Source organism: Aquila chrysaetos, chromosome 16 (genome assembly GCF_900496995.4).
Source record: "Aquila chrysaetos chrysaetos chromosome 16, bAquChr1.4, whole genome shotgun sequence".
NCBI lineage: Eukaryota > Metazoa > Chordata > Aves > Accipitriformes > Accipitridae > Aquila > Aquila chrysaetos.
The window spans coordinates 29,741,383-29,993,139 of NC_044019.1; the positions used below are offsets into that span (position 1 = coordinate 29,741,383).

Genomic DNA, 251,757 nt, shown 5'->3' on the forward strand with positions numbered 1-251,757 from the left:
TCTTTTATTTATTTTTTCTTTATTTTTTTTTACTGAGAGTCCCTGGGTCCGATGAAAATGATCAGTGCCTGCTCTCCATGCGCAGCCATAGGACTTACTCCCTACCATCCCGGCAGAGCGTGCTTTACAAATGCAAAGGGGCAAAAGAGCTGGTCTTCCCTGCTGGGTTTGAACAGCTCCTCCCGCACAAAAAGCTACTCAGAGTAGCTGCTGTTTTGGAGAAATCAAGGCAGATGACCTTCCTGTTCTTCAGTCATCTGTACAGAAAAATACACGTAACTACCCAGCAAAGGACCTGTGTATGTCTTGTCAGAGTATCAATGCAAATTCAAAGACCTTGGCTAATTCTTTATTTGGACAACAGTTCTTCCCCAGGCCCTTTCCTTGGGCTTCTGAGCTATTTTTAAAAATTAAATAGTGAGAGCTACTCTCTCTAAGGTCCCTTCTCTAGAGGAAATGCTAGGTTATGTGGTCCTGGAACCAGAAGTGTTTTACTACAGTTATTCTGAATACATTTCTTTCTCAGATTGCTTTAACAGGAATAGAGAAAATAACATAAAGCATTTTCACAGTCATTGCCAATCACAAGAAGGAAATGTATTGACTACAAAATAGCCTGGGTACAGACAGAGAAATTGCATCTTTCTCTCTTTGTACGTACCATTCTGGTAAATACTCGGAAGCATCTTTGTTATAGCTTGACATCACAGGTGAGAGATACTTACAGCACTGTATCTGTACAGGAAAGCAGACTTATTTTTGGAGATAAATAAAAGGGACATTTAAAAGATGACAAAACCCACCCTCCAACAAGGCATGAGACTTGCAAGTCTTGTATCACTGACATTCAGGTGATTCACCATATTTCTCAAGTGTTAAAAAAAAAAAAAAAAAGTGTTTGTTCTAATGGAGAATTGAGTGTGACTTTTCTGTGAACAGTGAGCCTGGGGTGGGGGGTTATGCTGATAATGCTGATCGTGGCAACAACCACTGAGTCATGACACTGAAGGAGAAGCACCAACAGAGTAACAGCTATCATTGAGTGAGATAATAGCACCATTTATAATTGTAGAGACAGGAAACAAGGATGGTCTATCAAGAAGCTCCTTTTAAAAATGTATTTTTTTACAGATACATAATGAACATGGTATGAATCTCATGTGCATAAACAACTAGAACTGCCTGTACAATTTCAGTCTTAACAAGCTTTATCTGACAGAAGATGTATGCTGCTTCCCTCTATCGACCTTTAGTGTCAATGCCAAGACAGAAAGCACAGGCTAAAGAAGAATCTCTCACACAAGTACATGATTACAGGTTTTTTTGATTAGTAATGGGAAATAACCCTCTGCAGAGTTAAACGGGATGAAAAACATTTAAGTACTAGAACACATTTAAAGTCAGATAATTCTATGCAAGTCTGTGATGAAAACAAAGTTATTTGTAGCCTCCCTGGTTATCGCTCTTGGATTCCCGATACAGGATCTCATCTGACCCTCTTTTGGAGAGGCTGAAGGAGATAAAGAACAGGTACAAAATGACCAACAAGAGAAAAAGAAATACTCCCCCTCCAGTCACATCTATAATAGAGAGTTTGGCCAATAAAGTGGGATATTGTAGGAGGGTATGTTACATAGAGAGGAATGTCAAATAGTTACAATGTCAACAATACCATCATTTAATGATTGCAATGATAGCTTCCTTTAAGTTTCCAAATTCATGTAGATGAAAAATATCTGTCTTCCTCCAGGCACAGCTCAGGGCCAACTCAGGCTTAAATAGTGAAGATCTATAGAAAACACCACAGTGGACTTTGCAGGAAAGAAAAATAAATGCCCAATTGAGTAATAAAAAAGGTATAAGACAGGAAGAAAAACTGATTCAGTAGTTTTATCTGTTCTATTCTAGACCGTTAAGTTTTCTGATGCTTCTGAAGAACTGCTTTTTTTTTGTTTAATATGTCTCCTGATGAATTACAAACAATTCACATTCTGACTGGAATGATTAGGATGCTACAGGCTGGGAGAATATCAAAGTAAGGTTTCAGTTCAGCATACGCTGTGTCACAGGCGCTTTGCTCTTGTCCGTAACAAATGCCAGTCACTATCTCTGGAGGTTCAGAGCTGGGTTTTTTTGTGTGTTGGGGCTGATTTTGGTTTTTAAATGACTGATAATTAGCACTTTTATCACCCCCTGCCCTCCATTATTACTATCGTTGGGTACAACTTCATCAGGGCTCAGACAAGAGGCAGCTCTGTGGCACAGCTGGCGTGTATCTCACTGCTCTGCAGCTGGAGGTTCTTCCTCAGTCTCCTGCTTCTCTGGCTGAGATTCTGGAGGGATGAGGTACTGTACCTCCTCAGTATTGATTGCCACTTTATCAGGTTGCAGCCATCGCTTTAGATGTTCTAGCGTGCTGAGGGAAAGCAAAGACACAAAGTGAAACGAGAGCAACAAAGCCTCACAGGAATGTATGAAAAAATGTGTCAGGAAAATCCTCCGTATATATTACTTGCACCTCTCTAGGTATTCCTGTTGTCACAGATAAGGTCTACCATGAGACTGATTGGTGTGCCGAGGAGCAAGCAGAATCTTTCATTCTACAAAGACATTCTGCTGTAGCTGGGCTTTTTAAACTATGGTTAGAAAAGTTTTATGCTCCGATTTTTCTTGATTAAAAGAATCCTTAGCAGGTACATCAACCTTTACACTCTTGAAGTACTGGTCTGTCCATAGCCAAAGACTACAATTCAATTTCCAGCTTTCTGGGCTAGAAATAGAATACCTAGTGTTAAAACAAACACACACAACCCACAACTGCCTATTTGTGATGAAGATGAGGAAATATGGGGGGTAAGGGAGGGGAACAAAATGAAAACAGGAAGCACATATAAAAATGTGTGACTGTTAATAACACCAGAATATTAAAGAAGAAAAAGGCAGTATGTGTAAATTCTAGAATGCTAACCATACTATGGATTCTATAGCTTTTTATAAGCATAATTACAGCCTATCTCACAATAACTGGTCTGACCAGATCTACCTTGTCTTTGTTTAAATGCTGGCTATAATCCTAAATGTTTAATATCATAATTCTTAAATGTATGTGTGTGCGCGTATGCTCATCTTCTAGAAGTGTGATTGAAGTTATTCAATACTGCCACAACAAAATTAACTCTTTCTAGCTCTTTTACAAGAGCTGAATTTCACTTAGTAATGTCCTTGAAATTATCTGTGTGCTTAAAATTTAAGGCTTGTTTAATTACATTGATGGGTGAGAATCAAATACTTCAGCACCATTCGGGAGTGACTTCTAAGTTCACAGTCAAATTCTAGGGAAGAAAATTCTTTCATGGGTAACAACCTCAGCCTTTAAAAAACAGTAGAGAGCACATATGTCTCCAAAAGCTTGTGTTTAAATAGAAATCACATTAAAGTTAACTGGTCAAAGAAAGAATCTAAAAACTCCTTGTAAACATGGATTATTTTTCATACTTAAACTCCCAAACTAGCTTAAGTAGATTTTCTTCAAGGGAGAAAAATAATCTTCTTTCCAGCTAGAAGCAATCATGGAAAATGTCAGCTCAGAAAGGAGAAATATGGAGAGCATTATAAGTGATTGGGATGTGAGATTACTAAAGAAAAGGACTCTCATCTTAATTCATACATCATCTGTAAAAGGGTAATGGGTGAGAGAGCAGAAGCATGGTAAGAGTGGCACAGAAGGGAGAGCCGCTTGGGAAATCTAATCTCAGGACTGGTACCAACCCTGTGAAGAACTTCAAATCCCACTTGTGTCTGAAGCAGTGCTTAAGTGGGCCCTTACAAGGATGTAGGAAATGGCCTGGGGTTCACTTTTAAAGCTAAGCCTTAAAAAAAACCATCTGAGACACATTAGACATCCCCTCCTCCACTCCATTCCTTCCCTACCCCAAATGTGACAAAGGAAATTATCAACTACATTCCAGTTGTTTCCACACTGGATCGCTCCAGTCTGAGGGATGCAACAATCGGTGAACAGCATTGAAAGTTCAAACCCTACGTGCTCCGTGTGTTCCCCTCTAGTACGATGTAAATGGTCATTATCAAACTGTTTCATCAAGGCTGTGACAGCCTTACCAAGTTGCAATGAGATGTTATTTTTGTCCTAATGCCCTATCACAAGTCCTGACAAAACCTTATTTTAGTTTTTAAGAAATAAAGTCTGTTTGCCAACATGGTAAGTGGTAATCCCTTCTCATTGACTTGCTTATTACCTCTCATCAGAGTCCTGTCCCTCTACATAAAATTCTGACTCAAACTTCTCCTGCAGGAACCTGTCCCAGCATTCCTTCTTAGCCTGGGAGAGAGTGCGCAGCATATCCTTGGAGGTCACCTCTTGAGACAAGCCTTTAATTCTCATCAGTCTTCTCTCTGTGAAGAGACAAAGGAGGGGTCTTGATTACCTTTACTATGTTTGTCTGAAAGGAAAAAAAAGACGTACCTGGACTTCTATATCAAAAAACTTAAATTAACTTTTCAAGACTAAGTCATATTTTAAGTCATTTTTCCCCCTGAATTTCAAGTCTGCATGACTGTATTTCTTGTATGTATACAAGATGATATTTTTTAGGTGATGCTTCTGAAGGAAATAAGGTTTACGCAATCGGTCAACTCTGCCCATTTTTGAGTTTTAATAACTTTCACATTTACTGTTCAGTTTCCATGAAATCACACAGGAGAGTTCAGGTCTCACAGGCCTTAAGTTCCCACAATTTCCATGCAAATTGGCATGGAATATAAATCACACTAATTGTAGTGTGAATCCAAATAATGCCCAAGCTGAGGAAAAAAACGAATGCGAGTGCAACAGTACTATTAGTTGGGTATCTCATAACAGAATGTGATATTGTGAGTTTCTCAGCCACCAGGGACGATGAAAAGCACCTCCTTACCAGGCGCAGGGTAATCGAACTACAATACACAAAGCTACAAGAAAGCAAATTTCATTAATTCCTCTGGTCACAAAATCTCATTATAATGGTTTCCCACTTAAATTGGGGCATGTATTGACTTGTAATCACATTTTTTTACTGAAAAGCTTATCATCATTAGTCAAATTGGGCTAGTTCACAAGACTGTGGCCCATCTGTTAAGTTTCCTGGAGGTTGTCTTGTGTCACAGAATTGAGCTGTCACCAAAAGTGTCTATACCTAGCAATTCAGAAGATTTGAATTATTTTATCTGTCCAAACATCCAGCCAGGCTGATGCTATGATTTTGCAATCACTAATCCTGGCCAGGTACAAACATAGAACAGGTTTATTTCTGTTGACTTAGCCAGATATACAAGAGAAACTTTGTGCTAGTGTTATGCTTTCATCCTGGCTATGAAAAAACAGATGCAGATCTAGTCTGAAGCCTGCTTGTAAAAGTTAATCCTCTGGCATTTTCTGAACAAGTTGGAACTGCAGCAGGAATTAATACCAGAAGAGCAATTTATGTTCTGCTCCTGTGGCACCCCTGATCTGACGCTAAGAACTCTACTTTGTGTACTGTGAAATAATAGTTTAAAACAGCAACTAAGGCAAGATGGAAGCTCTAGCAGAAACAAAAGCTTATAAAGCCACTTTTGCCACCCATTCCTCCCGGCCTGTTTCTGTATGTGGCCTCCTATGCAAGCCAAGACAACTATGTGTGTGGCTGCACTGCAAACCAGGTTACAAACTCACCCAAGATAAAAATAACTCCACAGGAGGGAAAGAAGTGGAAAAGCCATAAAGATGGAATATTTTGCTACAAGCAGAGGGAGTAGCAGTCCAACTGCTGGAGAGCAGGGGAACCGCAAAGCTTCCTCCTAACAGGCAACAGGAGCATCCGTCCTGGGGTTGAATGCTGTTGTACAATGAGGCCTCTGAAGGGAGTAGTGTCGTGGTTTAACCCCAGCCAGCAACTAAGCACCACGCAGCCGCTCACTCACTTCCCCCCCACCCAGTGGGATGGGGGAGAAAATCGGGAAAAAGAAGCAAAACCCACGGGTTGAGATAAGAACAGTTTAATAGAACAGAAAAGAAGAAACGAATAATAATAATGATAACACTAATAAAATGACAACAGCAATAATGAAAGGATTGGAATGTACAAATGATGCGCAGTGCAATTGCTCACCACCCGCCAACCAGCACCCAGCTAGTCCCCGAGCGGCGATTCCCCACCCCCACTTCCCAGTTCCTATACTAGTTGGGACGTCATATGGTATGGAATACCCTGTTGGCCAGTTTGGGTCAGGTGCCCTGGCTGTGTCCTGTGCCAACTTCTTGTGCCCCTCCAGCTTTCTCACTGGCTGGGCATGAGAAGCTGAAAAATCCTTGACATTGGTCTAAACACTACTAGCAGCAACTGAAAACATCAGTGTTATCAACATTCTTCTCACACTGAACTCAAAACATAGCACCGTACCAGCTACTAGGAAGACAGTTAACTCTATCCCAGCTGAAACTACGACAGTAGGAAATACTCAAAACAGGGTGACAAATTCCATGGCCTTAGAGCTAAAGACTGCAGCGCTTAGCTGTGCTAGGATGTTAACTCCGCTACTGGCAACCTCATCATCCCTTGTATCAAGTGTTTCTATCAGCTGTTACACTGTTCACAATCAATTTATGGCTTTGTAGATTATGCAGGAATTAAGAGAAGCAATCGCGCAAAGATGATCTGCATGATCTGTCATCTTAAAATACATATTCTAGCAGGCGTGATCTGGGAAAGCATCACAGCTTGCTTTCCCATACCTGTCCCCCTCCTCTCCAACCAGAAAACAGGTCACAAAAAAATTTCACTTTTCTCTTTCCACTCAGAAGTGTCTCCAAAGGACAGACTCCATAAAAAGAATGAGACAAATACCAGTAACACAAAAACACATAGGCTCTGTAATGATTTCAGAATGCATTTCCCCTCCCCAGGTCAACTAGAGTGGAACTACGTGCTCTTCAGAGAAGAAACAGCAGTGTCCCTACCCCACTTATCTGGGGGAAGAACCCCAAATTCTTTGGTTTGTACTTGATAAAAAGTTCCTTTCTGTGGTATAGCTGAAGAAGCTATGACTGTGCCTCTCAGTTCCACTGATGCCCTTGCAGTAAATGAGTCAGATGCTCTATTAAATAGTTGCAAGACACCTTTCCAACCAGAGCTGTGAGCACCGTCACCTCAGCTGCATAAACAGAGCCATAGCTGTCATCAGGCACCTGAGCAAACGGAGAAATCGAAGCCTTACCAGACACTCACCTAGGGATGCTAAATACACCTCTGAATCATTCAGGGGTGCCCAGGGCTTCAGCTTTGTTTGGGAAGAGACATCTGATCCACTGCCCTGGCTTCCTCCATCAGCGTAGGAATCCATGAAGGAGTCTGTAAAAGCATCGCTAGCATCCTTCTGGTCGGGATGTGGCAGACACGAACAGATTTCAGCCCAGAGGTCTTCACTGGACCTGGTGACCACGGAGTCAACGCTCTCAATCATTCTCATCGTGAAGTCCTGAGGCGGAGGGAATAAATGATGAACACCGAGCGGAAAACCCTCTCTCCCAGGCCTCCCCCTGCCTACACCCCTCTGCCCAAGTCACGTCACCAGACGTTTTAGGGACCTCTCATCCCACCGGGGAAGCGAGGTCACCCTCCAGAGAGCGATGATAAACTCTGGGGTGTCGCATTTACACCCAGGGGCCCGGCGAGTCCCTCAGGGCCTGAGGGACCCCGCAGGCAGGCAGGCCGCCATCCCCCTGCCGGCACGGCGCTCCCTCCGCCCCTTCCCCCGCAGGCCCCTGTCACCACCGCTCCCCGGGGCCGCCCCAGCCTCTTCCCCGGGGATACGGAGGGGACGCCCCGGTCCCGGTCCCCACACCCGCCTCTGCCACAGCTGCCGCCGCTGCCGCCGCCCGCACCGTAAACACGGGAAGCCGCAACGGCTTCTCATCGCGCGTCGATTGGCGTCCGGGTCTAACCAATCGCCGCGCTCCCCCGGCGGCGAGAAGTCGCCTATTAGCCCGCCGTCCAGCGGAGGGTGGGGAATTGGTAGGATGCGTGAGGGCGGCTGACTCCCCTGCGGCGCCATCTTGGTAAAGGGCGGAAGTTTTCCTGCGCGGAGGAGGCGAGCGAGCCGTTACGCCTGGCAACGGGCCGCGGGGGGCTTTAGTGCGGCTGCGCGGTGAGGACCGGGACCGGGACGGGGACCGGGGACCGGGGACCGGGATCGGGACCGGCTCGGTGGGGCTGGTGTTGGCCGCTGGCGGGGGAGCGGGGCGGCCTGGGGCCCGCTCCGGACCGGGGGCCGTGCCCTCTCGGCCCCAACCTTCCCCAGCAAGGCGGCGGCCGCCCGGTGCCGGCCGAGCCGGGGAGGAAGCCGCTCCACCGGGGCTGGTGGCTCCGGTGTCACCCTGACCCCCACGGTAGCTTTGCCAGCTGGGCTTAGCCGGCGACAAAACGGCTTCTTTCCCCGCCCTGCGCCCGCCGCCCGGCCCCGTAATCGGGTTGTCGAGGGCTCGGCGTGAAGCAGCTGCTTTGGGTCGGATCTGTCGTTTTAAATGTGGAGAGCTGCAGCCGGCCGGTAACGATTTCTTAACGGCTCTTGCCCGTCGCCGAGGTAGCGGCGTTGATTCCGTGGGGCCGACGGTCTGCCCGGCGTACCCTGCCGACGCCGTCGCGTTCCCAATAGCCTGCGAAGCGCGAGGTTGCGTTACGGTGAGGAGAGGTTAAAAGTTTTTGGGGCGCCCGTCAAACAGCTGGTTTGAATTCCCTCTCTCCAGGCAGGCAGCTGCCCGTCTGCGTGGGATGAGCTGCCCGCTGCCCTGTGTCCTGCTTGCACTCATGGGACTGCTCTTCGCCAGAACGATGGCCTGGACTTCAAGCGGGAAAACCCACCCGGAGCTAGTCAACAACCTCTACAGTGAGTACCGGCGCGGGCTCCTGTTCGGAGCAGGTCCTAAAGCTGCTGATGGAATCTGCTGGTGTTTCGGTGTAAGGCTATTTAGTGTTATACAGCCATACATTGTGGTGCTGTTCGTTCTGAAGCGCAGGAGTTAATATCGCCTGAATTTCAGGATTTGTCCCCGTCTGAACTTGTTCTAGTTATAATTGGAAACAAGACGTTATGCCAGAAGTGGAAAGACTATCCACAGCCTTCCTTCTGCTTCTCTGGAGCAGTAAACGGATGACACCTTTTAAAATGCTGCACAACATGGCATCGCTCAGAGCCTGTAGAGGCCGAGCCTCCCGGCAGTCTGCGCTTCCCCTCCGGTGAGATGCCCCGGGGTTGGGTAGCGCTTGGTGCTACCGCTCCGCTCGGGACAGCGGGCCGGAACGCACTTAAAAATAGCTTTGCATTTCATCTGCTGCTAAAGGTGATCTTTCCCCCCTGAGAGTTCCCTCAGAGATGAGGTGTGAAGGGATGTTGAATGTTTCTGCAGTCATCGCTCTTAACTTTAGTTTCGCCGTGCCAGTGCTCCTGAAACCTGAACCAGAGTCTTCCCTTTCAGCAGTGAAAGCGTGACTCTGTTTATCTTTCATTACGTTTGGCAGTCCCAGAAACATTGTGGGTGTAAGTCACCGTTCTCTGAGAGAGACTGGGCTGATGGTTGGGACCATAATGTGATTTCATTCAGTGTAGCAGAAACTGAAAAGGATATCCTTCCATCTGCGGTTTTATTTTCTGTCCTTTCTCAGGTCACTTATAGAGGTTGAATTCTCCCAGTTCCACTAACTCCCTGAACTGTGCTCCCCCCCGTCCAAATCTCTTCTTGCTACAGTACTGAGGATTTAAGTCCTTTCTGTCTCTGTTTTCCTCCTTCTCCCAGAGAAAGGGATAATTAAATCCCAGCGAGTCTTTGATGTGCTCTTGGCTACTGACAGAGGTCACTACATCAAATATTTCCCGTACATGGATTCCCCTCAGTCTATCGGTGAGTAACTTAAGGCAAAGTATCACCGTTTTACGGTCTGCACGCTGACTATGCTGCTCATGCTGATGGAGGGGCATGAAGTGGCTCGGCAGGTCCCGCTTCTCCATGCTAGGTGCTCTCTCCACAGAACAGTGGCCAAGTTTGACAATAGGTCAGGTAGAGCAAACCCCATCTGTATTTCAACTGTGGGATGCAGAGGAAAGAACAAGACAGCTTTTCTGTGTTCAAAACGTTCGTTGATTGCCCCAAGTCGCGCTGAGGGAGCAGAAGCGAGCGCAGGCTGTGAGAGCTGCAGGGCGTTTTGATGAGTGAGCTGGGGGCTGGAACGCTTGGGAACTGTGGCACTGTGCAGCCATCTTGTGCTCGTTAGTAATCCCACAGGAGGAGATTTTAAGTCAGTGAAGTGCTTTAGTGCGACAAAAGAGAAGAGCGTTTTCATATTTTTAGGGGAAAGTGGGGGAGAATAAAGAACTGTTCACGCTGGTAATTTTAATTGTCATTTCTTTATCACATAACTTTTGTCACCGGTTTCCTTTTAGGATACAAGGCTACAATCAGTGCACCGCATATGGTAAGATGAAACTTTTCACTTTTAACAGAAATGGAGGAAATTGTTTGTTTGCCATTTTTTATTTTATCTTTTTCTTAAATACTAAAGTAGAAAAGTAAAACAGATCCCATGGACACGATTATCAAGCTTGTTTCTTTAGGCACTGTATATGTGAAGCTTCCTTCTTTTTGAGATGAGTTTGCCCTATGCTCTTTCAGTTGCTTTAAAAGTATGCTTAGATAGGAATTCTGTGCAGCAGAGGCTAACTGTTAATGTTGTCCGTTTTTTGCATGAGACCTTTTTTCCTGCTGCTTCACATCTTATTTCTGAACCTCTTCCTAAATGCTGTTCCGCAAAAAGAGGTCGCAGATCAAACACTTGAATTCCACTCTGAGTGTGTCAGACAAAATGCCAGGTGTGCTGTGTTTAAATTGGAGAAGATAATGCTTAGAACAAGAAAAAGTTTTAGGAGAGGAAACTAAAATGGGATGTTTCACACCTTCTTCTTGTATGCACAGCATGCCCATGCACTGGAATTGCTAAAGGATCAGCTTGTGGAAGGTGCAAAAGCGCTGGATGTTGGATCTGGAAGTGGATATCTTACAGCTTGCTTTGCCAGGATGGTAAGCTCACGGGACTCAGTTTCTAGCTCGTAAGGTGCATCAGGATGGGTAGCTTGCCATAGCTGGCATGTGCTTTTTGTGGGGAGAGGAGGAGGAGGAGGTGGGAGGAAGGGGTAAATTCTTCCCAGACCAGCTTGTAGTAAAAACAAATACAGTCATTTTTGGAATCTAAACGGATGCTGTATCTGCTGTGAGATGTTTTGTATGTTAACCCAGTTCAGATCGAGTGTGTTAATCTACTGTGCAAGTCCATTGTAGGTTCTTTTTAGTTTGCTTCTTCAGCAGTCATAGTCTGTTTCTTTGTTTACTAAACTGAAATTATTTTTCTTTGAAGTGCTAGAAAGCTGGTCAAGTTACTCTTCTCAGGAGTTTAGTTAGTCAAGAACTGGCCCTGCCACGGAAGCTGTTAATTCTACCAAATAATTATTTCTTTGGAAATTATGGATTACTAGGAATCCCTGTAGGCAGCATCTGTGTATCCCTCAAGTAGCTAATATAACTGGGACTACTCAGCCTTAAAACCAAGGGGGCAGAGTATTTGCCCCTCCTGTTCAGAAACTCTGCTCTTAAGTTTCTTCCTGGAAATTCTCCAATCCCTATAGAAACTTGCCCTATAAGATACATCTCCCTACCATATAGGAGGTATATCAGTGTGTGTCTGCTGTTTTTCTTTTCAGATGGGCCCAACAGGGAAAGCGGTGGGCGTAGAGCACATTAAAGAGCTGGTACATGAATCCATCAGAAACGTCCAAGAAGATGATCCAACTTTGCTCAGCTCTGGCCGTGTAAAGCTTGTGGGTGAGCTCTCTGGGATCCTGATGCTTGTTCTCTCCTGTCAGTGCATTAGCTCTAGCTGCCTGCAGAGCTCTGCTTCTCAAAGCAGTTGTTCCAGTTTGCATTGATGCTTGCCATGGCATTGCCAGAAACTACTGGCTAAGTATGCACTGTGCCACGCTGACCTGAACACTGTGGTGTAAACAAGTAGTATGTAATGTTGCAGGCAGTCTTATCATACACCTTACTTCCCAGTGTGTAGTGACTATCTTAATTCAGTAAGAGATGCTCTTCGGAGGAGAATGGTTATACCACATCTGGCTTTTAGTTTATTTGAATGGGTCTGCACACACTCTTGTGGGTTTTTTGGGAGGGTAGCTTGAGTCAGCTCTTCCTGTATCTGGAATCTCAAGCCTGCACAAAGCCACTGTGTTATTGAAAGGCCTTCCTGGCTTTGACTGTTCCTTCTTCTAGCATGGCTCAGTTCCAGAAATCTCTTCTCCCTTTTCAAAAAGTAAACCAACAAAATTCAAATTCCCATCACAATCTTGGTACAAAGTTTTCATCATCTAGATTTCCACTGAAATTATGTAGGAAGAATTATTTTTGTGTGGAGTTGTTATCAGAACAAAAGTCTTTTTTCGTCCTGTAGTTGGAGATGGCAGGCAGGGATACCCCGAAGAGGCTCCTTATGATGCCATTCATGTTGGAGCGGCAGCAGCAACTGTACCAAAGGAGGTAAGAGTGATCATGCTGGATGTCTGTTGCTGTGGGCTGCCTGCATCAGTAGCTGTGGAAAAACTAATAATTAGGGAAACACTGGAAGCTGCTGCTTCTGTCATATGGAGCTGGCAAGCTTGTGCTTTGCCAGGTGTCATGACATTCACAGTGTGGCTTATTTCTGTTGTCTCTTTTTTTTGCCTCTGCTGATTCTGATTTCTCTGCTTGCCAGTTGCTGAATGAATTGAAGCCAGGAGGTCGGTTAATATTGCCTGTTGGTCCTGAAGGTGCAAACCAAGTTCTGATGCAGTACGACAAAACCAGCGATGGGCAGATCATCGAAACGCAACTGATGGGCGTGATCTATGTTCCTCTGACAGATAAGGAAAAGCAGTGGCCTCGGTAAAAATTTGCTCTCCTTTGAGGAATGTTTCTTCCTCACAGCTGTCTCTGTGAGCTTGCTCTCCTTGACTGCTGGCTTTACTGACAGACAGAGTCCTGGACTCCTAGCAGATGCTGTTTGTAAAAGAGAGAAGAAAGAGGCTTGGCTGTGGTAAGGCACAGCAGGAGAGCAGGATGTATTTTCTGTTAGACAGGGCTTGAAGACTGAGGACTCGAGCTTTTTTTCTTTTTTTTGGAGCCTGCACACTTTCATAAACACCATAGCCGTGTTGATTCTGTTGCTGAACTGAAGGCCGTGAATAGTAACTGTTGGTTTTTCTTTGCCTCAGGGATGAATTCTGACAGATGGATGGATATCTCTAAAGTGACCTCAGAAAGCTCATGAATGGGACTTATGACTGTAGATGGTCTGTATGGTTTTGCTTTTTGAATGGAAGCTTTATCAGCGGATGTGCTTGCAGAGGCAAGCTCTGCTTTAGCAGAGCTCGCTACGGAGGGATGGAGAAAAGGGTGTTTCTCCAGGAGCAGGGGCAGGCTCTCGGAGGCCCTGTCTGGTTCCTGGCAGTGAATGGATCCAGCTGTCCTCTCTGATAAGCTGTAGATAACATCTATTCACAGAGAATTCCAAAAGCAGACGGGAATACTTAAACCTTCACTAAAAACACTCTTTAATATTGCCTACTCTGCTTAATGCTTCAAGAAAATAAGACGCGGTTACTGTTTCAGAGCAGCGATCTACCCCGATGTGTCAAAGCTTAATTCCGAGAGCGTGTTCTCTCCCTGTCTTGCATCAACTAATTTAATCTCTGGTAACAACACTGAGAACTTGGGGGTTGAGAAACATCGTGATCTCTCGGCTTTTCCGTGGTGTGCCCTTCCTTCTGGTGCTTGGCTGCCCCGGCGGCTGCAGCCAGAGGCCTTCAGAGCGGCGGGTGGGCCGCGGTGAGACTTAAGAGCCTTTTCTGGAACAGTTCTGGGGGAGGAACTGCCCCTTGGTGCCGGTGTCGTCCCGGTAAATAATGGCGTTCCGGCTGGGCCGTGCGGCCGCCTCTTTCCGTCACCTGAGGCGATGGGGGCGGGAAGGGGAGAGGCGACTGCCGCACGAACGCGGTGGGGGGCGTGGCCTCGCGGCGATTGGCCGCGCCCGCGCACTGCGTCACGCCGCGCCCCGCGCAGCGGCGCGCCGGCGCGCTGTGGGCAGCACGGGTGCGGTGGGTGGCGGGGATCGGGGCCCGGTCGCCGCGGCCGGCCTTTCCCCGCGGCCGTATGGCGGAACCGGGCCCCGGCGAGGGGGGACCAGGCCCCGGGGACAAGGAGGAAGCGGCGCCGGCCCCTAAGAAGCGACGGCTGGCGGCCGGCGAGCGCTACGTTCCGCCACCGCGGAAGTTGAGCGCGGGGGTGAGCTTCGGCGCCGTGCACTTCGCCGAGACCTCGTACTACTTCGAGGGAGGGTTGCGCAAGGTGCGGCCCTACTACTTCGATTTCCGTACCTACTGCAAGGGCCGCTGGGTGGGCCGCAGCCTCCTGCACGTCTTCAGCACCGAGTTCCGCGCCCAGCCCCTCGACTACTACCGCGCGGCCGCCCGCGCCGGCCGCCTCCGCCTCAACGAGGAGCCCGTTCGCGATCTGGAGATCGTGCTGAAGGTGGGCACCCCACCCCAGGGTTGGGGAGGGCTCCCGGTGAGGAGCGTGGCGTGTCCAGGCCGGTAACCCAACGTGGGAGAGCCCAGGTGGGCTCTGGCCATGAGCATCGTCCCGAGCAGTGCGGTGGGATAACCCCGTGGTGATGGTGGTAACGTCAGCGGTGTGCCAGGGGAGATCGGATGGCCCAGGGGTTATCAATTAATACGTATAATGTGATCGAAATAACCAGGGAACTGCTAAAGTTCTGTATACCTCCCCATCAGTTAATATTTAAAACAGGGAAACGATAACTAGACATGATTTCGGGTTTAGGAATAAACTGTTAGACAACAGGGCTTTGTAGCCAGGTGGAATGCTTATGTCAGAAAAGGTAACGGATCGTGGTCTGATCAATAAACCTTGAAGAACCGCTTGGAACTGCCAAGACAGAGTAAGAAGTAGGTAGAAGGTAATTCCTATGGGGGGAGATCGTGACCACCGACTCATTGACCACCTACTCAAATGATACCACCTACTCAAAAGAAGGCAGTGAAGGAAGACGGAGTATGCGCGCTAAATTTACGTGAGAGGCGAAGAAGAAAGAACCAATCCTTAAGGGAAATAATAATGAATATGTATTACTTAAATATATAAATGTGGGAATTTTTGAGACAAAGGTGTGCTGTCTTGAGACAGGCACCCATTTATGCGCATCAATGAAATTAATTTGAAAATACCTCAACTCTGTGTGTTATTAGCTTGCACACCAGGTAAATTAATCTGCTTTTAGGACAACACAGGGAATCCTGACCCTGGTGGGGTCGGGAGTATGCGGATCCTGCAGCCCCACACAGAGCCAGCACACCCCACAGCTTCCTGCTCAGCACCCCAAGAACCGGCGAGGCACAGAGATACCACTTAAGACATGTTATCGAATTTGAATGTCGATAAGCAGAGTTGTTGTGCTAAATACCATGTTCCAGGACAAAGGGGCTTTCATTCTGCCCCCCTCCCCTCAGTATCACAAGCCCCCGTTGTGTGTGGCCAGATGGGGTTGTTACGCAGGCTGGATTCATGCTAATTGCCTCTGTCTTGCAGAATAATGATTTTCTCAGGAATACGGTGCATCGCCATGAGCCGCCAGTCACTGCCCAGCCTATCCAGATCTTGGTGGAGGACGATGAGGTGGTGGTTGTGGACAAACCCTCCTCTTTGCCGGTACATCCCTGCGGCAGGTTTCGTCACAACACAGTCATTTTCATCCTGGGCAAAGAGCATGATCTGAAGGAGTTGCATACCATTCACCGACTCGATCGCATGACCTCGGGAGTACTTATGTTTGCCAAGACCGCAGAGGTATCCAAGAGAATCGATGAGCAGGTTCGGGAGAGACAGGTGAGAGCTAAGGGCTGCAGTAGTTTTTGGAGTCTCTTGCACGGTATTTTCTTGAAACGGGTTAGGTCCAAAGTCGGCCATATCTTTGGTGTAAACGACCACAAGTTGCCAAAACAGCCTGTGGTCACCTGTACTGTTCTTATTGTATTAAGCATGAGAGGCATTGAGAGAAAAAGACTGACTAAAATTGAATTGATTTTGGTAATATTAGATTGAAAGGGATCTCCTTCCCTAAGGGATTGTGCAAACTGACTGGGATTGTGCAAAACAGTTAGAGAGCAGTTTTATTTGTAAGTGGAAATGTGTCAGTCATCTAATACTTTTTTTCAATTTTAAAAGTTTTAGAAGTTTTTCTCATTTTTCCAGTGGCTCTGGACCCATACAGAACTGTGGCTGTAGGGTATTAGCTTCCAGGATTTGCTTCAAGGCTGTAAACTGAAAGTGACTGAGAGATGGCTCTTGAATTTAACATGAGGAAAATAGTCCTTGCGTTCTTGATTTCCTGACTAGTTGGGGAAAGCATGAGAGAAATTTGGCTTTAAATAGCTGATTTTAGGTTTTTTTTTCCCTTTCCTGTTCAGTTGTAATAAAATTTTGGCAGTATGTTCCCTAAAAATGTATTTCATTGAAGAGAAAGAAAGGAGTAGCTAGGGTGGGACTTGGGTGTAATCAGGACAGAGACAGTTTTCTGTTCCTTTTTCTGAGAGTTACTCTTGTATCTCCCCGTAGCTGGAAAAGGAGTATGTCTGTCGTGTGGTGGGGGAGTTTCCAGAACATGAAGTGGTCTGTGAAGAGCCCATACTGGTTGTTTCTTACAAAGTGGGAGTGTGCCGCGTGGACCCCAAAGGGAAATTCTGCAAAACCATCTTCCAGAGACTCAGTTACAACGGTAAGACCAGCGTAGTCAAGTGTCTTCCGCGTACTGGCCGCACGCACCAGATCCGAGTCCATTTGCAGTATTTGGGGCATCCTATTGTCAACGACCCCATCTATAATATGGAAGCCTGGGGCCCTGACAGGGGGAAGGGTGGCAAGATCGATAAAACGGATGAAGAACTCCTTAAGGCACTGGTAGAGGAGCATCGTTCCAAGCAAAGCCTGGATATCTTGGGTCTTTTGGAGGAGGACTTGAACTCCAGCGCTGAAAATAAAGACTCTGGTAATTCGGGTGACTGCACAAAGTCTGCGCAGGCTGATCCGATAAACGAGAACTCCTGCCCTGCCAAGGACACTAAGGATCCCGAGAGGGATGCTAAGGATTGTGAGAGAAATGACATAGTAGCTTGTCCACTGAACTCTGATGCCAGCCTGGAAACGCTTGAAAAAAATAAAGAACTTGGTTCCTGTGAGAATCAGGACGGGCAAACAGGAGAAAAGCGTTCAGATGAGAAGGACCCTTTGTGCGTGGAGTGTAAAATTACAAGGCGGGACCCATCTCCCAAGGAGCTGGTGATGTACCTGCATGCCTTGCGCTATAAGGGAGCAGAGTTTGAGTATTGCTCCAAGATGCCCGAGTGGGCAATGGAAGACTGGGAGGAATGACCGAGGACACCTGACACCTACGGACATCGTTGGTCAGGAAAGCATCTTTTAAAGACCCAAGATTTGCTTTTTCAACGTGGTTGAGGTGAACAAACTGCCTGTGACTTGAGATGGGGTGGGAAGGATTGCTGGAGCTGGAGAACTGTCCTGACTGCCAATAGGCACTGTAAAAGATGAGGAGGAAGACGGGTCTACAACACTAGGTTTATGTTGCCTGGTAGTGAACTAGCACTTCAGGGCAGCAGACGGCACTCGGCATGGGCAGCTTTGCCTTTTACCTCAACATATTCTGGGTCTGCTGTTGATTATCCACACAGATAATTAAGTGCATGCACTTAAAAGTCCGCAACTGATTTTTCTTCTGGCCTTCTGCATTCTTGTATCTGACAATAAGAGCTGCTGGAATGTTGTTCAATATGCTGGATGTCATGTCATACACAAAACTCCTTTTACTGTATTTTATTGTTGGACTGATTTTAAAAATCAAATGTTATCACTGAGAATACCAATAAGGTAAAGCCAGAGCACTGTGAAGTAGATCCATTTTGTGCTTACTGTTTGTCAGCAAGGTAGACTTTGCTTTGAAATTGCTCTTTCAGTATTTGTTCAAATAATTACTTAGTAACTCTAGGGACTGATCTCTATATTGGGCCTATTTTTGGAGGTACTAGTCCCCAGATTTTGTCTTTATCAGATTTGTAAGGAGACTGATTTAGTAGATTTTTTTTTTTTCTTGCCTTTCTGTTCTGATACCTGCCCTGTGACCTGTCTGCTGCCTTCTCTTCTGAGAGCCCATCGATCTCTATCCCTTACACCTCATTGAAAACATCTTCATACTTGAGCAAAAATCCAAAGTAGAGGCCAGTCTGCCAACTTTTTTTTTTTTTTTTTTTTTTAACTAAACTGCACTATAGACAGGTTATTTCTGAGTGGTGTGGAATTGTTTTTAATATCACTTCAGTGTGACAATTGGCTTTAAAGAAAAAGCTGTTTTATGAACTAGAAGACTTTTTTAAAATATATTTTATATTAATATGTTTCCAAGATGATAAATACCACTATAGTTCTTCATCAGTGTTTATATGGTTGCTTCTTGGCCTCTGGGAGGGTTATTATAATAACTGCTGTCTCAGGTTCTTTGTCTCTCTCTTCCCGCCCCCCCCCGCCCCTTTCTGTATGTGTTCCCAGTAGTAATGACCAGCTCCAGTGACTGCTACAGGCAATCAAAACCTTCACCTGGGCAGAGCCATGTTGTTTCAGGACTGTTTGCAGACAGTGGTTTCTAGCCCCGTCGCTCCATATCCACCTCTCTCCACGCCCATTCCTACATAGGGCAATTGCATAGCCTTCTACACTTCTAAAATATTAAAGAAGCCTTTTTTTTAAAGGTGAAGAAAGGAGCTGATACTATTCAGCAAGTATGGCAACAGCCTTGCTGGAGTGTGGTCTGCTCTCAGATGATCTCTCCTTGTCATGCTGTGCTCTAGGGAGCTCTAGCTGTTTCTCAGCCCCCCCAAGACGTGGTTTTCATGCAGATCTTTTATTACCAGTTTGCCTGTTTCACAGAGGTTACTGGAGAACTCCCTGCTTCACAGGTGTCTGCTGGGGACCTAAGGTTGGCCAGGCCTGCAGGAATAACTACCTTCCTCCTAGAAGGCTTGTTGATGGCCTAGAAGGCTCCTAGAATCGCTTGTTGATGACGTTACCAGGATCAGGACTTGTGCACCAAAACAGAATAAACCAGTGCTTACTTCTTCCAGTAGCTCAAAGTAGCAAGTGATTTCTTTCTCTCCTGGATCATCCAGCTGCTGTGTTGAATGTCTCCATTAAAGTTCACTCAGGCTTGAGCTTTGCTCTTCTACATCCTACCAAGGGTCTCATGGTTCTAATTTAACCACAGATAATGTTTTACTTTTTTCTTGCCATCATGTATTAAGGCCAGGTCTAGTACTTAGCTATGGGCAGCTTGTTAAACAAAGGAGAGAAAAGGTCCCCCGTGTTTGAGAGATGACACTAAAAACTAGTGTCATCCACATCTTTCATGCCCCAAAATACATATTTCATGTAACTGTAAATGAAACTTAGGCACTCACAGTGTATAAATAAGGGTGTCTGCAGCTGTTACTAGCTTTAGATGCAAGGGGAAGGTAGTAGATTTAGGGGCAACAGTTTTAAATTAGACTTTTAGGTGTCCCAAGTTATATTGTCTGGGGGAAAAGGGGGTTGGTGTGTTTGTTTTTTTTTTTTTTTCTTTTCCCTCTCTGTAAGAAATAAGCATCTGAAGGGGATTTTACTGACTTGTGCCAGTAGATGGAGACTGGGTGGTTGAAGGGCCTGATGTGGAACCGGAGCTCAGTGCTGTGTTTTTCATTTTTCTGGCTATGCATGACTGCAGTTTGCATCCTTTAATTATCACACCTTGCGGGTCAAGAAACCCCAGGGCTTCTGTTTTCAAGATACTTTGAACACTGAAAATTTAAGGTTGATTTCACAAGGAGCCTGCCACCAACTGCACCATGTTTAATTTTAGTTCAGTTCAGAGGTGGTGTCCTGCTGATACGTGCCCTACACACGCCCAAGAAGTCAGTGTTTGCCGTTTTGCTAATGGGGAAAGTGTTACTCTTAGAGATGTCTTGTGATAAATTCCCATCTAAGATTAGGTCTGCAGTAAATACTGCATCCTGGTTGGGGGGTGATTGTGGGCATAAAGTTACCTGTACAAAGTGTAGGTCCTGGAAGAAGTCCTTTCTCTAGTACAGTTTTATTTTGATACATCTTTTTATGCTACAGCAAAGGACTGGGAGAATGTGCATCTCGCCAGCAGCTAAAGCACTTACCTATACAAATAAACCCTCCCGGCAAACCCTGGTGGGAACTTTGCTGTGCCTTACCCACTCATTTTGTAGGATTGACTCGGAATTAACCCCGAAAACATTGCCAAGATGCCCATCTTCCACATGATAAGGCTTTTGCAGCTGTGTTTTAGCTGGTCCGTTATGGGTGCTGTTTGTGAGGCTGTAGAGTCACAATCTGGCCCTTCTCTGCACAGGATTTAGTACCTTAAGCGTAGTTAAAAATGCCGCAGCATATGCCTAGAGGGCTCGCAGAGCTGTTACAGCAAATTGCGTGTGAGAGGCCCCTTCCCCAGCTGCCATGATGTGTTTAGTGGGAGCTCTGTATTCCCTTAACTTCTGCTTCCAGACTTTTTAAAAGTTAACTGTTGATGGATTAAGCAGAGAGGAAAAGCTTTCCAGTATCTCTTCAATACAAACATTCATGCTTTTTAAATCGTCACAGCTTCATGAAAAGCAAGGCCGACGGCAGTAATTCTTTTTCTAAAGCAAACCTTGACGTAATTTCCAATGAGGCGCCCAGATCGGTTTGGCTGGAGGTCCCTCAAACCCTGATCTCGCAAATATTTACCCAAAGCTCCCGCTAAGGACCAGGCCGGCCCGAACGTGACCGCGCGTTGGGATTGCAAGAAGGGAGTCGGAAGCGGTTTGTTTCCAGCGGCCTCACGGCTTGTGGCTCCGCAGCAGGGCTGGCTCCTGAGGAGAAGAGAGGGAAGGCGGCCTAGCCGGCGGGCGGGCAGGGACCTGGCAGCTCTGCCGGCCCCACGGGGATCCAGACACCCCGGGGCCATGACACCAAAACCCCGCGGGGCGTCGTCCTGGCACCGCCACAGCCATGGTGGCTGCCCCGGGCGGTGGCTTTGCTCCCTCTTCTTTCTCAAAAATATCAACCCGGGGAGGTGGGAGCCGGAGGGGGTGTCCCCGCGGGACGCCGGCCCCGCGCGGGGTCTGTCCCTGAGGAGCGGCCGTGCCCGCGTCCCCCCCCGCCATCCTCCGCCTCCCCTCACGACCTTGCCCGCGCCACGGGACGCGGCCCGCGGGCTGCCGCGGGAGGGCGGGCGGGCGGGCGGGAGCTCCTCGGGGCTGAACGGGCCGCGCCCTGGGCGGGCAGCAGAGCCAGCGGCAGCGAGCGCGAAGGTCCCCTGAGAGGTGGAGGGGGGGGGGAAATAAATGGGGAGAGGAAGAAAAAAAAAAAAAAAAAAGACTTCCCGACGAGGATGGGATTCGAACCCACGCGTGCAGAGCACAATGGATTAGCAGTCCATCGCCTTAACCACTCGGCCACCTCGTCACGACAACTCTCTTTCTTGCCCAGCCTATAAGAACGTACGGCGACCGCTCCTGGCCTCTTCTCCCGCCCGCCGCTCCCTCTGCGAGATGGCGCCGGCTGCTCGGCCCTTCCTTGGTACAACGCAGAGGGAGGCCACCGCGCGGGGACCGAGCAACCCTACGCGGGCCGAGCGCCACGGCGCCAGCCTCATCGCTGCCGGCTGCGGGGCGTGCTGCCGAGGGGGAATACCGAAATGGCAGGCGCCGGGCTGAGGCCGCTGAGGCCGCCATGTTGTACGGAACGGTGTGTGTATGGGGGGCGCCATTGCTGTACGGCGGCCGCCGTAGAGCGCCACTCCGCTGTCGTCACCGATGGGGATTTGGCGCGGGACGCAGGCGCGCCAGGCGGCGGTTGGGTTTGAATAGCGAAGCGGCGGCGGTCCAGCCGCTAAAGGAGCCGGGGGGCAACGGCGGAGACCAGCGGGGAGCGCCCCGCCGGGGGCTAGGTCTGAGGGTCTTGTCCGAGAGCGGTAGGTGAGACCGACCGCGGGTGGGTCCCGGTGGGGAGAAAGGAGAGAAGAAGCCCGGCCGGGGGAGCGCGGGAACGCTTGAGGCGACAGCCGTTGCCTATCGCTGGGGCGGATCCTGCGGGGTAACGACGGGTGAGGGGAGGGCGGACAAAAGGCGGGAGGAGAAGGTCGGTCCGGCTGCGAGGAGAGGTCCCCCCCCCGCACCCCTGGCGCCTTTAGGAGCGAGGCGGACAGAGGGTTGAGCGGCGCAGGGCCGGGGCCTGAGGAGATTTCACCTGGGGTGGTTGGGGTCGGGGGTGGCCTCGAAGCGTGAGAGGAATCGCCCCATAAACTGACCGATGAATGCAGTCTTGATCAATGCGAAGTAATTAACGTTTGGGAAAACACCGATATAAGTGATAAGGAGGTGTAAACTAGCATTTGGCGGTCGTTCTGGACAGTGCTCCCACAGTGTCAGCCCTGTCAGGGCGGTAAAGCGAGTAACACAGGGGACCATGAGGGAAACAGCTTGGGAACAAAAAGGAATCGAAAAGACAGACTAAACAGATTATTACTTTTCAAGGGGGGAAGACCGAGGAGGGCTTGGGTGGGCATCTGTAAGATCATGAATGAACTGAAAGAAATGGTGGAGTGATTCTTTGTGTTCACAGTGTGGAACTGGGATGTACTTAATTATTAAAAATAAGAATTAAAATAGATGCTTTTTCAATTTTTTTTTTATGTCCAATAACAAAGAATTTCAAATCGGTGCCAGATGCTTGTAGGTCAAATATATGTAAATAAGCTCAAAGAAGGATTAGAGAATGACTACAGAGCGTGTTGATTGGGATATGAATTCCAGATTAATAGACCTGCTAACAGCAGGCTCCTAGCAGCCTAAACGGGGCTTTCTGTAGCCATGCACTGTTCTTCTAGACACCTGTATGCACGGCCACCTTTTATGTCACTTCTTTGTTGTGTTTAGTCTGATGCAGTGCAGCAGTTTTTATGTCCAAAGCATTCAGGCTGCTGGCCGGGGAGCTACTGTGAGGATGCCTGCCTGAAAACAGCGTCTCGGTTTTGTTGCCTCAGAGCTGCAGGCCCTGAAAGCCAAAGCCTTTCCAGCTACCTCTTTGACTGGTACTAACATAAACCTGCTACATCTTTGGTGAGGGGAATTACTCTGCAGAAATAAAACAAAAATAAAGTTTGCTTCAGCAAATCAGCTTCTGGGTACAAGTACAATGTCATTCTGGAAAACTTTTCTGGCTCTTATTTGTTATACCATCACATGCAATGGGTATCTTTAAAATAATGCCTTTTTTCTGTTTAAGCAAACAAATTTACTGGGGGGGGGAAAATAATCTGTCAGCTAAGTTTTCTCATCATGCTTTCCTGCCCTGCCTAAACATCATCTTTGAGCAAACTGATATTTCTGAAAAGATTGTTCCTTTTCCCTTCCCCTGTAATTCAAACTCTGCTCTGCCTTGTGAGCAATATCCCAATACTATGCGATAGCATTTTATGTGATTTAGCATTTTGCTAAATCTGGAGCTTCCTTTTCCTACATTAGTTTTAGCTTGGAAAAATAAGACTCAATTTGTGGTTTAAAACACCAACGATGAGGTAACTGGTTTGGTGGACAAGGGAGAGCAGTGGATGTTGCTTATCGGCGGGAAGTCATCAGTATGTATGAATACCTGATGGGAGGGTTTAAAGAAGATGAAGCCAAGCTCTTCTCAGTTTTATCTAGTGAAGGAACAAGAAACAATGGGCACAAATTGAAATACAAGAAATTCCATTTAAAAGTAAGGGTGCAAACAAATGCAGTGAAGATGGAACAGGTTGTCCAGAGAGCCTGTGCGGTTTCCTCCTTGGAGATATTCAAAACTGGAATGGACGATGTCCTGAGCAATCTGCTGCAGCTTTGAGCAGGGGTGTGGACTACATGATCTCCAGAGGTCCCTGCGTACCTGAGAGCCTGTGATTCTGTGAAATGCAAAAGCTGAGCAGTTCTGTGCAGATATCTCTATTTCTAATTGTAAAACTTAATTGTCAGTCTTACAAATCACTTAATCCTTGCTTAGGCAAGGGTTTCTCTTACAACATTACTTGCTGAGGTTTAGTTAGCAAGGGGAGAATAAAGTAACGTGATAAATGCTGTCAGATTGCTTATAGCTCTCCTGTAAGTATACTTTGCGTAGCTATTGATGGAAGGATGCATGTAGATAAAGATAATCACTGAAATCTAGGAAATAGCATGGAAAATTGCATGTATTGATCTTATAGTGTTGATTCTGTGGTACATTTTTTTGGTGGTCTTTGTCAGGTCCATGGGAGACTGAAGTTATGAGGAATATTAACCTGGTATTCAAAGCCCTGAATTTTGATACAGTTTACAATAAATGTTAGGCAATATTAAGTCTGTGTTAGCACTGGCATCCTGTCAGGGTGGGTTAATTCATTTTTTCCCCTTACGCAACTTTTGATAAGTTTTGTAGTTTTCTGTGCTAGTGGGAGTTATTTGCATTGACATATGATATTCTTGGGGTGAGGAAAGTATTAACTGAAAAATTGTGTTGTGTGTCAGAGCAAACTAGCAAACTTTGTACTGTATAAGGTTTGATCACATTTATCTCCCAACAGTTACTAGAATCTTAACTTTAAATAAAAGGACACCTAACCAGTAAGACTTAAACTGTTAGCACAGTTGTTTTATAACATCATATATAACAGGAAAATGTGGACTTGAGAGGCCTATTGTACTTCAGTGCATTTCTGTGACTAGAGAAAGTGGAGAGAAAAATGATAGCATTTAAGGCTAGTATCTAGTTGTGGTTGTATGCAATATTATTACTGAGGTTCATTAATATTTTTGGATTTCAGTACTGTGTTTTATAAGAAAAGCACATCCTTCAGAAATGGACAATATTTATGCAGACCCTAACGTGAATATGGAAAAGTAAGTTGAAACCTTCTAAGAATTTTATTGTGGTATAAATATTATTATTTAGAGGCAAAACTTTTCTTAATCCCTGCAGCGTCTCTTGAATGAAATGTGTTTTCCATTGTGAAGAACAACAGGGAGTTTCTTTGATTGTGTGTAGAAAAGCTCTGAGGAAATTTCATAGCAGGGGGCTGTCTGGAGACTAACTGACCATGGGGTTTGGAGGGCAATCTGCTGAATCTTCCAAAGTTTATTTTTGGGAACTAGTGCTGGAATGAATGATCTATTCCAAGCAAGCTTGTTTATTTAATTTCACACTTGTAAAAATAATGGAGAAATCAATTTATTAACTTTAAAAATGTGGCAATACTGTTCAAGAAATACATCTTGGTTCTTATGTCCTAATACCTGTTTCCTTTTTTCCCCCTCCAGTGATAATACAGAGCACATCAGAGGGAAGCAACTGTCCTCTGTGAGTAACTTAAGGCATTTGTCAAAAGAAAACCATTTGAGTGAGTGAAGGAAGGAAAGGGAAGCTGTAAAGAGGAACTCGTTTTCTCATCACAGTTGAAGAAAAGCATTCCAAAAGCAGAGGAAGAGCCTGTTAGATTGATATGATTGACTAGGGCACTGGTGGCTCTTATAAAGTCAATCCAGCCAAGTAATCAGTTCTTGTAGTTGGAACTGATCTTCTCAACTATTATATTTTCTTCTAGATTTTAAAGGCTCCACGAAATCCTTTTGATGATCTGGGAAATGGGAATGAATTGACACAGGTAGGTCTATTAAGTCCTTTCTTGCCAATGCTCTTAACATCTTCAGTTTGCTCTTCAACTTGTCACTGATTAAGCTATGTCACTAGAATAACATGGGCGTCAAAACTCTTGTAATAACTGCTTAGGAGGTTAATGTTTGGAGCACCAAATATTGTAAGAAATCCATCGACTTTTTCTCATACTTCTATTTTACATCAGAATATTTCTTCTGTCAAGAGGAATGAAGAGAGATTAATAGGCATAACTTGCTCCTGCTGTAGTCCATTTGACATGATGCTTGATCCACCAGTGTACAAGCTGGTATAGTCAGTAAGATGGTTTTACATCTGATTAAAAAAAAAAAAAAAAAAAAAAAAACAACAAACAAAACAGCCTGCCAATTTATTTAAAGTAAAAGCTCAAAAATAAACATTTTCTTCTAGAAATAAATACAGAATATATTTCATGTTTATAGTGTCTGTTGTTTCTTAGACATTGTAACTATAGGCCTGTTCCATTTCAGGATTTCTTTTTAAATGCCATTTCTACCTAGGGTGTGTTCTATGGACTACGGTGCTAGTTGCATCATATATTTGTATGATTCATCTGTTGCTGATTACAGAACTTGAAAACTCATTTTTAGCATATAAGGCTTTCAGTGAAAAAGCCTCTAACAATTTATTTAGAATATGAAACATGAGCCCGAAATATTTATGCACAACACATCTATTTCAAAACTGGGTTGAGTGTCAAGAGCGGCTCATAGTCTTCATTTAAACTTTAATGCCTGTTAACAATGATGGACAGTGCTGCTAATGAGCAATGTAAGACTTATCATATACAGTAGTGTGACATCATTCATAACTGCTTGTGTTGCTGACATGATATTAAAAAAAATTTGAGTATATTACAGGCTTTGTTAGTCATATGCACACGATGGGTAGTGCCTGGTATGTTAATATGTGTTTTCTTAAACAACGTTCCACTGTCCTGAGACTGAGCTATTTAGTTAGGGAAGCTTATTGTAGACAACTGCACAGCAGTGGTATGATGAATTAGCTTTCCAGTATGTATAATATTGCATTGTTACATACCTTGTAACATTGCATTAGTATGACTATGTAGTCAGTGACACCATTTAAACATTTCGATAGGAAAATGGTGACTTTGATTCTTCAATGAATCCTTCCCTTTCTCCCATGAAGAGAAACCACTATTAATGTTTTTTTTCAGCTCTTGTAAGGGAAAACTAAAGAAAAAAAATCCTGTGACTCTCTTGCTAAGCAACTACATATATTTTCCCTAGTATGCCAGACAATATGCCAGACAAAAATCCTTATAACTGGTATTCTGCTTCTTGTGTTTGAAACCAGGCAGTTCTCACAAAGTGATCTTTAGGTCCTACTTCTTGTGAGATGGGTGTCTATATCGGGAGAAGCAGGAGAACTATAAAGTAGTTAATGATGTTGGTAAATATCTGTTGTACTTGCTGGGCTCATAGATTATTATTTTGGGGGTGTGTGTGGTTTTTTTGTTTGGCTTTGTGTTTCATGAAAAGCTATGCTTATTGTGGCTTATGGGTAAGAACAGTTTTCTCTATATCAAAGTGTTGTGTTCTTTATTGTCAGGATATCAATACAGAAAAACGTAGGAAAACCTCTCGCCGTGTCAGCTTTGCGAACACCATAAAGTAAGTTTGATCCGAAGGATGCAGACCTACGTCTTTTATTTAAGTATAAAATGCAGACTATATATAGGTAATAATCTGGTACCCCCCTTAAAATGCAGGCTATATATAGGTAATAATGTGGTATCCCCTAAAACTGCTGTTTGCATACATTTGTGAGTATTCAGTGAAGGCAAACTGGTGGCTGCTGTTATATTAAGTTGATTTTGAGCCCTAAGAGAGCCATTATTCATTTTCTCTTCTTAGCTAGAAAAAAAGGGTTCAGTGAATTTAATATAATTAAGAATTTTTGTTTCCTATTAAATTTTTTTGTGATTTCCATCTTAAGTATGATAATGACATCTTTATGCTGGAAAATATGGTTGGGTTCAGTAAGCTTCTGGCTTTTGATATCTCATTTCAGAACGTACTATGTGGAAAAGATTGAAATTAGGGCTGATTTTTTTAACTTTTTTTTTTTTTCTTCAAAACAGATGGTCTTGTGGTTTTCAAAAACTGGGTTGTTTTGTTTTGTTTTCTTAGCTGCAGAGTCTTCCAGCGAGATCTTAAGAATAACACAGCAGAGAGAGAAAGTACAGGTAAAATTCCTTTCTCTTCTCCTGGTAGGATTCGCAGACTATTAGCAACAAAATTTTAGCCTGAATTTAAGAAGTCAGGCCTGTCAGTCACAGGTAAGGAACAATATGGTCAGCTGTTTATCATGGACTGGCTGAAAACCCATTAGTTACTGGTATTGTGGACCTTGTAGCTCAGAAAAAGAATTATTTTCTTAGACAAAATGCACCTAGAACAAAATCTGCCTTGGAGATTTAGATCAAAAGAAGGCTGAGCAGAATATCATATTCACTCTGTCAAAGACTACCTAGGAAGAATCTGAAAAGCTAATGCATTTTCAAGTACTTGGCTTCTCTGGGTTTTTGCCATGATAAGAAGGCACATCAAGAGTGAGAACTTCAGAACATTATTTTCTGTGCAGTTTACTCTTGTCTCTGAATGGTTTGAGCATGCTTCTCGCATTGTAATGTCTAATTTCCTTACTATTTTTAGAGTGTGCAGCAGATATGAGGAATGATGTCCTGCTTAATCAGTAAGTTTGAAAAAAAATTCCCATGACTATGGAGTTCTGTCCTGCAAATACATTTCTACACATGACATTCAACCATCAAAATATTACTCCTCAAAGAAATCCAGCATACATATTTATTTAGATATAAAATTGCTCTGTGCTTTTGATTGATGAAAGAAGGGATACAGCAAAAAAAGCATATAACTTTTGGTCACTCACAAAAATATAGCAGTTTCTGAAAAATTGAACGATTATGGCTTGAAACTGCTTCCTTCCAAAGCTGATTGCTTGGCAATGTTTTCCAGGAAAAACCTAGCAGTTTCCATACCTGATAGATGTTGTCTTCAATATTTATAATAATAACTTTTTCCCTCAGAGGTAGATAAACTGTTAGTCTGGCCTTAAAGTTCTTGTCTAGATAAAACACAATGATGGGATTTTTTAAATTAAAATGACCTGGAAAGTCAAATAACAGATTTAGACAATTTCTATGTATGAAGGGGAATTTCTTACATTTAAAATATATAGCAAGGAAACGGCTTATGTACAGCTGTAGTTTACGCATGTTTTTAAAGGTATCAACCCAATACAGTAACATATGTATGTGTGTGTGTGTGCACATGTGCATATATATATATATATATACATACACATATGAAAAATAAAATTCAGTGCTCTAGCTAAGGTTTCTTGGTCTTGAAAGGGCAATCAATAAAACAGTGGAGAGCAGAAGGCATTAGAAGTTAGACAGAAAACCACACAAGTTGGACATTGTATCTGGCTTTTTGTTTTACAGAGAAATTATTTGAGGCTTTAGGAACACAGCTTCAGTTTCCCAAAGAGGAAGGAATAACTAAAAGTGGAAGGCTTGAGTTAAAAATAACGAATTAATCTTTTCTCTTTTTTTACTTGTCACTGAGGAATTAAAATGCCATCTGTATCTTGAACAATGGCTTTTGGAATGCTAAGATGAGAGAATCTCATGGGAAAATAAGATTGCAACTCAAATTAGAATATACTGAAGACATATAAATAGTGTCTGGTATCTGCTGCCCCATCCCACATGAGCTATGCAACAGAATTCTCTGCCTTTTCAGTATACTGCTGAAGCTTTCTGTTTTGAAATCTTTTAACAAACTGTTTACCTAACCCACCTTTTGTAGAACTGAAGAACCTGAAGCTGTTCCACGCGAGATCACTGGTGAGTTTGGAAATAGATTTAGTAACAAAATTACTATCATTATCCAAAACTATTGATTCTGTGTGAATAATTTTAACATGCCTAGAACAATCTCCCTGACCGAGATGACTATTGCATGAACAGGCTTTGTCCCATGAGGCTGTTTACAAGCATTGCATTGTAAAAGTATGGGTAGCTCTTCCACATGCTGAAGGGAGTACTGAAAATATTTTTCAGAATATATTTGGTTTTAATTGTACTGACTTACTCAGTGGTATTTGTAAAGCAAGCACATAGATCTTCAGCTCAGTGGATAAAATAATACAAAAATAGTGCAACAAATAGAGTATTTCCTTTTCTTTCAACAGGGATGAACACTTTGCTTCATGCCCCTATCCAGGCATTGGTGCAGCAGACTGAGGTATATGAAGGCTTTTATTTTTTTTGGTGCTGAGAATATCAGTGTCCAAAATATATTCCAATAATTTTTGTGGTAAAGATGAAAAATGTAACTCAACTGCCTAAAAAATAAATCCTCGTATTCACATAAAATTCTTCTGAAAGCTAATCTTCTATATTTTGAAGCATTTTGCTAATCTGATAGGCATTATACTGCAGTATTGATAACTCTTGCTTCTAAAATTGCTTGCTAACTTTTCAGTACCTGAGCTAGTTCCTCCATTCTTTTCAGTTCTTATCTAAGAATATGCAAAGGAGCTTATGTTTCAGATAGGTCTGGTTATGTATTTTTTTTCTCATGTATTACTCTCTGCTTGTGTATTTTTTCCTTCTATGGGTAGAATGGATATGCACAAATGTACTCTGTTCCTGCTGCTAAAAAGCTTTAAACAAATGGCAATGATTAGCATGAAAAAGTAACTGAATTTCTTCAGCTGAATCAAGTAATAACACACAAAATTCTTAGCTAAGACCTTCACAGGCACAATTGCACAGAAATCCTGAACTGTGTTACATGTCAGTGATGATGTTATGGCAATGTGTTGTTAAACAAAGCAATTGTCAAAACAGTCTCCCTTACTGCAATGGCTTCCGACTTTTATGTTGAGTTTAAAGATATGGCTTAAAAACATGTGTTAGGTCTTGTTAATGAATGTTAAAAACTAAACCAAACCAAAACAAAAAAAGCCATACAGTTAAAATCCTAGTGTGGATGAGATGTATACCATGAGGCTATAAAGGTCAGATTGAAACTCTGTCTCTCCTTGTTTTGGGTAATGTATATGGTTGTGCTTCTAGTATATTTCATTTCTTGCATTTATAAAATAGCACATGTAATTTGAAGCAAACGTGTAGCTGTTCTTAATCAATATATTCATTATACTTGATAAAATACAGTATTATATCTTGTTACTGGCCAATTTTTTCCCACAGTTTTAAAACGGTAAATCCTCTCTATTAAAGACACTAAAATCTCCCTAGTCAGTGGTGGAAAAAGTAATTTAAAACATCCAACTTGGTGCTGCTGCTTTGGGGCACATGCATAATACCTTTGGGGCAAGGTTTTTGCCTGCAGTTGGGGTGGGGGAAAGGCAGAAACCACACTGCAGAGATATAGAAAATACTGATCCATAAGAGTCAGTAATTGTTCCATGCTTACCAAGATATGTCTACATATGAAGACTTTGTCCAACAGTAAAACTGAGACACATTCTTTCAAAAAAAGCCGTTTAAATATTATATGCTCTAATAATTAAGTTGTCATCCTTTCCTTGAATGTGTTATTGGTTATCAAGGAGGACTGAAATCAGTAGTACTACTTTTTTTTTTTTTTTTTCCCTCAAAAAAAAAGATGTAAAGATAGAGCTATAACCTTAGGAGTGCATTAGTTGACTTTTGTTTTAAATAGAATAAACCATAATATCATTTGGTTTAAGTGTCGGTAACTGTAATTTCTTCCTCTTTTTATTTTAGTGGCATGATGCGGACAGTGCCATTCAAAGAACAAATAGGCATGACACCACCCTCATCTTTTCAGATGAAAATGAAATGGATATGACAGCTAGTCACACTGCAGTGATTACACGTAACCTGAAAAACAATCAAGCTGACGAAACTGAGAAAATAGATATCACATCATTTCTGGCTGGGTTAAACTCTAACAAAGGAAAGGCAGAAACGAGCAAAGAATTTCATTTTTTCTCTGACCCTACAAACCATTCATGCCTATCTTTTGAACAGAAGGAAGATGCTACTACTGTAAAAAAAATAAATTTCAATGAATTTTTGATGAGCTTGAAGTCAAATGCAAAGCCACTCAATCCTACTGAGGGACCTGAAAAAGAGAATGTTTTTTTTGTCCCTTCACAAGTCTCAGAAGACATGGCACAATTGTCGGTGGAATTTGTATATTCTTGTGAACAACTGGACACCTGCAATGCAACAAAAGTCTTTACAGGGCAAGATGATGGAATGGAAATGACAAAATGCCAGGCATCTGATGTTAAAGCTATGTTTCCTGGTATTTGTGAAGCTCCACCAGAGCAATTACTGTGTGCGGATGTTACTGAGGCATTCGTAGATGATGCAATGGATATGACAACTAGTCACACTGCAAAAATGTCTTTTCCCTTCTCCAGTGTCGGGAATCAAAATCTAAACTTCAAAAAGGATTTCCCATCTGCAGAGGTAGATAATTCTATATTAAAGAGAGCACTTAATCAGCACTTAATTGTTCAGCATGACCCTCAACTTTGTACAGACAAAAAACTAGTAAATGTTGAGGACAGACAAACTCCTACAGTGCTGCAAACTGTTAAACAAGAGGCCAGAACAATGTCTGCCATCCCAGGATCCGTTTCTTCTGAGACTGTCTTCCGACGTGATAAAACTGTTGTTTTTTCTAAATGTGATGACATGGAAATTACTGGGAATTACACAGATGTAATCTATAATGACAGTACCAAAGAAATGAACAGTTCATGTCATAAAACTTTTGAAAATCCAGTTAATACAAACTCTTCACTAGCAGAAAACAGACGTCCAGCACATGGTGATAGGGACATTACAAAAAGTCTAATGTCTTTAGATAATCGAGCTTCTCTGTCATATAAAAATAGCACGCTTGAACCATCTTCGGGCTCAGATGAACAAATCAAAAAAGTGACCCGAGATCACGGGACTGCTTCAGTGAATGTTGATTTTGATTCATGTACAAATTCAGTGTCTACTGGTGTTTCTAAGAGTAGACTTCAGCACAGACTAGCAAACTCCGAACTCGTTTCTCTGCCAGGTGAGAAGACAGTAATATTCTCAGGAGAAGACATGGACTTGACTAAAACATGTGTTGTCAAGGATGATGGAAAGAATATTGAAAATGAACCTCCTGCTGGAATGTTCACCTCTGTCACCTGCAAACCTCACTTTCTTGAAAACAGATCTACAGCTCCCAGTTTAAATGAACAGGAAGAAATGGAAATAACTAAATGCCATGCTGTTGTCATTGATGATCAAAGCAATGGGATAACTGCAGAAGCAAAACAAATTCATTGTAAAATAATTCCAAGAAAGAACCAGAACAAAAATGTCAGTGAAGGTGCAAATTCTTTAGATATGGACAAGGAAAATCTTGAGGTGATCGGTATCAATGGGAATATTAAAAGAAGCCAGGCTATAGAAAGGAATACTAAAGATCTTGAGGTGATAATGGTTGATAAGAAGCTTGGAAAAACAAACTTTCAGGCAAGTGGTCCGAGTTCCCATGCAAAGAGTGCGTGTTCATTACAAGACCAAAAGAGAGAAGTCCGTGAGAATATTGTCAACACATTCATGTCTTTGCAAAATCAAAAAGTTGATGTATCTCAACCTTTGGAAAAAAACCTAAACACTTCAGTTTCCTGCACAAATGACAAAATGGGTGTGTTTTCCGATGATGAAAACATGGACATATCCAAAACTCATCCTGCTGCCTTTGTTGCTCCTCTTAATACAGTACAAGAATACAAGAATAATTGTAATCAAAATAATATAATATCCAAGCAGCTGCAAAACCAGACCTACCAGTTTTCTGGTAGTTCTGGTGTAGATATCACAAGTCAGACTGCAGCAATAGAATGTGGGAATTTGAAAATGAAGACAAATAAGCAAACTGTTACTCCTTTGGCTCCAAATGGTTCATTTATTTTCAGTGATGAGTTTGCTCCCTCTGGAATGAAAGGAAATGAACAACTTGGAACAATACTAGGAATAAACGCAGATTGCCAAAACTCAGACAGGCAAGAGAAAACCCATCCTATGAAGGTAGTAAACAAAGTATTGCCAACTCAAGTAGATTCTGAGAGAGATTTTTCAATTGGTAAAACAGTTTCTCCAGAAGAGGATTTTAAAAATCCTCACTCAGTTGATAGCCTGCACTTGAGGGGTGCTGAAGAGCCGTTACTAGCCAATACGTCTGAACCACATCAGAGAAATTCCCAATTGCCTTCGTTTTTAGAAAAGTCAGTTGTGTTTCCCTCTGGTGAAAACATGGACTTGACTGGAAACTGTGCAGTAATGGTTCCTGATTACAACATCAATGCTGTTTTATCAGAAAGAAAAGCAGTACCTGGATACCTTGTTCAACGTGAAAATAAAATAATGGCCTTAAAAAAAGGGGTCATGATGACAATAAATAGTCAGGAGCAGCCTGCGTGCAATGTGCATTCTTTGGTATCTGGCAAGAAAATGTTAACCGTGAGTGGTTTAAAACATTTGCCTTTTGCAGATGAGAAAACTACCGTATTTTCAGAAGATGCTGATATGGACATCACCAGAAGTCATACAGTTTCAGCAGACAAAATAATTTTGCAGTGTAAAAGTTCAAATGATTACACATCCTTAATTTCTGGAGATAAAACTTGTGTTTTCACCTACAATGATGACATGGAAATAAGTAGACTCGATACTGTTGCAGTTGATAAATCTATGGAAAAGGCTGCATCTCAAGGAATGCTTAACACAGCTAAAAGGACTGGAAGGAAAAGCTTGAAGGGAACAACAGGGGAAAAGACTGTTTTATTTTCACTGAGTGATGAGAATAATGACATGGAGATCACCGAGAGCCATACGGCTGCAATAGGCCATGAAATTGTCTTGCAAAATGAGGGAGGGCTTCATTCTGTCTCTTCAGCTCATCCTGTTAAAACTGTTATGTTCACAAGTAGCCAGGCTGACATGGACATTACGGAGCCTTGTTCTGCTGATAAAATTACCGTAAAAGTTGTATGTGATGATAAACTGAACTTGGATAAGGAGGTTGGACAGCAAGCACTTTCAAATAGTGAAGCTACTATGTTTGCTATGGATGATATGGAAATCACTAAAACCCATAATGTAGCTTTGGAAGAAAACTCTCTGCAAGGCAGGCGACCCAATCAGTCTGTTCCTTTAACTTCCACGATTATGTTTACAAGTTACCAGGCTGACATGGAAATGACTGACTCTCACTCTGTTGATGAACGTATTGAAAGAGTCTTTTGTGAGGATAGATTAAACCTGGCTAAGCAGGTTGGACAGGAGGCTGTTTCAGATAGCAAAACTGGCGTTTTTACTTTGGCTGACGATATGGAGATCACTAAAATTCATACAGCTGTATTAAGTGGTGAAATTGATGTACAGGATGGAGAGTACATTCCAGCCATTTCTGCAGTTCCTGCTGATAAAACCATTGTGTTTACCCACAACCAAGATGATATGGAAATAACTGCATCCCATACTACTGCTGTTAATAACAATATTAATGGATTTGAGAACCAAGAAATGTCACATAAAAGCACTCAGCAACCAGTCTTGCATAGTGTGTTGTCTTCTTGCAGAGATGAAATAGATTCCCTGCATACACAGGACCTGAATGGTGAATATCATACAAAATCTAAGGATAAGTCCAGCCTTCCCTCTTCTGCTTCATCAGCCTCAGCATTTCCTAGTGAGAAAGGAGCTATTAAAGTCCCCAGTGGCACAACACCACATTCTGTTTATTCTGTCTCACTTCCAGAAGAGGCTATGGGTTTGCAGACACCACAGGATCTTGACCTTCCCACAGATAATTCTGTCCCTGTAAGCAGTGAACAGGATCTCATACCACCAGAAAACCTGAAATCAAAGAGAGTTTCTTTTAAGCTTCCAAGTAATGGGCCCATGGATTGCAGTGAAGAAAGTAGCGATTTGGTATCCAGTGTTTCGCTTCCCATCCAGCAATCAGCTTCTTTGAAGGGTTCTCCAGATGCATGTAATACTCAGAGAAACCAAGTATTGAAAGATGATTCATCTAGACATGAAGATTTAGCTACAGATTTAGGCTTGGCTGGAGCAAGCCTTGTTCCTGTTTCTGACAAGGAATCAAAGGAAAATGAGGGGCTGTCAGCTGAAGGGGAAACACCTCCAAAAGACTTTCAAATAAACTCTGAACAAACTAAGCAACTTTTGGTCAGTGACAGTCCAAGAGATCAAATAGATCCTGCTCTTGCACCTGAATTATCAGGTATTTTAAATGTTTGTTCAAAACTGAAAAATATTAGATGGAAATCTGCAGTTCTCTCCATTTCTGAAACTGCTTTTTCTGACCAGTTGCCCAAATCATCAATTCAGCCAGAGGATACCTTGAGATTAGGAAAAAATACTCTAAATGAACCAAATAATTTATTTTATACCAAAGAACAGGAGAACACATGTCTTGAATCTGGAGCTGCTCCCATAGATGCAAATTTAGGGATGGCACTTAAGGATAAATATCAAGGAATAAATGTCCCTCTAGGTATCTTCCAGCCTAAATTACCAAACAGAAGAAATTCTTCTGTTTCTAGTGTACAAGACGTAGATGCAAAATCTTCAGACAAAGGAGAAGCAGCAGTTTCAGAAGTAAGCGTAAACACTGGAGAAACCCCAGGTAACAAGAAGTCTAGTAGGCAGAACTTCAGCCCTTCTCAGTTTATAGCAGAAGAATTTCTTCCTGTCTGCCTTGAAGAAATGGATTCAAATGAATCTGTAAGCTCTGAACTCATGGAAAATGCTTGCAATGAGATAAGCAAAAACCAAATCTCCCACAATGAAAAGAATCAATTTGAAGAGACAAGAACTTGCAACACAAAAAGAGCTTTGGAACAAGGTGAGGAGGATCCTCAAAGTCCAAAGAAGGTCAAGAGGGATGAAAACTTGGATGGTGAGGCCTCTCAAGACTTGCAGGTGAGCCTAATCACTCATTATAAGGATACAATGAACACTAACAGGACTTGTGTTTAAATTTTGGGATGGAAGCAGATCTATTGGTGGGTTTTCTTGTTTCTCTTAACCACCAGTTTGCTGTCATTTTGCTATGTCATCCCCGGTATTTTTCATTGTTTTGCCAAAATAGAAGAATCAGGTTGATGCATGCAACTTTCCCGAACCATGAAAAACAGATAGAATAAGGGATATGCCAATTTCAAATCATTCTCTCCAGAGTATCCTTTTAATCCTTTCTCAACTGGATACTCGTAGTCCTCTGAACTAAACTATTTGCTAGTTGTTGCTTAGATACAATGATAGCATAAGGCCTAAGGCAATTATTTAAAATCCAAACATGGTAGTTTAAATTAGCTTTTTTATAGGCAGCACAAAGTGCAGTTGAATCAAGAAAATCTGTGCAAATATGGAACATTATTCTGACCATAAAAATAAGTTTGTAATCATCAGTAGAAACTTTCTAGTTCCAAAAGCTGGAGGAGTGTGCTGTGGTGGCTACTGCTTTGATTGAGAAATGAATGAAGGCTTTTGCAGCTCTACTTCCTATATGTCATGGTAGAAAATGGCTTAACTAGCCATACGCTGGTTTGTCATGCTGCTTAGATATAAAATGGGTCGATACTAAAAATGAAACAATTCCGAATGTCAAGAAACAGTTACAATAAACTACTGATCAACTAACTCTTGTATTGTTTCATATAACTCTTTTTTTTTTAACTTGCTAATATTAGGTTACTTTTGGCACTGTGTCTCAAAGCCAAGTAGAAGTTCATGAAGGTGAAGATCCTCCAAATCTATCAGCTAAAAGCCCTGATTGTACTCATGCCAGCACCAGCAGCTCTCTGGATTCTGTTAAGGCTGACACAGAATTGACAAGTAAGACTTCCTTTGTGGTAATGGTCTGAAACACCTGTGTTCTTTATGCTTAATCAAGGAAGAGACCCATCCATACCATATATTTCATTTGGGAAAGGCCTCGAATGCCTGTGTCACAGCTTCCCACCTAGGCAGTCAACATGCTTTTATGTTCTGGCTAAGTCCAAGCTGTTCAAGGAAAACTGAGATGGGAAGAAAAAGGAGAAATTTAAGTACAGCTTTGTTTTCAAGGGCAAGTTGGGCTGATGAGGCAGTTTAGTTACCTTAGCACAGAGCAAAGCCCCAACTCGAACTCTGCTGGCCCAAAGATGATTTTAAGCTGGTTCCATGCAGAATGAGTCTGCATGTCTCAGCACTGTACTCTTGGAAGAAGACTCCTTGGAGTGCATTGCAGGGACAGGCTCTAAGCACATTCAGCCCCCAGGTTTAATTAGCTCTTGCTTATTAGCTGATACCTAATAATGAGCCAGAAATCTGCCAATCATCTGATAAGTGATATCTTGTCTCTACAAAAACCAATTCTGATTTTGGCTGCCTGCAACTGTGAAAGCATATTTAACCAGTAGAAGTTGGGCTCTTTCCTTTCAGTGAGAAACTAGCCCTTGTTGACTCAGAACTTGAATGCCATGTTTTTACCTTGAAAGCTTGGTCTCTGTCTACATAGGATGCCCTCTGTGAACTGGTTGGAGTCTCTCAGTTTTATTACTTTTTAGTATGTTACATATGGCTTTCTTCCCATAGAAAAGTGAATTCTGTCATTTCATTACCACTCTGATGCAGATTTTATTTTATATTAGATACTTAATCTAGTCCTCCTTATTTGTCCCAAGTAGTTGTTTCCTCAGTTATTCCATGCAGCACTGGAAACACACATAAAGGTCAAACTCTACAATAAAATTGCTTTTTTTTCTAGAGCTAATAAGCTCAGGTTCATATTTCCTCAAGAATATTGTTAACCCCAGCAATATCCACCCTTTTTTTTGTTGCTTCTTTGGCTAGTTCAGCGAAGCAGTCAGATGGAGTCTCAGCTTCTCACAGACAGCATTTGTGAAGATAACTTACGGGAGGTATGTCACTAGCTGAAAGATGCTAACTTCTTGTCATAACAGGAAAAATACTTGTGTGCATATATGCAAGTAAGCATTCTTGGTTGAAAAAGGTACTTATCTGTACGTTTTTCATAATCTTTACAGAAATTTCAGAATGGTGATATCACAGTTGGGGAGTTTTTTACGCTTCTTCAAGTCCATGTTCCAATTCAGAAGCCCCGGCATAGCCATCTTCCAGCCAATGTGAGTGTCTCTCCTTTGATATGCATAATACAATTGACCTTAAATTATATTCCCTTGTCTTTTTTTTTTTTTTTTTTTTTTTTTTTTTTTTTTTTAATTTTTATCAACTAGCCAGTCTGTATTAAAGGCCTTTAGATGAGTTAAGCCAGAAGTCAGTTCCACTTTGACAAGTGTGTTAGACACTGCATGCTTCCTCTTGTCTCTTTGCTCTTTCACCTCTGATAAGTCTGATGCTTTTTTCCCCTCAGTACTGAGAAATAGAATAGATTTCAATCTCTTCACAAAATACCATATATTCAGGATTATCTGTTCTTGGATAAATATAGTAATTCTTGCTTTTTAACTTGTTTTAAGGATGACAAGTTTGAGAGTAAGAATTAGAAGCTCAGTCTAACCTTTTCGCTTTATCTTACTATGTCCATCATCCACTGAAATCAGAATCCTGAAATGCTACTCTGCACTCCTACTACCTGTTCTGTTCCCTTCTTTGTAAGTGCTTCACCATGACATTACTACTCTTTATTTCTTCCCCTTAAGTCTGTTCTGCCTGAACCCAGTTTCAGTATCCTCATCCTGAAAGGTTTCTGCTGAATTCTTGCAGACATGGGAACAACTTTTTTTTTGCATGCAGACAAGTACCACTCATTGGTAGTAACTTGATGCTGAACAAGTCAGTAATCTTACTTTGCAATCATCCTGAAAACAGGGCCTTGTAATCTGATTTCAGTAAAGGCACCTTATTTTCATATATAAGCTTTCTTAGCACTAGTGTTTCAGACTTGCTTATTTGTACACATCTGTGTAGCCAACTGAATTTCTAACTGGATGCTGGGGCTGATCTGTTATCTGTCTGGATTTCGCAAATAATCTTTATAAGGAATGGTACTTATCTAATGAAGTAGTGTGAATGAGCTGCTTAGTTTTCTGTACCTAGGTATTATACTGACATGGAAAAGTTTCAAGTTTCATAAACAGAAAGTCTGTAAGATTGCAATGCTTAGTATTTATTTAATAAAGTATATGGGGATTTAGTTAAAATACTTCCATTTCCTGCCACTTACAACAGTTTCTACTGGCACAGTGAATGATGCACTGGGGCAATGGAAAAGCCACCCTGGAAAGCAGAAAACCTTAGTAGCGTCTGCATAATTTTGACACTGGTTTGGGAGTTTCTTCTATGCCAGTACTTACTCTAGCGTGCTGGAGAACTTCCTAGTAGTCTGTTCAATGTTAAATAAATTCCAATGAGATTTGATCTTCCTTCTTTCAAATGGGTGGTGTGACACCTGTTTTAGTAGGAATTTTTAATGTGTCTTTATGATAGTAAGAGTGAAGTAGTTACTATGTATGAAAAGGTGTGGTCAAGATCATATTCTTCACATGGAAAGTGGTATATTTGTGAAAATTCTTTACTTGTGAAATTCGTTCCAGTACTTCAGATTAGTTGAAAACTGGCTCCTGTATAACCAAGTTTTACTGCTGTAAGATGTCATGTTGTCAGGGCAAATATATCAGTAGAATATTCACATTAGAAATTTCAATATCTTCTAGGAAATGAGTGCAACTGGGGACTTTGTTGTGTTAGTCTGCAAAAAGCCAGTGCATACAGCTGGTTTGATATGTTTGTGGGGCACATGTGGTGTTGTGGTGTTCTGCCTTTCTTCTCTGCCTCATTGCTGACAGAATAAAATTTGCGTGTCAACTTGGTGAGTGCACGTAAAAAGCCTGTCCATTTTAAAGTTCTTTCAAACTGTTACGACAAAAGAATGAAAACTGATTAAAAAGAATCACAACTAAATTAGTATAATTCGTGTTGATTAAATTGCTTCCTTTATGACTTTTAAAGCTCTTCCATTTTTATTTAAAATGCTGATTATCTTAGTTACAGTTTAGTTTACACTTTCAGTTTGCAAATGTATTCATACTGAGCTGTCTAAATATTCATCAGGCTTACAAAACTCTGATACTATTTATTAGTGACTGACCTCTGATAAAGAACAACCACCACCACCACCCCACCACTCAAAAGCCCCTGAAAGCTTTCTCTGAAGGGATGGAATTAATGTCAATTATTTATATGCTTCAACATATAGGTAGCTTGCTGAAATACCCCCATCGTATTTATTTGATGTGCCTATGAATTGTTGAAAATTGGGAACTTTGATTCTTAATCAAGCATAGCTATCTTGTTTTATTCTTGAGCACTCTTGTTAACTGGATAATCATAGAATCATTTAGGTTGGAAAAGTCCTTTAACATTGAGTCCAACCATCAACGATGCCCACTAAACCATGCCCTGAAGTGCCTTGTCTACATGCTTTTTGAATACCTCCAGGGATGGTGACTCAACCACTCCCCTGGGCAGCCTGTTCCAATGCCTGACAACCCTTTCAGTAAAGAAATTTTTCCTAATATCCAATCTAAACCTCCCCTGCTGCAGCTTGAGGCCATTTCCTCTCGCCCTATCTCCAGCCACCTGATAGAAGGGACCAGCACCCACCTCACTACAACCTCCTTTCAGGTAGTTGTAGAGAGCGATATGGTCTCCCCTCAGCCTCCTTTTCTCTAGACTGAACAGCCCCAGTTCCCTCAGCTGCTCCTCACAAGACTTGTGCTCCAGGCCCCTCACCAACTTGGTTGCCCTTCTCTGGACACACTCCAGCACCTCAATGTCTTCCCTGTAGCGAGGGGCCAAAAACTCAGGACTCGAGGTGCGGCCTCACCAGTGCCGAGTACAGGGAGACAATCACCTCCCTGCTCCTGCTGGCCACACTATTTCTGATATGGCCAGGATGCTGTTGGCCTTCTTGGCCACCTGGGCACACTGCTGGCTCATATTCAGCCAGCTGTCAACCAGCACCCCCAGGTCTTTCTCTGCCGGGCAGCTTTCCAGCCACTCTTCCCCAAGCCTGTAGCGCTGCATGGGGTTGCTGTGACCCAGGTGCAGGACCCGACACTTGGCCTTGTTGAACCTCATACAATTGGCCTTGGCCCATCGATCCAGCCTGTCCAGACCCCTCTGTAGAGCCTTCCTACCCTCGAGCAGATCAACCCTCCCTCCCAACTTGGTGTCATCCGCAAACTCAATCCCCTTGTCCAGATCATTAGTAAAGATATTAAACAGAACTGGCCCCAATATGAGCCCTGGGGAACACCACTTGTGACCCACTGCCAACTGGATTTAATTCCATTCACCACAATCCTCAGGGCTCATCCAGCCAGCCAGTTTTTTTACCCAGTGAAGAGTATACTTGTCTAAGCCATGAGCTGCCAGCTTCTCAAGCAGTATGCCATGAGAGACAGTGTCAAAGGCCTTGCTGAAGTCCAGGTAGATAACATCCATAGCCTTACCCTCATCTACTAGGCGGGTCACCTGGTCATAGAAGCAGATCAGGTTGGTCAAGCAGGACCTGCCTTTCATGAACCCATGCTGGCTGGGCCTGATCCCCTGCTTGTCCTGCACATGCCATGTGAGCGCACTCAAGATGAACTGCTCCATAATCTTCCCTGGTACCGAGGTCAGGCTGACAGGCCTGTAGTTCCCCGGATCCTCCCTCTGACCCTTCTTGTAAATGGGCATCATGTTGACAAGTCTCCAGTCATGTGGGACCTCCCCTGTTGATCAGGATTGCCGATAAATGATGGAGAGTGGCTTGGCAAGGACCTCCGCCAGTTCCCTCAGTACTCTTGGATGGATCACATCTGGTCCCATAGACTTCTGAGTGTCCAGACAGCGTAGTAGGTCACTATTTATTTCCTCCTGGATTATGGGGGGGTATATTCTGCTCTCCATCCTTGCCTTCCAGCTCAGGGGGCAGAGTACCCTGAGGATAACTGGTCTCACTATTAAAGACTGAGGCAAAGAAGGCATTAAGTACCTCAGCCTTTTCCTCATCGCTGATGGCAACGTTCCCCTCTGTATCCAATAAAGGATAGATCTTCTCCTTGGCTCTCTTTTTATTGTTAACATATTTGTAAAAACATTTTTTGTTGTCTCTTACAATAGTGGCTAGATTGAGTTCTAGCTGAGCTTTTGCCTTTCTAATTTCCTCTCTGCATGACCTAACAAGATCCCTGTACTCTTCCTGAGTTGCCTGCCCTTATAATGTACGCATGTTTTTCAAGTCTTCATCTAAAAGGAGGTTAACCTCTTTCAGTTTCTTTTTTTTGAGCTTTAGTGATGAGGCATATGTCTCAAAAGTGAGGAAACATGGGGCGTTAAACTGGAATGAGCTATCTAAGGTTATATGACTAACTTGTCTCAGAATGAAATTGGACAAATCCAGAATGAAAAGAATCATTTAAGTATGTCAGGCTGCCTCCATTAGTGTTTGTTTGGGTTTTTTTTTCCTGTTCTGCAAAAATAAAGCTTCTGGCCTTTTGCTGGTTTCGTACATAAGTTGATTGGAAGTCACTGTTTCTGAAAAATATGCATCTTTTTTCTTTTTCTTCACAATTTTTCCCTCTGTTTTTCCCCAGTGTGCGGTCAGTGCACCACCTACTCCAGAGGACCTCCTTTACAGCCAATATGTTTATCGCCCCAAGCTGCGTATTTATGAAGAAGATTGCCAGGCCCTTTCCCAGATGATAGATGAGTAAGTGTTTTTTCCGTCACCGGGTATATCAGTAATTTTATTTTTTCAGCTCTGGTTGCATGCAAAGTGGCCTGAAGGAAGTTAATGCATTACATCTGGGAAAAATAAAAAAATGATAGCCTACTTTATGCTGGTAGCCAGTCTATTACAGATTTAGACAGTATAGGGCTAACTCTTGGGGAGGAGCTGTGGTTATGGAGATAATTAAAGTTTGGTTTTCCTCAAGTAATTTATCTTTTACTAATAGAGTGTTTCAGTTGCACATCAGAAGAGTTAAACTTTTAAAATTGTATCAAAAATGATCAAACATAGAAAGCAGAATCGTAATGTTGTCCGAAAAGCGGATTTGTTTCCTGGTGTGCAACGAGCCAATAATCACACACTCAGGAGAGACATTATTTATTTCATATTTGTGCAAAGATGGGTGCTAGGTGGTAATTCCACAAAACTAGCACACCACACCAAAGAAAAACAATGCATTTATTCTGTTACACGATTAGTAAAAACCTGCCTAAATTTACATTCATTGGTTAGTAGTCAATATCTCATCTACTATCGGCCAGTTATATTCAAATTAGCCTTGCCTGCTATGTAGATTAGCACGCATGTGCCTTGCAGGTGTGGGAGGGCAAGTTCTTCCAGCCTGGAATTGAGTCAGTGGTCGTGATCTCCCCCTGCCACCTTTACCTTTCCCCCAGTTCATGCTTCTTTGGCAATCATCTGGCCTTCAGCGCCTTCTGGAGCAGTATGTTTCTTTTTATCAGTCACATCCTACATTTCTTAGGTCCAGTTATCCTTCCTGTTATCTCAAGAATGTTTCTTTTCTCTCTGATGGACCTTGAGTATCCTTGCCAAGTTGGCAATGCACACGAAACAACCTCAAAACATCAACACCTAATTGTTCCAGGGTATCCTTATTCTATGAATGCCAACTGTGTGCCTTCCTGATTACAGCCTTACATGTTAATTCGATATATACGAAATAGATCTTGCACAAAATAGACCATTCTACATCTCTGAGTTGTTCTTCAACAGGAAGAGGTTACAATCTGTTGTTTGTTCTTCCAGTGTTTATAAGATTGAAATACAGTTATCATGACTTGTTTTCTTATCTGAAGGACACTTCTGGTCTGATTCATTATACCTTTTTACAATTTATGTGTAAAGTCAGGTTTTATGATAAAATTCAAAATTAGTTGTAAGATTTTTCACAGCCTCGTTAGCACCACTTCCTGATTCTTTGGCTCTCTAGCTCTCCACCTCCTTGCCCTCAACAAAAAGACTATAGGAAATTAACTTTGTATTATGTGCTAGAGTTTAACAAACACGGCCCCCATTTAATCAAGGCTTTAGAGGGTCTCTACAAGATGTAAGACCCAACTAAATGAAAATATTTACACCTCCATGTTTTAATTAGAAAAGGGGAATGAACTGTGTAAATGCCGATGTGCTGCTTTATGTGTTCACTGCAGTTGCAACAAGACATTCTTTCAATATTTTTTCCCACATTTCAGGTTAAAACTGTATGCAAATGTCCAGGATCAACTCCTGGTGAATGTGAATAAGAGTTTGTGGGAAGTAATGAGAACCTGCTCTGATGAAGAGGTAATACTGCATGAAGAGATAATGTTGTTTCTTGCATAATGAAGAAGTAAGGTTAATTTATATATTCAGATAAATTAAGAACTAGAATCATCACAGAATAACAAGAGGCAGGTAGGTGACACAAGGCAAAATATTTTTGAGTCCAAAACTGCTAAGAGAACTTCCAATATGTCAAAAGAATGCAAGGATATGTGCCCTTTAAAATATATTAAAGGGAATATGTTGCTATAAAGCAGAAAAACTTGATAATTCAAGTTGATAATTCAGGTTAGTTGAGGACAGAAAAGAGAAGAGAAACTTTAGATGGGCCTAAGCAAACGGTGCAATTTTGGAAGGAAAAAACGAACTGCTCTTACTGTAGAGACTCTGTTGCTTCATTGGTGGATCAGAATTGTCCATTAACTTAAATGCTTATTTAGTTCAGAAAGACATGTGATGTTGCAAGACATATAATGAACAGAAAATATGTGTTATTACACAAAAACATACAGGATTTGGAGTGCAACAATGGTGTCATAACGCCAAAATAAAAGATGAGGCCAGAGGGTATTTAAAGGAGAATGCTAATGATAATGGGCACAAAAAAGCACACCAAAGACATTTGCATTTAAAAACCAGAAGCGTTATAAAAGTATCCCAGCCAGAATTGAGAAGGTAGATCAAGAGATTCTGTTTTGCGTGGTTCTAATGCCAAGAATAAAGATCTATTCAATGAAAATCAAGAGTCAAAATTGATAAAAGACAGTATTTTTCATAGTTCATCGTTAGATTGATATAGGATATTGCTGAGGCTAGGTTATTAACTAGATTCAGGAAGAATTATACTTATGAACAATGTGAAAGCAGCTAGAACCCTTAGCTAAGAATAACACATTTGAAAGCTTATTAAGCAAATTTCTACACACTGCAATTAAAATGATACCACCTAGTAGAAATGGGCAGATGGCAAACATTGTAGAAAAAAGCTTTTTGTACATTCCTCTGCAGCTTCTGGATTGACAGCTGTCAGAAAACATTGAACAGCATGATCTGTAGCTATGTTCTGATAAAACAGGTTTTAAGTTTACTACTTTTGGTTTGGGTCCTGCCTGGACTTCTGTAAGCATTTCAGTTAGCCTCCTAACTGTAATGGGGCAAGTGTTCTAAATACACATCTCAAACAACTGGGATGAGAGACATCTAATGTACTTAATGAAGGTGGTCTGTTTTTTTGTAAAAGCATCTCTTTAGTTATTTGTGCAGCTCCCTATCTGAGTAAAGATCTTGTTGATCTTTGCAAAGAAAATCAGTTACTTTAGTAGGTGGCTGTACTTGAATTAACAGGGATTGTCCAGTTTTAAATTTGATTTAATTTGCAAGTGTCATGTAATACTGCTACTAGAGAAATGGGATATTAGGAGGAGCAGAGAAGGAAGGAAGAGTCCAAAGGGTCGATTGAACAATCTTTTGTTGCACATTCCCACTCGCTTTCTCTTCTGTATTTTCCATTCATTGCAGCTGAAGAGCTTTGGAGCAGAATTGAACAAAATGAAATCCTATTTCACCAAGGAGAGTAAAATCTTGGCTCACAATGAGAAAGTGACATTGTACAGCAAATTGCTGCAGAGCGCACAGGTAATGTGCCACAAGGCTGCAGAGGTTTAGCTTTAAAAAAAGGAACTTCCACCATATTTCGTCTGTCTTTGACTGTCAAGTTTAGGAGCCTAATTATTGTATGCAAGTGTGCATTCTTTTGAAAGTTACGTTCTTATTAAATGTACTTCCGTTTTATTTATATGCAAATGTAAACCAGATTGGGACAGTGACTTTCTTGCACTTACACTGCAGGAACCTTCTGCCTAAGGGTTTTGGCAATTAAAGTAACAGAGTGAAAAATGGGAGTATTAAAGGAAATGCCATCAGAAATTAGCTCTTTATACTGTAGTAAAGTCAGTAACTAACAAGGAAATGCAGAAGTAATGCATTGTGATAGGCATCAGAAATTTGCATGTGTTAAAAGCTCTAGGAATTTATTTATTTCCATGTCTTATCCCTTCATAAGAAAAGTCATTAGGAAAATACATTGTTAAGTATCTAGTACTTTCTTACACATGGCTACTGCCTTAATGTTTGTCAGTCTGCTTCTTCCTTCTAATGACAGATTATATCAGCTTCTTTAATTAGTTTCTTAGCAAGCAAAGAAGCACATGGTGGTCCCAGAAGACAATTCAGCTTTTTAAGAAATGTCATTGACTTGAGTACAATTTTCCCATCTTAGGAACAACATGGAAAGCTACAGTCAAGAATAGAAAAGGTGGATGAATTGCTCAAGGAGGCAGAGAGTTGTCTTGTTGTTCTGGAAGCAGGTATGTGTTTCTAACCTGGTGACCAATATGCTGATTTCTCTATTTTTTTTCAGAGCTGCTGTTTAAATGGTCAGTTCAAGATTCTGTGTTTGGTGGTTGCTTGGAATTTTACAATTCCTTTGTTACAAGTATTTGCTAGGCCTAAATGCCTTCATTTGTGTCTGCAAACTTGTCTTGTGGGAATCACTTACACATTATATGAAGACCAGGAGTATATCTGCACTGAAATACAGAATTATAATTGTAGCCTATGAACGTGTAACCAAGCTGGCTAAATCTGTTAGCGGTAACAGTACAGCTGCTGGCAGCACACAGTTTAAAATGGGTGTGAACCTGCCAGCGATCCTGCAGGTAGGCAAGACTAAGCTTTGCACTCCAGGACCGTACTGTTTTCAGCATCATAGCCAGATGGTTTAAAACTTGTTCAGCTATGTTCATACAAGCTGCAGTCAGTACTTGGTATTGCTGCATAACAATGCTCTGTGTATTTTCACTTGTTTTCTTCCAACTGAATTTTCTTCCAATGCCTTAAGTAGAAATCAAATTGCAGAGTAGCAGCTTTGAAACTGCAATAAAAGTAGTTTTCCTTGTTATCTGTTACTTTTTGAGGTTTTTGGTAGAAACCCTTCTGGCTTTTTGTACATTTTGCTTAGTTAGCTTTGAAATACTAAGATTTATAGAACCCACGGACAAACAAAATGGAATCTAAGTATTGAATCTGGGAGTTCTGCAGAGACCTGATACTTCTTTCCCATAGATTCTGGCTGGGAAGAATGGGAAGCAGACTGTAGCGATGAAATGGCAGAAGGGAAAAACCTAGAGAAAGGTAATGGTACCAGCTGAATGGCACTTTTTGTTTTGTTTTTTAAATTCTGGAGAGGGTGATACTCAATCCCCACCCTGATATATTAATTCTGGTATGGATGAAAACACTACTGCTTTCTTTTCCGCATTGGCTATAGCTAATCACACAGATGGTAAAGTACAAAAAGGACTGTTTGTCCCCTGGAAAAATGGAGTTTAGAACTTGGTACAGTGTGACTTGAAGAGTGTGTGCCTGGCTATCGTATTCAGCACTTTAATTCTTCAATAATTACTAACCTTTGTTGACCGCATATCTGTATCTAGGTAGGAGTAACAGCCATCAAGTTGAGATCTTTTGTATTGTTAAGAACAGTGACTGCAGAGCAAGTTAGGGCTTTCTTTACTGCTCTTTTCTTTCAAAGCTTTTTTTCCCTTTCTCTTAGAATTGGAAAGCCTCAAAGCCCAAGAAGAGGAACTTCAAAGGTAAGATGTCAAAGGGGATCTAAAGACCTTAAATAACATGTGCACACTTAGGTTTTAGAGGGTTGGTGGTTTTTTAACCAGTGTGCTGCATCTCACGTTGTTGGTTTGTCTTTGCAGAGAACTGTCAGATCTGGAGACTCAGAATGAGCAAATGCTTGCTCAGATGAACCAGCTAAAGGAAAAAGAAAAAAGCTGCCAGGAACTCCTGGAGAAATACAAGTAAGGAAAAGACCTTCAGGTTTTATTTTTATCAGCTGTTTCTGGGGCCTCACATTTGTATATAAATGGTTTTGGGTTTGGTTTTCCTTGTTATATGATTTGGGAAATCTTTGGATGTCCATCTCACAGCCTAGGATAAGCAATAAAACCTTGCTGAACTTCTGTGTGTGATGCACTGTTTTTCTATTAACAACTTTGCAGTGATAGTCTACATTCAGTCTTTCTATATCCAACTCTCCTCCAATTCCAAAATGAAAATTTATGTAAAATGAATAGTATTATGCTTGCGTTCCCAACAGATTCTTACATTCTGTAGGAAAGTGAAAATTTCATTGGTATATTATGTGGTAATAGCTGCAAGTGCACTTAATACTCTGACCTTTGTCCTTCAGATAGTTGTTTTGGTTGGTTGGTTGAAACTTAGGGTGATGGTGTTTTTTCCCGCCCCCCTTTTTAGCTTTACTGAGTGGGAGATTACTGAATGGAGCGAACAGCAGGCAGTCTTTAATTTTCTTTATGATTCTGTTGAACTCACAGTCGTGTTTGGACCCCCAATTGGTAAGTCGCAAAATCGGTAGGTTTCAGTTTTATGAATCTGAAAGGTTAAATAGTTACATAATAGAAACCTAAAGTTTCTATATTTGTGAAGATCTGCTAAAAGGAAACGGAAAACATACTACAGCAGGAGCATGTAAGCTGAGAGAGGTGGCTTTGAATACGTTTATCAGTGGTTTCTATGAAAATTGAGAAAAGTATGTAATGAATGGCTGTTTCTGAAGAGGAAGAGCTGTAACTCCAGAGCTAAGGATGGAAATAACTGCTGTTGGGGTGTTTTTCCTTTTCTTCTCAGATGGTGATGTTTTCAGTGAAGATCCTTCCAGAAAGATAGTTAGCCTGAACTTTGAATCTCTCTTGGATGGTAAGATTTTTCGAGTAGCTTGAAAGTAGCTGCCCTGATAATCTGTTCTTGGGAAGACATCTGTAAGTTTGTGGTTTATCTGCTAGTGCATTATTATAGGGCTTTTAAAAGATTTCTGGCAAGGTGTTTTTCTCTTGTGTTACAGAGGAAAAAGCTCCACCCTCGTCACGTTTAGTCCAAAGACTCATCTTCCAGTTTATTGAAAGTCAGGAATGCTGGCAGGAAAAGTGTCCCACACTGTACTACTTGCCCCAGGTAATGTTCCAGGAAAGCCTGTAAGACTCTGGAAAAACATTAAATCTTTTCTGTCACAGAGAATAGGGCTGATACTAAGAACAAAAGCATCTTAATGAAGGCTTCATCAATGCAAATCATAATCTGCTTCATGAATATTCTGAGGTACGAGGGGAAGTACCTGTCCCTGAAAAGTCCTAAAAGCTGTGGTTTCTTCCTTGTTTGCTGCATTAATGTCTGCCTGTCTTAGTGATTTCTTAAAATCCTTTTTTTTTTTTTTTCTGCTAGTAGAAATTAAAGAATTTAGCTGAATGCCATTCTGCTTCCTAAACAATTAATGGTTTAAATTGCCATGCTAAATTTGGTGTTCCGGCATGTCTGTGTACCCCTGTTGACAAAGCTGAAGGGAGAAACTTAGGGCAAGGAATGTATATTTGTTGTTATGCTTGTACAATTTCATTTTCACATCCAAACTGAGATAGCAGTTAAACTACTCTTTCTTTTTTTTTTCTTTTTTTTTTTTTATTTGTATCATTTCTAGGACAAACTGCGTTTTCAAGTGTCACAGAGTTTACCAGCCTGAGTGCCAATGTGATTGCTTTTCTGATTGCCCACTTAGGTTCTTCATGATGTCTCTTTGGTGGTGAGTCGTTGCAAGATCTTAGGAGAGGAGATTGAATTTCTGGAGAGATGGGGTGGAAAATTTAATCTTCTGAAGACAGATATCAATGACACAAAGTGAGTAACTTCAGATGGAGTTTACACCAGTCCTTCAGAGAGTATTTCTAGATAATCAGAAGCAAAACACTGAAATATTTTCCGTTTGGTTTTCTTGAAATTGAGATTTTATGCAACTCTTTTTAACAATAATCTAATTTATTTTAATACAATTGCACTATAATAACCAAATGTATGGAAATTTAGATGTTCTTGGATTCAGCCACTTCCTTATTATCATATAACCTCTCCTTCCTTGCTGCTTTCCTGTTTGACTTGACTCTCTCACTTAAAAATTTAGGCCAGAGTGTAGCAATGCAAAGGAAACAGCCAAGAGTTTACCTGTAGCTTAGTGCTTTGTTTCTTTTAATCTTCTATTTGCTTCAGCCAAGCAGAATCAGTTGTTGAAGGACAGATGGAGTTAAACTAAAGTTTATTTTCTTTAGTTTTCATTTTCTCATACTACTTCCCGATTTTGTGGCATGTCCCAGTGGAACAAGATAAATACTACTTCACTTTATCCTTCTATTATTGATGTATACCCTTAAGTAAGAAGCACCCAGTTAACCTTGCTCTGCATGCCTTGATGCTGTTCCCATAGGTTATTCTAATTTTGTAGTACCCTTTGCAAGAGTGGTCTTCTACTGCATGCCAAAAATCCCATAAAAGCTATATTTAGTTAAGTCAGCAAAACAGATGCAAGGGCAGCCTGTGCTCAGGAAGTTGCAAATTGTGGGAGATTTACCTGGAAAAGACCTGTATTATGCTTGTTCTAGTTTACACTATCCCAAAGCATATCTGCCTCCTGGGTATTGTGTCCTTGGTGATGGTCTTACCCATATTCATAATAAAATTCAACTCTGGCCTTCCTGCACATGGTCACAGACAAGAGTACTGTGCTAGACAGAAATTTGGCCTGATTTAAATAGGGTTGGATTTGTGAAACAATCTTAGAATTATGGAATTGGAGGTAAATCAGTCCTACTTAAAACTTCAGAAAATTTGAGCTACCTAGGAATATTTTATGTTAACTAGAAAACATATTTTTTATTATTACTCTATACTCTCCCACAATTTTTGAAAGGTTCTGTGAATTATGTATTAACTTTTTCTGTGAGGAAAGTTGGGGTTTTGTATTCTAACTCAGTGTTAGAGTGCTGATAGTATTAGAGTGGAAAGGTTCTTTTAACCTTGTTTATGAACTTACTGTTAGCCTATGTTGGAACTCTTTAGAAGTTATTGAGTTTTTTGCATCAATTACAACATTTGTTTCCACTTCTGGAACCTAATTCAAAGGTGATAGCAGTAGATTTGAGTATTTTGTATTGAACTTTGTGTTTATTTCGCATACAGAGTGAAGCTTTTGTTCTCAGCTTCCACAGCTTTTGCAAAGTTTGAGTTGACCTTGTCTCTATCTGCCAACTATCCATCTGCTTCACTGCCTTTTACCATCCAAAACCAAATTGGGAATATTGGGTGAGTTGAACAGAAAGAACCACTCCATATGACTTAAGTTTCAAAGGTAGGGATGGGGAATTAAATGCTCTGTATTCTCTCAAACATGTGTGATAATTTTATCTTTCCCAGGGAGGAGGAAATTTCTGCTGTTCTCTCCAATGTACCAATTGGTTACCACTATCTGCGGAGAATAGTCAGCTTGATTCATCAAAATTTGCTCCAGGTTCCCAGATGATTCCCTAGATCTATGTGCAGGATGGAAGAAGCCAGACTGGATATTCTTTGATTTTAGTCTTGTAAGAATTCAAGCTCACCAGAATGGGAGTGCTGTTAGCTACTCAGGTCTCTAGTATTCTTGTCTAATAATTGGTTGATATCCAGGATGCTTGGTGTAGGCCACAAGTTTTATAAAAGCAGAGGCCTCTAAAGAGGAGAAGGAAGAATTTCTTGTGTCTTTTATAAATCCAATCTGCCTTTTATCTTCTTTCAGTCACCAGTGATCTTGGCCCCTTTGTATAATCTTTCCCAGTATGGATATTCTTCTGACATAGCATGTCAATTTTGTTCTGGGTTGATTTACAGAGCTCTTGTATAAAACAATGATGAGTATTTTCTAAATTAACATGACTGGAATTTACTTTCACTATCATTACTTCACTACTGCGTAGCATTTTAACATACCATATCACATTTGATTTTTATCAGTTTCCTGTAACCCCTCCCAAACACAGAAACTACAGTCCTGCCTGTGATTAACCAAATAACCTGTAATAATTAACCAGGTGGCCAAAGTCAGAAACACTTTTGTCTAAGTGAAGACTAAAGATCCCTGTGCTTGACCATGGACTTTGCGGTGCAACAGACTCAAAACCATCAGGTTCCCTCTGCGTGATCCTCTCCCACTAGAAGTTTGTTCTGATATTCAGTGTCTTTGTCCAGGACAATCTGTCTCTTGTTCTGGTACATTGTCTGGTTTGTAATGCGTTAGAATTTTAGTGAGGAGACCGAGGCATTTAAATTTAGGAGGTGTCTCTAATATCGTTGGTGCAGTCTAGATTGCTTTTGTATATATTTTTTATATTATGTAAGTTGAGCTGTTGGAACTCATCTAACCCTGATTGAGTTTATCGTGTAGAAGTGCCTACCGTTTCTCAGCTGTCCATTCTGTAGGCAGATGCAAATTTTTGCATCTCTGTAAAATATGTTGAATTTAAAAATGTTTTCATGTGTTTAAGTGTTTATATATTTTTGTCTTTTTATAAATTTTCCTTCTGTTTGGAAGGTGGAAGTTCATTAAACGTTTGAATTATTGCTCTTCCTTCTTCAAGTTGTGATTATTGGCTGCTCTATTTAAACTTGTGACTGAAAATTTGCCTACTACTATTGAAATAACTTTGTTAGCTATTTGGGAGGACTTTTCTTACTATGAACTTGGTTTTGTTTTTATTTTTTTTTCTTGTGTTTCCTAGTGTTAACCTTCTATGGCCTGGCTTTGGCAGAAGAATTTTTTATTTTTTTTTAATGTTAGGCAAATAGTGCCTAAGTTGGAAGTGACTTGGGTATTATACCCGGTATTACTTTTAAATTTCCTGTGGTCATTATATCAGCGTTATTAACCAGTAGAGGGTGCTGCAGCAATACTTCATGAGCATTATCCAGCTCTGGCTTTTTGGTTTGTCTGGTTTAGTTTTCGTTCAGCATATTTCCAAGCTGAAGAGTCTGATAACTATGAAGACTGAAGTGAGTTTTTGGTAGAGTTTATTATATTGCTCTGGTTATTGAATCAAAGCAGCAGATGAAACAAAGCAAAACAAAGCCACACATTTGCAGTAGAAAAAGGGGATTAGGCAGAAATTAAGCAGTCCCTTTTTCATATTTAATTTATATTTGTACTTGACACTCTTATTTAAACTCCTTCCAGGGAGTTAGACTTAAAGATCATAACATCTGTCATCTATAGGACTTGATGTATTACTGTTAAAATCTTCACAGAGAGAATACATTTACAAAAACTATATTATTTTGCAAGTCAAATTTTGATGAGAATGCCATTACTAAAGCTTTTCACACACAGTGCTTATTGTAACCCTTGCTCAATCATAAAGCTGGATATATAATATTAGAGAACTCTTATTTCCTTCAACAATCCACTGTGATTCATGGAGTAAAGGTCAGATTAGATCTCAAGTTATGGCTGTACCACTTTTAAGGATGGGGGGAAAAGGTAAGGGAGAAGAAATTATTTATGTTTCAAGAATTAATTTACTTTTCTAGAAAAAAAAGTCTATAGATGATGATTCTTATTTCATATTTGGTAATATAATGCTAGCTGTGAAAGAATGAGCACTATCGTGTTTTCATACTAATACAGTTGGAATGTTGTTTTGACTGTGGCTTTCTTTAATGATTAATTCATGGATATCAGTAATAGCGCACATTGTTTTATTGCATTTAATTTAAAGCACTTGTTGTAAATTTGGAGATCATCCATGAGCACTTATGCCCCGGCATAAGTGTGAATTCCAAGAGAATGTCAACCACGTCCAAGTTCTAGTATGTTACAGGAAAGGAATCTTTTATGGTCCTTCAATATTGCTAACTTAAGACTGACATCTTTCTGTATATATAAATGCAAAAGCCTCTTGTGACCTCTGTTTTGTTGTCTTAAATGCATAGTAAATTCTTCAGCTCATTGGCAAAAGGTTAAATAGTGAGGATGCAAATTATTGTGCATTATTAGTAATACTTTGCTTTCATGTTCCAAACCTTAGTTTTCATGGGAAACATTCCAAAACCTGACAGAAGATAGAAACACTAGTGGAGAATGTATCCATTTAAACATATGGCAATACTTTGGGGAATGTCCAAAAGTAAAATGAGCAATTGATCACATTTGCAATTTAGAGTGAGATGAAAGGACAGCCTAGCACTGAAGCGAGTGTTTGGCTAGCTCAGGAACTGACGTAAAATTCTGGTATTGAATAAACTTCCTTGCTGTACCTCTCTGTCTCCGAGTCGGGGCATCTACCATTTGCAAACCAGGTTCTTTAAAGGGCATTATTGCTTCACATTGTTGAAACAGCTTAATGTTTCTAAACCTGAACTCTGCAAAATGCCTAGTAATTTCTCTCCTTGCAGCTCTAGCGGTACGTCAGTTGCAGCAATGGAAGTTACTAACACCAATGTTTGATATCCCAGTGTTTCCAAAAAATATGGAGGAAAAAGACTTCTTAGTGGAAAATGATTTCTAAATAGGATATTTATACAAGATATGCCACTCTGAAGATGTAGCAGGTAAATTCAAATTAACTATTAGATATGGAAGATTTAATTATATTTAATAGCTTAGACTTGTACACAAGCTCATCTGCTTTAATTCTAGTATCTTTTGTTTGTGATTGGATTTAAGTCAGTAGAGGGACCATGAAAAGTATTTCCTTGGGTGTGAGATTCTGAAGTGTTCCATGTATTTCAGTTTATACTGTGCACTTGGATACCTGAATATACTTAGAGTTCTATAGAGACTGGTAAAATTTCCTTTTGATATTCTTTTAGTGAAAGTTGGCTCTGCTGTCCTGTTAAGTCACTTGAAGTTCTCTTCAGGTTGATACGGGATCTTAGAATTAAAAAAGCCATCTTCTGCCATCGGTTGTAAACTGCTCTTAACATTGCCTGACCTTGTAATGCAAGTGGTTACAGGATTTCAGTTATTAATGCCAATAGCATGCTGTTCTGTCAGCTTCTGCTGCTGGGTTAGCAAAGGTCAGTCATGAGCATCACGTACACAATATTCCAGTGGCATGTTCACATCTTGAGCTGGGCTTGCTTGTTTTATAAGGAGAAAATTAGGATTATTTTCTGAATGCTTCCTCTTTCTAAGAATTTTTCCTCATTCCCTGCTGTATGGTCCGTGACTGCAACTAATGGTCCATTTTTCTCTGAACTTGAAAACTAGTTTTGGGAAAAGAGATTTCTCTAAAGAGGCTCATGCCTTTCACACTGCTTGTTCTGAAAACACCCAGTGTGGCTTTGTGGTGGTAAAATGTACTGTGCAAATAGAGCTTACATTCACAACTCTATAATCTAAATATCTGTGTGTTTTGAGTGTTTATTGACATGTGTTGTCATGTTATAGACACATATGCCCTATCGCTTAAGGCCAGGCAGCCTATTTTGATTTGTGTGGTACCTGTTATGGGTAAGATGGTTTCTGCCTGCATGCAAGTATCGACGTTGGAGCACATCTAAGAGCTGCAGTCCTCCACTGCTGGACTCATTCATTGCTGCAAGCTTCTCTTCAGCTGTGTCCTAAGTCTGATTACCCTTCTACCCTCCAGGATGACTTATGGAGCTTGTCAGTGGATTCTCGTAGAATTACTTTTCATCCTCATACAACCCATAAATACCAAATCTCTTGGTTCCAGCCCATATGATCTTGTAAACATGGATCCATGGAAGACTGGGAGATGGAACTGCAGAACTTGCTGCTCAGCAGCTGTGATGATCTCCTTTGATTTGGAAACACTCGGTTATCACAGGCTGATACCACCTATGCTAACCTGAAAAGCTCTGGATTTATCAGCCACGCTGTTACAATACTAAGGGAGTGAGTAAAAACAACCTTTACCAGTAGAAACAAACACCTCTCGCTTACCTACCTGCGTACGACAGGGAGACTTCCCAACTTCACAGCTTCATATCTTCTTACAGGTGGGCAGGAGATCGCTCCTGTATACAATAATCTTCAATGATCTAATAAAAGTCCTGAGCCAAGGAAGGCTTTTCTAATCATTTTCTTCAGTAATGGGGCAGTACTGCATCAGAGCCTACTGCGTGTCCTTGACCACTTATCAGTAGCTTCTCTGTTATGGTGAATAAGTCAGTCAACCTCCTCTCAAAAATCCTGTGCTCGTTTAATACTTGAGCACTAAGGAGCAACAGGAAAGCCAAACGTTTAGTTTATGCCCTTGGACCCTGTGGGGTAGTGAGCTCTCAAGTAATGACGTATTTTGTGCAATTACAGGGTCAGGCACTGGAGGACAGGCAGGAAACAGGCTCTTGTCACCTGTGAACAATTCATGCCCAGATCTCCATCTCTTTTCACTTGGTCTTGCCCATGTGATGGAGGACAATTAATATAATCATATGCACTATGATGTGCATTGCCATATACCCTCCAGGGTACAAATGGACAAGAGGCCTTTACCTTAATTTTCTTTTCTAACTAGTCAGGATACAGCGCACATGAGGTATGACGGTATGTACAAAGGGAACCTCAGGTGTGTATCCTTTCCTCCTAGTTCTGTGCTGTTAGATTCCCATCTCAGTTGTTAATAGGCCTTTTTAAAGCTGGCTGTGTAAATATTCTCATATATTTAATGCTAGGCTGATACCTCTTTAAAACCTCATGTCCTTTAGCTCCTGATAGCTTGCCAGCACTAAAATGAGTTTAATAAACATTTTAATGAAAAGCATAAAAACTCTGCAGATATTTCTAACGTGCCTGGCCTGCAGCTGTTTTGATTATGACGCTTTGTCTAGTGTCAGAATAGTTTCTTGTCAGGGTCCATGATAACATGATACTGCTATGTTTTGTCCTAATAAACTGGTACTTATTTGGTACTAATAAACAAAGCTGGGGGCAGGAGGAATTCCTTGTCAATCTGAAGAAATGAAAAGCACTGGTGCAGTGCAGATTTTCCTATTTAGCATTACCCTTGCTTGTCACGCAGAAGTCTATCTCACCCAGTATTTTACTTCCAAGGGTGACCAGGGTGGAAAGGCTGGAAGAAGCTTTTCCTACATGCAGAGAGGTGTCCCTAGCTCCCCTCACTCCCGGCTTCCACTCCTCAGCTAACTCATCAGTGAAATTGCTACATATAAAATGCTTCTGCTATTTTAACAGCTGCTTTTGTATAGGGGAAGAGCTTTCACCGCTCAAATGGGATTTATTTTTATGGAAATGGAGGGGAAATAATGCAGACATGGCTTCTTACCCATGAAAACAGTGCAAGAGGGCAAAACATCCTTCTTCCAGCAGCCTCGGTGCCTTGCTGGTCTTCCTGTAGCTCAAGCAGCGTTCTTCCCCAGCTGTCCCCCCACAATTCATTATCCTTCATCTTTAAAAGCTAATGGAAAACTACTTGTATGCGCTGAGGCGGCTTCCATCCTTGCCCAGCAAGGCTTCGAGGCAAACGGCTTTCCTCAAATTCATTAGATTGAGACTTAATTTGGACAAATACCCCGAGGGAAGGGGCTTCCACGCTGGGACTCCAACCTCTGCTCCAGACGTGTCTTAATCTCCAGCCTTTTCCCTCTCGGGTACTGGCACAAGCTACAGCACAGCGGGAGAGAGGGGCTCATCGCTCGGAAATGTACTCCGGCCTTTAGAATGGATTCAGTTTAGTGAGCAGAGTCACAGGTTCATGCTTATCTTTAAAAGAAAAAAGAAAGACCGCCCTGCCGAAGCCGGGGCTGTATGCTTGATCCTTACGAGCCGATCTTCGTCCCCGCCCCGATGCCCCTCACCGCGGTCTCGTTTCACGCAGGTCTTCGCTGCACCGCACACGCGCGCTCCCGTGCGGGCAGAAGGGGAGCGGCCCCTTTAAGGCTCCGGCGGGGAGGGGCGGGGCTTTGCGCGCGGGCCGTCACGTGACGCAGTGGCGGGCTCTTCCGAACCGGCGGCGGCGGCGGCGGCGGGTGCTGTCTGCCAGCGTAACGGCCGGGAGCTGGGCCGGGCCCGGGCCCGGGCCCGCTGCGGGGTGAGCGACCCGGGGCCCAGCCGGCTCCCGCCTCCCCTCTCCTTCTCCGGTTCTCTCCGGCGGGGGGGAGCGGGCGGGTAAACAGCGGCCTGCGCCCCGGTGACCGGTTGGGCCTGGCGAGCGGCTGGGGGAGAGGCCTCGGGCGGCCTGAGGGACGGGGAGGGGCGTCACCTGGGGCAGACTTGTGAGGGAAAAGTAGAAGAAATGATAAAATTAGGCAAGGTGGGAGTAGCCGGTGGAGGAAAACCAAGGGAATTCTAAAGCGTGATGCGTGGAGAAGTCGATAAAGGCTGGGGTGAGCAGTGGGCGACGGCTTGGAGTCTGTGTGCTTGCTGCGGGTTTCTGCTGCCTGCCCGGGGTATTTGGCTCCGGCGGGGGAGACTGGGCTAAGCAGGCTTGCTCCGATAGCGTTATTGTCGCTAGTGTGCGTGCTGGGGCTCTCCTTGGCTCCACACGAGCGGTTGGTCTCCGGGAGGTGCTGCTGGTGATTTCGGTATCTGGCTCCCGCCAAGCCCCGGGCCGAAGTCACCTGAGGAGGGTTACTTCCAAAGAGTGGGTAAATTTCCTTATTTCCTTCAGTTCCCCTTGACTCTTCGTGCCTCCCACTGTGCTCCTCTGCTTAGCGCTCGGGAAGGTGGTGCAGATGCATTGCAGTGCTAGCGGTGGGGGACTCTAAAGACCCCTTCAGAGTTCTGCAAGGTACGAGCAGCGTTTGTGGGTGTCACGAGGGCCATCTCTTAGGCACAGCCAAGCTAGAATGTCAAGTGCCAGCTTTATGTAATACATCTCCTAACGTGACCAAGATACTGCTAACAGCAGTGATGACATACTGCTAATAGCAAACTAGTTTTGTTGTATTATATTCCTAAATACTGTGGAGCTCTCTATTAAGCTTCTTATTATTCCCTACCAGGTAATACAAGAGTTGTTTGGGGTTTTTTTGTTTTTAATATTTAATACTATGTAAGAAAGCACACAAAAGGTATTTCTTACGGCACTCGCTTACCACAAGCTAAGAGAAATGGGAGGGGAGAAAACCATCGCATACTACTTTGGATGATCTGTTAATATATTTTGAAACATCTTGCACGTGTATCTTGCTTGAATGGTATGTTACATCACAGTATTTGGTTTTCTTCTAGTGGGGCTGTCCTGAATACTTGGTGCAATGGCTATGCAGGTGCAGTTCGAAGCAAATGCAGATACATCAGCAGAGGAAGAGAGCTTTGGACCACAGCTCATATCTAGGTTAGAGGTAGGTAAGGAGATAGGTCTAAGGTAATTTTTCAAGAAATCTGCTAGTCTTTTTCCTTAAACACAACTTGTATCTGAAAATTGTGTGGCTGAATTCTTACTTGCATTTTGTCAAAAAAACAAAACAAAACAAAAAACCCAACATGTTAAATCATGTTTTACGTTATGTTGCCTTGCTGCATACCCTTTCCTAACATGCATTGGTTACCTTCAGCATCTATTAAACCAAACAGAGAATGATATCTTCTGCCTGTTCTATGCCATCTATATAGTTAATAGCTTATGCAAACATTACATTGGTAAAAGGATTTAATTTTTTGTGGTTCATTGTGTGTAAGTGAATAGGGAGGTAACATTCAGTATGCTGACTTGTAATAACAGAGTTTGATCCAAATCTGCTGAAGACAGTTGAAGGTATTCAGTGGAAATTAGATTAAGGTATTTGCGTCTTAGTGTGTCCTTTTTCCTCCCCTCCCTTTCAGCAATGTGGTATAAATGCAAATGATGTGAAGAAATTAGAAGAAGCTGGATTTCACACAGTTGAGGCAGTTGCTTATGCACCAAAGAAGGAGCTACTAAATATTAAAGGCATCAGTGAAGCCAAAGCTGACAAAATCTTGGTAAGGATGTTATGGAAAAGCTTTAACCCAAGATATTCAAGAAGTTTTATTTCTACTGGCTTAAAGTGTTCTGGTGGTTTTGGAAGGTCTCCATTAATGATATGCCGAGAAGGGCAGTAAAGATGATTAGAGGTATGAGGTAACTTTTGATGAGAAGAGACAAAAACTGCTAGGATCAGCTTCAAGAAACAAAGAGGGAGGGACTATTAGAAAGGTCTATAAAAATTGTGGAAAGTATAGAGAATATGCCTGAGATGACTATTATTTCTAGCTCCATATTTCTCATGATAAGAAGGCTTATGATAAGCCTAAAGCAAAGAAAGTAGTTTTTCATACAGGTTGTAATTAAGTTATGGAAGTCCTTGTCCCAAGACACAGTGGACATCTGTAGCATAAATTGGTTTAAAAAGGGGCTAAGTGGAATGTTTGTGGGGTAATGTTCAGATCAAGAAGCTCGCTAACTGAACCCAGAGGAAATATTAGATAGAAGGTCAGTCCCTTGTTCTCTGCCTTGTTAAACTCTTTCCCTAAGCATCCACTGTTGGCAGTTGTCACGGCAGAGGATACTGCATTATAACGACTGGACTGACCCAGTACAGTGGTTCTTCTGTTATGTTGTTCTTAAGCATGCTAATTTTGTACCTTGGGTAGATATTCACCATGAGACCTGGGATTTAGTTCTGGGGACTGAGAGTGAAGCCTGAGTTGTAATCTCACAGCATCTTCTAGTTCAGAATGTAGAGTTTCTGCCAAACTAGTTCTCGTTTATTGAAATCTGACCTAGCACAATGTTTAACTCCAATACTTTTCTTACTTTGCATATTTATTCACTATTAGCAAGACAGCATTCCTAATAGGGTGTATGCTTATCCTAAGTATTTCAAGTTTCACGGGGACAAAACTGAACTAAAAGGGTGGGGGATGAGGGGGGAAGATTTCCATAAAATACACAAAATGGGTGTTGAAGCTTTTTCTTTGAGCAGAAGTTCAGCTCTTTCCAGAGGTACCAACTAATATATGGTCCATAAAATAGAATGTATGCATCAAATTATATAGGTGCTTCTCCATTTCACAAAATAGAAAATTACAGTATTAATTACTAGAGGGTGTAAATGAATGGGATGAACTCTTCTTGCACTGCTTAGTTTGGGTTTTTTTTTTTTAGGCTGAAGCAGCTAAACTGGTTCCGATGGGTTTCACCACAGCAACAGAATTCCACCAGCGAAGGTCAGAGATCATCCAGATCACCACTGGGTCCAAAGAACTTGACAAACTTCTTCAAGGTAATAATTTTATTTCTCTTTATTGGTTAGCCTTAGTTACCTGCTTCCCCCCTGAACATGATCCTTGTACAAAACCACATAAGACACACAAGTTCTGGTTGAAGGAAAAATCTCCTCAGGTACTGCTCTCTTTTATCACAATTGATTTTCTTTTAAAAGCTGCAGAAATAGGTTTAAAACTTTTTAGTCATGATGCAATACCCAAAGCTGTTCATTTTGGATGTTTCTAGTTTATTCTAGTCTATGACCTATTTCAAGAAAACAAAATCAGGTATATCTTCTCTCCATTCCTACTTGTAATCAAAAAATCAAAACAAGTCCTTTCAGCTTTTCAGCATCTTTAGAAATACACTTACGTAAACTTCTTATCTGCAACATGAACAAACTTCAGCATGAAAACCAGTTTTTCCAATTAGAGTTTTGAAACTTTTAACCAAAGTAAGTGTTTAACTGAGTCTCTGTAAATGTAATACTTCATATGTGGTCTTTGATTGAAGTATGTGACCTTTTTTAAATTATTATTATTGTTGTTGTTGTTGTTCTTATTGTTATCATCATCATCATTATTATCTTTATTTTTATTTTCCCTTCAGGAGGAATAGAAACAGGGTCCATAACAGAGTTATTTGGGGAATTTCGTACTGGAAAAACACAATTGTGTCATACCCTGGCAGTAACCTGTCAAGTGAGTAGTCCACTTTATTAAAATCAAGTATTCGGACAACACGGCTTTTGGATATTTGCTAATTTGTGCACTTTTCTCAACCAATACAAATGTGATACATGTGAACAGCTGCAAAGAACGTGAGTATTTGCAGCACCCTTGGTTGTACTCGCAGCTTTCTAGGATCTTTTGTTTCATTCTTAATCTGCCTGCTAGGGTTACTTTAGCAGCAATTAAATTTGTGATGTTTTTTGCCTGTGTTTAACATGTTCTGTAGCTTTTTTTTTTTTCCTCTCTCCTCAGTATTCTGACAACAAAATTTAACACGTTGGCCTTGTAGTGTAATTTTAGGTCTTAAATGCAGAGAAGCGTTTGATCTCTCTTCAGGTGCTCTAGACTGCAGAGAACCTTTCTTATCACCAAGAGTGTTGAAAGAGAAGAAACTGTGCTGGGTTCAATGAGTTTCTTTGACTAGCTGCCTTTTTTTTTTTTTTTTTTTTTTTGCTAACGAATCCTAAGCTTTCTTCACTTTACTTTTGTAAAAGCCTTCAGCTGGCTCTTGTGATCCAACAGTGGATCAGTTTGGAGTAACTTTTTTCCTAATCTTAGTTTAAACAAATAATAGTGTTTATTACTTTATAGAGGTTGCTATTTCATAAAATATTAGAGGCTTTGGGCTTAATTTGATCACTTAGTTAACACCATTATGCTCCTAAAGTTACCAGCTCAAAGCACAGCACCTGTCCTTTTATGTAGGTATCAGAGATCGAAACCAGGAATCTTTCTTCTCACTTTTCCCAGACAAATGTGCCTTTAATCACAATAGCTTGGTATGTTATTTATTGTATGATATCAGTTGAGGGCGTAAGGCAGTAACTGGATTATTTGTTGATACTTTATTTCATGTTCGTTCATTTGCTTTTCCTTTAGCTTCCCATTGACCGAGGTGGTGGTGAAGGAAAAGCTATGTATATTGACACAGAAGGGACCTTCCGTCCAGAACGTCTTCTTGCTGTGGCTGAAAGGTCTGTACTTAGGGCTAGAAGTAAACTAGCATTAGTTGAAGAAAGGAATACATTTACTCATGGGACAACTTAGTTAATAAGGATCACTGTGTAAATCAGCCTGTCTCCTTAAATTCACGGGGCTGTTGCAATAAGACCTGTCCCTAAAAAAACCAACCAAATGAAAACCTTTCTGTATTCTAGTTGTCTGCCTACCTACGTGCATGTCAGACCACTTCATTAGCTGTATTTTATAAACAAAGTTTCTAGTTTTACTTCGATATGACAGCAGCTAACATCATTGTCCTCTGGAATATGATGTCTTCACTTCCTACTAGTGTCTCTTTCAAATTCAGTTTTACTGTTAGTGAAATACATTCAAAGATTTTTCTTAAATTCTGCCAATAGCATTACCTTGAAACAAAGATTCTTTTGCAAAAAGGTTATTGGAACACCAGCTGGCAAATTTTTGTTAGGAAATATGAGAGCAACCACTGTCTGGTTGAAAAGCTGTTTTCTCATCTCCTGCCTCTATCTCAGAATGTTCTGATGTGTCTTTTATACCAACTGGAAAGTAAAAGTTAAATACCCAAATAAAAATACTGCTGTCTACACAGAGATTCTGGTTAGACTTAAAAGCCTGAAGTACTGGTTTTGTACATTAGAAAAAGGAGCTACTTCTGGTCTTGCGATTTCTTTAGACTTTCTCAAAATTAAAACTGCTTCTATGGGGTTTAATTCTCTGTGATTGTTGTTTCAATTAAATATCAAGACATATTTATGCATTTTCAGTGAACTCGGGTTGAAGTATTTATTTGTCTTGCAGTGCTTAGCAATTGCTGAAATTGCGTCAGCTTGAACAGAAAAGTAGCCCAATGCTTTGCGAAGGGCTGTGAAGCATGTCATAACTGACTGAAGTAGGAGAGGAATTTTAAGGATGCAGAATGCAATAATTCAGATTGGAATTTGGGCCTAAGCTTCAGATTAACAATTTCAGTTAGAAGGTAGTTTTAAAAAATATTTCCACCTAGATACTGATTAGAATGTTCGTGTCAGTAAGCTGTGCACTTTCTTTGGGAAGTAGTAAGGTGTTTCTAAGCTGCAAGCCAAAATCATGCAGCAAGGCTGGGCTGATTTGACTACAGAGGCTCAGATGTTCTGCAAAGATAAAATCAATTGACCTGTTTTCTACTACACTTTTGCTAGTCTGATTTAGGTTCATAGTTTTTCAGGTTGTGTATGTGGGGTTTTTTAAATAGTATTTTAAAAACTTTTGTACAAATATCCTAGCTTAAAAAGCAACTGTCTTCCTTTTTTTTTTTTTTTTTTTTTAACCTTGCAATTAGAGAATCAAGCCTTAATTGCCAAGTGACTGTGTTTCCTTCAAGCAGCCTTCGAGTATACTTCAAGGCCTGGCCTGTCATTATAGATGTTGTCTCTAAAGTGTCTTTGTTTTCACTCTTCATCATTCCTCAGTGTAATTTTTTTTTTTTTTTTTTTTTTTCCACAAAATGATTTATTTTTTTTTGCCAAGACTCCATGTGACCTCTTAGGCAAAGCTGCCTTCCTTATGCCATAGGCTGATTTCAAAGTATGTCTGCTTTGTAATATCATGCTGCATAGCTAATAGTCTCTATGGGGCAGAAACTTAAGTTTTAATTTGGTTTAATGAGGCTTGATTCCGTGCCACTGAAGGCGGTCCTGCCATTCCTTTTGCCCCACAGTGTTGGCACGAGTGGCTGTTAGGCTGTAGGCTGAAGCAGAGCAGTTGCTAATGTGGTTCAAAGCAGGGCAGCATAAATTGCTGGTGCTGGAGCAAAGGAGGGGGCAAGAATGAGCAGCTGGAAGCAGAGAGAATGAAAGGGTAGGACTGCTGCTTTTTAGTAGCAGCACAGATTTATGAGGTAATGCCAGTATTTATGGGCCTTTCCATGACAGTAGGTAGAAAAATCAAGTAAGATTTAATACCAAACCAATATGACGTGCTAGCCCACAAGAGATGCTTCATTTTCTTTATAGAGGGAGATGATCTAATTGACATACCATCCTAAATGAATGAAGTAAGGTCAAGTTATTAAAAAATAGTAAGCTGAAGATTTGGATCAGTGCTGGATTTGGATGGTTTGTTACTAAAAGCCAAAAAAAAAAAATCTTTGGAAGACATTTTGCACAGGTCTTAGAGGTTAATTTGACAGATGTTCACTTTGGAAACATCTGGTATTACTATTCCTCTCCCCTCTTTCTGCTGCTACTCTCTCCCCACAGCTATTGTGTAATTGTTTCTCTGCAGGAAGTAATTTCCCTCACTTTTTTGCTACTGGAAGGGAATCCATGCTTCCTAATTATCTGGGGACAGTACCAACTAAATGCTGTTAACTGTCATTGAAGACAATTTGATCTAACACTGCTGGCTTTTCCTGCAGCAAGTAGAGGATGACTCCTATATTTCCTGTCACCAGTGGGTATTTGGCAACATTGCCCTTTTGGGCACTGATGAGAAAGTGAAATGATGTTTGCAGCAGTCATAGGTACATCCATAAGAGGGTATCTGTTCCTGGCTGTATACACAGAGTACTTCTTCCAGTCAGTTCCATCCCATCAGCCCTCAGTCTTTTTCTTCAGCTCAGCTAGGATGGAGGCTAACCATCTTTCAACTAATTTCTTTCTGTAGTCTACTGATTTGCCAAATATTTGACTAGCACCCTTGACTTTAATCTTGAATATATAATATTTCAGTGTGGTCTTGCTTCAGAATGCTAGTCAGGACTGGCTCTTATTCACCTTCAAACATAAGGTGCCAGTAGTCTAGTAAGGTTGGATTATTGGATTTGTTAATAGCTATCATGTGCAGGTAACAAATTTAATTGGTAACTGTGATTCTAAAAGTGTACTGTTCAAAGCTATGCTTAGCCTAGAAGTTGAATTAGGGAGGGAGATGTTAGGTGTCCAGCTGTGAAAAGCAGAATACTGAAGTCATAAAGATACTTACCTTAATTCACGTTCTTAATTTGATGTATTTTGGTGTGACTTGGATCTTTCATACTGTTCACTGATGAAAGTCAAATTCAGCCATACTAGTGTCATTAGAGTGTAAAACTGTATTGTTAGAAGTTGTGGTCCTTCGCCAGAGAGCCCTCTTTGACCTGGGTCTTCAGGCAGAATCTAAAAAATAGTTCTGTGACAACAGAAAAGTTTTGCACTCTTCTCTCAGGACATCTTATGAACTGAACGTGCACTTATGTCCATTGATTCAGTGTACCACTGATGTACGCACTCCATTTAATTTGCTTTACGTAGACATTTTAAGTATGCCTCTCCAAAGTGCCTGTACACTCATGCATGCAGAATGGGGAACAAGTGGGAGGAGTTAGACATCCGTGTCCAGTTTCAGGCCTGAAAACTCATTGTGATGGCAGAGAAGCAGTGACCATGAGGTGGCGGAGTTCAGGATCCTGAGACAGGTGCAAGGCACTAAGTGGGATCGCAATAGTAGACTTCAGGAGAGTGGACTTTTACCTCTTCAGGGATCTGCTTGGAAGAATCCCATGGGACACGCCCTTTGAATGAAGAGGGATGTAGGAGGGCTGGCTGATTGTCAAGGATCAACTCCTCCAAGTTCAAGAACAGTCCATCCTGTTGAACAGGCAATCAAGCAAAGGCAGTCGGGGGCCGATATGGATGAACAAGGAGCTCCTGTTAAATGTAGAAAGGAAGCATACAAGAGGTGGAAGCAGGGACAGGGGACCTGGGAGGAATATAGAGGCGCTGTCCAAGCATGCAGAAATGGGGTTGGGAAGGCCAAGTCTGACTGGAGTTGAATGTGGTGAGGTATGCAAAACGTAGGAAGGAAGGGTTCTAGTGTTCAGTGTGGCCAAACATTAGAACAGGTTGCCCAGAGAGGTGGTGGAGACTCCATCCTTGAAGATGTTCAAAACCTGACTGGACAGTCCTGAGCAACCTGCTGCAGCTGATCCTGCTTTGAGCAGGGAGGGGAATGATCCACAGAGAATCCTTTCAACTTGAAAGAGTCTGTAATTCTGTGAAATATGCTGTAGTGTGAAATGAAAAATGAGAACAAATTATGTATGTGTTCTCTCGTTGGAAAAAATATTACTACATTTCAGATCCAAGGAGGATAACCCACTGGTTTGCCAAATTCTAAGGGATTTCTCAAAGTGCCATAAAAATAATTTAAATGCAAGATATTGATTTTAAATTATTATTATTAATAATAATAATAATATTGTAGTAAACCACTGACAGAGGTATTGCAGGTGGGAGGCTGTTTGTCACTGCTTTTCATTACCAATATACTGCTTTCAGAATATTCTATTCCAGAATGGTAGCTTTCCTTGCCTGTCGTTTTATTTTGAGGAAAATGTCTGGTGTTCTACTTTACTATTGTTCCTAGACAGGAAAATAGTCTTTAAAAATGGTTTCCAATCATTCTGTTCTCTTTTCATCCCCAAGTTGTGTTGCATTTTTTTCTGTCTGTTTTTATCTCTAAGACTCTCCGAGGAATGTGAATTTTTATTCTCGTCTTTAGGTAAACCTGCTAGATAACTCCTATTGATGAAGTTGTCACTTAAAGGTTTTTATTTTTCTTTTTCATGGATTTCTCCAGATATGGCTTGTCTGGCAGTGATGTCCTAGATAATGTGGCATACGCTCGAGGTTTTAACACAGATCATCAGACCCAGCTCCTGTATCAGGCATCTGCTATGATGGCTGAATCACGGTAATAAGACTGATTTAGATGGAATGATTTTTGTGCTGGCACATAATCATATTATAAAGCTACCTGTAGATGATGAACAACTGCAAGAGAAGTATAGATTACATAATTGTGAAACGTCAAAGTAATTGTTTACTTCAAAAGTTAACTTTTTTGCAGTATACTTGCTTTCTTCAGTGCTTAGCTCCATTAGATCAGGTTTTGTTACTCTCACATTGGATTATGCTTTGGCATATCCAGATAATAAGCTTGGTGTATAAGCAATCACTTGTCAGTTAATACCTCTTGCTGTTGAAATGTTGGGTGACAGTGACTGACTTGAACTGTGACAACTGATGTTACTTTACGAAGAACACGTGCCAGCCTGAGGAACAATTTTAAAGATCAGTTTATAATTGTTTTCAGAAACAGAGTGTTGATGTAGAGCGTGCCAAGCACTGAACCTGCGCAGTCAGCTTTAGCTTGAAACTTAAGATTTATGGGCCCCTTTAGAGGGAAGGAGGTGGTGGTATGATGTGTATAGGAACCTGTCCACAGAATATCTGTGGTGTCGAAAGGTTAAATTCTGGGCTAGTTTATAAGAGTACAGTAAATCTAAGTTTTTAATCATGCAGCCACTTTCTTTGGGTTTACTGGGTTTTATCATACAGTTAGTAATCTGAACATTACAGGTCAAGTCAGTGTTGTTAAAAATAATAATTCTGCTAACTGACAGGTTGAGAGGAGCTTACATCCACATCTGTACGCAGCCTTAGAATTTGCTGGGTGCTGTCATGTGCCCATGGAGGCATTATTCATGCCTGGAAATGTTGATGAGAACCTTGTACTTCTCCAGATACGCGCTGCTGATAGTGGACAGTGCCACAGCCCTTTATCGGACAGATTACTCAGGAAGAGGTGAGCTGTCAGCTAGACAGATGCATCTGGCCAGATTTCTGCGTATGCTTCTTCGACTTGCAGATGAGGTAAACTATGAACTTTGCTTTAGTCTCTAAAGGACTGGTGATCAGTTTTCTTTCTCTTGTAAAGCTTAGCAGTGTTGTACAAATGGTTTTCTGCCTGCTCAGTGTCTGCTTCCATTTTGTTTTGAGATGCATGATAAAGTGGCTATGGACAGCAGAGAGGGCAGCAGAAGTGCATGCATGTCTCTCTTCTTTGCTTTTCTTTTTTCTCTCTCTTCTGCTTTTCTTTTTTCTCTCTCTTCTGCTTTTCTTTTTTCTCTCTCTTCTGCTTTTCTTTTTTCTCTCTCTTCTGCTTTTCTTTTTTCTCTCTCTTCTGCTTTTCTTTTTCTCTCTCTCTTCTTTTTCTCTCTCTCTTTTCTCTCTCTTTTTCTCTCTCTTCTGCTTTTCTTTTCCTTTGTTCATATTGTGGAAAATAAATTTATTTTGATTTATTGCTTTTCTCCTTACAGTTTGGTGTGGCAGTTGTGATCACTAACCAAGTGGTAGCACAAGTAGATGGAGCAGCCATGTTTGCTGCAGATCCCAAAAAACCTATAGGAGGAAATATCATAGCACATGCTTCCACCACAAGGTAAGAGAATAGATTATCATACCATTAGACTTGTTTTGGAAGATTTTGTGAAACTAGCTAAGTACCTTTAAATTTTGGGTTTCTACATAGTCTGTCAATGGCAAGTCCAGCCTGCTTCTCACAAATGAGTGCCATTCTGAGCACTCATTAATCTGCAGTAAAATCAACACAACATTTTCAGAAGTTCTTATAGCTCTACAGTGTTCTGTACTCATGTACTAACATAATGTTTTAGTGATTATGATAATGATTTACTAAAAGTAGGCTACATGCCCTTACCTGGTTTTTTTTCCTTCTCCCTATTAGACTGTATCTGCGAAAAGGCCGAGGTGAAACCAGAATATGTAAAATTTATGACTCGCCTTGCCTTCCTGAGGCTGAAGCAATGTTTGCTATTAATGCTGATGGAGTGGGAGATGCTAAAGACTGAAGACTCCATTTCATTTCCCATGTAATCCAAGACTATGTGTCCATAAAACGCTCCTTTCTTTGTGGCACCTTACAGATGCTTTCCCAACACAGCTGCTGTTCAAATGCTGGCAGAGCAATCTGTTGTATTTCAGCATAGAAGTCCATCAGGTGAATACACTTTGAGACACATCTAGAGGTGTTGCTTGGAAGAGATCTCCCATTCTGGGCTTTAGTCACATGTTAGATTAACGTGGTTTCTTGAGAACATTTTCAGAGGACCATAGCCTTTGTATTTTCCTCACGTCTGTTGCTCCAGCTGGATTCTACCAGTGGACATAGCACAGTAAAATCTAAGAGTATGTGGCTGTAGTTCATAACTTGGGTTCACTGGTGAGTTTGTCAAATAAGAACAGTGGTGACTTAAATACTTAATGGATTGCTTTAATTATAAAATAAAGCAGAATGGTATTCCACAACAAGAATTTGAGGCTATTGCTGGGATTGATGATGATCACCATTCATATTCTTTATGTTAATTTTGTTTTGGATGGTGCAACATGCTAGGTTTTGGGAACTGTTAATTTACATTTCAATTACATTTTTTGCATTTCATTAATTCTCTGTGGAAATCTGCTTTTAATAAAAAGGACCATGAAAATATTGATGACGTTACAGGTTTCTGGGCTTCAGCCAGGTGTTAATTCAGACTGAGGCATTTTTTATCTGCAGGTAGTAAGAAGATGCATAAATCTTCAATGAATCTCAGTCTGGATGGTTTGTTTTTTTTTCCTCCTAGTGGTAACAAAATGCATCAACTCCTTGATTTGAGATGTGCAGTGCAACTGTGCTCTAAGTGCCCTGTAGATGTCTTTTAAGAATTTTTGAGTTAAAAAGGTTCTTTTATATTATGCAATATTTTTATATAAGTTATGCTATTGTGAACTACTCTAAACTTGATTAAAGAGAATAATATCATTTGGTGGTTGGCAGCAAAAAGTATTTTCCTTGTTCTTTTTCTCTGGCACAATTTTTCTGGGACAAATAATGAAGAATACATACAGTGGGATCCAACTGTCTCTTACAGGCTAGCAGGCATAGGCTACATTTATTCAGGTACATAGATACTTGTGCTGTATTGACTACTAAATCTCATGAGATGGAAAGTTGTCTGCTGTCTCATAGCTGAATGCCTTTGTTCTTAAATTCTGCGTAGCCACGGAGTGTCTGCTGTTTCTATTCGGAAGATGTGCACAAAAGGCCATTGCTGTCACCATTGTCTGCAGCTGAGTTTCAAGAATCAAAACTCATAAAAATGTTAACTAGGGGATTAAATTGGGGTTGAACTCATTGGTAGGGAACTGAGATGTTCAGTCTTTGTAGTGGCACAGGTTCAGCATCTTACTTGTTACTCAGACTTGCCCTACGTGTAGGTGAAGATGGTACAACATACTGTCTATGATTGCTGTTGTCTGACATGATCCTGTTATTGCCTAAAGTATTCTAGATGTTAATGATGTTGGCTGAAACCTGATGTGGCTGGGGTCTGTAATAGGCTGATACTTCTGGGAGGGAGGGTGGGGAAATCTGGCAAAGACTTTCAGCTGTCTTCAGGAGTGAGACTAGAGTAAAAGGCAATGTTATGACCTGTCAGAAAAGTCCAGATGTCTGAGAAGTTCTAGCCTTTCTGGTTTTGAGAGTCCAGACCTGAGGGTTGGCAGAAGGTTGTCTCTGAAATGAAATGTCTCATGCTGCCCCTGCAGAAAGTTGCTTACAGGTAACCAAGTGGTTTTTGGTTTTTAAGCCCCACTTTGTAAACATGTACGTATTGTGTAGTATCATTTAGGTATAAATGACACGTTATGGGACGATGGAATGGTTTGTTTTATTGCTTTTGGCTACAGTAAAAGTCAAAGTCATGTTTCTTTTCTGCTCTGTTGCTTCTCTTCAGTGTCCTTTGTGGAGAAGGAGTTTTGCCACACCTATATCGTAGTCCTCTGCTGTTTGCATCTCTTTGTATGTTAGTGCTGTGTAATTCAATTTAATAGAACCCCCCCTTTTTTTTTTCTCCTTTTCAAAGTCTGCTTAGGTCTTTGAACAACTAAAATTATATCTGAAGTCCTCTCTCCATATAATGCTCAGCATGGAAACCTATTTTTCTAATAGCCTGCAGTACTTCTCTTTGCTAGCTGAAAGGTTTGTGACTTTGGGAGAGCAAAGGTGAAGAATCTAGGAAATATTTGTTCCTCTAAGCTGTTATATGGCTTAGACTGAACTTGGAGGGGGTTTTGGTTTGGTGCTTTTAAACACAAGAACCTTTTTCAAAAGATCTTTCTCAAGCCATTTATGACATCCCTGTAGCAGCTGCACAGGCAACTATTTCCATAGAGGGTTTAAGTTGCTTACAACACAATGCTATGAAACACTAATTAAATAAGCTTATTGTCAATGTTGCTTCAACCTCAAGGAGGCATAATTAATATTCCTTTAGTAAACATTTTTCCTGCTGTCTCCTTGAAATAGTTCTCTCAGTGTTGCCCCAAAAGTTCCTCTCAAGGCAGTGGAATATGATGAGAAATCATATTCACTTTTAAATTCTAAAGTGTGTTTTTGTGTGTTTGCGCAATTGTCTGGCTCACATTCATCCAGCCAACTTTTGCTATGTTTGAACCCATGTCTAGAGGTGAAAAGGAAGCTACAGCCGAATTGAAATGCATACAGAAGTACGTGCATTACTCTGAACTACTTGTGCCTTACTGGAGCACGATGGAGAGCGGTTTGATGAATTAAACCGACATAGATAGTCTGCAGTGTTTTGTTTCCACGTTTCCCTTGAGAGTTGCGTTAGTCTCCGAACAGCTGTCTGCTTTGCTCCTGGGATCGGCCGCCTCTCCCTCAGCACCGGTTCGTTACCAGTCACGCAGGCTCTGCCCATCCGCGGCTGCATCTGGTTTGAATTGCCAGAAGAGTTGGCGATGCTATTAGCCACACGCAACTTGCATTTTGTACACAAATTAAAAACCCCTCGTAATACAAATGCAAAGCACAGAGACTGCAAGGAGCAAAGCGAGGCTCACAGTTGGAAGGACACGAGCGTAGAGTGATGTTGAGAAATATTCCTGTTTTCTTTAGAAGAGAACAGCTACATCTCGTAACTCCACGCATCTCGCTTTGCAGACAGATAGCTGCCTTGGCTGTATGTCATGGTGTGCGGTCAGTGAAGTTTTCCCAACTACCCAGCTTTAGAAGCAAATGCTAAATTTTTCCAGATGCAGCTGTGGTGGTGCAAGTGTAAAGTGCTGCTCAGTGGCTCCAGTTCACCCTTTTTATTAGCTTTGCAAATACACAAACCCACTGTGTGACAACAGTGCTTCACTGGGATGTGTTTTTAATTGTGGGGAGGAATCTTTGTTAAAGGTCCCAACCCAGACCCAAAACAATCGGATCTCTGCATCTGGTTTATGTTATCTCAGTTCAGTATTCCTGGTGCCTCAGTTTCCCCACCAAGACCTGAGGTTGCAGCATCAGCCTTACGGGGTGACCTCGTACAACCTGTGTTACTCTAGCCAGGGAGGAGAAAATAACCAAAGGTAGAGTGTCCAAAGTCTAAGGTCACACTTAGTTATTTTCACTGCATAACTTGAGTTAATTAAACTACACAAACTTGTACTTGAGTTTATTGTTATGCTGCTGACCTTGGCTGATAGTGTGTATTAGTCTTGGCTGTGGTGGTTTTTCTTGTAAGATTGATCAATGTGTGTTTATGCTATTGAAATGTAGCTTTAATCCTCCATCCTTCCTGGCACAGACCTCACTGTTGATGGTGAAAAGAACTGTTTCCCTGTCGGGTAGTTTCAGTGTTTATTTTCAAATAAAATATAAATAAAAATAAAATATAAATTAGTTTCTATGTTCCATAGAGTTACATCTTTCTTTCCTCTGTCTCACTCAAGTGGACACTGTCCTTTTCCAGGAAAGGCAGAAAATACCTGTATAACCCAGCTACAATCTGGGGCTTTAAACACACATTGGAGCACTCAATATTTGTTTGTCCAGTTATTAAATGCAATACACAAAGGAGGTTTTAACAACTGTAACCTTGAGGCTTCAAATGAATGAAGAAGAAAAGTAAAATGGAGGGAACACTGCAGCTTAACGTTACATCCAAAATCTTTATAACATCTTACCAGAAACTAATAGCAAAGCCAAAGATTTCATCACCAGCCTGAAAACAAAGGTAATGTTTTTATTCTTCCTGTGCAGCAAATGACAGCAAGTTGCTGTTTTGGTACACTGGAAGGTGTTTGAGTGTGGAATGGATTTTGGGGAGGTGTAAGAGAAGGGAAGAAATCGGAGGTGGTGTATCCTCACACCTTTTCAGAAAATAAACTGCAGGACTTCAAATTTCACTTAAAATTGTTCATTTTTATTAAACTAGTTGTATTCTACTGCTTCTTAAATTTATCCTGAGGGTTTTTAATTTTCTTTAGCTGGAGCTTGTTTGTAAGATAACTTGACTGTACTTGTTTCTTTGTCCATATTTTGTATAAAATATGATCCTTTAATCACTGGTGGTCCATCACATATTTTAAAAACATCTAAATCTGCTGGAAAAAGAGAAAAGTTCAGTTGTGTGCAAATCTCCACCACCACCACCACCCCCGAGGGAAAGGCTTTGCTGGAGTAGAAACTTGGAAACGAAAGTGAATCTTTGAGCCTGGCTGGTCAGGGTTAATGAGCTCCAGCACTTCTCTAGCTAACGACCATCAAATCCATCCTGTAGCTGTGGGGTCATCTTCTGCACTACGCCTCAGACAGAAAAGTGAAATTAATATTCTTAATATTTGATTAAACCAGTCTTGGGACAGAAAGCACAATAAAAGTCAACTTTATGTATGCTTTGCTCTATGACTTGCTTAAGTAACAGTTTTAGATGATTAAGTGTATGAAATAGAGGGAAAAGCATAGCGACCACAGCACCTGGGTGGCACCTGAGAGGGTTCAGAAGACATTCCGGGTGTAGCCTGGGAGTGCCAGGACTTCCAAGTGGGTGCACTGAGCAAAGCAAGGAGCTGTATCTACAGCTGCAACAAAAACCTGGGTGCTCAACTGCTGCCAGAAATGCACGCGTGTGAATTTATTGGAGACAGCAAACGGATTATGGATGCTGTAGATGTTGAAGGACCCTCGAGGACCAGGGAGGCTGTGTGTCTGGCAAGGCTAATGAGCAAACGAAGCTGCCCCCAGAACAAAGTGGGTTTGGGGCATTTTTATTCTACTTCTGACCCTGGTCCCAGGTTTCCCCTCCTGCCCCATGTCTCCTCCGGCCCCGTGTGCGCTCCCCATCCATCGGTGGGCAGGAACGGGTTAAAGGCGCCTTTCCCAAGGTGGGAGCTGGCTGGAAGAGAGGAGGAAAGCAGTCACGCAAGGAAAACCACGCTGGATGGAGAGGGGCTGGCTTCTCACGCATTGCCGTGTAACCCTGTCATCTATCTTGTCGCGGGCCAGCCCTCCTGTCAGCATTAATCTGCGGCGACGGTGGATTAATCTCTTCTCCCTCCCAGGGGCGAGACAGCGGCGGGGGGGAGCTGGTCCCTGGCCAAGCAGCCTGCGCTGCCCGGCCTCGTGCTCGCCCAGAAACAACAGCCAGTTGACGGCGAGCGGTGATTATTTCCCCATTACACACGCCAGAGGGGACTTTCTCATTTCGTCCCCCTTCTTCTCGCTGGCAGGACACTCTCCCTCCCTGCCAGCACGCAAACACTCCTTGAAGAGCTTTTAATTACGGGAAAAGAAAGGCTGTCAGACCATGCGTGGCATCCCTGGGTACGCTGCCATCGTCTTCTTTGAGCAGGACTTTTAGGACCGGTTTATTAAGTGATAGAGAAGCAAATTAATTCCCTCGGAAGCCTACGGCTGCTGGAGGAGAAGGGCTTCTGCACCCAGCCTTGCAGGAGACGTGCAGACCCTTTCAGGAGTATTTCAACACCATTTCCAGAGTCTGAACCCAGCTGGTTCGTAAACGTCTGGACCCAAGGGATGAGCCATCTCCAGCCTTCGCACAGTTGCTCCGTCACCACAGCCCTCTCGGGGCTGGGACTAAGCTTCCAGCTCTTCCTAAGACCTGTTTTTCTTCCCAGACAGAGCCCTTGTTTCACCACAGCCCAAACCGACTCGAATTCCTGCTAGAGACAAGGGCAAGAGTCAAGTGATATGGAGGCTTAACCCTCCTGCCTATAAATCCAGCCATCGCCATTTATATAGCTCCTGTTATATCCACCAGCCTGTAAGATTTGAAAGGTTTCTGCCTTCTCCCGTTGGGCATGAGCACCTGCAGAGCCACACACCCCCAGATATCACATCGCTCTTACATCGTGCTGAAGTTCCAGCTGCAAAAACCAGGATATTTCAGCTCTCCCTGCATCGAGCACAGGCAGGTTTGCAGATTTATCCCCCAGAATTCAGTATTCGTGCTACTAACGCAGAGGAAACATCCTCAAAGTGAGTGGGATGGAGGGTAATGGTGGATCCCTGACCTGCAGCTGCTGGTCCATGAGATAGATGTTGTCGGCATTGTGTCCGTCCCCCCCATCTTGGGTTCTTTTTGAGGCTGAACACATGGCAGCAGAAACCCACAGTAACAATTCCCCAACTCAGAAACCCATCTCCCTTTGCTCCGGTTCTTGAGCAGGGCAGATCCCAAGTGAGCTCCCCCCCCCCAGGAGCTTTTCCAGCACCTCTGTAATCCAGGTCTCCCCATCTTCCAGCCAGCTGTGCTGCTGGCCGGTTGCTCTTTGAAAATGTGATGTTCTCCACCCTGGTTTTTCGTGAAACCACGTATAATGGTGTTGTAATTGGTTAGGTAACGGCCTAATCCCACCAATTTAAAGACCTAGGCAGCTCTGAATGCAGTGCAGGCAATGTCGTAGCATCTAGCTGGGCTACAAGGTCACTTACAGCTCTTTAGGTTGAGATGGAATAGATTTGAATAGAGTCATGAGCTCCACAGTATAATTATCTGCTGCATGAAAAACGACTGCCCTTTACTTAGCCCGTACGTGATGCCCTCAGGAGCTCATCTTCTGCAAGCCAGTGCCCATCACAGCTCTTCCCTCACTTGCTCTCAACAACTCAAAGCCCGCTGCTCACGCTGGCAGCAGCTGACGAAGCCTCCCAAGGACTGAGCTCATCGAGAGTCGAGAAAACATCGAGAAGACCTCCAAGGGCTCCAGAAGACACCTCCAAGAAGCTCTAAGCAAACCTGTAGGTCCCCAGCACAATCCTCTGCCAGATTTGAGGCACCGCTCAGGCTTTACACAACAGCAGCCGGCATGGTGCAAGAGCTGTAGAAATAAACCTCCAGAAGCAGGAGAAGGAAGAACTGAACCAAAAATACCCTCAACGTGGGCAAAGCGCTTGCAGGGGCAACAGGGCCAGGGTAAAGATGCTGCAGGGGCATCTCGGTAAAGAAGGCTGGGGCTTAAAATAAGGTGAGGATGCTGCCCCGGGTTCCTGCGTGACACTCATCTGCCGTATCCACAACTTCTGCATTATATATGTATATCCACTTTGGATGAAATTTTGGCTGTCTTGGGAATAGCGAAAGGGCCTGCCCTTGCCTTCGGTGGGGGAGAAACATCCCACATTGCTTTTTTAATGGATGTGTCAGGCCAAAGTGGCTTGAGTCCAGCGAGAGGGTAGCAGACGGCTTTCATTCCTTGCTGCTCCAACTTTGCGTGAACCCAAGCTGCCTGGAAATAGCACGTTGGCCTTTTAACATCCAAGTGCTCCTTCTGGTAAACCTCAGCCAGCGGCAGCCTCCCGGAGGGATGCGGCACCTTGGCATCAGCTTCCCTCCCTCCGCTGCCTTTCCCATGAGAGCAGGGAGACCGAGTTTATAGCACAGACGGGCTGTGTTGAATCAGATATTAGTTTAGGCCAGCTATCAGGACCTCATCTCGAAGCAGGATTGTTGATCTATGGATTTACAGGTTGCAGAAGCCCAGTTTTAAAGGGGGCTAAAGCTCAGCCTGGTTCAACCATCAGGGTCCAATAACTGTGGAGGAGCAGGTCCTCGCTGCAACTGTGAATGCCCTCCGTGCCTTGCACGAGCTCAAGAAGATCCTTTGACCCTACCTGAGCCATCGGTGCTCTGGGCTCCTTAAATATTTTGTGCTGCTGTTGGAGCAGAAAATCCGTACAAGATGGGGCTGGAGGACTTGGGGAATGTTATCCACCCAATTACAGAGTGCAGTCGGGATCCTGGCTGGGTGACAGAGCTGGATGCAGTGGGAGAGAGGGGAGGAAAAAACAAAGCAAAACAAAAACCCCAAAAATCAACACCAGAGACTCCAGGAACAGGGCTTGGCCACCCCTTCTGCTGCTGCAGCAGCTCCGGGGCTGATGGCAAAGCCGGTGGAGGCCAACCACCTCCCCTCGACTGGGGCAGGACCTCGCACGAGCTCTCGGAGGTTAAACCAAGCACCTGGCTTCGGGAGCTTTCCCCAAACCCACCGCCGGCAGGGCTGTAATCCACCTCTTCAGGGCAGCGTGGGAACGCCTTAACTGCAAAACCGTCAGCTGCCTTTCTCGGTTACAGCTCTGAAACTGGGAAAGAGGAGGCAGAAATAGAGGGTCAGCCACCCCGCAGTGCCCCGTGTCCTCCGTCAGGCAGGGTTTGGGCAAGAACAGTACCCAGCCTTTGGCTTCATGGCAATCGCAATGCAACCGAGCAGGCAATTTAGTTCCGAAACACCTGAGATTTTAAGGGATTGGCCCTGCGACCCCCAAAGAAATTCCATACTACAAGGAAAACAGCCAGGCTGGAGCTTTGCATCCTTCCTACAGCCCTCTGATGCTTCCACTAATAAAGTGTTGGCAGTAACGAGCTCTCACTGTCTCAGCCAGCCACAGGAGGATGGGCAGACACATTTTGCTGCTGTGTTTTATAGCTAATCCCCCTCCTTAGCGGTGTACAGCTATCATCTCCCCTCCTTGGGGGCATTAAATTAAAATCCCCGTGGACGTAGCAGCGGTGTGAGCGCAGGAGATGTGGCTGTGAGCTCCCCTTGAACCCCCCCATTAAACATCTCAGAGTGAAGCTGACCATGTTTTCCTCTTTATAACCTTCCTTACATCCCCAGAGCCACCAACCTGCGTCCCCTTTGGGCAAATCTCACCTGATCTTCAGCCGAATTACCTGGAGGGAAGCGCTGGCGAGAGCTGCATCTCTGCCGGCCTCCCAGTAAAGCCCAAATCGGGACTCTCTTCCCCCTCCGATGTCTTCTCCAGGTCACCCGCAAAAGCACTTGAGGGACTTGCCACTCACTCAAACCCAAATATTAATAGATTTGGTTATTCAAAGCAAATAATTTCCCAACACCTCTGGGCAGGGGTTGAGCATCCATTTGCTCAAGGCTTTGCTCCCAGCCTCACCGGCTGCTTTCCCAGCTCCCCTGTGGGTAGGTTTAATTATTTCTGAAGTGATTACTGTCATTAAGATTTACCATAAGGAGAGCAACATTTCTACCCTCGTTGGGTTAGTAAATCCAAGTAGAATTCACTGCAGCGATTTATGCTGGAGAAGCAGAACAGCGAATGGAGCCTAAGGCTTGTGGTTTTGAACCCCCTTAGCAAGATGACGATTATCAAGCAATGCGCCATTTACCTTGAAATAAATTTGAAAATGGCTAAAGAAAGCATGGCCGTGGAGGAGAGGCATGTATTCCCCAGCTGCTGCAGCATTTAGTGGGGAGGACCGCCGAAAGAGAAAGCTCTAGCATCTGTATAACCCAGGGAAGGCAAAAATTAGACCAGCAGGAGTTTGGTGAGGAGGGGAGAGAGGAGATCTCCCCCAAAAAGTGGTTAAAGGCAATTCTTCTGTTTTTGGTTCCCCCCACCCCGAAAAAAATAATCCCAGTTAAAATGTACTTGAGAAAGCAGCTGGATGTACCCAGTGAGGGGCTGTGCCCTGGGACCCCCCGAAAACCAGCCTGGGCTCCTCTGCAATCCCAGATCCTGTGGTGATGCCAAGGAGAGGCTCCGCCTGCCAAATCAGGTGAATTTTTCCTATTATTTTATGTTGTGCTCAGACACTGGCGGGCTCTTTATAACCATGCAGGATGAAAAATCCCCTCCGGAGCAGTTTAAAATCAGAGCAGATAACATGTAAGCCAATCAAGGAGAGGAAATGAGATGTTACAAAAGATTTATTTCTCCAAATATGTTTTTAATTTAAAGAAGAAACCCTCTCCTCCCATCTGACACTGTATTTTTTTAGGCATTAATTCATGTGCGTTCACTTTTCTGGTCAGAGTTCGTAGGTGGCCATCAGCCCAAGGGACTCGGTTCGGTTTGGGGTTTGTTTTTTTTCTTTGATTGATTTCCTAACTGTCTCCTATATTCGTTTTTCTATTTACCTTGTCCTTGATCCAAAGCTCACTGCTGGCAGAGGGAATCTGCAAAGTCTGACCTCAGCCGGTCTTGAATCCAGCTTTTCATACATCAGGCAGCGCCTGTTTTCTGTGTTTATGAAAGTCCTGATGCGTTCATTTGCAGGCAGGGCATTGCGGGAAGGGACCGGGTTTTTGCTGCTGCAAAAGCAACAGCACCAGGTCCCCTTCAGCATCCCCTTATCTTGGGGACGACACCAAAAAGTCCACAACTGAGTTATTAAATTAACGGAAAAACCATACAGGTGTGTCTAACGCTGGGGTCGGCAGTGGGATTCAGCTCACCAGCATCGAGGGCTTACGGGTTGGGCTCTGGTCCAGGTTAAGCAGCTAAATTGCATCTCTAGACAGTGGATGTGAAAGTGAGATTCATATCTCATTGGCGATGCCAAAAGGGAGAACATGTTTCTTCTCTCTCCTTAAGGAGAACCCGCAATTAGCAAAGGGGGGGGAAGCAATATAGTCTATAAGTGGCCAGCGCAGTTGAAATGCACCTTAAAGAGGAGGTGCTGAGCTAGCCGAGGTGGAAATTTCCCGGGAGGGAGCACAGCATCCCCAAAACCGCGGTGATACAGCCTGCGGCGATGTGAGACGTCCCTTCCTTCCCTGGACAAGGAAACATTTCGGAGCGGTTGGCTTCGTGACCAGAAAGCAGCACCGTGGTCCAACAAGTGTCCCGGGGGGAGATGATAGGATGTGCTGGAGATCCCAATGCGTCCCCGTGCCGCGTATCCGAGCGGTGGTACCTGAATTGCGACAGCAGCTTTAAGCCCCCAAACGACACCCCGCTGGTGGCGGGGGTGGCCGTGTGTGAGAGCTTTGTCCTCCAAGAGCTCCGGGAGAGGTGAGGCGAGGAGAGGAGGGCTGCGCTCCGCCGGGGCTCAGTTCTGCTCCCGGTTTCTTCTGGACACCTTCAGGCAGGGAAGGACACGAAATATTTGGGAGCTGGGCGATGCCTGGGTCCAAGAAGCAGCATGATTTCGGACCGAACCCTTTCCCAGGAACTTTTCCAAGGAAATTTAGAGGAGGGGGCGGAAAACCCAAACTAACTTTGGAGAACCCCCCCCCGGGATGTCTGAACAAGATGGAGCAACGTCCCAGCAATTTCAGGTTTGAGCCTGAGCTCCCGGCCAGGTCTGTGCTCGGCGGTCCTCCCGGCACAGACGTCAGCTGCGATTAACAGCAGTAACACATTTTTTTAGGAATCGGACCAGCTCCAGCCACCCCAGACACCAGAAGAGGTGTCCAAACCCCAACCCTAGAGCCCACGTACCCCCGGTACCTGCCCTGGTACCCCCGCGGGAGACGGGGCCGAGCCGAGCCCTCGCCACCCCCCAGCAGACATCTCGGACACCCCCAGACCACGTAGGAGTCACTGCAGCTGAGCAAAGGGCCCTCCAGCCCAATAGCTTATTTTTTTTTTTTGGCCGGGGCTGATACCAGCGCAGCCTCCCACAGCCTCACCCCGCGGCAGGGTGCTCGAAGCCATCGTATTTAACACCCCCTCGGGCTTCAGCCCGTCAGCATATGCCCAATCCCTGGGTTTTTTTTCCCTGCAAATAAGATTTTCAAGCAGCAGGAGCCCAGGTTTTGTCCCCCAGAGCCCTTACTTGCAGCACTGCCCATGGGCTGCCGGGACGGCACATTGCCCCGAGGCTTTTGCAATATTGGTGACAAGTCCTGACAAAAAACATCACTTACTTACATTTTTGGTCTTCTTAAAAAGAATTCACTGACTATGCTGGAATAAAGATTTCAAATACATTTAGAGTGATGTGGGACTCTTGGTTACTTGGGCTGAGTTTATCACGTGCATCCCTTTGGAAAAAAATGCATCATCTCTCGTGTCCATTGACAATTTTAACCTATAAAACCCCCCAAAAATCAAAAAACAAATTAAAAAAAATTAAGTCAATAAAATAAAATATAAAATAAAATAAAATATAAAGTCTAAAATAAAATAAAATAATTTTAAAAATCAAGATTATTAGAGGTCGATTATTATTATCTGTACTCTCATATTAATAATTAATGAAATAATTATTATCCTTAGTCTCTTGCTTGTCACCCCACAGGCCATTCCAAGTGAAAAGCATTCTGATTCCATGTCCACCTTTTTTTGGGGTCGCCATTTTCCTCCTCAGGGTCAGCTTTGCTGGAGCCGACAGTTTCCTCCCATTCTCCCTACAGATTTCCTACACCCGCTCAGGGTCAGGATTTAAAAACCACCCGCATTGGAGATGTGTTTCATTTCATTTCAGAGCAAGAAGTTTTAAGGACTAATTGCAGGATTTGCTGCCGCCTTGCCCTCCCCCCCACCGCTCAATGCTGCCAGACCCAAACCTGAGGCTTTTGCTGCCATAACAGCGACTCTGGCTCGCCTGGACGGCGCTGAAAAGAGGAATATTCCCCAGCAAACAGCACAACAGGTTGGTCCCCCTGCCCCAGGGAAGCAGCAGCACTCAGCAATATTTCTGCCTCCCCACATCAAAATTCCTCCAGCATGCTCAGATTTTTTTAAATTTATATTTATATGTTTATATTTTTATGTATTTATATTTATGTATCTGTATATTTATATTTATGTATACATTTCTGTATTTATATATTTCTGTATTTAAATATTTATGTAATTATATATTTATACATTTATATATTTATACATAAATAGTTGTGCAGGTGAGCAGGCTGTGGGTAGCGAGGCTGGGGCAGCCCCAAAGGTTCCCCTCGCTGCCAAGCAGGGAAATGGAGCAGTGGTTTACAAACCAATATCTCCAGTGCTGGGCCAGAGATGAAAAAACCCAAATCCATATATATATCGTTGTACAGAGTTATCCCATAACCATTTTCAGACTACCTGTTGCACATCTGCTCAATGATTTCGCTATCTCTCTAAAGACATTAAAACTACATTTTATATAAACACATAAATATGTAACAAACTAAAAGTTTTCCAAATGAAATGGGAGACATGAAGCTGGACGAGCCCTACAAGAGCCCCCAAATCCCCTTGCCCTCCCTCCCCTCCCCAGGACAGCATTTCAATTTAACCCTGCGCAGCCCAACATGTGTCCCGGGCCGGGGGGGGGGGGGCAAGCGGGAGCCGTTCTCCACCCCCTGAACCCCAAACAGGGAAAAGAAACCACCTCTGCGGGAGAGACTGGTTTTTCCTTTTCAAATAGCTTAATTATTAATAGCTTAATTATTTATGAATAGCTTAATTAATGATCAACACCTTAATTTCCATAGCCTGATTATACATTTCTGATGTTGTAAAGACTAGGCGCTTACCAAACCCCAGAGTTTTCAACCTGGATTGATTTAGCTGACATTTTAAACTGTTTTAATGCAGCCTGGGAATCCTGCTGGGAAAAGCTTTTCTGCTGCTGCCTCTCAGCCTCCAGGCACTGGAAATTCCCATCTGCTTCCTCGCCTTCCTCTGCCCACCCAAAAAAAAGAAGAATAACCCAAAACAGAGGACTAAGGAGCCAAAACCACCGCAGTTGCATCAAGCAGCCATTCCCCGTTTTCCCATGGTGTGGGATTTTTTTTTTTCCCCTCCCCTCTTAATTTTCTTCTCTACGTGCCCAGTGATGCTCCATCCCCGCCTGGCCCGGGATGCAGGTGAAGACCCCCGAGGCGAGGACGGGACTCGAAGGGCAGATCCCAGTTCAGCCCCAGCCACGGAGGCTGAGCCCCCGCACGTCGGCTGGAACCCCCCCCGAGACGTGAACACCCCGATGCCGCTGCTGCCAGCATCCCGCCGCCTGCCCGGCATCTTCACCGGGATGGTACCCAGCCGTGCCCCTCCCCTCCAGACCCCCCCGGCAGCAAAAACCTCCTTTGCCGCTCGCACGTGCCCTGGCCCAGCAGCAGCGTTTGGCCATGGGACCAACTGTTCTTCCTCTCGGGAGCTTTTAGGAAAATAGAGCAAAAAAAAGCAGAACTTAAAAAAAAACCCCAAACCTGCTGAATTGCCATGAAAAAAGGCTGTTTGGGGAGAGATGGCATGGGCTGCAATGATCACTGCGGCAGCAGAGTTAGTCTGAAAATGGTTATGGTAGCACTCTATGCAAGTTGTTTATTATTATTATCATTATTATCATCATCATCATCGTTGTTGTTGTTGTTATTATTGCTTTTATTATTTTTATTTTCTGTCTCTGGCCCAGCACCACAGATAGGTGTGAAAACCGCGGCTCCATTTCCCCGCTCGGCAGCGAGGGGAGCCTTCGGGGCTGCCCTGGCCCCCCCCGAGCATGGCATGGCTGCTCACCCGCACACGCTGCTTTAGGAACCTGTTGGCTGGAGACAGTGCCGAAGAGCCAGGGGGGAGCAACGAACGATCCCAAGACACTAGTTTTTGGGGTGACCAGCGTGGGAAATGGCTGAGAAAATTTCCCATTTCACATTATTCATGCAGAATTAATTTTCCTGCACCCAAGCAAATAGGATTTGCTACTTTGCTGTGACCAACATACTTTTAAAACGAAGCCTTTGCAGCACCCGGAGCCCTCGACCTTCCCCAGAGCATCCAGCCAGAGCCACCGAGAAACCTCCCCAAAGCCAGCACACACATGCACCAGGTAGATCGCAAAAATTACTGACTTCAGTGTTTTAAATAGAAGGAAATGCCATCGGGAATTACAGGCTAACCTCATGCAATGTTGTATGCCGGAAAACAAAGTTTCGTCTTATAGGAACCCAAAAATTGCAGCTTAATCCAATCAAGCATCATTGTTTTGCACGCCTATAACTATGAGGAAATAAATGCTGTTTTTTCCCTGGGATGGTTTTTCCCTTGCAGTCGGTGCTGGCTTCCCCAGTCCAGCAGAAACTTTACGTGATGTGAAGTTTAATTCCTGAAAAATGAGACTTGATAACAGGCGTGACAATGGCTGTAGCGTTACAACGGGTAAAACTGCACGTGAGCTCCACGGCTGAGCCATAAATCTCGAGGCTGTAGAAAAGCTGCCGGAGGGAAGGAGGGGGCACGCTCCTCTCCTCACTCCAGCACTGGCACTTGGGATGCTGCGGACCGTGCCGTCTCCCTGCCGGTGCGGCCACTTGGGATGCTCGGCTGTACACTTCGCCCCTACACTGATGCACTTTAGCTTGCAGGTGCCTAAGATTTGATTTCGCGTTGCCGCTCCCTTGGGATCCACCAGGAAAATGTCCGTTCCCCAGCACTGAGCTCTCATGCAACCTACAGAAATCCCAGTTTCCACAGGAAAATGCGGCAAGTACAAAATCCCTCCTGGAACAACAAAAACGCACTGCTGCGTAATCCTAATGCTGCAATAACTCTCTAAAGGCTCCTCTCACGGGAAGACCTAGGCTTTGCCCGCTGGCTTCGCTCGCCGTGGACCGGCACACTTTTTGATTCTCCGTCCATCTCTGGACGCTGCAGGGGTGTGGGGTTTGGCTCACGGCTCCTCCAGGAACACGAGCACGTGAGAATGAGTTACACCTCCACGGCCACGCTCCAGCTAAACCACGTGTGATCCCTGGTGTTCGCCCATCGCAGGACCTGCGGCACGGGGATGGCGACAGCGACGGCACCCACCCGGAATCCCTGTTGGCATCAAACCTGGGAAAGCTGCTTGTCAGCCACACTCACTCTAACTGAGGTGGGGAGCAGCAAGTCTGGAGGACCACCAGACAGCCACGTAAATGCTATGGCTGTTTTACCAGACCGCATACACTCTTCTCTCTCTTTTTTTTTGTTCCCACCGATACCAGCATCCCTTTTTTTTTTAGAAGAAATCCAGTCTTTCTTTCAGGGGCATCGCCAGCACCCAGCTTTACTCCATCCTACAAGCCCTGAGCGGGTGCGATGGGGGGCTCTGCCAGGGACTGCGGCTCCCCACCTGCAGACAGCCCAGCCGAAGCCGGAGCAGCTTCTGGAGGTGGGAGGCGGGCGGCAGAGCTTCGGCAAGAAGGCGACGCGTCCCCGGTGTGACAGCGAGCGCAGAAATCCCCGCAGCACCATGTTTGTTCGCTATTGTCTCGGTGGGACCTTCTTCTTCAGCATCCCGGGGGACGTCACTGAGCAGCGCGTGTGAAGGGGGATGCGTGAGAAAAATGCCACTTCTCCTAATGAAAATAACCCTCTTTTTATCACTTCTCAGGCATTTCTATCCAGCTGTTTGACAGTCGCATGCAGGGGTGACTGCTTCACAGGCAGGAGAAAAGGGGACCGGGAAATTTTGGGCCGGCCAGTAACGCAGCAAACCTGAAATGTGCTCATGCGTCCCCGCACCCCGTCCCGGCCAGTACCCGCAGCCTCACCTCTGATGCGCAGGCCCAGGCGATGCTCAGGACGCGGCGACGTTCAGGACCAAGGGCCGGTCAGGATCGGTCGACATCCAGCGTCAGATTCACAAAAACCCGCCCGGAGCCCAAATTCCACCGAAAAGCCGCAGCGTGGGGCCAGGCTCTCAAAAACCGCAAGTGCCGAGGGGCCCTCTGCAGCCCTGCGTGGGGAAAGGGAAAAGAGGGGAAAGCGCTTGGTGGGGAGATGGGACATGGAGCATCCCCGCCCTATTATTGCCCTGGTGTGTTTGGGGAGGGCGGCAGCCCTATTATTTTTTTTTGGGGGGGGGGGAATAGGGCATTATACACATTCCCCGCTTCCCGATACATTTTGGTTGCCGATTACCTCTCCACGTTTCCACAGCGGAGCTCGCAGCCGGGCAGAGACCCCCAGCACAGCCCGCTTTTCCACACCCCCTCCTCCGTTTTTCTCCCCCCCCCCCCCCCCCCCCCCCCCCATCCCCGCGGCTCTGCCCGGCTGCGTGCGCCCCGTCGGGGACCGCATCCCCCCCTCCCCAGCACCGGGCGGGCTCTGCCCGTCCCCCTCCGGAGCTGGGGGCGGCCGGGGCCGCTCCGGGGGAGGGGAGCGGCTCGTCCTCCCCCCCCCCCCGCCCCCCCGCCCCTTCGGAGGCGGCTATAAAGCGGCTCCGAGCGGCGGCCCCCGGGCAGAGCGGCCGCGGCCATGAGCGCGGCGGGGAGCCCCGACGGGGCGGCCGCGGCGCCGGCGCTCGGTGCCCTCCTCTTCCTCCTGCTGCTGCTGCTGCTGCTGGCCGGGGCCCGCCGGCGAGCCGGGAGCCGGGGGGGCTCTTCGGGCAAGAGGAGCCCCCCGGGCCCCTTCGCTTGGCCGTTGGTGGGCAACGCGCTGCAGCTGGGCCGCCTGCCCCACTTGGCTTTCGGGCGGCTGGAGCGGCGGTACGGGGCCGTCTTCCAGCTGCGGCTGGGACGGCGGCGGGCGGTGGTGCTCAACGGCGAGGCGGTCATCCGGCGGGCCTTGGTGGGCTCGGGCGCCCGTTTCGCCGGTCGGCCGGATTTCCCGTCCTTCGAGCTGGTGTCCGGAGGGCGTAGCGTGGCTTTCGGGTCCTGCTCGCCCCGTTGGAGGGCTCGCCGGCGCCTGGCCCACGCCGCCCTGCGCGCCCGCTCGACGGCGGCCGAGGTGGAGCGGCACGTGGCGGCCGAGGCGGGGGACCTCGTCCGGCTCTTCCTGCGGCGCAGCCGGGGCGGCGCCTACTTCGAGCCCTCCCCGCTCTTGGTGGTGGCCAACGCCAACGTCCTCTGCGCCCTCTGCTTCGGCCGCCGCTACGGCCACGCCGACGGCGAGTTCGCGGCGCTGCTGGGCCGTAACGACCGCTTCGGGCAGACGGTGGGGGCGGGCAGCGTGGTGGACGTGCTGCCCTGGCTCCTGCGCTTCCCCAACCCCGTGCGCCGCGTCTTCCGCGACTTCCAAGCCCTCAACCGGGAGCTGCACGGCTTCGTGCGCGCCAAGGTGGCGCAGCACCGCCAGACCTTCGACCCGCGCGCCCTCCGCGACGTCAGCGACGTCATGATCGCTGCCGTCGAGCACAGCGAGAGGCCCCCTGAGGGGCTGGGACCCGAGGACGTGGAGGGCGCCATGACCGACATCTTTGGCGCGGGACAGGACACCACGTCCACGGCGCTCTCGTGGGTCCTCCTGCTGCTGCTGAAGCACCCGCGGCTCCAACGGGACCTCCAGGCCGAGCTGGACCGGGTGGTGGGACGCTCCCGGTTGCCCATGGCCGAGGATCGGCCCCACCTGCCCCTCCTGGAGGCCTTCATCTACGAGACGCTGCGCTACACCAGCTTCGTGCCCATCACCATCCCGCACGCTACCACGGACGACGTGGAGCTCGAGGGCTTCCACATCCCCAAGGGCACCGTGGTCTTCATCAACCAGTGGTCCGTCAACCACGACTGCGGCAAGTGGCCCGACCCGCAACGCTTCGACCCCGCGCGCTTCTTGGACGCGCAGCAGCGCCTGGACCGCGACCGAGCCGGCAGCGTCATGATCTTCTCAGCCGGCCAGCGGCGCTGCATCGGCGACCAGCTCTCCAAGCTTCAGCTCTTCCTCTTCACTGCCATCCTCCTCCACCAGTGCTCCTTCCACGCCAACCCGGCGGAGGACCTCACCATGGACTGCATCCACGGGCTGGCGCTGAAGCCGCGGCCCTTCACCGTCACCGTGCGGCAGAGGCAGCCCATGCTCATCCAGTCCTGAGCGTCTGCCGCGGGTGGGTGGCGGGTCCCATCTCTGCTGCACCCCACCTTGGTTTGGAGCTGGCAGGGCCGGGGCGGGAGGGACGGGACGGATCCTGCTTTGCCCGCAGGTGGATCTTGCCGCAGCGCATCCCCGTCCCTGTTTGCAGCGAGTCCCCGCAGCAATAAACGCCTTTGACACAGGACCTGGCTCCGCTCCTTTTCTCCAGGAGGGTGGTGGCTGGAAGCATCGTTCACATCTGAGCCCCCGTCCTGCACCCCCCCTGAGCCTTCCCACCCCCAAAGAGGTCCAAACCCACCTCCCCACAGGGACCTCCCCACAAGGACCGGACCCCCGCTTCGCCCCAGGGTGCAGCAAGGAGTAATTTGCTTCACCAGAAAGCTGGAGGAGGATGTTTGCGGGGGCGGGGATGCAATTCCCAACATCAAGGAAAGCCACGCGGGAGCTCAGGGAGGCTGAGTGGGGGGGGGGGAGGGTGTCTTGTTGATGGAGCTTAAGAAGAGTTTAAGGACCAGCTGCTGGGGAGTGGGAGGATGGCCCCATCAGTTTGAAGCCGTGAGCAAGTCTCCCTGCTCCGGTTTGGGTGTGAAAGGAGGTTCAGGAAGGTTTTGGCGGAGGCGGGGGGGGGGGCTTTCTCACCCCCTTGCCCCCAAAAGGTAGGACAGAAACAGCCACACAAGCTAAAACCATGCTTATCTCAGTGCCAGCAGCCTGTGGCCACCCCGAGGAGCTTCAGAGGATGGCACAAATCCCCTCCTAATGACAATAATTTACCAACAGGCAATTTACCTCCTTCAGAGGCTTTACCAATGCGTAAGGCTGGATTTATGTCTTTTGGAGGGGGAAGGTGGCAGAAATAATTTTCCACCTGCCTGTGCTGGTGTTCGCTCTCATCAGGAAAATGCTGGTCCTAAAAATCCCACTGGGATTTCCCATAACAACTCAGAGTCAGTTGTTCTGGTTGCAGCTGCCTTTCACCTCTTGACTTCATTTTCATTTCACCCATTGAAACACTGCCCCAGTAGTGTTTTCTGCTACGGCATACCTTAATACCCACTTGCCAGCTCTTCATGTGTTACTAATGGTGCAAATGCATGACATAAATCCTTACCCAGAACATGAAGAGCAGGGGTAGGATTTGAAACTCCCCTGAAGTATAGCACAGAAATGAAGTCCTGGTCATGAGCATCAGGACTGTTGGGTTCCCAGTGCCGCCGCGGTGTCCCCTGGGTATGCCACAGCTGCCTCTGTAGGCCATTAAAATCGCTGAGCGTGAACAAGTCAGTGTCAGCAACAGCTCCGTGGTACCAAGGTTTGAAAGGAAGTACAAGTTTTCTCCTCCTCTTTAGACACGTGTCTGTGAAAACATCCCTTGAGATGTCCTAAGACAGAAACCAGTAGTTATCTTGGCATCATATCCTGCCTGCTCGGAGTTTTGCCACCAATGGTCGTCTCCAGCTTTTGTGGTCCAGCTGGAGACCCTCTGCCCAACAGCAGCACGTGCTGGAGATGCCGACATCGCAGGCTCCTGCGCTCCTTGCCCGGTGGCCAGCCTTCCTGCCCGGGACCGCAGGCTGGTTATTTGTTCAACCTTATTTTATGGGTAGACTAAACCAGAGAATGAACATGGGAACAGCCCCGGGGCCTCAGCCCTCCTCTTTAAGCCATCTCAGAGCACAGGGACACGTTCAAGGCCATCTCACACCGCAGCACTACCAGTGGCACCGGTACAACCACAACACCCATGGTCAACAGAAGCAACAGGCTCACCATAACCCCACGGGAACCGGCACGAAGTGAAGGCAGCAGCAGCCGTTTGAGTCGAAACAAGACGAGATTCAGATCCCTAAGGCTCTGTGTAAACCCACTTGCACGTTGAGCGTGTTTTGCTCCCCCTTCTTGGCCCCCACCCACCAAAAAACCAGATGAGGTTGCTGCTGCTCATCAGGAATACTGTCAGACGCTGATAAATATCCCTTGGTTTTTCCTTGGCTTTATATTATTCTCTACCTGCCAGCACCTGACACGGGAACACGGCGTGCAGGCCATCCTCTGTCATTAAAACTGAACATCCCTCTGCTCTTTACATTAACGAAGGCCAAGGAGGAGGCAAAGGCGCTGGGCTGGACGAAGAGCCCCACTGTGACTCGCTCCCGGGCTTCGCCCCACGCTACGGCATTGCCCGTGGTGCCGCCCGCCCGGCGCGCAGCACAGTTCAACGGCCCCGGGAGCATCCCGCTCTGCTTCCCCGGCCGGCTTGCCTCCCTACCTCCAGTTCCTACCGACCCATAAGGCATTTAAAGTTGGGGCTCTTCCAGCCCAGATCGTGAAGATTTAGGTGTACGCGTTTGCTGCGGCACCGAAATGCTGCCACGCAGGTCACGGCAGCGGCGTGCAAAGCGTACGACCGCAGCTCTTCTTTCCCCGGCGGGGGAGGAACCCGCTTCCAGCACTTACTTGAATGATTTTGCAATACTTTGACCACCTCATTTCTCATGTTTAAGGAGAGCCGCTGCCAGGAAATATGTTTTTTTTATTTTTTTTTAACATGGAAGCGGGATGCTGGGAAACTCATTGTGTATTTACAGTCCCCTGCGTCCAAACTCATTCCCGCTCCTCGTCCGCGACAACAGCCGTCTTTGCACGCAGGCAGGTACCGTACCGCACCGCTCCCACCCCAGCTTCCGAGCCACCAAAATGCTGGAACATGCTCTCTATTATTAAGCAAAAGACACACAAGAGACCTGGCTGCAGAACTAAGCCTTTTACTAAGAAGAAAAGCAATCAGCCCATTATTAATCTTGCCTTCAAAACAATTCACTGCAGGTATGTAAGCAACCCAGCACAGGGAGCCTAGACAAATCTCAGAGCCTCTTCTGCTTTTCATAAACATCTTAATTATTAAAACCTGATCCAAAAGGTCTTTAACTTCTACGTCGCAGTCAAGCTGACATCAGGCCAGTCTGTAAGAAGCTGACTTTTGTTATATATATGGGACTCTGCAGAGACAGGGGACAATCCTGTATTATCTCGTCTGCCTTCAGGGTCTTGAGCCCTTCTCAGATTTCTACTTTGGAGAAAGCAAAAATTAAATACATTTTATGAAGAGAACTAAATGTCTGGCTACTGAAGTTACCGAGATCATGTTTTCACGCCCAATACTGCCGTGGCTGCCTGTATGTGCAAAACCAGAAGCACGGCAGGTCTATAGCAAGCAGTTAATTGTTCAATGTTATTGCCCACTCTCTTCCCCCACTGCCTTTTGACCTCAATTTCCCCTTCACAGTGAAAACATTTCCCTAAGGTCAGCTTTTTCTCCAATTTTACTATTTGCTTTGCATACAATACTCAAATATTAGCCAAGTCAACCTACGTAAATTTTAATTCTATCAGTGTTTTCTGCTGAAAAGAACCCAACAGTTTATTAACCATATTCAGGAGACTTTGCAGTGCACTTATGCTAAATAACTCCGAATAGAACAGCGACTGCTCCTTCACATCACCTGGCGGTTAGTCATGTAGCAGCAAGAATTGCTGTAAAAACAAGACAGCAAGGCCATTGCTTGCAACCCTCCCGCTTCAGGTTGTCTCTCAAACCAAGCAGAGTCTGTGCAGGTCAGATTTTGCCAGGGAATTTCCAAGGAATTACAAGTGTCATTGAACCAAAAAAAGCTGGGTTTAGCAGAAATAAGCCGGGGTGGGAGTCGGAATGACTGTCCCATTCCTAGGAGGAAGGGATGTTGACATTCCTGTTCCGAGTCAGAAGTTTCCCAGCACATAGGAGAGATGGTCACAGCTCTGGTATGCTCTTTTTATTGGAAACCAACTACATAACGGAATTTGTCTGCTTTCAAAGCCCTCTTTCTGACCAGGCTACCCTGTCCCAAGCCAGAGGATCAATGCTGACCTCCTCTCCCAGATGTCCAAGTTGCTCAAAACCATTTTCCCAACTGCGCTCTAAGCCACCACTCCCTCAATCACCGAGTTATCACTCAAGTATTGCAAAACATCCCTTTTAAAAGTCATTCAGAAACTTCCGAGGATCAAAGAGTCAGAGATTTACACTAAATGACAGGGTACCTACATGTCCATCCCTGACGCAGTGTCCTCGGTGTGTCACACCTCTGGCTAAGCCAAAGACCTGCCTGTGCCACAGGTCCCATCCTGCACAAGCCCCTTTTCTGCTTCTGGAGTCCTCTTCTCTCCAAAGCAGCAGACCTTGGCAGGATGCCCCTCGTAACGGCTCCGGCTCCTTTTCTTCAGCAAATCAAAACTCTCTGTAAGGTGACCCAGTGCACTACAGGATGCTACAATCTCACCTTGAGGAGGAAATAAAAGGAGCGAGATCACAGAGACGTTGCACACCAAAGACAGCCCTAATTCTGCACCCAGGAAAGACAAAGCTGTCTAAGTGATGCTTGGTGGTGCTCAGGCCACCTTCTGAGAGAGGACTTCTTCCATGCTCGCGCTTGCAGGCGACTCCTGTGTCCCTCTTCCAAGGATGGGGAGCCTAAACCTTGTTTCCCACTTTCCTTATTCCTTTGTACAACTACTGCATTAGAACTCCCGAACTAAGCGGATTTTGAGGAGCACTGAAGCACAGTCGGTGTTATCACTCACTCTCTCTGCAAAGTAATTTTAAGTAAAATGAGCTAAAAATCAGGTGGTCTAAACCACCCAGAGCCAGCACTAAACACAGCCTGCAAGCCCCTTGTTTATGGTTTTTGTCCCACAGAAGCTGAAGATGGCCTTCAGGATCGTGAAGGTTTGACGCAGAATACTCACACCGGGTCACAACCGATTATCCGCCTTTATTTAAAAACAACTTCACTTGGAGTACATCGTGTGCCACAAAGTGTGGCTGGATTACTTTGGTGCATTTTAAAAATGTAAGCAGTAGTCCTTGTATTGACATACAAAATCTGCTACAGGTGTAACCCACATCATTATGTATACAAACAGTGATCTATGAACAATAATGTTGTATGTTACTTTCCCATAATTTCCTACTGCATTTGGCACAGCCACCATGCGTACCACTACAACGATGTTACGCAGAAGACCTCCACCCGGCTGTCGGGTTTCTTCACCTATGTATGTATTGGCATAAAAAGCAAGAGAGCAACACACGTAACTTCAAGCAGGATCCTCTTCTCCTTATTTATAAATACTTTATTTCAAACAGAACAGCACAGTGAGGATAAATTAGCTAAATAGCTTCAGTTATTCTTTAGTATCATAATTTAACCACAGGTAGGTATGTTTTAAAATTAAGACAACAGGAGCTCCAGGAAATTATTCTCTCTCACCCTGGGATAAGTCCAGGAAAACTTATCTGGATGGGAGCAGGATAGAGTGTCTCTCTACCAAAATCGTACCAGGCAAATTAATTTCTTCTGGTCCTGGAATGTATACAGTGCAGGCATCTTCAAGAAATTCACATTGTACTCTGGGATTAGTCTGCAAAGCATGTGCAAATTTTAAAAAGTCTCGATTTCCATGTTGTCTGAAAGCTACTGAAGTGCATCCTCCCCTCACAAACAGGAGGAACAGCTTCCCCTCCCCAGCGTGCGGCATAGCAAGAGTCTAACAGGAGGCTGCACGTTTTATTGCTAAAGAAAAAAATAAACCCCAAGCATTGTTGATTGGGAAGTGTTTTAGTTACACAGCCTTGCCTTATCTCCACATCAACCTGCAAGCTATGCTATTAGAATTAAATTATGTTAATTACTCACATTCTTCTTATTCACAACAAGCCAGGAAAAGGGAAAACCGAAACAAAAAAGGTTCTTTTGATCGTTATGTCATAACTTCCTGGAGATCAGACTGAAAATGGCAAAATACAGCTTTTATCTGTACTTGAAAGGATCTGCGAGTTCTGTCACTGCCTTTCATCGTCGTCTTAGAGACGCATTAATTAGGTTCCAGCAGATACAGCAGACGAGAAAAAATAACACGCTAGACACAAACCTCCGCCCCAGCTCTCCCGGCAGGAGCTGTGCCGCCGGAGGAAATCCTTCCTGTATGAAAACCAGAATAACAGACCTCTCAACTTCAGATCCCCCAAGAAAGGGACAAGACCACACACACAAAGGATATGGGGGAGCAAAACGCCAGACCCTGCTCTTTTAAGCCAAAACTGATTTAAAAAAAACAAAACAAACCAAAACGTAAAAAGTGAAGCAGGCAATCAAATGCACAGAAAGCTTAAAGCATTCACCAAAGCTCTGAAATAGAATAAATGAGAGCTGAAAGGTTGCATCCATGTGAAACCATCTGAGAATGAACGCCAAGTGAGAAGAATTACCATAATTTAATTACCACCTTTTCCTCCAGGAAAGCAGGTTATTTTTACTCAAAGACAGCAGAGGTTCTGGTCACAGCCCAGTATGGCCCACACAACTGCACCAAATGCCTTCTCCCCCCCGCAGAAGAAAACAACTTCAGTTTCTATTGGTAAGAAAAACAAGATTTTTGGTATCAGTTTCCGAACAGGCGGTTTGGCCTGTAACCCAAAGCTGTGTTTTTACAACACTCTTTCACGAGGACTTTTAACAGCGGCTGCTTGTCCGGAGAGGTGCTGCCAACCAATATGGCCCCTTGGCAATTAACAAATTAACAAAATGCTTTCCTCATGCATCCCCCTCTTAAAGACTTAACAAACGTAAATGGGATGAAACACTCAAACCTAACCCAGCGCAGAATCCCAAGCAGCAGATGAAAGGAACAGCAAATTGGCAATTTTTTTTCCTCAAGCCTACAACCCCTTGTTGTTTTGAAACAGACACCCCCCAAAAATCAAAGGAGAATTTAAATCTGTGGAAACACAGAGTGAAAGTTATCTCCAGAAAATACATAATCCAAAGGCTCCTCTGAACAGTTTATGTTTTGACAAGTTAAACAACAGGTGAAGGCTTGAAGAAGTCTGCAAGTAAGTAAAGCTACGGACTCTTCGTAGTGTAAATATTTCCTTTTCACACTCTTCCTATTATATAAGCTGAAACCATTTACTTTTGGAAGGCAGCAACGTTTGAGCAACACACAGAACAGCAAACATCACTCTGGGATTTGCTGGCAAGGAAAGGCAATGCAAGTACAGCTAACTGTATGACTGTTTTGAGAGCTATTACCATTTCTCTCCAGAAAAAAAACCCTGCAAATCCTCCATGAAGGAATCAAGTTGCCGATCATCACCTCTCGGATATCACTGTTGAGGATTTCCCAGCTTGGCTTAAGCAACCAAAAAGAAAACAGCTGAAAAACTTGTGCAATTATTTAAAGATTGGATGTTTAGAAGAAGAAAATGGTCATCCACTGGGAAATACTCAAAACAAGACAGATTCACACTAAGTAAAAAAGGCAGCTTCATCATTCCAATGAAGAACTGCAAGAAAAGCATACATTAAGTATAAAAATGCCCCACAATTACAGATCAAGTGCCCTCTCATTGCAAGGGGAGCTCTGCGCAAAAATACAGGAATCAACTGTACCCTGTCAGGATGCAGTTATTCATTTGTAAGTATCAATTGTCAGCGTTTTAAGTAAATAAACTTGCTTGGATCTCATGAGACGAGTTCAGCACCAAAATTTTAGAGAGTTTAATTGGGGGGGGGGGGGGAGCTAAAAAGTGCCAAATCTATAAAATGGGATGTTTTTAAGCTCGAGTTTGCTACGCATTTCCCCTTCAGTGTTATTTTCACAAAGTAAAAACCCCATTCAGTTTAACACACACGTGCAAGGGACTAAAAAGGTGATTAAGAAATGTTTTACTCTTGCACTTTTTTACTTTACACTTCACAAACTATATAACGTGGCAAGACATAACAAACATTAAAAAATAAGCGTCCGGTTAGCTGCCAGTTGAAATTTGAAAGGATATCAAGAAAGCCTTGCTAAATATTTCGGGAAATTTTTGAACATAGCTTTTGCTTCACCATTTGTGTCCGTGTACAGCACAGTTTACTTTTTCTGTTTGGTAGCCAGCAGCTGCCAGAGGAAATGTCAGTTGTCAGCTTCACCTTCTCGGTGTCACCTCATGAGTCAAGAAGAACTGGTAGAAGAACATCACAGGGAAACATCGCCTTTGCCACAGAATATTCCTGTTCCTGTAACCAGTGTTTCACTGATAAATAACTACTTTTCAGACTAAGTTATTACATCTAAACCATAGCAGCGTAGTTTAGAAGGACGTAAGAAGTTTTCAATCTTGTGTGAGTGAAGGAGGAAGTCTTAAAATCTTATTACTCGCTTCTCTGACAAAAGCAGTGCACCTCTTAAAAATAAAGTTTGTATTGTGAAGGAAATCTGTTGGTCCCCTGGTAATAACCCACCACAGTGAGCGGTGCTGGTTTCCCCCCAGTGGAAAACCAGTAAGGTAGTTTAGGCGTAGTTGGGAAGGACCAACAAGAGTATGTTTTGGCCACCACCATCCATTTCTTCACAGCAAGGAAGAAAGGGCTGACAACTCGCTCATTTTAAGTCATTGTTGTCATCTTTTTTTTGTAATTGCCTTTTCTTAGGTCACAGTGTCAGTGCCCATTTGAATCACTGGGCTGAGGGCAGGGAGAACATCCCGCTGCCTCCAGCGCGTCACGCTGGTAAAAATCAGCGGCACACTGACCGCCAAGCACAGTGGCTTGAAATTTTACCTCACCTAAACATCTATGAAAGGCATGCAATCAGTTATTATTTCAACTGATTCAATTAATACTTATTAATAAGGAAAAGAGAAAACAGTTAATTGGAAAAAAATTTTGGCTGAAGACTTCCTCAGGAATCAGTTGAGAGAGCTCACCAGCACGCAGGCCTGAAGTTCAGGTTGTTAGATAGGTAGAGTCTGTGACATAAAATAGGTATGTGTACATATAAATATGTATATATTTGTGTCCATATTTTTATATCACAAAGTATGTATCTCACATATATCTATGATATATACATAATCACAAATATTTTTATATCACAAATTCTACCTATACACCCCTGTCCCCTGTTTTTAGGAATTTTACATTTTTTAGGAATTTTAAAATCAAACAGATGCAGTGCTGTAAGAAGGAAAATAATACAAAATTTTATCCGATTAAATCCCACCAAGCATTTTTCCTGGACATGCTGATGAGACCGCTGCGTGTTTTTTCCTGTAAACTCTTGTGGCTTATCCATGAAGTGCAATCAATCAAAGTGGTCAGGATCATGAAACCCGTTTAACTGGAATTTTACTGTCTGTGCAGTATCAAGTGGAATAAGCCTTTACATATTTATTCTTCCCAGGCTGACCGCATCTCTTCAAGTTCTCTCTCGCTTTCTGCATCCTGGAAATGCAGTAAGAGAACAGATAAATATACAGCCTAATTGAAACAATTAAAAAAGAGAATTTCCCTTTTCTTCTCCAACCCCATACCAGGTTTTAAGTATACACCCAGCCTTACATTTTTCCTCCTAATGCTTTTTTTTTTCCTCCCCTGTACCTCCCTCTTGACACTACTGTCTTTGAAGCCTATTTAAGTTTTCTAAGTTTCAAAGAGAGTTTCTCTTATGTTTCCTTTTGAGACACAAGAACTGACAACCAAACCAGCAGAATTCAAACCTCTGTTCCCTCATTGACTTTCATCGTCTGGATAAATGCCTTTGTTTTTCCTTCTCAACATGATGGAAGTTATTTGATTGATGATGAGAACTAATATTTGCAAAGACTTAACAAAGCCACTTAAGCATTGGCTTCCTTTCTCAACTCCCACTTTTAATTTCAGAGCAGGAGAGAGAATTAACTGTTCATGACTTTTCTGCCTGTAGTGCTCTCCTGGTCTTTCCTGAAAATCTCAATGCTTCTCCGATTAAACTCTTATGCCTCCAACACATATATTTCTTGTTCTTTCGGAAAAAATAATCTTCTATTTATCAGACATACCATTCTAACTCTGTCTAGAGAGATTTCCAACCAGCATACAGTGAGGAAGCTCCTCATCAGGCACAGTTAGGATATTTCCTTCTGCAAGAAGGGAATAAATCCTGCTCCATGCCCTGGTTTCCCCAGATTTGGCAGCAGCTGGTGGCCAAGTGATTTATGCAATACTGGACAGTGCCCTGCAGGTGGTAGCACAGGCAAGCCAGCTCCTTGCCAGATGGTTTGCCCAGATCTCTTGCATACTTGTGGTCTGAATCTCAGCAGAATACTTTTGCTACAGCAACTTAAAAACTAATGATGGCCTTAAAAACAGAATGGCATGAAAATGCTGCGTATTTCTATGATTCTGCCTTCCACCCAGAATGTTTATTCCATCAGACTAAGGCTGAAGCTGTAGAGCTAGAGGACCTTGCTTACATTGCTTCACTTGCATTTTTCATGACTATGCAAACAACATCAGATTAATATTAAAAGCTGATGTGTTTTTATTCAGTTTCTAACTGGCAGTAATTTGAGGGCGCCGTCTATACAGCTTCTGCTTAACAGTAAAAGTGCAAAGGAAAGGAAAGTGCAAAAGAGCTCCCAGCTGGGGAACACTGCCAGATGGCAGTTTCTAAAACGCAGTACAGTCTGCTCTCCAAAACCCTGTAAAAGTAATAAAAGAACTGAAATATCCTAGATATGAAAAAAAAAAAAAAAAAAAAAAATGCTGGGCAGCACACACAAACTTCTGAATGGCTCAGCACAATCAGCTCCAGCCTCGGGGAGCTTACAAGCTAACTCGGCACAAGAGTCAAATGTTGGCTGCTCCTCCAAAGCTACACAGGTAATTAGAAGAGGTAATACAGTGCTCCAGCCCTAGGACAACCGCTCAGCTCAGGTGGCCCCATCTGAATTCCGCTGGCCACGCGTGATAGTGCCCAGACGAATAAAGCTTCCCCAGAAATGGTCTACTGGGAAGGGTACTGCAGTTGCTCAGCGGTTCTGCAGAAATTCCAGTTTATGAGCGGCAGTGCTGAATATGTGCTGCGCATTCAAATGTGTCTGTAACCTAACCCTGCAAGTAACACAGGATTTGCATGGTGGTGTGCTGGACTTCTAAGCCTGTATCAGACATACTCTCGACTTTTTAATATTTTTCATTATTTTGCTGAATTGCTTTAGGCATCTGGATAACAGGTCCCAAGAGGAGAAAAGAGTTCACACTAAGGAACAAAAGACTTTAAAACCTGGGCTTACAAGCTGGAACATCTTTTAGAAAACAATTTTATCTCTGTAGCCATTTTATCTCTGCTCATCATCAATGTGTGCTTACTGAGACTGCTACCTCTTTTGTATTAGCTGGCAGCTCTGAAGCAAGATTCATCCAGAGAACAGCTGCAGAGTTGTTCCCCAGGTCCCTGTAACACTGTGAAGAAAAAAAATGACAATATGAGAAGAGTTAAACAGGAAAAAATAGGCAGCAAATGTAACTGAGCAATTGTGAACCCTGGCAACTGATAAAAAGAGCTATTTCTACCTCTTAACCATTTGCACTGTGTAGTTTCAGGCTTCTGACACTTCCTGCAGTATCCTTCATTCACAAAGCATTATAATCACCATCAGATTATGGAATACTAGATTTCCTTTTTTTTCGTTTTTGTGTTGGGTTTTTTTGTTTGTTTTGGGCAAGGAGATTGGTTTTTCAGTTGGAAATTTTAAGGTGTCCCTGTGGTTTTCACCATTTTTGAAACTATTTTTATTTCCACTTAGCCACTATTCCTCACACCGCTTTCATCACAAAACCTCTATACCGAGAGCACATCATCTTATGAAGCTTACATTCCCTAGGCTGTTAAAAATTAGGTTCAACTGCAAGCACTGTAACATCCAATATTTACAGGTCTCTCAGGTTTCACAATAGGTGTGAAATATTCTGCATCGTGAACTCTTCTCCAATAGCAGAGAAACAGTCATCCCTCTGTGTAATAGGAAGGTTTTCGGTGCCTAGAGAGTCACGGAGGCATTTGGGGACTATGAAATAAGCATGGTAAAAGGAAGTGGTTGCTAAAAAAAAAAACAACATCAGCAATGCAGTTAATCATTGTTGTAACTGCCATAAAAAGCCAACATTCAGTTAGGATAAGGATGACAGTTAAAACTCCTGCAGGGCTATTACTTCAGACTCCGAAATGTCACTGCACAGTATGTGCATGTGTGTATTTTGGTGGTTTTCCTGTGTTGTGGGATAGTTCTGAAAGAGAACTATCTGTTCTGCTGTGAGCATTGTCAAATTTCTGCATCTGGTGAATCCAAAACAGACGGAGCCATGGACATCCTTGAAGCCTTTAAAAACCCTGTGTCCCTGCATATCAGTCAAAAATGTCAGAAAATGACTATAAAACACAATTCTTTTTTTCTTTGAAGTTTGACCCATCAGAGTCCTATCTCCTTCAAAATAATTAGATACCAATTGCACTTTTTAAATTTTGTGATTAAGTATGTGATCCAAAGTGACAGAGCCTGGGATTAGGAAAAAAAAAAAACCACAAAACCAAAATCAAACAGATGCAACTAGTCCTATTAACCTCTATGGTAATTTGTGTTTGCAGAGTATTTCTGAAGCTCAGTCACATCTGCCAGACATGGGGTGAACTATTAGCCCAATAAAAACCTATCAGATTACACACAATGAAACCCAAATTTTTATATCAACTCTGAAAATCTGTTCAGGTTAAGACTTGCAAGGATTTGCTGCTGCAACTTCACTGGAAATAAGTTCCAAGTCTTCCATTCTTCACTCTATACAAGACATTTAGGGATGATTTTGAATTTCCATGAATGCTGGCTATATTTACAAGCAGAGAAAGAAGCAATTAAGAGCACATTCATCATGGTACATAAACAGCCAGAAACAAAAGGCTAGCTGATTTACAAATACATAGCTGATTTAACCTAATAGGCTCATGACTAAATACACACAGTGAGTTGCAATGTATCAAAGAAAGTCCAGCCGGTGTGAAGGCTACTCCTCCTCTGCTATCACCTTCATTTTCCTTCAACAAGATGCTTATTGTGAAATAATTTCTGCACCTAGGTTCCAGTAATAATGTACTCCAGACCAAGCAGATCCTACGACTTGCATGCTACCCTGATAAAATTCACAGTCTTTGGGACACTGGGAATTCAGGAATTTCACAGAGAATGACTACAGCTACTCTTTGCTACACCCACTCTGGCTAATATTTCTAAAGCTATTTGGGCTTTAAATATTTCTAGGCTCCAACTGGAGGTTGTAGGAATTAAGCAATTTTAACACTTAAGAGTTCAAAACCAATTATTCCCTCAATGCAAACAAAGATCTTTGGAGCTCCAGCTCCATGCACTCATGGTGTATTTAATCATCGCTCAAGACTCCCATCTGTATTGGTAAAATAGAGACATACTTTATGCTTTACTTTTCTCCATGATTCTCTTTCTGCACACACCACAGAAATCCATGGTGGTGGTGGGATTAAACCTCCAGCCTGTGGTTTACAAGTACCGCTTTATATAGAATTTGATCTGTTAAAAAACAAGGAGGATGCTCCACTGGATGACTCAAAGGCAAAATCCTCCCTGAATTTTAATGCCTCTGTGCTAGATAATTTGGCCTTTTTTAGAAATGTGATCATCTTATAAAATCTTGCTTCTGCATGGAGTAATTTACACGTGCTTAGCACTTTACAGACAAAGACAATTTTTTAATACAAATATTTCTTATCCTAGAAGCATATGACTGAACGAAAGAAAGCAACAAGTGACTAGTTACCTTGGCAATGTATACTCTTCCTGCTTTGGAAAATCCTGGGCTCAGTTCCTCAACCTACAAAGAACAGAGGGGAGGGTGGGACAGGCTGAGAAAAGCAGACATTAGGATATGCAAAGGACACAGTTAATGCTTACATCAGGCTTACTGCATCTCTTAAAAAGAAAAGAAAAAAAAAAAAAAGATGACTAAGCCCTACTTTTGTAAATACATAGATCAGTGTCAGAATTTCTCATAGGCTTGCCTGGCTGGGTTAGGAAAGTCCTCAGGTTCTCATAAAGTGCCTGTGACTCAACGAACAACATTCATACTCTCACCTAATGTCACTGTCATGGAAGAACGGCGAGGTGGTGAAGTTGAGCACTCAAAAGCAAAGGGAAACTCAGAACCAGCTTGACAACCTCCTCCTGAACATGTGCGTGCACTATTTTTAATGTCCTTGCCCATTCAGTCTCATCCACTGGGGCTTCTCCTGAATATGCTGGTGCCAAACCTCAGGAATATTCCCCCAATTTTTTATCTTCTCCTTCCCGGCTACTAATTCCCAGTTTCCTAGTTACTCACGTCCCTCTGCCTTCTTCCATTCATCTCAGTTATAGTCATGACTCTCCAACCAACTGTTCCAGTATGTTCCTATGACAAACCCTTGGGTTGACCCATATCCCAGTTGCATTCAAACTCCCCAACGTGCTCCACCAAGACACCTGAGCCCAGACCTCAGAAGAAGCACTGAGAGCACAACACAGACAATGTTCCTCCTCTTAATTCTGTTGTCTGGCCTTAGACCTAGTTCAGCTTTGTGACTAACCCAGAGCTGCAATTTGCCGGAAGATTTCCATTCCCCTGAAGCATGCCAACTGTGGCTGAAAGCTGAAATGGACTCTGCTGAGCACATGGGAAGTGCACTTGTTCAGGGGATAATTAGCTTCCAGAGGGACGTTTTTGTGTCCTTTTAAAATTCTCTCTGTATTTGACCAAAGTTAAACCTCAGAAAAATGCAAGTTCCTGTTTCAAACCACAGCACCGCTCTAACTTATCAATAAAAGCGATAAGCTATTTTTCTCTCTAATGAAAAGGAACAAAACACTTTGCCTCAAACTTATCTCTGAAATGATTTAACCACTTTGGTTGAAAAGTGCATTGCATAGGGCAGGTACCTATCACAAACTTCCCTCTCAACCAAGTACATTTTGGCAAAATTCTAAGAAATTGAAGTAAGTATGCTATTCCCTGACACTTTGCAGAACTGGTGGCCCAATCTATGAGTTATAAAGTGGTAGGGCAATTTGTTTCTGTAACACTTCATCAGATGTACTTAAGAGTAGTTCTCACAGGCACAGCCAAAGACAGCCTGTTTAACTCATTCATCTTGTGCAGACCCTTGCAACAAGAGCTATATGCTCAAACATGCAACTCAAGCCATGTCTTAAATCAACAATGGGAGGACAAAAAAAAAAAAAGCCATTCAGAGGGTATGATTCTTACAACATAGGAAGTACTTGTAAGAATTTCTTTCTAGAAATACATAAGCAATGTGCCCCTGAAACCTTAAAGTAGCTGCCTTCAAAAGTCTGAAATGGAGAAGTTTGACCTAATAAAATATTCTGAGAGAAATTAAAATGACAGAATGTATCTACGCAAGCATTCCCAGGGATGCACTCAAACAGATCTCACAGACCCTGAAAGGTACAGACCACATGTATTTAGTACCAAGTAATGAATCACTCCACTATGCAGCTTTTAAAAGGAAAACCAAAACCCTTAAAAACAATTCTGAACACTTTGGGTCTAGTTCTGACGTCTTCAAAATCACGTTCTTCTGTCTGGCTGTTCTGTAACAGAGGCTCCAAAATTTTTGCTTTCACCAGCTTTTTCTTCCACAGGTTCTAGTCAATGGAGCTGTATCATGGAGCGCTTGGGGAGTGATGAGTTTAAGCAGAACACAAGTACTCCAATTCCACACTTGTGATTGTATTTGTCAGGTTAGCGATTCCCTTGCTTATCAGATTTCATTACCCGTAAGAAGTTTTGCAGTGCATCCTGTACAGTGGCTGTAGGAGGGGCTTCAAACAAAGCAGAAGCAGTCTTTTTTTCCAGCCATCCCAGGTGGGAAACCTGCAGAGACAGTAAGATGAAACTGTCAAACCCACTAGAGACACAGCATATGTAAAAGTATACAGACAAGGAATTATCCAGTTTCTTGTAGCTGGCTTGTGCACCTGGGAGAAAGCCAAAGATCTTGGCAGTGTCAGCAGATTCTGGAGAAGTATCCAAGTCTGGCCACAGAATTAAATATGATTTGCTTTTCCTTGTCCCAGGTCAGCTTTTGCAGCTCCATACATCACCTGCCATATGCATAATGCTCAAAGTAAGATTTGTCTCTACAACTGAATATTACAGTGTGGGTGGTCTGAAATCCCAAACCGTCGTATTGCAACCACACCAGTTCCTGGCAGTTCCCACCTATGCATCAGAGCAAATGCACATATGGAGTCCTCCCGGCTTAAATCTTGTACAAGAACATGTCCTCACCATACAAAGATCCCTTGAAAGAGGCAGGCTAAAGCCTTCCCACCAACAGATAGTCACATTTTGAGAAAAAGGTAGCTATTATAATTATTTCATGAAATCTTATTCTCCCAGCTCCTCTCTCATAAGAAACGCCCTGAAATTTCAATGGGGGAAAGGATGCATAGGACCGTAACTTCTGATAATATCTTCTTTGTTTAATACTGTTTAATTCTGATAATGCAGAATAGCAGAAGCACTAACATATTTCTACATACATCTGTTTTTGTTTCATAGCTTCAACAGCATTAAGAGCAGTAAGGCTGAATAGAAAGTCCACAACAGAATAAAGAGCTAGGAGCTCCCACTAGTTTAGCTCACTGTTTCTCTGTAATTACCAGTGTCAATTATCTCAGCTACAATCTCTGCAATGTGACTTCAATTTTGACAGCAGCAAAGCACTTTCAAATTGTATAAACTGAGAAGTAGATAGTTACTGCAAACTCTTATTTCTTTTTATAGGCACTAAATCTGATGTATGGTATTTGACTCCAAGCTTTTCCCTGTCAAGAAATATAAAGCAGCCAGCACGCTGCTTCTAATACCTCCAATACTTTGTGTAGCAAGGGCAGAGGAAACACATGCAAAAGATTATACAGATATACTATGTGCAGAAGCTCTTGCCAGCCCTGAAATGCCCTTGATCGCATCCATATGTGCTTAAAGAATTGAAGGTAGTTTGTTTTTACTGAGTAGAGCATGGGGAACAGCAAGCTAGTTTGCAGCTAGTGCTTTTCTTAATCCATTCTTTGCCATTTCACCTCCCATGCTGCCTGCAGTGACTAAAAAACTAAGTCCGGAGCCCCAAACCCTCCAGACCTCCAACTCAGAGCAGGTCAGAAATAACACTTTTAGCAAACAGCTTCCCTCTGGGAAAGAGGCAAAAACCAGGGGAAAAATGAAGAGCAGAATAGTGGCAATAAATAAATGAAACAGCAAAGACCCCAACAGCTTTTACTCTATTACACAGAAGTTCACCAAGTACTTTTAAAGCCTTTTGGTGATTTGGGGACAAAAGTATTACAATAGCAAGAGCAAATGACACTGCCAATACAAAACCACACTCTTAATGATTTTAAAAACTTCAGTGTGTCTTCAATACCACTAACCTTTCTCTTATCTTCTCCTGGCCTTTGATTGTTAGCACAGAGCAACACGCTGAAAATGGGCTCAGCCAGCACTTGTCCTGATCACCACCTCCGTGTTTCTGTAGTCCCTCTCTTGCTATGAACTTACATAAACTCTTATTAAAAACCTGTACCATTTCAAATCTAGTGCTACGAGTGGTAACACCAGTATGAAGGTACACATTTCAGGTTTCACAGGAGGAAGAGAAGAGGGAGATGGACTGCCTAAGACTTCTCAGTTACAGTTAAGGAAACAACTTAAATGGAAAGCTGAGAGATTCTGAATGACACTGTGTCCTGGCAAACAACAGTTGCAATAGTGCTTTTATAAAAGCATTGAGGTGCTACATGTACAAGAACATGAGCTTTTACATCATGAGAGGTTTTTGAATGCAATGCATTTATAGTATTGATCAGTGAAGTGTTTTTCCTGGCACTGTTTCAGAATTGAAATGAAGAGTTTCTAGATCCCCTGCAAGTGCAACTTTTAAACTACTTCTTCAGGCAACTAGGACATTTCCATACCTGTCCTTTCTGAAACAGCATCTGAGTTCAGCAACTAAAGAGTGTCCTCAGTCCTTATGGCTGGTGGTTTGAATCCACCTATCTTTCATTCAAACAGGGAATTAAAATCCAAGGAGGAAGAAAACAGCAATAAGTAGTAATAAACTATTTTACCTGGTAACACCACCTGCCCAAAAGATAGTAAGACTGTGGATCCTCTGGTTTCAGTTCAATTGCTTTATCAATGTGTTCCTATGGAAAATCACGACCAACACACATCACATTTTTGTTATAAGCAAATACAATATCCACAAAAGCAGATGAACAAATATGGAAAGAGGAAAGGAAGAAGTCCACAATTTAAGTGAAAGTGATCAATAAAATTACAGCTACAAAGAGATGTCAAACTTTCTTAAAATGGTTTCAGTGAACACAGAAAACAGCATTTTATCAGCCTCAGAGACACGAATCACTACACACAAAAAAATGAAGCTGCCCTTCAGTTTATTCTACCACCTTTTCAGAGCTTTGACATGACCAACTTATTGGTCTTGTCAATAGCTGACGAGGTAATAATTATATGTGGCCTGTTCTGTAGTAACTGTTCCAGGTGCATCCTCTTACTGTGTAACACCCCCACTGTGGATGAAAGGCAAATAAAGGAGTCTGAGGCAGACTAAGTCCTTTTTGAAAAATAACTGCTTTGCTTTTAGGGAGGGTGCAAGCATGCTCACAGGCAGTTACTGAAGAAGAGTTGGTGCTGTATCCTATTACCACATGGTAGTTTCAAGTTTCAAGTTCTTAGTCTCATCATATACATAAATTTTATTTGCAAGACTTTTCTTCTTCTTCTTTTTTCTGAGATTATAGTGTGCAAAAGTGCAGAGCCATACCAGTCACCCTCATCACATGTCGCTGGAATCACCATCCTCAGCCCAAACCACCCACTCATAGCATCTCTTTGAGACCTATCCTTTCCCTAATAAGAGCTGGAGCCAATTTTTCTAACTTACTACTATAGAAATAAGTAGTGTTCAATACTTACACAAAAAACAGCATGTCTATTCTACTCACCTTAAAAACATATCCAGTTTGAATGCGCTTCTGAATACTCTCATGTTCTGATAACTGCCCACAAAGAATAGCATACCTACACAGAGGAGACATTTGCATGAAATCAAACCTTTTAAAATACACATTCACATTCTATTGATATCTTCAGAAGGAAAATATATAGGCACATTAAAGCTTCACAACTTACTGGGGAAAACAAGGAATACTCTATACCTTTTACAGGGAAGAGACATACACAGTAAAAATTTAGGTGTTAGCTTGAAGGATGCTGGCAAGTCAAGAGGAGTGGATTGATGTGACACGAAAGTTCATTCCACTGATGGCTGGAAAGCCTTCCTTCTACACAAACACTTCTACACCCTAAATTTCTTCACTCGGCAGCAAAACTGCATCAAAACGCAGAGCAATGAGGAGTAAACACTACTGCAGCAAGAGCCAGAAATACGAAAAGCTCTAATTAACTAAGGTGCAGAGCAATCTTCCATACTCAACCTATAGCACAGCAGTTGTCTACTTCAAGGGAAAACACTGAAAACCTACCTATATCCTGCAGCCTGACATGGCCACCAAACTTGGGAAACAAAATAAGGCGTTTTCAGTGGTGCCAGTGCAAAGCCATTTAGTTTTGTCTAGTAAGAGATGGCGAATTTTGACGCTGAGAAGCACAGTACTTAGCAAAATCAGTTATTTCCTGGGCTGTGAAAGTTAAGGAAGGTTCGTTACCCACAGATTTGCACCTTCCCATCTCACCTCCCCGCACCACAGTGGTTCAAACCCCCTCCCTCCCTGCATTGCTTCCCAAGAAACAACAAATTGTAGAGGTGTGCAAGGGCACTGCTGTTCAACAGAGCAGGGGAACTGAAGTTTCAGCTGGGCCAATTCGGTCTTTGACCTCTGCCATCCCACTTAGGGGAGAGCTGTGGGAATGGAAGAGGCTTCCCCCCTCTTCCTGAGTTCGGTTCAAAAAATAAAGCTGAAAAGAAGAAAGATGCAAGTAAGCCTCCCTTGAGATTTCTTTTACTACATCCACATCCCAGTGTTGCTGGATACTGTGTCTCATCTCACCACACGATATCCCAAAGCATCCCTGGTGATAGTTAACCAGAACAGATGTTCGGGCAGGAATTTGTCAGAAGACTTTTGAATCTCCAAGTACACTTTCTTCAGTGTCACGAAAAAAAACACAAAACATTTCACACCTCATTGCTCTTGCCTGAACTAAGTTTTCAATGTGTAAGTTACAATACAAAGAAGTTGCATTTTCTGAATATTTACAAGTTTTGTCATTAAATCTCATTCCTTTAACACGTTAATTCTCTTGTGAAACACTCTAGTTCAGTTCTAAAATTCCTGTTTTTCATGATAATGGAAAAGATTACCAGATCAATGTCTTGATTGGGCATAATCCTTTTCCCCCAGTTGAAAAAGTTCACAGCTGCACTGCCATAACCTGTCACGTGCAGACGATGAAGTAAGTGTTATGACGATCTTTTCCAGTTTGTTTCACAACAAACATCAGCCGGTGCTAAATATCCCTAACCACAACATGACTAGGGTTTAGAAATACAAGCCAATAAAAGGCTTATTTTCTAAGATCACAAGATAAAATATTCCTGTACAATAAATCTTGTAGTCTGTAGCCCTGTCTAATGTACAGGAACTTGCCAGAATATAGCTCCTATAACCCTACTATTTAGACTCCCAAATAGGTGGGCAGGCATTAAATACAATTAGGTCAAGTTTAAAGTTTTGCAACAAAACAGGGAAACACCATGCCTTTTTAAAGTGGAAGCTAAAACGCTGCATAACCTCCCTTTATACTACCATGTCCTTCCCCAGGGAAAGCCTAACGAGCCCCTTCAAAGCAGCAATAAATCCCATGGGACACTAAGCTAGTTCAGTCTGATCCCTCCACCAACAATCATATAAACGTCAAGTGGTGTGCTATGCAGCTGTCAAGAAATATAAATACCAGATATTTTTTAATAGCCTGGTGAAATGTTACATAAAATAAGCATTAAATAGTAGTCTTATCTTTGTGTCATGAAATAAACTTTAAAAAAAAAAAAAAGATAAGAGGTGCCTGAACTGTTTTTTTTTTTTTCACCACAGTCCCAAAAAAAGACAACTCTAGCTGACCCAGCTTTGCTGGTCTCAGCCCTTTGCATGAACCCTCCCTTTCAACTTGTGCCTCGAGGTCCAGGGCCACCGGCCTGTTGGTGATTTTCATATGCAAGGCTTTGCAGTTCTGAGATTTCAGGCTCCGGAGGTCTTCAGATCCCAACTTGCCTTCCTCACTCAGCAGCACCAACATGGTTTTCTGCTTTTATCTCTTTTGCTTGTTTAGCTTGGCTTCTTGGAGCTATTTATTCTAGTTCATTTTGTGAAATGCCTTGGGATGAATGTCACAAGAGGCACCACTGAGTTGCAGGAGGACTGACTAGCAGTAATAGGATAGATTAAAAATAATGAGTTAGGGAAGGGGATTTTCATCTTCTGTAAACAACATGTAACCTCTGAAGCACTGTTCAGATCGATGTCTCAGCAGTTACCGAAACCTTATATTATGATATTGCTCGACTAATTATTAACCAGAACTACTCATTAAGCTGCTGACACTGGTCAAACTGCAAGTTCCCATAGGAATCTCATCTCAGTAAGGATTTCCCCATTTATTAGAAAATAAACTCTGTGGAAGCAGATACTACCAGTTAAGAGAGAGCGTCTTAAGCGTTCCAGCTTAAATCCCCCAGCTCAGAACACACAGCTTTGAAGAAACTTCATTTTCAATGCTGCACTCTGGCTGACTCCCACCAAAGCAGGACTTTTCGGCCTCTGAACACAAAACACACAGCTCTGCGCAGCCCAGCACCTCCAGCTCCACGGCCAGGGTGGTTTGCCAACCCAAATACATCTCTTATCTCTTTTAACTGTTTCAAAGACCCGCTAGCTGAGTGTGCCAGTGCTCCTTTCTGCATAAGGCAATCAGTAAATTAAAAAGAAACAGAGAGGCAAAGAGGAATAAAAGGAGGAGGGGAGAGAAGTGAGGAGAAGCAGCTATTTTGCAGCCAACTGATAAAAGTGAAATAGAGTGTTTTATATTGCCAAAGATGAGTCAAACACAAAAGTCTGGCCACTGGCAACAGCATGAAAACATGAAAGTTCTTTCCTTTTATTGACATAAAAATTTGCTTCATAAGTAGTTAACTAATTTTTCATCACAACACCCAACAAATTAATGAGCTAGAATATATTCCTATTCAAAACAGTATTAGCTGTGAACTGAATATATCAAGGCTAGCCTGTAAAAATTGTTCAGTGCCATTCAAGCAGCACTGCTAGTGAATCAAGAGAGATGTTTTATCACACACAGACAAGGAGATAAAAATTCTTGTCGGGGCTCAACTTTCAGTTACCAGAGTCAGATCAAAGCTAGAAGAATAAACCCCTTTCCAATCAAGTAAATAATTCGGAGAAACAGAGCTCCAAAATATACATCTTGATAACGAATTTAGAAGTTTTCCCAGTATTTTATCAGCATTAGCAGTTTTTCACCTTCCTATGCACCAAATAGATATATGTTAGTCTCTTCACTTGAGTAAGGGAAGGAGACAGATAATTAGCATGCAGGTATTTAGAGTGCCAAACACCAAAAATGAAAATAATTGTTAATTTAGGAATTAGTACCTTGGGAGAGACAGCAGAATTCCCACTGACTTAACCCGAAATTAATGACCGTCTGGTCATAAAGAGTTTGGAAAAAAACCTTTGGCTTTTCTAAGGAGAGACAAGATTGGAAGAAAAAATGAGGAAGGCAGAGGCACTCCTCTAGGCTTGTCTGCACAGAGAGCTCAGCAAGGAGGTTGGGGTGTAAATTCACAAAGCATCAGTTAAGCTGAATTAATTCTCCATTTGGATATACTTAGCAGTGCCGTACTGCAGTTGCACAATCAGAAGATGCCCCTTCCTTACAGGCCATGAACATCCATACGGGAGGGTTTCTATACTCTCTATGTACAACCTAGTTTATGCATTAACTCTCGAGCACACGAGTCCCAAGTCTAAGTTTGGCTTTGCCCTACCAGCAGCGGAAGTCTATGAGCTGTCTGCCAGTTGAGTTATAATAAACGTTGGTTTACTTTCTAGAAAGCCATGTCACTGCTGTGTTCACTGCTGGCCATACATCTTTCCAGATAGAGGAGTTCATCAAGAGACTTGCTGGCTTGACATGGGAGATAAAAGTCCAGTTTGAGGCCTAAAATAGCCAAGATATATGCAGAGATAGCAAATCTATATGTATGGACTAGTTGAAAAGGGTACTTGAAAATGATAGATTTCTAGCGTACATGCTAAGCACAACATATCATGTTCTTGATTAAACCAACACTAATTTTCTACTGTCACTGTCTCAATTGTCTATGGGGATTAAAATTTTATACATGTATTTTCACACAAAGGGATCACATCAAAAACTGAAGTGATGAACATTGGCTTCATCCCTGTTCTAACTCGCAACAGTACTTATAGCTGCTCTTAAATTGTAAAAAAAATAATCCAAGTATGTATACAGGAACACTTTTCAGGATGCTTTCCACCACTCCTCCAATAAAGTTTCATTTAATAAATTCTGAAAATTGGCCACTGCCCAACGAGTTTTGAGACATCAAATATTTTAGCCTTCAAATGATCCACACCGGTTACCATATGCATGTTATTCACAACTTTTTGAATAGTTAATAGGTAAAGATGAAGTCCTCTTTGCATGCACATGTAATTATACAGCTTTGTTGTACACAGTTTGCTGTTTGTGCTAAGCAATGCGTCATCCAGCCAGGGTTTGCTTTGGCTCTGTGTTTCAGAAGCCTGACATTTCCTTACAGCAGAAAATTCTTCTTTGCACATCTATGTCCCAAACCGTCAAATACTGTGAGTGGGCATGGCAAGCTCCTTTGACATAAACACCTAAGCTCCCCACTCTAGAACAGGCAGCTAGCAATAGCAACCTTGATTTCCTGTGCATTGCTGGCATTTGCAGCCTCCTATTTGATTTTCTTGATAAATCAAACACTACCTGCAACGTTGCTAGAGCCACAGCCTGAACCACTGTCCTAAGAGCAAAGATCTTCTTGGGTAAGTCATTTTAAGACTCTATCCTTAAAATGAAAAACCAAGTCCCACAAAAGAAAATAGTGTGTGAAAGACACTGCAGTAGTTCCTCCTCTGAAGTTTTGCTGAGGGCTGTATCCTTTCAGGAAAAGATTGGCTTCTGCTTCCTACAGAGCAGGAGTAGACTTGGTCTTACAGTACAATTAAAGCTTTGATATATCACAAGCTACCTGAGCTACAGATATTACCTGGAAAAGGTGTCAACAGAAATATTCTAGAAAGCAGCTCTTGGTTTTGCCTGGCATCACTCCAACCGAGGTCACTGAACATCAAATCCCCACAGCTTGTTTGAACTGTCCATTATTAAGATGATGAGTTATTCTAAAGAAAAGAAACCTGCCATACTTACTAAAATATTATTTTTCCTGGCACACCATTTGATGACACCAGAAAATATTTTGTCAAGTGAGAGCAGCTATGCTGGATCAAACCAAAGGGCACCCCGACCCGCTATCCTATTTCTGTGTGCACTGCTGGAAGCAGCTTAAAATCAGGAAAGGCACAGAGCCATCGTTTACTGAAAGCTGGGAGAACAACCAGCTTTTATCAAGGCTTTAATGAAGAACCTGAAGTTCAGTTCACTTTCTTCTGAGCTGAAAAATCCTAGTGTATTTAATTGCTCCTCTAAACTTTCTTTTATACCGTTAATCAGTCTTATCACCTTCATGGTACTTCCTCTACCTCTTTATCTATTCCAAAAAGAAACTGCCATGTAGATATACTATAGATGCGTACAGTGAATTAAAATGCTTTCTTCATTCTCCTCTTTCAACCCATATTTTGCCTTTTGACTCCTAGGAGTGAACACTTTCAAATAACTGCTTAATTAAGACGCAATCTCTCTTGTTTTAAAAGAAATAGAAAACGACACAATCTCTCTTGTTTGTACATGCATAATCAGGAATGCTTTTTACCTGTGATTATTACTTTGCCTCTACAGACAACCTCTGCCATTTTTGCATACTTATTTGATGCAGTGACATCTGTCTGCAACTTTTTAAAGTCAGATTTAGCTCACATTTTAGCTCTATTTATGAATATGCTTAACAGCACACATCCTGGCACAGACTTGGTAAGCTCCCCCAGCTCTGAAAACTGAACACATCTTCCTCGGTTTCCCATTTTTTAGCCTATTAAGCCAGCACTGTTTACTCATGATAGCTTAGTCTCATTCAGACCTGCACGAGGGAGTTTGTCCAGGAGTTCTGAAACTCCAAGTACACAGTATCAGTGGGCTAGCACCCTCAGCCCCACTGTGAGGCACTTCTGTACAAGAGTTGCATCTTCTCACAGAGGTGGCACATCCTATTGGTCTACAACTTACATTTAAAATAGCTTCGAGTGACAGGGCAGGCAGGGAAGTTGGGCAAGTTGCTAGTTTCCTGGATCCTCTCATTACCCTCTAAAAATGAGCATTATGTTTGCCACCTTTCACTGCTCTCTTAGTGGTGCAAATTTAAGCCATTCATAATGTATCACAGCTAATATTTCTCAATTTCTGGTAATAGTTCTATTTTTAACACCTCTGAAACACTTTAGTAGTTATTTTAATTTAACTTGCTAGAGTTTCCTCCCTGTTCTACCTTCCTCTGCTGTACAGGACATTGAAAGATGTCTTCTTGTAGTTCCAATAGTCTCCTCTGCTGTTTAAAGGAAATTTAAAAAGTACTATGATTAAAGGCTTCTTTTATTTTTATTAATGAGTAGCTTATTATTTACCCTGGACCTCAAACTCTGCCTTTAAACAAGCTTTGAATTATCTGCAAGCATTTTACTCCTATGGTTCTTCCTGTACTTTAGCTTCCTCATAGCCATTTCGTTTCTTTTGAAGTTATCATTACTCACTGAAATCTTTCCTCGGCTCCTACAAGGATGTTCAATCTCAGTATTTTATGGTAATGACTATAAAGTGGGTTTGCTGTTATAACATCTTGAACCAGACCCTATTCATTGCTCAATGCCAAATCAAGACTTGTTTCTCTGCTTTTAAGGCTCAGGGACAAGTCATTGTCTTATCATATCATTTATGATGCTTATAAAAAAAACCCAAAAAACAAAACAACAAACCACAAAAATAATTGCTACAACCCACTATGAACTTCTTTAAGTTTGATTTTTTTTCTTCTTAAGAAGAATTTTTACCTTGGTTACAGCAGTAGTACATATTGCTACATCTCACCCACAACCGTGTACACTATTCCTGCCCTCCCAGCATCTTAGCAAATTTTCAACTTTCACAACAGCCAGTTGCTCTTTGCTCCACAGCTCCGTACTTTCCTCGATATCTACTATACTACTGTATCATCACCAAGCAAAAATTTTCCCCAAGTTTTTAATTGTATTAATATTCACTTACTGCTATAAAACTGTCAATAATGGTGCTGTAAATTGCTGTAGCTCTTGCATTTCATGTCAGACTGTCATCTACCAATGGCTAGTTCAAGGAGACCTACATAACTTTTATCCGACTCAAGGGAACAGGACCTCTCAGATTTAACTGGCGTACAAGATTATTTGGAAGTGCAATTATTATTATTTTTTTTTTTAAATATTTTCCTCTCTTCACCCCTGCAATTTCCTAGACAGATTGGTTTGGGAATACCGCAGAGGCAAGATTTCTAGCTTTATATAAGAAAAGTAAACAGAAAACAATTTGTACAACTTGGGCTTGAGCCACACGTATTCCCTTAAAAAGAAAAGAAAACAAAACCCAGCAAAAAAGCAAACCACGCAGCAGCACAGGTCTTTGAGGATGAAGACTGGTAGGATGGGAGAATACAAAATTTGGAATTCAGCAGGGAAGCCCACGGTCTATAGGAGAATCCATCACACTCCAAATGACAGTGTCAAGACTGACTACATGAAAACTGAAGATCACCATCTAGTATGGAAATATATAACACTTGGAGGGACTGTCTTACAACTGTGCCTTGGAAACCAACAGACCTTTAAATAAACAGGCTTTCAGCTGCTCCCATTCACCCTGAAGCCAAGCATCAGCAAGGAAAGCAAACCTACAGAGATGTTTTGTTACTCGGCATGACCAACTGTAAATCCTGAAACACTTAAGACAGCGCCTTCAGTTCCTGGGACCTGCTACACAAAACATTTAAACAGCTAGTAATTCATGGTGATGTTTGCAGTTGGCTCCAGTTAAGAGAATATTCTTTCTTTCCTTCTCTAGCTGTTGTACTGGCCAGGTAACACAAGGCTGAGAACAGGAACAGTGCCAAGTTAGTGGGAGTTCACATGCTCCTCTGAGCACCTGGGGGCTGGCTAAAGGCAGGGAAACCAATCAGCCAAGTGTGGGGTGAGAAATGGGATCCAGAAAAACTTACCCCTGAGGTCCATAACTCCTCCTTCTTGCAAGCTAGAGGTTTTAAGAGACATATCTATTTGTTCTGCCTGCCTCCTGCTGCCAGAGAAAGATTCCACAGTTATATCAGAAGATGATGGCTGTAGGGAATGACAGTTCAAAACCCGCAGTCAGGGTGTTGGTTTGAAGTCAAGGATCATACTCAATCTTGAACTGGGGAAATTATTAATGAATTTCAGGTTTCTTGCCCGTTTGCAAATCTTGCACCCAGAAACAACATGGCCGAACCATACTCCATGTATTAGCCTTCTTGCTGAGCCTACACTTTTGATGGTTGCATACTTCCCATTCCAGGAAAATAAGGAGGCATAAAGACATAAGGAGGCATAAACTACTGACTATAAAGACTCCACCTGCATGGAACAGTTCATAAAGTTAAAACAAACGATGAAGAAACGTGATTTAAAATGAAAAAAAAAAAAAAAAAAAGGTAACACTGAGACAATTTTTAGCTCTTATATGCTGACAATTATTCCCTTCAGTTAAACACTGCAAGATTAACTGAGGAAAATGGTGGCAAAAGACAACAGATTTTGAACAAGATAGCCCATATCTTGACTACCCGTCATCATTATAATGTCATATGTCTGCAAAACTAAAGGTGTTGACACTAGCAAACAGAATGAACACAGGAATGGCCACACAAACTCCATGTATTTTCTCCGAAGTGAAAAACAGCAGGTGCATAAATAAGAATGTAAGAAAGGGCAAGCACATAACGCCACTTCTTTGGAATATTCACTCAGCCTCCATTTGGTCAGGTATTGTCTGAATTTTTCTTCCAAGGTATTGTCTGAATTTTTCTTGCCATGTCCACTTGCTTTTTGAACCCACATAAGCTTCCAGTAGCCACCACAACCTGGCGCATGGCATTCTTCAGCTCAACTGTGTGCATGACATAAAACACTTCTTTTGGTTTGAGCCTGATGCTTAGCAACTTTATTTGATGCCGTCTAGTTCTTGCTTTAGAAGAAAGTGTTCCTACTTCACTCTCCCCATGCCACTTGATGTACAGATAAGTTATATTCCTCTCAGTTACCTTTCTTCCAGCCTGACAAGTCTTAAATCTATTAACTAATTCCATTTACAAAAGCTGTTCTGTGCTTTTGATCTCCCTTGTCACACACCTCTCATGATTCTGCAGTTTTACAATACCTTTTTAGAGAAGGCAAGGATAGATTTGCATAGTTTTTAAAGAGATTATGTTAATGATATTTCCATTTCACACAAGTATAACTCCCCTTTCTTCAAGTGAAAAATTATTCATCACAGCCCACAGATACTTACCTAAATGAGTTTTTACTCACTTGAACATGATGCTGAGCCTACTTAGCACTTACTGGTTCAGTTGCAGACCCTCAGCTCTGCTGAAACAACTAATCTGGCAGCTTTCTGCACATTAATTCCCCTTACCAAGTATTAAAACTGCATAACGCTAAGTAAGTTGACTAATACAAGGCTTAAAAAAAGACATACGCACACACACTTCCTAAGCCACAGACTTGTGTCTGCAGGTTGTTTGTTTTGGGGTTTTTGATTTTTTTTTTTTACTAGTATAATTATTTTACTTGCATGTGTGAACTTTTTTCTCAATACACCATAATTAAACTGTGTGTCTCCTAATCTAGAGACTGGTATATTGATTTTAACTGCAGGTATGTACACATGTATGCATGGTGAGAAAGTGAGCTAAAAAAAAACCAACCCTCACTTCTTAAAATTCCCACAGACCCACTCCAAACCTTTTATCTTTAAGTAGCTATCCTCCCATCACATGCTTGCACAACTTGGTGGAACAAGTAATACGAATATGTACTTCTAGCTGAAGTGATATGGCAACTGGGAGCAAAACTATGCAAAAAGCTCTCTGTAGGCTTCTCGTGACTGCTCTGGATGATAGTTTGGGAACGACTTCAGTGTTACTTACACAACCACAGGAGACCTCATATGAGTTTGACTCACTAGTAGAATCCACAAGAGCCATGGTTACAGCAAAACGAACATTAGCCCATTGCCAAGCCATAAAATTCCCGAATGCCCAGCTATTTGTATGAAGGTCTTCACTATTTTATATGAAAACAACTTTAATTTTTAAAATTGAGACAATACTGTATTTTTTTTTAATTTTTATTTTTGTTACTTATTGCACAGTCGAGGCAGATTATGGCTCATGTCTGCCAAGTAACAAACTTCTCAGCTTTGCTCTAGTGGAACCAACAAGAACACGCAACAACTGAAGCAATTCACAGTAACTCTTGTCCCTCTGCAAAAGCAGCCAAAGCCTGCTACACAAGCAAAGCCTCACCCTTTCCAAGGGCAATCAGCTCCACAAAGACTACTTTATTTGACCAAGATACACTAAGATGGAAGCAAGAGTCCAACATACACTAATGAGTAATTCCTATACCACCTTAAGGGCTTGAGGCAGAGTATCACTGAAAATAGTATCTCAACTTGGAAGACAAAAGTGCAACCCTAGGAATTTCAGGATGAATTCAGACAATCACTCAAAACCGCTTCCAGTTACAGACAGAAAACCTGCTCAGATGCTTGGTGTCATCTTTAATTTCTGTGCTTTGCACTGGCCACTATCAGTGAGTTGTTCATGGCTAATGCAGTCTCAATGTCGTAGCAACAGATGGGACGCAGAAGTTTCTAGCAACTTGAATTCCCAGTCTTGCCAATAAGAGAGACAGGAACAAAATACCAAAATAACCTAAATCTCCTGCTTTTAGAGAAATGAACAAAGGATAAAACAGACAGACTGATGTATATTGTTTTAGGATCGCTAGCATCCTTTTTGTGAAATTCCTGTAAGCAAATAAAGGAAACATGGTATAGCTGTAACTGGTATAAAGTTGATTTTGCCATTCATTGAAGGGTGAACGTGGCAGGTTCATCACTGGAGGTCTGCCTAATCTGTTTTGAAAAGTACCCACCAGAAAGAACATGACTTTGTTTTGGAGTGAATAAATTACCCGAGTTTCCTTTACCCTAATTTTTCCACGATTAACTGTTCTTTGAAAATTACATGTGAATGGACATTGAATGGAGTGGCAGAAAAATCCCCTGATGACAACAGTGACGCTATTAAATAACTCCATTAAGTTGGGTAATATAGTAGAGCTTAAATTTCAATAGGCTGCAGACTAGCATATGCTAGAAAATTTGTCAATTAATGGGGGGGGGGGGGGGGGTGGCTGCAGAGAATTGAATTTAAAGGTTACAGTACATCATAAGCAGCCGAAGGCAGTAATATGACGCTGTACCAGCCAGCCTCAGCTAAAGTACTATATACAATTTTTGAGTTAAAAAAAAAAAAAAAAAACAAACCACACTGACGAGCTGGATAGAGTCCATAAGACAACAATGAGACTAGGAGGTTTGCAGAACACCACCACACTAAAAGGTTGTGACAAGTAGGTCTGCTTTCTTTCAAAACACTGGATGAATACAACAGCTATTGTATTCTCTTACAAACAGTTCCTCATGTTAAACTTTTTTCCCCATGTCTAGGGAGGATAGAAGTAATACAAAGCTTAGGTTGACATCAGGAAAAATCCATATAGTTATATATATTATAATTAAATACACTATTTGATAAAACAGGAGAAAGGGGAGAGAAAAAGACAGGACAAGCCCCATCACTAGAAGTTTTTAGGGATCAGGGACAGTTTCGGTATACCTGGCATGCACCATTGCAAGAAGATGAGCGAGATGACTTTCTGGAGGTCCCTCCCAACTCTGTGTTCTTGATTCCTTAAACACTAGAAACCAAACACTCTTCTGGATCAGTGCTCTGTTTCATACTTAATTAACATTGCTATGAACATATTCAGGTTCCAAGGAGACCTGGCAAATTATGTTAAGATACATGTTAGCTAGTAAGGAGTTTACTCAGGCACATGGCTAAAACCAAAGTTAATTTTCATTAGTGATTTAAGTCAAAATTCAAATGATTGCCACAGAAAAGAAAGGCTGAAATATCCCCTTCTCTATCTGCACTGAAATCCATCTTTCCTTGATCCTAAAAAAGTTAAAATCTTCATTAGCTACCTCAACTGGGACACAAAATGCGTCTTCAATTTTGTTCAGTTTCTATGCTGGTTTTATCTGCTGAAGATCTCTAGTCTGCCTCGGGAGGTGGTAGTAAAGGACTATATGCGTTCTCTTCGTAGAACAAAATGTATTCATCCCCAGTGAAATCTGAAGATACAAATGGTATTTATTGTTTAGAACACACAGTTTTTATGGAGTGACCTCATGCTTATTTAAACCTCTGGTTTTACCCAGAAGACTTGCAGTTTCAGCTGTCCTCCCAAGAGCTACCAGCAAAGAGCCTGGACATACCTGTGCAAGATGTTCAAACTACAACAAAAGACTGCAGGAACTACTAGTGCTTTCAAGGAAGGTGTCACCTGCAACAACACTGATGAGAAGAGCTGCAGAATGAAGCCTTTTGTAGTGCATGAGTTATTTTCCACATCTGTAGCATTATCACCTGTGCTATGAGAGCCTTCTGACATACTCATGCTCTTAAGATCTCAGTTCTCAGAACTTCTCTTTTCCTTATGCCTAACAAATAAAAAGCAACCCACAGACTGTAAATGTCAAGTTACTTCACTGTTTCCAAGGGAAGGAGGAAATACTGATCCCTGCTGAGATTTCTTTTGTCCCCGCTCCTATTTTTCAGTACTTTCTCTTCCTTGGCTCCTCTCTGGTGTTCCCACCCTCTGAGCCTCCGTGGCTTGGGACGACATGGAGATGTTTCAGGGTACCAACACCCCTGATGAAGGGAACAACCCTCCTGAGTCGGTGGATGCTATCATGCGGCTCTAGCTGCATGCTATTTTTCCTCCTCTAAGTTCTGAAGTATCTTCTAAGGCCTATTCCTATTTGCTACAGTTGCTTCTGCCCCTCATCTATATCATTAGTAACTCCCTGTTTAATCCACCTGCAGAACAGAAAATGCTCAGCTCATAAATCCAGACATAGCTCAAAACTGGCCAGATCTGGGCAGTAACCCATGAAGAGTTAAATCCTGAAATAATGCCAGTTCTTCAAATTAAAGCTATCTTCGACTCATATCCAGAATGCTGTCACTTTTTAAAAAAATGGTATCTGCCCATGGACAGCCAGACGTATGAACAGAATTTAAGAGGGCTGGTACACAATTCAGTGGCTATCAAGTGTGCAAGATGCTCCACCAAAGTGACAGACTGTTTAGAAGAGAGGGCACATTTCAGAGCCTCATCCAACCCAAGAACGTATCCTCCTCCTGCTTCTCTATAACATATGATCTCCAAGAGGGCCAAAGCTTATTACTACTTCTTCAATGACAGCTTTCAGCAGTCAGCAAATAGCATTGAATTTCCAATGTGAAATATTCAACTCAAACAAAAGCTGCTAATACAGCACCTGCAAATTTTTTCCCAGATGGACCTCTGAAATCCCTCACTACTCTGGTTGTACTTCCAATATTTCTTTTAACAACAGGAGTAGAAGCCAAGGCAAACACATAGCTCGCTATCCTTTCCTGATCCCTAAAGCTGCTGTTATGTGCTTGCAGTTGCGCTGCAAAGAGCCACACCAAAATGGACAGGGGGTTCTAACAAGGCCACAACTGTTTCTCTCACTTCATTTGTGAGGATGTGACATATTCATGTCTAAGCAGCAAACTGCACAGGTTTGTGCAATGATCGATGCCTCTTCCATCTATCCCTGAAAGCAAGCAAGAACAGACTTACAAACTTGCTCTGTCCTCCTATTCACGAGCGAAATCAGCTAAGGGAGTAATCAATTTAGTTGGACATAATATCTATCTGTTCAGAGATCTTTTACAATTAAAGCAGAGAATGACTTTGATGTCCGTATCAAAAGTAAGAACCAGGTAGTTGTAAGACAGGAGTATATAGGCATTAAGAACATTTGGTGTAATATCAATCAGCCTACAATACACAAATCTATTCTAAAGGTACTAAATACATCAAACGTCCAACACAACTCTCACATGTTTCTATATTCCTAAGCAGTGCCTACAAGGAAAGCACAGCCAGAGATCAGTCCCGCTGCACAAAGGGGGACTTGTCTGTGTAGCCCTGATCAAATCTCAGTTCTGTTTCGACCAGCTCTGCGAAGATGGCTCTCTCGGGACCAGCTGACTTCCAAGAGCAAGCGACTACAATAACAGCTTTGTATCAAATCTAATGTCAAGAAGACCCAAGAGATCCATGAAAGGACTCTCCTTCATATTTGGGCAGATCCCAAAGCTAGTCCCAGACATAGTCCCAGACACTTACTGCTTTCTCTATCATTCTTGACAAACCACTTACTATCATGCTGCCAAAGCCTTCAAACCATCCAGCCACAAAATGCTCCGAAGCTGCAGCCAGTCACGCTCCACTCAGTGTTGCCTTCGCCAGCCCTCAGAAATCCCTTCTCGTTCACAGTTATTTTCTTTGTTTGTTGCTTTAAAATGTCAGTCATGACTGCAATAACTACGAAGGCACAGAGAGGGGAAAAAAAGTTTTACTTGCAACGATGATTGTATGCAAAGTATCTTGCCTTGCTGGACAAGCATCACACCTTAAAGCCAATAAAACAGAGAATGATTTGTGCAACAGAAGCAAATAATACAACATAGAGAACAATGAATAAACACCAAAACCCAGCACAACTGCATCTTAAGTAATCCAAAAGCATTAAGTGGCAATTGATAAAACAGAAAATTACAGTAAACGTGAAATAACGCACACAGAAAAAAATGCAGCTGTAACAAGACCTATACAATCACAGGCTTCACACAGCCTGTATCACACAGAAGGGACATTAAAATCACTGGGAATATTTCTATTAAAATGTCGATTTAGTATGTTGTGGAAAAGAAAAAGCTAGGTCGTCAAATCAAAACCAAAAAAAAGCTTTAAAACCTCTACAGGCAATTTCAAACAGAGTAAGCAGGTTTTTTTCTACACAGAGCATGTTAAATTATGGGATCAGTACCAGAGGATGGTATGGAAATGGAAGGAACCAAGTGGCTAAAACAAGATTACACAAACTCATGGAGACTAGCTCCATCACGGGCTATGAACTCACCTCTGCATTTCTCCCTGCTGGAGGTAAGGATGGCACACTGAAGGAAAGTGATGACTGTATTCTGACAAGGTTTTTTTGTATTTTCCTAAACATTGCTACCACAGACAGCATGGTGAACTAAACGTAATTCTGAGCAATGTGTCCATTACTTGAGTAAAGGGAAAACAACCTATAATGTCTTTTGAAACTATGTTTTAACCTACATTTTTCACATACATGTATCTTTTCATGTATTAAGCACCATTTAATGAGCAACAATTTTTTTCTCAGGGTAAATTCAATTAGCATAAAAAGAGACTGCAATCAAAACAGCTTGCGACCATCCCATGACCCATACAGAGCTGGAAAGGGAATAATTTCCTGTTCTATTCATTGTAGAAAAGAATTATTTCTGTGACTGATAAAGGTAGTTACATATTCATTTCCAGTAAATCCCATGCCTCCCACATGCTGCTCTGCTATTTGCTTTCTCCAGCTGCCCTTTCTGCAGCTGCTCTCTAGAATTAAAAGCAAGATGTAGATGTGCAGAAGCCTTACCCTGTTTGGAAAAGAGACAAGTCTAAGAGGACAAGAATTGTGCACTCTTTCACCAAAACCACTGTGGGAAGAGGTGGGCACAGGCTGTAAGACAGGCACTGAGAACATCTCAGCTCAAAAGGCTTAAGATTTTCTACTGGTGACACATGACTAAACATCACATTACAGCCATTAATTCTGCACACTATAAACTCTGAATTACAAAGCTAAGATATCCTGAAGTAGAACCTTGCTTTGTAAAATACCAAATGATTGAGTAGCAAAGTGGCTTACAAACTTTAAGCCTCAGCCTGGCAACTGAAAACCCATTCCTTCAAGATGTTAAGCCAGCAGACAAAGCCAAACACCGTAATCTGCTAGAGATTAGTCACATTGTCTGTCCCAGTATTCTTCCTTCATATCAAAGCTTTAATTGAGAACAGCAATTCATTACTAAGAGCTAAAATACACAGTCTTTTCAAGACAATAAAGGCATTTATTTAGATGTTAGTTGTCCAAACCGATCCTCCGAATAAATTTACTCATCTCAGAAGAGTGCAGATCTTGTTTGGTAAAGATTTTCAGTGTCCTGTTTTCCCGATAATTTCCATTTAAAAAAAAAAAAATCATTTCTCTCTTATTCTATTTTACATGTTGTCAGTCCTTCACAGTTACTGCTGATAAACTCTGTTCATCAAGGAATTCACCAGAATACCAGAAAAGCACATTCCCTTACCTCTACAAATACCTGTACCACTCTACAAACTCTCTTTTGGTGTATTTTTGAAAAAAGGAGAGGAATCCTTTCAATTCCATACATGAGTTGCAAGCAAAGCCTGTTTATGCAGGCTGCTGAAGAGAGCAAGGTACCTTCCCTCTTGCCTACCTCCTTACTGAAATCCCAACCAGCTGCAGCATTTATACAAACACAGCACACCTCGCTAGGCTAAACTGCAGATCATTTCATCTTTTATCATGGGAAAAAAAAAAAATAGTAAAAAAAAGAGCCGTATGCTGCTGTTTCAATTCATTTCAAAGCCAGAGTGCTTTGCAGAGTGACAGGCAGCATCCATGAGCAGAATGCAACAGTGCCAGGTCAGCAGACACTCTCCAGAAGACTGTAAAAGGCTGTCTGGTAAGAACGATGTTTCTACTTACTCCAGAATTAAGATGAATATCAGAACATTGGCACAGCACTAAGCCCACGCTCATGGCCCTAGCTGATTGGGGCAAATATATCAACTCTTGACATAAAGCAAGCATCTCTGTGCAGCAGAGCATTATTGAAATGTCAATAACAGAGTAAAAACCAACAATTAACCCAAGAATGTTGGAGGAACACAAAGGAAAAACCTCATTCATATTTAACATGTAACACTTAAGACTTTGCCCCCACAGCTGTGCAGCTGGCTGTGAGCTTGGCTTTGAAGGATATACACATTACTCTATAGGGGGCTGAAAAGGGGCCAAAGGAAACAGAGGACTCGTGAAAGAAAAGAAAGAGAACCTCACCATTCTGAGCTCTCAAACTCAGGAACTAGCTTTCTGCAAGTTATCTGCGTGAAACATATTCTTTGGCAGCCCATCTACACCCAGCACAGAACACGGTGCTTCCGATATGCATTTTCCCAGGGTCTGCACAATCAAAAGCGCTGCTGACAGAGTTCAGCTCATTTCTGAGTCAAGACACTTGCAGCCTCCCACCCAGGCACACACATGGGCCCAAAAGCCAGCTGCTAAGCAAATTATTGTCTCCCACTTTTAGAAAGGAAAATTGCACAATTCCCAGGAAAGCTTCTAAACAAACTTTCCTTCACTTCACCTTTTCAAAATATACGCACTTAAGCGACGAGTAGCCCAAAGAATATGCAGTTTATTCTGCTAAATTTAGCCTGGTGAACACCAAATGGAGCTCATTGTACTTACTCATCTCAAGCTCATTTTGTCAATAGCTTGATTCTCCAAGCCTCATCCAAAACTTCATCCTTAACTACCACCACCAAAGTTCATCTTAGGTGCAGACTCACAAAAGCCTTGATACAATCTGTTCTTAGTATCCAAAGTTCATTATTCTATCTGGGAGCTTTTGCTCAAGAACTCCTCTGGCCATCTCATCTCAGAGAGAAATTCATAATTAAATTGGCATCAGCAAAGCAAAGTTTATTACTATAATCACAACCAAACCTACCATCTGTCAAGCCATTACTTATGCCAATTAACCAAAGCTGTTAAAAATGGCTTTTTATGGAAAATAACATCAATATGGTATACACCAACCAAGAGCAAATAAGTTTGGTTTTTTTTTTTTTTTTTTAAAGTTTTTAAATGCAGCTTAGCTCACAACAATCTCCAAGTCCTTCTCCTATGCTGCTTAAAAGCAAGAAGCAAAAAGTTACATACCATTGATGGCACTCAGCACTTTGATCCCATTTCTGTAAGGCAATTTCTATCTCTTCTTTCCCTGCAAGTAAGTGGTCAGAGGTAAGAAAGTCAGCCACTTTCTCTCTTAACTTCTTTCTCTGAGGCAGTTAGAGTACAATAATAGAAAGGCATAAAAGTCATATATTTTTTAATTTTATAATACATTTGGCTTGAAAATGTCCCATAAATAAATTTCATACTCTTGCAGTGATATGGAACATCCAAGACCACTTAGAGAGATCACGCAAATTTGTAGTACAGTAGCAAATTGTGTTGACATGTCAACATGGTTTCACCTCATTTGGAAGTACAGTTATCTATAATGAAAACATCTTCCACACCATATTAAGGAAAGTTAATTAGAGCTTTCAGTGGTTTTGTTCTGATGCATTTCACAGCCTCAGATCTAGGACCCGCCCCACTCCCCCCTCTCTCCTCCAAGAACCTGCAGTCTCAAATAGCTGAAAACTAAGCACCTATCGAAGGCTAAATGGACTATGAAAATAAAACTTAGAATTTCATGTTTTAAATGGCTACACTGACTTCCAGAAACAAATACTATAACTGTCTAATATAATTATTAACTAACTATATTTAGTTATATGCATAATAAGTGGAACAGAAATTATTTAGAATAGTATCTTTTGTTGCACATCTTAACTGTAACAAAGATGATTTTTTTGTTTTACTCTGACCCACCTACAATCTTGCAAACAAACCACATTCGAGATAGTGAAGAAGAAGGAAGGAATGAAACTAAATCGATTCCTCTAAGTAAACACACATTTAGCAACACAAAAAATTAAATGCATTACAGGAAAAACTTATTTATCTTAATACCACACAGGACACGGACGATAGGTCTGAGAAACAAACTTTTACACCTTTAACTAGCCTTTGGTCTACTTATACTATCTTTCAAAAAGCAAAAATTTTAAACATACCACTGCAGTAGTGCAAGCTACTCACCATAAAAAAAGATTACAAGGGGAAAAAAAAAATGCACCACATTGTTTGCAAGTGTAGGGTTTATAAATCTGAAGTGTAACGTCGGCTTTGAACATGCTCCTTCCTTTGCCTCAAACACACAATTCCTTACCATCAGATGCGTATGATCTCTTCTCATCTGCGTCTTCTGTGATTTCACACATATCACTATGTGCTCGGGCCAGGCGCCAAAGAAAGTCTTTCTGGTCTGCATACTGCAGTAAAAACATAAATGTTATATATCGAGACCCATTCTGCCACTGACAAAGAGCACGAGAAAGAAAAATCAAGTTGGGGCATATCCTAGAAGTTGCACAGACATTTTTTGAAACCTTAAAAGGCCCCAGCTCTACAAGAACTGCAGCAGAACCACAAAAGAGCAAACTGGACAGCTAACTTTATAATTAAGCTTACAATGCTACACCACTGGTACGGGTCTAATTGTTGCCGCGTTCTAACAAGGAACCCCTCCACTTCAAAGGCCATACTGGGGTCAGTTCTTCAGCAGTCTCCACTAACCTTGAAACACTGGGGAAAAAAAAAATCACCCTAAATCTCACCACTTCATTAAAATTCACAAACTGAATTTTACTTTTTTCATGCTTCAGTCCACATTCAAACAGTTTCACACCCTGCCTCATTCTTAAACCCAGGACAGTACTGTAGGTGTACTGCTAAATTTGGAAGCAGATATGTTCTGACAAAAACAAACTTACTTAAAGAAAAAAGTAGAAAATTAAAACACAACCACCTAACAGTCTGGTTTCTTTTGCAACAGTATTGCAAATAAAAGAAAGTGGGAGAATCACCAGAAAGAAGCATACAAGAGAATTTCAGAAGCAAACAGGCCTGTCATTTCTTCCTTGTGGGAAGGAAAAAAAAAAAAAAAAAAAAAAAAAAAATCTACTTGACAGTAGAACTGATCAAGTTATCTGTTATTTCTTTCCTTCTATTTCTCCTGGAAATACAGAAGCCAAAATGGTTTTGCCCTTTAAAAGGCTGGTAACCCAAAATGTTTTCTTTGCTGGCTATCCAGTACTCTGGTAAACACTAACAGAGGCTGACAGTGCAACTGCAGCAGGCACAGGCATGCCTACACCGGCTGCCGCAGGTCACAACGGCCACAGCAAGACACATTGCAATGCTGGGTGCACCCGCTGCCTGTGGCCAGAGGTATAAGCTAGCTATAGAGTAAATAGCTAGAGTAAAACTATCACTGCCCCTTGCTATGTTCCCACACATCAACAGCAGCACCAATGTCCACTACATCAGGGGATCAATTCACATCGCCAGTATGATATAAAGAAACACATTCTTTAAGGTGGCAAAACACCTGCACCATCTGGATTTCTAATCTCATTAACTAATATATACGTAAGTGTTGCCTAACCCTTCTGTTTGAATATGGAACTTATTATTTCATGAACCACCACACACATGCACTGGGCAGCCCTCAGAAAGACCAAGTTTCCTGAATATAGATCAAGCCATTGCATATGCAATGAGGTAAACATCCTCAAAACGTTTGCTGAGTTTACTGTATACACACAGTACTGTTATTTTACACATGTACAGTGTGTTCACTCAGGGAAAGTGATGACATGATGAGACACAGAGTTCCAAGACAGAAAGCGACTGGGAACCGGCTGCTGCTCTAGCCTGAACAATATTGGCCTTCAGCCCGCTCCCAAGTTGCTCCTGAGGAAGGGGGCCACTGGAAGCTGGCCCAGTTGCTGTGTAGGACCTGGATCCTGCTAAGATATGAAATTTCCTCTTTCCCAGCTATTTAGCTGAAAACACAAATCACTGCTGGAAAATATAAAAAGGCAACCTTTACCGCCAGTTTATTATTCAGCAGCAGCTGGAATCCCTCTCTCTTCTCCTGCTCATCCCCATTGTGCAAGCGGTCAGCCTGCTGCAGTAGCTGACCCAGTTCTTCCTCTAGCGAGGAATCTAAGATTAAAGGCGCTTCATCCTCGTTGACGAGATCCAGGGAATCCCGTCGCGCAGTTCTCACTGTTTCACAGCTCACTTCATCTTCTCCTTCTTCGCTCTCTCTCTCGGACTCCCGGTCGTAATCAGACTCAGCATTGGCTGTAGTGTACCTTTGAGAAAAAAAAACAAAACAAAAACCAACACAAAATTAGTTTGAGGAGATGCTGTGCAGCCTATGACAGTTTTATACATACGGCACAGAAAAAACAACTATTCCTAATAGAGGAAGAGGAGTATCTGAGTTTATCCTGGAGAACACTGTACAATCCAAGGGTCTCAAATAACACACCAATCATTATTTCTCATGTAATATACACAACGTCAAAAAGCTGAAGAAAGAAGGCCCCCCCAAAAGTTAAGTAGAACTCAGTCACAAGTGTCCACATCTCACTTGCACACTGTAACAGCTTCTGTTAGGCCTTCGAACTTCAATGTAAGAGAATTAAACAACTAAGAACAGAGCCAGGACAGTTCAGTTAAATGTATGGATTATAAAAGAGAATTTCAACAAAAAATCCAACATGCTCATCCATGTGGAAAATATAACCTGAGGTTTTTAGCCCGTTCCAGGGAATTTCAGACACAATAGCTGTTTTGGCAGTATCTAGTACCTCCATCATCTTGTCTGAGCGCTAAATATGGAACAGCTTGTTCACACTGACATGTGAAAAGGTGCAAAACAGTAGGAGAGCAATCAAAACTATTTCCCATGAGCAAGAAGTCCAGCAAGGAGACAGCAGATGAGCCACAAAAAGACACCACATGTACAAAAACCTGGGCAATGATTATCTGCTAAATTAGTCAAATGAACCAGGATAAAGCTCAGATCAAAGTTCTGAAAATGGCTAAAATTAAGCTCTCACAAATCATATACAGGCACCTAAGCTGGAAATTTAAAACAGGATTATGTATTGACTGATACCACTGCAGCGGGGTGTCTACTTACAGAACTAATTTTTTTTTTAAAGACAACTATTTGTCCCCCTCACACTTATCTGCAAGCTCTTAACCGAAGAATAAGCGCAAGTCAGCCAGTAATTTAAGAATGTACACTTTTATATTTGGATTTTGTTGATTTATCTGAATAGAAAGCTCTCTTCCTGAAGCAAGCTACTTCAAATCCCATAAACGCTTAATTCTAGGGGATGCTTGCAATTGTTACCCAATTAAACTCTGCCCAAGCCAACTTTACAAGTTCTGCTAGAATTAAAAGTCATTGCAGCCTGGGGGCATTCGGTAACTACATCCACACTCCCTTTTGCCCTGACTGAATTTCTCCTCCGAGGGAGAGCCTCGCGTTCTGTGTGTGAAGCTGCCTTTGTCTGGAGACAAAGATACGTGACCAAAGTCCATATCTGAAGAAAGCAGTTACAGTAATTTGGCCACACATAGATAACAAGACGCATTTGGCTACCAAAGCTTCCACTTTCTGAGAACCATCAATAACACTCAAGCATTTCCCTCTCTGGTAGAGGGTACACAAATACCCTCACTCACCACAGCCTCCAACCCTCATCCAAAAATTTAAAAACGCACCACTTTGCACTGAAGCATTTTAAGACAAGAAATAAAGTAAGATGCAGCCTTATCACTGCAAAGCCAGGAAAGGAAGCACTACAGGACAACATGCTGGAGATTACGTAGGCAGCACTCAATTAATGGATAACGTAGCAAAGTGGTGGTAGGCGACACTGGCATGGCTCCGTTTCAGACTAAAAGCTTCATTTCTTGATGTTTTCTTAAGATTAATGATGTTATTAGTTCTTTAGACTACCTCATTTTTGGTACCTAAACACAAACTCCTCAAATTCTCTTATTTCCCCATCCTAACCTACTGTGCAGCACAGTTGTGGGCTACACAGTTGTGATACTGTCCCACTACAACATTTTACTGGCAGCTGCAAAGATTTCAGTACTTCAGCTGAAAAACACTTTCCACGTTGAAGGCTCCTGAAACACAATATGGTCTTTAAAAACAGGCAGCAATGGATGGCTCCTACACACTTTTTTTCTCCACCACAAAAATGTGTTTTCTCCAAAACAGCTCATAGAAGATGCTGCCAGTTTAAAAAGACAAGTAATACCATACATAACTTCACAAACTCAGAGTTTTCAGGAAGATTAAGGGATTTAGATGTTATCAGCCTGTTTTCTCAATTTTACAATGATGGAAAGTTCTTAAATGTTTTAGTATGTTGAGGCCTCTGGCTAGCACACATCCTGAATGAAACTGAAAACATACTAGCTGGAACAAAAAAGCACCTGGAAAGAGGAGGCAAAGAAGCCCAAAAGACCAAAGCAGTGCCAAAGCAATATAGAGAAATCAAGCAGCCCAAGACCTCTGAGCTCCTGAGTCCTGAAAGTTTGTGATGATTTTTTTAATTGTATATGAAATCGGAGAAGATGCTTATGCCCATGTGGTTTGCAAAATAAAGCTGAAATGTGAGCTGTTCTTGCTGAATTTCATTAAAAGAATACAATTGCCAGAAATGAATACACAGCTGAAATCTATCTGTTGAGAATAGTCTCATTCTTCCTCCCAGTGGCTGCTAAAAAGCTTGAACAGTCTTTTCCAAAATTTACATTTCCTACCCTGATTTTCTACCAGAAATTTTAGTATTTATATCTCTGAAAGACAGTATTGCACACTAAAGGCAGCTGGGCCTGAACAGACTGATATACCTATTTGTATGGGACAAATACCAGAGTGAGAAATTGTATACTATTCGAATTTTTTTTAAATCAGATGAGAGCTGCTTATCCGCTAATTCTCCACACTGGTCATTAAACCTAATTACAGATTTTAAATAAAATGTAAGAACTCCTCCAACCATCGCTAGGTTCCCAATAAAGTAATGAGGTTTTGCAGTGAAATACATCCCTGCTCACCAGTTCACCTGAGGTCCCCTAAGGAGGATGTCTTCTCTGAACGTTGGAACTGTTGTCAGCCTCTATCACGACTTAAAATTTTCTAATGCTTAGATGACACCTAGGGCTGGCATCTGTTGAAAAAGACCACCCTTTTCAGCATGCTTTACAAAATACATTGGCACCCTGATGACTCAATGCATCCATTATTATCTAGATAGCAAGGTCTTGTCTTCAGAACCAACTATATAGTTTTAAAATTTGTTATGCAGCCTTGTTACCTATTACACCACCATGAATCACTTACTCCCTAATTTTGTTTTCATATGAACACCCACTTCAGACGAATGAAGCAGTTCTATAACCTGAATGAGATCACATCAGCTCTTTCCTGCTTCACCAATTCCAACTACTAAAAATAAAATACTAAAATGACACAGGTTTATGGCAGTCACAAAGCCTGCTTTCCTGCAGATCCATGTCCTTTTTTCTAGGAGGCTGCTACAGTAATTGCTGTTTTGTCCACTCATTACAAACCCGTGCTACCAAGTGTCCGTTTGCACCAGCTGACTGGTCATTGACCTGCTACCCAACAGCATGTCAGGTCCAAATTGTGCCTGCCTTGCCCTCAGTGCTATAATTAACTTCTCTCTTTAAATTACATTTCATTTCAACTTCCCTGGGAGAACGTATACAGCCAGTACTGCATGTTTTACAACATACTCGCATACCTCAAAAGCTATAGAATTCGTCTTATTAAGGCACAGAAGTGTTTCATCAGAAAGGCGGCAGTCACATACATGTATGCAGTAGACCTCTTGTTATCTAATATGACAATACTTGCATCTATACTGTAATTTTTACCAATGTTCCTAAACTACAAGGAACTTTTCACCTGTTTTTAAGCTACAAGAACTTAAGCAACACAACTGATCAGTGTGACAAACTGAGAAAAATCCGTAAGAAATACCCTAGCTGAAGACATTTTAGTTAACTGGAATGTATTTTTAACTTTCTGAAGTTTTCCAGACATTCTAAAATATATTACTGTATGGAAATTTTATTTATAAACTCTCACACTCAAGTCCCAGGCTGGACTTCTACCTCCCTTCATCCTGCAAGGTTCCCTAATCAAATCATTGCTTAAGAAAACCCTCAAAAACTATATATATGTTTTTTCTTCCCCCCCTTTCTCTAAAAGTTGGAATTGTTGCACTTCTCTCCATCTGGCCCTGGCAGTAGAAGGCTTAGTGTAATAAAAGCAAATAAAACCAGGTTGACAGACACCTAGTGGGGAAAAAAATCCCTTCCTTTATGTTATAAACTCCTCAGACGTAAGTAATTGGGCACCAAAGCCCATAAAAGCTGCTTCTAACCTGGTGCTCTGCTTACCCTCCTTCACTTTCTCCATCATCCGTATTGGCTGTTCCTGAGCTGGCTGTGAAATAAATTGAACTGGAGCCTGTGGAATCACTTCTTTCCCTAGGAAACGGGAACCGCCTCCGGCGAGTTACCTTCTGGGTTTCTTCCAGATGGGACCTTTGAGGAAGGCAAAGAGAAACAGATAAACATTTGATAGTGAAACGTCTGCTATTTCACTTACCTTCTCTCTAGCAGATTCCGTCAATTTGCTTTATATCCAAAGAATTCACAAGGTGACTTACTCTTGCTTATACAAACATCCCGCTGCCATACACCAAGCATCGTATTGTACAGTTAAAGCACGTCTGACCACAGACTTAGTCCATACACAATCCATATATGCAATCCATATCAAAGGGGTAACCATATCACATGCATTCCTCTGATTTCCTCAATGAACAAAGGAATCCTGAAACATCTTGGAGAATAGAGGACCTTTTACTCTATATCAGAAGTTACCTACAGTTGGCAGCAGTCAGAGAGAAAATAGCAGTAACAAGAGACAAACATTTACAGAACAAATAACCTTTCCAGTCTAGAACATGAAGCAAGTGTCACTACTTGATACTCCATAAGAAAAAAACCCCAGCTCCGGCTAAACATACAATTCTTTTTAAAATTAATCTCAATGGAGGTCAAGATGTAGTGCCAGTGGAAACTAGAGAGACACTTTTTCCACTTTTGGATTTTGAATTTAACGTACTGAGTCATGGCTGCTTTACCATGCTATGGAGTAAATATGTGCAACAGTAGACAAAGACAGAAAGGGGCAGGGTCGATACCTGACATCAGCAATGATTTCTGCAGCTAAGTGCTGCAGGCTGCTCCGTAGCTCCTCCACTTCTTTTCTTAGCTCTGAAATGTTTCTCAACACAAAGTCAAGGCGCTCCAGCACATCCACCTGCTCATCGCGCGTTAGGAGAGGTGCGTACATAGCACCATCTCCCGCCTCTACGGGAACCGGCACGCGGGACATGACTTAAAAGAAAACAAGAGGGGAAAAAGTTCATTAGATGCAAATGGGAAAGGATTTCACATGGGAAGCCTCAGTATAATTTTGTTTTCAGAAGATGGAGGATATGAGGCTTGGTCTCAAGTGTTGCCGCCTGACCTGGCCTGAGGTTTTGGGTTCTTCAACCAGTTTACAGCCCCCTTCTCTGACACTAGCATCTAGCCACACTTAACAGACTGGCAATAGCAACTGGGGGTAAACACAGCTCTTTTAACTACGCTTCTATAAAAATCCGCTTGTAAAATTTTTTTTAAAAGAGCAAAATCCATACTCAATATCACAAAGACTACTGTAGATGAAGAAACTGCTGGGGTTTTTTTAAAGTCCTTACTGCAAGTTAATTTAAATCCTATTCTCTGCACTTCTGTACTAACATCACACTGAAAAACTACACTCTGCTTTACTCCTGAATTGCAATCAACTCAGGAGGCCATCAGCCAGGAAAGCTGGCCAAAAAAGACCTGTTCTTTGAAAAAAAAAAACCAAACCACTCTATTCTTATTCAAGGAAAAAACCCCCACAGAAACCCAAAGAGAAGACATCAGACTTTAAAGAGCAGTTTAGTCACTAAAATGTGTCATTGCCTTCTACTGAACATCTGGAACCTTTATCAGTCTGTCTGATCCTTAAATCTTCCTGCAGGTATAGCATGGTCAACCAGCATGTAAGAACAGATTTACATCTGTGGATTTTAAATACGTTTTCTTGAAAACTCATAAATATTATAAACGTACTACCAGTTAAGTCCATTATTTGAGAAGGAATGCTCTTTTTATATTAAAAGCAACAAAAATGAGAACCACTGTCAAAAAAGCAGCCAGATTCGCGGAAATGAAGGGCTTATCTTCCAGAGTAGCCTGTGTTAACACATCTAAACTCAGAGATAAAAATCTAAGTTGTCTTAAAAAAAGAAGTACTGTAATCTTTTCCCAACTCTCTTTTTGCTTCTCAGAAATTATGCTGTTTGCTCTGCTGTTTTCTCTAGAAGGGGCCGTACCGCAGCCTGTTGTTCCTGAGCACCTGCCCTACTCCCGCAGCATTTGTCGCCGCTCCTGTTATCCCGTCAGCAGAGGACAATCCTCCCCATTTCTGCTCAGGACCTGCTGTTTCAGGGTGAAGTTCGGTGAAACGGGATGCACCGATTCCTGCTATGCTATACGGTCGGTAACCAGGGGCAGAGACTGACCACAGCAATCATTACCAGCCTGTCAAAGCCACGGGGGTCTAACTATTCTCCTGCTCCTGCTGCAGCGCTGGGTCGGTGTATGCTGCGTGCAGCGCGGCAGGAAAAATATGAAGGTACAAGCATCTAAAACCTGGTTCTGCAGCATCACAGGTGAAAACACCTGGTTCTGCAGCATCACAGGTGAAAACAGCGTTTGCGAACCACTCCTGCCCCCACACAGCAGCACAGGCAGGCCTTCGGACACCCCCGAAGAGGTATCCGAGTAAAAATTCCTCCCTGTAAGTAACGTTATTTTAAAATCTGGCCTGCTGAGCCGAACGTGTCTCTCCAGGCGAGCAGCCGGCACTCTGACTGGCGCGGCCCCCCCCCCCGCGCTGCCGGCTTCGTTTTCAGAGCCGGGCCGCCGGGAACGGACGCAGGCGGCTTCGCTTCCCCTTGCCGCGGCTTGTGCGCGGACTCGGAGGGAGAGGAGCGGCCGCGGCGGCCGCCTCAGCGCTCGTAACGGTCCGCAACGTCCGCCCGGACGGAAGGTCGGGACACGGACAGGGCCCGGGCCCGGGCCCGGGGCCCACCGCCGCGCAGGCCCCCCCCTACCCGTCAGCCCGGCCTGCCGCCGCCGCCGCCGCAGCCAGAGCAGGCCCAGGCCGGCTCCCGCCGCCGCCGCTCCCAGCGCCCAGCCCCAGCGCCAGCCCCGGCCCCAGCCGGCCGGGCCCGGCCCGCGCCGCCATCGCGGTCCGGCCGCCCTCCGCCTACTGCCGCCGGCGGCGCGCGGGGCTGACGGGCGGAGGGAGGCGCCCTATGGCGGGCCGCCGCGTCATCGCCGCGCGACGAGGGGCGGGCACCGCCCTGCGGCCGGGGGGCCGCCGAGGAGGCGGAGTGAGCCGCGAGGTGAGACTGCGCTTACACCTGCGCTTACACCCGTACCTGCGCTTACACCTGCGCTTACACCCGTACCTGCGCTTGTACCTGCGCTTACACCTGCGCTTACACCTGCGCTTACACCCGTACCTGCGCTTGTACCTGCGCTTACACCTGCGCTTACACCTGCGCTTACACCCGTACCTGCGCTTGTACCTGCGCTTACACCTGCGCTTACACCTGCGCTTACACCCGTACCTGCGCTTGTACCTGCGCTTACACCTGCGCTTACACCCACACCTGCGCTTACACCTGCGCTTACACCCGTACCTGCGCTTACACCTGCGCTTACACCTGCGCTTACACCCGTACCTGCGCTTACACCTGTGCCTGCGCTTACACCTGCGCCTGCACTTACACCTGTACCTGCACCCGCACCTACACCTGTACCTGCACCTACACCTGTACCTGCACTTACACCTGTACCTGTACCTACACCTACACCTGTACCTGCACTTACACCTGTACCTGTACCTACACCTGTACCTGCACCCGCACCTACACCTGTACCTGTACCTACACCTGTAGCTGCACTTACACCTGTACCTGCACTTACACCTGTACCTGTACCTACACCTGTACCTGCACCCGCACCTACACCTGCACCTGCGCTTACACCTGTACCTGCACCAACACCTACACTTACACCTGTATCTGTGCTTACACCTGCACCTGCACCTACACCTGTACCTACACCTGCACCTACACCTGTACCTACACCTACACCTGTATCTGTGCTTACACCTGTACCTGCACCTGTACCTCTACCTGTGCTTACACCCGCACCTGTACCTGTGCTTACACCTGCACCTACACCTGCACCTGCGCCTGTATCTGCGCTTACACCTGTACCTGTACCTGTGCTTACACCTCCATCTGTGCCAGTGCCTGTACCTGAACCTGTACCTGTAACTACACCTGAACTTGTACCTGTGCTTACACCTGCACCTGTACCTACACCTACACTAACAAACACCTGTACCTACACCTGAACCTACACCTGTACCTGCAGCTGTACCTGTGCCTACGCCTGTACCTACACCTGTACATGTACCTACAACTACACCTGCACCTGTGCCAGTGCCTGTACCTGAACCTGTACCTACACCTGCACCTGTACCTACACCTATACCTGTACATGTACCTACACCTACACGTGTGCCTGTGCCTGTACCTACACCTACACCTGTACCTACACCTGTGCCATTGCCTGTACCTGTACCTACACCTACACCCGTACCTACACCTACACCTGCATCTGTACCTGAACCTTTACCTACATCCACACCTGCACATATACCTGCACCTGAACCTATAGCTACCCCTGCACCCACACCCACACTTGCACCTACCCCCCACTACCCCAACCCCACCAGCTCCGCACCCCAACACAACCGCTCGCACCGCACCACGGCCTCGCTAACCACCCGCCGCAGCACCACCGCCCCACAAAACCGGGACAGCCCCCACCGCGCCGGCACACTGGCCGGCACCCCCCCGGCGCAGCGCAGAGGTGGCACGGCGGTCCGCCTGGTGCTGAGACCGTGGGCCGTTGGGTGGGCTTTGGTTCTGGTGGTATCGGGACAAACACCGCAACTGCCGCTGGCTCTTCACCCGCCGTGACCTGTCCCCGTCCTTTCCGACTGATGAGCGACAGCCACGGGGACACGGCGGCTGCGGTGACAAACCCTTGAAGGCGGGCGTGGAGGGAGCAGGCTGAATTTCTTCACGCGGTTATGACGTACAGCCCTACCGCTCCGGGCAGCGCGAACTCCTGCTCCCGCGGATATTAAAGATGGTATCTGAGTAACCCCGCGCCCCAGCCCTGCTGTTGTTCTTCCCCGTCGCGCTTTAATGAAAGTAATAAAAACAAGCTTTTTTGAAAGAAATAATTTCCGGAAGGAATAGGCGCTTTGCTCCTTCCCTTTAACCCCTTTATACCAGCAGAAAACAACCGCACACCGGTGGGTAGGTGGGTCTGAAATCCCCGTTGGATTTGACGTTCCGTTATTATCTTTTTGCCCCGAAACACGCCAGCCCCGCAAACGAAATGCCCACCCCACCTCAAATTGCGCCGGCGTTTTTGTCATTGTCATTAAACCGTTGTGCAACTGCAGCAGGGATCGCTGCTGGGGGGCAATGCGGTGGTAACGCCCCTTCCCCTTCCATCGCGGATCCTTTTTGCTGGGGCTGTTGGCTGGGGAGGGGGGGCAAATCATGAACCCCCAATGGACTGGCTGGTGGGGACTGGTCGGCGGCGGGGAACAACCCCAGGTCTGGCCTGAAATCCTTACCGGTCCCAGAGCGGCCGCCATCAGACCCACCTTGTGCTGCACGGGAACGTGGGGGGGCACTGGGTAAAATAAACACTGACGTAGACGGATTTAAGGTATTTTCTTTTCTCCACACGCTTTGCTGTTCCTAAAATAACCTTGTGATGGGGTTTTGCCAGGACACCTTGGGCCCGTTTGCTACGGCAGGTCTCCAGCAGACGCGCCGGATGAGATGCTGAGACCAGTGATGCACAAACCAAAGCTCCTCAAGAAGCAAAAGGGGGTTGCACAGGGTTTTTTATCTTCAGCTCTGGGGGGGAAGTCTTTATTTCTCCCATGTGGCATCAAAACGCAGTACAAAAAATCACAGCTTCCTCGTAAAAACAAGTCCACGACTTCATCCCCTGGAGCAGGATCAAGGCCAACAGGTTGCAACAACCCCACGCTGCGGCTCAGTGACTGCTTGAGTAATTGGGGACATCGCTAAGAGGAAAGGCAATGACTTTTATACGCATCGAGTTGTCATGAAGCGCCATACCCTTGCAATATCCACCCTTTTAATGCGGCGAGGGCAGCTCATCCCCCCGAGCGGAGGTGCTCACAGGCAGCTTGGCCCATCAGCCGGCGAGCTCTGGGACTGGAAACGTGCCCCGAGGGATGCTGCCCAGCTCCGGGAGCAGCGACGGGACCGCACGAACCCGGGGACTGTCCCAAACCTCCCTCTTGGCTGGCTGCGGGTTGGACAGCTTCCAGGCGTAAGGGACAAATGTACAAAAAAAAGGTACTCAGGAAAGGCTGAAGCTGCTGAGTGACGTAGCGGGGGTGGAAAATGGTTATTTTAGCGAGCGAACCATTCACAGGACTCGTCGTGGTACAGGGGTCGTAAAGAGCTGCCGGTTCTTGGGTCGAGATTGCAGTATTTTGGGTGGAAGTAAGGTGAAGAAGGTAGGAATGGCCAAATAATTAGCCCAAGACTCTTGGGTTTGAATTCTCTGTTCTACAGTAAATGCAGGGAACGTGTGGGGCAGTTACATTTCTGGAGCGATCCCCCAAACCTGTAGTTTGTAAGAAATTGCTTATACCAGGATTATTGAAACTAGAAATGCCTTTTTCTGGAACAGCCAAAGGAAAAGTAGTGATTCCTTTAACACCCTCTGCAGTGTGTCCATTACTAGCTAAAAAGATGGATTAAACACTTTCTTTTATTACATTGTCCCAAGTAAAGAGCTAATCAGCAGCAGCCTCAGATAACGAACAATACCATTTAATCAGCTTTATCATCCAACCTCTTGGGGATTTCTCCTTGCAATCAGACACAGCGATCAGCAGTTTTCCTGCCTTCCACAGAGCAATTTGCCTTCAAGAAGCAAACCCAGCCCTCAGGTTCAGGGGATGCTTGACCTAAGCTGCTGCCCTCCACCCAGTTAGGAATATTCTGGGCAGGAAACTTAATTGGGTGCTGCAGAAAGAAGGGGGTGTTAATTAGAAAAAGCTGTTGCTGTCAGAAGAGGAAAAATAAGGCTCTTCATATGCCACTTGCCTCTCGTAAGCGTGGGTAACAGGGTGATGATTTCTGGCAGAGCCAAATAACCTTTTTCTTCCTTTTATCTGAATTATTGGGAGAGATTTAAATCCGGCAGCTCCCACTGGCCCCTGCTTCTCTCTGTGTCCGACCAGGGCTGTAGGCAGACTGGTTGGAGCCAGTGCCAAAGGGTAATGAGTTGCTTTCGGATGATGAATGGTACCACTGAAATATATTGCACCACATTTCATAGCTTGCTCTCACGCCACTGCAGGGCTGAGCACGCGGGCTGTCTCCCAGCTTTCAGTATGTCATCAGGAAATTCAATACCGAAATATTGTGTGCAGGCTCTGCTTTCATTTTCTGCCCTTATTCTGCCCCTGCCCCTGAAAGAGCGGTGTATGAGCCAGACCGACCAGCGAGAGCAAGAGCTGGGCAGGCTGCCATGCAGCGAGAACCCTGGCTATATTTTTCTTTAATTTGTGGATAGACCGATGGGTCTGGATTTCGTATCTGTATGATTTTCTGTGGCCAGCGGGATGGTAACCGTGGGACCACACTCACAGTGAGACCACCCGGTTAAGCTCCAAAGGGGTTGGGGATTTTGGGACTCCTGTCAAAATCAAGCACAGCCCAGGTGAAATGCGTGGGAGGCAGCCTTTCCTTTTCATGAATTGGGCAACAGAGGCAATAACGCTTTAATTCATCGCACTAGAAGCCAAACGCAGGTTTGCACTGGAAAATAAGAGTTATGAGTAAACACTCGGACTGTTCCAGCAGCCAGGATTTGGGGAAGACCCTCCTTAGAACAAAAATGATCGAAATGAGCTGATGTATAACCCATGGAGTGAGGTATCCCACACAGAGCTCGAAATGAATATATCCGGATATTTGGGGCACATTTTAGGAAGATGATACCATCAACGTCTGTTGATTATTTTCTTTGATCATGCCAAACCCAACAAACATGTTAATAATAACATTAATGATAATGGTTAGCAAGGTTTGGCTTTGTCAGAGCGTCTCCTTTAGCCTAGCAAGCAGAACTGTTAATTTTCTCCCTTGCTACCTGTTGGAGTTAATCAGTAACTCGGGGCAGCGCAGAGAAACGGGCCCCAGGTCACGCAGGAACGACGCAGCACAGCGCAGTCCAGGCTCTTCGGCACAGGAGCATCCTTCTTCTGCTTTCTCCTGCAGTCATTGATTTCTGAAGATTATTAGCAAAATGAGGAACTTATTATGGCATGTTAATTGTTTCTGGTGAGCTGCAAGGAGAGGTTTCTGTTCCAAGTCATGAGGCTAGGGAACTATTATTTGCTATTTATAGAAATATTATTTGCTTTATATATAGTTTTCAGACTGCTAGGGTGGGTGTTGAGGGGGGAATTACTCCATCAGCACCTCCAGAGGAAGCACCTCTCTCTGTCCCGGGCTCAGGAAATGAGCTTCTCCTCAAATTTTGAAGGGATTTAAACGCCCAGGTTTCCAGACAAAAACTCAACAGCCTGTTGAAAAAGGAACTTTTTTCCCAACATGCTGGTTCCGCCAAACACCCTGCTTCAGGGGAATGCTTGGAAGGGACCCTGGGGTGGTACCTGGGCTGCTCTGCAGGGTCCAGGGCTCCCCACAAACCCGCCCCGGCTCGTGGTCCATCTCTCCTGCTCCTCATTTCCCCGTCCATCATTTCCCAGTCCTTTGTCTCCCTGTCCATCGTTTCCCTGTTCACTGTCTCCTGGTCCTTTGCCTCCCGGTCCATCACCTCTCTGTCCATCACCTCCCAGTCCATCACCCCCCCGCCCATCACCCCCCTGTCCATCACCTCCCAGTCCATCACCTCCCAGTCCATCACCTCCCAGTCCATCACCCCCTGTCCATCACCTCCCAGTCCATCACCTCCCAGTCCATCACCCCCTGTCCATCACCTCCCAGTCCATTACCTCCCAGTCCATCACCTCCCAGTCCATCACCCCCTGTCCATCACCCCCTGTCCATCACCGTCTGTCCATCACCTCCCAGTCCATCACCTCCTGTTCATCACCTCTCTGTCCATCACCTCCCAGTCCATCACCCCCCTGTCCATCACCCCCCGCCCATCACCCCCTGTCCATCACCTCCCAGTCCATCACCGTCTGTCCATCACCTCCCAGTCCATCACCCCCTGTCCATCACCTCCCGGTCCATCACCCCCCATCCATCATCACCTCCTGACCGCTCACCCTTCCCGGGAAGGCAGACCCGAGATCCCTGGGGGTAGATGGGCGACCGGCGGTGCCCCCCCGGGGCTGCCCACCCCCCCGCCGGGCCAGGGCTGCGTTGCCCAGCGGGGCCGCTCCGCGACTCGGGGCCAACCCCCCCCCCCCCCCACCGGGGCCCTCGAACGCTCTGGGGGTTCACCCGAGCCCCGCATCCCGCCCCCCCCCCCCCGACGGGGCGGACGGGCCCCCCCCCTGCCCGGGGGCGGCGGGGCGGGACGCTGGGGCCGCCCCCGGGCACGGCCCCCGCCCCTTCCCCCGGGAGCGGCGGCGGCGGCGGCGGCGGCGGCGGCGGCGGCGGCGGCGGCGGCGGCGGGAGGATGCCGTACCTCCTCATCAGCACCCAGATCCGCATGGTGAGTCCGCCCCGCCGCTGCCCCCCGGCACCCGACGGGGTTGGGGCGGGGGTGGTGGGGGGGTGGCGGCCGCCCCCGGGCCGGGCAGGGACCGACGTGAGCGGCGGGACGCGCTCAGCCCCCCCCCCACCCGGTTGCACCGGGCACCGCTGCCTCCGGCCGCCCTCGCTGCTCCCCCGGGCTGGGGAGGGACGGGACGGGGACACGGGGGGCGGCGCGGGGCTCCGGGGGTGACACCCCACAGATTTGGGGGACCCCCCGGCACGGCCACGGTGCGAGCTGTCCGGCGTGACCGCGCCGTGCGGAACCCCACTCGCACCTCCCTTCGCCCCGTCCCGTCGGCCCTGCCCGGGGTGGCGGGTGTCGGGGCGGAGGAGAGCATTGGGGTGCCCGTACCCCTGCTCCTTCCCCCCCGAAACCGCTCCCCTCTTGAACAGCAAGTAACATCACCGCTCCCCTCTTGAACAGCAAGTAACATCACCGGAGAGACTTGTAGGATCCCATGAACGTCAAAGCGGCAAATCTCTGGCCATGTGTCCTCACTCTGGGTTTTCCCCCTTCCCCAAACAGCCGTTTCAGGGTGGAAAAAGCCGCCGTAGCCAAAGGGAAGGGCATTACCGGCAGCGGGGTTGTTGAGCAGTGGCCCGGATCTCTGGCTGAGACCTGGGCTGAGCACAGAGCCCGTTATTCTCATTTAAAGTCATAAAGGAAACGTTACTTCCTAATGATTGCAGCATCTGCAGTCCGCAGAGCAGTTGCTGCCGACCCACCGTCAGCTGGCGCGTCCTGCCAGGACCGCAAGAGCAGATAGCCACGTATTTGTCTGGGGTTTTCTCCTTTTTTCAACACAAAGGGGAACTATACGTCTGAAAGTCAAAATATGGTGATGTGGTTTTGCGATAGGAAGGGGGCAATGGTGAAAAACGCAAACGGACAAGCTGGCAGGAGTTTGGTGGAAGATGCTGCTGCTGTCGCTGAAGATGTCCCATTAGGCACACATCTCAAACCAAGCGAGCAGTGAATTGAGAATGAGGACGTGTGGGGATGCTGCGGCACCGAAGCATCTGTTGGCCCTGATCCTTGGCATCGTACAAGTTGATTAAGTGATTATGGACTGAGCTACAGAAAGCACCACATGCTTGGGGTTGCTAGCACTTCAGGGAGAGGCATGCAGCAGGGCGGACTGGATTAGTGTAGCTTAGCCTGTTTCCCCTCCGCAGACTTTGGAAACTCTGCTCTTTAGCAGGGCAAAGCAAACATTTCTGACCTGAAACCTGGCATCGAGCCGCGGCTGGAAACAGCCCGTCCTGGCCTAGGAGGGGGTGATTGACTTTGCTGTTTTTTCTGGCAGCGGTCGGGGCAGGGACGAGTCGCTCTCTCCCACGGCACGTCTGCCGTGGGGTTCACAGTGCTGGGCTGCAGGCAGGAGGGCTCCGTGGGCAGCGGCGAGCAGAGAAGGCTCTTCCTCTGCTTCAGTTTCTGTCTTTTCCAGCACTCCAGGCAGCTTAGCGTGCCTGCGTGTTTGCACAGCTCGCTAAAATGTTTGATTAGTGACGCTGTGTAAGTGCTTCTAGTTGGGATCTGATTGAGGCTCATGATGGACGCGCAGTTTGCCCGCGCCGGTTTGTAGATGGATGCTGTCAGGGAGGGATTTCACCCTCTCTGCCGCATTCAGTCTTCACCCATCCGCTATCCCCAGACCAGCTCTCTCAGCTCTCCCAGCCAACTGTAAATTCTCTGCTTTCTCTGCCGTCAGACTGTCCGGCTGCTTCGTTGTGAAACTCACTGTGGGTCAAAGCGCGCGGGTTCCCGTCCTGCTGCCCCAGGACCAAGGGGTTCATGCCACGGTGTAACGTGGAGCGTGCAGCCCGCCAGCCTCCGTGTGCAACCTCTGTTTGAGGCTCTGGGACCTTTGTCCTGTTCCTGGGCTTTGCTTTCTCCAAGGGGTGATAGAGAAGAGAGGCGTCAAAAAGGGTCTGGCTGATACTTAAAATATTTCTGAGGTCACCGAGGGTTGAGCGGCCCTTTGCGTATTACAAAGTGATAATAATGGTGTGACATAGGTTTGCCAGTGAATGGGGGACATCCCTCAGAACAGTTTTCACCTGCAAACTTTTCCTAAGTAGCATGGAGGAGATTTAAAAGGAAACAATTGCTGCACCTATCAAAATCAATCAAATGCTGCTATTTTCAGGAGTAGCCTGGAAGGTGCAGGGGTGGGTTTTGGAGCACAGAGGGTCTTAGCAGCCCCAGCAGTGCTGAGCAAGGAGGGGTGGGTTGTGGGTCCCATGATGGATGTGTGTGCGATGTCTCTGCCACTCACCGGCCCCCGTAGCTCTGGACAGTGTTCCGGGCTGTGTTTCCCTGCTCTTCCAGCCTTGGTGTTGCAGGGCGGCTGGATGCTGCCTTCCCCGGCTGCTCCCTGGCTGTGCCGGTGCTGGGCTGGGAGCGGGCAATCATCGCGGAGGTCACATCGGCGCTGTCGTTATCTCCTGTGCCCTTGTACTTAGTTCTGGAAAACCTCCAGCCCAGGAATATCTCATAAAATAACACTTCTGGAGCGCCATACAGAAATGTCCCCGTCCCCCCCATATGACGTGTGGGAAGTCCACCTGATGGCTCTGGTGGCGAGATGACTCATGTCTCTGCGTTCCCCCAGCTCCTCCGGTCTCCTGTCGCTTCCAAGGGAGCGTGACTGTCCCCCGCCATCCCATGGGTGCTCATCTGCCCCAATCCCTCTGTGCTGCCTTCTCACCCCGATCTTCTCACCCTTCCCAGTTAGCAGAGCCATTCCCAAAAGCTGTCTTCTACCAGGACAGGCAAATGGTCCCTAACTGGCCCGGGGTTGCTCATTTCATGGTAAAACACACAGATTGCCTGTTCTGCACGATGAGGCTGGGAGTAGCGCCTTGTTGCTGTCCTACAGACTTCCCAGTGGAGGATCCCAGAGGACCGGAGCCACCGCGAGCTCAGGCAGCAGGTGGTCCTCCAGGAGCAAAGCCACCGAGGTCCTCTCCTGGGATGGGCAGGTGGCTCACAGTAATTCCCTTCCCAGTAAAGCTCTTACTGGAGCTGTGCTGGGGAGTGGGGAGGGGGAGTGGCTGTGCTGCAGCCCTTTGCTCACCCGCTCTGCTGCCTTTCCCTGCAGGAGGTTGGCCCCACCATGGTGGGAGATGAGCACTCGGATCCCAGCCTGATGAGCTTCCTGGGAGCCACGAAGAGGAACATGCTGGGGAACCACTTGTAAGTCCTCCTCTGCGACATTTCAGGCACTCCCCTCTCCTTATTTTCCCAAGAAAATCTGGAACATTTTCACTCCCCATATTCACCATGGCACCTTCCAGCTGCACATTTAATCCCAGGACTAGTTTGATGCTGAAAGGGCATGCACGTGTCCTTGCCCCTTCCTGTTAATGCTCACCCGAGGAAACGCTGGCTGATATTTCATTAAGTTCTTTCTTTTTCCTTGCTCTGACCCCATTTTAGCCCTGACCCACCTCCCCGCCTCTCCTTACCCCTTATACGCTGGGGATGCTTCTAGCTGTTACCTGACGCATGCCCTAGCTGAAAAAAAAACGGCACAGGGAGCATTTGAATTGTTCTGCGTAACTTTACCTGCCTTCACCCCACCCTTAATCCTGAAAGACAAACCTCCCCTGTCTTACTATCATTTCCAGCCCTGAGGTGCTCAGAAGCAAACGGTGCCCATCCCAGCCTTGCTCTGGCTGTGGCCTTTTTTGGTGCCAAGCCACCTGAGATGCTCGTCCGCAGTCCGTCCCATCCCGTCCCACTCTCTAGTGCAGCTTGAGGTTTCTTCCCGTTACCGAGCATCCGAGCCGGCCCCCCTTGATGGCTCCTGAAGCTTTTCCTTGGTCTGCTGACCCCCAGGGTTGGAGCTGCTCGCCATCGTGTCCCCCCGACTCCAACCCATTAGCCTGCGTGTTAGCAAGCCGTATGTATTTGACGCTTCTCCATGTCCCCGTCTCTCTCTCTGCCTACGCTAAGTTTGACACCAGCCTTCATCAAAGTGCAACTTGGAGATGTTACCAGCATGTTCATTACATCTTGGCCCATTTTTTTCCCCACTTGATATCTCACTTCTTGTTTTTCTCCGGGGAAAAAAAACCCACAAAGCAAAACAAAACCCCAAATGCAAATTAAAACAACAGAGAGGAGCGGTTAGATTTCTGCTCAGCTTGCCCACTCGTGCCGTGGTGCAGAGGAGGAGTAGGAGGAGAACCAGTCGTTAAACAGAAGGGGCCTCTCGGTCCCAGTATGTTCTCAAACTTCCATCGGCGGAGCTGGGAAAACCCACCTACTCAGTACCAGCCTGGCAAACATCGAGGTCTGGGTCCTCAACTCCTGCAGCGTTGAAAACCTGAATGGGGTGGGAGATTTTAAAGACAGAGGAGATAAAACAAAACACTGAAGGCCCCCCCATTAAAGAGAAACCCTTCCAGGTGCAAACTCAGGCCACTGCCGTCTCCCCGCATCTGCAGGAAGGCTGATCTCGGACCCCTCTCGTCGCTCGTCTCCCTGCCGAGCAGCCCTGGGTGGGTTTGCCGGGCTGGGCCAGCTCTGCGCTGCTATTCCCAGCCCTGTGGGTGGCCAGGAGATTGGCAGCGGTGTCAGCTTCGTGCTGCTGCCTGCCAAGCCGAGCCCGGGAGCAGGCAGGGAGTTATGCAATGAGAAGGGAGACCCGAGGGGGGAGAAAGAGAAGGGGCTTCAAGGAGGAAGAAGTGCAGCTGGCTCCTGAGAGATAGGGGCAAGGATCCCTAGGATTCGGGTGGAAAAGAAAGGCAAAGAAAGATAAAACGCCTCTGTGGTGTCTGCCCCAGCAGCCACGGAGGAGATGCAGCGTTGGAAGGAACCGGAGTGCCACATTCTGCTTGTTCGGGAGAAGGGTTTTGAGCTTTCTATGGGATCTCCCTGGTGGGTTCACAACCTTCCTTCCCTCCCTGTGGCCTGGAGCATTTTGAGCTCTCTCTTGCCCCACCTGCTTCTTGGTACGGCTTGTGTTATACCCGGGGTAACTCCACTGTGTCCCCGCGGCACGTCTTCCCCGTTTGCGCTTGAACAACAGGGGGTGGAGAAAATAACCCGGCTGGAATGTGGCTGCTCACGCCCCGAGAGGCACGGCAGCATGCCAGCGGGGTGAGCTCTGGCCGCCTCTCTGCCAAAAATCCCAACCAGGGATGACAGCTCCTATATTTGCACCACGGCCAAGCAGGATTTTCCATCCACCTGACTGCAAGGCTTTGCTAGCAGTATGCCCGGCTATAGGATGCTGCAAATCTTGCCCCTCCTGTAGCACTGTGGGCCCCAAAACTTTAAACATGACCTTGGAAGGAGCCTGAAAGAAAAGGTCTAAGCAGTATGGACCTGCTGGGGCACTATAATAAACAGCTGAAGTACTTAATTGCCTCTAATAAGGGAGAGCACTGATCCTGTTATGCAGCTCTGCGCTACCTACTGCAAATGGCACATCATTAAGCTCAATCAGCTGCCGGCGCAGGCACGCACTGTCGCTCCCCTATCTGATGTGCGGAGGCAGAACCCGGGGGGCATCTGGGCTTTAGCAAGGGGAGAGCCGGGCTCTGCCCCAGCCTGCGCTGGGTCAAAAGCCTGACCCTTGGCTGCTGCAGAAAAAGGGGATCCTTCTGGGTCCCCCCAGGTGGACGGGCGTGCGTGGATGACTGCTGGGCACCGTCCCCGGCATCTCCTGTAATTATAAAGGCTATCAGCACTGTTTGGTCTTAAAATGAAACCCGATGCCTCTCCGTCAAATTCTGGGAGTCGAGGTCTGAGGCACCTGCTAATACTTTAACTTAGCTGTTCCCCAGGGCACAGCCAAACCCTGTCCTTGAGGAAGCCAAAAGGACAGCTGGGCAGGTATCACCAGGAGGTTGTCTGCTCCATCACTAAAAAGAGCTGCGTGTGGAGGACGCTCCTGCCCCAGCTCCATCCCATCCCCATGCACACTCACTCATCTGGGCGCTCTGGTTTTGGCACATCTGGGAGGCAAGGCAGCCGGGGTCACGTTCTTAACGATGTGCAAATGCAGAAGTCCTCTCCAATCTCGGGTGACTTTTCTGTTCCCTGCTGGCATTTAGCTGGGAGGAAAGGCTTTGCAAATGTTGCCAGCCATTCCATCCTGATTCAGACTGGTTGCACGCGGAGACGGTGGCATGTTTGATACGCACTGCGTGCAATCTTTTGTTTCATTCAATATGGAGTTGTGTTTGAAGCCCTGGGCAACTCAGCTTTCCCCTTCTGCTTTTAGCTCAGCCACTCAGGTTTTTAGGTTCCTACAAATAACAAACAATCCCTGCCTCAGCTCCTTCCTCTGTATAATGGGAATAATATTTACCAACTCCAACATGTGAATCTGAAGGGTATGTGGCAAGCCTCTTAGAGAAAGCATTAAGTTCAAAGACACTTATAATAATACATATTATCTTTACACCACATCTATAATTATAGCAAAGTATAGTCTGTCTTGAGAAACTGAGAAAAAGCTTTCACATCTTGGTGTTATTTCATGCTTTAAAAGCACTCACTACTCCATTAATGTTTTGCAATCTTAGCAAGAGCAACTTTGGAAATGCTTTTGGGTCTTTTTTTATTGCTATTAGTATGAAAATCAGGAGAGTTTTTTTAAGGTGCCCAAACAAGATCACCAATGATTCTGTAGCCCATCATTACCAGCTTATCTGGCACAGTGAGTCATCTAAGAGCTAAACTATTATGAAGCTTATCCCATCTGCTTGAATAAATACTGCATCCAAAAAGACTGCATTAAAGGAACAGAAAGGCTGCCAAATCCAGCACTGAAGGTTATACTTGCCATTTCAGCTCTGCTACTTCCCCACCTAATTCAGCCCATTTTGTGTCTGTACTGTGCTACTCTTCCACTCTGCAATCACTGTCTATTTTCTTTATGGTGGGAGCAGTCTCATAGCCCTCAAGTCTTCTGCAGAGAAGAAGCCTCAGGGATCAGGCAGAGGGAAGGACAACTTCTGCTCCAAATGCACAGAGCCAGCAGAAACCATAGAGGAATAAAAACTGGACAGAGATTCCCAGTGTCAGTTCCTAGACATCCACAGCATGCAACTGCTCTGAACAGCCAGGGTAGAGAGGAGCCTGTGCTCCACCTTATTTGGCAGCTCTGTTGAGGACTGATGACTTCTGGTTTTTCAAAAGCTTAATGCTTTTGAATGGCTGAAGGCAGCATTTTTTTCCAATTCCCAAATTTCAAGCACAGGCTCTCAAAAACACCCCTTCTACAGACATGCTCTGACACAGGCAAAACATTGGTTTTTCATTCCTTAGGAACACCTAAATCATTCTTCCCTGCTTTGCAGAGATTATCCTCTTTTTCCACGAATTTCCTGCTGTGAATACTTGGGAACCCCCTCTGCTGCAGTTTCAGCCCAGGTAACCGAGCAACATGTGGCTTTGGACAACCGGTCCCCAAACCACGTTTCCATTTAACATAACCCTTCCATTTTGGACAGGCTTTCTCCTTGGTTTGGTAGCTGTGGGTTTTGGCCTTCCCCACCTGGTTAACCAAGACATTGCATCACACAGACGGTATGCCGATGTGGTCATTGCTGTGTCTTGTATCGGTTTAGTAGTGAGGCAGAGTCATTTCCACAAGGAAATTCTTGTCTCTTCCTTCTCCACCTCATTTTATTTCTTCTCCCCTTTCCTCCTTGCAGCTGGGAGTACTACGTGAACGATGCACCGCGGATAGTGTTGAACAAGCTGGAGAGCTGTGGTTACCGGGTGGTGAGCATGACAGGCGTGGGCCAGACATTGGTGTGGTGCCTCCACAAGGAATAGCGAGGAAGACTTCTGCATTCCTCCCAGACACTGTCCTGCTGGGGATCATCTTGCACAGGACTGACAGCAAACATTTTCCCCTTAATTCCTTTCTGTCCCAGACTCCAGGCACTCGGGCATGGGGGGAGGAGTGGTGTAGAGGCAGAACTTGACCCAATGGAAACTTGCCACCCCTGCCATTTCACAAGACTGGGGGGAGGAAGGTATGCCCAGTCCAGAGGAAATCATGCACAGAGAACAGATGGCTCCATCTCTGCATTCATCTGAATGGCAGTCTGGCAAATACCATCTTTTTACATTTTAATCATCTCCTATTTAGCATGCATTGGTGGAAGCTCAAATAACAGACTTGTCTGCCTGTTCTTCAGGGCCGCCCCAGAGAGGTACATGCTGAGCTGTGAGAGTTCAGGGCATGCCTTCCTCCCAGGCCGTGGTGGGTAGGGAGGGGAGGCCAAGCATGGATGGCATACTATCGCATCCCTGACACGCAAGCAGGAACTGCTAAACCTGCACAGTGCTCTTTGAGAATCCCTTCACTCGGCAGCAAGGCCGGTTTCTCTCCCCAATGGGATTGTGGTTAGCAGCATCATCAGACTTTCAGCCCCAAGAGTGCCATGCAAGTGTAACGCATTGTTCCTGAAACAGCCTTAGAGCAGCACAGAAAGGTCTTGTGAACATTTCGGGTACAGGCTCTGTAATCTTAACAGCAGCAGTTGCAATGCTGGATTGTTTGGGACTTTGTATCTATGAATCCTGCCGTAGGGGTAACACCAATAAAACATTTCTCTAAAGAGACCAATGTCTTTCTGGGGGTTGTTTTAAACAGTTGTTGCCAAAGCCTCCTGAACCCACAGCTCCTGAACAAGCTTTCAGGAGCTAAAAGAAGCCCCAAGGTTTGGTTTTCTGACAGCACCTCTCACGCTACATCCTCTGTGACTGGGCAGCTGCTCTGAGTACACAGACTGACAGGCCAATACACTTACTCTGAAGCTTATGCAGCCATTTTTTTATCCTCGCTCTAGAAAGGGATAAGGGCTGCTGTCACTGAGAACTTGGTATTCCTACAACAGTTTTAAAAAAGGAGGTTTATTGACTTAAATTAAGAAACAGCTTTGGAAATGAAGAATGATGGGGTGGGGAGAATCCATACTCTCTCATGCTAGGTGTGAGACTCTTCCTCTTCTTCCCGCTTGAGCTGTTCAATAAGCTGCTGCCTCTCTGCTGCTTGGCGCATCCGCATCATCACCAGGCTCTCGTAATCCCGTTCCGATACCACCGACGCCTAGGAGTGGAAAACAAAGGCAACCTGTCAAGGACAGTATATATCCCAGCCCCTCTCTCCATAAATCACACTCACAACATGCACGTTTGAGTCAGGAAGGTGGTTCATAGCAGTATGACCCCAGAGAAATCAGGTAAGGTGCGAAAGCTGCCTGGCCTACAGAAAATAGCCTGCTTCATAAGTGTTGCTGACGAGATAGAGTGGGACAGACAGGGAGCACGAATTACCCTCTTGCTGCTGGAGCTAATCCCTGTTCACAATGATGTTGGATGGGGAAACACGACTTGCCTCGCTGTGGCTGGTTATTTTATATGACAGACTTGCTCTGCAAGTACAACACTGGTGCTTTTTGTGCACCAAAGTCCAGTATACACTTCATCCGTTACAAAGGCTAATGCCATTAAAAAAAAAAAAAAAAAATCAAACCTTTCTGTGGTTCAGTCACGGAAGCAACTGCAGAAAGAAAATGACCAGGTATGTTCCCAAACCTGACACAAGACTGTTTTAGTTCTCAAAAGCTCTTGGAGCCTTTCTGCTGTGCGTGGTAGCAACTGTCACGTCAACCAAGTTGATTGCAGACTCTACCTAATAAACGTAGGCAGCAGATGACAGCTGCTATCGCAGAGCAAAGTGGTGGTTTTGGCACTCTGCTTTCAAAAGCCGTTTAACATTAGTAGGTGGCCTTACTATTTCGGATGTATTCAAAGCACTGCAATGCTTGGAAACATCCATCTCATTTGCTTGACAGTACAGGTAGAAATAAAAGCATCTTGACAGAAGGTGAATGAAAAAAAAATCTCACGTTCATTTTTCTAGGAACTAGATTTAGTTGTGATTTAAGGACATCTTAAATAGAAAATAGAAGGGATGAAAAGGCAAAAGAATAGCTAAGTAAGATTCTGCATGAAAATGGGGCAAGTGCAAATTTGTTATCATGTGCCAGCAAAGTGGTTCTTCCAGCTGCAGAGTGTCTAGCTGCAAGGACAAAATAGAAGCCCACAATAGATGAGAAACTTAGACTGGGAAATTAAAGAGACTAATATGCCATAATTGGTATGTTAGGAGCCGCATGAATGAAATAACCTTTCAGTACTGCACAGCACAGATTTTCACTGTATCTGAGAAAGCACCAGATTGTATCAGCCTTCAGTGGCAGAACTAGGCTTCTTCAAAGTTCCTGTCCACTAACCACAGATACTTACTGTCATTTGCTTGGCTGAATGAAATAGTCTACATGCGACTCATGCAGATGAATCACCCATACAAACCTGAATCGCTACCTCACACTCTGGATTTAAATTTAACAGACAAGAGATTATTTCCAGCCTCATTTGGGAACCCTGCTGATACAACAAGCCATCAGAAGTGGCAGAAGGGAGAACACCAAGAGAAGAAACAGCCTGATTCAAGGTGGGCTACAAGTCGGTATTCACGTTGACAGTTCTCAAGCAATCTGGATGCCTCTAAGGGAGCTTGCTTTCTCCTCAGGCAGAGTGTGGGCTGATGCTTTGCCACTCCACACACCTACTTCCTGCAATCCTGGCAATTACCAATAGTGTAAAACCCAGTTTGTGACGTGGCTGACTCAGCAAGGGCTTGGCTCAAAACAAATACATACGCACAAGGAACTGCAGCCTGGGAAGCAGTAACAGGAGGCACATGAAGAGAAGGAGGCATTGTGGATTTTTAGCATTTCGGGTCCAACCTGGCTGAACCATCCCTGGACTTGCTTCCTCCAACATCTCAGCATACTGGTGAACATGGTGGTCGCAGTTCTCTGAGTGCTTCAGCAGTTTCTTCTCTCCGCCTGTTGGACTCAGGTCCTGCTCCGACACAGCGTAAGTCTATTTTGCATTCAATTTTCCTAACGTTTGTCTTTTACATCTGCGTTGCTTTTTAGAATTCCATTTGACCGTATTTCTTGGTTTCCTTCAGTGTGACTGAGTCACCATCTCCCTTCCTAACCACCCACTGAGATTTTTATACTGTGCCCTTCACCATGAAGGTGGCTGGTTACCATGGTACCAAAGTGCCCTTCTGTTCTAGATGCTAGATTAAATCTGTTCTCATGGTGACTGTGTGCCTTTGCTGTTCTTCATCAGCTTGTTTCTGCAGCACAGATTTGAGAAGCTCAGACATCGCCATTCCTTCTCCCCTGAATAAGGAGACTCCTTAATATCTAAGACAGGCCAATTGCTCCTTAACACAGGGACATAGTGTGAAGTTTGCATTTCCTGCAATACCAGCCTCTCTGTTTTCCTTCCAGCTACAGGAACAGGAAAGGAAGAGGTTGTTCCTGTTGTGTGACTTGCTGCTGATCCTGCGACTTAAGTCCAACACCTGACTGTGAAGAGTCAGCAGTCTCCTTCTTCTCATTGCCTTTCATCAGCATGGATACTTGGCGGAGAGGGTCCATTAAGTCCACAACGTTCTTCAGACGTTTCTCACTCAGGAGACACAAAAAGCTGGGCAACCAAGTCATCATCTTGAATCAGAACAGCCACACTCTGGACAGTGATGGACAGTGCCAGAAGAGGGAATGCTTGAGGGATCTGAAGGACAAGTCTGATTACCTGTCATGTCAGAGTGAGCAAAACCTAGCCAAGGCACAAGCACCTCCCAAGCCTCCCCGGCTGTACCTGGACAGTTCTAGCTGCCCTAACATCATAGATCACACAGATTCTCACTCTGACATCTCCTTTTCTGGTGCTACTCATCAATACCACAAAGCTACTCAAACTCAGTTCCACAAGGACCAGGCTACAGACTGCGGGACCTCAGAGACAGGTTCCCAGAATGGCACCACTCTTTCTGACCTGTCTGATCCCTTCCTGTCCTTCAAAGTGGATTTGGGGCTATCACTTCTTGAGGATGTTCTGCAGACCCTCAGGAAACAGAATCCAAGAGATTACGCCATTTGAAGGTATTTATCATTTAACGTATCACATTAACTTACTGCTGCTGCCAGATTCTCTAGTCCTAGCAGGAGGAAGGATACTGCAGCATTCCTGTTGTGTGTGGCCTGTTTTGTTGTTCTCACCTAACCCACCACAGACTGTCCTTGTCCTTGCCAAGGAGTCCTTTGGAGCAGAGCTCACAGGCTCTGTGCTCAGATGAGAGCACTGTCTCTGCTGGAACCTCGTGGGCAAGTTTCCATTCTCCACACTGGGAATTTCCCACTCTTGACTGTGCATCTCTTCCTCCTCATGGAAGAATGGCATTGCATGGCAAAAGACTTGTTATTTTGGGGATGTGACTGTGATACTGCAGAGCATGGACAGAAAGGGATATGGCATACATCATTTGTGGATAAGCAGGGAGCTTGCAAGGAGGCAGTGGCATTGCCTCTCAAAGCCATAGCTATGGCAAGGGTCAAGAGACAGAAACTGGTGTTTCTTCTCCCACCATGTTTGGATGTGAAAAATGAAAGCCATTCCCCCTTTTTTTTTTCTTGTGGGTTTCTTTTCCCCTAATTCAAGCGCAGTTGGCACTCCCAGCCTGGAAACAGGTAAGCACCCATATAGTCTCGAAATACAGCAACAGCAGTTTATTTATCCTACTAGCAGAAGACATTTCTCTAGATACTGCTGCCTGAAGCATGCACTGATCTATCAGCTGTACAGATATGGAAGAATAAATGTATCTGTGAATGGAAATGTCTTGTTGCCTCATTTCATTGGTAGCAAGCCAGAAAAAGCCCAGGCACCAAGAGCACAGGTCCCTCATCTGTAGTGATCAAGATCCATCCTCTCTAGCACTTCAGGTTTTTATGAGGGTGGGGAAGCAGTGTGGCTCTGCTTTTCTGGGCTGGGAGAAGGCTAGAGCTGCTGGTACTTTACCTTCCCCTGAGGAGACTGGACACAGTTCAGGTCAAGACTCAGCGTGGGAATGAGAAGTTCTTTACCCCGTGAGCTGGACAGTGGGAAGGGCTCTGCCAGGCTGAGAACATTTTAGGCAGTATCAGGGCAAACTATTAAAAGGACACTGCAGAAACTACTGGGTCACCAATTCTTACCTTTTTCATAGCTAGATTAGATACTAGGGTTCTTTTTTTAAAAAAAAAAAAAAAAACAACCAAAAAAACCCACCCCTCCATGCACCCAGATAAGCACAAGCTTTGGAAGCTGGCTACAGCAAAGTACACGGAGACATTTCAGAGAAGGCACAGATAGCTTTCAACCTACTAGATTCACATCAGGCTGTAAAGTCAGATAATATAAAACAAACTCTATGAAACCTCAAAGGAGCTTAGGAAAGATGCAGGAGTGCCAGACAAAAGGCTTTTCTCAGCACTTTAATGTGGCTGAATGAATAGCCCAAAATGAATGAGCAGCACTGGCAGGGAGATCCCACTACTAAAGGTGCAAGGAAGACCTTCCCAGAAGCGAGTACTTTATGCTGTTGTCGTGGCAAAAATATGCTCTTCATAGCTTTGTACAGCTGTTGTGTGCTTCAAACCATTCAGAGCTGCAGCAATCAAATAGTCATTGCTCTAAAATAGCCTAAAGTAACACTGGCCAATCCACAGCATAACTCACCTGTTTGGCTCCAGCAGCTCTCCAGGAACTGCTGGACAACATGCACCCAAGAAAACAAGCCAACCAAGACCGTGGAGGCAAGTATCTGGCAACTTACTGCCTCCTCACAACACAACTTTTGAACAATCAGCCTTGCTTTCACCTGGGCACTGCTTCCAAAGCTCCCCTGGTGTAATTAGTGCATGGCTGTCCTTTATTTGAAGACTCTGGTGCACAGCTCCTGGCTGACTACCCCAGGCAGGGAGCAGACACAGCTCTGAAGCGGGTGAGTAGTGAGCACGTTGCCATGAGAACGCTGCAGCTCTTCGGCTGTTTTCTGAAGCAGAGCAGGGAAGGAGCTGCATTTGCAGAGCAGGAGCAAACGGGGGTGGATTCAGACAAAAATAGGAGCAACCCAGAGGGAGCAGCAAATAGGAAGCAAGGGCAGCTTAAATCAAAATGAGGTTAGTGCAGCTTGAAAGCAAGAATGTGGACTCTGATGGCTGGGAAGCCAGACTGGGTATGAAAGTATAAGGCAAGGAGTAGGTTGCGGCAGTGGTAAAAAAATATCTGAAAAGACCTAATATTGTATAGTCTAGAGTTGAAGAGCTGAGGACAAATAGGATAAGTCAACTAGAAGCACTACAACCAAGAGAAGCTATTACCAAATTACAGATTTTGGAAACATCCTAGTGGAAGCAGCAGGAGGATTTGGGGAGGGTCTGGAGTAGGAAGTAGGAAAAGCAGGAACCAGAGCAGCCTGGAGATCTTAGCATGGACAGCAAGACTGCAATGTAACCAAAGAAATCGCAGCTGCTCACACATAAAAGCAGTGCAACTCTTGGGAAAGGATGCAAGTCACTGGCCATAACTCCTCACCATTTTGAGAGCTAATATGGAATTGATGACGCTGTGTTGGACAGAAGTGAGTCACTACCTCCACACAGCATGAACACCATTTGCTGCTTTAGCCTGCTCTCCCTTGCTGCTCCACCAAGCTAATCCTTCACAGCAGGCAGACGCTGCAGTTCCACACTAACAAGCTTTGGTCATGGAAACAAGCCAAGAAAAACTCAGTCAAAACTCAGTGAAAAGCCTGGCCAAGCTTTTGAACCCAGAGAGGCAAGAATCCACACCAAGCTCCAATTGCACCAGCAACCCCCTTCGGTATGAATGAGCCAGTTCTCATTCTCTACTGGTGAGATACTCAAATAAGCTGGACTGGATTCTGCTTTTTTCCCCAATTTACCTTCTAACACTCTGGCCACCTCTGTGAATCTGCTGCGTCTGCAGGACTCTCACTGGTTCTACATCGTGCAGGGAGATCTGTCTGGCTCCTGGGCTATGATGTTATAACTGCCTTTGCCTGAGATTTCTGGGAAACTATGCTTCTCAGACTGTCCAGACAAAGAACACGCATCCCAAGTGAAAACATACAACCCTAAACAAAACTAGGATAACAACAAGGCATTCTGATGTACAAATGCATCTACTATAAATAAACTAGTTAACAAAAAGTCAGGAGAGTGGATGTCCTGAACAATCTCACAAGCTGCTAAAGTATTTAGGTGGTGAACACACACAAGGCTCATCAAGACACAGACTAAGAGCATGAGGCAGGAGTCCTCTCAGCAATTACATGTTTTTGATCTTTATACCACAGGGAAGGAGGAGAGGGGAATATGTGTCACATGAAGTTTGAAGTGGAACTCAAATAGGCAGCAAAGGATCTCAGGTCCCTTCGCAGCAAAGGAATTACTAACTAGATCAGAAGACATGCAGAGCACAAGATAAATTCTGTGCTATAGAGCAAAGTGTAATGTAACATGCTTCAAAAGAAGTGGATACATCTCCCGCTGCAGAGAGCCAACAATTTGCTGCAGCATGGCCTCAGGTTGGTTTCTATGTTTTAACCACTAGATGTTATTGCCTTCCATGTGTTTTGTGATTGGAATACATTTGTTATACAAGACCAACAGCTTCAGAGGGATTATCCGGTGAAATAAACAGGAAGCAGCTAAGAGTTAACAAACACCTTGCGCTCGAAGTAACCATACCAGTAAAGAGGACCCAAACCAGACAATAAGGTCTCTACAAGGATATTTAATTTGATATTGCCTTCTCTTCCCTCCTGCAGACCCTAAAAATAGAGGTTTCCTTTCAGCACTGAAATTTCATTCTCTTGTGAATGCAGTGAGTAACGAAGCCTCTCTTAAAGAAACCTTCTAGGAGACCCACTTCAACCAGCTATCAGCCAGAAGATTCCCACAGTCAAAGTATATTAGAAAAAATTCCAGAAGAATGGCATTAGAGGCTTTGGGCTGAGCAAGGAACATCCTTATTTTTCACTTGGAAGAGAGAGAGTCAGATTGTGTGAAGATCCAGTCATCCAAATAGCTTGTGTTCTCAGTGTGCTGCTACTCAGGCAAAAGATCCTTTAAAAAAAGCCACTGCTTCAGCACAAAAAGGCTTATCAGAAAGCCAGGCCTTTCATTAAGAGCTCCTTTTCAGCTCTGCTGGGAATCAATGTATCTTACCAAAAATGCAAGGCACACTGTTAAATTTAGGTTGCTATAGAAACAGATTTAAATAACAGCAGCCTATGTCTCCTTACCTGTGAAGTCCTAGGCTGACTAGTGCTGTCAGAAAGGACAGTGCTGGGATTGTTCTGGGGCTGGCCCTCCAGCCAGGAAATCTTTAGAGGGTTATTTATCAGGCCAACTTCATTCTTCACAGCCATCTCCTAACAACGAAAATATTCTTCCATCACCATCTGAATTTCAGACCCCACTCCCTCACAGGTCACTAACAATCATAAGAGTTTTTCCATCTCAGCCTGGCATCAAGGCCAAGTAGAGCACAAACAATGAAGATTTCACAGCTGCCCTACATAAGAAGCACCCTTTAAAGTCCACATCTGCATTAAGCAGAGATAGAACATATCAGTGCCAGTACTTTTGATAAACAGGTCACAGACAATTCTGGTGGGTTTTTTGATTATTTGGATATATGAGTGAAAGAACAGGTGACAAGGAATAGACACTCTTGTACAGGATAACTTTACGTTGATGGAACTACTAAAATTAAGGGTAACTGATGATTTCTGTTTCCACAGCCACATGAATTACTATAACTCATAGTGAGTCAAGAGATTTTGATTTCTTTTAAACTGCAAATGCCCGATATAACCTCTAAAACTCATTAAGCCCATTTCTACAATGGGTAATTCACCTTCAGTGAGAGCTGATCAAATAGCTCAGTGCCTGCTTTTTAAAGCAGTGTCTCTTTCCTCAGCCTTTTACATGCACAGCCTGCTTGTTTATGTGCATGATCTGCTCTGGGTTTATGCCTCCAGCTTTGTCACTCCTTTCATGCATCTGTACCTTTAGACTCTAATTACCCTTCTCCACTGCCTTAATGACAAGGCAGTGTCTCTAGGCCGCCAGTTTGCTAACCCTTCTCTTCTGCAACACCCCTTCTTGCCCACCCTCCATTACACACATCTGGGGTCTCCGCCAGACTTACAGCAGCCTTAACTGTAGCAAATTCCACAACTGCACTCCCAGTCTTCCTACTTGAGATCAACAAATTAAGCACATCGCCATACTGTTAAGACAGAGAAAGAAAGAAAAGTTAATTACAGACCCAGAAGAGATGTCAAATTCATTTATGGAACAAATGCAAAGAGAAAACATGTGTTTTCACAGACATGAGGCTTGAGCCGTCACCCTTGCTGTCTTGCATCATGATTTCACTGATCCCAACCTGTCATAATTTCTGTCCCCCCGGGAAATAATTCTGGGGAGGCACGCAGCTACACACTTTGCTTCCAGCAAGCCCCAGTGCAAGAGGGCTGCTTAGCTCAGAGTCAGAGCTACAGGAGATATTTGCATGAAGGGAAAATAAAGATCACATGCTGGGATTAATCAGACCAAAGGCTTGTCTATTCCTGTCTCTGAACTTCCCACAGCAGCTAATGTACAGTGTTTTAAGTGAAGGCAAAAGTGCACAATAACCACACAGCCAGACTAACGTTTATGCAGGGTGTGAACCATCCAGTGGGAAGAGTTTGCAGTTGCCCTGTTTCAGCAGGAGTCCCTGCTGGGAGTCAGAGGTGCTAGCTGGGGAACAGTTCAGAGCTAATGGATCATGCTGATGATCTCTGAAAATTGCATGAGAAAGCTAGACAACAGAGAAGAAAATGAGCCACTCCAGTTTATATGTAGCTTCGCAGAATTTACTATCCTTTCTTATACCATTGAGAGAAGAGGAAGATCAAGTAGTAGGAGAGAGTGTCAGACAGGACCTTTTGCAGGATCTGCAACAGAACATCTTTTGAGTATCCTCCTCTTGTCTCATCTTCTTTCCTGCATTTCCATTTTAGCTGGGAAATAAACATGACAAGTTAATTTTGTCCGTTTGAACACATGTTGCCATACTCAATGCAGCTCCTGCCACCTGCACATTAATCAAGTTTGCTATTTACAGTTACACTCCCAGAATTCCCAAGACAGTGATCTCAACATCAGAATGTGCAAAGGGAACAAATTATTTGGGGAACAGGGAGAAACATTGCTCACTGGAATAAAAAAAAGAGATCATACTTGAAAGCATACTAATGGCTGTATCAGGGTAATAAGCAGCTGTTTCCCTGTGCTTAAAGCAGAGACAACTCAATTTCAGGCTAAAAAATCTAGACCAGACAGTAGAGAACAGAGTGAGGGAGGAAGGATATTTTAAAGGCAATGACAGGAGCTGTTCATGTGCATGATGCGCTTTATATAGTGGCACTTCACCTCCACTGTACAAAGGGACAGGGCAGTTCAGCAGAGTTGAAGCGTCCCTTCTGTCTTACAAAGGTGCATAATGTTCTATCAGTTTTCACCAAAACCCAGCTTTATAAGGATGTCTTACTTTGAGTTTAGGAGTTATTTTGCCTTCTGCTCCATTTCTTTCTTGCTTGCCTAAAGAGGGGAAAGGGAAAAAAAAAAGATGGAAAGGACGTGGGTGAAAACTCCTCGGCTAAAAAGCATTTAGCACAAAATTCACCCTGAGAACGTACATATAGCAATAGCAAACACTTCTGGATTTCCACTAAACCATTTCAGCCCCAAAAGTCTTGTGCAACACTATTATCAGGAACTGTAGTACAGACTGGATATTGGATGTCAGCATTTTTCCCTTCTATGATGCCCAGACTTGCCACAATCAAGGCTAGAAACAGCTACGCAAAAATACAAGCAGGAGACCTGTTAGATTCTGCAACATTTTTCCCTGCAAGAGAGTTGTGCTGGTGGGAACAAGTGTGGAAAAATTAAGGGTAGACGAAAAACAGGATACCATAGCCTAAGAATTTAGCCTGGCCCTGCAACTAAATACTTTATAATAGTTGCTCTCATAGCAAGGATCTCAGAATATTTTACACTAAACAAATGCTCAACATCATCCCCAATTCCTGATATGTGAAATTAAATTAAGAAAGGCTAGGGTGGGCTGAATGACTTACATACAGTCATACAGGAAACCCCTGGTGACCTCAAAAAGAGTTTCTGCATCTGGACCTCTGGTGGTGGTTTTTTTGTTTGGTTCCCCCCCCCCCCCCCCCCCCCCCACTCATTAGATCAATATTTTTCCTGTGAGAAGGAAACAGATCTTATACTATAGCCTCTGCCAGAATGAAAGGAGTAGGAAGCAAGAGATAATAAATCTTCCCATTGAACTGAAAACCTGAACAGCACTCTACCTAGTTTTGAAACAAAGAACAGAACTTTCTGAAACATAAAACTGTATTTTAAGCCCACACAGATACACAATATTTAAAAAGGCAATTCACTATAGAAATTTGTGAATGGGAGTGAGGTTCAGGAATACCAAAGGATGAGGTTCTGGGATTCTGGAAAAATCTCATCGCTTCCTATATGAAGGAGACTAATTACAGCTACTGAACAGCCCACAAGAATTAGAGGGAGACAACTTCAAATACGACAACTACCTATTGCATTGCAGCACAGAATGCAGATGTTTTTCAGTTCAGTATGTTGCTCATTTCCTGAAAGATTTGTTGCTGGTCTTTGTACAAACCTGGGATGAAGACTGTGTATGCCCAAGCAACATGAGAGAATCAAGTTCCAGAAAGTAAAGCCTCAGCAACCATAGACTAAACAAAACTTTGTTCTCCACACTGAGTCTCTTTTGGGTGGTAAGTACTGAGAACTTTCAAGGGGATACAGAAGTAGTAACCCAATAACAACTATTATTTTTTGCAAACTCAAGTCATTCCCTATTTGGAGTCTGCAATGCTGATTGCTTTAATTGTGACAGATAAGCAGGACTTTAGGCTCTCTCCAGCATAACTGTGGGGTTCCACATCAGACCATCCAGATTCAATGCTTTAGAATATTTATTGAAAAGAAGCAGCAACAATGTGTTAAAGAAGAGCATGCCACATATAAGAAAGCAACACCACAGAAATACTAGTCTTTTGACTTATCCATGGAAAAGGTGCTAAGTAGGATCCTATATATGGCAACGTGACCAAGTCAGAAGGCTGCATCTGTATGTGAGCTCTGTCTACAGAAGTGTTGGAGTCCCACATGCATGTAGTTTGGCTCAGGGCTCCAATCTCAACTGTTCTCACCTTGGATGTGCTGCTCTCTTTCAAGCCGGATCTGTTCTTGAATGAGTCTCTGCTGCTCCTCAAGCTGACGAGAGCCTTCTTCACGTAGGCGTATTATCTACAGCAGAGGTAAGACAGCACAGATATCTGAGGGCACAGTTCCATGGTTGGTTCATGCCAGCTAAAGACTGCCAAGGAGAGCTTTTGTCGTATACCCATCTCCTGAGGCAACCCTCCTGCTAGTTCCCCTGTGACAGCTCCAGCGCTCATAAAAATGGACCACTCATGTTCCTAGTGACACAGTCCCTATCAGCCAGCATATAACCAATTAGCTGTGGTTATTGCCTGCTATGCAAAAGGAAAAGGGCAGACAAAAAATAAAATCCTGAGACTGACTCATTTGCCAGACTGCTACAAGATCCCGTCTACATGCCTCTCTTTCATAGAGCCCATTAATCCAAAAGGCTGAAGGACTGCTATACATAGATTTGCTGCATCTCATCACATGGTTTTCATTATGACTGTAAAGACTTTCAGCAATTCTTCTCAAAAGCAGCAGAGAAATCTAAGAATTTATCATTACTTCTTGTTCTAATGATCTCGTTATCCTGATCTCCTCCTCTTCACTCTCACGAGTCTGGGCTTCTCGTTCTCTGGCTTCAAGATCTGCAGAGAAAGAAACAAAACAATCCAAAGAGAATTTTCACTGCTGACCAAAGGCGGATGGAAAGATCACAAACTTGGCTACACCTACGCCAATTTCAAAGAAGAGTCCCAAGAGCTCTGCCACCTCTCCTCTGCCCAGGCACATCAATGTATCAGCAGTCTTAACAGTCAAAGCCCCTAATTCCTTCCCAGAGCAGGACCATCCCCAGCTATGACTGTGGGAGGAGATTTCAGATGGCTACTCTATTGTACCGGGCATAAAGAAACCACAGCCATCACAAATGGACAGCAGATTAATCAATGGTGAATTCCAGCAGTAGAAGAAATGCAAACACCCAGCTAATGAAGACTTCAAGCCAAGAGAAAACAGATTTTTGATTTTATTACCAAGCTTTACTTTCTTTCGCTTCTCATCAAGTTTTTGTGTCCTTTCTGCAGCTTGCTTCTTAGCCTTTCTCACTTTGTCATACGCCGCCTGTCAAAGAACCGACACAATAGTGCGAAACTATGTAAAGCGAAAGAGATAAAATGGAAAGCAGTGAATAAAGGCGAGATCAGATACTGAAACACTGTAAGCAGAGGTAAAGCATTTTCTGCTTCTTGCTAGCATTCCACCTAAAAGTGTTGGAAGTTAACACAAATCTCCTGAAAGAACTTACTTACTAATTGGGGTGAACTGGCACGTTCACTGGCACCTGTTTAAACCAGTTGATAATCTGTTCATCAACCTACGCAGAACCTTTCTGTAGTAGGTAAAGCATAGACCAGCACAAATGCTCAAATATTACTTGTAGAATAGTTGTACAGGAAAGCACTGGTCTTGATTTATAAACTAGAAAAGCTGATATTTTTCCTTCCTGCATAGGAAGGGTTTGCTAAACACTTTTTCCTTTTTAAGATGTAGAAGCCAGAAAGTTCTTGGATGCCAAAAGCTTAACTGCCCCGTGGAGGTGAGGTTACAAGCTTTGCCAATGTTTGAAAAGAGGAGAGTTATTTCATGTTTTTAAATCTTATAATCTGAAACTTTAACATGCCTTCTCTTCTGAGTTTATCTGGATAGAGTTACTTACTCATTTTTATTTTGTTTTTATTCTTTCCCTTCACATGTCCAGATTACTTTCAGGCCTTGAGCAGTAGGCACTCAGCCACTTCCTGACAGCAAGAGTCCAAGCTACATCTGGCAGCCTGCAAAGCTCTTGCAGCAAAAGGACAGAGATCGTGAGTATGATTCAGCTTTTCTGTTTACAAGTCTCTTGTGCCCCATGGAAAGAAAGGCTTTGAGCCTTAGCAATCACATCTAGATATTACTTATTTGTCAGACCTTGACTTCAAGGGAACTGCAAATGCACCGTTGTCACAGGAATTTAATGTGTCCCTGAATCAGTGGTAGTTATCATTTATTTTTTTTTAAGTGGGATATGCCCCAGTCTAACACATTATTAAAGACAGTATCTCACTCACGCAGCAAATGGACAGAGCTACACCCAGCACAGAAAAAGAACACTTGTCCAAGTTCTTATCTGGCACCCGCTACTTGATCTCACGGAGAACTACAGGGAATAACAGAGGAGACTTGCATTCATGAAGTCACAATCAAAGAGAGCAGGACAGACAGTAAGAGAGTTTCCAATACTTCTCCAGCATGCTTGCAGAGAGTAACACCACACAATCCCAACATCACCAAGGGATGGGCATCCTTACCCTTGCTGCTGCATCTGTTAGCACGGCTAAGGCCTGAGACAGTTGGTGGAAGACTTCCGCTGGGAATTAGAAGAAAAAAGGGTAAGATGCAGAAAACCATTCTAGTGGCCTGGAGATGCACCAGAAAAGACAATCCCTTATGGAAGAGACCTGCAGAACATCAGAAAGAAGAATAATCTTTCCAAAGCATTTGTAAGCCAAACTATAGCCAGGACCACCTCAACTTAAAGACAGACATTTGTTACATAAACTTCAGTGTGAATTAAGAAACAAAAACTGGGACCATTTCACTTTAACAGAAATCATGAAAACACGAATTCAACAGAACCCCTCTACAGAAATGTACTACTCAACCTGCAGTCAGCCCGAAATACACTGTTACAAATAAATTCTCCCTTTCATATCAATAGCTTTTCAGCCCAAGATTCAAACTTTGCATTTTACATCAACATTGCTGACCCTCTTCTTGGGTCACATATAAGTCGGAGGCCTCCCCACACACTTCAAATCACTTCTCAACCTTCTGCAGATATCAAAGCCCCTGGCTTTCCTCTCACTGCTGCTAAAAATCTTTTTTCTTCTGATGGAAAAATTCTCTGTACTAGTTATAAGTTTTCAATCTATAAGACTGTAGCCCATCAAACTGGAAAACGCAAGATACAGAACGATGTTTATTTTGAGGTGTCCTGATGAACAGCATCCTTCTAGTTATCACTGCTGTTCACTGCTACCAGTAGCTACAAAACCCAAAACCAGAGTAGCTGTAGAAGCCAGACCTTGCTAACAGTTTAGGTGTACTCAGTCCCACACAGTCAGAGCCTTGTCTCTAACAGACAGAAATGGGCATCGCCCATAGATAATATGATTTATAAGCTTGCTATTTAAGTTTTGACTGTGAGGTATGAATTGAAATAGCGACCAGCCAGTAAACACTGGGGACAGCATGGACAAAGGTCTGGGATTCAAGTACCACGTGGGAAGATTCTGAGAGGTGCAAATATAATTTCAGCACTGACTTAACACTGATGTTTCCAAAACCAACATGTACGCATTCAACCTCAAAAACCAGAGCTCTCTAATAGTTATGAAAATAATTCTTAGTCCTGCCTATGTATAACTTCACATGACATATACCGAGGCATTCCCATAATTACATGCAAAGACAGACCTGAAGTTAAGCAGAGCCACTTCGAGGAGTCTGCACATGTGAAAACAAACATGAAGAGTTGTCTGTGTCCACACAGCCCCATCTCACCTGCTCTGGGATCATCTGGGTTCTTATCTGGGTGACAAGTCAGGGCCTTCTGCCGGTATGCTTTCTTAACCTGCAAGAGCCAGAATTGAGATTTACTGGTTGGTGCCGTTTAGCCTGTGTTGAGAAAAGCAACTTGGAAAAAAACCAAAACAAAACACTGCAGAAACAAAAAAATTACTATTCAGAGTGTTTCTTTTGTTGTTTTTGTTGTTCGTTTTGCTCAACTTAAACCACACCTCCCTGTCATAAGTAGAAGGCTGTGGCTGAACCAGCATTCATTTACATAACTAGATGTCCCCCAGGCCTGACAGAGAATAAAGACACTTTCTGGAGTGCCAATAGCTCCATTACCCCCTCCTATTGAAAGGTAAAGCAGCCTACTGTAATAGCAAGAGACCTCTGAAAAGCTCAGTTTTCAACCTCAGCACAGTGACCTGTCCTTTTTAATCACACTGTACTGCAAGGATAAGCATTTGAGCCCAGGACACTTAGCAGGCAGGCAGCCATATTTTGAAGGAGTCTAAGCTTTTCAGAGGCAGAAGTTTTACTTCTAGGTGCACTGTATTACAGCAGTCAAACCTCACGATCACCAAAGCCAAGTCTGGTTCGCCGAGGCAGTTTTCTAGCCAGAGGGATACTGTGTTCTTCGCAGCTCTAAGTTTGGGACAGAGGAAGTACCATTTACTGTGCCACACCTGAGTTTGGCAAGGTGAATAATTTTTGACCAAAGGTTGTTTAATCTCATCTACACTTCAAAGAAAGACCGACAACTTTCTGAGCTAAGTCACTTTTAACAATCTGAGCTCCCTTTGTCAAGGACGCATCTGCATGCAAGAAAGGAAAGGAAGAAAAGCTGCTCCATTCCACTGCCAAGCAGTCCTCTGTGGAAAACGAGCAGAGTAAGTGGTGGCCCGGCACCACCTGGTGGACACAGCTCTTGGAAAGGAAATGTGCAGCGCAGCCTCACAGGCCTAATCCTATCTCCTGCCTAAGCAAGGCTCCAGTTAAGAGAGAGGTAAGCCTCCTCCCTGTGCATCAGGCACAACTATTGCAATAACCATTCTACGTGGAAAGTTCAGATAAGGCTTCTCTAAACAGTGAGGTTAAATTACTTTGACAGCCTTGCTCCCCTTTGTTCATCTCTTTTGGCCATGCTGCTCTGCATACAAAGGGTCTTTGGGTTGGTTCAAGTCTTTTACATCAAGGATTAGCACTCTAAATTACACTTATCACTTTTTAAGTTGCACCATAACATCCAAGTCGTAATTTTATCATCCTTTTCCCCCAGTGACTAGCTCAGCAGGTCACCTCAGCTGAGGTCACCTGAAGTCTTCCATCTCATTCAATCCTGTGCATTACATTTGGCTTGTTCCCCCGCTTTGTGCTTCATACACATGGAATTTCCAGGCAGCCTCAGACACAATTGCTGGTTATGCCCAGGCTGTAGCTTCCAACTTTTACCCTATTGTACTGCTACTGCTCTTTACTGCTAAAGAAAAGAAAAAACAAAACAAAACACCCAAGAGAAAGCCTAAGGAGCAAAATGAAAGTTTGCCTTTCAAGTTTAGCTTTGTTCAGTTACTAATGGTTTTACTCAGAGCCCTACTTCCCTTGAAAAGGTCACTTTCCCAGCTCAGTTGCTCAAACCTCATGTTTAGTGTTGACTTACCAATTAAATTAAAGAAAAAATGTAAACGTGTAATTCCAAACGCACAAAGTTAACAAGATGACTTAGGGGAACCTACAGTGCCCAGACCCACCTCTAACAACTGGATTTTTAGTACACACAGTAGGAGCTCTCCTTCTGAAAGCACATAAACAAACAAAGCGAGAGAAACATCGGCCGAGACAAATTTCGCAGTTCTCTCCAACTGATTTCATCCTCCTCCAAAGCCGGGTCTCACCCCACAGGCTTCAGAGGAGGAAACGGAAGAATAAGTTGAGCGCAGCAGAGCCGACACCAGAAAAAAACGGGCTTTCCCACTGACTAACAGCTCCAGCCAACAACGCGGCAGCGCCCAGAGCAGCGATATGACATTAAAACAGCGGCTGGAGCAGTCGCTTAGCTAAATATTCGGAGAGCAGCAAACACAGCCCCACGTCCGAGCCGCCTTCTGCCCTCGGCAACAGCCCCCGCTCCTGAGGGAAGGAAGAGAGGGGGCCCCGGGCCGAGCCCCCCCGCAGCCCCATAAGGGTTCCCGGCCCGCGGACCCTGACCTCCTTCTCCGACGCCTTCTCGCCGACCCCCAACAAGCCGTACAGGTCCAGCTGCAGCAGATCCTTATCAACCGCCATCTCGGCGCTGACCGCCTTCCCCCCCACCACCCTCCGCGCCGCCCGCCGGGAAATGGAGTCTCCCCTCACCGCCGTAACCCATCCCGCCCTGGCAGCTTGACTACATATACCAGGATGCACCGCGCTGCCCGCCGCGGCGGCCGCTCCCAGCGGGCCCAGCGGTGCGCGACGGTTGCTGGGGGTTGTAGTTTTCTGACGGCGCCTGCAAGCGGGCCGGGGCGGCCGAGGGACTACAACTCCCGTCGGGGTTTGCGCCGCCGCAGCTGAGGGTCGGGAGGGTGGTGGCGGGTTTCGTTCGCCGCTGTGTTAGCGGGTTCTTGTCGAGATCTGTGGCGGTGTGAGAAAAAACAAAAGCTCCACAGCGCACCATAACCATGCACCGGCCTCGGGGGGAGAGGCGAGTGTCCCTCGGGCAGCCATTTCCTAGGGGGCAGCTCGCTAGGCCGGAGCAGGGCCGGGCTGCGGGGTGCTGTGAGCCCCACGACAGGCCCTTCCCAAAAACGTCCTAAAACAAGCACAGCTCCTGGGGAAATGCCTCTCATCCTTCTTATTTAGTCATCTCTTTAAGATACCTTCATTTTTTCCATAGCAGTAAATAAGTAGGGAGCACTGTAGAAGAAAGTCTATCGATTTAATCCAATATACAGAGGAAGGAATTCCCCCCAACCTTTACTCCAATATTCCAGCAGGACTTGTGTCCAGGTGGCTGAAGACTTAAGAGCCTTCGTGCCATTTGTCTTAATCAGCAGCAAATAATAATTGATACGAGGTCAGCAAGAAAACTGGCTAAATGTGAATCCAGCAAGGTGGATATCTGAAAGAGGCTTTCTCAACCAATACTGTAATAAACATAAGTCATGGTCCGTTACCATGGAGCCTAGCACAGGGTGAGCAGGAGGCTTAGCAGTGCTCTCGGTGGGTGCAGACTAAAGTCTAGGCAGAGACTGAAATGCCTGCATTGTCTTAAAACATCACTGGAGTCAATTAGAAATAAGATTGTACACTCAAAATGGATTCAACCTTATTGAGGCAAAGTTCACACCTTCTCTACCGCATACTGAATTGAATGGACTTGTGATACATAGCTAGCAGGCCTTTACCCAGTGGAAAAAATATTTAACTGGAAGCCTTATTAGTTATTATAGTATCTGTTATTAGTTATTATGCAAGCAACCAGAACCTGGATGCCTCCCATTTGAGTCATCAAACACATCTCTGCGGGGACAAGTGCCAAAGAGACCTGTCTCCAATGGCTTTGTTCAAAATCCCTGCAGAGAAACTGTTAGAAATCGCTCACTGACCTTGTCTCAGGGCAGATGGCTCAGACAGGTCCAATGAATGAGACTCTGCAAAGAGTCCAAGGTCAGGATCTGCCTGGAGATTAAGAGACTTGAGGAAAACTACCTGGAGGTTGATGACCGCGTTTTGTGTTTTCCACAAAGCCCCACACCTTTGGCCCTAACCAGCAGGGCTACGGTGCACCGGTTATCCCCTGTCCCTTGGAAAGACTGGGTTACTCGCAGGATGTTGCACCCAAGGCTCCTTTTCTTTTTCATGATTCCGAAACCTCAGGTCATTTTTTTATTTCTGTGCTTTGGACTTTCCCCAGAAGCATGTCCTGCTTTCATCTCCTTTCCTGGCTTGATGAAAGCACTAACGCTGCAGTTTCTCTAAGGGCTCTGCCCCACGCAGGGCTCTGGGGAAGAAGGGCTTTGTGGAGGAGCCTCCCTCGTGCTCCCCTCCACGACCACAAAGCCGAGAGGCCTCAAGGTCCCAAGCATGAACAGGAGCAACAGAGAACCTCAGCTTGCCCTCTCACCCCTCCCTGTCCTCTGCCACCGCACCCTGCACCCCCCAGGTCCAGGCGCCTACACTCCTGCGCACAGCCCAGTGGGGCAGCGGTTCTCCAGTCCCTTCGCAGCGCTATCCAGAGACAGGACAAGACAACGGGCACCAGTTGAAAGAAAAGAACCTCTCCCTAACTGCAATACAAAACTTGTTTATTTGAAGGGAGGTCGAGCCAGGGAACAGGTTGCCCGGAGGGGTGCCGGAGGCTCCGTCCTTCGCGATCATCAGAGCCTGACTGGATGCAGCGCTGGGCAGTCTGCTCTGGCTGACCCCGCTCCAGCAGCGGGCTTGGACTAGGTGATGTCCAGAGGTCCCTTCCCACCTCCTCAAATCCATGACTTGTCATGAGAGGAGACGACAGGAGCAGTTCCTGCCTCAGCCGGAGCGGGGAGGCTGCCTTGATCCTGTTCGCTGCCACTGCCAGAGTCGGAGACAACCCAGGTTGCGACTGTCCCGCTGCCACCGTCCAGGTGCCCCTCAGCAGCCACACAAACACCACCTCGAGGGCCTTCTGTGTCCCTGGGCTCTTTGCGCTGCCCCGGCAGGTGTTGGTCGGGGGCGAGCGCTGCATTTCCCTTCTTGGTAGGATGTGCTACCAGGCCCCGCGCCTGGCACGGCTGCGGGACCTGCGCCGGGATCGGCTCCTTGTTGCGCGCCGTTGCCTGGAGGAATCCCGGCCTGCCCGCGGGCGGCGCTGGCTCCTCCTTGAGGAGGGCAGGACGTCCCGTTCTGGCCTTTGAGCTCGGCCCTCATCATCGGGATCCCTGCTGCGCCATCGCTGTCTGCCGCGGTGGGCCCGTGAGCGCTCCCACCCAGCTTGGCCCCCGGTGCTGCGGGACCTGCGCCGGGATCGGCTCCTTGTTGCGCGCCGTTGCCTGGAGGAATCCCGGCCTGCCCGCGGGCGGCGCTGGCTCCTCCTTGAGGAGGGCAGGACGTCCCGTTCTGGCCTTTGAGCTCGGCCCTCATCATCGGGATCCCTGCTGCGCCATCGCTGTCTGCCGCGGTGGGCCCGTGAGCGCTCCCACCCAGCTTGGCCCCCGGTGCTGCGGGACCTGCGCCGGGATCGGCTCCTTGTTGCGCGCCGTTGCCTGGAGGAATCCCGGCCTGCCCGCGGGCGGCGCTGGCTCCTCCTTGAGGAGGGCAGGACGTCCCGTTCTGGCCTTTGAGCTCGGCCCTCATCATCGGGATCCCTGCTGCGCCATCGCTGTCTGCCGCGGTGGGCCCGTGAGCGCTCCCACCCAGCTTGGCCCCCGGTGCTGCGGGACCTGCGCCGGGATCGGCTCCTTGTTGCGCGCCGTTGCCTGGAGGAATCCCGGCCTGCCCGCGGGCGGCGCTGGCTCCTCCTTGAGGAGGGCAGGACGTCCCGTTCTGCGTCCCGAGCCCTTCTCCGCTGCCGACTCCCGCTTCTCGAGGAGTTGTAGCCACGGGTGCGCTGAGCCCGTCTGTGGCCATCGTGGTGCCGCCTCGAGGACCTGCTTTGGCCCCTTTCCGGGGCCCCGGTGCGGCCACCACCACGGTTTCTGCTGGGAGCCCTGCTGCGCTGGAGGTCCGAGGGACGATACCACCTCCTTTCCGCAGAGCGGCGTCGAGGTCTCCTTCTGTCGACGCTATGCACCTCATAGTTGTCACCTACCACCACGCTATGCACCTCATAGTTGTCACCTACCACCTTGCGGAAGATGTGCTGAGCAGGCCCCCGGCAGATTGGGCACTTGCCTGTTATGCGGGCCCACGTCTGTATGCAAGGAAAACAGAAGCGGTGCTTGCACCAGCTCACGTAGGCTTCGTCGTTGATGGTGTCCAGGCAGATGGGGCAGTCTGCGTCCTCAGAGGCTTCCAGCGGCGCGGCCTGGGGCACCTGGCTGGTGCCGGCAGCAGGGGAAGAGGTGCCCTGCTCTGCCAAGTCCTCCTCCGACCCCATCTCGCCCTGCGAACGAAAGAGGGACAGAGCTCGTGAGCTGCCCTGGAGACGCAACCTGCAGGAAGCAGCAAAGATGCTGAAGAGGTGCCTGCTCTGCCTGGGGGCCGTGCTTGTGCTGCCACAAACACCAGGGACCGTCCTGGAGCGGACGAGTGGCACCAGGGGCACCTCGGCGTGCTCCTGCTCTCCGGGCGGGACGGCGACTGACCTCTGGGACACGTGCGGGCAGGAATTGGGTAGGCAGGAAAGCGGTTCCCAGCCTCTCAGCGAGAGCAGCACGAGGGTGGGGACGCGGCAGGTCGGGACGGGTGCCCCGGGCCCTGCCGGCGTCCCTGTCCGGCAGATCCTCTCTGCGCCCTTGGCAGGGAGCCTGCGGGATGGGGGTCCTTCGTCCCCCCACCTGCAGACAGACGGCTGTCGCCCACGCACGAGGACAGCACTGTGGCCCTGCAGGGCTGCCCCACGCCTCAAAAGGATTGATGTCACAGGGGTCACGGTGACTCTCTGGTGACATCACAGAGCTTTCGGGGACCGCACCCCGGCGACGCAAGCCCCGGCCTCGGGGGAAGAAAAGGCCCATTCGGCAAGCGTACTGTGTCCAGCGCTGGGCTCCCGGTACGAGAGAGATGTGGACGTACTGGAGAGTCCAACGCAGGGCCGCAAGGATGCTGGAGGGACCGGAGCATCTCTCCTACGAGGAAAGGCTGAGAGAGCTGATGATCAAGGGAGCTTACGTGCCTCGGTCACACACAGCCACCGAACTTCAGGTAGTTTTCCTCAAGTCTCTTAATCTCCAGGCAGTCCCTGAACAGGACGGAACAGAATAGAATAGAACAGAAGAGAATAGACTAGACTAGAAAAGAATAGAATAGAAAGATCAGATCAGATCAGTTGGGCGGGACCTACAACGATCATCTAGTCCAGCTGCCTGACCACTTCAGGGCTGACCAAAAGTTAAAGCAAATTTAGGCAGGAAGCGGCTCCTGGCCTCTCCGCAATGGCAGCCCCAGCCAGGGCGCAGCAGCGTGCCCCGGGCGGCTGCAGGACGGAGCTCGTACCTGCGTTGGGGGCGAGCACCGTCCCGGCGTGATCCGGGGCTGCGCCATCACAAAGGCGTCCCCGGCCGCAGGGCTGTGACCTTCACTGCCGTGTCCCTACAATACAGACGCCAGCACCCCGCAAGCCTCAGTGTGTCCGTGCCGGACTCTGCGCAATGAGCGGCAGCAGCTGTCTCCTCGGCCTCGGCATCCTGCTCCTGGCTGCCGGGGCCGTCCTGCTCAGCACCGGCCGACGCCAACAGGTACGGGGCCGCTTAGGGCCAGGGGGACCCCTCGGGGCTGGCGGTGGCAGGGGCTCCCCCCAGGCAGGTCACCGTGCTCCGTTCCTGTGCCCACAGGGCGACAGCTGGAGCCGACGATGCTGGAGACGGTGGCAGCGAGCGACAGCACCAGAGAAACGTAAGTCCCCTGCGGGTGCGCCCTGCGCCCCGGGGGTACCCGGGGGGTCCATCCCCGGGGCAGGACAGGGCCCCAGCAGAGGCGGACAGTCCCCGGGGGTCCCAGCGGCCCCAGCCCCGCGCCCCTGGCACCCCTCCCTCTTTTGCAGGCGGCGAGCGGCGGGCAGACCACGGCTGCACCCACTGCAGCAAGGCTGCCCAGGAGCTGCAGCGACTGATGCTGTCGGCACGAACCAGGCCCAGGGCGTCGCCGGGGCTGGGCTCCCCGTTCGCGCAGGACCCCGGCGCCTGGCAGGCAGCATGGCGGGACCTGGAGGAGCTGGCGGAGTGGGGCCGCTTGCCCTGCCACAGCTGCAGCTTCTCTGGCTCCTCTGAGAGCCTCGGCCCCCCCGAGAGTCTGAGCGATACCCACCCGATCCCAGATGGAGGGGCCCCCCGTCGAGCTGGGGTCCGCCCGCTCCCTTGGACCCGCGCGTGGCAGCGGAGCCTGCTCGGCCCTGAAGATGCACGTGGCCAGGAAGGGACTGGAAGTGCAGCTGGGGGCCCTGCCCGTGCCGGTGCAGCTGTCCCAGCAGCGAGCGGCGCAGCGGCAGGGCCGCCGCGTCCTGCCAAAGCTCATCCGGCCGGGGCAGAGCCAGCCCTTGCGGCGGTGCAAGCTGTGCCCCTCGCTGCAGGGGAAGGCGGACGCCATCGCGGACAACATAAGGCAGAAGGAAGTCCGGAGGCTGTGGGGGGACCCCAACCCCACCGAGGAGTCCCTGGCCCTGCTGGTGCCGTGCCCCCCACCGCTGCTCGCTCCTCTGGACCCGCAGCTCCCCCGGGAGCACAGCGTGTGGGGGCCCCGGGCCCCGGGCCAGGCCAGCGCCGCGTGGCACCCCAGGGTAGGACAGCAGGAGCCGCGCAGCCGGCATGGCTCCGAGGAGTCTGTGCACGCGCCTTTGCCCGCGCGCCCCGTGTCACTGGCTGAGCAGACCTCTCCCCGCGACCTCTCCGTCAGCAGCCGGCACCCGGGCTCTTCCCTCGCTGCCGGTGGTGGCGTCTGCTCCTCCATCCAACCACCAGCCGTGGGCAACATCGTGCGTGAGAGCCTCCTTCAGCCGGACGGGCAGCTACCGCAGAGCGAGGAGTTCCTGTGGCCTCTTGGCTTATCCTTGGCCCTGCCAGCCCTTCCCAAGCTGGGCAGCGAGGCAGCGGGACCAGCAGCAGCAGGACCGGCTGCGGTCCTGCCGGAGGAAGACGCTGGCCTTCAGGCCAGGTTCGCTGCTACCCGAGGCAGCGGTGAGGCCAAACTTGCGGACACGAGCCGGCCTAATGCTGCAGCGCCCGTTGTCATCTCAAAGGTGGAGCTGAGCCAGGAGGCGCGCAGCAAACTCTGGGTGCATACCGCAAGGAAATGCCTGGAGATTAAGCTGCAAAGGCTCCCTGAGGCAGCGCAGCAGTCCATGGAAACGCCGCCTCGGTCGCTGCCCCAACGCTTGCGGACTGGGACCGGTTCCCCGTGGCCACGCCGTGCCCGTGTCCCCGTCCTCAACCCCCAGCGCCATTTCCAGCCCGACCAGGGCTCGCCACAGCAGCGCGAGGCATCCCTCACCCGCCCGCTGGCCTCCGCAACACCGCCTTCCCACCCGGTGCCCGTGTACATCTACAGCTGCGAGGCCACGTACGTGTCAGAGAAGCAGCACGAGACCCTGCAGCTGCACTTCCGCACCAAGAGGCTGCGGCGCTGCAGGGAGCAGCTTGGCAGAGAGGGGCCATCAGAGCGAGCAGTGCCCGGGGAGGAGGGCGGTCGGGCAGTGCTGCGGGACAGCAGCCGGCCCAGCACACCCCAGGCAGCCGCACCGGCACCCAGCACCTCCCGGGGCCCAGGCAGCTCCCCGCCAGTCTCCCTCGAGACGCTGCGCCGGAGCAGGAGGCAGGTCCTGCGGGCGCTGGATTCTGGCTTTCGGGACATGGCCCGTAGCCAGAGACAGCGAGACGTGCCGCAGAGCCCCGGTCCCGCGCCACCTCTTCCCCCTCCATCGCACGTAGGGAAGGGGATTGGCAAGAGGGCAGAGGGGCCGAGGGTGCCTACCGCGTCAGCCACGATGGGGAGGCCTTGACGTGGCTCTGAGAGGGACATGGGTGCAAAGAGGAGAGAAGAGAGGCCAGACCCATCGCTCCGATAGTCCAAATAAATCCCGTTTCTAGCCCCACGGTGGGAGTTGCTTGCTTTCTGTGAAGCGCCAGCCGACTCGGAACGGGATGTGCCCGCAGGCTGGAGAGGGGAGCCAGGGAAAGGGTGTCCCGTGGGCAGGGTGGTGCTGGCTGCTGCGGGGGTCCCTGCCGGGGAGACAGGCTGCTGCCCCCCCTCCGTGCCTTGTCAGTGCCAGTGTGCCACGGAGGCCTGTAAGCTCCCTTGATCATCTGCTCTCTCAGCCCTTCCTGATAGGGGAGATGCTCCAGTCCCTTCCTTTGTGGTCCTTTCTTGGACTCTCCCCAGTATGTCCGCGTCCGTCTTGACTGCGATTACGTGGCGGCGTAGAAGTGGTGCCTTTGTTCAAAATTAGCGAGAGACGGCCCAAGTTGCGCTTTTCAGCCATTCCTGGTGTATCTGCGAACAAGCGTTCTCCTCCAGTATGTCCACGTCCGTCTTCTACTGGGGAGCCCAGCACTGGACACAGTAAACCAGCACTTCCAAGGGGTAGGAAGTGCACCGTGCACCGCAGCCCTGCTGGCTGGGGCCAAAGGTGTGGGGCTTTGTGGGAAACGAATGACCTACCACCCAGCCTGGCTCGCGTTTGTGTCACCAAACACACTTCTCTGCGGGGACGAGCGCCGAAGAGATCCATCTCCAGAGGCTTCGTTCAGAAGCCCTGCGGAGACGCTGGCCCTTGTTAGAAATCGCTCACTGACCTTGTCTCAGGGCAGATGGCTCAGACAGGTCCAATGAATGAGACTCTGCAAAGAGTCCAAGGTCAGGATCTGCCTGGAGATTAAGAGACTTGAGGAAAACTACCTGGAGGTTGATGACCGCGTTTTGTGTTTTCCACAAAGCCCCACACCTTTGGCCCTAACCAGCAGGGCTACGGTGCACCGGTTATCCCCTGTCCCTTGGAAAGACTGGGTTACTCGCAGGATGTTGCACCCAAGGCTCCTTTTCTTTTTCATGATTCCGAAACCTCAGGTCATTTTTTTATTTCTGTGCTTTGGACTTTCCCCAGAAGCATGTCCTGCTTTCATCTCCTTTCCTGGCTTGATGAAAGCACTAACGCTGCAGTTTCTCTAAGGGCTCTGCCCCACGCAGGGCTCTGGGGAAGAAGGGCTTTGTGGAGGAGCCTCCCTCGTGCTCCCCTCCACGACCACAAAGCCGAGAGGCCTCAAGGTCCCAAGCATGAACAGGAGCAACAGAGAACCTCAGCTTGCCCTCTCACCCCTCCCTGTCCTCTGCCACCGCACCCTGCACCCCCCAGGTCCAGGCGCCTACACTCCTGCGCACAGCCCAGTGGGGCAGCGGTTCTCCAGTCCCTTCGCAGCGCTATCCAGAGACAGGACAAGACAACGGGCACCAGTTGAAAGAAAAGAACCTCTCCCTAACTGCAATACAAAACTTGTTTATTTGAAGGGAGGTCGAGCCAGGGAACAGGTTGCCCGGAGGGGTGCCGGAGGCTCCGTCCTTCGCGATCATCAGAGCCTGACTGGATGCAGCGCTGGGCAGTCTGCTCTGGCTGACCCCGCTCCAGCAGCGGGCTTGGACTAGGTGATGTCCAGAGGTCCCTTCCCACCTCCTCAAATCCATGACTTGTCATGAGAGGAGACGACAGGAGCAGTTCCTGCCTCAGCCGGAGCGGGGAGGCTGCCTTGATCCTGTTCGCTGCCACTGCCAGAGTCGGAGACAACCCAGGTTGCGACTGTCCCGCTGCCACCGTCCAGGTGCCCCTCAGCAGCCACACAAACACCACCTCGAGGGCCTTCTGTGTCCCTGGGCTCTTTGCGCTGCCCCGGCAGGTGTTGGTCGGGGGCGAGCGCTGCATTTCCCTTCTTGGTAGGATGTGCTACCAGGCCCCGCGCCTGGCACGGCTGCGGGACCTGCGCCGGGATCGGCTCCTTGTTGCGCGCCGTTGCCTGGAGGAATCCCGGCCTGCCCGCGGGCGGCGCTGGCTCCTCCTTGAGGAGGGCAGGACGTCCCGTTCTGGCCTTTGAGCTCGGCCCTCATCATCGGGATCCCTGCTGCGCCATCGCTGTCTGCCGCGGTGGGCCCGTGAGCGCTCCCACCCAGCTTGGCCCCCGGTGCTGCGGGACCTGCGCCGGGATCGGCTCCTTGTTGCGCGCCGTTGCCTGGAGGAATCCCGGCCTGCCCGCGGGCGGCGCTGGCTCCTCCTTGAGGAGGGCAGGACGTCCCGTTCTGGCCTTTGAGCTCGGCCCTCATCATCGGGATCCCTGCTGCGCCATCGCTGTCTGCCGCGGTGGGCCCGTGAGCGCTCCCACCCAGCTTGGCCCCCGGTGCTGCGGGACCTGCGCCGGGATCGGCTCCTTGTTGCGCGCCGTTGCCTGGAGGAATCCCGGCCTGCCCGCGGGCGGCGCTGGCTCCTCCTTGAGGAGGGCAGGACGTCCCGTTCTGGCCTTTGAGCTCGGCCCTCATCATCGGGATCCCTGCTGCGCCATCGCTGTCTGCCGCGGTGGGCCCGTGAGCGCTCCCACCCAGCTTGGCCCCCGGTGCTGCGGGACCTGCGCCGGGATCGGCTCCTTGTTGCGCGCCGTTGCCTGGAGGAATCCCGGCCTGCCCGCGGGCGGCGCTGGCTCCTCCTTGAGGAGGGCAGGACGTCCCGTTCTGCGTCCCGAGCCCTTCTCCGCTGCCGACTCCCGCTTCTCGAGGAGTTGTAGCCACGGGTGCGCTGAGCCCGTCTGTGGCCATCGTGGTGCCGCCTCGAGGACCTGCTTTGGCCCCTTTCCGGGGCCCCGGTGCGGCCACCACCACGGTTTCTGCTGGGAGCCCTGCTGCGCTGGAGGTCCGAGGGACGATACCACCTCCTTTCCGCAGAGCGGCGTCGAGGTCTCCTTCTGTCGACGCTATGCACCTCATAGTTGTCACCTACCACCACGCTATGCACCTCATAGTTGTCACCTACCACCTTGCGGAAGATGTGCTGAGCAGGCCCCCGGCAGATTGGGCACTTGCCTGTTATGCGGGCCCACGTCTGTATGCAAGGAAAACAGAAGCGGTGCTTGCACCAGCTCACGTAGGCTTCGTCGTTGATGGTGTCCAGGCAGATGGGGCAGTCTGCGTCCTCAGAGGCTTCCAGCGGCGCGGCCTGGGGCACCTGGCTGGTGCCGGCAGCAGGGGAAGAGGTGCCCTGCTCTGCCAAGTCCTCCTCCGACCCCATCTCGCCCTGCGAACGAAAGAGGGACAGAGCTCGTGAGCTGCCCTGGAGACGCAACCTGCAGGAAGCAGCAAAGATGCTGAAGAGGTGCCTGCTCTGCCTGGGGGCCGTGCTTGTGCTGCCACAAACACCAGGGACCGTCCTGGAGCGGACGAGTGGCACCAGGGGCACCTCGGCGTGCTCCTGCTCTCCGGGCGGGACGGCGACTGACCTCTGGGACACGTGCGGGCAGGAATTGGGTAGGCAGGAAAGCGGTTCCCAGCCTCTCAGCGAGAGCAGCACGAGGGTGGGGACGCGGCAGGTCGGGACGGGTGCCCCGGGCCCTGCCGGCGTCCCTGTCCGGCAGATCCTCTCTGCGCCCTTGGCAGGGAGCCTGCGGGATGGGGGTCCTTCGTCCCCCCACCTGCAGACAGACGGCTGTCGCCCACGCACGAGGACAGCACTGTGGCCCTGCAGGGCTGCCCCACGCCTCAAAAGGATTGATGTCACAGGGGTCACGGTGACTCTCTGGTGACATCACAGAGCTTTCGGGGACCGCACCCCGGCGACGCAAGCCCCGGCCTCGGGGGAAGAAAAGGCCCATTCGGCAAGCGTACTGTGTCCAGCGCTGGGCTCCCGGTACGAGAGAGATGTGGACGTACTGGAGAGTCCAACGCAGGGCCGCAAGGATGCTGGAGGGACCGGAGCATCTCTCCTACGAGGAAAGGCTGAGAGAGCTGATGATCAAGGGAGCTTACGTGCCTCGGTCACACACAGCCACCGAACTTCAGGTAGTTTTCCTCAAGTCTCTTAATCTCCAGGCAGTCCCTGAACAGGACGGAACAGAATAGAATAGAACAGAAGAGAATAGACTAGACTAGAAAAGAATAGAATAGAAAGATCAGATCAGATCAGTTGGGCGGGACCTACAACGATCATCTAGTCCAGCTGCCTGACCACTTCAGGGCTGACCAAAAGTTAAAGCAAATTTAGGCAGGAAGCGGCTCCTGGCCTCTCCGCAATGGCAGCCCCAGCCAGGGCGCAGCAGCGTGCCCCGGGCGGCTGCAGGACGGAGCTCGTACCTGCGTTGGGGGCGAGCACCGTCCCGGCGTGATCCGGGGCTGCGCCATCACAAAGGCGTCCCCGGCCGCAGGGCTGTGACCTTCACTGCCGTGTCCCTACAATACAGACGCCAGCACCCCGCAAGCCTCAGTGTGTCCGTGCCGGACTCTGCGCAATGAGCGGCAGCAGCTGTCTCCTCGGCCTCGGCATCCTGCTCCTGGCTGCCGGGGCCGTCCTGCTCAGCACCGGCCGACGCCAACAGGTACGGGGCCGCTTAGGGCCAGGGGGACCCCTCGGGGCTGGCGGTGGCAGGGGCTCCCCCCAGGCAGGTCACCGTGCTCCGTTCCTGTGCCCACAGGGCGACAGCTGGAGCCGACGATGCTGGAGACGGTGGCAGCGAGCGACAGCACCAGAGAAACGTAAGTCCCCTGCGGGTGCGCCCTGCGCCCCGGGGGTACCCGGGGGGTCCATCCCCGGGGCAGGACAGGGCCCCAGCAGAGGCGGACAGTCCCCGGGGGTCCCAGCGGCCCCAGCCCCGCGCCCCTGGCACCCCTCCCTCTTTTGCAGGCGGCGAGCGGCGGGCAGACCACGGCTGCACCCACTGCAGCAAGGCTGCCCAGGAGCTGCAGCGACTGATGCTGTCGGCACGAACCAGGCCCAGGGCGTCGCCGGGGCTGGGCTCCCCGTTCGCGCAGGACCCCGGCGCCTGGCAGGCAGCATGGCGGGACCTGGAGGAGCTGGCGGAGTGGGGCCGCTTGCCCTGCCACAGCTGCAGCTTCTCTGGCTCCTCTGAGAGCCTCGGCCCCCCCGAGAGTCTGAGCGATACCCACCCGATCCCAGATGGAGGGGCCCCCGTCGAGCTGGGGTCCGCCCGCTCCCTTGGACCCGCGCGTGGCAGCGGAGCCTGCTCGGCCCTGAAGATGCACGTGGCCAGGAAGGGACTGGAAGTGCAGCTGGGGGCCCTGCCCGTGCCGGTGCAGCTGTCCCAGCAGCGAGCGGCGCAGCGGCAGGGCCGCCGCGTCCTGCCAAAGCTCATCCGGCCGGGGCAGAGCCAGCCCTTGCGGCGGTGCAAGCTGTGCCCCTCGCTGCAGGGGAAGGCGGACGCCATCGCGGACAACATAAGGCAGAAGGAAGTCCGGAGGCTGTGGGGGGACCCCAACCCCACCGAGGAGTCCCTGGCCCTGCTGGTGCCGTGCCCCCCACCGCTGCTCGCTCCTCTGGACCCGCAGCTCCCCCGGGAGCACAGCGTGTGGGGGCCCCGGGCCCCGGGCCAGGCCAGCGCCGCGTGGCACCCCAGGGTAGGACAGCAGGAGCCGCGCAGCCGGCATGGCTCCGAGGAGTCTGTGCACGCGCCTTTGCCCGCGCGCCCCGTGTCACTGGCTGAGCAGACCTCTCCCCGCGACCTCTCCGTCAGCAGCCGGCACCCGGGCTCTTCCCTCGCTGCCGGTGGTGGCGTCTGCTCCTCCATCCAACCACCAGCCGTGGGCAACATCGTGCGTGAGAGCCTCCTTCAGCCGGACGGGCAGCTACCGCAGAGCGAGGAGTTCCTGTGGCCTCTTGGCTTATCCTTGGCCCTGCCAGCCCTTCCCAAGCTGGGCAGCGAGGCAGCGGGACCAGCAGCAGCAGGACCGGCTGCGGTCCTGCCGGAGGAAGACGCTGGCCTTCAGGCCAGGTTCGCTGCTACCCGAGGCAGCGGTGAGGCCAAACTTGCGGACACGAGCCGGCCTAATGCTGCAGCGCCCGTTGTCATCTCAAAGGTGGAGCTGAGCCAGGAGGCGCGCAGCAAACTCTGGGTGCATACCGCAAGGAAATGCCTGGAGATTAAGCTGCAAAGGCTCCCTGAGGCAGCGCAGCAGTCCATGGAAACGCCGCCTCGGTCGCTGCCCCAACGCTTGCGGACTGGGACCGGTTCCCCGCTGGCCACGCCGTGCCCGTGTCCCCGTCCTCAACCCCCAGCGCCATTTCCAGCCCGACCAGGGCTCGCCACAGCAGCGCGAGGCATCCCTCGCCCGCCCGCTGGCCTCCGCAACACCGCCTTCCCACCCGGTGCCCGTGTACGTCTACAGCTGCGAGGCCACGTACGTGTCAGAGAAGCAGCACGAGACCCTGCAGCTGCACTTCCGCACCAAGAGGCTGCGGCGCTGCAGGGAGCAGCTTGGCAGAGAGGGGCCATCAGAGCGAGCAGTGCCCGGGGAGGAGGGCGGTCGGGCAGTGCTGCGGGACAGCAGCCGGCCCAGCACACCCCAGGCAGCCGCACCGGCACCCAGCACCTCCCGGGGCCCAGGCAGCTCCCCGCCAGTCTCCCTCGAGACGCTGCGCCGGAGCAGGAGGCAGGTCCTGCGGGCGCTGGATTCTGGCTTTCGGGACATGGCCCGTAGCCAGAGACAGCGAGACGTGCCGCAGAGCCCCGGTCCCGCGCCACCTCTTCCCCCTCCATCGCACGTAGGGAAGGGGATTGGCAAGAGGGCAGAGGGGCCGAGGGTGCCTACCGCGTCAGCCACGATGGGGAGGCCTTGACGTGGCTCTGAGAGGGACATGGGTGCAAAGAGGAGAGAAGAGAGGCCAGACCCATCGCTCCGATAGTCCAAATAAATCCCGTTTCTAGCCCCACGGTGGGAGTTGCTTGCTTTCTGTGAAGCGCCAGCCGACTCGGAACGGGATGTGCCCGCAGGCTGGAGAGGGGAGCCAGGGAAAGGGTGTCCCGTGGGCAGGGTGGTGCTGGCTGCTGCGGGGGTCCCTGCCGGGGAGACAGGCTGCTGCCCCCCCTCCGTGCCTTGTCAGTGCCAGTGTGCCACGGAGGCCTGTAAGCTCCCTTGATCATCTGCTCTCTCAGCCCTTCCTGATAGGGGAGATGCTCCAGTCCCTTCCTTTGTGGTCCTTTCTTGGACTCTCCCCAGTATGTCCGCGTCCGTCTTGACTGCGATTACGTGGCGGCGTAGAAGTGGTGCCTTTGTTCAAAATTAGCGAGAGACGGCCCAAGTTGCGCTTTTCAGCCATTCCTGGTGTATCTGCGAACAAGCGTTCTCCTCCAGTATGTCCACGTCCGTCTTCTACTGGGGAGCCCAGCACTGGACACAGTAAACCAGCACTTCCAAGGGGTAGGAAGTGCACCGTGCACCGCAGCCCTGCTGGCTGGGGCAAAGGTGTGGGGCTTTGTGGGAAACGAATGACCTACCACCCAGCCTGGCTCGCGTTTGTGTCACCAAACACACTTCTCTGCGGGGACGAGCGCCGAAGAGATCCATCTCCAGAGGCTTCGTTCAGAAGCCCTGCGGAGACGCTGGCCCTTGTTAGAAATCGCTCACTGACCTTGTCTCAGGGCAGATGGCTCAGACAGGTCCAATGAATGAGACTCTGCAAAGAGTCCAAGGTCAGGATCTGCCTGGAGATTAAGAGACTTGAGGAAAACTACCTGGAGGTTGATGACCGCGTTTTGTGTTTTCCACAAAGCCCCACACCTTTGGCCCTAACCAGCAGGGCTACGGTGCACCGGTTATCCCCTGTCCCTTGGAAAGACTGGGTTACTCGCAGGATGTTGCACCCAAGGCTCCTTTTCTTTTTCATGATTCCGAAACCTCAGGTCATTTTTTTATTTCTGTGCTTTGGACTTTCCCCAGAAGCATGTCCTGCTTTCATCTCCTTTCCTGGCTTGATGAAAGCACTAACGCTGCAGTTTCTCTAAGGGCTCTGCCCCACGCAGGGCTCTGGGGAAGAAGGGCTTTGTGGAGGAGCCTCCCTCGTGCTCCCCTCCACGACCACAAAGCCGAGAGGCCTCAAGGTCCCAAGCATGAACAGGAGCAACAGAGAACCTCAGCTTGCCCTCTCACCCCTCCCTGTCCTCTGCCACCGCACCCTGCACCCCCCAGGTCCAGGCGCCTACACTCCTGCGCACAGCCCAGTGGGGCAGCGGTTCTCCAGTCCCTTCGCAGCGCTATCCAGAGACAGGACAAGACAACGGGCACCAGTTGAAAGAAAAGAACCTCTCCCTAACTGCAATACAAAACTTGTTTATTTGAAGGGAGGTCGAGCCAGGGAACAGGTTGCCCGGAGGGGTGCCGGAGGCTCCGTCCTTCGCGATCATCAGAGCCTGACTGGATGCAGCGCTGGGCAGTCTGCTCTGGCTGACCCCGCTCCAGCAGCGGGCTTGGACTAGGTGATGTCCAGAGGTCCCTTCCCACCTCCTCAAATCCATGACTTGTCATGAGAGGAGACGACAGGAGCAGTTCCTGCCTCAGCCGGAGCGGGGAGGCTGCCTTGATCCTGTTCGCTGCCACTGCCAGAGTCGGAGACAACCCAGGTTGCGACTGTCCCGCTGCCACCGTCCAGGTGCCCCTCAGCAGCCACACAAACACCACCTCGAGGGCCTTCTGTGTCCCTGGGCTCTTTGCGCTGCCCCGGCAGGTGTTGGTCGGGGGCGAGCGCTGCATTTCCCTTCTTGGTAGGATGTGCTACCAGGCCCCGCGCCTGGCACGGCTGCGGGACCTGCGCCGGGATCGGCTCCTTGTTGCGCGCCGTTGCCTGGAGGAATCCCGGCCTGCCCGCGGGCGGCGCTGGCTCCTCCTTGAGGAGGGCAGGACGTCCCGTTCTGGCCTTTGAGCTCGGCCCTCATCATCGGGATCCCTGCTGCGCCATCGCTGTCTGCCGCGGTGGGCCCGTGAGCGCTCCCACCCAGCTTGGCCCCCGGTGCTGCGGGACCTGCGCCGGGATCGGCTCCTTGTTGCGCGCCGTTGCCTGGAGGAATCCCGGCCTGCCCGCGGGCGGCGCTGGCTCCTCCTTGAGGAGGGCAGGACGTCCCGTTCTGGCCTTTGAGCTCGGCCCTCATCATCGGGATCCCTGCTGCGCCATCGCTGTCTGCCGCGGTGGGCCCGTGAGCGCTCCCACCCAGCTTGGCCCCCGGTGCTGCGGGACCTGCGCCGGGATCGGCTCCTTGTTGCGCGCCGTTGCCTGGAGGAATCCCGGCCTGCCCGCGGGCGGCGCTGGCTCCTCCTTGAGGAGGGCAGGACGTCCCGTTCTGGCCTTTGAGCTCGGCCCTCATCATCGGGATCCCTGCTGCGCCATCGCTGTCTGCCGCGGTGGGCCCGTGAGCGCTCCCACCCAGCTTGGCCCCCGGTGCTGCGGGACCTGCGCCGGGATCGGCTCCTTGTTGCGCGCCGTTGCCTGGAGGAATCCCGGCCTGCCCGCGGGCGGCGCTGGCTCCTCCTTGAGGAGGGCAGGACGTCCCGTTCTGCGTCCCGAGCCCTTCTCCGCTGCCGACTCCCGCTTCTCGAGGAGTTGTAGCCACGGGTGCGCTGAGCCCGTCTGTGGCCATCGTGGTGCCGCCTCGAGGACCTGCTTTGGCCCCTTTCCGGGGCCCCGGTGCGGCCACCACCACGGTTTCTGCTGGGAGCCCTGCTGCGCTGGAGGTCCGAGGGACGATACCACCTCCTTTCCGCAGAGCGGCGTCGAGGTCTCCTTCTGTCGACGCTATGCACCTCATAGTTGTCACCTACCACCACGCTATGCACCTCATAGTTGTCACCTACCACCTTGCGGAAGATGTGCTGAGCAGGCCCCCGGCAGATTGGGCACTTGCCTGTTATGCGGGCCCACGTCTGTATGCAAGGAAAACAGAAGCGGTGCTTGCACCAGCTCACGTAGGCTTCGTCGTTGATGGTGTCCAGGCAGATGGGGCAGTCTGCGTCCTCAGAGGCTTCCAGCGGCGCGGCCTGGGGCACCTGGCTGGTGCCGGCAGCAGGGGAAGAGGTGCCCTGCTCTGCCAAGTCCTCCTCCGACCCCATCTCGCCCTGCGAACGAAAGAGGGACAGAGCTCGTGAGCTGCCCTGGAGACGCAACCTGCAGGAAGCAGCAAAGATGCTGAAGAGGTGCCTGCTCTGCCTGGGGGCCGTGCTTGTGCTGCCACAAACACCAGGGACCGTCCTGGAGCGGACGAGTGGCACCAGGGGCACCTCGGCGTGCTCCTGCTCTCCGGGCGGGACGGCGACTGACCTCTGGGACACGTGCGGGCAGGAATTGGGTAGGCAGGAAAGCGGTTCCCAGCCTCTCAGCGAGAGCAGCACGAGGGTGGGGACGCGGCAGGTCGGGACGGGTGCCCCGGGCCCTGCCGGCGTCCCTGTCCGGCAGATCCTCTCTGCGCCCTTGGCAGGGAGCCTGCGGGATGGGGGTCCTTCGTCCCCCCACCTGCAGACAGACGGCTGTCGCCCACGCACGAGGACAGCACTGTGGCCCTGCAGGGCTGCCCCACGCCTCAAAAGGATTGATGTCACAGGGGTCACGGTGACTCTCTGGTGACATCACAGAGCTTTCGGGGACCGCACCCCGGCGACGCAAGCCCCGGCCTCGGGGGAAGAAAAGGCCCATTCGGCAAGCGTACTGTGTCCAGCGCTGGGCTCCCGGTACGAGAGAGATGTGGACGTACTGGAGAGTCCAACGCAGGGCCGCAAGGATGCTGGAGGGACCGGAGCATCTCTCCTACGAGGAAAGGCTGAGAGAGCTGATGATCAAGGGAGCTTACGTGCCTCGGTCACACACAGCCACCGAACTTCAGGTAGTTTTCCTCAAGTCTCTTAATCTCCAGGCAGTCCCTGAACAGGACGGAACAGAATAGAATAGAACAGAAGAGAATAGACTAGACTAGAAAAGAATAGAATAGAAAGATCAGATCAGATCAGTTGGGCGGGACCTACAACGATCATCTAGTCCAGCTGCCTGACCACTTCAGGGCTGACCAAAAGTTAAAGCAAATTTAGGCAGGAAGCGGCTCCTGGCCTCTCCGCAATGGCAGCCCCAGCCAGGGCGCAGCAGCGTGCCCCGGGCGGCTGCAGGACGGAGCTCGTACCTGCGTTGGGGGCGAGCACCGTCCCGGCGTGATCCGGGGCTGCGCCATCACAAAGGCGTCCCCGGCCGCAGGGCTGTGACCTTCACTGCCGTGTCCCTACAATACAGACGCCAGCACCCCGCAAGCCTCAGTGTGTCCGTGCCGGACTCTGCGCAATGAGCGGCAGCAGCTGTCTCCTCGGCCTCGGCATCCTGCTCCTGGCTGCCGGGGCCGTCCTGCTCAGCACCGGCCGACGCCAACAGGTACGGGGCCGCTTAGGGCCAGGGGGACCCCTCGGGGCTGGCGGTGGCAGGGGCTCCCCCCAGGCAGGTCACCGTGCTCCGTTCCTGTGCCCACAGGGCGACAGCTGGAGCCGACGATGCTGGAGACGGTGGCAGCGAGCGACAGCACCAGAGAAACGTAAGTCCCCTGCGGGTGCGCCCTGCGCCCCGGGGGTACCCGGGGGGTCCATCCCCGGGGCAGGACAGGGCCCCAGCAGAGGCGGACAGTCCCCGGGGGTCCCAGCGGCCCCAGCCCCGCGCCCCTGGCACCCCTCCCTCTTTTGCAGGCGGCGAGCGGCGGGCAGACCACGGCTGCACCCACTGCAGCAAGGCTGCCCAGGAGCTGCAGCGACTGATGCTGTCGGCACGAACCAGGCCCAGGGCGTCGCCGGGGCTGGGCTCCCCGTTCGCGCAGGACCCCGGCGCCTGGCAGGCAGCATGGCGGGACCTGGAGGAGCTGGCGGAGTGGGGCCGCTTGCCCTGCCACAGCTGCAGCTTCTCTGGCTCCTCTGAGAGCCTCGGCCCCCCCGAGAGTCTGAGCGATACCCACCCGATCCCAGATGGAGGGGCCCCCGTCGAGCTGGGGTCCGCCCGCTCCCTTGGACCCGCGCGTGGCAGCGGAGCCTGCTCGGCCCTGAAGATGCACGTGGCCAGGAAGGGACTGGAAGTGCAGCTGGGGGCCCTGCCCGTGCCGGTGCAGCTGTCCCAGCAGCGAGCGGCGCAGCGGCAGGGCCGCCGCGTCCTGCCAAAGCTCATCCGGCCGGGGCAGAGCCAGCCCTTGCGGCGGTGCAAGCTGTGCCCCTCGCTGCAGGGGAAGGCGGACGCCATCGCGGACAACATAAGGCAGAAGGAAGTCCGGAGGCTGTGGGGGGACCCCAACCCCACCGAGGAGTCCCTGGCCCTGCTGGTGCCAGTGCCCCCCACCGCTGCTCGCTCCTCTGGACCCGCAGCTCCCCCGGGAGCACAGCGTGTGGGGGCCCCGGGCCCCGGGCCAGGCCAGCGCCGCGTGGCACCCCAGGGTAGGACAGCAGGAGCCGCGCAGCCGGCATGGCTCCGAGGAGTCTGTGCACGCGCCTTTGCCCGCGCGCCCCGTGTCACTGGCTGAGCAGACCTCTCCCCGCGACCTCTCCGTCAGCAGCCGGCACCCGGGCTCTTCCCTCGCTGCCGGTGGTGGCGTCTGCTCCTCCATCCAACCACCAGCCGTGGGCAACATCGTGCGTGAGAGCCTCCTTCAGCCGGACGGGCAGCTACCGCAGAGCGAGGAGTTCCTGTGGCCTCTTGGCTTATCCTTGGCCCTGCCAGCCCTTCCCAAGCTGGGCAGCGAGGCAGCGGGACCAGCAGCAGCAGGACCGGCTGCGGTCCTGCCGGAGGAAGACGCTGGCCTTCAGGCCAGGTTCGCTGCTACCCGAGGCAGCGGTGAGGCCAAACTTGCGGACACGAGCCGGCCTAATGCTGCAGCGCCCGTTGTCATCTCAAAGGTGGAGCTGAGCCAGGAGGCGCGCAGCAAACTCTGGGTGCATACCGCAAGGAAATGCCTGGAGATTAAGCTGCAAAGGCTCCCTGAGGCAGCGCAGCAGTCCATGGAAACGCCGCCTCGGTCGCTGCCCCAACTGCTTGCGGACTGGGACCGGTTCCCCGCGGCCACGCCGTGCCCGTGTCCCCGTCCTCAACCCCCAGCGCCATTTCCAGCCCGACCAGGGCTCGCCACAGCAGCGCGAGGCATCCCTCGCCCGCCCGCTGGCCTCCGCAACACCGCCTTCCCACCCGGTGCCCGTGTACGTCTACAGCTGCGAGGCCACGTACGTGTCAGAGAAGCAGCACGAGACCCTGCAGCTGCACTTCCGCACCAAGAGGCTGCGGCGCTGCAGGGAGCAGCTTGGCAGAGAGGGGCCATCAGAGCGAGCAGTGCCCGGGGAGGAGGGCGGTCGGGCAGTGCTGCGGGACAGCAGCCGGCCCAGCACACCCCAGGCAGCCGCACCGGCACCCAGCACCTCCCGGGGCCCAGGCAGCTCCCCGCCAGTCTCCCTCGAGACGCTGCGCCGGAGCAGGAGGCAGGTCCTGCGGGCGCTGGATTCTGGCTTTCGGGACATGGCCCGTAGCCAGAGACAGCGAGACGTGCCGCAGAGCCCCGGTCCCGCGCCACCTCTTCCCCCTCCATCGCACGTAGGGAAGGGGATTGGCAAGAGGGCAGAGGGGCCGAGGGTGCCTACCGCGTCAGCCACGATGGGGAGGCCTTGACGTGGCTCTGAGAGGGACATGGGTGCAAAGAGGAGAGAAGAGAGGCCAGACCCATCGCTCCGATAGTCCAAATAAATCCCGTTTCTAGCCCCACGGTGGGAGTTGCTTGCTTTCTGTGAAGCGCCAGCCGACTCGGAACGGGATGTGCCCGCAGGCTGGAGAGGGGAGCCAGGGAAAGGGTGTCCCGTGGGCAGGGTGGTGCTGGCTGCTGCGGGGGTCCCTGCCGGGGAGACAGGCTGCTGCCCCCCCTCCGTGCCTTGTCAGTGCCAGTGTGCCACGGAGGCCTGTAAGCTCCCTTGATCATCTGCTCTCTCAGCCCTTCCTGATAGGGGAGATGCTCCAGTCCCTTCCTTTGTGGTCCTTTCTTGGACTCTCCCCAGTATGTCCGCGTCCGTCTTGACTGCGATTACGTGGCGGCGTAGAAGTGGTGCCTTTGTTCAAAATTAGCGAGAGACGGCCCAAGTTGCGCTTTTCAGCCATTCCTGGTGTATCTGCGAACAAGCGTTCTCCTCCAGTATGTCCACGTCCGTCTTCTACTGGGGAGCCCAGCACTGGACACAGTAAACCAGCACTTCCAAGGGGTAGGAAGTGCACCGTGCACCGCAGCCCTGCTGGCTGGGGCCAAAGGTGTGGGGCTTTGTGGGAAACGAATGACCTACCACCCAGCCTGGCTCGCGTTTGTGTCACCAAACACACTTCTCTGCGGGGACGAGCGCCGAAGAGATCCATCTCCAGAGGCTTCGTTCAGAAGCCCTGCGGAGACGCTGGCCCTTGTTAGAAATCGCTCACTGACCTTGTCTCAGGGCAGATGGCTCAGACAGGTCCAATGAATGAGACTCTGCAAAGAGTCCAAGGTCAGGATCTGCCTGGAGATTAAGAGACTTGAGGAAAACTACCTGGAGGTTGATGACCGCGTTTTGTGTTTTCCACAAAGCCCCACACCTTTGGCCCTAACCAGCAGGGCTACGGTGCACCGGTTATCCCCTGTCCCTTGGAAAGACTGGGTTACTCGCAGGATGTTGCACCCAAGGCTCCTTTTCTTTTTCATGATTCCGAAACCTCAGGTCATTTTTTTATTTCTGTGCTTTGGACTTTCCCCAGAAGCATGTCCTGCTTTCATCTCCTTTCCTGGCTTGATGAAAGCACTAACGCTGCAGTTTCTCTAAGGGCTCTGCCCCACGCAGGGCTCTGGGGAAGAAGGGCTTTGTGGAGGAGCCTCCCTCGTGCTCCCCTCCACGACCACAAAGCCGAGAGGCCTCAAGGTCCCAAGCATGAACAGGAGCAACAGAGAACCTCAGCTTGCCCTCTCACCCCTCCCTGTCCTCTGCCACCGCACCCTGCACCCCCCAGGTCCAGGCGCCTACACTCCTGCGCACAGCCCAGTGGGGCAGCGGTTCTCCAGTCCCTTCGCAGCGCTATCCAGAGACAGGACAAGACAACGGGCACCAGTTGAAAGAAAAGAACCTCTCCCTAACTGCAATACAAAACTTGTTTATTTGAAGGGAGGTCGAGCCAGGGAACAGGTTGCCCGGAGGGGTGCCGGAGGCTCCGTCCTTCGCGATCATCAGAGCCTGACTGGATGCAGCGCTGGGCAGTCTGCTCTGGCTGACCCCGCTCCAGCAGCGGGCTTGGACTAGGTGATGTCCAGAGGTCCCTTCCCACCTCCTCAAATCCATGACTTGTCATGAGAGGAGACGACAGGAGCAGTTCCTGCCTCAGCCGGAGCGGGGAGGCTGCCTTGATCCTGTTCGCTGCCACTGCCAGAGTCGGAGACAACCCAGGTTGCGACTGTCCCGCTGCCACCGTCCAGGTGCCCCTCAGCAGCCACACAAACACCACCTCGAGGGCCTTCTGTGTCCCTGGGCTCTTTGCGCTGCCCCGGCAGGTGTTGGTCGGGGGCGAGCGCTGCATTTCCCTTCTTGGTAGGATGTGCTACCAGGCCCCGCGCCTGGCACGGCTGCGGGACCTGCGCCGGGATCGGCTCCTTGTTGCGCGCCGTTGCCTGGAGGAATCCCTGGCCTGCCCGCGGGCGGCGCTGGCTCCTCCTTGAGGAGGGCAGGACGTCCCGTTCTGGCCTTTGAGCTCGGCCCTCATCATCGGGATCCCTGCTGCGCCATCGCTGTCTGCCGCGGTGGGCCCGTGAGCGCTCCCACCCAGCTTGGCCCCCGGTGCTGCGGGACCTGCGCCGGGATCGGCTCCTTGTTGCGCGCCGTTGCCTGGAGGAATCCCGGCCTGCCCGCGGGCGGCGCTGGCTCCTCCTTGAGGAGGGCAGGACGTCCCGTTCTGGCCTTTGAGCTCGGCCCTCATCATCGGGATCCCTGCTGCGCCATCGCTGTCTGCCGCGGTGGGCCCGTGAGCGCTCCCACCCAGCTTGGCCCCCGGTGCTGCGGGACCTGCGCCGGGATCGGCTCCTTGTTGCGCGCCGTTGCCTGGAGGAATCCCGGCCTGCCCGCGGGCGGCGCTGGCTCCTCCTTGAGGAGGGCAGGACGTCCCGTTCTGCGTCCCGAGCCCTTCTCCGCTGCCGACTCCCGCTTCTCGAGGAGTTGTAGCCACGGGTGCGCTGAGCCCGTCTGTGGCCATCGTGGTGCCGCCTCGAGGACCTGCTTTGGCCCCTTTCCGGGGCCCCGGTGCGGCCACCACCACGGTTTCTGCTGGGAGCCCTGCTGCGCTGGAGGTCCGAGGGACGATACCACCTCCTTTCCGCAGAGCGGCGTCGAGGTCTCCTTCTGTCGACGCTATGCACCTCATAGTTGTCACCTACCACCACGCTATGCACCTCATAGTTGTCACCTACCACCTTGCGGAAGATGTGCTGAGCAGGCCCCCGGCAGATTGGGCACTTGCCTGTTATGCGGGCCCACGTCTGTATGCAAGGAAAACAGAAGCGGTGCTTGCACCAGCTCACGTAGGCTTCGTCGTTGATGGTGTCCAGGCAGATGGGGCAGTCTGCGTCCTCAGAGGCTTCCAGCGGCGCGGCCTGGGGCACCTGGCTGGTGCCGGCAGCAGGGGAAGAGGTGCCCTGCTCTGCCAAGTCCTCCTCCGACCCCATCTCGCCCTGCGAACGAAAGAGGGACAGAGCTCGTGAGCTGCCCTGGAGACGCAACCTGCAGGAAGCAGCAAAGATGCTGAAGAGGTGCCTGCTCTGCCTGGGGGCCGTGCTTGTGCTGCCACAAACACCAGGGACCGTCCTGGAGCGGACGAGTGGCACCAGGGGCACCTCGGCGTGCTCCTGCTCTCCGGGCGGGACGGCGACTGACCTCTGGGACACGTGCGGGCAGGAATTGGGTAGGCAGGAAAGCGGTTCCCAGCCTCTCAGCGAGAGCAGCACGAGGGTGGGGACGCGGCAGGTCGGGACGGGTGCCCCGGGCCCTGCCGGCGTCCCTGTCCGGCAGATCCTCTCTGCGCCCTTGGCAGGGAGCCTGCGGGATGGGGGTCCTTCGTCCCCCCACCTGCAGACAGACGGCTGTCGCCCACGCACGAGGACAGCACTGTGGCCCTGCAGGGCTGCCCCACGCCTCAAAAGGATTGATGTCACAGGGGTCACGGTGACTCTCTGGTGACATCACAGAGCTTTCGGGGACCGCACCCCGGCGACGCAAGCCCCGGCCTCGGGGGAAGAAAAGGCCCATTCGGCAAGCGTACTGTGTCCAGCGCTGGGCTCCCGGTACGAGAGAGATGTGGACGTACTGGAGAGTCCAACGCAGGGCCGCAAGGATGCTGGAGGGACCGGAGCATCTCTCCTACGAGGAAAGGCTGAGAGAGCTGATGATCAAGGGAGCTTACGTGCCTCGGTCACACACAGCCACCGAACTTCAGGTAGTTTTCCTCAAGTCTCTTAATCTCCAGGCAGTCCCTGAACAGGACGGAACAGAATAGAATAGAACAGAAGAGAATAGACTAGACTAGAAAAGAATAGAATAGAAAGATCAGATCAGATCAGTTGGGCGGGACCTACAACGATCATCTAGTCCAGCTGCCTGACCACTTCAGGGCTGACCAAAAGTTAAAGCAAATTTAGGCAGGAAGCGGCTCCTGGCCTCTCCGCAATGGCAGCCCCAGCCAGGGCGCAGCAGCGTGCCCCGGGCGGCTGCAGGACGGAGCTCGTACCTGCGTTGGGGGCGAGCACCGTCCCGGCGTGATCCGGGGCTGCGCCATCACAAAGGCGTCCCCGGCCGCAGGGCTGTGACCTTCACTGCCGTGTCCCTACAATACAGACGCCAGCACCCCGCAAGCCTCAGTGTGTCCGTGCCGGACTCTGCGCAATGAGCGGCAGCAGCTGTCTCCTCGGCCTCGGCATCCTGCTCCTGGCTGCCGGGGCCGTCCTGCTCAGCACCGGCCGACGCCAACAGGTACGGGGCCGCTTAGGGCCAGGGGGACCCCTCGGGGCTGGCGGTGGCAGGGGCTCCCCCCAGGCAGGTCACCGTGCTCCGTTCCTGTGCCCACAGGGCGACAGCTGGAGCCGACGATGCTGGAGACGGTGGCAGCGAGCGACAGCACCAGAGAAACGTAAGTCCCCTGCGGGTGCGCCCTGCGCCCCGGGGGTACCCGGGGGGTCCATCCCCGGGGCAGGACAGGGCCCCAGCAGAGGCGGACAGTCCCCGGGGGTCCCAGCGGCCCCAGCCCCGCGCCCCTGGCACCCCTCCCTCTTTTGCAGGCGGCGAGCGGCGGGCAGACCACGGCTGCACCCACTGCAGCAAGGCTGCCCAGGAGCTGCAGCGACTGATGCTGTCGGCACGAACCAGGCCCAGGGCGTCGCCGGGGCTGGGCTCCCCGTTCGCGCAGGACCCCGGCGCCTGGCAGGCAGCATGGCGGGACCTGGAGGAGCTGGCGGAGTGGGGCCGCTTGCCCTGCCACAGCTGCAGCTTCTCTGGCTCCTCTGAGAGCCTCGGCCCCCCCGAGAGTCTGAGCGATACCCACCCGATCCCAGATGGAGGGGCCCCCGTCGAGCTGGGGTCCGCCCGCTCCCTTGGACCCGCGCGTGGCAGCGGAGCCTGCTCGGCCCTGAAGATGCACGTGGCCAGGAAGGGACTGGAAGTGCAGCTGGGGGCCCTGCCCGTGCCGGTGCAGCTGTCCCAGCAGCGAGCGGCGCAGCGGCAGGGCCGCCGCGTCCTGCCAAAGCTCATCCGGCCGGGGCAGAGCCAGCCCTTGCGGCGGTGCAAGCTGTGCCCCTCGCTGCAGGGGAAGGCGGACGCCATCGCGGACAACATAAGGCAGAAGGAAGTCCGGAGGCTGTGGGGGGACCCCAACCCCACCGAGGAGTCCCTGGCCCTGCTGGTGCCGTGCCCCCCACCGCTGCTCGCTCCTCTGGACCCGCAGCTCCCCCGGGAGCACAGCGTGTGGGGGCCCCGGGCCCCGGGCCAGGCCAGCGCCGCGTGGCACCCCAGGGTAGGACAGCAGGAGCCGCGCAGCCGGCATGGCTCCGAGGAGTCTGTGCACGCGCCTTTGCCCGCGCGCCCCGTGTCACTGGCTGAGCAGACCTCTCCCCGCGACCTCTCCGTCAGCAGCCGGCACCCGGGCTCTTCCCTCGCTGCCGGTGGTGGCGTCTGCTCCTCCATCCAACCACCAGCCGTGGGCAACATCGTGCGTGAGAGCCTCCTTCAGCCGGACGGGCAGCTACCGCAGAGCGAGGAGTTCCTGTGGCCTCTTGGCTTATCCTTGGCCCTGCCAGCCCTTCCCAAGCTGGGCAGCGAGGCAGCGGGACCAGCAGCAGCAGGACCGGCTGCGGTCCTGCCGGAGGAAGACGCTGGCCTTCAGGCCAGGTTCGCTGCTACCCGAGGCAGCGGTGAGGCCAAACTTGCGGACACGAGCCGGCCTAATGCTGCAGCGCCCGTTGTCATCTCAAAGGTGGAGCTGAGCCAGGAGGCGCGCAGCAAACTCTGGGTGCATACCGCAAGGAAATGCCTGGAGATTAAGCTGCAAAGGCTCCCTGAGGCAGCGCAGCAGTCCATGGAAACGCCGCCTCGGTCGCTGCCCCAATGCTTGCGGACTGGGACCGGTTCCCCGCGGCCACGCCGTGCCCGTGTCCCCGTCCTCAACCCCCAGCGCCATTTCCAGCCCGACCAGGGCTCGCCACAGCAGCGCGAGGCATCCCTCGCCCGCCCGCTGGCCTCCGCAACACCGCCTTCCCACCCGGTGCCCGTGTACGTCTACAGCTGCGAGGCCACGTACGTGTCAGAGAAGCAGCACGAGACCCTGCAGCTGCACTTCCGCACCAAGAGGCTGCGGCACTGCAGGGAGCAGCTTGGCAGAGAGGGGCCATCAGAGCGAGCAGTGCCCGGGGAGGAGGGCGGTTGGGCAGTGCTGCGGGACAGCAGCCGGCCCAGCACACCCCAGGCAGCCGCACCGGCACCCAGCACCTCCCGGGGCCCAGGCAGCTCCCCGCCAGTCTCCCTCGAGACGCTGCGCCGGAGCAGGAGGCAGGTCCTGCGGGCGCTGGATTCTGGCTTTCGGGACATGGCCCGTAGCCAGAGACAGCGAGACGTGCCGCAGAGCCCCGGTCCCGCGCCACCTCTTCCCCCTCCATCGCACGTAGGGAAGGGGATTGGCAAGAGGGCAGAGGGGCCGAGGGTGCCTACCGCGTCAGCCACGATGGGGAGGCCTTGACGTGGCTCTGAGAGGGACATGGGTGCAAAGAGGAGAGAAGAGAGGCCAGACCCATCGCTCCGATAGTCCAAATAAATCCCGTTTCTAGCCCCACGGTGGGAGTTGCTTGCTTTCTGTGAAGCGCCAGCCGACTCGGAACGGGATGTGCCCGCAGGCTGGAGAGGGGAGCCAGGGAAAGGGTGTCCCGTGGGCAGGGTGGTGCTGGCTGCTGCGGGGGTCCCTGCCGGGGAGACAGGCTGCTGCCCCCCCTCCGTGCCTTGTCAGTGCCAGTGTGCCACGGAGGCCTGTAAGCTCCCTTGATCATCTGCTCTCTCAGCCCTTCCTGATAGGGGAGATGCTCCAGTCCCTTCCTTTGTGGTCCTTTCTTGGACTCTCCCCAGTATGTCCGCGTCCGTCTTGACTGCGATTACGTGGCGGCGTAGAAGTGGTGCCTTTGTTCAAAATTAGCGAGAGACGGCCCAAGTTGCGCTTTTCAGCCATTCCTGGTGTATCTGCGAACAAGCGTTCTCCTCCAGTATGTCCACGTCCGTCTTCTACTGGGGAGCCCAGCACTGGACACAGTAAACCAGCACTTCCAAGGGGTAGGAAGTGCACCGTGCACCGCAGCCCTGCTGGCTGGGGCCAAAGGTGTGGGGCTTTGTGGGAAACGAATGACCTACCACCCAGCCTGGCTCGCGTTTGTGTCACCAAACACACTTCTCTGCGGGGACGAGCGCCGAAGAGATCCATCTCCAGAGGCTTCGTTCAGAAGCCCTGCGGAGACGCTGGCCCTTGTTAGGAATCGCTCACTGACCTTGTCTCAGGGCAGATGGCTCAGACAGGTCCAATGAACGAGACTCTGCAAAGAGTCCAAGGTCAGGATCTGCCTGGAGATTAAGAGACTTGAGGAAAACTACCTGGAGGTTGATGACCGCGTTTTGTGTTTTCCACAAAGCCCCACACCTTTGGCCCTAACCAGCAGGGCTACGGTGCACCGGTTATCCCCTGTCCCTTGGAAAGACTGGGTTACTCGCAGGATGTTGCACCCAAGGCTCCTTTTCTTTTTCATGATTCCGAAACCTCAGGTCATTTTTTTATTTCTGTGCTTTGGACTTTCCCCAGAAGCATGTCCTGCTTTCATCTCCTTTCCTGGCTTGATGAAAGCACTAACGCTGCAGTTTCTCTAAGGGCTCTGCCCCACGCAGGGCTCTGGGGAAGAAGGGCTTTGTGGAGGAGCCTCCCTCGTGCTCCCCTCCACGACCACAAAGCCGAGAGGCCTCAAGGTCCCAAGCATGAACAGGAGCAACAGAGAACCTCAGCTTGCCCTCTCACCCCTCCCTGTCCTCTGCCACCGCACCCTGCACCCCCCAGGTCCAGGCGCCTACACTCCTGCGCACAGCCCAGTGGGGCAGCGGTTCTCCAGTCCCTTCGCAGCGCTATCCAGAGACAGGACAAGACAACGGGCACCAGTTGAAAGAAAAGAACCTCTCCCTAACTGCAATACAAAACTTGTTTATTTGAAGGGAGGTCGAGCCAGGGAACAGGTTGCCCGGAGGGGTGCCGGAGGCTCCGTCCTTCGCGATCATCAGAGCCTGACTGGATGCAGCGCTGGGCAGTCTGCTCTGGCTGACCCCGCTCCAGCAGCGGGCTTGGACTAGGTGATGTCCAGAGGTCCCTTCCCACCTCCTCAAATCCATGACTTGTCATGAGAGGAGACGACAGGAGCAGTTCCTGCCTCAGCCGGAGCGGGGAGGCTGCCTTGATCCTGTTCGCTGCCACTGCCAGAGTCGGAGACAACCCAGGTTGCGACTGTCCCGCTGCCACCGTCCAGGTGCCCCTCAGCAGCCACACAAACACCACCTCGAGGGCCTTCTGTGTCCCTGGGCTCTTTGCGCTGCCCCGGCAGGTGTTGGTCGGGGGCGAGCGCTGCATTTCCCTTCTTGGTAGGATGTGCTACCAGGCCCCGCGCCTGGCACGGCTGCGGGACCTGCGCCGGGATCGGCTCCTTGTTGCGCGCCGTTGCCTGGAGGAATCCCGGCCTGCCCGCGGGCGGCGCTGGCTCCTCCTTGAGGAGGGCAGGACGTCCCGTTCTGGCCTTTGAGCTCGGCCCTCATCATCGGGATCCCTGCTGCGCCATCGCTGTCTGCCGCGGTGGGCCCGTGAGCGCTCCCACCCAGCTTGGCCCCCGGTGCTGCGGGACCTGCGCCGGGATCGGCTCCTTGTTGCGCGCCGTTGCCTGGAGGAATCCCGGCCTGCCCGCGGGCGGCGCTGGCTCCTCCTTGAGGAGGGCAGGACGTCCCGTTCTGGCCTTTGAGCTCGGCCCTCATCATCGGGATCCCTGCTGCGCCATCGCTGTCTGCCGCGGTGGGCCCGTGAGCGCTCCCACCCAGCTTGGCCCCCGGTGCTGCGGGACCTGCGCCGGGATCGGCTCCTTGTTGCGCGCCGTTGCCTGGAGGAATCCCGGCCTGCCCGCGGGCGGCGCTGGCTCCTCCTTGAGGAGGGCAGGACGTCCCGTTCTGGCCTTTGAGCTCGGCCCTCATCATCGGGATCCCTGCTGCGCCATCGCTGTCTGCCGCGGTGGGCCCGTGAGCGCTCCCACCCAGCTTGGCCCCCGGTGCTGCGGGACCTGCGCCGGGATCGGCTCCTTGTTGCGCGCCGTTGCCTGGAGGAATCCCGGCCTGCCCGCGGGCGGCGCTGGCTCCTCCTTGAGGAGGGCAGGACGTCCCGTTCTGCGTCCCGAGCCCTTCTCCGCTGCCGACTCCCGCTTCTCGAGGAGTTGTAGCCACGGGTGCGCTGAGCCCGTCTGTGGCCATCGTGGTGCCGCCTCGAGGACCTGCTTTGGCCCCTTTCCGGGGCCCCGGTGCGGCCACCACCACGGTTTCTGCTGGGAGCCCTGCTGCGCTGGAGGTCCGAGGGACGATACCACCTCCTTTCCGCAGAGCGGCGTCGAGGTCTCCTTCTGTCGACGCTATGCACCTCATAGTTGTCACCTACCACCACGCTATGCACCTCATAGTTGTCACCTACCACCTTGCGGAAGATGTGCTGAGCAGGCCCCCGGCAGATTGGGCACTTGCCTGTTATGCGGGCCCACGTCTGTATGCAAGGAAAACAGAAGCGGTGCTTGCACCAGCTCACGTAGGCTTCGTCGTTGATGGTGTCCAGGCAGATGGGGCAGTCTGCGTCCTCAGAGGCTTCCAGCGGCGCGGCCTGGGGCACCTGGCTGGTGCCGGCAGCAGGGGAAGAGGTGCCCTGCTCTGCCAAGTCCTCCTCCGACCCCATCTCGCCCTGCGAACGAAAGAGGGACAGAGCTCGTGAGCTGCCCTGGAGACGCAACCTGCAGGAAGCAGCAAAGATGCTGAAGAGGTGCCTGCTCTGCCTGGGGGCCGTGCTTGTGCTGCCACAAACACCAGGGACCGTCCTGGAGCGGACGAGTGGCACCAGGGGCACCTCGGCGTGCTCCTGCTCTCCGGGCGGGACGGCGACTGACCTCTGGGACACGTGCGGGCAGGAATTGGGTAGGCAGGAAAGCGGTTCCCAGCCTCTCAGCGAGAGCAGCACGAGGGTGGGGACGCGGCAGGTCGGGACGGGTGCCCCGGGCCCTGCCGGCGTCCCTGTCCGGCAGATCCTCTCTGCGCCCTTGGCAGGGAGCCTGCGGGATGGGGGTCCTTCGTCCCCCCACCTGCAGACAGACGGCTGTCGCCCACGCACGAGGACAGCACTGTGGCCCTGCAGGGCTGCCCCACGCCTCAAAAGGATTGATGTCACAGGGGTCACGGTGACTCTCTGGTGACATCACAGAGCTTTCGGGGACCGCACCCCGGCGACGCAAGCCCCGGCCTCGGGGGAAGAAAAGGCCCATTCGGCAAGCGTACTGTGTCCAGCGCTGGGCTCCCGGTACGAGAGAGATGTGGACGTACTGGAGAGTCCAACGCAGGGCCGCAAGGATGCTGGAGGGACCGGAGCATCTCTCCTACGAGGAAAGGCTGAGAGAGCTGATGATCAAGGGAGCTTACGTGCCTCGGTCACACACAGCCACCGAACTTCAGGTAGTTTTCCTCAAGTCTCTTAATCTCCAGGCAGATCCTGACCTTGGACTCTTTGCAGAGTCTCGTTCATTGGACCTGTCTGAGCCATCTGCCCTGAGACAAGGTCAGTGAGCGATTCCTAACAAGGGCCAGCGTCTCCGCAGGGCTTCTGAACGAAGCCTCTGGAGATGGATCTCTTCGGCGCTCGTCCCCGCAGAGAAGTGTGTTTGGTGACACAAACGCGAGCCAGGCTGGGTGGTAGGTCATTCGTTTCCCACAAAGCCCCACACCTTTGGCCCCAGCCAGCAGGGCTGCGGTGCACGGTGCACTTCCTACCCCTTGGAAGTGCTGGTTTACTGTGTCCAGTGCTGGGCTCCCCAGTAGAAGACGGACGTGGACATACTGGAGGAGAACGCTTGTTCGCAGATACACCAGGAATGGCTGAAAAGCGCAACTTGGGCCGTCTCTCGCTAATTTTGAACAAAGGCACCACTTCTACGCCGCCACGTAATCGCAGTCAAGACGGACGCGGACATACTGGGGAGAGTCCAAGAAAGGACCACAAAGGAAGGGACTGGAGCATCTCCCCTATCAGGAAGGGCTGAGAGAGCAGATGATCAAGGGAGCTTACAGGCCTCCGTGGCACACTGGCACTGACAAGGCACGGAGGGGGGGCAGCAGCCTGTCTCCCCGGCAGGGACCCCCGCAGCAGCCAGCACCACCCTGCCCACGGGACACCCTTTCCCTGGCTCCCCTCTCCAGCCTGCGGGCACATCCCGTTCCGAGTCGGCTGGCGCTTCACAGAAAGCAAGCAACTCCCACCGTGGGGCTAGAAACGGGATTTATTTGGACTATCGGAGCGATGGGTCTGGCCTCTCTTCTCTCCTCTTTGCACCCATGTCCCTCTCAGAGCCACGTCAAGGCCTCCCCATCGTGGCTGACGCGGTAGGCACCCTCGGCCCCTCTGCCCTCTTGCCAATCCCCTTCCCTACGTGCGATGGAGGGGGAAGAGGTGGCGCGGGACCGGGGCTCTGCGGCACGTCTCGCTGTCTCTGGCTACGGGCCATGTCCCGAAAGCCAGAATCCAGCGCCCGCAGGACCTGCCTCCTGCTCCGGCGCAGCGTCTCGAGGGAGACTGGCGGGGAGCTGCCTGGGCCCCGGGAGGTGCTGGGTGCCGGTGCGGCTGCCTGGGGTGTGCTGGGCCGGCTGCTGTCCCGCAGCACTGCCCGACCGCCCTCCTCCCCGGGCACTGCTCGCTCTGATGGCCCCTCTCTGCCAAGCTGCTCCCTGCAGCGCCGCAGCCTCTTGGTGCGGAAGTGCAGCTGCAGGGTCTCGTGCTGCTTCTCTGACACGTACGTGGCCTCGCAGCTGTAGATGTACACGGGCACCGGGTGGGAAGGCGGTGTTGCGGAGGCCAGCGGGCGGGCGAGGGATGCCTCGCGCTGCTGTGGCGAGCCCTGGTCGGGCTGGAAATGGCGCTGGGGGTTGAGGACGGGGACACGGGCACGGCGTGGCCGCGGGGAACCGGTCCCAGTCCGCAAGCGTTGGGGCAGCGACCGAGGCGGCGTTTCCATGGACTGCTGCGCTGCCTCAGGGAGCCTTTGCAGCTTAATCTCCAGGCATTTCCTTGCGGTATGCACCCAGAGTTTGCTGCGCGCCTCCTGGCTCAGCTCCACCTTTGAGATGACAACGGGCGCTGCAGCATTAGGCCGGCTCGTGTCCGCAAGTTTGGCCTCACCGCTGCCTCGGGTAGCAGCGAACCTGGCCTGAAGGCCAGCGTCTTCCTCCGGCAGGACCGCAGCCGGTCCTGCTGCTGCTGGTCCCGCTGCCTCGCTGCCCAGCTTGGGAAGGGCTGGCAGGGCCAAGGATAAGCCAAGAGGCCACAGGAACTCCTCGCTCTGCGGTAGCTGCCCGTCCGGCTGAAGGAGGCTCTCACGCACGATGTTGCCCACGGCTGGTGGTTGGATGGAGGAGCAGACGCCACCACCGGCAGCGAGGGAAGAGCCCGGGTGCCGGCTGCTGACGGAGAGGTCGCGGGGAGAGGTCTGCTCAGCCAGTGACACGGGGCGCGCGGGCAAAGGCGCGTGCACAGACTCCTCGGAGCCATGCCGGCTGCGCGGCTCCTGCTGTCCTACCCTGGGGTGCCACGCGGCGCTGGCCTGGCCCGGGGCCCGGGGCCCCCACACGCTGTGCTCCCGGGGGAGCTGCGGGTCCAGAGGAGCGAGCAGCGGTGGGGGGCACGGCACCAGCAGGGCCAGGGACTCCTCGGTGGGGTTGGGGTCCCCCCACAGCCTCCGGACTTCCTTCTGCCTTATGTTGTCCGCGATGGCGTCCGCCTTCCCCTGCAGCGAGGGGCACAGCTTGCACCGCCGCAAGGGCTGGCTCTGCCCCGGCCGGATGAGCTTTGGCAGGACGCGGCGGCCCTGCCGCTGCGCCGCTCGCTGCTGGGACAGCTGCACCGGCACGGGCAGGGCCCCCAGCTGCACTTCCAGTCCCTTCCTGGCCACGTGCATCTTCAGGGCCGAGCAGGCTCCGCTGCCACGCGCGGGTCCAAGGGAGCGGGCGGACCCCAGCTCGACGGGGGCCCCTCCATCTGGGATCGGGTGGGTATCGCTCAGACTCTCGGGGGGGCCGAGGCTCTCAGAGGAGCCAGAGAAGCTGCAGCTGTGGCAGGGCAAGCGGCCCCACTCCGCCAGCTCCTCCAGGTCCCGCCATGCTGCCTGCCAGGCGCCGGGGTCCTGCGCGAACGGGGAGCCCAGCCCCGGCGACGCCCTGGGCCTGGTTCGTGCCGACAGCATCAGTCGCTGCAGCTCCTGGGCAGCCTTGCTGCAGTGGGTGCAGCCGTGGTCTGCCCGCCGCTCGCCGCCTGCAAAAGAGGGAGGGGTGCCAGGGGCGCGGGGCTGGGGCCGCTGGGACCCCCGGGGACTGTCCGCCTCTGCTGGGGCCCTGTCCTGCCCCGGGGATGGACCCCCCGGGTACCCCCGGGGCGCAGGGCGCACCCGCAGGGGACTTACGTTTCTCTGGTGCTGTCGCTCGCTGCCACCGTCTCCAGCATCGTCGGCTCCAGCTGTCGCCCTGTGGGCACAGGAACGGAGCACGGTGACCTGCCTGGGGGGAGCCCCTGCCACCGCCAGCCCCGAGGGGTCCCCCTGGCCCTAAGCGGCCCCGTACCTGTTGGCGTCGGCCGGTGCTGAGCAGGACGGCCCCGGCAGCCAGGAGCAGGATGCCGAGGCCGAGGAGACAGCTGCTGCCGCTCATTGCGCAGAGTCCGGCACGGACACACTGAGGCTTGCGGGGTGCTGGCGTCTGTATTGTAGGGACACGGCAGTGAAGGTCACAGCCCTGCGGCCGGGGACGCCTTTGTGATGGCGCAGCCCCGGATCACGCCGGGACGGTGCTCGCCCCCAACGCAGGTACGAGCTCCGTCCTGCAGCCGCCCGGGGCACGCTGCTGCGCCCTGGCTGGGGCTGCCATTGCGGAGAGGCCAGGAGCCGCTTCCTGCCTAAATTTGCTTTAACTTTTGGTCAGCCCTGAAGTGGTCAGGCAGCTGGACTAGATGATCGTTGTAGGTCCCGCCCAACTGATCTGATCTGATCTTTCTATTCTATTCTTTTCTAGTCTAGTCTATTCTCTTCTGTTCTATTCTATTCTGTTCCGTCCTGTTCAGGGACTGCCTGGAGATTAAGAGACTTGAGGAAAACTACCTGAAGTTCGGTGGCTGTGTGTGACCGAGGCACGTAAGCTCCCTTGATCATCAGCTCTCTCAGCCTTTCCTCGTAGGAGAGATGCTCCGGTCCCTCCAGCATCCTTGCGGCCCTGCGTTGGACTCTCCAGTACGTCCACATCTCTCTCGTACCGGGAGCCCAGCGCTGGACACAGTACGCTTGCCGAATGGGCCTTTTCTTCCCCCGAGGCCGGGGCTTGCGTCGCCGGGGTGCGGTCCCCGAAAGCTCTGTGATGTCACCAGAGAGTCACCGTGACCCCTGTGACATCAATCCTTTTGAGGCGTGGGGCAGCCCTGCAGGGCCACAGTGCTGTCCTCGTGCGTGGGCGACAGCCGTCTGTCTGCAGGTGGGGGGACGAAGGACCCCCATCCCGCAGGCTCCCTGCCAAGGGCGCAGAGAGGATCTGCCGGACAGGGACGCCGGCAGGGCCCGGGGCACCCGTCCCGACCTGCCGCGTCCCCACCCTCGTGCTGCTCTCGCTGAGAGGCTGGGAACCGCTTTCCTGCCTACCCAATTCCTGCCCGCACGTGTCCCAGAGGTCAGTCGCCGTCCCGCCCGGAGAGCAGGAGCACGCCGAGGTGCCCCTGGTGCCACTCGTCCGCTCCAGGACGGTCCCTGGTGTTTGTGGCAGCACAAGCACGGCCCCCAGGCAGAGCAGGCACCTCTTCAGCATCTTTGCTGCTTCCTGCAGGTTGCGTCTCCAGGGCAGCTCACGAGCTCTGTCCCTCTTTCGTTCGCAGGGCGAGATGGGGTCGGAGGAGGACTTGGCAGAGCAGGGCACCTCTTCCCCTGCTGCCGGCACCAGCCAGGTGCCCCAGGCCGCGCCGCTGGAAGCCTCTGAGGACGCAGACTGCCCCATCTGCCTGGACACCATCAACGACGAAGCCTACGTGAGCTGGTGCAAGCACCGCTTCTGTTTTCCTTGCATACAGACGTGGGCCCGCATAACAGGCAAGTGCCCAATCTGCCGGGGGCCTGCTCAGCACATCTTCCGCAAGGTGGTAGGTGACAACTATGAGGTGCATAGCGTGGTGGTAGGTGACAACTATGAGGTGCATAGCGTCGACAGAAGGAGACCTCGACGCCGCTCTGCGGAAAGGAGGTGGTATCGTCCCTCGGACCTCCAGCGCAGCAGGGCTCCCAGCAGAAACCGTGGTGGTGGCCGCACCGGGGCCCCGGAAAGGGGCCAAAGCAGGTCCTCGAGGCGGCACCACGATGGCCACAGACGGGCTCAGCGCACCCGTGGCTACAACTCCTCGAGAAGCGGGAGTCGGCAGCGGAGAAGGGCTCGGGACGCAGAACGGGACGTCCTGCCCTCCTCAAGGAGGAGCCAGCGCCGCCCGCGGGCAGGCCGGGATTCCTCCAGGCAACGGCGCGCAACAAGGAGCCGATCCCGGCGCAGGTCCCGCAGCACCGGGGGCCAAGCTGGGTGGGAGCGCTCACGGGCCCACCGCGGCAGACAGCGATGGCGCAGCAGGGATCCCGATGATGAGGGCCGAGCTCAAAGGCCAGAACGGGACGTCCTGCCCTCCTCAAGGAGGAGCCAGCGCCGCCCGCGGGCAGGCCGGGATTCCTCCAGGCAACGGCGCGCAACAAGGAGCCGATCCCGGCGCAGGTCCCGCAGCACCGGGGGCCAAGCTGGGTGGGAGCGCTCACGGGCCCACCGCGGCAGACAGCGATGGCGCAGCAGGGATCCCGATGATGAGGGCCGAGCTCAAAGGCCAGAACGGGACGTCCTGCCCTCCTCAAGGAGGAGCCAGCGCCGCCCGCGGGCAGGCCGGGATTCCTCCAGGCAACGGCGCGCAACAAGGAGCCGATCCCGGCGCAGGTCCCGCAGCCGTGCCAGGCGCGGGGCCTGGTAGCACATCCTACCAAGAAGGGAAATGCAGCGCTCGCCCCCGACCAACACCTGCCGGGGCAGCGCAAAGAGCCCAGGGACACAGAAGGCCCTCGAGGTGGTGTTTGTGTGGCTGCTGAGGGGCACCTGGACGGTGGCAGCGGGACAGTCGCAACCTGGGTTGTCTCCGACTCTGGCAGTGGCAGCGAACAGGATCAAGGCAGCCTCCCCGCTCCGGCTGAGGCAGGAACTGCTCCTGTCGTCTCCTCTCATGACAAGTCATGGATTTGAGGAGGTGGGAAGGGACCTCTGGACATCACCTAGTCCAAGCCCGCTGCTGGAGCGGGGTCAGCCAGAGCAGACTGCCCAGCGCTGCATCCAGTCAGGCTCTGATGATCGCGAAGGACGGAGCCTCCGGCACCCCTCCGGGCAACCTGTTCCCTGGCTCGACCTCCCTTCAAATAAACAAGTTTTGTATTGCAGTTAGGGAGAGGTTCTTTTCTTTCAACTGGTGCCTTTTTCTGTGTCTCAGCAACCTCTATAGGTATTTTGGAATTGCCTAGACCGCCGGCTGTGCATTGGGTTGTCCTCCTCAGGCCCCATCATTTTCCTCTGGGTGCTCCCCATAGCCCCGTCGTGTACCTCTGTGGAGCAGGGAAGGAGCTGCGTGGCTCCCCACATCCCCACCTCAGCTCTTCACCTCTGAGGTCCCTAGGCTTCTGTGGCTCAAACTAATTCATTTGTATTGTTTTGCTTTCCTGCCCTTTTCAGGGAAAAAGTGCTGGGAGGAGCTGGTACCCCTTACATCTCATTTTTTTCAGCAGAGCTGTGGCTTGATACAGCAGCAGTTTCCACAAAAAAACAAGTTGCTGGCTGATGCCGTTCATTGCTGGAGGGTGGATGTGCCCAAGCCTGACAGCAGTGCCTGTAGCACAGTCTGCAGGCTGAAACTTGCTCTTCACTGCCACTTCACTCTGCCCTCAAATGCTAGCCTGTGAAATCACCCCATTAATGTACACATTAACGTTCCATTAATCCCTAACTTGGGTTATCAGAGTAGCTAATCATCTCCGTAAATGCATATTCAGCATGTGGGACATCTCTTTTGCCTATTGATATGGTTTCTGCTGGGTGGAAGAAGGCTGGTCACACTGGATCCCTCTTGCACTGCCAGAAAGAATTGGAAAAAACCAAAATTCAACAAATAGTGCAAAGTACTAGCTGGGGCACACAGGAGTTCAGTGCTGCGCTCTGGAGTTTGTATTCCAAGGTGGCCAATCATCCTGTCTGTCCACATCACACTCTGTTAGAGCCACTCCTTTGCTTGATCCATTTTGGTTTTCTTCTACAGAAACCTGCTTCCAATAGACCTGGAATTCACCCAGTTTTCCAATTATCCTCCAAGTCAGGCTCTTGCTACCAAAGACTCTCCTGAGGGACCATACACACAGCATTAGATGAGAGAAGCAGGTATCATTTAGCACGCCTGATGTCCGTGCACATGAATGGAGCTATCATATTTAGTTTTCCCTGTGTATACTTTTTTCTTTAAATGCAAAGCATCCCCTTGGGTATAAGCTGATGTTTGTTTATCTCCCATTCTGGAAAATCCACTCTCTGGACAAGGCCACATCTTTGAGCATGGTGCCGGGGACCTGGAAATGCTGGATGTGCCCACCTAAAAAACCACACACACACACACACACACTTCAGTGGGAAAACCCTGGAAAGATATAGGTCAGCATTCTGCATGGATGTATGTTTGTGCCAAAGCTGTATTTCTGCTATTTTAGAATAACAGCAAATAATAAAAGATTTAAACAATTTCTGCTGGGAAAAAAAAAGGGGGGGGGGGGTGGTTCTTGGAAAAGTGCAAATAGGCTGAAATAGTCTCAAGGAAGAACGAGCACATTTGGCTAGTGCTGCTCTGAAAGAGGTCAACTGTCCAAAATCTGCAGCAGTCTGTGAATTTAGGAGGTCTTTACAAAAACTGGCACCTCTGCAAGGCTGGCGGAATAATTCCTGAGGATGGTGCCTCCATCAAACACACGGGCAGTGTTGGTGTCCATCCATAGATGCCCTTCTCCAGGCAGGTAGATATCTCTCCACGTTTGCCCTTTTTCTGTTATTGGGGCAACCAGGACCTGCAATGAAAAAAAGAAAGAAAAAAGAAAGAAATTTAGCAGTTGGAGGATTAGCCAGGACATACCACTAGCTGTGCCAAGCAAACCACGAGGCTGAAGGGACAAGCAAGCAACCACAGAGAAGATCAGGAAGTCTGGCTCATTGCTGCAAATGAACGTATCCATCCATGCAAGAAGCAGCCAAAGCTGGTAAGCGCAAAGGTTCTTGAATTGCAGTGAGAAAGGATGATGCAGTGGCCTTCAACTGACTGGGACTGGGAGCACTCTTGCCTGCAGTAGCCCCTAGAGACCATCCAGCTCATATTTTGGAAGACCTGAAAAAAAAGCCCATCAGAAATCTGCGTTTCCTGCAAAACAAAACTCTTGCTTCTAGGTTGAATAAGACAGGGTGGGCACGGGCAGGCTAGCAAATCCCAGGTGCTGCAGGTGGGTTCAGGCTCACACGAGGCAGCTTCCGAGGAGGTTTTGCAGGATTGCAATGGGAATTGGCGGCATAGAGTCAGGGCAATAGACATCCCCATGCCGCATAGGGGATTTGGGGCAGAATTGGGAATTTCCCTTTCCTCCCATAATCTTCATAATCTGGTATGAAACCAAGCAGAAACTTGTATTTCAATTAGAAAGGAACACGTTATAGGGGTAGGAGAAGAGCTTTGGCTCCAGGCTGCTAAAAAGGAGAAGCCCTCTGCCCAGGGCTGCTCTCCAGGCAACTTAACCCTCCCTCCCCACCTTTCCTCTCCTGCATTTAGGAGAAAGATTTGTGTTTCAGCCTCTCGGACTACTTAAGCATTGCAGGTTACATAAACCCTAAGAAAAGCTTGTGTTCAAAGTATACAACATGATATACAGAATCTCAAGCAACATATTCACATTTATCATTCTATGGACTCAAGGGTCCTTTGGAGATTCAAGGGATTTAGCTGCCCAATGCCCTTAAATGATCATGAAAATCCCAGCTGGCAGCCTTGGCATATTGGCAATTGCATTTTAAAAAGTATATAAAAATGAAAGCATAAAAAAAGTTGCACTTGGGTCACAAATCAGTGAGTCCCATTCAGACATGAGGCATAAGGAGAAATGTGCTCTGCTCACTCCTCCCCAATGACTTAGTCAAAGTAATCCAGTCTCCAAGGAACTTTAGAGATTTTTTTTTTTCCCCCCTCCTTGCTTTATGGGAAAAGCAGTTTCCAACATTCTGAGAATATTTATTGCTGATAAATTATTTCACTTCAGAAGCTGAAAGAGGTTTTCAGGGCCCTAAATAAGAGTTTTGCAAGTAAAAACAAAGCTTCTCTGAAAAGAAAAAAAAACCAACCCCCCACCAAACTAGCTGCTTTGGCTTCAGTTTAAATCTGCTTGAACACTGAGGCTTTGATTTGTATTTGTGCAGAACTGGGTTCACATGATGATGAAAAAAAGAGGGGATGATAGGAAAAAAATTAAAACTCTAGAAAGACCATTAAAGGAGGAAAAAAAAAAAAGGCTAAATAGTGAAAACTGGATATGAAATTTATGGATCAGTCCCTCTTACACCCCATTTTTGGAAGTCCTCATCAGCAGCAAAGAGCAAGTGCTGGGGACTTATCTGTGCACCCCTTAGTGATGCTCCTCGAGCTACATGGCAGCATTGTCCCAGGGAGACTTTGTGGTGTTTGGCACACCTTGGGGGACACTTTTGGGCCCTCCTGGCCTTCATAAATATATTTAGCAGCAAGACCTGGCTTCCCTGCCTCTTGCAGCATCCGCTTTCACCAGGCAGATGGCACTGACAAGCAGCGATGCTGCATCACAGCCACAAAACAGCACCCGACAATATTTTTTTTGCCAAATCAGTGAAACTTGTCTCTTTGCTGTTATATTTCAGTATGCTTTGCTGGAAGGAGTCAATAGTGGTCAGCTCCAATTCCCTTTTGCAGTAGTGGAAGTTTGCTCATGAGCAATGCTGGAATATGGCTGTGCAGTGCTAAATCCAGTTTCAAGACCTCTAGTCAAGGATCAAAACCACCCTGACCACTGCAGTCCCACACCACCGCCTCCCAAAACTGCTTGCAGAAACCCAGAGGCATTGCTGTCCCATCTGCTCAAAGGCAGCAGATGTTTGTTTCCCTTGGTAGTCAGCAAAAATCTGACATAAAAAGTGCTTATTGAGCACTCTTGCTAATTTGACAGATACATTGTCCAGCCTGATTCAGGTTGAAAGTGTGCTGCCAAGAGATCTGGATGAACGAGATCTGGAAGTAATGAATGTACAAATCACAGCCTGAAAGTCAGATTTCAAAGCAGCCCAGAGTTACCTGCAAGAAAGCCTGGGGCGCAACTCAGAAGCAGGAGGGCTTCAGCAATAGCACAAAGCCGAGTTTGTCAGCACCCTGCTTGCGCTGAGGGATGATGCTCAAGAGGTTTATCCCAGCATCCTAGCACTTAGTCCTGCCTCAGACCATACTGGAACAGAACCCCTCTGTGTATTTTCCAGTAGTTTATTATTAATGATGCTCCAAAATGCACCAAAGCTGGGTTTGGAGTGCATTTCTATTCTTCCAGCTTCCAAAACCCAGCTTCGAAGTCAAAACATCCCCTGTCTGGGCTCTCCTGCCACAAGCTCAGGCTCTTTCAGCGGGGTGGAGGGATTGGAAATCAGGCGAGCTTTTTGCCAGAAGGGCTTGGCCCTGACAAGTTTGTGGAGCAGACGTCACATTTTACCGTATTTTAGGAGCTTTCAGCCAAGCCAAAGCTTTGCGCCTCCTGGGAGAGAGGGCTAAAGCTGCTCCGACTTCCCCCCCCCTCCCCGTCCCGAGTTTGTGGTATTTTACTGGGAATCTCACCTCACTAACACAGACCACATTTCTGCCCTGGCTGATTCAATTGCATCAGGGATTTTTTTAGTTTGAGAGATTTTGGGGGAAGGAACTAGGTTTTAGCATGCTCACGGTTATAACTAATACCATTGTTACTGCCCAAACGTGTGCTCTACAGCATGTTGGGACAGCAGAAAAGCCTCAGTTCCCTCCAACCTCTGTGCTTGCACAATGCTAGTCTAAAATTCATTTGTGCCAAGGATGTGTGTTTTAAAGCCTTCACACCTGGTTATCCGAGCTCTCTGCTAAAATGTCTTTCTCCTGCTTCTTAAAAAGTAATTTCCTGCAGTGAAAGTTTCCTTTAAAAAAAAAAAAAAATCTATAAATTGAATCCACAGAATCTGTGGCCAGAAACTCAAGCTTGGAAATCAGGTATTGCAGTATCTGTTGGAGGTTGCAAGCAGAGCCTGAAAAGATAACTCTGCAGCACAAGCTGCTTTTATATTAAAACAAGAAACAAACTCCTGTTGAGGTTTGCTTTTGGGTTTGGGATTTTTTTTAGGGAGATGATGTCCCCATGATTAGCAGCATCCCCATGTAAAGACAGCCCAATGTGTTGCTGCAAAATGAATGCAATAGCATGAATAGTATGATTATGCTTTTAATGAAAAAAAAAAAAAACAACAACGTAGGAACTGCCAAAATCTTGAGCTGCTGGGATGCTGCACCCAGGCAAAGCAGGAGGGACAAAGATAAAGCGATGCCACCGCACAAAATAAAAGGTCTCCTTACAAAAATGGGAGGATGAGGCACAATTTTCTAAATTGCAAACCTGAAGGAGCCAACAGGGTCCCCTCAGCCCTTCGGTTTCACACAACCTCTGTATGAGCACTGTATTCAGGTAGGATGCAAAGAGGCAGATGGGCGAGCACAGGGGGCACCTTATTTGCCCCCACTTACCCTTTGAGGGTATTCAGTCCCCACATTTCCTACCTCATCTCCAATGAGAAATTCATCCTCTATGGTAAAAGCAGTTGGATCTGTGGGACTGAGCCACCATGCCGGCCGGAAGATGGGGTACCCCAAACTAAGCCATTCCTCGCTGTATTTTAGGAGGAGTGGCACGACGAAGTCCTGGTGCCTCTGTATGCATTGCCGGGTAAGATTCAAGACCTGCAGGGTGGGGGAAGAAAAAGAAACCCATGACAAGTCCTTCACCCGACAGACAGCAAAACAAGCAGAAAGAAAAGAAAATGTACATACATACGTACGTATATATATTTTTTTTTCCCCCCTTGGGAAGAGAGATTAGCAAATTGCAACATCCTGATCAAGTTATGGCAGCTAACAAGGCGCAAACAGGGTTCATACAGTGGATTTATTCCCATTAGATGCGAAAGCTGGGGACAGCAGCTGACTGGTGATATCTACCAGGGTGTTGATGTCTAACCAAAGCAATGAACTTTTTTGCTGCTGGCAAAGAGATTTAATGACATTTCCCCCTGTGCCCCCAGTTTTAAGAATCACTCTCCCCTTTTATTGCCCTAAAGGTGACATCCCTGGAAAAATGCCTCCAACTGTTTAAAAAGATCTCAAATGTGAATCTGCAGGCTTCACCCTGCTGTAGATATTAATTATAGTTTGACCAAATAGTTAAAGAACTCCAGCAGCAAAAAGGAGGGAGAGACACACATGACAATTGCTGTCATTTCTACAGGTGTTGCAGATACTGGTCCCATGGTTGCACATAGCTGTGAAGTATAAAGCCACAAAAACTCACATGAATTTTGCCGCAGAAATACTGCTGAGAGTGTACAGCGATCTGGTTGCTGGGGCAGAGAGCAGGATTTTGTGGGTAGCAAGAGCAGGACAGAGATTTTTAGCCTCAGCTTTCCCCAGTAGGGACCTTAATGGCTTTTGGGGGTGTTTGTCATTAAGGGACACCGTGTCCTCCTCCGCAGGGCGTGGGAGTACATACCCAGGCGTCGCAGCAGAGCCAGGGCGGCGTGCTGAAGGCCATCACGGGGAGAAACGTCACGATCTGCAGCCACCGCACGTACAGCTCCGGGTCCCCTGGGGCATCACTGGCCAGGCTCCCTCCTGCCGGGGACAAGGAGCTGAGCAAAGCTGCTCGGGGGCATCTCATGGTGGAATGAGTCCCAAACGACCTGCTCACCATGCGGGCAGGACATGTTACCGCATTGCAAGAGGGGCTGAATTCTCCCCACCCGTGTTTTTCTTCCTTGAGCACCATCAGCAAATGTCAATCAGACATCCATCTCTGGCCATTTTAGGACCAGAGATGCTGGGGCATTGTAAAAATGGGATTTCTCTCCTGCAAAGAAAAGTGTTGGGAAAATGCTGGACTTTCCTTTGCCACTTTGATGTGCAAAGACGAAGCATCACAAGAAAATACTCCTCTAATGTGGATCCCTTCAAACTCATAGTGAAGGGTGGTGGAGAAGCAGAGTATTGCTGACTAATTAATCAGAAACGTGTCATGGAAGGGGATTCCAGTTCCCCTCTGAAACACCAGAGAGGGGCTTGGGAAGGACAAGAGAGGGTGGGATGGGACAGGGAAAGGGAAATGAAGCCCTTGGGGCTGGAGTATCCCTAGGAGCTCTGAAAATCTGGCACAGCTTCTCCTAGAAGTGGTACAACCCCCCCCCCGCCCCGACGCCGAGGGCTCACCCGAACCATCTACAAAACCCCATTTCAGCCAGAGGCTTTTCCCATCCTGACCAGCCCCTGTTCCCTATTACATCTCCCAAGCTGTGGTGACAAAACCCGCTGGGCCACACGCCCCAGCAGCAAACGCTGCACGCCACAACCCCCTCCATGCAGGGGGGATCTGCTCTCTCGTCCAGCTCGACCGAAATAAGCCAATGGGTTCCACATCTCTTTGGGGAGGGAGCTGGCATGCTGTGATTGCCTAAGCCTTGTTTTCTAAGGAAAACTGGCTAAAAATAGAGGCCAAGTTGAAAAATTGCTCAACAACCCCCTTTTTCAGGACTGCCTTTGCAGCTCCGCTCTCTAGGTCTGACACTTCACGTGCAGCCTCTCTGTGTCTGGGGCACGTTTTAGACACAAATAACCCAGTCACCTCCAAGAAGAGGGGAAAAAACGAGCTGCTTGGCCCCAATTAAAGGATTGTTTCTTGACTTCTATAGTGTTTTTATTTAAGGATTTCTCAATCCATTGTGCTTTGGAGCAGAAACACAAACTTGGAGCAGGGCTGCTAGTGTTTTAGGAACATCTGTTTCCCAGCCAGGAGCCTGGGCATGCAGTTTCCCGGCTGTGGGCTCCCTCCTCGCTTTTGCTGGGTGGGTTTTAGCTCAAGCAAAGCCGCGAGAGGCGGCGGGCTGCCCTCCGCCTGTGGTTAAGCTCTATGAAGGGCATCCCCCAGAGACCTGGCTTCTTCTAGGGCTGCCTATTAAAATTTACAACATGTTTTTTGTTTTCAATTCCTCGGTCAATTCCCTAGTAACATGCAACCCAATCAAGTCAGCACAGCAGAAAATCGGGTACTGGGAACAAAGTGCTTCAAGCCTTCATATAGCACACCTAAGCCAGATGGTGCAAACTTACCGCCCGTGCTCCTCCCGCCTGAACAACTGCTGCAAAAGTCTCTTCAGAAGAGCCAGAAATAGGGGGGAAAAAGCAGAAAAGAAATTATTACCTACTGCATCGGGGATGAAGAAGTTGTAGCCCAAGAGGCTGTAGTGCAGCACGGAGGGAATAACCCCCTTCAGCCCAGCGTGGCTCCAGTCCGAGTGCAGCGGGCTCATCTGGAGGAAGAGCGGTAGATGACTGGATCTGGGGGAAACAAGCACAAACCCAATGTTTTTAGACAGCTCGCAGGAGCCGAAACTCTCCGACACCTGGCTGTCTTGGCAGTCACTGTGGTCAGATACAGGTTTCTCCAACCACTTGGTATCTCCGTTGGAAGGAAATCAGTTCTCCCCAATACCACTCCCACCCACCGCACCTGCCCTGCTGAGTTGGGCAACCCCAATCCTCCTCATTCTCCCCAAATCCCCTATTCAAAGCTTTCCTTCTCCTGGCTTGATCTCATGAGGACCACAATTTGGTGGCCCACCTTGATGGCAGCACAGCCACACTCTGGGTTGCAGGTGTCTTCTCGCTACTCCTCATATGGCAAAATGCTCACAGAAAACATACCCGTGACACCAGCTGGGGTATCCCAACAGCACCCTCAGCCCCAGGTCCATGCGGTTCCCCAAACCCAAAGCACCAACCTCCTTGCGACGTGAATGGCCCAGGGGACATGTCCTGCAGGGAGGATTTCTCCTCCTGGCTTTCATTTGCACTCCTCTGTTTCACACTGAGCAGCTGTCATTCCTGACAGCAGTTTTATCTATCCCCCAGAAGAAAACATTATTTTCTCCATATTTTTTTTTTTCCCCAGTAGCATTTCTATGCCTTGGGTTTACTTGGTGGTGGGGGGTGGGGGGGGCAGGGGATCACATCATCAAGGAGCCTGGTACTACAGGACACAGTGTTTCTCGTGGCCAAAAAGGGTCATATCTGGACTTTCATGATGAGCTTTGGCTTGAAAAATGGTCTGGAGCTCATTGACCCATTGTTTGGGGGGGGGGGGGTGGGTTGGTCTGAGTCTGCTTGCTCCTAGAGTTTGGTTTCCTCCTCAACCTCCCACCCCTTTGCTGACTCCCCAAAGGTCTCCCAGGGACACTTTTTCATCTCCGGAGGTGGTCAGGCTGATGCAAGAGTTTATGAAACACTTCTGGTATGGAAACTGCCCACCAGGAAAGGTGTGATCCTGGTCAGACTAAAAAATGGTTAGAAAAAGGGGGATTTCCACAACTCTGGTTTTGCAGATGGCTGAGTAAGAGCCCATCACCACCTTGGCATGTGAAACTGCTTTTTCTTTGAAAATGAACTATTTCGAAGTTGCCTCCTCATGCAATTTACTGTTGATGCCTCATCCACAACATGAAATAAGTCATTTTGCAAACAGCCTTCAAATCCCTTTGCATCTGCCAAACATGAAAATAATGGGAAAAAAGTAATAGTTTTTGGTGCCTTTGACCGAAGGGTCCCCATGTTAATAGTTAATAAATGAACCCTGTTGTGGGCTATGCAAGCATGGAAAGTCAGAAAACTGCAATCATTTGACACCACAAGCGATTACCAACACAGGGATTTGGCCAAGACTCCAGGGTTCACCCTCTCCCTCCTGCAGAAGAGGCAGTGACCCAGAGCTTGAACGGCCATAAATGACAAGATGTGTTTTTATTGCATCTGGCATTAATGCATTTAAGCATTTTTATGCTTTGAGACTTTTAAGAAAAATAATAAAATGCTCCAAAAGAGAGGAAAAGAAGATATGAGAGCAATCCCTCCCTACATATTGCTCTAGACCACCTCCACTCTCCTTCCCTGGGTGCTGAGTGGTGTCCTGGCATCCCAAGGGCACGTTTAAAGCATCACCTCAACCATCTCCCAAGCAGCTCACGCAGCCATCGGCTCCAGCGAAGCATCTTCTCCTTGGTACCCACCTGGCACCGGCGCTGATGACAGTGGTGTTTCCCAGCGTCGCCAGCGCCGCTGCCAGTGCCCCGGTGTATTGGTCGCCCACCAGCTCTGCAGGAGGTGGGACATCTTGCTCCAGGAAAGCATTGCCCTCGGCACCCTCGAAGACCACGTACGCGGCTCCCAGCACCTGCTGCAGGCGCCGGGCACGTGCCAGGTACCAGCTCAGCGCCGCCTCGCTGGTGATGTTCAGGCGGGCGCAAAGCCGCCCCTTCCACGTGGTCAGCAGTGGGACCTGCGGCAGAGGATGAAAATTTCTATCAGATCCAGAAAATATCCTGACAACCCTGGGGTGCAGGGCTGGAGGGTGCCTGCTCTGCCCTCATCCTGCCCTACCACAGTTTGCACCATTGTGGCACAACGCGTAAGAGGCGTAAACCCTCTCTCAACATTCCCCCCCTGCCAAAAATCCCTGAGTTGATGTCAAATTGGCATATCATTAAAATGACTGCAAAACAGGGAATTGAGGGGGATTTTCTGAACACTGGCAAATTCTAAAAATGTCTTTTGGAACTGGAAATTTGAAAGCTGCTTCCTTATGAAAAAGGAGAAAAGCTGCTCCCCCAGACATCGCTTTGCCCCCAACACAAGGGGATCAGGTTGTCCTCCTCTGCGAGTATTTATTCAGCTTTAATTTTGATTTTATGTTGAGCAGCAGGTTCAGGGGTTGGAGGAGGGTCTCGTACCGAGCAGCCCCCGGACTGGGGCTGCAGACTCAGCCAGTAGCTCGCCGCCTCGCCGTCCCGCAGCGAGCGCAAGAAGAGCGGGGAGGCGATGCTGGCGTACGGGGACAGCGTGATGGAGAGCTGCAGCGGTTCGATCAGGGAAGGGTCCCAGGCGCGGGTCGAGTCGTGCCTCTTCCTCCGCTCTGAGGGCACGTGGTCCTGCGGGGAGGGAAAGGCAGAAAAACGTGTTTTGTAGGAGTGGCAAAGCCACCGAGCACCGGCTGCTGGGTGTCACCGCCTGCTCAAGGTGAAACTCCAAACCGAGCATCCCTTCTCAGGGAGGGGAGGTTCCCAGCCCCCACCCCACAAAAAGGGTGCGTTTGCATTTTACACGTAGGGATTTAACCGTGCCGAGAGCAGGGCTGACGGCAGCTCTCTGTTTGCCTTTCGAGCCTGAGGGCCGGCAGGACGGGACGTACCGCGGCAGCGAGGATGGCGGTGCAGCGCTCCCCCAGGGCCAGGACCCCCTCCTGAAGACGATGCCGCTTCAATCTCTTGGCCAGCGACCTCAGACCTCGTTTTATTTTGGCAGCCGAACCCGCCGGGCCGTGATACCGCCAGACGGGAGACCTGCGTGGTGGAAAGAGCCGGGAAGGCAGAGGGGTTCGCGCCTTGTGCCGGCACGAGATGCTCAAGGCATCGACCGGGATAAGGGCTTGGAAAGCAACCCCGTAGCTGGGAGGGAAGGAGCGTCTTACCCCAGGAGGGCCGTGTCCGGCAGCGCCCGCGCCTGCCCCACGAGCTGGCTGCCCACGAGCTGGTGGGCGGCTGCAACGTCTGGGCTGACGCAGATGAGGTAGTGCAGGGGCACGGCGGCTCTCCCCGCCGGCATTTCCAGGCAGAAATGCCTATTGCTCTCCAGCGAGAGGAGAAGGGGCACGTCGGGCGCCACTGTCACCGTCACTCCTTTGGGGAGAGAAGAGGAAAACAGTGCCTCAGCAAGCGCCTGGCTCCTCTCGGTCCTCACGCTGGTGGCCACAGGGACGGGGATGCGCAGGGCAGAGCCGAACTGGTAGCAGGACCTCCCGGATTGATCCCGGCCACAGATCCGGCCATGCAAGCAAATCCCCACTCTCTGTTTCTGCTATTCCCTTTTAACCTCCAAAATGCCTTTCGAGGGCTGGATTTGCTCCGTTTCTTGCGTTTTTGCTCTGCATTCAGCTTAGGCGGCGGCTTCAGCTTCATCAATGCAGGGCAGTTGCAGATCAGTTGATTAATTTGGGGGAATATCTGAAGTTTGGCATTCTGCAGAATAATCTAAATATCCACCCAAAAATAGCAACAGCAGGTGAACTCGTGCCTGCATCCAGCATCCCATACCAGCGTCAGGGACCCGTGAGCTCAGGGTGAAGCCACTCAAGTGGAGCTGGAGGATGCAGCAATGGACACAGATCTCTGCTTAAAAAAGACACATCAAGAGCATGGGATTTCCCTGGGGTGACTTGGATCAACCCCATCTTCTCAGGCACTGACTTGTAAACACAGCTTAGGTGCACCGAGGTTTAATATCATGGCCTTTTCCCCAGGGATGAGGCAGTGTGGGATCCGTCCTTTGTGTCCTGCTGCCAGCTGTCGTTACATTTGTAGGATATTTTAATCTCAGAGACATCTATCCTGCTCTTAAACTAGTTGCTTTATAGATGGGGAGAGGGATGGAGAAACACAGGGATTAAAGCAATAGGGCATTGGACAGGGAAGGATGCAGTTACCTGTCGAGCCTAAAAAGTATCTCTCCAAAACAGGCCCGTAGCCAGCGGGGTTTTTGCTGAAGTCACCACTGACGAAGGGCTGCGCGTGGCTCTCGGCGCCGTTGAGCGGCCAGCGCTGGGCGCGGATGCTCGCCCCTCCGTACCAGGAGACGTTGGCCATGGAGAAGCAATCCTGCAGCCAAGAGAGCATCATCAGATGGCAAGAAATGCCTCCAGGTGAGGACAAATGCGCGAGTAGTTGCATTTGGAGAGGCAAACCCCCTGCAAGTTACTCCAGTGTTGTCAGACCAGTCATGGGACAGGTCTTTTTGCAGGAGGAAAACCCCCAACCCCATGAGATTTAGGTGTTTTATGCAAAAAGCAGTGGGTGCTCACTCTTTGCTTCCCACATTTAACCTGGTAGAAGATACTTGGGTTTAAGTTTTTCCTCCACAAGAACAAGAGCTGGGCTTCCAGGTAGAACAAAATGCTGAAATTCTTCCTAACTGCTTGATTTCTCAGTGTGCAACTTATTAAAGTTATCAAATGGTGTAAGAGTAGGAAGAGGAAAAAAAAATTGTAGCAAGAGTCAAAAGTGCAAGTTATGCACTTTGTTTACCTTCAACAACAACAAGAAGTCTTAACTTGCTAATTAAAGCCAAAGACAACAATTTTTCTTCCATTTCCCCTTACGCATCTGCATTCAACATGCAGCCATGTAGAGGAATATAAAAATCCCACCACAGGAATAAAAACTCTATAGCTTAAAAATTATGGTTTCCTCTAAAATAAAAAAACCACAAGACATCTTCCCCAAGGCCTGCCAGTTTTAGGTAGACGTACTTAAATAAAATTGCTGTGAAGCAGGCTGGTGACCCAGAGGTAACACCCACGCGTGATACCCCATGCCTCGGAGAGCCCACCTGGTTACATTCCTGCACTCACCACAATTATCAAAAATTAATGGGTTTTTGAGTTGCTGGTGAAAAGATGCTGAAAACTGTTTAAGCAAAGAGGCTTCACAGGTGCGCATTGCTGCAGGACAAGAGTGACAGTGGAGGTGGAAAATTCAAGGCAGAGGCTCTAAAATACAGTGACAGTGCTTTCACAAACCCATCTTGGAAAAAAACTGTTCGTTTGGGGTTTTTAGAAACAAACAAACAAAACAACACCCCCCCCCCCCAACTTCTCCTAGCTACTTTCTGCAGTGTTTCTAGGGTGAATTTACAACCTGAATTTGCAGCTATCCCCACCCGCATGCACAGAGGGAGATTTTAACCCTGTCGTGAATGGTCATCTCAATAGCACCGCAGTGTCCCTGGGGTAACTTGTGGGTTTTCTGCTCTCTCCCAGGGCAAAGCCTCCCTCTTCCCTGAGGGCTGATAATAAAGAGTAATTCCCTCAGCTAGACTAAATCAGTTTGGGTATTTGGGGCACTTCTCATAGGGCTGACAGGGCAGCAGAGCAATGAGCCATCTCCAAAAGCTGCTGGTCCCAGGGGACATCCCCATCCTTGACCCGCCTCCCTTCAGAAACCATCAATTTTCACTTCAAAGCCTCTAAAAACTTTCCCCTTTCTGCCAAAGCAGGGATCAGCAGGACTTAGCATCCCGCATGACTTCACATGCGGGGACGGGCTTCCCCGAAAGCCTGGGGATTTGGGGCTGCGGAGGGAGGGTGGGACGGGCAGAGAGGGACACAACGACCTCCCAACTCAACACAACGTAGTTTTATTCACCCCGACCCCGATCCCAAGGCTCAGGCAGTGCTCCTGGAGCCCTGAGCTTGTTTCTGCCGTGGGGGCAGAGAGAGGTTAAGTCTCACTAAGGGGTGGGGAGAGGAGATGTGAATTATTAAAGTGGAAACCCTGGAGGCTCAGAATAGCTGTACCAGGTGTCAGCTGAACTAGTTACACCAGCTGGGAAGGGGGGGGGGGGGGGGGGGGGGGGGGAAGCGGAAAAAGCCTATTCTTAACTCTTAAATTTCACTGGATCATATTTTCCAATAGGTTTTTGGTTTTGATTTTATTTTTTTTTTAATAGGTTTTTCCCCACTTTTTATCTTGCTCATCCTCTCAACCACCCTAAATTGATGTCAGCAAAGGAAAATCAGCCCCATGTGCAGTGGTTGTGTTCAGTCAACATCTTCCACTGGCCCAAAATGATGTCAACAGGCAATTTACAGCTAAAGGGGAAGAAATCCCCATCCCCGCAGGATCCCATCTCGCTCCCTCACCTGTCCTGAGGGCTCCCCACAACGGGACGCCACAGTCTGACGGGGTTTTTCCTTCCCCTCCCTCAGGCTCACTTTCAGAGTCTGCTTTTATTTAACTGAAGGAGAAAACTGGGAAGGATTAAAAAAAAAAAAAACCAAGCCCCCATAATTTTTTGCAGCAGTGGACATGGATTAATTCCATCCCGAGAGAGCTGCCACATTGTGTCTGTGGTTGGGAGAGACCTTCCTGAGCTCCTCGCGTTTCTCGCCAACATTGTGATCTTAGGCGGTTATTTATTCTGTCTCTATATAAACACGGTTCTCCCACCCTGGGGTTACCAATGCGGCACTGGGAGGAGGTGGCCGCGGCCCCTTGGTGTTTTGGTGGCTTGACATCAGGGCACGAGGCTTCCAAAGGGGCTTTTCCCATCTGGGACCCTCCAGCCACTGGAGGCTTTGGAAGATGGGGTGCCCCCGACCATGGTGCGACCCCATAACCGTGCTGGGAAATTGCGCGTTCAGGCCAGATCCTCCTCGCTTTGGCTCGTTTTACCCCAAACACCACAGTTCACCCCAAACACCCCGTTACCTTTAGCATCACGTCGGGGCGCAGCGGGGTCCAGTGGACGCTGTAGCACTCAGTGGCGGGGGCTGGCGAGGGCTCGAGGGAGAGCCGGAGCTCGGCATCCTCCTCCCAGGCATAGCAGAACTGCCCACCGTCGTGCCAGCAGCGGTCCCGTGGCGGAGGCGGCTCGGCGGCCGGCACGCCGCCCACCGTGATCACCGCCACCGTCCGCCCTGCCGGCAGCGCCCGCAGGAGCAGGGCACCCCGCCGGCGCTCCCACAGCATCCCACCGGTGCGGCCCCGCAGCACCCACTCCTCCGGTGACTGCTCCAGCGCCTGCCAGGAGATGATGCCGATGGTCATGGCGAAGAAGACGGCCACGCCAAGGCAGCCGACAGCACCTTTCCAGGGCTCCGTCATCTCCCTGAAGCCCGAGGTCCAAGCGGCATCAGGGATTTGGCCGGTGGGGCGGGCGAGTGGCATGGTGCGACCGCAGCGGGATGCTCCGACTCCTCTTTCTCTCCCTTCCTGCAGCAGCACAAGGAAGACAACCCTCTTCTTGGACTGCTCCAAAAGAATATTAAAAAAAAAAAAAAGAGTTTAAAAAAAAAATAAAGCCGAAACTCTTTTCTCTTTGCAGTAATCCGAAGGTAAGAGAAATCTCTCTTTTGCAGCCTCCCTCTGCTCGCCACTGCACGGCTAATCCCACTGCCGGGCTCGGTGCTGGCTGCGACGACGGCTCAACCACAAAACCCTGTGCCGGGTGTCAGCTCAACCCCTTGGCACAGCCGGCAGCATCCGCTCAGTGACGCCGTCCGGGGCCGCGGAGAAGCACACGCGTGGCCAAAAGCCACAGGAGGGGAGACGGGGCAGCAGCCGATGGGAAACGAGGCAGCGGTCGAGCCTCCGCAGATCTTTGGGTTTTCGCTTCACAAAGCAGCGTGGCTTTGCTTCTCGGTTTGCAAAGCAGCAGTAAATAACCGGGGGCATGCAGAAAAAATATTGCAGGGGTGGTTAGAGAAAGAGTGGGGGAACGCAACACTGGTTTTCCACGCCCACTTCCCTCTTGCCTGTAAAAGTATTTGATTAATGCATAGAGCAGGGAGAAAAATTACCTGCGGGCACGGTCCGGCGGCACTGGCTGAGCCCTCGCTCGAGGGAATGGGCACCCGGTGCTCCAGCCGGGCAAGGGGCCACCTGCGGTGACGACCCTGTGGGGTGACACCGGCTTCTCCCCCCGTCCCAGGCTGCCCCGACCGCCTCTGCTGCCTCCTTCCCACCTGCCCGGTGGCTACGCTGCCTTTTGGGGCCGATAGCCCACCAGGAATGGGTGCCGCCTCTCCCCGCCTCAGCGCACCCACCCGTCGCGTGCCACTGCCTCCCGGCAAAGGCACAGCTGCATTTCTTTTACCTAAAGGCAGGTTAAAAGATGCTTTAGCAGCCCCCAAAGTTGCCGCCGATGACCGAGCACTCAAGCCCCAATTATTTTTCCACTGGTGGGTTGGGCAGCAGGTTTTTCTCCTCTTTCCCCAGGGTAGTTTTTCCTCCCAGCCACGTCAGAGACCTTTACAGCCCAGGCAACTTGATCCAAACTAACCCAAGAGCGTTATCCAACACGAGACATGGTGTGCTCCCTCCCACCCTGCTCCCTTGCAGGCTTCACGTATCCTCAGGTAGTTACATTAGAAGCAGAAGCAGGAAATTAAAAGAATAATTTTAAAAAGCATTTATTTATATGGGAATAATTTTAAAGGGATTTTTTTCAAAGTTATTGAGATGGCTCCAGTTGAGCCCTTACTACACACCTGTGAATCCACACATGAGAGTCACAGCAGCGCTAAGCCTCCCCATTCTGCTGCTTTGGCTTTTTTTGTTGTTATTATTATTACTACTATTATTATATTTGGAGGACTTTCTCCCTGTTTCTAAATGAGCTGCTGGGGGCCCCCTCAGGTCATCTCCAGGGCTGCAGGAAAGGGTGCTGCTTGCACCCAAAAGCAGAGCACCCTTGCAGAGACAAGCAGCCACCTGGGACCATTGCAGTCCCCACCAGTGCAGAAAACTCTAGAAATCTGGAATTTCCATCCCCTTTTCCATGCCCCAAGCACTCATCCCACCAGTCCTCCCCCTACCTGTGGGTGATCAGGGAACACCTGGATTTTACAAGCAATATTACAACCCACTGGCTGCCAAGCAATAAAAAAAAAAAAAAAATAAAAAAAAAAAAATTGACATTTCAAAGAGTTGCCCCATTATGCATCCAGGCAAAACCCCAACAACCCCAAACCCTGAACCCAAAGACAAAAGCACTACTCACTGCAGGAGATGCTGCTCTTCGGGAGGGTCTCAGGACAGCTGAATCCACCAGGAAAATCCTTGGCCATGGCCCAAATAAGCCCCTGGAGGGGCCTTTCCCCCAGGCACCTCCAGTATTGATTTTTAATTTCAACTGGGGCAATATCCAGTAAAGGATGGAGGGGAAAATGGGTCAGTCATATCAGGACAAGCATCTCCCAGCTGCTGGCAGGGCTCCAGAGCAGGGAGAAAAGGTCGGATCCAGGGTAAGGAGAAAGGATGAGGCAGGCTTCACCGAAAGCTTGAAGACGAGATGGGGGACAATGATGTCTGTCCCAACAGGGACCGGGGATCACCGGGGAAAATGCTCTCTCCAGCTGCCAGGTTAGAAGAGATTATAGCAAAGCTCTAGGTGATGGAGACGGGATTGGGTGTGATGTGCCAAAGAAAGAGGTCCCGACTCTCACGGGACACCCCAAAAAAGCTGTGAAGGTTATAGACTGAAAACTAGTTAAAATAAAGGGAAAAACATTAAAAAAAAAGAAGGGAGAAGGGGTGCTTCTTCCACCAAAGAAGTTATGGGCAAGGTCATGGAACTACCACAGCTCACCACACCCCACGACCTGGATAAAGGCAACAAGTAGAAGTTAATAAAGTCCCGTGGTGATCCAAAGCTGTTCAGCTACAACATACACCTGAGCCAACTGAATTATTAGGGTGGGATTTGCCACGCTTTTTATGAGGTTTTATAACTCCATCTGCCCTAGTGAAAGCATAGTTTGGCTAAAAAACATGCAGAAACAGGGCAGAGGAGGTGAGAAAAATGACCTTCGGGGTGGGGCTGTGGTCATCATCTGGTCCAAGATAGAGAGGGATGGATGGGGATGCAGTAGTAGCCCTAAAAATCCAGAAAAGCTGCACAGGGATCAGCAATTGCCCATTCATCACCCCAAAACAGGCTGGGGGGGGACCACACACGGACTGATGGGGTTTTGTGGCAGTGGCAGCTCAAGGCAAAGCTCTGTCACACGGCACACGATTAAATCATGGCTGCGGAATGGCAGAGGGGCCGCGAATCACTTCAAGACGGAATTAGAGAAACCCAGGGACGACGAGTCCGGTGGTTGCTATTAGCACAGTGGTGACAATGCAACAGGCTAAGCGGGGGGCTGCAACCAGGCGGGATCCCAGGGAAATGGGGATTTTTTTTAAAAAAGCTTTTCTTAAAAAGCAGCTCAAATCTCTTCTTGCACACCAGGGAAAAATCCTGCTGGAGGTTTCAGCAACCCAATATTTTGCCAAATTAGGGCTCCCCTGCCAGCTTGGCAAATAGGTGACTGTGCGGGGGATTTGGGGCTGAACCCTCTCATCAAATTTTTTTTTTTTTTTTTTCCTGAGGGTGGAGGAATGGTTTTACCAATTTTCCTGCCCATCACAAATCACAGCACGACCTGGCTCCCACAAACAGCTTGAAGCCCCACTTGGCCTCCATTAGTCTTCCTTAAACTGCCAAGAAAAACCACTTCTCCTTGACCGGTCGCAGGAGAAAAAACATTTTGGGGCGGTTCGCCTGGTTTCCAGCAAGCCAACCCTTGCAGGTCTGAAGAGACCCCGAGTTTCCCATTTCACAGCCGATGAGGCTTTCCAAGCCCCATGGATGCTGAGGGGCACATCTGCCACCTCTGAAGGCGTTTGATTTACAAACCCTCCAGGGCTTTTGCTGGGGTGGGTGGGATGCAACTCCTGGCTACTGGTGCCCAGGGAAGGGAGGGGGTGGGCAGCTGGGAATACATTTAACCCACCAGCGTCAATAAGCAGAGCTTGGGAATCAAAGCTTTTTGGTGAAACACCCAGAAAATAGGGACTAAGGCTTATTCCCATTGGGATTTAGAATCGGTGGCCCGCAAGAGAGGCTTCCTTCACAGTACACCCTGCAGATTGCATACAGCATCCTTTTTAAAATCCTATCGTTACCTTTCAGGCTGGCTGGAAAAACAGAGAGCACAAACAGCCACAGGGATTTTCCATGCATGTGAGCAGAGGTGAGAAGCACAGGGCTGCACTTGGAGAGGACCAGCCCTTACTATCAATATTTCCCTACAACCTCATAGTGCCAGTGATTACAGTCGCAGCTTCCCAGCGGTATGCCCAGCCTATACTGGGGATGCTTGTTTGGGGTTTTTTTCATATTATTATTTAAAAAAAAAAAAAAAAAAAAGGGTGGGCTGGGCAAGAACAAAAGAAAACTGGTGGGAGCAGCAAAGCGCCTCCAGGACTTGGCGTCTCTCCTCGATTTTCCCTAGGGGGGAGCAGCCTCATCCCCCAGGCTCTGGCCAAGCTCTCACTGTGGGGATGGATCCTACATTACCTTAAAAGCCTACACCCAACCCCCCTTTTTTTTCCCCCCCATTATATATACAAGCCAGAAAGTAAAGTGATGAGCCAAATCAGATCGCCCAAAGCTTGACAGCACCGATGTCCCCATCCTCCTGCCCTCACCTCCACTGCGGTACCTACCCGTGGTTTGTGTGCTGTTGTCTAACCAGGAGGAGATGCCTTAAAAATGAAACCCAGGAACAAGGCAGCTGATGTGCTGAGGTGGATGTTTTCCTTTTGCTTTCCTCCCCGTTGCAGTTCCCAGCCTTTCCTTTCAGGGCCAGCAAAAGCCTTTGGCTGTGCTGAAATTCTCCATGCTTTATAGAGCCTTGTGCTAGTTATTAGAGCTAAGCTATTGAACAGTTTAAAAGAAAAAAAAGAAAAAAGGGTGATATAATTCCTGAAAACCCTAAATCTCAGCCCCAGATTTCCCCCAGAAAGCAATCCTGAATTTCCATGAACTCCCAGGCAACTTCACAGCTATTTATAATGGCAAAACAACGAGCAGCAGGACTCGCATTGAAAACGTGGGCACATAAATAGTAACAGCATTTGGAAACAACTGCTCGGGACTATTGTCTCTTCCCCCACATCGTGTCCGCCTGAACCAGGAGCACCGAGATGTGAGTTGTTTGCGTCCAGCCACAGCCCATCTGAGCTTTAAGCGTGGTCTTACATCAGGCAGACATTTTTCAAGCAGAGGGTGGGCTGGGGGACAGCACGGAGCACCCCACAGGTATTCAGCTTCCCAAAATTTTCCACAGATGTGTCACAGCAGCCGTCCAAAGCAGCTGGAAAGTTGCAGGGTCCAGCTGCCAGCACTGGTCGGTGCTGATGGGATGGAAATGACTCTTGTGTACCCCTTGCTCCCCTCTCACCCCAGGCAAAGCCTGATATTTAAGGGACAGCTAGGGTGGTGAGAGAGTGGCAGGGACTGATCCCACGTGCCCAACACACTCATGGCACAAAAATCACCTAAAATTGCTAATTTGGGAGAGAGGAACCTGCTGTGCTGAGGAAAACCACCTTTATCAGGCACTTGCCCTCCTGCACCCCCAGACCCAGAAGCCCCCAGGCACCCAGGTCGGGCATCTTAAGGCCAGGTAATATCACAACACCCAGATAATCTCAATTTTTCTGCTCTGAGCTTAAATCGAAGCAATTCATTAGAGGAGAGGTTGCACTTATTTTGGGTGTCTAAAAGCAGCAACTGCTTGGAAGAAGCTGCTAGCTGCTCTGCTCTCCCCTTAACCCCCAGGAACTGGTTTGGGGCTGTGGCAAGGCCAGATCCACACACTGTTCCTCTGGGTAAGGCCTTCAAAAAGGCCCAAACCCTCTGCTTTTTATTAAAAAAACCCCAACAAATACAAGATTGATAATAAAGGCTGCAGCTGCAAAGAGAAAGCAGCTCCACTCCACCTCGTAGGCTTATTCTGTGCCCCTTGCTCAGAAGGGATGACACCTCCCGTGAAATCAGCCTTCCCACCTAAGCATGGTTTTAACTTTCTGAGCAAGGCTTTGGCTGCTAGAGTTGAGTCCCAGCCCCATAGCTGGCTTAATTTTTGAGAAAGCTCCCCAAAACCACATGGGGCGCGTAAGCAGAGGAGTAGGTGCCAACAGGGACTCAAGCATCGGCGCAGTGTTCCTGCCCCATCTCACTCCAGAGGGCTCAACCCAAGTGCAGTGTAGGGGGAAAAAAGAAGTTATATGTACTGATCTCAGCCCACGCCATACACACTCACCTTGCTTTTTCAGTGAAGGCATTTGCAGATGGGTTAAGGGGAGATAATACGGAGGCTTGGCATGCCAGGGGGCTGCTGCTGGGGACCGGCAGGCGAGGGAGATTTTGGGAAGGACATTTCTGTTTCATTTGCTTCATCTAAGCTTCCCAGAAATCTGGTAAGCAGATTTGCAGGCTACATGCTCGCCAAATTAAATCACTGCCCTGGAGATGCCTTTTGGATGATGAGACCCAAACTCTTCAGCTTCTCTCTGTGGAGCTGAGCCATCACAGCCCAGACATGGGGCTCGAAGGACTGCTGGTGCCCAGGTGCAGGACAGCCTTTGGGACACCCTCGTGTCCCCGGAGGGGTGGCATTTTCCAACAACACACAGGAACATTCGCCCAGAGGATCACTATGGGATACCCCAGCTCCACCAAGCTCTCTTTCCTGCATGGGTTATTAAGCAGCCCTGAAGCCTGGTCCTCCACAAGGGTGGTTTGGGGTTTTTTTTTGGAGGTCTCCAAAGCAAGGCAAGCCAAACCACAGCCCTCACTCCACACACTCCTGGCTTCCACCCCCAAAAATCCCCTTTAATGTTATTAGTGGCATTGCCCTTCTCAGCGAGGAGGAGGCTGCAGGTCAGGCATCCCCACAGAACCAAGCACTTCCAAGGGGCTGCAAAATGGAGGTCTGGGCACCTCCTCTCCAAGGACCTGGTTTTAACCCACCTCCCCGAGCCTCTAAAGCTGCAGGCTCTGCTCCAAGGAAGGCAGAGACCTTCTTCTTCTTCCTCCTCTTCTTGTTCTTCCTCCTCTTCTCTTGCTGGAGCACTGCAGAGCCTCCACCACAGGGATTTAGGATTTATGGGGGTGCCCCTGTGCATCACCCTCAAGGGCACATTTAATCCCCAGGTCCCCACAGAGAGCCCACCCCACCGAGCCTCTTCCCACCCTTGATAGATATGGCACCCTCAAGACTTTGTACCTGAGAGGGGAACCTCCCCCAGGAGAGCCACTAAAGGCTTTCACTAATTAGCAATTAGCAGCCCTGACAAGCTCACCCTGGCCTCTCTGAAAGCAGCTGAGCCTGATACTAATGAGGTTTCTTGCTAATTATAGCAGGCTAGCAAGGCCAAGCTGCCTCCTGGCGTCGGTGAGGGGGCTGCAGGCTGAAACACGGGCAGCGACCACACCGAGCTTTTGGCTGAAAACCTTTTTGAATTCCTTGTGCTATAAAAAAAGCGTGGGGGTTAATTCAGGACAGCGATCCCTGCTGCACCGAGCGCTCCTCTGTTCCCAGAGACCAGGAGCGCTGAAGGATGCTGTTCCCGGCGGCTGGCTGTGCTCTCTGCTCACAAGCTGCTCCACTCTCATTCATCATTTCGAATAATTCATGCCAAATAATGTGGGTTTCTGCCGTGTCCAGCATTGCACCGACCTGGAGCTCGAGCCAGCAAGGAAATACAGTCCCTTGGACAAGCCTTGGGGCCATCAGGGACTTAAGCAACATGCTTGAGGGCACCCAAAACCTCTGTGGCATGGCAAAAGGCTCGAGCGTACATTCAGCCTCCCAAGGGGTTTTTAATCCCTCTTGAGCTGGACTGTTAATGCGGCCCCAAGCTGCTGGGTTTGGGGTTGGCGAGCGAGGCTGAAGGCTGCATCTTCGTAGCTGCTGGGCTCTTCTCTCCCTGTCCCGGCGGCTGCGCGGTCGGGCTGGCTCTTGGCTGACCGGGGTCCCTGGTGCGCGGCAGCGGCAGCCAGCTCAGCATCTCCCGAAAGCGGCTCTTTTCCAGTCAGCCCCAAGAGCCGGGCAGCGAACACCCGCTCCGGCTGCCAGACCACAAAACCCCAAGCCCAGCTCGCAGTGTTCAGCCCACTTGGGAATGCCATAAAAAAAACTAAAATTAAAACAAACAAAAAAACCCCCCAGCCCTTGCTTCCCCTTGGCCAGCTTCTCAAGGCTTTAAAGCCCCCAGTTTTGCTCTCGCTGTATGCAGAGCCGTGAGTGAACCAGCAGCCCCCAGCGGCATTTCCCATTGCTGGCATTCAGGATTTTAATTAAGATGCTGGAGAGGAGCAGTCCCAAATTGCTTTCTTGGCCTGGCCCCTCGACAGGGTTCATTTTCACCCCACAGGAGGGATGTGGGTATGTGAACGAAGGGGGGATTTAATGAAACCCTTGGAGACAAAGCCCTTGGCTAGATGCAAGGAGCCCCAGGACACCTCTTTGGGAGCTGTAAGAGGGGAAGGGGTGTTCGTGCAGGTTTTGTAGCAGGGAGGGGAGGTGGGATAAGCGGTTTCCCCAGGCTGCGATGCTCCGGAGGAAGCCCCACTGTATACGTTCCCCAGGCACGCACCTCTGCCTGCCTTTTCCCCATTGCTGAGAGACGGAGGGAGCCAGGAAGGCACATGGTGCTGGGGCTCAGGCAGAATGTAAGGGAGGTGCCCAGCCCAAATTTAAAGGGTGTATTCCCCACCGTGCACCCCTTTGCTACAGTCTCCCTGAAAGGGAAACGGTATGATAAAATAGCCCTGTCCCCATGCTTGCAGGCACGAGAGCATCGCAGGCGGTTGCTAACTCGGCTTTTATTGTCACAGGACGCAGCAGCAGACGATGCAACAGGTTGCTACAGGGGGGACACGGGCGTTACACCGCAGGTCTTCCGGCACATTCACCTCGAACGGCAACGCAGTGCTCCTCATCAGGCGGGAGGGAGGGAGAGAAACGATGCTGCGGGAGGATGCTGCTCACTGCAAGCCCTGCTCCTTTCCATGCCTTTGCTGTCCCGTCTCTGTGCAAAAAGACAAATTCTCAGGCCACAGCGATTTTCCCTTTGGGGATGGGGCAATTAGTAAGCAGACAAGGGGGTCCCTGCTAGGAGCATCATTTGCACCTCCTGGCATTGGCTCCATTGCATCCATGCTTCAAATTGCCAGCCAGTGGTTTTGCTCGCGCTACGCTCAGCTGAGTCGCAGGGTGAAGGCATTAACAGGAGAAGCCACCTGGGAATACTGTTCCTCTAGGATGGAGAAGTGTGATCTTAGCCTAAGGTTTCAACACGCATCAGAAATGCAGTCTGTTCCACTTGCCTCCCGTCGGAGATGGGCTGCCCTGAGCGAGATGGCGATGCAAAAATAAGGGGCAGACTCGGCGAAGGCAGAAACCCCAGCAAAGCACCGAGGATGCAGTGCCTTCAGCCTGAGATGGAGCAGCAACATCTGCCGCCTTCGCTGCCCTTTGCCCAGGATTTTATTTACAGTGTTATTAAAGGAGAGCACGCCAAGGAGCCTGAAACGTTAAAAAATGTCTTTTTAGAAAAGCCAGGGATTAACAGGCTTTTTTTCCCCCCACTGTAAACAGATCTCTGGTTTGGTTTTAAACATGCCCTTGGTGCCACCCTGTGAGCAGCCAGGGAGGGAGAAGGGCTCCAGCAGAGCTGGGGCCCTGCAGCTCCTCCGCGGGGGGGGGGGGGGGGGATGCGGGGGTCTGCCCCTCTGCAGCAGCTTCAGTTCACAAACCCAGGGGAAAACCAAGATGGAAACGCAGCCCCGGGCTCCGACAGACAGACGCTGGTGGCTGCAGATGGGTAAACGGGCTGGTCTCTGCCACCCACCGACCCGTGTGGTGGCTGGGTCTGGGGGCACTGACGGGGGGATGTCAGCAGCAACCGCCCCCCGGAGCAGCCGGCCAGACTGGGAAGGTTTTGAGCAGCTGGGGGATTTTACCCACCAGCAACACTGAGCAGCAGAAGCAACATCCATTTTCCCCAGGACGGGGACAGCTAAAGACAGCCCGGGAGCCAGCGCAACCCTTGGGGTCACCCCGGCATTGTGGGTGCACGCGTCGGGGCACAAACGGACCCAGCAAGCTTTCTTAGGGGAGTGGGAAGACCCATACGGACGTTTCTGTCCTGGGTCTGATCCCCACCGAAACGCTTCTGAGCTTCCAAGGGTGCACCCAACACCACTGAAGTCACCACGAACCACCTTCGCTACTGACTTCAGCTGCGCGGGAGGAGGAAGAGGGAGCAAAAGGGTAAGACGGACGAAGAACATCTTCCCTGCTGACACAAAGCCCATTTGTAAAAGCCTGTGGGCTTTAAAAGGCTGTTGTACCCCAATCCCACCCTCCCCACCTCTGAACCTTCCCCTCCTGGGAGCCAGCGCAGCCCCACGAGCTGCCCCGCGACCCTGGAGCTGAAGCAGCGGGTGCCCTGGCAGCAGGATAACTTGTCCCTCAGTCCCAGCTTGGCTGTCGCTCTCGCCTCCGCACCGGGGACGGTCACTCAGGGATGTATTCCCTGAAGGAGTTAAAGCTGAGGCTCCGGCCGGCTGAGTTCAAGGTGGAGCTGGCTTGCATCTTGGGGATCTTCTCCATCAGCTTCGACACCGTTCTCCTCTTGAAGGAGCCCGGGGAGAAATGCCCCTGTCTCATGAGCTCCTGGTAGAGGGTGTTGAACACCGCCACAGTCTCTTCATAGCTGTCCCGGGTGGAGATCTCATAGAAAGGAAGCTTCAAGGCTTTGGAGAGGTTTTCGCCGTCCTCCGTGGACACCATCCTGTCGAACTGCAAGTCCTTCTTGTTGCCCACGATGACCACGGGGGGCTGCTCGCTCCCGCTGCTCCGCTTGGGGCTCGAGTGGATGTGGTTGATGAGGAAACACAGCCGCATGACCTCATCGAAGCTGCACCTGTCCGTCACCGAGTAGACCACAGCGAAGCCATCGCCCCATTTGATCTTCTCCTCTATCTGCAGGGAATCCTCCTCCTGCCGGGGCAGACAAGCTCGCGTTAACACCAGAAGCCCCAGCGTCTCCTAAATACCAACGCCGCTGGTTGCAACCTAGAAAACCTACCACGGGGGCCTGTCACCATCCCATGAAGGTTTTTGGCTTGGGCTTGCACACAGCAGCGACTTGCAAAGCAACGCAGATAGCCCAGGGCAGGAATTTGATGGGTTGGGCAAAATGACGGATGGAGACAGCAATATCAGGCCCATCCTGATGTGGGCAAGGGGAGAGTTAGTGCCGCTAAAGCGGGTACGCAAAGGCAGTGCTGTTGCTAGATGGGAAGCCAGCACAGGGCTCTCCATTGCCCACAATCCTGGTGCTTGGTGGCTCCTTCGACCCAGCACCCTCCTGCTCCCTCGTGCTGTCTCCCTGCCGTCAGGATGCTCCACAAACACGGGGAGCGGAGCTGTGCCGCACACCGGTAAAGGGAATGGGGAAATATTTAGCTGAGGCCACGCTGTAATGTTAGAGAGACATAAATTCTCCAAAACACCTTTTTTCCAAGATGAACACATCTTGATCAACATTTCAGATACAACAGATTAAAGCTGGTGGAAGAGCAGGGATTGCCTTCAACGGCAAGTCATGCTGCCCCAATGGTATTTTCCAGGGTCAGCCAGCTATGAAACGGTGTGAGCTCACCTGTCCTGCTGTATCGAGGATCTCAAAGTGCACCATCTCCCCGTCGATTACGGCCATGTGTCTGTAGATCATTTCTGGAGAAGGACAGACAGAAAAGTGTGTGTGAGAGAAGCCCCCAGGTAGCAAATGACAACCCCGGTGGCCTCCATGCAAGCCGTGCTGGAGACGTTGATTTTCACCTGCTGCAACCTACAGCCCACGTGGCCCCTGTTTCGAGTCCACGTCTTGAACTGGTCCTCAGCCTGTCTCTGCACGCCTGGGAAGGACAGCCCTGCACCCACGGCGTCGAGCCCAGCGTTTCCGACAGGCAGCGGAGACCCCCAGCCAGCACCCGGCCGGCTTTCGCCTTGCTGGAAATAAAAGGGCAACGGTGACCGAAGCGTTGGAGCAAAAAGAGGTCATGGAGTGATGCTTCTGCAAAGGAAGAGGGGCTCAGCAGGAGGGTATGAGAAGCTGGGTTTTGTTTTGAGACCCTGCTCATGCTCCTAACCTAGCCTTTTGCCCAGCCGGCATTCAACTCCTGCTCCGAAGCAGCGGGGGAGCGGCTCCTTTCTAACCAAGCAATAAAAGCAGCTGTGAGGCGTGCATCTGGGCAGCTCTTCGGCACAAAAACCGCTTCGAGCTTCACTAATATCAGGCAATAAAACCAGCCAGCACTCTGCTTAGCAACCGCTCTGGGCGCAGCATGCTCGACGGGACGCCTCGCTCTGTGCAGATGGAGCACCTCGTTCACACCGGGCTTCGTGTGCCATGCACGACAGGGCAGAAACCCGCTTGGCTTGGCCGTCCACGGGATAAACCAGGCACTTTCCCCTCCTCTGACATGGGGAAGCACCAGGTACGCTCACCGTATGGTCTCTGTGTTTTATCACATCATATGGAGCGAGCCCAACGGGAGGAAGAAGCAGCAGGCAGAGAGGAAAAACAAATTCCACTCTGGGGGGAAAAAGCATCATTCACCATAACAAGCAAGGAGCGGGGATGTAAAGGACAGATGGGGCAATGGCGAACTCGTTTTTCAAACCAAGCCTTTCCCTGGGGTCCCCTGTGAACCAGCTGGGTTAGAACAACACAGAGACTTCCCAAATTTCCCAGCCCGGCGGGTGACAGCAGGAGTTAGGCAGAAGGATGCACAGCCAGCGACCGGTCATTTCTGGGATACTTCAGCAGGGACGCAACTTCAGCACCCAAAAAAACCTCAAAGCCAAATGCAAAAAATCCCCCCCAAACCTAGAAGACAGGAAAGCACTAGCCACTGCTCCAGTGACTTAGATACCTCCTTCCCCTTAAAAGCCACCTCCCAGCAAATTGCTCAAGGATGACTAAGCCCGCTGTGCGCTGTGCTTCCTCATGCAATGCCAATGGCTCACCCCAACAGATTTTGCGCTAACAAAACAACAGAAAAGGAAAAAGGGATGCAAGAGCCAGGGAGGTGCTACGATGGCTGGTGGCTCTGACTGCTGCCAGCCTGGTCAAGGAGGAAGAGGAGGGAATACGGTGAGTTTGGGAGCAGAGTTGGCTCTGTCAGGAGCGGCACTGGGTGCACCAGAGTCTCCAGGCTGAGCCAGTGACAGGAGCGAAAGCAACAACAAAAAGGACTTTACCTACCTAGGGTTGGGTCGTAGTCTCCAATGAATCTCCTGGTGATGAATCTTACGGTCAATGCTGTAAAAAAAACACAACAAACCCAGTTACAGTTGTCAGATCAAACTGCAGAAAACATCAGCTGACTGAGGCAGGAGGGATGGAGCAAAGACCTGCCCCAGCCCCCCGCGAAAGCACCCGAGTGGGCACCAGGAGAAGACATCCCAGCAGCGATGCTACAAACCTAGCCCCGGGAGGACCAGGTTATTGCAGGGTTGGGAAAAGTATCTTCAAAGGCACCCAGACAGGCTGGGTCACTGCTTCATGCTGGCCGGGGCTGCCCTATGATGATCAGAGAAGACTACAATAAAGCAGCAAATTGCCAGATCTTGGTGGCAAAAGGTGAGGGTGAAGCAGACTGGGAAAGGATCACGGTTGCCCAGGTGGATGCCTTGGACCAAGATTGTTACAAGCCCTCTTTTCTCCCACCTCGGATGACAGCGCAGCCCAATGCAGGCTGTCCTCCGCCTTCCTTTACCCCACGTACAACGTGGGAGAAGCATGTCAGGATGGGCAGGAGCCCACCCAGGCTGACAGCTTGCACCTCACCGCTTCTACACAGCCTAAAACATTCCCAGAGCTTGCGGACATTGGTAATTTCAAAATAACCTCACTGCAGCCCTGAGAAAAGGCTAGATGCTTTTTGCATGTTCTTTGCAAACGTTTACATCAAGGACCAAAACCCACTGCACAACGGGATGCCCCAGGCAGAGGAAGAGGTCTCTGCCCAGCCCCATGAGCAACGCACCAGGCACCTCTGCCCAAAGCTGCCTGCTCGTCAGCAGCAAAACGCCCGTCACATCAACGAAATGCAGCCCAAAGGCAATGGAAAGCACCGATGGCCCCCCCGAGATTGGCTAACCCAATCTCTCGCCTTGCTGGAGCACAGCAACCTCTCCTGCACTGCTGCTGTCAGAAACATCCTTCCAGGTCGCATGGAAGCAGCAGGTCAGGAGCCCCAGAAGTGGCAGAGAGAGGTGGTTGGGGTCCGCAGGAGGTGGCCAAGACGGGAGGAGTTCCACCGTGCTCGGCGGGCGGCAGCAGGCAAAGTCCAGGCAGAGCCGCAACCTGCGAACGCACCCAGACCTGCAGGTGAAAGGCAGATCCTCACACGTGGAATTCACTTTCCTGCATGGTCAGGGTTGATAAATTGCATTTTCTGGCCTTGATCCTGCAACGCTTTATGCACATGCTCAAGTTTTATGCCAGGTGAGCAATCCCCTTGGTGGCCTCCAGCCAACCACTTTCCAACACCGAGCTCAACATGGGGGCAGGTCGGTGCCAGGCCAGGCTCTCCCTCTATATCAACGGCACTGACGGTGCAACTGCCTGGATGGGTCTCATGAATTTCAGCCCTGTTTGTTTAACCTGACCCAGGCACGCTGCACAGAGACAGGAAGGCCGTTGGCACCAAATCTCATGAAATTCATCAAAAGGCCAAAGTCGGAGGAACACGGGGCATGGCAAACCGGGAGGTCCTCCTTACGCCAGCCACGTGGTGCAGCAAAACCAGCCCTGGAAAGGCACCCGGCAGCATTAGGAGCTGGGGGAGCACGAGCTGAGCAGATGTCCCAGGGAGCAGCCCACCCCTGGGCGGACACATCACCTTCCTGCCATGCCTGCGCCTGGGAATTCACGTCCCCGACACGGGGATGCGGAGCACAAGCGGGGACCGCTGACTCTCTTCCATCCTTGCAAGGAGTCCTCTTGCCGCTCCTGCGGCAGCTCTCCGGCACGCAGGGGGACGAAGCAACCCCCCGCCGCGAAAACACCCCTGCCCCTTCTGTCTGCTGGCAAGGCATCAACATAGAGATCAAATCATTTGGCCCTATTTTTCCTCCTTGCAAGGGCAAGGAAAGGAGGAACAGCCACAGCAGGGCAGTGTGGGCAATTAAACCCCTCTTATCCAATTACCACATCTCCCTGCACCAGAGACTGGGCGATGCGAAGCCCAAATTATACGCTAATGCTAGGCTGGGTGGAGGTCTGCTGGTGCTGGAGGCTTGCCTGATAGCTCCATCAAACATGGCAAAGGCTTTCTCCTCGCTGGGGAAAAGTACTGCCTCTCATCATCTCTCCTCATCCAGCCAGGCTGAAGGAGACAGACCTCAGCTCCAGAGCAAGGGCTTGTTTGAGGTGGGCAAGCCCTCTGGGGACTGCAAAAAAAAAAAAAAAAATATCAGAGAAACTGCTTATATTTTTCCGTAAGGGGTAGCAAAAGCTTTGCCATTGTGCAAGGTCTCTAGACGGGTATTTCCAGCAATGGGGACAGCAGGCAGGCAAATAGCCAGGAATGGGAAACGGAGGGAGGAAAAAGCAAAGGCTTTCTAAGTAACGAAGCAATCTGGAGGTGCTGAAAATCCTGCTGGTCTGAATGGGGCAGGGAGGCAGCCAGAGCGTACCTCTCACTCCTGCTAACAGAGCATCAAGCTTTGCTAAATGTCCCTGGTGTGGCCAAAGGGCCACAAAAACGCATCGGTCCCTGCCCTGATAAGTGCTGGGCTTTATCACGGTCTCCTGCTCCAGAGCTGGCACACGGGGAAGCCTCCCCCGGCACCGCAGCAGCCCCGGGGCCGCGGCAGGACCGTCACGGGCCCCATGCCGGCACCCTGGGTGGCACAGGGAGGTGACAAGAGGAGACTGGTGCTCGTGAAAATGGGCAGAAGCAGGTGAGACGCTACCAAGCCCTTGGCGAGATGCTGTCAAGCCGGCTTCGTTTCAGGAAGAGTGCGGCGAGGCTAGTGGCATCCCAAGGGAGGATGCAGAAACACGGCGCTGAAGAGCTGGCCGGAGATGTGTTTTTGCTTTGAAGCAAAGCTGACATACTTTTTACTTGACTTTTCACACCCGCAGCCTCAGGCACCCTATGAAAAAGCCCCGGCAGAGCTGCGAGGAGGCTGTGATGCTCGGGCTGAAGGGGAGATACTGGAGAGGTGAGGAGGAGCGGGTAGTGCTTGGCTGCCGCCAATTTACCAGCAGCGGAGAACTTGTCTCCAAGGCTATGCCAGGGGCTCAGGGCACGACAACTCCTTTGCCCGGCAAGGGAAGCCCATGGCTTGGAGCCTCTGCCTGCAGAGAGCAAGCGGTCACCCCTGGGCTTTCACAGGGAAGGACGAACAACAGCAAAGCCGAGGTGCTGTTCAGCCACGCACAGAGCGAGGGCACGACGTACAGGGCCCACAGTGGCTCGCTAAAATGGGTCATCTCATCCAGGATGGGATAATTACTGGGTGGCGGTGATTTGGCAGAGACCAGCGGCCATTCAGAGGTGGCGGGTGGGGATGTGTCTGCGTGCCAGGGCTGCGGTTTGCAGCTCAGCTCGGACCAAGGAGAAACTGCAGCTCTGGCTGCCGGGGGATAATTCGGGAGCAGCCCCATAACGGCAGCGCTACGGGAACCTGGCTCTGGGTCGTGGAGCTGAAAAAGCAACAGAGCAAACGCAACGGGACGTTCAAACATTACACCTCCTCTGCTCAGAAAACATCAAAGGAGGTGGTGCAGGATGCAGTCCTTGAAACTCCTCGGTGCTGGAGGAGCTTTCGCATCAGCGGGAGAAGCGACCAGTCTTGAAAAGAGATCGCTGCAGGTGACCAACTGCATCTCCTGACATCCCTTCTGCTGGCAAAGGACTCCCTGGCCAAGCCCAAAGGCTTGTTTTTCTACTCTCCTTCACCTCCATCCCCAGCCTCCGGAATCTCTTTCTGCAGGGAATTGCCTTTAGGATGCAACAGGGTGGACCTGGAAAGCACTAGCACCTCTGAAAGCAGATCTCCACCCTCACAGAGCGAGCGAGCTTCCCTCTGGCTCTCAGATCTTCCCTACAGAGCAAAAAGGGGAACTGCATTTTGGGGAGAAAAGTCAGCAGCAGCGCAAACACCCTCTCAGATGTTGTTTCAGAAACGCCTTGCTCTTCGCCTTGGGAAAGAGTGAGGCAACACAACTAATCTTCACACTTGGTCCCGAGGTCTAAGCTGATTCAGACAACTTCCAGGCTGCCTCCGTGCGCAGGAGCCGATCCATGCACCTGATGCTGCAGATACGCCTGTTCAAAGCAAAACCCTCCACGGGGCCTTTTGTACGTAACATCTTTTCAACGCAGCTGCTTCGAAAATGCACCGTTGATGCTTGGGTGTGATCTTCTGGTGTAGACAGAGAAAGCCATGGTTTGGAGGCTGAAGGGAGCACAGGAGCACAGCTAATGGAAGTGATGCTTAAGCCCTTCGAGGTGTTAATGACGGTAATAGGTACAGACAGGCTGTGCAGGGACTGGAGTGAAAAGCAGCGGAGAGGCTGAGAGCTGGCTTGCAAAGGCAACAGGAGCAGAAAGTGAAATTGGTGGAAAATGAGCGGGAACGGGGGAAAAAAAAACCAGCGAGAGCAAGGCAGGAGTGCAGAGCCCAGGAGGGACAGGATGGAGAAGCTGTGCACCAGGCGTCAGCGCAGTGGGAGGAAGGAAACAGAGCAGGAGTGTGAAGGGAGAAGAAACCTCACCAAAACCAGGACAAACCCCCTCAAAAACACAAGATGTTGATGAAAAACTAACACCAGGCAGGGCTGGTGCACTCCCGCACCGAGCTTGCCTTCCCCATCCAAATTCGGGGGCAATTTGTCCCAGCTGGCCATCAGCAAATGTCCCCCCACATCTTGCCGCTGCACATCCACACCGCGCCGGTCAGGATCTGTGCGTTTGCCCTGGGAATGTGGCTTCCCACCTGAGCCGGGCTTTCTGCTTCTTCAGCCCCAGCATCTCTGCCCCAAGCAGCTTCTCCTGCCCTCCTACGCCTGCCCGGCTCCTGTTTGGGGGATTCGCCATCCTCTCACCTTCCAAGCCGCCCCTGGGTTTCAAATCCTGCCCGTCAGAGAAGGGATTTGATGGAACAAGCAAGTAATTTAGCAAAACTGCTCTGTGGACCAAGGACCCCACAGGAAGCATATATCAGCACCTTCAAAGAGGTGACCAAATTATCAGGGAGAGAGCGAGACAAGTCAGGCTCAATTTCTAGAAAGCACCTGATTCTGTGTCATATGTTAGGCAGCCACCCAAAGCCGGAGCGCATGGTGTTGTTTGAGAAGAGGAGCCAATTAAATTGATTAAAAATTGGCTGGAACGCAAGAACACAAGCAAAGCTGCCAATCGGAAGAAGTGGATGCAGGCAGAAAAGCGTCAGCACATCCACGCAGCCTTATAAGGAATTTTTTTTTCACCATCTTGAACATAAGTAACCTCAGAAAGGGCTCTCCTTGGAGAGCCCCAAAGCTGAACGAGTTAATTTATATTGAATTTGGTCTCTAGGAATGACTATGGAATGGCTTGATGCGTGATTAACCTGCCATTGCAGGGACGGGCTGGGTACCTCCAGGATCACATTGAGCCCTGCACGCCCACGTGCTGCTCTGTTTATGCTGCTGCATAACACATCTCTGTTGCGAGCATAACGGCTTACAGCATCAATTCATCTTTGGTTTGTGTTTTGTAAAGCAGAGCTTTCCTCTGAAGTATGGCAAAGTTTACACTGGCTAGCATCAACAGCAGAAGACAGAAGATAACGCAAGCTCTGGCTGGGCTGGATTTAAGCCTCCCGCAGGTGATTTACACAGCCTGGGCCAAATCTTTAAACTACCGATGGGGTTCAGCCACGCGTCTGCACCCAAACCTGTCCCTGCTCGGAGGATCTGGGACCTTGGATCACCAGATCTTGAAGATTTCCCAACTGCTCAAAAAAAATCGAACTCTTTTGCCGAGAACTGCATGGATTTTTCCCCCTTTTGCAGCTGCCTGGATTTTCATTGCCCTTTTGATTGTTGACACCCTCGGCCCCCTCAGCTCTCCCAAGCAGATGGGTGCCAACAGCTCGCCCGGGTGGTGCTCCAGCATGGGGTCCGCTCACAGCCCTTCCATCCCACCAGGACCGGGAGCTTGGCAGCTCAGGGATGGGTTTGGATGAAACTTGCTTTCACCCTCTCCTGCTTCCCCTCCCTGAAACAGGGGATCCCCATGCATTGCACCCTGTCCTCTCCTAGCCAGCTTGGGCAGTCTTGGGGACCAGGCACCTCCCGCAGTCTGTCCTACCCAGCCCCGTGGGAGCTCAAGCGATGATGCTGATGCTTTTGACTCCTTCCTCGCATTTCACACGTGGGTCCCTTAGGCCAGATGCTCATGGTCCATTACCCAGGGTGTTAGCTGCCCCGCCGGGCAGGGGAAAGCACTTAGAAGTTTCCTCGCCCCCAGCTCCATCTGGCACAGGGGCTCAGAGGCAGCAGGACCCGGCGGCTCGGGCGCAACACCCAGTGAAGATGACACTCTGTTCCCTTGCAGGAGAGGACGTGCAGGACGGCACCCAAGGGGACAGAGATGGGAGAGCCCTGCGCCAGGGTGGCTGCCAGCCTGCGGGAGATCGCATGCATGCTGTTCCCAGGGACTGCTCCCAGTTCCTGGCACGCTCCGGCTCTCTTCTGCATGAGCCAGGTATCGATTACCTCCCTCTGCCCTGATTTCACAGCCTGTGTTACCATCACAGCCCAAAAATGTGCTGCTGAAGGGCACGGAGGTTGCAGGCACCCACAGAGCTGAGCTGCCGCAAGGCAGACCCTGCAGATCAGCCCCGGGCGATACCCAGCCCTGCGGTGGCAGCCAGTGGGGAGGGCACCGGGGCTGAACCCGGCTGGAGGAACCTTTTAAGATCCTCAGCATGATCCGACCCTATGGAGGAGGTACAGCGGACTCTCGCTTGCCCATAGGAGAGGCCCAAAGCTTCCAGGCGCCTGCTCCACGCTGGGTGGGATTAACGCCGGCCGGGGAAATACGTATGTGCAGGCCGGGGTGTGGGGCGAGCCAAAGCACTTCGTACACTTTGTACAACCATCGCTCACGGCTCCATCTGTTTGCAGAGACTTTGAGGCCAAACACTGTTGCATGGACCCCCCACAGTGCTCTGGGTACGCCCGGAGCTGAGCCCCATTCCTGTGCTCCCGCTCCCTGGTGCTGGGCTGCTAATCGAGATCTGGGAGTTGCCTCCTTTAATTTAATCAGAGAAATCATGACTTTTCACTAATGCCGGGCAAGAGGCTCACCGGTTACTGTATATGGAAACGCAACTTCAACGGCACCAACAGCCAAAGCTGCTGGCCGCGAGCCAGGCAGAGGTGCCACCGCCACAGCGTATTTAAAGGTTATGCTTTTTCTGGAGTGGCAAGCCAGCGGGACATTGCCCTGTGCCCAAGGACACGGCAGTCCCGGCCACGTGCCCCCTGAGCTCTGTGTGGATCCCTGCTCCCCTGCCCTGCAGCAATAAAAGCAACGTGGACCCGTGCAGACACGCACCTTTCCTTGCCAGCGACCAGCACCTCTTGACCCCGCTCGTGGCACGCTGGATGCTGCGCAGAAACAGAGCGGAGGCCGCCTTCGCCCCTGGGTGCTCGCAGTCTGGGATAGGGGAGCGGGAAGGGGTGGAAGGATGATCCCCGGGCAGGAGTGGGGGTGAAGGAGGGAGCTCAGGTGCTCCCGGCTCAGCATCCCAAATCCCCACCCCAGCAGCCGCAGATGGAGAGCGCTGAGCAAAGCGCAGGGAAAGGGAGTTTTCCTAAAGGAAAACTAAACGCAGCGCTGTTAACAGGCAGCTCCGCGAACCCGCTGCCTTTGCTAGAAACAAGCAGCAAACTCGAAGTACCCGGTAAAGCACAAACCCGAGCTCGGCTTTCCGTCCTGAAAGCTCCCACGGTCGGCAACGTCCCACCCTGACCCCCTGCCCTGGGCTCCCCACGCAGCCCGTGACCGCTCTGCCACGGACGCCCTCTCGGGACGAGCCCCTGGCTGCCCACCACTAAAACTCACGGGGAGGGGGGGGGGAACCTCATTGCCTTAAACATGAGGGGCTCGGGGATCCACCTGGGCCATGCCGCGGCCCCCCCCCTCGGAGAAACTCCTTCCCCATCCCGGCTTTCTGAAACGGCTCCCGCCTGCTGCCCACCGCCGGCTGGACCCCCCGGGAGGGGGCTCGACCCCGCATTCCCGGGGAAGGAGACCCGGGGAGGGATGCCGGGGGGAGCCGGGGGGATGCCGGGGGTCCCCCGTCCTACCTGTCTTGCCCACGGCGCTCTGCCCCAGCACGACGAGGCGCAGGGAACGGGCCGGGCTGAGGCTCACGGAGCGGCGCAGGGGCCGCGGGAAGCTCATCCCGGGGCCGGGACCGGGACCGGGGCCGGGGCTCGGCCGCTCTCCCCGCTCCGCCGGGCGCTGCACCGGCGGCTCCGCCCCGAGGGCCGGCCCGGGCTCAGCCCCTGGGCTCGGTGCAGGCGGTCCCCATGTGATGCCCACCTCCTCTTCCTCCTCCTCCTCCTCCTCCTCCATCCCCGCCGGGCAGCGGAGGCGGCCGGTACCTCGTCCCGGAGGAGCCGGGCGAGCGACGCTTCGTGCCTCAGTTTCCCCGCACGCAAGCAGCCCTGGGTGGTTCTCGCCGGGACCCTTCGGGCAAAGGAAAGGCAGCTGCTGGCCTGGGGAGCTGCTCATCAGAAAGGGGGCAAAGCGAGGAGAGAGTGGAGAAGCGGCGCAGCACCTCCCCGGACGGGGAAACACGGCCAGGGTGCTGCCCCCCCCCCCCCCCCCCCCCGTTCCCTGCACGAAATCACGATCTCATCTTCGGCCGCTCCTGTGTGCAAGACAAGTTAATAAGGACAAGACTAGTTGGCTTAGCCCCCAGTCTTTCCCCTCGTTCCATCTTTCAGGTGCAGTTTGGTCCTCACCAAACTCGGCCGGGCAGACCCTGCCCGCTTTGCATGGCCGGTAGCACACTGAGCACGAGCAAGGCAAGGAGCAAATCCTGGCTCCGCACAATTCAGCGATGAAATCCCCATCGATATCAAAGAGCTAAGACTTCACATCAGGCCTGGAACCAAACTGTGCATGCGCTTTGGTGCAGCAGCATCACAAGGCTGTTAAATAACAGCGTAAGGCTGTACCCAAGAGCAAGGGGTTACGTGTGCATGTGTCTATACAAGTGTGGGCATAGGTAATGTGTAACTGCTCAGAGCAGCAGCCGGAGCAGGCATGGATGGGTGTTGTGGGTGCACGGAGTGCTGGGAAGAAGGGGAAGGACCTGCAACATCTCGGCTGTCTTCAGCAAACTCCAGGACGCAGCTTGCCCGTGCAGCACAGATGCACGGACGACACCAGCACTGCAAACTCCAGCAGAAGGGACCTGACCAAGGGTGCGGAGCAGTCAAATGCCTGCGCTAGGGATTTGGTCTCTTTTCCGAGGCTTTAGTCATTTCTCTGGCACGGGGATCTCTTTGCCTGACCATCTCGGGTGACTCTGCTTGCAGCAGAGCACAGACCATCCCCGCCGCCTTGGATGGTGCTCAAGGTAACACGAAACCCGCCCGATATTTATAGACAGCATCATGTGTTGAAAGTAAACATCACTGATGCCTACAGAAGATATTAGTACACAACCAGCACCTAAGTGGGTGTCTCACCTCGAATGGGGAGAAGGGTTATCGAAAGTATTGCTGCTGCCAACGGGAGAGGCGTAGCTGTTAATGCTGCCGAGACAAAGTCTGGCTGAAGAGAGGGACCCTGGATAAAACAGGGACTGTCCTGGGAGGGCTCTCCTTGGAGGGCAAGCAGACCTCACCCAGAAATTCATCTTGCCATCGCAAGCTGGTGTGTTCTTCCCTGTGTGTGTCTTTCTGTGCATCAGCCGCTCGCAACAACTGTGTTCCTGCACCGCTTCTCCAAAGCTGATGAGAGACACGTTCACAGCTTGACTACATCTGGAGCCCAGAAGACAACAGCAAGAGCAATAAACCTCAGATTTCAGGACAAAAGCTGAATTCCCAGCTGGGGAAGGGGGGGGGGGGGGGGGGGGCTGTCAAGAAAAAGCAGCCTCTGTTATGTTCCTTTCCTATTTTTAGCCAGATTTCTAAGGAAATGAGATGTCTGCAATCAAGTTCTCTGTCTTGCCTGTCCCTCATCAATACCATTTCTGAATACATTGCCCAATTTCAGCCAAATCTGACAGCGAGGGAGAAGCCGCAGAGAAAATTCTTTTCCTGCAAGTTTTGTGACAAAAAACGGTCAAATTTAATGGAAAATCAACCCTTGCACTTTGGAAGGCAGGAACCAGCTGGCAGGCTCCTGGCTGGAGGAATCCAGAATAACTTTCCACTGCTCCCAAGGGCTGTTCAGATTCTTCTTGCGCGAGAGTCCCTTGCAGCAGGAGCGTGCTGCCCTCACCTCTTGGTAAAGCAATTGGCACCGCAACCTTGTTGTGCCATGCTGGAAGCCGAGCAGTCCCAACTTACCTCTCTCTACCTGCCTTAATTCTGATTGCATTAAAAGGGCATGGATTTGCAGGGATGTGGGAAGAAGCAGACAAGAATGGACTATAAAATTGAAGCACAGCATCAGCGTAGCTGCATTCATCTGCCAGCCCTGCCACAGACTTCCAGTATCACCTTGGGAAAACCACTTCACCTCCCCTGTTATTCTGCAGAACTGAACACCTGCACCTGCCGTCTCACCACGGTAGCCCGTCAGTTCCCCACACGCATCTCCATTGGGAGGGAGAGGGATGCACATGCCTCACAGTCCACAGTTGCTCCTAGTTGCATATATTCAGAACATCAAAAAAACCCCAAACCTCCCCCTTGCAGAGCTGTTCCACTGAGAGGCCTCCCCGCAATGGCAGAAAAAATGATGCTGTCTTGTCTTTTTCTTCCAGCGCCAAGGAAAAAGACAGAAGATCTACCCTCAGGAAAATCTACACGGCCCTGCTATGAAGTCTAGCAAGGGAGGAGATCCCAGGCTGGACTTTGCAACTCTTTCAACAGGCCTTTTAGACTGGTCTCAGCAGTGAGTGAGTGAGCATCCTCCTTTGCCCATCCCGGTCCCCTCTTTGGTTATTTTTGACCAGCCGCGGCACAGTTAAGCATTTCAAAGACATTATATAGCCCAAGAAGGTTTCACAGAAGTGGACTGAAGGGAGGGATGGCTCAACCTTATCCTACACAGAAGAAACCATACAGGAGATTCATGGTAGATGCTCTCAGCCTGGAGAAAGGCATCTTTCAGCTCTGGGGTGACCTTACACAAAGTCCATCAAGCTCAAGAAACAGAGCCCTAGGCGACAATCGATCTTTTGTCCTTAGACCCTCACTGACCTCCTTCTCTAAACCTCTAAAGGCTCTTGCTGGAGAACACAACGGCATACCTAGACACTTGCCTGCACACCCAAGGGCAGCTCTCACCAAACCAGCTCTGCAACGTACAAGTGTTATTGAAACACAGAGTGCTGTTCTTGCAGCAGAGCCCACAGAGGAGGCGTGGGAGAGGTGGTTATTTCCATTAAGATGATCTCCTATACTTCTTTAGCCTTCAGGACAGAATACAAGCATTCAGCAGAGTCCACCCAAAACTCTTTTTGGTGGTAAGCGTTTAAATCCAGCCAAGTGCAGAGTGATGGTATGCTTAGGTAGTCCACAGCAGAGCTTTGAAGGAGAAACATCTCTGGCCAGCTTGCATCCAACTTCCTTCTCTCCCTCCAAAACACTGTGTTGTTTCACTTACCTCAAAAACAGAGATAGGAGTAGACTGACTTAGACCAGAAACTTGTGTAGATTTGTTTCTTTTTCACCCTTGATTTAAGGCAACAAACCTAAGAGTGCTGCAATTCACAGTCTTATGCTCACCTCCAGCCCGGTGAAGTGCTGGCCTTGGGGATCACTAGATAACCACATACTGCTGCAGACCCTCCTGCTAAGATGAGGAGCTGAAAGCACCGCTCAGAGAGAAAACAGCTCTACACCCTTCAAAGCCATCTCCCATGACCAGGCTGGATTGGACTGCTGTGACCCTCCAATCCAACTGCTTCAGAGACGATGCAGAAAAATATATCCTTGACTTCTTTAGGAAAAGGTTGGCTTGGGCCCCGGAGCTGGTGGGTTTATATCCCTGACAGCACATCTGGGGACTACCCGGAGAAAACTCCTACTCACCTCACACACAGATCTCCTTGGCGTGGTGGGAAGCCACGTGTCTTCCAACACGTGCATTCAGCACCGGTGCCTACACGGTCCCACGTTTGCTGGGGACCTTTCAGCTGGATGACAATGGAAACACAACTTTATCATCTGCAATCGCTGAATAAGCCACCTCCAGCATAACAAAGCACCTGCGGCGGAGCCAGATGAAAGTAGGTGGAGTAGATATTGTTTTCTGTTGAAATATTTGTGGTCAGGCTATTCCATACTTGCTGTTTTTTAAGGATGTAGAGTCTGCACCAGGAAAGAGGCCAAAGGAACCCATGAATCATGTCCCTGCAAACAAAAATCCAGCAGAAATAAGAAGTTGTCCTAAAGCAGACAAAGAACCAAATCACCTCATGCTGTAGCCTCGGATCATGGGAGTCCCATACCACGGTCCAAACTAAGTTCCTGCCAGGTCATTGGCTATTTTGAGACCTCCCCCAAAAAATTGAACTGTGCTGCTTCTGAAAGAGAGAGAAGTGGTATGTTTGTTTTTATTTAGGAAAGGAAGATAAAAGCAAACCTGGTCCCTTGTCTCTCCATTAGATGATCTGAAGGTGTGGGATGCTAGAAGATCTATGCAGAAACCAACTCACTTTCAAGCTGACTTTGGAGTCTGCACGCTGTTTTCAAAAATGACCAAGGTATTTCAAAGTTTTGGTCCCACAACGTTTAGCTCACCTCCTGAGCATCCACTTGAAGGACTCAAACCCCACGTTTCCAACTCACTATCACATTTAATTGTCACTCATGAATGACTGTACATTGTTCCTATCGAGACAATACCGCATGTGGCAAGCTTCACTGCTAGCATGCCTCTTGAGAGTTAACGTCGGACGGGGCCGTCAGGGAATGCTCTCCAAGAATATAACTGAAGCCACACCGCCCTGTCAATAAACATATTTTTGGTTGCTATAGCAAAGCCAGCATGCAATTAAAAAGTGCTCTCAGACTTCAGGGCCCTCTCCTTTCTCAGCGGCTTTGCAGGCTCACTCTGTTCCTAGTGAAATCAAATCCTGACTTTGCTTCAGCCGTGCGAATGCTGCAATAGCAGCCAGGCAGAGACACGGCAGGAGCAGGAACACGGATCCCAATAGCTTCTCCCGTGTTCTATAAATAGGGAGAGAGAAAATAGATGAAAGGCACCTAGCGCCAGTGCTTGCTCACGCCCAGGCTTGCTGGCCACTGTCTGCCTTCTCCATAAGGGCTTTGTATCAGACGGGACCCGGTGGTGAAGCATTCCCTTTCTCTTCTTAATGAGGGGACTATTTTTTTGGTCACAAGAGACAAGAAAACCTCTAGTGCAAGAGAAATCAAACCAACGCAGTTTCCTGGTGTTACATTCTGTCCGTTGCTGATTTCTAAAGCGTATTTCGACACACAGCCAAAACGTGGCTAGATCATGCTGAGAAAATAAATCTGGCTCCACATAAGAGTTCAAAGGCGCCTTTGCAAAGCTGACAGGGGAAAAAAACACACCAAAGGGGCATATTAACAGCATTTCCCTTCCACCCCGGAGGCCCGAACAACATGTCCTAAGAACTTGTCAAGCTGCTTTGCCACTTCAACTGGATAAACGCCTGCAGCTCATGACATAGTAGAGCGTATGAATGTTAAGCAGATCCAAATATCATAACCAAGTTGCTAAATCCCTTTGCTGGCCCTTGGGTCCCAAAGAGAGAGTTTCATGCACTTTCGTTTTTCCGCAGAAGCTGGCCGTTGGGAAGAAAGGATGCTGACGCTTACCACGTCTATCTCACTTCATTAGGCTGCACAAATAATGGATCCTCACAACGGGAAGCCTTCACGCTGTGAGAAATGGCATTGCTTGTGAAGCTTATTTTAGAACACAGAACAACTCGCCAAGAGAAGGAAGAGGAACGCCATCAGGTAGGTAATTTAAAACTCATCCAGACAGAGCTCTGGAGATAGGCTGCAGAAAGCTATCCTGTAGGATGACCAGCATGGGCCGTTTCCCCTTCAATCACGATGATGATCTTATTGTTGTCAGGATGCGAAACCCAAATCCAAGCACCTCAAATCCTGTTGGAGGGTTTAGAAGAACAGCATTAGCCTTTTAAATGATTGAAACCTCGCTCTAAACCAACTCCTGAAAGCATCTGTATCTGAGGTGGAGGAAAAAAAAACAAAAACCAGCCGCAAATGAATTAAGGTGCTACAGTCCCTTGCTCTTAAAAGGGCAAAGGATGAGGTCACGGCTGGGCTGACATTCAGCCAGGCCAGCAGTTCATTGATCTCTTGTGCAACAGCACGTACCGTTTGCTGCCACGGTGCACTCTTAATTAGGGCTTGGCTATACATCTCCCTTCGCTCTTCCAGAGTGGTAACAGAAAGGGGGAGCGAGGGGTGTCCTGGGGGGACTGCACTGCCCGTCTGGGATCCAGAGAGCCGCAGAGCCAGGAATCCGTTCATGCTCAAAACGGGGGGACGTGAGAGCGATGCAATGCCAAAGCGGAGCTGGCAGAGAAGCAAAGGCACCTCCTGACAAGTCTTTCCGAACAAACCTCTCGGCAGCCTGGCTGGCGAGAAAACAACGCTTCCTTATTGTGGAAAAATGTCAGTGTTGCAAAGCCTGTTGTCCTTCTGCCGGGGAATGAAGCAGAGTCCTACCGACATTCTTCGAAAGCACGAGAGAGAAACCAGAACAGCCAGCGGCTTTGTGGCCAGCGGGCAGGGAGCACGCACTGGAATTCTGGTCTGACTCAGAGCAGACGGATGCCCTCCACTCCGGCTCTCGAGCCTCCCTCTGGGCAGCAAATCCTTATTTACACAAAGTCAAACAGCACCGAGGGGAGATTATGGGGGACAAATGCCACAGTTTTGCTTTAGAGGTGCTGGATGGCAGGAGCTCAGGTCTGGTTCTCGTCTAACCCATGTGGATGTCTAATCTTTAGAGACTCTGGGCAAAGCATCTCTCAAATTCCACCCTGATCTGACGTGCTGTCCAACAAGATGTTTTGTCCTAACAGATAAATTTCCACCATGAATCAGTGCTTGGCGGGGGGGGGGAAGGGAAGCCTGCTTTGTGGAGAAATTTCTGCTCTTAAACTATTTAAGC

General features: G+C 48.6%; 16 protein-coding genes and 1 non-coding gene across 54 annotated transcripts; 9 read left to right on the forward strand and 8 right to left on the reverse strand.

Moving 5' to 3' along the window:
* Window positions 1-1,104: 1,104 nt before the first annotated feature.
* Window positions 1,105-8,007, reverse strand: CCDC32 (coiled-coil domain containing 32). 6 transcript variants are annotated; one of them, XM_030038769.2, is made up of 4 exons: window positions 7,919-8,007; window positions 7,263-7,512; window positions 4,257-4,413; window positions 1,105-2,416 (listed from the first exon to the last, which is right to left on the reverse strand). In XM_030038769.2, the coding sequence occupies exons 2-4, from the start codon at window positions 7,501-7,503 to the stop codon at window positions 2,278-2,280; spliced, it is 537 nt and encodes a 178-aa protein (XP_029894629.1). In that variant the 5' UTR covers window positions 7,504-7,512; window positions 7,919-8,007; the 3' UTR covers window positions 1,105-2,277. The 6 variants fall into 6 exon arrangements, with proteins under 6 accessions (XP_029894629.1, XP_029894624.1, XP_029894628.1 ...); XM_030038764.2 differs by having other exon boundaries at window positions 7,879-7,955; XM_030038768.2 differs by having other exon boundaries at window positions 7,263-7,515; window positions 7,895-7,952.
* A 17-nt stretch (window positions 8,008-8,024) lies between these two features.
* On the forward strand, window positions 8,025-13,677 carry LOC115351711 (protein-L-isoaspartate(D-aspartate) O-methyltransferase-like). Of its 3 annotated transcripts, none has more exons than XM_030038761.2 (9): window positions 8,025-8,181; window positions 8,780-8,919; window positions 9,827-9,931; window positions 10,471-10,502; window positions 11,000-11,104; window positions 11,782-11,902; window positions 12,531-12,616; window positions 12,831-13,000; window positions 13,330-13,677. In XM_030038761.2, exons 2-9 carry the CDS (start codon window positions 8,805-8,807, stop codon window positions 13,340-13,342), a joined length of 747 nt encoding a protein of 248 aa, XP_029894621.1. In that variant the 5' UTR covers window positions 8,025-8,181; window positions 8,780-8,804; the 3' UTR covers window positions 13,343-13,677. The 3 variants fall into 3 exon arrangements, with proteins under 3 accessions (XP_029894621.1, XP_029894623.1, XP_029894620.1); XM_030038763.2 differs by having other exon boundaries at window positions 8,057-8,181; window positions 8,784-8,919; XM_030038760.2 differs by lacking the exon at window positions 8,025-8,181 and adding an exon at window positions 8,229-8,580.
* Window positions 13,678-13,945: 268 nt separating this feature from the next.
* On the forward strand, window positions 13,946-19,322 carry RPUSD2 (RNA pseudouridine synthase domain containing 2). 2 transcript variants are annotated; one of them, XR_005934113.1, is made up of 4 exons: window positions 13,946-14,644; window positions 15,722-16,018; window positions 16,748-17,985; window positions 18,264-18,342. XR_005934113.1 is itself a non-coding variant. In XM_030038759.2 (3 exons), exons 1-3 carry the CDS (start codon window positions 14,267-14,269, stop codon window positions 17,558-17,560), a joined length of 1,488 nt encoding a protein of 495 aa, XP_029894619.1. In that variant the 5' UTR covers window positions 13,946-14,266; the 3' UTR covers window positions 17,561-19,322. The 2 variants fall into 2 exon arrangements, 1 of the variants encoding a protein (XP_029894619.1); XM_030038759.2 differs by having other exon boundaries at window positions 16,748-19,322.
* A 2,299-nt stretch (window positions 19,323-21,621) lies between these two features.
* On the reverse strand, window positions 21,622-21,703 carry TRNAS-GCU. The gene has a single exon. It is a non-coding gene; the product is annotated as a tRNA-Ser (tRNA).
* A 290-nt stretch (window positions 21,704-21,993) lies between these two features.
* Window positions 21,994-54,443, forward strand: KNL1 (kinetochore scaffold 1). Of its 3 annotated transcripts, none has more exons than XM_030039705.2 (26): window positions 21,994-22,211; window positions 25,077-25,152; window positions 25,570-25,609; window positions 25,854-25,913; window positions 27,521-27,582; window positions 28,102-28,157; window positions 28,627-28,666; window positions 29,809-29,846; window positions 30,194-30,246; window positions 31,758-37,001; window positions 37,772-37,916; window positions 38,916-38,983; window positions 39,110-39,208; window positions 43,688-43,803; window positions 45,318-45,408; window positions 46,906-47,022; window positions 47,666-47,753; window positions 48,511-48,579; window positions 49,001-49,040; window positions 49,158-49,259; window positions 49,717-49,817; window positions 50,110-50,178; window positions 50,324-50,433; window positions 51,032-51,150; window positions 52,483-52,605; window positions 52,717-54,443. In XM_030039705.2, the coding sequence occupies exons 2-26, from the start codon at window positions 25,112-25,114 to the stop codon at window positions 52,820-52,822; spliced, it is 7,197 nt and encodes a 2,398-aa protein (XP_029895565.1). In that variant the 5' UTR covers window positions 21,994-22,211; window positions 25,077-25,111; the 3' UTR covers window positions 52,823-54,443. The 3 variants fall into 3 exon arrangements, with proteins under 3 accessions (XP_029895565.1, XP_029895566.1, XP_040985208.1); XM_030039706.2 differs by lacking the exon at window positions 21,994-22,211 and adding an exon at window positions 22,229-23,358; XM_041129274.1 differs by lacking the exon at window positions 21,994-22,211 and adding an exon at window positions 22,229-23,330.
* A 4,783-nt stretch (window positions 54,444-59,226) lies between these two features.
* RAD51 (RAD51 recombinase) lies at window positions 59,227-71,450 on the forward strand. 2 transcript variants are annotated; one of them, XM_041129391.1, is made up of 10 exons: window positions 59,227-59,348; window positions 60,491-60,603; window positions 61,085-61,222; window positions 62,388-62,505; window positions 63,099-63,190; window positions 64,100-64,194; window positions 68,798-68,911; window positions 69,744-69,873; window positions 70,320-70,441; window positions 70,748-71,450. In XM_041129391.1, the coding sequence occupies exons 2-10, from the start codon at window positions 60,517-60,519 to the stop codon at window positions 70,869-70,871; spliced, it is 1,020 nt and encodes a 339-aa protein (XP_040985325.1). In that variant the 5' UTR covers window positions 59,227-59,348; window positions 60,491-60,516; the 3' UTR covers window positions 70,872-71,450. The 2 variants fall into 2 exon arrangements, with proteins under 2 accessions (XP_040985325.1, XP_029895729.1); XM_030039869.2 differs by lacking the exon at window positions 59,227-59,348 and adding an exon at window positions 59,923-60,047.
* Window positions 71,451-88,220: 16,770 nt separating this feature from the next.
* LOC115351666 (cytochrome P450 1B1-like) lies at window positions 88,221-90,047 on the forward strand. The gene has a single exon (XM_041129216.1). It carries the CDS (start codon window positions 88,298-88,300, stop codon window positions 89,846-89,848), a length of 1,551 nt encoding a protein of 516 aa, XP_040985150.1. The 5' UTR covers window positions 88,221-88,297; the 3' UTR covers window positions 89,849-90,047.
* Window positions 90,048-94,639: 4,592 nt separating this feature from the next.
* On the reverse strand, window positions 94,640-137,182 carry RMDN3 (regulator of microtubule dynamics 3). 4 transcript variants are annotated; one of them, XM_030038630.2, is made up of 12 exons: window positions 137,017-137,182; window positions 135,441-136,986; window positions 134,629-134,775; window positions 130,211-130,478; window positions 128,486-128,588; window positions 127,366-127,426; window positions 108,813-108,888; window positions 107,913-107,990; window positions 105,556-105,654; window positions 103,543-103,596; window positions 101,068-101,160; window positions 94,640-99,159 (listed from the first exon to the last, which is right to left on the reverse strand). In XM_030038630.2, exons 2-12 carry the CDS (start codon window positions 135,632-135,634, stop codon window positions 99,106-99,108), a joined length of 1,227 nt encoding a protein of 408 aa, XP_029894490.1. In that variant the 5' UTR covers window positions 135,635-136,986; window positions 137,017-137,182; the 3' UTR covers window positions 94,640-99,105. The 4 variants fall into 4 exon arrangements, with proteins under 4 accessions (XP_029894490.1, XP_029894491.1, XP_029894489.1 ...); XM_030038631.2 differs by having other exon boundaries at window positions 101,080-101,160; window positions 135,441-137,083; XM_030038629.2 differs by having other exon boundaries at window positions 135,441-137,083.
* Window positions 137,183-144,064: 6,882 nt separating this feature from the next.
* Window positions 144,065-152,817, forward strand: GCHFR (GTP cyclohydrolase I feedback regulator). The gene is made up of 3 exons (XM_030038948.2): window positions 144,065-144,177; window positions 147,326-147,420; window positions 151,899-152,817. Exons 1-3 carry the CDS (start codon window positions 144,142-144,144, stop codon window positions 152,020-152,022), a joined length of 255 nt encoding a protein of 84 aa, XP_029894808.1. The 5' UTR covers window positions 144,065-144,141; the 3' UTR covers window positions 152,023-152,817.
* A 275-nt stretch (window positions 152,818-153,092) lies between these two features.
* On the reverse strand, window positions 153,093-170,446 carry DNAJC17 (DnaJ heat shock protein family (Hsp40) member C17). Of its 5 annotated transcripts, XM_030038945.2 has the most exons (11): window positions 170,277-170,446; window positions 168,060-168,129; window positions 166,805-166,863; window positions 165,491-165,578; window positions 165,021-165,103; window positions 164,459-164,555; window positions 162,736-162,785; window positions 162,128-162,205; window positions 161,347-161,427; window positions 160,436-160,564; window positions 153,093-153,304 (listed from the first exon to the last, which is right to left on the reverse strand). In XM_030038945.2, the coding sequence occupies exons 1-11, from the start codon at window positions 170,352-170,354 to the stop codon at window positions 153,182-153,184; spliced, it is 936 nt and encodes a 311-aa protein (XP_029894805.1). In that variant the 5' UTR covers window positions 170,355-170,446; the 3' UTR covers window positions 153,093-153,181. The 5 variants fall into 5 exon arrangements, with proteins under 5 accessions (XP_029894805.1, XP_040985092.1, XP_040985094.1 ...); XM_041129158.1 differs by lacking the exon at window positions 165,491-165,578 and having other exon boundaries at window positions 166,805-166,954; window positions 167,973-168,129; XM_041129160.1 differs by lacking the exon at window positions 165,491-165,578 and having other exon boundaries at window positions 166,805-166,954; window positions 170,277-170,423.
* A 1,647-nt stretch (window positions 170,447-172,093) lies between these two features.
* Window positions 172,094-200,542, reverse strand: LOC115351773 (collagen alpha-1(III) chain-like). Of its 16 annotated transcripts, none has more exons than XM_030038956.1 (7): window positions 200,168-200,542; window positions 199,880-200,110; window positions 193,353-193,703; window positions 186,460-187,116; window positions 179,645-180,283; window positions 172,904-173,467; window positions 172,094-172,846 (listed from the first exon to the last, which is right to left on the reverse strand). In XM_030038956.1, exons 1-7 carry the CDS (start codon window positions 200,433-200,435, stop codon window positions 172,680-172,682), a joined length of 2,877 nt encoding a protein of 958 aa, XP_029894816.1. In that variant the 5' UTR covers window positions 200,436-200,542; the 3' UTR covers window positions 172,094-172,679. The 16 variants fall into 16 exon arrangements, with proteins under 16 accessions (XP_029894816.1, XP_029894818.1, XP_029894820.1 ...); XM_030038958.1 differs by having other exon boundaries at window positions 193,353-193,508; window positions 193,566-193,703; window positions 199,880-200,542; XM_030038960.1 differs by having other exon boundaries at window positions 186,460-186,903; window positions 186,961-187,116; window positions 199,880-200,542.
* Window positions 176,018-178,292, forward strand: LOC115351777 (synapsin-1-like). Its single transcript, XM_030038972.1, has 2 exons — window positions 176,018-176,851; window positions 177,292-178,292. Exons 1-2 carry the CDS (start codon window positions 176,083-176,085, stop codon window positions 177,537-177,539), a joined length of 1,017 nt encoding a protein of 338 aa, XP_029894832.1. The 5' UTR covers window positions 176,018-176,082; the 3' UTR covers window positions 177,540-178,292.
* LOC115351775 lies at window positions 181,915-186,648 on the forward strand. Its single transcript, XM_030038970.1, has 3 exons — window positions 181,915-182,396; window positions 182,545-183,666; window positions 184,108-186,648. Exons 1-3 carry the CDS (start codon window positions 182,153-182,155, stop codon window positions 184,353-184,355), a joined length of 1,614 nt encoding a protein of 537 aa, XP_029894830.1. The 5' UTR covers window positions 181,915-182,152; the 3' UTR covers window positions 184,356-186,648.
* LOC115351778 lies at window positions 189,989-191,924 on the forward strand. Its single transcript, XM_030038973.1, has 2 exons — window positions 189,989-190,482; window positions 190,924-191,924. The coding sequence occupies exons 1-2, from the start codon at window positions 190,120-190,122 to the stop codon at window positions 191,308-191,310; spliced, it is 750 nt and encodes a 249-aa protein (XP_029894833.1). The 5' UTR covers window positions 189,989-190,119; the 3' UTR covers window positions 191,311-191,924.
* Window positions 200,543-202,223: 1,681 nt separating the features above from the next.
* On the reverse strand, window positions 202,224-205,417 carry LOC115351776. Its single transcript, XM_030038971.1, has 3 exons — window positions 204,935-205,417; window positions 203,665-204,786; window positions 202,224-203,224 (listed from the first exon to the last, which is right to left on the reverse strand). Exons 1-3 carry the CDS (start codon window positions 205,176-205,178, stop codon window positions 202,977-202,979), a joined length of 1,614 nt encoding a protein of 537 aa, XP_029894831.1. The 5' UTR covers window positions 205,179-205,417; the 3' UTR covers window positions 202,224-202,976.
* A 2,276-nt stretch (window positions 205,418-207,693) lies between these two features.
* On the reverse strand, window positions 207,694-224,761 carry LOC115351774 (SITS-binding protein-like). Of its 5 annotated transcripts, none has more exons than XM_030038968.1 (12): window positions 224,599-224,761; window positions 223,812-224,140; window positions 223,212-223,715; window positions 220,430-220,601; window positions 219,419-219,626; window positions 219,140-219,290; window positions 218,682-218,879; window positions 217,962-218,230; window positions 216,101-216,237; window positions 214,400-214,521; window positions 213,415-213,594; window positions 207,694-209,626 (listed from the first exon to the last, which is right to left on the reverse strand). In XM_030038968.1, exons 3-12 carry the CDS (start codon window positions 223,668-223,670, stop codon window positions 209,453-209,455), a joined length of 2,070 nt encoding a protein of 689 aa, XP_029894828.1. In that variant the 5' UTR covers window positions 223,671-223,715; window positions 223,812-224,140; window positions 224,599-224,761; the 3' UTR covers window positions 207,694-209,452. The 5 variants fall into 5 exon arrangements, with proteins under 5 accessions (XP_029894828.1, XP_029894829.1, XP_029894826.1 ...); XM_030038969.1 differs by lacking the exon at window positions 223,812-224,140 and adding an exon at window positions 224,303-224,384; XM_030038966.1 differs by lacking the exon at window positions 223,812-224,140 and adding an exon at window positions 224,303-224,384 and having other exon boundaries at window positions 223,212-223,751.
* A 7,386-nt stretch (window positions 224,762-232,147) lies between these two features.
* Window positions 232,148-244,904, reverse strand: LOC115352145 (ras-related and estrogen-regulated growth inhibitor-like). The gene is made up of 4 exons (XM_030039861.2): window positions 244,734-244,904; window positions 236,622-236,678; window positions 235,014-235,087; window positions 232,148-234,349 (listed from the first exon to the last, which is right to left on the reverse strand). The coding sequence occupies exons 1-4, from the start codon at window positions 244,828-244,830 to the stop codon at window positions 233,864-233,866; spliced, it is 714 nt and encodes a 237-aa protein (XP_029895721.1). The 5' UTR covers window positions 244,831-244,904; the 3' UTR covers window positions 232,148-233,863.
* Window positions 244,905-251,757: the final 6,853 nt, after the last annotated feature.

Coding starts and splice junctions, on each gene's coding strand:
- CCDC32 (XM_030038764.2), bottom strand. CDS start 7,950: ATGAGAAGCCGTTGCGGCTTCCCGTGTTTACGGTGCGGGCGGCGGCAG. Junction 4,414..7,262: donor GGTGTATTTAGCATCCCTAG/GTGAGTGTCTGG, acceptor GTCTCTTCACAG/AGAGAAGACTGATGAGAATT. Junction 2,417..4,256: donor GGACAGGACTCTGATGAGAG/GTAATAAGCAAG, acceptor GCTTTCCCTCAG/CACGCTAGAACATCTAAAGC.
- LOC115351711 (XM_030038760.2), top strand. CDS start 8,558: ATGTGGAGAGCTGCAGCCGGCCG. Junction 9,932..10,470: donor GGATTCCCCTCAGTCTATCG/GTGAGTAACTTA, acceptor GTTTCCTTTTAG/GATACAAGGCTACAATCAGT. Junction 11,105..11,781: donor CAGCTTGCTTTGCCAGGATG/GTAAGCTCACGG, acceptor TTTTCTTTTCAG/ATGGGCCCAACAGGGAAAGC.
- RPUSD2 (XM_030038759.2), top strand. CDS start 14,267: ATGGCGGAACCGGGCCCCGGCGAGGGGGGACCAGGCCCCGGGGACAAG. Junction 14,645..15,721: donor ATCTGGAGATCGTGCTGAAG/GTGGGCACCCCA, acceptor TCTGTCTTGCAG/AATAATGATTTTCTCAGGAA. Junction 16,019..16,747: donor AGCAGGTTCGGGAGAGACAG/GTGAGAGCTAAG, acceptor ATCTCCCCGTAG/CTGGAAAAGGAGTATGTCTG.
- KNL1 (XM_030039705.2), top strand. CDS start 25,112: ATGGACAATATTTATGCAGACCCTAACGTGAATATGGAAAA. Junction 25,610..25,853: donor GAGGGAAGCAACTGTCCTCT/GTGAGTAACTTA, acceptor ATTTTCTTCTAG/ATTTTAAAGGCTCCACGAAA. Junction 30,247..31,757: donor CATTGGTGCAGCAGACTGAG/GTATATGAAGGC, acceptor TTTTTATTTTAG/TGGCATGATGCGGACAGTGC.
- RAD51 (XM_041129391.1), top strand. CDS start 60,517: ATGGCTATGCAGGTGCAGTTCGAAGCAAATGCAGATACATCAGCAGAG. Junction 68,912..69,743: donor GCTATGATGGCTGAATCACG/GTAATAAGACTG, acceptor GTACTTCTCCAG/ATACGCGCTGCTGATAGTGG. Junction 70,442..70,747: donor GCACATGCTTCCACCACAAG/GTAAGAGAATAG, acceptor TCTCCCTATTAG/ACTGTATCTGCGAAAAGGCC.
- LOC115351666 (XM_041129216.1), top strand. CDS start 88,298: ATGAGCGCGGCGGGGAGCCCCGACGGGGCGGCCGCGGCGCCGGCGCTC.
- RMDN3 (XM_030038630.2), bottom strand. CDS start 135,634: ATGTCCCGCGTGCCGGTTCCCGTAGAGGCGGGAGATGGTGCTATGTAC. Junction 127,427..128,485: donor GAGATCATACGCATCTGATG/GTAAGGAATTGT, acceptor ACTTACTTGCAG/GGAAAGAAGAGATAGAAATT. Junction 101,161..103,542: donor GAAGAGTATACATTGCCAAG/GTAACTAGTCAC, acceptor TTTTCTTCACAG/TGTTACAGGGACCTGGGGAA.
- GCHFR (XM_030038948.2), top strand. CDS start 144,142: ATGCCGTACCTCCTCATCAGCACCCAGATCCGCATG. Junction 144,178..147,325: donor TCAGCACCCAGATCCGCATG/GTGAGTCCGCCC, acceptor CTTTCCCTGCAG/GAGGTTGGCCCCACCATGGT. Junction 147,421..151,898: donor AACATGCTGGGGAACCACTT/GTAAGTCCTCCT, acceptor TCCTCCTTGCAG/CTGGGAGTACTACGTGAACG.
- DNAJC17 (XM_041129158.1), bottom strand. CDS start 170,354: ATGGCGGTTGATAAGGATCTGCTGCAGCTGGACCTGTACGGCTTGTTG. Junction 165,104..166,804: donor TAACAGATGCAGCAGCAAGG/GTAAGGATGCCC, acceptor CTTTCTCTGCAG/ATCTTGAAGCCAGAGAACGA. Junction 162,206..162,735: donor AAATAACTCCTAAACTCAAA/GTAAGACATCCT, acceptor TTTATTTCCCAG/CTAAAATGGAAATGCAGGAA.
- LOC115351777 (XM_030038972.1), top strand. CDS start 176,083: ATGCACGTGGCCAGGAAGGGACTGGAAGTGCAGCTGGGGGCCCTGCCC. Junction 176,852..177,291: donor CAGGTTCGCTGCTACCCGAG/GCAGCGGTGAGG, acceptor TTCCGCACCAAG/AGGCTGCGGCGCTGCAGGGA.
- LOC115351775 (XM_030038970.1), top strand. CDS start 182,153: ATGAGCGGCAGCAGCTGTCTCCTCGGCCTCGGCATCCTGCTCCTGGCT. Junction 182,397..182,544: donor AGCGACAGCACCAGAGAAAC/GTAAGTCCCCTG, acceptor CCTCTTTTGCAG/GCGGCGAGCGGCGGGCAGAC. Junction 183,667..184,107: donor CAGGTTCGCTGCTACCCGAG/GCAGCGGTGAGG, acceptor TTCCGCACCAAG/AGGCTGCGGCGCTGCAGGGA.
- LOC115351778 (XM_030038973.1), top strand. CDS start 190,120: ATGGCTCCGAGGAGTCTGTGCACGCGCCTTTGCCCGCGCGCCCCGTGT. Junction 190,483..190,923: donor CAGGTTCGCTGCTACCCGAG/GCAGCGGTGAGG, acceptor TTCCGCACCAAG/AGGCTGCGGCGCTGCAGGGA.
- LOC115351773 (XM_030038949.1), bottom strand. CDS start 200,435: ATGATGAGGGCCGAGCTCAAAGGCCAGAACGGGACGTCCTGCCCTCCT. Junction 193,704..199,879: donor AGGAGCCGATCCCGGCGCAG/GTCCCGCAGCCG, acceptor ATCCCGGCGCAG/GTCCCGCAGCACCGGGGGCC. Junction 172,847..172,903: donor GTCCTGCCCTCCTCAAGGAG/GAGCCAGCGCCG, acceptor GCGCGCAACAAG/GAGCCGATCCCGGCGCAGGT.
- LOC115351776 (XM_030038971.1), bottom strand. CDS start 205,178: ATGAGCGGCAGCAGCTGTCTCCTCGGCCTCGGCATCCTGCTCCTGGCT. Junction 204,787..204,934: donor AGCGACAGCACCAGAGAAAC/GTAAGTCCCCTG, acceptor CCTCTTTTGCAG/GCGGCGAGCGGCGGGCAGAC. Junction 203,225..203,664: donor CAGGTTCGCTGCTACCCGAG/GCAGCGGTGAGG, acceptor TTCCGCACCAAG/AGGCTGCGGCGCTGCAGGGA.
- LOC115351774 (XM_030038967.1), bottom strand. CDS start 223,670: ATGCCACTCGCCCGCCCCACCGGCCAAATCCCTGATGCCGCTTGGACC. Junction 219,627..220,429: donor ATACTTTTTAGGCTCGACAG/GTAACTGCATCC, acceptor CTCTCCCCAAAG/GAGTGACGGTGACAGTGGCG. Junction 216,238..217,961: donor GTCATCAGCGCCGGTGCCAG/GTGGGTACCAAG, acceptor TGTTTCCCCCAG/ATCCAGTCATCTACCGCTCT.
- LOC115352145 (XM_030039861.2), bottom strand. CDS start 244,830: ATGAGCTTCCCGCGGCCCCTGCGCCGCTCCGTGAGCCTCAGCCCGGCC. Junction 236,679..244,733: donor GAGCGCCGTGGGCAAGACAG/GTAGGACGGGGG, acceptor TTTTTTTTACAG/CATTGACCGTAAGATTCATC. Junction 234,350..235,013: donor TCCTCGATACAGCAGGACAG/GTGAGCTCACAC, acceptor CTGCCCCGGCAG/GAGGAGGATTCCCTGCAGAT.